This window comes from Pseudophryne corroboree, chromosome 2 (assembly GCF_028390025.1).
Source record: "Pseudophryne corroboree isolate aPseCor3 chromosome 2, aPseCor3.hap2, whole genome shotgun sequence".
NCBI lineage: Eukaryota > Metazoa > Chordata > Amphibia > Anura > Myobatrachidae > Pseudophryne > Pseudophryne corroboree.
The window spans coordinates 81,614,687-81,903,044 of NC_086445.1; the positions used below are offsets into that span (position 1 = coordinate 81,614,687).

Here is a 288,358-nt window from a genome sequence, read left to right on the forward strand (position 1 = left end):
ATGTTTTGCACATACCTTGAATTTGGTGGTGCAGAATTTTTTTAAAAACGACAGGGGCGTGCAAGAGATGCTGTCGGTGGCCAGAAAAATTGCGGGACACTTTCGGCGTACAGGCACCACGTACAGAAGACTGGAGCACCACCAAAAACTACTGAACCTGCCCTGCCATCATCTGAAGCAAGAAGTGGTAACGAGGTGGAATTCAACCCTCTATATGCTTCAGAGGTTGGAGGAGCAGCAAAAGGCCATTCAAGCCTATACAATTGAGCACGATATAGGAGATGGAATGCACCTGTCTCAAGTGCAGTGGAGAATGATTTCAACGTTGTGCAAGGTTCTGATGCCCTTTGAACTTGCCACACGTGAAGTCAGTTCAGACACTGCCAGCCTGAGTCAGGTCATTCCCCTCATCAGGCTTTTGCAGAAGAAGCTGGAGGCATTGAAGAAGGAGCTAAAAGGGAGCGATTCCGCTAGGCATGTGGGACTTGTGGATGCAGCCCTTAATTCGCTTAACAAGGATTCACGGGTGGTCAATCTGTTGAAATCAGAGCACTACATTTTGGCCACCGTGCTCGATCCTAGATTTAAAGCCTACCTTGGATCTCTCTTTCCGGCAGACACAGGTCTGCTGGGGTTGAAAGACCTGCTGGTGACAAAATTGTCAAGTCAAGCGGAACGCGACCTGTCAACATCTCCTCCTTCACATTCTCCCGCAACTGGGGGTGCGAGGAAAAGGCTCAGAATTCCGAGCCCACCCGCTGGCGGTGATGCAGGGCAGTCTGGAGCGACTGCTGATGCTGACATCTGGTCCGGACTGAAGGACCTGACAACGATTACGGACATGTCGTCTACTGTCACTGCATATGATTCTCTCAACATTGATAGAATGGTGGAGGATTATATGAGTGACCGCATCCAAGTAGGCACGTCACACAGTCCGTACTTATACTGGCAGGAAAAAGAGGCAATTTGGAGGCCCTTGCACAAACTGGCTTTATTCTACCTAAGTTGCCCTCCCACAAGTGTGTACTCCGAAAGAGTGTTTAGTGCCGCCGCTCACCTTGTCAGCAATCGGCGTACGAGGTTACATCCAGAAAATGTGGAGAAGATGATGTTCATTAAAATGAATTATAATCAATTCCTCCGCGGAGACATTGACCAGCAGCAATTGCCTCCACAAAGTACACAGGGAGCTGAGATGGTGGATTCCAGTGGGGACGAATTGATAATCTGTGAGGAGGGGGATGTACACGGTGATATATCGGAGGGTGAAGATGAGGTGGACATCTTGCCTCTGTAGAGCCAGTTTGTGCAAGGAGAGATTAATTGCTTCTTTTTTGGGGGGGGTCCAAACCAACCCGTCATATCAGTCACAGTCGTGTGGCAGACCCTGTCACTGAAATGATGGGTTGGTTAAAGTGTGCATGTCCTGTTTTGTTTATACAACATAAGGGTGGGTGGGAGGGCCCAAGGATAATTCCATCTTGCACCTCTTTTTTCTTTTCTTTTTCTTTGCATCATGTGCTGATTGGGGAGGGTTTTTTGGAAGGGACATCCTGCGTGACACTGCAGTGCCACTCCTAGATGGGCCCGGTGTTTGTGTCGGCCACTAGGGTCGCTAATCTTACTCACACAGCTACCTCATTGCGCCTCTTTTTTTCTTTGCGTCATGTGCTGTTTGGGGAGGGTTTTTTGGAAGGGACATCCTGCGTGACACTGCAGTGCCACTTCTAGATGTGCCCGGTGTTTGTGTCGGCCACTAGGGTCGCTAATCTTACTCACACAGCTACCTCATTGCGCCTCTTTTTTTCTTTGCGTCATGTGCTGTTTGGGGAGGGTTTTTTGGAAGGGACATCCTGCGTGACACTGCAGTGCCACTCCTAGATGTGCCCGGTGTTTGTGTCGGCCACTAGGGTCGCTAATCTTACTCACACAGTCAGCTACCTCATTGCGCCTCTTTTTTTCTTTGCGTCGTGTGCTGTTTGGGGAGGGTTTTTTGGAAGGGCCATCCTGCGTGACACTGCAGTGCCACTCCTAGATGGGCCCGGTGTTTGTGTCGGCCACTAGGGTCGCTAATCTTACTCACACAGCTACCTCATTGCGCCTCTTTTTTTCTTTGCGTCATGTGCTGTTTGGGGAGGGTTTTTTGGAAGGGACATCCTGCGTGACACTGCAGTGCCACTCCTAGATGTGCCCGGTGTTTGTGTCGGCCACTAGGGTCGCTAATCTTACTCACACAGCTACCTCATTGCGCCTCTTTTTTTCTTTGCGTCATGTGCTGTTTGGGGAGGGTTTTTTGGAAGGGACATCCTGCGTGACACTGCAGTGCCACTCCTAGATGTGCCCGGTGTTTGTGTCGGCCACTAGGGTCGCTAATCTTACTCACACAGCTACCTCATTGCGCCTCTTTTTTTCTTTGCGTCATGTGCTGTTTGGGGAGGGTTTTTTGGAAGGGACATCCTGCGTGACACTGCAGTGCCACTCCTAGATGTGCCCGGTGTTTGTGTCGGCCACTAGGGTCGCTAATCTTACTCACACAGTCAGCTACCTCATTGCGCCTCTTTTTTTCTTTGCGTCATGTGCTGTTTGGGGAGGGTTTTTTGGAAGGGCCATCCTGCGTGACACTGCAGTGCCACTCCTAGATGGGCCCGGTGTTTGTGTCGGCCACTAGGGTCGCTAATCTTACTCACACAGCTACCTCATTGCGCCTCTTTTTTTCTTTGCGTCATGTGCTGTTTGGGGAGGGTTTTTTGGAAGGGCCATCCTGCGTGACACTGCAGTGCCACTCCTAGATGGGCCCGGTGTTTGTGTCGGCCACTAGGGTCGCTAATCTTACTCACACAGCTACCTCATTGCGCCTCTTTTTTTCTTTGCGTCATGTGCTGTTTGGGGAGGGTTTTTTGGAAGGGACATCCTGCGTGACACTGCAGTGCCACTCCTAGATGGGCCCGGTGTTTGTGTCGGCCACTAGGGTCGCTTATCTTACTCACACAGCGACCTCGGTGCAAATTTTAGGACTAAAAATAATATTGTGAGGTGTGAGGTATTCAGAATAGACTGAAAATGAGTGTAAATTATGGTTTTTGAGGTTAATAATACTTTGGGATCAAAATGACCCCCAAATTCTATGATTTAAGCTGTTTTTTAGTGTTTTTGGAAAAAAACACCCGAATCCAAAACACACCCGAATCCGACAAAAATAATTCGGTGAGGTTTTGCCAAAACGCGTTCGAACCCAAAACACGGCCGCGGAACCGAACCCAAAACCAAAACACAAAACCCGAAAAATTTCAGGCACTCATCTCTACTTTCAGCATCTCCTGTGGTGTGATAAGTCAAAAGCTGGTTTTGCATGGAGACACAAGTGGCTGCTAAATCAGATTGTGTTTTACGAATGCAAACTAGTGGGTTTCGTGTAACAACAATTAAGATTTCTTAGGCTGCATTATGTGTAATGCAGATTCATGTTTAACTTATAAGAACGTTGTCTATATGTGAGAGGATGAATGCAATTGAAATTCAAGTTATATTTACATTTGTGAAAGAGACAGGAACATGATAATCAGATTGTGTTTGGGAAAGCACACTGGTTTGGTTATATATGAAAAGGAGCAGAAATGTGCTTTATCTAATTCTTAACTTTTGAAATGTAACTTGTATTTATTTATTACTTTAATAATCTTCAACTGCATCAACTCCAGCAGTCTTCTGCCACCTGATACTTATTCCAGTGTCATCTGCTGATGTAACTATGTTTATTTACCTGTACTTGTCCTATACTGTCATCAACTGTAAGTTGCTGTTTTCCTGTTTGATTATTTATGTACTCTGTAATTGGGCGCTGCGAAACCCTTGTGGCGCCATATAAATAAAGGATAATAATAATAATTTATATTTTGTGCGATAACCTGATTGGTTGGAGAAGACAGGGAGGGCTTACCCCCCTGTGGTACTGTGCGTAGAATTGAGATAAAAAGAGGAAGCCTGTGAGCCTCCAGTGTATTATACCAACTACTTTCTGGTGTAACATCTTGCTGTATTGCTGAGTCTTTTTGAAGGCTGTATTTGGCAAATAAACATCACCTGCCTAAAGAAGACCACTTCATTTTGTGACCTGCAGGGCTAGGCAAAACCTAGCTCCGGTAACCAGCTGTCCAGGGTGTAACCAGCGTCTTCAAACTCCACCTTTCGGCCTGCTACCATGCTGTGCTTAGGCAAGCAACATTTGGGGATTCAGCAACACCACACAGGAGTTGTAAGGCGGCGTGTCGACACATACAGAGCAGTACCGTGGTTCCAAATGCCACGGCAGGATAGGAGTTTGGTGGTGGCAGCGTAAACCTGCCCACTGCACAGTGGATGGAGTCAGTAACAGGCGGTTACTGACGGTAAGCAGGAATCCCCTATGAGGCCAGGTCCCGTGTGACCTAAACATCCATTTTGTGTACTGGGGACTAGACGCAAAAGCGGTGAGGATTTTCGTAGGGGACCGTCTGGTCACACTTCCTAAATCAGCATAGGAGATAGTTCCATTCTGCAAAGTGATGAATGCATTCAATAAAGTTTTTATGCAATTTCATATTACTGTAGCTGCTTTTTACATACTGTACTTTGAACTGTTAAAACTTTTCAAGAAAGGAACCTGGGAAACCATGTCTTACTTAAATTGGTCCCAAGGAGCAGTTTTGTGCCAGTCTAAACCTTTGTAAATTGCTCAGTACCTTTGCAAACATTTTTTCCTAATGCATCATTCTATAGAACAGATCCACAACCCGGGGGCAGGCTGACCTGGGTACGGAAAGAGGCAGGTGTGATTTTAATGAACTGAGACACAGTGGGGGGGGCTTCACTTTTTAACCGCAGGGGCTGTTGTAGTAAATGTGGGTCATGAAATTATTTCTATATATCTCCAATTATGAGTACAGCACACACAGTGCCTGTTTCCTCAGCTATAGGATTAAACGTTTTGTAGAGAAAACGGGACTGTTGAATCGACTTCATAAAGGACCAAGGCCCAAATGTATTAAACCATAACAAGAGATAAAGTGGAGACGTATAAATAGTGATAAATGACCAGCCAACTGATAAATGACCTGATAATCTAACTCTCTCTGCACATATTACATCTGCCCCACCTGCATTGCAGCATGGTTTTACCCATTAGAGGAAGATTTTGCTTCTGCTATGAACCTTGAATTAGGACCTCTATCTGTATACGTAAATCGAATTTAGCACATGCGTTGTCACCGATGTCTTTCTTTGTGGCGTGTGCAGTATGTTGAAATCCACAAGATGAGTCCGCATTGCCACCTGCCGCTCAGAATCAGCCCCAACCTGCGTCCATGTGGTTCATCAGCAAAGCATCTATAGAAAGTTCTTTTTTAGAAATTGACAACTACATCTAATTGTACTCATATATAGATGCAATGTGGTAAATGTTTATAATTATATATATACACACACACACACACACACACACACACACACACACACACACACACACACACACACACACACACACAGTATATATATATATATATATATATATATATATATAAATAATAATTACTAATAGTTTTTAAATAAAAGTTTGTAACTTCTGAGCCGCTATCTGCAATGCATGAGGAAATCTTTGAGCCAGGCAATATTGTGGTTGTACAACTGTACTCTAATCCCAAATGCATCTGGTTAGTAGAACATCCTCCTTTTATGTCATCTGTTACATAGTCATCTAAAGGAATTCATTCATAAACCCTCATAACTCAGTATGCCGCCTTTGCTCCTTCAGTCTTACGTTCAGTTTTGCCACATCAATGCAGCCTCATGAATAGCCTCCTGTTACCGCTGCTTCTACGTCTAGAATGAAAGTACAGCTTCTTTTCCTACAGTCTATGGAACTTTGGCATCTTGTGTTTTATCCTCTTCTGCATATTTGAAAGTAGTTAAAAACAAACTGTCCCCCTTCAGCGCATTACATTCACATCACATCCAAACTGGAGCAGTAGATTGAACTAGCCTGTAGACTGAACTAGATTTACTTATTTATATAGTGCACACATATTCTGCAGCGCTGTACACAGAATTCACATCAGTCCCGACTCAGTCAGGGCCGGATTAAGGGCCACATGGGCCTAGACCTGAACAAGTTCAAGTGCCTATACTGAGTAGGGGAGGAGCTATGACCAGTATTGTGTGGGTGTATGGGTAAGGCCAGTGCTATGTGGGCGCGTACACCCCCTACTCCAGGGGTGGCCAACCAGTCAGAGACAAAGAGACGAAAAATACAGGTAGTCAAGCCAAAGAGGCGGTATTTCTAACTGGCACAAGGCCTCGCCCCTTTTTTGTGCACCCGCCTTCAGTATGACGTTCATAGGAGCATGACCATGTGTCACACCCCCATGTTTAGTTACACTGGGGGAGAGAAACACTGAAACATTTTACACATTACGACACGCAGAGTCCCCATTTTACACATTACGGCAGGCAGAGTCCCCATTTTACACATTACGGCAGGCAGAGTCCCCATTTTACACATTACGGCAGGCAAGAGTCCCCATTTTACACATTACGGCAGGCAGAGTCCCCATTTTACACATTACGGCAGGCAAGAGTCACAATCTTACACATTACGGCAGGCAGAGTCCCCATTTTACATATTGTGGCAGGCAAGAGTCCCCAGTTTACACGTTACGGCAGGCAAGAGTCCCATTTTTACACATTACGGCAGGCAGAGTCCCCATTTTACATATTGTGGCAGGCAAGAGTCCCCATTTTACACGTTACGGCAGGTAAGAGTCCCCATTTTACACATTACGGCAGGGGAGAGAGCGAGCAGCATCCACTGGCCAGTTGTCCTCTTGTCCATCCTGCTTCCAGCCATACGCTGCGGCTCTTCGCAGCGCAGGGCACTGTGGGTGACCTGGTGGCAGCTGGGAGCGACAGGCAGAGGCAGAGAAGGGGGAGCAGGGAGGCTGCCCTGCTCACGGATGGCGACCATCCTCTGTAAGTGTAGAGACGGAGATATAGCTATCTCCGTCTCTCCATCAGGTGGGGTTTCTGCTGTCGGTGTCAAGGAGCGGGAGGCAGGAGCCGCAGCTCAATAAAGAAAGGGCCGCATGCAGCTCGAGAGCTGCGGTAGACCACCGCTGCCCTACTCTATCAGCCCCAATGACTCCCTAAATACATAAATATAATAAAATGACATCCTCTGGTGAGAAAACTAGAAATATAATTGTAATACGTATGAGTCATTGCCAACTGTGTGGCCAGCTGCTTATCATCATGCTGCCATGATGATGAATGGCTTGTCTTATGTGGAGGCCTGGAGCTGTTAATCTGGCCCTGACATCAATCCCTGCCCCAGTGGAGTTTACAATAGATAATCCCTTTCAGTATACTTTTTTGAATGTGGGAAGAAACCAGAGTATGTGAAAGGAACCCCCACAAAGACTGGGAGAACATACACACTCCACACAGATAGGGCAGTACAGGAATTTAACTCAAGATCTCAGTGACTTATTGCTGCCTGAATATATCCAACTTATTATTTTTAAGTTATATGTCTTTATTATCATTCATTTTTCACTAAAAAACGTAAACATAAAATATAGCAAAATATTATAAAAACAAATAAAAAACATTACAATAGTAGATTCAATATTATAATTGACAAATTATTACTACAATACAATTTTCATAAGAAATTATGTAACATTGTTGGCCTGGATTCCGCTGTATATAATATTTGCTCCTCTTGGGATGCATCCTAGCCATATGATTCTTGGCCAATCACTGACTGGAATTTCTGCAGTCACTATTATTGGCCATTACTTTGAATTCTGAGTCTTGATTGGCTAATGCACAGGTTCTCAAACTTGGTCCTCAGGACCCCACACGGTCCATGTTTTGCAGGTCACCTGTAGATTTTAAAAATGTGACAGTTGGTGATACACAGTGCAGCTGCTGGGTGACATGGAAAATGTGAACCATGTGGGGTCCTGAGGACCGAGTTTGAGTACCACTGGGCTAGTGGTATGAGTTCCATTTCTTAATATGGCAGTAGTTGGAATTATGAATCTTGACTGGACTGTGGTTGGAGTGCCAATTCTTGTTTGGCCATGTTGAACTTCTCTATACCTCAGTTAAAGCCAGCCCCATCAGAGTAGCAATTTGAATTATCGATGGGCATTACAACTGTGAGACAAGTGACTGCGGCAGGCAAATTAGGGAAAGGGGTGGGACTAAGTGGCATGATGTGTATCAGGGCTAACTGCTGTGGATGGTGTGCCAGAAAAAAAAGACATTGCATCAACTCTGCCATCCATGACAAAACCACTGACCTTCAGTGGAATGCCATCAAAAGTTTCTTACCATCGACGGTCATTAGCTATCCCTATATCAGACGCTCATTATCGTCACCACTGGGATTTTAAGTATTTGAGCCCTAGGCAGCAGTAACAACAATGGTCGCGTTTTAATAAATCAATGCAGCGTACACTCATAGTGGCCATTTGGTATATAAGGTTGTAGCTTCTTAGCAAAGTAGGTCGCAGCCTAGAATGCTGGGTCTTGTGATGCACCATCCACCCACCCAATTAGGGCACAGCAATTTAGGTAGTGACAACCGTCTCCCTGCATCTTTCATCTTTCATGTCGCAATGGAAGAATCAAGACTTTTTAAGACTGACACAAAAACAAAAGACAAAAAGTTGGTCTTTCTTATATTGGGTTGGGGAGCGATCAATCAACATTTATAGCCATTCACGACTTTCGACTTAGAAGTTGTATAGGACGGGCCAGGTACAGCAGTAGTGGGTGCTCTGGAACTGACCTGACGTGGACAGGTATGTAGTCAGCTCGTCGGGATTCCAGCTGTTGCAATATCGACGCCGGGATCCCGACTGGGTTACCATACCACCACCAGTATACCAGTGAGGTACTGTAGGTGATTCCCCTACTATAGGTGTCCACGTTTGCAGACCTTACTTTGTGTGTGGTACCAATTTTTTCTAAGATTGTGACAATTTATTAAACAGAAAAGATTGGTACTCCCCATACCCTTTGACACACATAGGAGAAAATTTCTCAAAGCTTGAAGAAAGAAAAACTTTATCTTTCTCCAAGCTTTGATAAATCTCCCCCAATGTTTGACAACATTAATGTAAGACATACATGCTCTTACCTGCAAATATTTCTGTGTGGGTGGCTGACGATACAAGGGTACTAGCCTCGGGCGGCTAGAACTCTTAATCAGTCCATTCTGGTCTCCAGGTTAAAACTTATACCGTATTTGCCGGCGTATAAGACGACTGGGCGTATAAGACGACCCCCAACATTTCCACTCAAAATATAGAGTTTGTTATATACTCGCCGTATAAGACTACACCCTCTTCCGCACACCTTCCACACACCAAATAAAACGTAAAAGAACAAAGAAGTTTAAAACTTGCATCATATTTCTTTCTTTTTGCTGGTGCCATGATAGGGTTGATAGGCGTTTGACGGCTGGACTTTTTCTATGCTGTATTGTACTGTACAATGGTGCAGTACTGTGGTTGGCTGTTGGCTGTATACAAAGCCTGATTGGATTGGTCCCTGCTCCCTGTCTGCCCTCCCTGTCTCCCTGTCACTAGCAGCAGTCTATTAATACCAAGTGACATTACTATATTATGACTGCAAGGGGCGGGCCGGAGCGACGCTGCTTCCCGAGCAGAACGGGCCGGTCACGCCGAAAAGGCTGGCACCCCTGTATCGCCGCAGCCACGCTGATGACCCGCCACAGCCGCAGTGCATCGGGAGGCACTGCGGCGTATACGACGTATAAGACGACCCCCGGCGTATAAGACGACCCCCGGCGTATAAGACGACCCCCCCGCTTGGTGGCATGTTTTGCAGGGCCAAAAAGTCGTCTTATACGCCAGCAAATACGGTATTATAATTAACCACTGTGTGCGAGGTTTAGCCCATACTTGCTGCATATACTTACTGACTTATTATTGACTTAGCAAGAGCTCAGCAAAGATAATTTACTGCATGATTTAAAACCAAGCTCCTTTCTCTGTTTGTTTCAATACAACGCATAAGACCTTGTAAAGAAGCACAGTACTGCATATTAATATTATGTAAAAAGGGAAATCTGTACAGAGAATTCTGGATGATGCCAGCCTTAAATAATCATTACTTTCCAGTATTATCTCTAAGCCAGGACCGCCATGGGAGGTGACTGGTCACTGTGCAGGCAGTCCTGGTGTGGTGAGACTCTGCCGATCCCTAGAACACTGGCTCCTGGTAAGTGCAGTCACCCACTTCCAGTATTGCTGGCAACTAATTTGCTAATTAGTGTGTGGGGGACCCATCTTCTGCAAATGGGGTCAAATCCATGGGCCCCCTTACATGTATAAATTCTGGGCATTTGCCTACTCTACCACTATAATGACCTACCACTAGCTGAGTGAGGTATTCAAACCTAGAAAGCACAGTCCCTGGTTACCTGCTACTGCCATGGAGACCTCAGCAAGATGTTCTGCTGGGTCAACAGAGATCCACCCTAGGTGCACCCCTGCTGTCTTCATTTCCAATCTTCCTCTGATCTGTGCCTCGTCCTCAGAACTGCAACAGGCAAGTACACGAGGGGAAGGGGCACTTGTACTGGGCCCTGAGATTCCGAGGGGCCTGGCTCCTCAGGAATCTCTGGAGTTCAGCTCATGTGCCTCCCAGTCCAGTCAGGTTCCTGGCAGCCCATTGGCCTGTGCAATAAAGTTCTCCTTGTTTTTATTTTTCCCTGGCACATTGCATGTGATGTCATGACATTTTGGCACAGGAACCACTAAGAGGAACAGGCAACAGAAGGGACAGCAACTGTGCCTTCCCCCCAGAACTGTCATCAGAAATTGTGAGCCATGGAACTGACAAAATAGGCAGCCCCCCCTCTCCCCCCAGCAGCCTCTTACCTTCCCCTATATCCCGCCTACAGCCCCTCACTCCAGCCTGTATCCATCCAGCAAGCTCACACCCCCTTATATCTCATTCCCTCCAGCAGCCTCTTACCTCCCTCTATGTCTCTCCAACAGACTCTCACCGCTGCATTGCTTGTATTCCCAGAGCTTGGAAAATCTGGCCGCATCACATAGGAACTTAAGGGGGTTGCGGTTGCAGGCGGGAATGGAGGGATCACAAGCGACACAAGTGTGCGGCACAAACACCCGGCCCATCTAGGAGTGGCACTGCAGTGGCAGACAGGATGGCACCTCGCAGAAAGAGATTTAACAACGGTAAGTTCTTACCATAAATCTCGTTTTCTGCTGCGGGGTACACTGGGCTCCACAAGGAAAGACAATGGGGATGTCCTAAAGCAGTTCCTCATGGGAGGGGACGCACTGTAGTGGGCACAAGAACCCGGCGTCCAAAGAAGCATCCTGGGAAGCGGCAGTATCGAAGGCATAGAACCTTATGAACGTGTTCACTGAGGACCACGTAGCAGCCTTGCACAATTGTTCAAGGGTCGCACCACTGCGGGCCGCCCAAGAAGGTCCAATGGATCGAGTAGAATGGGCCGTAATGTGAGCAGGAGCTGACAGACCAACCTTCACATAAGCATGTGCAATCACCATTCTAATACATCTGGCCAAAGTCTGCTTGTGAGCAAGCCAGCCCCGTTTGTGAAATCCAAACAGAACAAAGAGAGAATCAGATTTCCTAATAGAAGCAGTTCTCTTCACATAGATACTCTCCGTTGGGATCACAATCTCCTGGTTAAGGTGGAACGAAGAAACCACCTTAGGTAGATATCCGGGATGAGTACTAAGAACCACCCGGCCACGGTGAAAAATCAGATATGGGGAACTACAAGACAAGGCACCCAAATCCGACATTCTTCTAGCTGAGGCAATAGCCAGCAGAAACACCACCTTAAGGGAAAGCCACTTAAGATCAGCTGAACCAAGAGGTTCAAACGGAGACTCTTGTAACGCCTCCAAAACCACCGACAAGTCCCAAGGAGCCACAGGCGGGACATAGGGAGGTTGGATACGCAACACACCCTGAGTAAAGTTATGCACATCTGGTAAGGTCGCAATTTTTCTCTGAAACCACACCGACAAGGCAGAAATGTGAACCTTGAGGGAGGCCAGACGCAAAGCCAAAAGCTTGGCTGTACTAAACTTGGAAGCGTCATAATTGTTATATACGCAAGTAAGAATGCCAGACCCTATGGTAAATAGTTTTAATAGTTTTAATTATCGCCTCAGAAAACACTTTAGCCCTCAAGATGGAAGCTTCAAGAGCCACGCCATCAAAGACAGCCGAGCCAGGTCCTGGTAGACACAGGGGCCCTGAACGAGGAGGTCTAGGCGTTGTGGAAGTAGAATTGGATGCTCTGACGAGAGGCCCTGGAGGTCTGAAAACCAGTGCCGTCTGGGCCACGCTGGAGCTATGAGAAGCAGGATTCATCCTTCCTGCTTGAACTTCCGAATTACCCTGGGCAGGAGCGACACCGGAGGGAAATCGTACGGCTGCCGAAACTTCCACGGCATTGCCAGCGCATCCACGAATGCTGCTTGAGGATCCCTTGTCCTTGCTCCGAAGACTGGAACCTTGTGATTGAGTCGAGACGCCATCAGATCCACGTCTGGAAGGCCCCACCTTTCCACTAAGAGTTGAAACACTTCTGGATGGAGGCCCCACTCTCCGGCGTGTACGTCCGGAGGACTGAGAAAGTCTGCTTCCCAATTCAGGACTCCCGGAATGAATATGTCGATATGGCCGGTAGATGGCGTTCTGCCCATTGAAGAATCCGTGAGACTTCCTTCATTGCCAAGTGGCTTCGAGTACCACCTTGATGATTTATGTAAGCCACTGTGGTGGCGTTGTCCGACTGTATTTGAACAGGACGGTTCTGAATTAAATGCTGGGCCAGGTTCAATGAGTTGAAGACCGCCCGCAATTCCAGAATGTTGATCGGGAGGAGAGACTCCTCCTTGGTCCACCGACCCTGAAGGGAGTGTTGCTCCAACACCGTGCCTCAACCCCTTAGACTGGCATCTGTCGTCAATAGGACCCAGTCGGATATCCAGAAGGGACTGCCCCTGCACAATCGTTGGTCCTGGAGCCACCAGTACAGCGACAGACGGACCACCGGAGTCAATGAGATCATGTGAGACCTGATCCGGTGAGGCAGGCCATCCCACTTGGCCAGAATCAGCCTCTGGAGGGGGCGAGAATGGAATTGAGCATACTCCACCATGTCGAATGCTGACACCATGAGGCCCAGCACCTGCATCGCCGAATGTATCGACACTTGCAGACGAGAGAGGAAGCAATGAATCCTGTCCTGAAGCTTCAGGACTTTCTCCTGAGACAAAAACAACCGCTGGTTGTGAGTGTCCAATAGCGCTCCCAGGTGCACCATGCTCTGAGCAGGGACCAGGGAGGATTTCTTCCAGTTGATGAGCCACCCGTGAGCTTGCAGAAACCGGACAGTCAGATCTAGGTGACGTAGGAAAATTTCTGGGTAATTTGCCAGGATCAACAAGTCGTCCAGATACGGTAGGATCCTGACCCCTTGACGGCAGAGTACCACCGTCATCACCGCCATAACTTTAGTGAAGACTCGCGGAGCCGTGGTTAAATTAAAAGGTAACGCCCGAAACTGGTAATGGAGGTTGACAACCGCAAACCTCAGGTATTGCTGATGCGACACTGCTATAGGAATATGCAGGTAAGCATCCTGTATATCCAGGGAGACCATATAATCCCCAGATTCCAAGGCCAGAACAATAGAGCGAAGGGTATCCATACGAAACTTGGAGACTCTCACAAACTTGTTCAAAGCCTTGAGGTTGAGAATGGGCCGGAAGGACCCATTCGGTTTCGGGACTAGAAACAGCGGAGAATAGTACCCCTGGCCTCTCTGAGCGAGAGGCACCTGTACTACCACTCCTGAGTCCAGGAGGGTCTGTACCACCGAATGGAGAGTCTTTGCCTTTGTCTGGTCCGAAGGGACGTCTGTCAGGCAAAATTGATGAGGGGGGGGCGGTTTTTGAAGGCTATAACCTCGAGTGACGACTTCCCGTACCCAGGCATCTGAAGTGGTCTTCAACCAATCCTGGGTATACCCTAGAAGCCGGCCCCTCACCCTGGGGTCCCCCAGGGGGAGGCCCGCCCCGTCATGCGGCAGGCTTATCGGTCTTGGAAGCTGGCTGACGGGCAGCCCAGGCTCTTTTGGGCTTTGGCTTACCAGGTTTGGAAGTGCGGGCCTGTTTGTTGTACACCTGACCTTTTGCTTTACCTGAAGAACGAAAGGGACGAAAGGAAGTACTTTTAGCCTTCGGCACAGAAGGAGTGGTACTTGGCAGACAGGCAGTTTTGGCAGTAGCCAAATCAGCCACTATCTTATTTAAGTCCTCCCCAAACAGAATATCTCCCTTGAAAGGGAGTACCTCCAGGGTTTTTCTAGAATCCAGATCCATGGACCAGGATCTCAGCCACAATATCCAGCGAGCCAGGACTGACGTGGAAGAGGCCTTGGCTGCTAGAATACCGGCATCAGAAGCCGCCTCTTTAATATAGTGAGAAGCTGTGACAATATATGACAAGCACTGTCTAGCATGGTCGGAAGAGATTTCAGCTTCCAACTCTAGGGCCCACGCTTCAATTGCCTCTGCAACCCATGTCGCTGCAATAGTGGGCCTTTGTGCAGCACCCGTGAGGGTGTAAATCGCTTTCAGACAACCCTCCACATGTTTATCCGTAGGCTCTTTCAGAGACGTGACGGTAGTGACAGGTAGAGCTGAGGAAACCACCATCCTAGACACATGTGAGTCCACTGGAGGAGGCGTCTCCCAATTTTTGGACAGCTCTGGCGCGAGGGGATAGCGAGCCAGCATCTTCTTGTGGGGCACTGTCTTGCTGTATAGAACTAGGGTGTGTGAGATTGCTCAATACATTCTGCGCTCACTGTTGCCCAGAACAGGCTTACACTTTAATGCAGCAAAACAAACAACACTTTTATGTCTCAATAGTAAATAATTTATTAGTTCTTATAGTATTTTCGTCAGGTATTAATACATAATCATAAATATAGGTATAATATCAAGAAACTACATCAATATCTTACCGAATATTGTAGCATCACTTGAGCACTCTGGATCGGGGAATCTCAGGACGATCGTCTCAAGGGGAAATTCGGTATTCACACGCAGCACGTCTGCTAGCGTCTCAGGTGGATTCCGAAATTCCCCTAACATTCCCCGTCCTTTATACAAAACTAAAAACACAATCTATCCATATGTGGGTACATTCCGGAGGTTCTGAAACATCTTATCTAACTGAAAATGACAACTTGAGTCCTTGTCTATAACAAACTGAAAATAACAACACGAGTCCTTGTCTATTCTAAGAATCCTTCTTCTAGCATGAGACAAACACCCTTTCATAAGACAAACACCCTTGCTATTCTCTTGTCATTATGTGGCATAGTTACTGCGGCACAAAATGGAAGTCAGTCAGAAACCTCACTCTCACCCTTTCATATCACACTCGTATCACAAACGGCCCTTGACTGATTCCAGTTATAACGCATAACTTGCCATTACAACCTTTTGTCGTTTACAACATATGCGGTAAAATACCACACAGTTCCAAATAGATAAAATTATTATTATTATACACAGTATGAGAACAGGATGTATCAGAAAATTTAGCATATTGGATGCAGACGGAGAATATCCAGTAAAGAAGTCCCACCAATGATGAGAAGTTGCATCCTGGACATCAGAACCAATTTTCTGTAATTGATCAGCAATTATTGTTGTTGTCACTTGATGAGTTACAATAGATTGATTTAGATATTTGATATGATCTTCAATAACTTTGGATTGTTTCATAATTGTATGTAGTTTATCTAACTTCAAATCCCATTGGGGAATACTTAAATTTTGTGGACTCCAATATTTTGTAACATGTTCTTCACGGTCAGCATACAATATAAATGTCTCATTTTCCCAGGTTAAGGAACTAACATTACTAATACATCCGGAAAATGGAACTACCATTCCAGGTATGGCTGGTGTATCAGTTACCAAACATACTTCTTGTGGGGCTACCTCCATCATCATTGTATATGACAAAGGTAAAACTATCCATTTACATAAATTTACTCCATTCTCTAATAAGCAAGGTTCATAAACTGCAGATTGTACTCTACATATCTTGCCTTGTAAAGTGGGTGTACAAATACTCAAATCATGAGTTCTATTATTCTCATCTATATATTCTCCTTTCATAGTGGGGAACCAGTACCATTCTCCACCAGATGGTCCTAACAACAAAGGCATTACAATATATTTACACATTTGAATAACTTTGGTTACATTATACATAGTTAAAATACCTTGGCATATGGTGTCATTACAAATCATTTTAGCAGCTTCCAAGTGTATCCAAGCGTCCCTGGACACACTTGTATTAAAAATTGTTCTCCATACTTGTTCATATGCATAGTTTGCATAACACCTTTTTGTTGTTGCTCATACATAGTCTGTAGTGTACAGACGGTCCAATTTATAAATTTAGTAATGTTGGTATCAAATCCAACAGCAAAATCATTACTAGCATTAATTAGCTGGTTCATTAAAGTATCTATTCCAGCCGATATTTTGGCTGGCTCAAAAATAGTAGGCATCCATTTTGCTTGTAATGTAAGTCCGTCATTTAATTTACTACCGGCGCTATGCATCCTATTGGCTAATGTTTCAATATCTATCCCATTTAATACTCCTGTTAGAGTCCCATATCCTCCCAACAATGTATCATACCAGGCACGTCGTTGCCGGGATATACATTGTCTATTATTGGGAGGGAAAACAACTTGTGTGACTAACACAGTCTTTTGAGCTTGTGTACCTACATTTTCACATGTAGATGGTAATCTTTTAACATGTCCAATATCGATTCGTGATGCATTGATATCAATAAACATTAAATCTTGTGCCCACCACGTTCGATTTTTTATTTCAGTAGCATTATGACATACCAAAATTAAAACGTCTTTTACGGCTAACCGAAATGTGGTTGCTCCTTGTTTAGAACAATTCTTGTATTCTTTATTCTTCTCTTCTTTAGGGAGAAATCGGAACCTATAAGGTTTGGAGCAGCAACTTATATTTACTGCAGCATTAATTGTGATGTTGCCTTCTGACTGATGTAAGGCAAATGTAGGTCGATATCTGTTTCTTTGTGGATCAGGCGGTCCAGCCCACATCGTTCCTGGAATTGTTATATTTACTATATTAGTACAGCGCTGATTGGCCTGACAAGTGAAATTATCTTGGGTTCTTGGTATGGTGGCATTGTTCCATCCCCACCGTACAGTATGCAACTCTCGTTTCTCCATCTTCAATCCAGGTGTCCATGTACTAGAGGGGACGACCAATAATACAATTCCAAGGATTCCAAGACTGAGCCTCACGACAATCTATAGGTACAAAATTAGTGTAAGTTACTCTCGCAAATAACATTTTTCTTGAGGTACATATTCCCATTTCTCTTGTCCTGGTTTCATTATTAAGAGTACTCTGTCTTTTCCCACAGCTATAACCTCAGCCGGTTCAGGCGGCCCTTGAGGCTTCTGTACCCAGATTTTTGCTCCTACATTCACAGTGTTAGATGAACCAAAACCTTTGTCTCCTCGAACAGTAAGTTCGGTTGGAGCTTCTCCCAATTGGATAGGCTCTATCAAAATGGGTATTATTAACAATTGTGCCACTCGGTCCCCTTCACAGATTACGCAGGGGTCTGGGCTCAAATTCATCACAACTATTTTAATTTCTCCTTGATAGTCGGGGTCAATTACTCCTCCTATCACTATTATTCCGTTCTTGGCCATACTAGAACGGGTTGACAACTGTCCATAATGATTAGAAGGCATTTTGCAACCTATCCCAGTAGGTATAACCTTAATCCCATAAGGAACAATAACATCAGGGTTTATAGCATACATGTCCTACCCTGCCGACATGGGTGTAGCTCTGTACGGTTCTATCGCCTTTTCGTGAATTTTCCAATAAATAAGGCTTTCTACTTTATGTGCTGCCTTGATTGATAAATTGGGGGTCAACATCCTCATCAGAGGAGTTGTGGATTCTGTCAATGGTCGGTTATTTATTATCTGTAAAGCTTCTGAGATATTATCTCTCCATTGTCCAAACTTCTCAGACCCGTTAACCTTTTTTAGGGTGGATTTTAGTAACCCATTCATTCTTTCTATTAACCCTGCCGCCTGCGGGTAATAGGGCATGTGGTATAACCACTCAATATTATGTTCCTGAGCATAGTCTTTTACCTGTTGTCCCGTAAAATGACTACCATTATCTGTTTGAATTTGTAAGGGCATACCATAATATTGTACTATAATCTCAAGTGTCCTAATAGTACTCCATTGTGTAGCAGTCTTACAGGGGAAAGCTACCATTAATCCTGAGTATGTATCTACTGCTGTACATGCAAATTTACACCCTCGACTTTCTGGCAGGGGTCCAATAAAGTCCATCTGCCAGATTTGTCCAGGTAACTTACCTCTTCCAATATGGCCCATTACAGTATGGGGCACTTCCCTCTTTTGGGAGTGTTGACACAAGGGACACCGTAAAATCACAGATTTCACAATGTCCAATGTGAGGGGAATACCCCTTTCTTGCGCCCACCTGTAAGTTGCCTTTTCTCCCAGATGTCCACTCTTTTGGTGTGCCCAAAGGGCTGTACCCTGCAACCATGATTCCAATTCCTTCGTCTCTCCTGTCACTGGCTCATGAGATGACTTGGCAATGGCGGCTTGTGCATCTGCTTGTGAATTAAACAAACGTTCAAGTGAGTCTAATGGTACATGTGCATCAACATGGAATACAGTTACTTTTGTTTGTTTAGTGATAACTTCAATGTCCTCCCAGACTTCCTTTCCCCATAACTCTTTCCCATGAATTTTCCAATCATGTTTCTTCCAGCTCATCATCCATGTGGCTAATCCATTGGCTACTGACCATGAATCAGTATAAATATTACATTCACCTCCAATTTCCTGTCTAAGGGCCAAATATACTGCAAATAATTCGGCATATTGGCTACTCTTTCCTTCCCCTTCTATTTCTAAAGTTTTAGACATTCGGGGATTAAAAGCGACTGATCTCCATTTCCTCCTCCCACCAACATAACGTGCAGAACCATCTGTAAACCAGGTATGACACTGAGATTTATCACTCAACTCAGAATAGGGCTTGCCCCATTTTACTGGTGATTCTTCTAATTCTTCACGAGGAGGGGACATACCTGTTTCTCCTTCTGGAATATCTGCAATTTTCTCATGTAGAGAGGCTACTCCACCCTCTCCTTGTTTTGCCCTTTCTGAAATGTACCATTTCCATTTAATGATACTTTGTTCCTGAGCATGCCCTATCCTATTTGATTTTGGATTAGACATGATCTATTGCATTATCGGTATGCGTGGTCTCATCAATACAGAGTGCCCTATTGTTAACTGTTCAGTATCCACTAATGCCCAATAGCAAGCTAGTAACTGTTGCTCCAAAGGAGTGTACTTTTCTCCTGCATCCGGTAATTTTCTGTTCCAAAATCCTAGTGGCACTCTCTTGCCACTTTGCTTTTGCCACAGTGACCAAGTAGCATATTGTTCTTGTGCTGATACATGTAATTCTACCTCTCCATCTTCCATGGGCCACAAATCTACTGCTTGTTGAATTGCTTGCTTGGCATCTTCAAATGCCTGTTGCTGTTCCTCCCCCCAAGTAAATGCATATTTCTTGCGTGTCACCTTTCGCAAGGGGGAAAGTAACTGTCCTAAATGAGGAATATGCTGCCTCCAAAAGCCAAACAGCCCAATATAAGATTGGGTTTCTTGTTTGTTTTTGGGGGTAGGGAAATCTAGGATCTTCTGCCTGGCTTTAGGGAGGATTTCCCTATGTCCTTTATTCCACTGTATCCCCAAAAACTTCACCGCTTGTGCAGGTCCCTGCACCTTGGCGGGATTAATCTCCCACCCTTTATTTTTCATGTGTTTTATTAACAAGTCTAATTGTTCTTTGACCTGTTCTTCAGTATTTCCTTGAATCATTATATCATCGATATAATGTGATATCTGCATATTAGCTGGTAACTTGAATTCATCTAAATGTTCCCCTACTACTCTCTGGCAGATTGTGGGACTGTGTATCCATCCCTGCGGTAATCGGCAAAAAGTGTACTGCCTACCCATCCAAGAGAAGGCAAACTGGTCTTGTGCCCTCTCTTCTATAGGTATTGTAAAGAACGCATTGGCCAGATCTAGTACGACATACCAGGTCCCTGGATGTACCTGTATTTGTTCTATAATAGTTATTGTGTCCGGTACCGCGGCTGTCAATGGGGGTGTATATTTTTTCAGTTCTCTATAATCCACAGTCATGCGCCAGGAGCCATCGCTCTTTTTCACTGGCCATATCGGATTATTCCAAGCAGTAGTGGTATATCGTACCACCCCTGTATCCATTAATTCTTTAATGGTTTCGCTTATTTCTTGATGACCCCCCGGTATCCGATATTGTTTCATTGCAATTAATTTAGTTGCAGGTGGGACATGTACTGGGGGCATTTTTACTTTTCCCACCACAATAGGTCTGGCCTGAATACAATTACTTCTGACTCCAAAACTAAATTTTCCTGTATCTAAATAAAGGGTCAGTCCTTTTAAAACATCAATGCCTATAATATATTCTCTAATGGGTACTATTAGTACTCGGCATTTCTTAATAGGTAAATTTCCTATTTTTAGAGATATTTCCACCTGTACCCCTTCAGTTACTCGACCCCCCAACCCTGCAATTTTAATTCGGGGTCCTTTAAATCTATTGGGATTTCCATATATTAGGGTAGCCTCCGCCCCTGTGTCAATTAACGCGGGGACCTCTTGTACATTGCCCCGTGACCAATGGATTCCTAATTTGACATAAGGTCTCTCATCATGACGAATCCATACAGGGGCTTGGCTGGCTACCTATGCATCACCCTCTGAATCTTCCTGTTCCTCGGGAGGAGCAGTAGGCTTCAAACGTGTTGCTACTTTAGCGGCAATATCCTCCCAGGGATATAATTTTTCAAACATCTCCCAGTCAGGCAATTTTCCTCCCTTAATTGCTTTTTCTTGATCCCTAAATTCTTTTACCTTTTTCTCACTGGTATTCCCTGCAAAAGCAATTTTCTTGCCTGACAAAATTTTTTGCTTATACAATTTCCATAAATAGGGAGTATCTTTCCCATCTATGGTTTCTTTATCTATTCCTGCTTTCAAAAGAGCTTGGAACATTTCCCGTCTGGATACTCTATTATCTGCATTGCCGGTTTGTCTGTATCCCTGTTCTCCACTCCCTCCTCTAGTGTTTGACTCTGCTCTATCCCTATTCCATTCTCCCATGTCTTGTAATTCCCGCATCTTATCGATTACATCTTCCCATCTTTGATCTGTCATAGAAATTAATAATGTCAGAACCACTGGCTTATATGCAGGGGGAGCTGTCTTCACGAGCCTAGCCCGAGCTGCTACTGAAACCCTTCCTTGTAAATATTCAGCGGCTTCTTCTAAAAGCACAGCGGCTTTCATAGCCTCTTCCTTACATCGTTGAACACACTCTCTGAGGGTTGTCCATGGTTTGTCAGAGGTAGGTATCTCATCAGTGTACCGGGAATTTACCCCGTATGCAACCACTGTTAAGAGATTAGTTTGTACTTGAGCATTACCCTCTCTGGCGAACCATAACTGTGCGTCCCTCATAATTGTCCTATCTTTGGATAGAGTTCCAAATTTTGCAACATCTTGTCTATCTACATCAACCCCTCCAGCGCCATCCTCTACCAAACGGACCAGCCAGGTAAGGACGCCTTCCCCGGGGCGTTGTGAAAATTTGGTCAATAGTTCCATAACTTCATTTTGAGTGAAATCTTGCAGTATCATTTTCTCTTTGAGGACAGCCTGCCCTCCACCTTCTGCAACCTTAGTTAATTGCCTGCGCGAGACAGGACAAGCATTTGCCCCAGGAGGGTCAATGACAGGATTGGGAGGATCCCATCCCCCCTTGTCCTCTTCCTCCTCCTCACTACTACTATCCCATACATCACCATCCCACGTATCGGGATCCCATTGAAGGTTAGCAGAGGCAATAATTGCCCGCACCTTTCGTGTGTTCACCCTCCCTTTTCTTTTCTTATATTTGTTCTGAGCTACTTTGACAGCAGCCTTTTCAGCGACACTTTGATATATCTGAATTTTCTCTAATAACATCTGATTACTGCACTGCAATAATCCTATCGTTCCTTGTTGTTCAACGGTAGTCTGTTCTATCTTCAGATATTTTGACTGTAATTGTTCATATCTTTGGTGCATTTTGCGGTAAGCGGATGCCAGGATCCAGCACCGCCTACCTAGTGCTACTACATCACCTGCCTTGGCAGGGACCCCCTCGAGTACCTGTACAACATCAAGGGGTTCTGCATTCTTGAGTTTACCATCCCATGATTCTGCTAATCCTGACGTTGATAACTCTCGTGCTATAATACTATATGAACTCTCAGTCCATCCTGGAACAGTAATCTGTTCTGTTCCCTTCTTTTTCTTGCAAAACATCCTGATTAAACTATGTTATATTGTAGATCGGCAAAAAGTGGGCAATTTGCCAATTGTCAAAATTTTGCACAGGAGTCAGTCTGGCCAGGACCTTCCACCGTACAAAAGAGTTTTGCGCTACACGTTTCCTATGCCGAGATACAATAAAACACAATCCTGCCGACTACGCCAAAAATGTCTTGCTGTATAGAACTAGGGTGTGTGAGATTGCTCAATACATTCTGCGCTCACTGTTGCCCAGAACAGGCTTACACTTTAATGCAGCAAAACAAACAACACTTTTATGTCTCAATAGTAAATAATTTATTAGTTCTTATAGTATTTTCGTCAGGTATTAATACATAATCATAAATATAGGCATAATATCAAGAAACTACATCAATATCTTACCGAATATTGTAGCATCACTTGAGCACTCTGGATCGGGGAATCTCAGGACGATCGTCTCAAGGGGAAATTCGGTATTCACACGCAGCACGTCTGCTAGCGTCTCAGGTGGATTCCGAAATTCCCCTAACATTCCCCGTCCTTTATACAAAACTAAAAACACAATCTATCCATATGTGGGTACATTCCGGAGGTTCTGAAACATCTTATCTAACTGAAAATGACAACTTGAGTCCTTGTCTATAACAAACTGAAAATAACAACACGAGTCCTTGTCTATTCTAAGAATCCTTCTTCTAGCATGAGACAAACACCCTTTCATAAGACAAACACCCTTGCTATTCTCTTGTCATTATATGGCATAGTTACTGCGGCACAAAATGGAAGTCAGTCAGAAACCTCACTCTCACCCTTTCATATCACACTCGTATCACAGGCACAAACTTCTTCCCTGGATTTTCCCAGGATTCCTGACGTATATCCACCAGGTGATCAGAATGAGCTAAAACTTGTTTAACCACCTTCTGACGCTTGAACCTATCTGGTTTCTTAGGAGGGACGGATGGCTCGGGATCATCCGTAATCTGTAGAATCAATTTAATAGCCTCCAAGAGATCAGGAATATCCACTTGTGAGCTACCCTCCCCATCAGCAGTATCTGTGTCAGAATCTGTGGGGTCAGTGTAAGCGCCATCTTCATCAGACGAGGTGTCAGTGACAGCAGTGGATTGTGAGGAGGTAAGAGCTCGCTTAGAGGACCCCTTGGTCTTAGGCGAGCGAGGGTCAGACTTTTTAGTAGTCAAAGACTGGTTCAATTTCTTCAATTGAGCGGACAAGTTATCTGCCCACTGCGGGTTAGCCGCGGGGACCACATACGGTTGAACCGGCATAGGAGGTCCCATAGGGGGCGTTAGTTTTGTAACTAGCGTATTTAGAAGCGTGGAGAAAGTAGCCCACGGCGGGTCATTATGGACCCCCGTTGCCACAGTCCCACTGGGGGGCAAGGAGCCCCCAGAACCAGAGCCCTCAGCTGCTAAATTCTCCTCATAGTGATCTGTGGCGTCAGCAACACCGGTAGTGTGTTCATCCACAGAACCGTTACCCTCAGAAGCAGACATGATATAACTTGCAATATCAGGTAACACAGTACAATTGTCAGCAGAGCCGGCCCTAGGCATAGGCAAACTAGGCAAATGTCTAGGGCATTTGGCATGCCTTGGGGCACAAGCAGCTTCTGCTGATTAAAATGATATGCGGCATGCCTATATTCTGTGTGTGACTGTGACCGTATCTGCATAGAAAATGCTACATTACTGTGTATTCCTGGAAATCACTGTAACGTAGCATTTTGTATGCAGATACAACCACAGTCACACACAGAATATAGGCATGCCACATATCATATTAATCACCTGAAGCTGCTTGTGCATCTAAGCCATATAGCAACGCAAATAACATGCATTTTTGGCAAAAAGGAACCCGACTTTTCGGCAAAAAAGGCGTTGCTAGGGGGCACCAGCCAAAAACTTGCCTAGGGCATCATATTGGTTAGGGCCAGCTCTGATTGTCAGCAGCACAATACCTCTTGCCTAAACCCCTGCGTAGTGCAGTCAGCACAAGCAGGGGTACAGGGGATATATGGTGACTAAAATCACAGAGAAAAATACAATTACAGTATATCTTGTGAATATCCTATATTACAGTATTATAAACCTGACGCACCTAGTCCCCTCAGGTTATAGAATATAGGGATAGCAAGTTGAGTGAGAGACACGAAATGGAAACCACTCAGCTATCTAATGCACACACATATAGCCACATGTAAACAATGCAGAGGTTATTACAAACAATAATTCTGCACTGGACCAGCTTATATAGCTATGTAGTCAATAGATATAACACTGCACAGTAAAGACTGGATGTATATCACAGGGTACTTGTACCAGAGAACCCTGACTAAATGCACTCTTTCTTAACTGACACTGTCTAATTGACATGTAGAATACTTAAGTGTCATGTAAAGTCACAGCGTTGACTATCAGGCGGCTTTACAGAGGAGGATTTGCCCAAGCAGTCCCAGGAACAGTGTAGCTGAGAGAAATGGCGCCCAGACACTGACAGGGAGTGAGAGAGAGACAGATATGCAGCTCCAGGGCGGGAACATTTACTGTAAATGGTGCCCTGGGGCTGGGGGAGGGGCAACAGGTCTAAGCCTTATCCCCTCTGTTGGCAAAACCACCTCGTGCTGCGGACCAATGTAAATAGGTTTATGAGAGAAAACCTGACCTGTACCCTTGCCCTGGTGATCAAGTGGGGTTGCCTGTATGCCACAGTGCCCACCGCCAGCGCGCGCGGCCCGCCTACCACTGGCCGCGCCGGATCGCAATTCAGCGCGGGTCCCGTGAACGGGACCCACTTACCACCTCCTGAAGCGCGGCCACGCAATCTCGGAGAGCCCCAGCCGTGTGTGTCTAACTGGAAATAAACCGGAGCCTCCTGCTGTAGTTACCCGGCAACCAGGGCACGGGAGTGTACAGCGCCGCTGGGGAGAGCTGGAGCTGCAGCAGTGAATGTCTCCTGACATTTACACACCGCTGCTGCCCTTGTAGTCTTCACTTTTTCTTCAAAAAAAGCTCTTCTTAGGGCTGCTTGGAGCAGCCCCTCTGTTATGTGCCTGCTATCTGCAGCACCAACTATAAAACTGAGCTCCTGTGCAGGGAGGCGGGGTTATAGAAGAGGCGGCGCTATGCATCTTGGGAACAGTCAAAGCTTTTGAGCCTGTTGGTGCCTCGGATCAAGATCCTACTCTACACCCCATTGTTTTTCCTTGTGGAGCCCAGTGTACCCCGCAGCAGAAATGGCAGTACCACTGGACTTATATGGCAGTACCACTGGACTGGATTTATATGGCAGTACCACTGGATTTATACGGCAGTACCACTGGACATATATGGCAGTATCACTGGAATTATATGGCAGTACCATTGGACTTATACGGCAGTACCACTGGACTTATACAGCAGTACCACTGGACTGGATTTATATGGCAGTATCACTGAACTTATACGGCAGTACCACTGGACATATATGGCAGTATCACTGGACTTATACGGCAGTATCATTGGACTGGATTAATACGGCAGTACCACTGGATTTATACGGCAGTACCACTGGACATATACGACAGTATCACTGGTCATATACGGCAGTACCACTGGACTGGATTTATATGGCAGTACCACTGGACATATACAGCAGTATCACTGGAATGATATGGCAGTACCACTGGACATATATACGACAGTATCACTGGATTTATACATCAGTACCACTGGACATATACGGCAGTATCACTGGACTTATACGGCAGTATCAATGGATTTATACAGCAGTACCACTGGACATATACGCCAGTATCACTGGACATTTACGGCTCTGCCACTGGACTGGATTTATACGGCAGTATCACTGGACATATACGGCAGTATCACTGGACATATACGGCAGTATCACTGGACTTATACGGCAGTACCAGCAGCACAGGGACACCACCACTGGACTGATGCAGGACAACACAGCACCACTGCAATGGACTGGACTTATACAGCAGCACTGGACATATGGCAGCAGAGGACACCACTACTGTGACTGGACTGATGCAGCATAAGACACTACACTGGACTGAGCAGCACAAGACAGCACTGGAATCGCCACCCCACTTTCCCTCCCGCACAGACACTGAGGACGGAGACACGTCCTCTCGCTACACTCTCTAATTCCGGAGTGAAAATGGTGGCGACGTGCGGCTCCTTATATGGAATCCAAAACCAACGAGAATCCGACAGCGGGATAATGACGTTTTGCCTTGTTCTGGTTTTTGAGTCTGGCGGGAAGTCCCGAGTCGGACTCGGATCCGAGCTCGGGACGTGAAGTTCAGGGAATGAGGTTCTCTGAGAACCGAACCTGCTCATCTCTACAATGGATATTTTAATTCATAGTGACTATTAGAAGCAGTGGCAAACGCAGGATTTCTAGAGGGGGTTTCCAAATGCAACCTCCATATATTCCACTCTGCGGAACATTATAGATGATCTATAGCAGAGCAGTGGTTCTCAACCTCGGTCCTCAAGTACCCCCTACAGTTCATGTTTTCCAGGTCTCCTCACAGGACTACAAGTGAAATAATTAGCTCCACGTGTGGGACTTTTAAAATGTGTCAGTGAATAATAAATACATCTGTTCAACTGCTAGGTGACCTGGAAAACATGAACTGTTGGGGGTACTTGAGGACCGAGGTTGAGAACCACTGATCTATGGTATAGGCTGTAAGAAACATATTTAAATCATATAAATAATACAATTGGTCTGGAAAAGGTTAAACATACTATAATAAAGGCGCAAACATTACGGAACTAGTACCTCACTTTCTAAGCACACATTCTCCCACCTCATGGTAAGGCTCCTGTCTCTTCTTTCTGGTAGCTTCTCTTTGGTCCAGTGCACTGAATGAGGGCTCAGAATCACACACACAGCACACTTTGTAGAAAAAGCTGCTACTGGGTATGTGCAGCAGCTCTGCATGATGCGGCGGCAGCTCTAGTAATCGTATTCTATACCATTGCTATTGTTGTCATAGTTTGCCACTTGCCAAGGGGAAGGGGGTTTCTGGGCAACCAGAAACCCCACTGCGTGTGTCTTTTAAGAAGCTATCCTTACTGTATATTATATTTCATTATTCTCTATGTTTCGTGTAGATGCCGTAATATTTTATTGGTGCCTAATATACGTTTTTAATATTAGCATTCATTTGGTCTTCTTGTCAAAGTTCAAATGCTTAATTGAGTGAAGTGTTTGTATAAATGATATCTCCTTTAATGTCTGATAGTATTAGTATATTGTATATTTTATTTTTTAATCTTACTTTTGTTCACTATGAAAATTTGATACCAGTGTACTTGTTGTGAATTGCTATGATGCATTAGACTGTCTTCTGTAATTGTCCCTATTTACAGCAGAGACAAAACTTCAAACTATTCAGCCGCAATCTAATTCTTCACCGGCAATGATTGTCTAGTAAAAGCGGTATCCGGTCTTTAGGTTGACATCACTTAGGTCGACACTCATAAGGTAGACTACTATTGGTCGACATGCATTGTGTCAACGTGGTCATTTGGTCGACATGGTCACTAGGTCAATGTGTCAAAGGTTGACACGTGAAAATGTTGACATGAGTTTTTCACTTTTTTTTTTTACGTTTTTTGTACTTTTTCATACTTTTACGATCCACGTGGACTATGATTGGGAACGGTAACCTGTGCCGCGCGCAGCGGTAGTGGTGCAAGGCACCTTTCCCGAAGCATGGAGAGCGTAACGAGCCATGCGAGGGGACACGGTGCACTAATTGGGGTTCCCGGTCACTTTACGAAGAAAACGACACCAAAAAAATATAAAAAACCCATGTCTACCTTTTTCCATGTCAACCTTTTCCATGTCAACCTAATGACCATGTCGACCTATTTCAGGAGTCGACCTAGTCCCTGTCGACCAATAGTGGTCGACCTAATGACTGTTGACCTAATTACTGGCGGCCCAATGATCCACACCCAGTGAAAGCACCCAGCTTCCCCTGAACCCTTTAGAACTTGTGTCCAAAATATTATAATAATCAATGATTACACTGTTTTATAGACCAACCTGGAAAAATTATTTAAGGGGTATATATTTACTAAGGTGAGGGTTTTTTTTAAGTAGTGGAGATGTTGCCCATAGCAACCAATCAGATTCTAGCTTTTATCTTCTATAAGCAGCTACTGTAGATCAGTGGTTTCCAAACTTTTTTGAATCACGGCGCCCTAGAATATCAGAATTTTTTCACGGCACCCCTAGGCCAAAAATTTCTTATTGAGAAATTTAGAAAGAAATATTACATTAAGTAGATCGCGTTTATGTGTCATCCTTAGGGTCAGTTGTGTGGTGAGGGACAAGATTTGCTTCTGTTTGGCCACATATTTTATGACTGGCAGCCACCAGCACTGGTTTTGCCTATTATATTGACCATGAATAATTTGAATTGGTCCTGGATCACCAACCCAGGGCACCCCTGCAAGTGTCCCGAGGCACCCCAGGGAGCCACGGCACAAAGTAATAATTATTAAGTAGAATGTGATTGGTTGCTATGGGCAACATCTCCACTTCTAAAAAAAACCTCACACCTTAGTAAATATACCCCTAAGAATCAATTAGCCCTGTACAAATTAAAGTAATAAATCAGTGCAAGCTACTGTTTATAGGTAACCTTAACAACCTATGGGGCAGATGTATTAAGCCTGGAGAAGGGATAAAGAAGTGATAATTGAAAGGTGATAATGTACCAGCCAATCAGCTCCTAACTTCAATTTTTCAAATCCGTAATTATTGGCTGGTGCGTTATCACCTTGCACTTATCACTTCTTTATCACTTCTCCAGGCTTCATACATCTGCCCCTATGTTAGTTGAGCAGAAGGCTGAGCAGTAGTGGAATTACTGAAACCGTATTTTCTGTCCATGAGTTTAGCATTACTCATAACAAATTGCTTGTTATTTCTTTAAGTACTGACTGGATTCTCTGTCTGCTGAAACCACCAACATAAATGGAGAAACGCGGTAAGAAAATGAGTCTGACTGCAAATTTCTGGCTGGCGGCTGCTTTGATATTAATCAGTAATGGATATAATACTTTATACTGTTGAAAACAGAGAATCTGACTTTAGTCTGAACCGGCTGCTGTTCATTAACCTTAGAGCTTATTACGGATGGGACATACACTGTTCCTTTGCATCGTACAATACATCTCGCTAACACTGTAATATGCAACTTCACATGCTATTGGCACGAACCAAATATACATTAATTATATATAAAATATATATAAGAAATACCAGTGGCTTGCTTATGTATATTTCATAAACCAATATATATATATATATATATATATATATATATAATGCGAAATCCCTCACTCACTCACTGACTGACTGACTAATCACTATGGGAGACAAGTACTAAGCAGTGATAAAAGTGAAGTGAGCCAGTGGAGAAGTTGCCCATGGCAACCAATCAGCATTAACGTAACGTTTATAATTTACATACTATAAAAGTATACAGAGCAGCTGATTGGTTGCCGTGGGCAACTTCTCCACTGGCTCACTTCTCCACTTTTATCACTGCTTAGTACATGTACCTCTAATTCTCTTGTTAGGTAGCTGAAATGTAACATAGGTATTCCTCAGGTGGGAAATAGGAAAACTACGTAATTAGAATTTTAATAAACTTCCCTTAAGGGGATGAAAGGGGTTTTGACATAATGAAGTCATTACCGATGCGTGGCTTGTGTTGTGTGAATGATAACCCCCAAACGGACAATCGGATCAAAATTTGGATTGTACCTCCAGTGTGTAGAATTTAATAAACTACAAAAATGGTCCTGTCACTTTTTACTGTATCTGCTACGGGTGCTCATCGGGTAACGCCAAGAACCATGGATTAATATTTACTTACATTAAGACATCTCAAATCACATCTCTTTAGATTTACCAATTTTGTAACACTCATTTATATAATTCCAAAACACATTAATCAATATAGTACATTAATCAATAAGACATTAGTCAGCATAGGAACATGCACAAAAAAAACAGAGAATATTACAAAATATTCATTAGTATCTCCAATGGTATATCCAGTAGTATATACATTCAACCAACTCACTGAAACAAAATACAGAGATACTATATAACAGAGAGTACTCAGGGGGTCATTCCGAGTTGATCGCTCGCTAGCTACATTTTGCAGCCGTGCAAATGCATAGTCGCCGCCCACTGTGGAGTGTATATTTGCTGTGCAAGTGTGCAATCGCATGTGCAGCCGAGCGTTACATAAATAGTTTGTGCAGTTTCTAAGTAGCTATGAACTTACTCAGCCCTTGCGATCACTTCAGTCTGTCTGGTCCCGGAATTGACGTCAGACACCTGCCCTGCAAGTGCTTGGACACGCCTGCATTTTTCCAACCACTCCCAGAAAACGGTCAGTTGACACCCATAAACGCCCTCTTCCTGTCAATCTCCTTGCGATCGGTTGTGTGAATGGATTCTTCGTTAAATCCATCGCACAGCAACGATCCGCTTTGTAGCCATACGTAGCGCCTGCGCATTGTGGTGCATACGCATGCGCAGTAGTGACCTGATTGCTGCGCTGCAAAAAAACGTCAGCATGCGATCAGGTCGGAATGACCCCCTCAGTCTCTAAGAATAATCACTAGAAATCCGCTGGTTGCGTATTATCACTGTCACCGCAATAACTATACCTGTATTAGTATGAAATGGACGTTTTATATAACTAATGCTTTTATTTATTCATTAGACGCGCACTGTAGGCTCTGTGCTGAAACCATCATTTGACCGTCTTTTACTCCACAATCAATAAAAGCCTTGTTTCTCAGTCTCTGGTACATGAATACCAATTGATGGACACATCAGCAGATTTAGAATGAAACTCAGGCTGCTAAATATATAGCTCAAATCATCATTATATTTATTAGCAAACAATGGGGGTCATTCCGAGTTGTTCGCTCGTTGCCGATTTTCGCAACGGAGCGATTAAGGCAAAAATGCGCATGCGCATGGTACGCAGCGCGCATGCGCTAAGTATTTTAGCACAAAACTTAGCAGATTTACTCACGTCCGAACGAAGAATTTTCATCGTTGAAGTGATCGGAGTGTGATTGACAGGAAGTGGGTGTTTCTGGACGGAAACTGACCGTTTTCTGGGAGTGTGCGAAAAAACGCAGGCGTGCCAGGATAAAACGCGGGAGTGTCTAAAGAAACGGGGGAGTGGCTGGCCGAACGCAGGGCGTGTTTGTGACGTCAAACCAGGAACGAAACGGGCTGAGCTGATCGCAGTGTAGGAGTAAGTCTCGAGCTACTCAGAAACTGCTAAGAATTATTTAGCAGCAGTTTTGCTTATCTTTCGTTCGCAATTCTGCTAAGCTAAGATACACTCCCAGAGGGCGGCGGCCTAGCGTGTGCAATGCTGCTAAAAGCAGCTAGCGAGCGAACAACTCGGAATGAGGGCCATTAACACATATACTAACGGAATCATCCAAACTCAAAAGTGTCAAGGCATAAGTATAATCTGATAAAAAGCAGGCCTGTGGTCTCTCCAAATATGCACTCTTCCCAATTCCTCTGCCTTGCGTCAGTTAATAAAAGCTGTTCCCCTACACGTGTCCTGATTGTTGGACTCTTCTCCTGGCTGGGGGCTCACATTATTGTTATTATTATTAATATTATCCTTTATTTATATAGCGCCACAAGGGATCCGCAGCGCCCAGTTACAGAATACGTAAACAAATACGCAAAACAAGAAAACAGTGACTCACAGTTCAGGACAATATAGCACAAGTACAGCGGGGCGGATCTAGACTTTTCTTTTAGGGGGTGCAATTTAATGATTTATTTTGACTCCTCCCCTTTCTGGTCCTAGCTCCTCCCCTTTGGCAACCCCTTCATATTCAAAACAGGGACCGTGTTTCCCTTCTTATCGGTCGCTGGACTAACTGATAGACAGTCAAAAGGTCGACACAAACAAAAGATGGACATGCATTAGGTTGACACTGACAACAGGTCGACATGTTTCAAATTGGTCGACATGGTAATGGCTGACACACATATGGTCGACACATTTTTTTGTTTCTGAATTGTTTTTTTAACTTTTTCCATTCTTCAATATCCATGTCACAAATCATAACCTTTAGTAACCTTGTACGAGCAAAGCGGAGCACTGCGACAAAGTGTGGCGACCGAAGCGAGTCCACGAGAGTCTGATTTCCTGAAAATTGTGCTCCCAGATGGCAAAACTATCTACACTAACACCCCCCCCCCCAAAAAAAAACACAAAAAACACAAAAACCCCCCCAAAAACTCTGTGTCGACCATTTTTGGGTCAACCATTTACATACTGACCTTTTGTCAGTGTCTACCTAATGACTGTCTATACAGACAGTATAGATCTCTTATACCCAGTGGCGGTTCTTGCCACGGGCAAGCGGTACTTTTGCCCGGGGCGCCGCCTTCCGGAGGGCGCCGGCGCCATCCGGAGGGCGCCGGCGCCATCCGGAGGGCGCCGCACCAGGGCAAGATCCGCCACTGTGCCCCCCGCAGTGCCCTGCTGTGCCCCCCCCGCTTTGAAGGGAACCAGACGCTACGGTCTAGTTTCCCTTCATGTAGAAGACCTTTGCTGTGCGATGCGCGATGACGTCATCGCGCACCGCACAGCATAGTGGCACAGACACTAGGGGTCATAATTGACCTCTAGTGTCTATGCTGTTCTATGGGAGAGACGTAATAACGTCTCTCCCATAGATCGAAGAGAGGAGAAGAGCGGCGCCGGCGGCGGATGGGGGTCTGCAGCGGTCTGGATCAGGAACGGGGATGGTAAGTATACTTTTTTTTCTTTTTCTTTCAGCGTCGTGACCACGCCCCCATTCGAAGTCACGCCCCCATATTTTGCCCGGGGCGCCACAAGACTAAGAACCGGCCCTGCTTATACCGTAACCCTTCTTATCACACCAAGGGGTAAATGTATGAAGGTGGGATATGGGGAAGAAGCGTTATCAGCGCACGTTATGTGCGCTATACTGCTTCTCCCCCATGTAAGAAGCCTGTGGTGCGGGCACAACGACAACGGCCCTCTCCATATCGGCGCTGCTATTTATAAGATAGCAGGCCGATACGTGAGGGCAATGTTTGAACGGTCAGCATCGCTGACCGTTCTGACACCTGCAGCTGTCGATTTCGACAGCTGTAGGTGACGATGCCCATAGACTACAGCAGGGATAGAGCTGTCCCTGGCTGTGGCGGGTGCCGGCTTCTGACAGCGCTGGGGATCTTGTATGAGTAGCAAGATCCCACGCAGGCGCACTGGAGCCGACCGGGAGGGAGACACAGTGCGTCAGCACTGAGCTGAAGCGCTGGGTGCTCGGGGGACATCACCAGAGGGGGAGCTTTCGCTCCCCTGCTTCAGCACACAAGATGTTAGTACATCTTGTCGATGTCCCTTCCTGCTTCACCTTGGTAATGAGGCGAAGCAGGTAGTGTTATAGCGTCATGATCCGTGCCGCTTTAATACATTTACCCCTAAAGGCCTTACCGCTATTTATGACCACAGTCCGACATATTAACAAATTAAACTGGTCAAGATCCATATTTAACAACAAGTGAAAACAAACTTTGAAATCAAGATTTTATTGCTAATATAATTTTATAAAGACAAATTAGTTTTTTATTTGTAAAAATAAAAAGATTTCCAAAGCAAGACTAACACTCATTCCACACATCAGTGATAACAGGAGTGATAGCAGCAGTGCCGGCGCAACACGCCCAGCAAGGGTATGCAATGCAGAGAGGCGCCGGACAGAGAAGGTGCTCTCCCCGCACTGCTACCCTGCTGCCGCTGCACCTGTCACTGTATGACAGGCAGCAGCACCGGCAGCGGGAAGCGCGGCTTTCAGCGTCTGGTGGTCCCTCCAGCATGACTCATCAGCGGCTCTCTGTGTGCTTCCCCGCGCTAAGGATCTCCCTCGCGGCTGTGGGCGGCTTTGCTTGGTGCTGAACCCTGATGCCTCCCCCCCCCCTCCCCCCGGCTCCCCCCTCTCTCCCCTCCTGATGCTCATCATTGCTGAGAAGCGTGCGCATGCATCGCGGCATGATGGGAACGCACCACACTGCAACTGGCCAGGCGTTCGCTCCATAGGCTTTAATGAGAGCCCTTATGTTCGCACGCGCACACAGTCACGGACACATTAGCCACGCCACCACTGCGCATCATGGCACCAATGAGCGTGGCTACATCGGCATGTGTAAGGAGCACCACTTCTGTGGCCATTATGCGTGGTGCTACTACTGTGGGTGTTATGTGTTGCACTACTACTGTGGGCATTGTCAGGGGCACTACTACTGTGGGCATTATGTGTGGCACTACTGTGGACGTTATGTGTAAGGGGCACTACTACTGTGGGTATTATGTGTGGCACTACTATTGTGGGCCAGGGCCGTAACTACGTGTGTGCCAAGGGGGCTTGGCACACAGCGCAGTTGCCCTGGGGGCGCACGGCCAGCGGCATGTAATGAGTCAAATTGACTCATTACATGCCGCCTCTGAAGTCTCTGCGCTGTGCGCCGCAGCCGCGCTAGAGGAGAGAGCAGCACCGGGCAGGAGGAGGGAGGGGGAGCAGGGAGCCGCAGCAGCGCTATTTGATTGGTAGTAAGCGCCGCTGCAGCATTCCCCTCTCCTTCCGTATGGGTTGCCTGGCGCTGCTGTGGATGCTGGGATGCATCCCAGCATCCACAGCAGCGCCAGGCAGCCAATACAGAAGGAGAGGGGGATGCTGCAGCGGCGCTTACTACCAATCAAATAGCGCTGCTGCGGCTCCCTGCTCCCCCTGCCTCCTCCTCCTTCTCACCTCGCTCACTGCCTGCACCGAGAGGAAGCTGCACGAGGAGCCTGTCAGCGGGGAGAAGGTAAGTATATCTCTCTCTCTTTCTCTCTCTTTCTCTCTCTCTCTCTCTCTCTCTCTCTCTCTCTGGGGGACACCGTCTGCCGCAATGTGTAAAAAGGGGTCCCATCTGCCGCAATGTGTAAAAAGGGGTCCTGTCTGCCGCAATGTGTAAAAAGGGGTCCCGTCTGCCGCAATGTGTAAAAAGTGGTCCTGTCTGCCGCAATGTGTAAAAAGGGGTCCCATCTGCCGCAATGTGTAAAAAGGTGTCCCGTCTGCCGCAATGTGTAAAAAGGGGTCCCGTCTGCCGCAATGTGTAAAAAGTGGTCCTGTCTGCCGCAATGTGTAAAAAGGGGTCCCATCTGCCGCAATGTGTAAAAAGGTGTCCCGTCTGCCGCAATGTGTAAAAGGGGGTCCCGGCTGCCGCAATGTGTAAAAAGGGGTCCCGGCTGCCGCAATGTGTAAAAAGGGGGACTGGCTGCCGCAATGTGTAAAATGGGGTCCTGGCTGCCGCAATGTGTAAAAAGGGGGACTGGCTGCCGCAATGTGTAAAAAGGGGTCCCAGCTGCCGCAATGTGTAAAAAGGGGGCCTGGCTGCCGCAATGTGTAAAAAGGGGGCCTGGCTGCCGCAATGTGTAAAAAGGGGGACTGGCTGCCGCAATGTGTAAAAAGGGGGACTGGCTGCCGCAATGTGTAAAAAGGGGGACGCTGTCTGCTGTAATGTATAAAAGGGGCTCTACCTGGTGTAGTGGCGCTACTGTGCAGCGTAATTTGAATAATGGAGACTACTGTGCACCGTAGTATGAATTGCTATTATTTTGTGGCCATGCCCCTTCTCCATGAAGCCACGCCCCTATATATTTTTTGCGCGCCTACGCCTCGCACTGCGCCTATCTTGTACGGGGGGGGGGGCGCCAATGTCGGTTCTTGCACACAGCGCTAAAATGCCTAGTTACGGCACTGTTGTGGGCATTATGTGTGACACTACTATTGTGGGCATTATGTGTGGCACTACTGTCGATGTTAAGTGTAAGGGGTACTACTACTGTGGGCATTATGTGTGGCACTATTACTGTGGGTATTATGTGTAAGGGAAACTACTACTGTGGGAATTGTGTATGAGTCACTACTGTGTAGCATAACGTGTATAAGAGGCACTACTATGTAGCATAACGTGTATAAGAGGCACTAATGTGTAGCATAACGTGTATAAGAGGCACTACTGTGTAGCTTAACGTGACTAAGGGGCACTACTGTGTGACATAATGTGAATAAGGTACACTACTTTGTGCTGCAATATGAACTGGGCATTACATGGGGTGTAATGTGAATAAGATTGTGCTATTGTGTGGCGTAATTTGAATTGGGGTTACTATTATGTGGCCACGCCCCTTACATGTGAGACCACACCCCTTTATTACATGTGTTAGGGAGGGCTCAAATTTATAGTTTGCAGGGGGGCTCCGAACACCCTAGCACCAGCCCTGGATAGCAGATTAGTCCAAACACTTCTGTAGGGTTCTACTCTGCAAAACTTCAACTGATTCCACTCAGGAGAGATAGCGAAGTTGTATACAGGATAGAAGTTGTTTAATTACACACAGTAGTAAGTTCAGAAGTCCATACAGCTGTAGAAGTTCCATGCAAAGGACTGTTGATGTGTTCCTCAAGGTACCTTGACATAGGGCCTGATTCAGCATGGATCATAGGTGTGCGAAAAATCTACAATCCATTACATTAACATGTGGGGGCAACACCCAGCACAGGGCAAGTCCACCCCGCATGCCGGATCGTAAACCCACCCACACACGTGCCATACTTACCTACTCTCCCAGAATGGCCGGGAGGCTCCCGAAAATCAGACGGCGCTTTCGGCCACCCGGAAGAGAGGGCAAGTCTCCCGGCCAACAGCACCTGCCTTTACTTCCCTAGCAGCCGCACATGAGCTCCCGCAGATAGGGCGGGTGGATGACGTTAATCGCGGCACTGTGGCCTCGCCCCCTGCCTCACAATGCCTGTAATGTTGGCATTGTGTAGCGAGGGGGGGGTCCACGATGACACAATTTTACGGACACACCCCTGCTCCGCCCCTATCCAGCATCACCCCTCCTCCATCACGCCCCCAGTATGTTGAGCCACGCCCCTGCCATGCTGAGCTGGCTGCCTCCTCCCGGAGGTAGCACACTTCACAGGACATCAGCATGTGAATACCGCAAATATTAAAATAATGTATTTTTCATGAAAACTGCTCCAAATGCTTTTTAATACATTCAGGTGATACTAAAATAATGTGAAAAGGGTGTGAAAACAGAAAACACCCTTTTTCGCATTATTTTTGTAAAAATAATGGCCCTCATTCCGAGTTGTTCGCTCGGTAAATTTCATCGCATCGCAGCGTTTTTCTGCTTAGTACGCATGCGCAATGTTCGCACTGCGACTGCGCCAAGTAATTTTGCTATGAAGATAGTTTTTTTACTCACGGCTTTTTCTTCGCTCCGGCGAACGTAATGTGATTGACAGGAAATGGGTGTTACTGGGCGGAAACACGGCGTTTTATGGGCGTGTGGATGAAAACGCTACCGTTTCCGGAAAAAACGCAGGAGTGGCTGGAGAAACGGGGGAGTGTCTGGGCGAACGCTGGGTGTGTTTGTGACGTCAAACCAGGAACGACAAGCACTGAACTGATCGCAGATGCCGAGTAAGTCTGAAGCTACTCTGAAACTGCTAAGTTTACATCGGTCGCAATTTTAAGAAGCTAAGATTCACTCCCAGTAGGCGGCGGCTTAGCGTGTGTAACTCTGCTAAAATCGCCTTGCGAGCGATCAACTCGGAATGAGGGCCAATGTTAATAAATAGACCCCTAAGTCCCTGTCATCTGTATTGTATATTGCTAGCAGTTAAGTGTTGTTGGACGACTTTTTATCAAGTAATTGGATATTCAGAATATTATTATTTTAAACAGTGCTGTATGGAACCTCTAAATTATCACCTTTATTGTCTCATAGACATGGATGTTGAAGGTCTTAATAAACGTGATGGGCGTAAACAGGTGTATTCTCACAGCGGCTGTGAGAACCTCATCGGTTCAACCTGAATAATTATATTTTTTTAAATGGAACTGTTGCTGCAGATAGCAAGACTCCTCATGACTTAACAGACATAGGGGGTCATTCCGAGTTGTTCGCTCGCAAGCTGCTTTTAGCAGCTTTGCACACGCTAAGCCGCCGCCTACTGGGAGTGAATCTTAGCTTATCAATTGCGAAAAGACTTCTCTGTGCAGTTTCTGAGTAGCTCGAAACTTACTCTGCCAGTGCGATCAGTTCAGTGCTTATCGTTCCGGGTTTGATGTCACAAACACACCCAGCGTTCGCCCAGACACTCCTCCGTTTCTCCAGCCACTCCCGCGTTTTTCCCAGAAACGGTAGCGTTTTTTCGCACACACCCATAAAACGGCCAGTTTCCGCCCAGAAACACCCACTTCCTGTCAATCACATTACGATCACCAGAACGAAGAAAAAACCTTGTAATGCCGTGAGTAAAATACCTAACTGCATAGCAAATTTACTTGGCGCAGTCGCACTGCGGACATTGCGAATGCGCATTAGCGACTAATCGCTCCGTTGCGAGAAAAAAATAACAAGCGAACAACTCGGAATGACCCCCATAGGGGGTAATTCTGAGTTAATCGCAGCAGGAAATTTTTTAGCAGTTGGGCAAAACCATGTGCACTGCAGGGGAGGCAGATATAACATGTGCAGAGAGAGAGATAGATTTGAGTGTGGTGAGTTAAATCTGCAATCTAAATTGCAGTGTCAAAATAAAGCAGCCAGTAACTATTTACCCTGCACAGAAACAAAATAACCCACCCAAATTTAACTCTCTCTGCAAATGTTATATCTGCCCCCCCCCCCCCCCCCCCCCCTGCAGTGCACATGGTCTTGCCCAACTGCTAAAAAATTTCCTGCTGCGTTCAACTTGGAATTACCCCTGTGGGACCTACTGATGCCGGGTCTGATTGGCTCTCTGTACACAGAACTTACATATTGGTAATAACTATCTGTTAGTGTACTGTTTGCTGAAGAAGATTACATTACAGTAGTATTTTACTGTGCTACATTGTCTTTTGTTGGAGTTTTACACCCAAGACTTACCATTTATGTGGGTTTCCAATGCGCTAGCAACGAGGGGAACATTGGTAGTCCAATCCAATAGGGAAGTGTATGGACCTGTGGGTATACAGTACTTACTAAAGGTCAATTTTGTGTTTTAGGTAATTTTCTCTGCAGTTTTGCAAGCAAACCATTTGTTAAAGTCAATATTAATGCATACTGGCCAAAAAACTTACATTAGAACATTGTAACAACTACAGATATGTTAACATAGGCAAGTATAGAAACCAGAGATTTACTAAGCATCGTTTTGAAAACCAACACCAAAACTATGGCAAAACCTGCTCAAATGATAAACCTGCTAGTTTGGGTGAAGACCAAAGCCCTGTCTCCGTCACCCTCACTCACTATCTCCCTCTCACCCTCTGCCTGTCACCTAGTGTCTCCCTGTCACTCTCTCCCTAACACCCTCTATCTCTGGCACCCAATGTCTCCCTGTCATCCTCTCCCTGTCACCCACTATCTCCCTGTCACCCTCACTAAGTCACCAACTCTCTCCCTCTTCCTGACACCTAATGTCTCCCTGTCACCCACTATCTCCCTCTCACCTTCTTCCTGACACCTAATGTCTCCCTGTCACCCACTATCTCCCTCTCACCCTCTGCCTGTCACCTAATGTCTCCCTGTCACTCTCTCCCGAACACCCTCTATCTGCGTCACCCAATGTCTCCCTGTCATAATCTCCGTCACCCACTATCTCCCTCTCACCCTCTTCCTGTCATCCGCTATCTCTCTGTCACCCACTATCTCCATGTCACCCTCTTCCTGTCACCTAATGTCTCCCTGTCACCCACTATCTCCCTCTCACCTGTCACCTAATGTCTCCCTGTCACTCTCTCCCGAACACCCTCTATCTGCGTCACCCAATGTCTCCCTGTCATACTCTCCGTCACCCACTATCTCCCTCTCATCCTCTTCCTGTCATCCGCTATCTCTCTGTCACCCACTATCTCCATGTCACCCTCTTCCTGTCACCTAATGTCTCCCTGTCACCCACTATCTCCCTCTCACCTGTCACCTAATGTCTCCCTGTCACTCTCTCCCGAACACCCTCTATCTGCGTCACCCAATGTCTCCCTGTCATACTCTCCGTCACCCACTATCTCCCTCTCACCCTCTTCCTGTCATCCGCTATCTCTCTGTCACCCACTATCTCCATGTCACCCTCTTCCTGTCACCTGTCTCCCTGTCACCCACTATCTCCCTCTCACCTGTCAACTAATGTCTCCCTGTCACTCTCTCCCGAACACCCTCTATCTGCGTCACCCAATGTCTCCCTGTCATACTCTCCGTCACACACTATCTCCCTCTCACCCTCTTCCTGTCATCCGCTATCTCTCTGTCACCCACTATCTCCATGTCACCCTCTTCCTGTCACCTAATGTCTCCCTGTCACCCACTATCTCCCTCTCACCTGTCACCTAATGTCTCCCTGTCACTCTCTCCCGAACACCCTCTATCTGCGTCACCCAATGTCTCCTTGTCATACTCTCCGTCACCCACTATGTCCCTCTCACCCTCTTCCTGTCACCCGCTATCTCTCGGTCACCCACTATCTCCATGTCACCCTCTTCCTGTCACCTAATGTCTCCCTGTCACCCACTATCTCCGTCACCCTTTTCCTGACATCCTCTATCTCCCTGTCAACCAGTGTCTCCCTGTCATCCTCTCCCCATTACCCAATATCTCCTTGTCACCCAATATCTCCTTCACCCTCATCATGTCTAAAACTATACGCTATACCTCCAAACTGGACCTAGAGTTAAAGTCTTGTTAAAAGTAATCTATAGTGTGGAAGTCAGGGGTCTCTTCCTGTTTTGCATAAACAGGGCTTTTCTTCGCTTAGTGCTGTTATCAGATCAGGTTTCCCTGGAGATGTTCCTGACTTTTCCAGCGGCACTCCTGCCCCGTGGCTGAATTATAAAGTGAGTGTGATAGATTAAAGGGCTGAAAGCAGAGCTTCCCGCTTCTTCTGTGTGTGCAGATTCATCATCTCAGTGTAGCGTAGTCTGAACACCTTGACTTCCCGGTCTTCTGCCCAGTGTCCATTCTGGCTCCGCCCCCTCGATATTCCAGCAGCCCCTGCAGCCACCCTGAGCTCAGCCATTGGTGCATGTACACGGAGGACCTCCCTTCGCCTGCGAGCTTCTCCCACTGGACTGCAGCTGAAGACAGGACCGTCGGTGACTTGGATACGGGATTGTATGGCTACTGAAAGCTATATATCACACAGAACCGATGTGCTATATAGTAAAAGTAACAATTCTGATTTAATTTTCTTCATGAATAGACACCTCATTTCCTCATGATGTTCCCCCATACATTACTGCATTGGCCGGCTGTGCACATTGCTGATCGCGAAGAATTGGCCCCTGACCTGTTCTGAGGCACGTCTTTGACACTGTGCAGAACTGATTTCTACCCATAGTGCAGTGTTGGATCCCGTGTGTTTGGAGCAAGCGTGTCATTTATTCTGCTTGCCAGTGTCCGAGTGTTCCTGTTTCTCAGAATATGTGTAACTTATTCCTGCTTATACAGTACGCGTACGGGATGTAATAAAGGGAAAATGCGGTAAAACCCCCGTTTTCAGGGGTTTTACCGCATTTTCATATGTACTAAGACCCGGCCGCCGGGTTTTCGCCGCCAAGGGTATCGCCACCTTTCTATGGCGATACCCTATAGAAGCCTATGGGCTTCTTTCCGCAATCCACCGCTCACGCCAACCCCCCTCTCACCTGAGTCCTAGCAGCCTGCTCCAGGATCCCCCGCATCCCCCCCCCCCCCCCATCACAGCCTTGTCTCCCTCCGGCTGCAGGGAGGAGGAGAAGGAGCCATCGGACTCCCAGCACGTCATCTACCGGTGCTGGGAGGTGACAGAGGCCGCCACAAACCCACTCCTCGGTACTATCAGTGATCGCAGGGCACCCTGGCAACGCACTGCAATACTAATCGCATATGTTAATACATAAAGTATGTGATTAGCATTGTTGCGATGACCGGCGATGACCCGCGATCCTAATAGTACATCCTGCCCCGTATATGATAATGTATAAATGCTTGTAAACCCTTGCCTAGTGCCCAGCGGTTGGGATATATTTCTTTGCCTGTTCCCAGACTCGATAAACAGATTGTGCATGCAAACTGCAGGCTTTATTTAGAAGCAATTAACCCCAGTGAGTGCTGTAACATACTCCACCACTGAAAATGCAAAACTACAAGGAAAGATTCATGCAAAGAAGGTCAGAACATTCGCACAATACAGTTTAATTTTGCTAAATATCTTTTGTTGGCTTTATAGATATTTTTCTGTGCAGCATTTTATATAAAAGCAGCCTATTATAATGTAGAAAAAGCCTGGTCACAGCTATAATGTAACCTTTCCTCAGCACCATATTGCTGTTTATTTGTTTTGAATTAATTGAAAAATACATAGATTCAATGTGAACTACGTCGTGTAACTTTTTGCTATTCAATTAGATCAGATCTGATCGCTGTTGTGCGAATTTGCAAGGCGGCTGATTATCGAGTGACTGTGCATGCGTACGGATCATAGGTGGTCATTCCGAGTTGTTCACTTGCTAGCTGCTTTTAGCAGTCGTGCAAATGCTAAGCTGCCGCCCTCTGGGAGTGTATCTTAGCTTAGCAGAAGTGCAAACGAAAGGATCACAACGCTGCTACAAAAAAAGATTGTGCAGTTTCTGAGCAGCTCCAGACCTACTCAGCGCTTGCGATCACTACAGACTATTTAGCTCCTGTTTTGACGTCACGAACACGCCCTGCGTTTGGCCAGCCACGCTTGCGTTTCCCCAGGCACGCCTGCGTTTGTATCTGACACGCCTGCGTTTTTCCACACACTCCCAGAAAACGGTCAGTTACCTCCCAGAAACACCCACTTCATGTCAATCACTCTGCGGCCAGCAGTGCGACTGGAAAGCTTCGCTAGACCTTGTGTGAAACTACTTGGGCTGTTGTGAAAGTACGTCGCGCGTGCGCATTGCGGCGCTTACGCATGCGCAGAAGTGCCGCTTTTTTAACTATACGCTGCGCTGTGAACGAAAACAGCTAGTGAACAACTCGGAATGACCACCATAGTGCGCATGCACAAGGCCAAACTGTGAAAAAAATCATACGTCTTTTTTGATCGCTAGGCGTACGCAAGTTGATTGACAGGAAGCGGATGTTTGGAGGGTGGTAACTGCCCGTTTTCTGGCAGGCATTCCCAAGCGTTTTCATGGAGGGTGTGTGATGTCAGCTCCGGCCCCGATCAGCCCGTTTGTATCGTACTGTAGGAGTAAGTCCTGGGCTATTCACAGACTGCACAGACTGGAAAAAAACATTCGATGGTGAGTGAGTTGCAAACGGATTTGCAGCTGTCCGGCGTTTGCAAAACTTTTCGCACGATGTATGCAGACTTGCACGGGGCGGGTATTAACTCTGGCTGGGCGACGACTATCTGAACGCAAACCTCTGCAAATTCGCAGAGGAGCGATCAGGTCTGAATTAGGCCCTTAGATCGCAGCCTCACGTTAGGACAAAGCTAGGGAAGTATCCTTATTTTAGTGTACAAACGTCAGCCCCTCTGGTACACCCCTCCCAACAAATTATTTGTAATAATGTATTTAGAGGGGTTTAAATAGTAAAATATGGCTAATACATGACCTTTTTTTTATTTCATTTTCTCTAAAAAGAAGAAAAATTGGATTAATGATGTAGGGACGATACCCGGTCTATAGATCTACACAAAAAAGGTCAACAGTCATAGGTCGACCACTAATGGTCGACATATATTAGATCGAGAGGATCAAAAGGTCGACATGTAAAAGGTTGCCATGTTCAAAAGATTGTGAACCGACACAAATGTGTCGGTATTTTCTCCTTTTTTATACTGTACCATCCATGTGGACTACGACTGGGAATAGTAACCTTGCCTGATCGCCATACAGTATGAGGGGGCTTTGTTGTGGCAGAATAGTGACAAAACAACCAAAAACACAAACAAAATCAACCTTTTTTGTGTTGTCTATTTCCGTGTCGACCGTTTGACCTTGTCGACCTAATGTATGTCAACCATTAGTGGTCAACCTATTGGCTGTAGATCTTTTGAGTTTAGATCCCACACCCGTAGGGACATAATGAATACCAGGTTGAGTATCCCTTATCCAAAATGCCTGGGACCGGAAGTATTTTGGAAATCAGATTTTTCCGTATTTTGGAATAATTGCATACCATAATGAGATATCTTGGCGATGGGACCTAAGTCTAAGCACAGAATGCATTTATGTTTCATATACACCTTATACACACAGCCTGAAGGTCTTATAATACAATAGTTTTAATAACTTTTTGTATTCAACAAAGTTTGTGTACATTGAGCCATCATCTCACTCTCACTCCAAAAATTCTGTATTTTGGAATATTCCGTATTTCGGAATATTTGGGAATGGGATACTCAACCTGTATACAGAGGTGTTGTACTGATGGGAAATGGGGAGGTGCAAATTTTTTGTTTACCAACATTTTACAAATTTGTAAATAAATACTTACAAATCACAATACATACATTAATGTGCCCGAATATTCTAAACACTTTTACCCGCTGAAATTAAATTGCTGGCTAACATTTGTCTTTTGTTTTGAACATTTGGAAAAATCAGCCCTCTGGCACCAATTAACAGTCTCCAGTACTTTGCTTATGGCCGCTACCAGCCACCTATAGGCAGGGGTGGACTGGGTCACCGAGAGCACAGGACAATTTGCAATTGGCTGTATATGGCCGTGCCCCGCTCTCCTCTCAGTGGATTGTCAGAGATACGAGATGGGCTGATTCATTACTGCCACAATCGGAGCTCAGCTTCAATAGGGCAGCATACGGACCTACTATGCATTGTATAGTCAGTGCTGGGGTGGGCAAAATAGCGTTCCTCTGCTTCCCACCAGCTCACTATGTACAGGCGGTCTGCCGAGCATTGGGACAGTGTGGACTGAAATCATCCTACTGTCCCTACAACACTTTCTGCAACTACTTCGGTTCCCAACGATGTACAGTACAGAGAGGAGTATACCATACCTCCCAACTGTCCCACATTCAGCAAGACAGTCCTGTTTTTCAGTGTCCCGCGGTGTGGGGGGAGTACACACCGCTGCTCTGCTATGCAAGTGCACGACATCTATTCACAGTGCCAGGAGAGCCTTGGGGCAGAGAGGCAGTGATGGGAACGTGGGTGCCATGAAGCTCTGACTCCTTTCCCCAAGGCTCTGCCCCATTTGCGGTCACATGCATTTGTTGCATGCAGAGACCCTCTCCACGGAACCACCAATGTTGGAAGGTATTGTATACTGAGACAGCTGTCTGCACAGTCCAGGGTGACTATATCAGCATCTATGTCCTATTGGCCCTGGGCGGAATAAGAGACCCCTCCAGGATCAGTGCTTACTCTAGCTGTGACTGTGACCCAGTGACTGGTTACATCAGCTAGACCCATAGTGGTGCAGTGAACTGCACATAATCTGTGGTGCCTGTGATGGGAGTAGCTTTGGGCTAGTGGAGCCGGAAAACTTTGTGGCCGAGTTCAGGGATATAGGCATGTAGGTGTTCTGCAGGCTCGCTGTGGACTTCTTTGCCCAATTTGAAGAGGTGTCAGAGACTCTGAACCTGTCTGTTTTCCAGTCCCTGCAGCCACCTGCTGGCTGGAAGAGGAGAAGCGGAGCACCTGACCAGATACAAAGAAGCCTAACCGAGACTGTCCTGTGGTGATGTTGCCCTAGCAACCAATCATTTTCTAGGATGCAATAGAGAAATGATCGGCAGAATCTGATTTGTTGCTATGGGCAACATCAACACTTTTCATTTGTAGAAGCTTTAGTAAATATATCCCTTAGAATCCAGGCATTTGCTGGGCTCTTCCAGACAGCTCAGATGCTGCCTGGGCCATGACCTGTGGACCACGCCCCCTGACTCACGACACTCCCCTATGAGCCGTGTCCTCGCCCCCCACCGAAGTGTGTGCCTGTACGAAAGATGGGGGCGTGCCGCGATCCACACCCCCTGACTTGCGGCATGCCCCAATGAGCCGTTTTCACACACCCTGTGACACCCGGAAGGTGCGTGTGTCTGCACAAAAGCCAGGGCTGAAAATGAGCCCCAGCCCGTCCCTGCGTACTTGCAAATATTAAGTATCCCCTGAATGTATGTAGGGGTGACCCCTTCCAGTTATTCTGCAGGAGACTCTTTTCTAGTACACTTTGGCTAACGCCATAAAATGCTTCAGACACATAAGGTACCTATGCAATAAAGACAGTCCTGACTCCTGGTGTCGCTCACCCTCAGGATTACTGGGGCCAAGTCACATGTTTTAGGAAGATAAAAGATAAATATTAGGGACTTTCCACTCTTTCCAATGTACATTCTCAGGTGGATTCACAAACCTGTAACGCCAGGTGCAGATTATTCTTCTGCGGTAAGGACATGTGGACAAGCAGACACATAAAGAAGTGCGGCCGGTTCATAGGCTTTGTGCATTGCTCCTGAAACATCTGTCTTGTAACGGTGCAGTCACCTGTCAGACTCAGTAGGCATGCCAAGTTGGGTTGGGCATCAAGATGACAGTGGGCTAAGGCATATGGTGTGTACACACGGAGAGATTTTTTCTTACGATTTTGACTAAATAGTCAAAATTGTAAGAAAAGTTAGTGCAGATCGCAAGGTGAAAGTAACCTTGGGATTCCGATTCGATGCCGATGCGCGGTCCTGCACGGTCGGCATCGTAAGAATAGATAGTGTCAAAGTCGAAAAATATTGCAGTACACACATCACGTACAAACAACACACAGATGGCCTCCGTGCGTGTACTTGTTCTGCTGTGCGTGCACATATTCGCAATTTGCGTATGGTCGCTCCCGCGGTCGTGCGCATCAGCGCGTGGTATGGGTATTTACGGTAGAGTTTGTGAACGCATGGAGAGCTATCAAAACACATTACATATTTAATCCAAATAGTGCACATAGTCCCCCTGCACCACACCAGAAAATAACAACAGTTTAAATAGTTTCAGAACAAAGGGATTCACCTTTACAGAATAGGAGGGGACAGAACAAGGTTACAAGGTGGTGTTTGGTATCCAGCTGTAGGGTATTTTAAGGGAAACATTCCGGTGTTGGTTTGAGGAAGATCGCATATTCCTGCGGATAGTTATGTGCAGGAGCAGAATATAGATATAAACTGTATTTACTGTACATTATGTATGCGGCGGGAATCCAGAGGAGACCACCCACAAGAGCAGTGAAAATAGACATCGCCCACCTATTCAAACAGACCTATGACCTCTCCTGTACTGTAAAAGTGCATTCCTGTGTCCAATGGACAAAGGGATTAAAGTATCTATTGTATTGCTTTTGGAAGTGTATAAAGAGAGCCTGCTTCTGGCCTGGTGAGACACAAGGCTCTCAACGTTATCTATCAGATGGCGGAGGACCGGACCGGGTAGCGTAAGCGAATCCACTCACGTATGTAACATTGACTGTAGCCATTTACTCTGTTATATTGTATTGTATTATTTGTATTGTAAGCCCCTTTCAGCAATAATCCACTGTGGTGTCGGAACCCAGCGGTTTAATCACAATTGGTGTCGTGTCTTCATTGCCCTGCTAAGGTTTAAAGTGTTTTATCATTGCACTGCATTGTTGCATAAGGTTTAAAGTGTAATAGCATCACACTGCATTGCTGCATAAGGTTTAAAGTGTAATAGCATTGCATTGCATTACTGTAAAGGTTTAAAGTGTATCTCTGGGTGTGTGCGTGCTGTGTGTACTTTGTACCCCCAGCGCGGCGTTTGTACGCTAAGTCCGTACAGTGATACGGGACTCCATACGCAAACAGTGTATAAAGTACGTAGCGTGTGTACTAAGTTTAGCGGCCGCAGCTGCTCCATGGTAAAGTGTATTCTAAGTGTGTATAAGGTATAGCTTTCTTTCCTGTAAGATAATCGACATTATCAATTGGGGGCTCTCCGGTTTTCCACATACTTACTACCTAACAGGTCACAGCAGACGTAATCTATCAGCAAAGGGTGGAAAGTTATCCTACGTATCCTTTTCTTGATCGATGGATGCACTGAAAACCCTACTTGATTACTGATTAGATGGAGTCTGCTCTGTATGGTTTGTAGAGATGCTGGTAGAACTCATAAGGTAAACAGGAAAAAAGCTATTTAAAATCTGTGAATCTTTTTCGCGCCAAAAAGCGTACACGGCACCCATACTTTGCATACTCTCTCACATTGTTGCAAAACAAGGTTCAAATAAGTCATGTTGTGTTTGATTCAGATTGGATTGCTTATCTGTTAAGTAGGGTTAAAAGTACATTTAAAAGTTGCTGCATAGCATTGATATAGTTTTTATGTTTAACTCAGGCCTAAAATAACTTCAGGGGCTTGTATGATGTGTGATTTCTTTGTGACAAAGGAAGCCGCATGGTCTGTCCTCCATTTTGGACTAACCACATGGATGTGGAAGGGGGAGGAGCAGCGGCCATTTTGGGAAGGTCATTTTTCTAAATGGCTGATTTTCACTGCCCAGAATAATCAGCTCTCCTTGGTCACATCGATCACCATTTATGAGTTATCAATGCATTTATTTAACCCATGCCATAGTCAATTACAAATAGTTTCAGCTGGGCCTAGTGAAAGTTAATAGCAAGATGAATACTTGATGTAAGAATTACACACAGAGATAAACAAAGTTTTTTTTTTCTTTTACCTCTAGGATTTAGTTAGAATCTGCTTGCTATAAGATAGCCATTGAAATGCAAATTGACCTGTGTAACTGCTTTTTCTTAGCAATGAAAACCCACTTTTACAGGCAGGAAAAAGCACATAGCTTTCATATGCAAATTAGAAGCACTGAATGGGTAAAGGAGTCTCAGGAGACCAGTGAATGGTACATATATATAATTATTATAATTATGTGTATATTTATATCAGTGTATGTTCAGCAAGATAGCTATCCAATCTGAATCATATCATTTAAATTATTGATTATTGCTAGAGTCATTATAGATCTGTGTGAAATAGGATACATTTGTTGCTATATAGGTAAATATATAGGTAAATTTGAAATAACAGTATTTTAAGGAAGTAAGCGTAAAGACACAAACGCAGTTCTGCATAAAGGTTTATACAGAAAGAAACTGTGTGGCGTGTTAAGTGAGCGATTATAGTTAATATTGCTCACATTTATAGAAATTGTGTGAGTTGTTTTATTGCGTCTGCACATTGGTACACGTGGTACGGAACGTGAGGACAGCGTACACAAAACGTGCACGTGGCGCAAGGCCGCACACGTGGCATAGAGGTACGCACGGTTGCGTAATTCCGCAAGCTTGCGTAGCGTTGTGTGCGCATAATAAAACCACACGATAGTTCGTTTAGTTTAAAGGTGGGACAGTAGCCACGCTACAATAGCACAAGATTGCCCAGTTTCCAAAGTTTAGTATAAAACTCTTATTTGCTGTATTGCCTCTGGGAGTAAAGCTGCTTGTCTGAATGAATGATAATTTTCTGTACAGAAAAATCAAGTATACCTGAGTGAGCGAACGTAGGAGTGAGTGAAATTTGAACCCCGGAATTCGGGATCCCGTCGTGTGGTACATCAAGTGAGTGGAGACTTGGTGGCGTGAGGCGGCTGACTCACGTTAGTATAAGGTTTAAAACGCAAATCGTGAGGTGATTTGTAAAGGAGCGTGATAGTGCATTGTATTGCGAAGTATTGAAGTTAAAAGGTTTTTGGTATAACGCTCCAGACTGAGGGTCCCAGTTTGTACAACGACCCGTGATCGTACGGCAGATAGGTAACAAGTACCTATTTGCTGTGCGATTGGACCGCGCATTTGTGGATGCGATATATATAGCGCAACTGGATACCCCTTTACGTGCTTTGCGTAAAATCGCGGTACCATTAGCACTGTATAGAGCATACGCAAGTGTGATTTGTGTATAAGTGTATAGGGAGTTTTCGCTGGTCTCTCTCAGGAAAATCTCCACGGTGTATATTCACTGGAAATAGGTAAGTCACTCCTAAACACTTCCAGTGAATAGAAATCAGATAGGGACCTCACTGGGTACGCGGTGGTCATTCTTGGAGTGAGTCGTTTTACCCGGCGGAGAAGGAGTGGGTGAAAGCGCTTTAAGAACTTTCACCGTCTATTCGTATTGTGCATTGGGGATTGCGTAATAGGAAAAAGTCCGCGATGGGATCCAATTGCACAAGCGGTGGACGTTTAACCAGGGTTCAGGTTGAGGTGCCGCCGCCTAAGGGGTCAGCAAGGTTTGTTATGTGTGGTAAATATGGATCACACACTGAAGACTTTTTGTCTGAATGGGTACGTATGACTGACAAAGATAGGGAACCATTCCCTAAGGTGAGCAGCTTTGAACCAGAGGTATTACAGAACTTAAGGTTAAAGATATGTCTGATTAAATCCAGAAAACAAAGGATTAGACATAATGATTGTTTAAAATTATGGCAGCAAGAGGGGGATATGCAAAGGAAATTAGCTTGTGCAGCAGGTTCCAAACCTAGCGGGAAAACAATGGCGACCGCACCACCACTACCGTATATTGCGGGGGAGAAGATGGCTACAGTCAATGGTATATCTGTAAAAAATAGTAGTATGTAAAAACAATGTATTAACCCTAATTATTTTTTTTGCAAGATGTATCCTGTTTTCTTTTCAGGGTTATAGGTCACAAGAGGATGATGGACTTGCTGGCAGATCAGTTCCTGTATTTATTTACAGAGAGAGAGAGACATAAGATGCATTGGAGGGAATGGTAATTGTATCGCTGGCCTGTAACTGTAATTGTATGTAACTGTATGTTTTAACTGCTTACTGTATGAGTTGTAACTATAGGTATACTGTACTTAGTAATATATATATTGAATCTATATCTTTTTTTTTTTAATAACAAATATATCCAGCCAAATCGCAGCTCTCCTCCAAGCAGTCACCTCGCTGCAGGAAACTCAGGTGGGGCCTGTCCAACCAGGTAGAGCAGTAACAATATTCCCCAATGAAAGAACTGGTGAGGTCACAGCTACCGGTAAGTGTGAGACAGTTCATTGCACAGAGACAACAACACCTCACAGTAAACAGATTAGGAACGGAATGGTAGGATTACACCCTGTCTTGGAAATAGTAACCCCCAATGGGGGAACCGATAGTCAGGGAATAATCCTCACCAGGAATAATGCAATGTATTGCCCGTGGCCCAGAGATGAGCTGCGATCAATCATTTCAGAATTCCTCGACCCTCGGAAGCATTTAGCCAGATGTCAGAAATTTTTCAGAGATCTGGGTAATGCGTATGAACCGACAAACAAACATTGGCGGATATTTTTGAAAGCGTGCCTATATCCTAATATTGACACCCAAAAATGTATCACTGATTGTAGATTAGAGTCGGATAGTCTTATGACTGACAAAACACAATCAGGAGAACTTAGAGCAAATTAACATGCAACTAGAGTTGTATTTCCCCACAACTGTTAAGTGGAGAAAAAAAAATTCTCCATAAAACAGAGGGAAAATGAAATGACATCTGAAGAATACTTCCATCAGGACCTGCAAATAATAAATAGATACATGGGGGTATCAGATACAGGAGACGGTGCGAATTACAGGAAGGTAGCTGTTTCTGTATTAATGGACGGACTCAATCAGACAGTAAGGGACAGGGTACAAACATTTTTTTTCCTGATTGGAGAGGGGCCACAGTAGCTTGTCGTAGAGAGTGCGCGATTGAACACCATAAGAATATTGCTAGGCGTAGAGAACTGCAGGAGGAGAGGCTGGGGATTGAAAGTATACAGGCTCTTACACCAGAGTCTCATCAGCCTAAACCCCAAAAACCCTGGTGGTAAGAAAAGACCGAGAAATTGTTACATTTGTAAAAAAAATAAATAAAGGACATTTTGCTAGAGATTGCAAGAGTAGTAGAGCACATAGCCAATATAGACCCTTAGACAGAGAAAACAAGCCACGTTATTAAACACATAGACGGGATCAAGGGACATATAGTAAGGAGTCACGAGCCATATAGAAAACACAGATTCGGTTAATGGGAAGAATGGAATAAATGCAATTTTACCCTTTTGACAGAACTTACTGGGGTTAGGAGGAGGTCCCTAAACTTCTGCTTCTTTCTCTAGCAGAAGTGACCTCTAATTCATTTAACAGAAGTTTTGTTAGAGATGGTATACATATAGAGTGCTCCCGCCCAGGAAGTACGAATTATGTTGGATACCCACGAAGACTAAGGTTGCATTTCGCTGTTCTAGATACATGTCCATCACAGGTAGAGGAAATGATCTCAAAGATACCGGGTTCCCTATGAATTTAGAATGGACAGGACAGTGGATTGATGGCTGGGATAGTCCCAGTAGAGATATAACACACATAGATTTTTTTTTTTGGGGGGTGGGGGGGGGGAGCAGACCGAGTAGAGAATCATTCCCCTTAGTGCCCAATCCAGATGTCAAACTTTGTAAAATCTTCTTTGCCTCTACCAACTTATCTGTTACTAAACTCTATGTGATTTGTCTTCAAAGCTTCCTCTTCATCTCTTACGTCCACCGACAGGGTTACAGTTCAGACGCCACAGGCCTACTCGGTCTTTCCGAGTTCTGCCCAAATCCAGTATATCTCACCAGCACAGGGACACCAGTATTAACGCAGTGTGCTGGTTATGCACAAAGGGTGGAGAATGAGAATACTGGTGAAGGGAGACTGTGCATAGACACCGATATGCATGATGGCGTGACAGCCTGATGGTGAACGCAAATCTGAAAAATTTTCTTTTTATTATTTCCATTCTCTTTTCACTTTCCACAGATGGTTTACTTCACACAACTGATAATACACAACAGTTAAACACATTGAAAAACAAGATTTATGTTCCCTACAGAGAGGCCGCTGACCCGGAGAGAACTCGTGACAAAGAGCAGAGTGTAGAGAACCTCGTATCACTGGAGTGTCTGTTCCGGGAGGGTTGAGAGGCAGGACTGTTGAAGGGCATCCGAGCACAGATCTAGAACGGTTGTAGTATCATTTTTTTTTCCTTCACCTCCCCCTGCATTTTCCTGTATTTTCCCCTTCTTATTTTCCTCCTTTCCCTAAACGAAATGGATCGATCACAAGAGACTGCGTTTCGGGTTCTATTAGTAACTCTGGTTTTGATAAGGACAGTTTGTTTTTGTGAGGGTCCCAGATAGGTCGAGCAGGGATCTGGAATGGGTTCTGATGGCAAGTATGAATTTGTAGTATCTCAGGATCAGCACATCACTTTAGTAAAGGTTGGCATCAGTAAGCGCTCTGGTAGTCAGGGAGCTCGGAGGCACTGTGAGGGGTTGTTGTCTGATGAATATTGTATTTGTAGGAATTATGAGAATATAGTTGAGGATGGGTGCATCCAGAGATGTCAGTCCAACCTTAATATCGACATGGACCGTCATCCGTTAAGTGATTACCACTCACTAGTGGGTAAGGTATTAAACCAGACAGAATGCTGGGTGTGCTCACAGGTACCTCAAGGTCAGAGCAAGTCAGGATTAGTACCGTACCCTTTAGCAATAGATGAGGTACTCGAATTGCGGGGTGGGAGACCGGTGGACAAGAAATTAAATTTTTCTAGGCCCCCTAGTTTGAAGCTCCACCAGTATCATGTAGATAGATCCTTATTATGTTTTAATATTTCCAATTACCGAAAACCGGGAAATTGGGAAGTGACGTGGAATAACCAGACAATGACCTTTTCACACAGAGCTGATAGGATACCCATAGACTCTGAACTTGTACGCCAAATAGCCAACAGTGGGAGGTATTTTCGGTACAGGTATACTCGTGAAAGCAAGACCATGTGGGTTGGAAAAGTATCGCCAGGGAATTGTGCTCATATCATCCATCCTGATACTTGTACTGAGCAAATGGGAGAACTAGGGATTGGGTTTTTCACTTGGAAAGTTTGTAATATGGTGATGTCATATTCTGTCCCCTATGTTCTCCCGGATGATGCCTATTTCATATGTGGGAGGAAGGCGTACAAGTGGCTTGCCCCGAGCTCAGAGGGATTGTGTTATATTGGGAGAGTACTGCCAGAGGTCATGACCATAACCCATGATAAGATGAAAGACGTTCACCGCAGTGCTCAGGCTCCTTATACTCATACTCACTACGAACACATCGTCAAGAGACACCTCATAGATAGGACAGAGCACGCAGCCTCTTATTTGATCCACGAATCCACCGGGATTCAATTCCTTCTCGCATTAGACATCACCCGTACTGCCAGAGGATTTATAAATTATAGGTATATCCATGCGCTAGCGAACTTGATAGATAATATCACTGAGATGTATGACGACAACTTCAGGTATACGGGAAGGGAGTTACAAGCTTAAAAGAAGGAACTGATCCAGCACAGGATGGTCCTTAATTATATCACGGCCGTGACAGGTGAGTACTGTATCACTTTGGCAACTCAATATGGTGTGAAGTGCTACACGTATATTACAAACAGCACTGATGACCCAACCGAGATTATCGATCAAAAGATGGACGATATCTTGCAGTTGAAGTGGGAGTTCCGGAGGAGACACAACCTTACCCTGACGGCTGTGGGTAATGAGCTGACCGGCTGGGTCTCATGGTTGAACCCACGAAATTGGTTCTCAGGATTAGGAGAGTGGGCTCAAAATGTTATTATGAGTGTAGGGAAGTTTCTCCTTTGTATCCTGGGAGTCGTCATAATTATTGGCTTGATATTTAGGTGTGTTCGAATTCTGACGCGGCGCAAGCACGGCACAAAGTTGATGAGTCTCAGGAGCAAGGGTACTGTTATAGCAGCAGATTTAATTCATGACCCTTCCATAGAGACAGTGATATGATAAGGATTGCAAATGAATTTCATGGCCTGTTTCGTTCACCTGTTTTTCTTTTGTCTCCCCCTCTGCCCAGATACACCCATCCGGAAAAGACATCAGCCCTACCCAAGAATGTTTATGTAAATGTTTATATGAATGTATTATAGATATGTTTCTTATCTTCATCTCTACAACCTTCAGTTAACGACACACATAGTCGACAGGTGATATCCACATATACTAGCACTCACATATGTTCCCCCTCCATGTATCATCAACTAAATGTGCACCCCATTTGTTGGAACAAGAAGCCGAAAAGAGCTTGGTAGTGTTTGTTGGCCCATTTACAGACCCTTAATACGGGATGAGAAGGATTTAATGTATACTTCGCAATACCTCGAAGCTTATTTAGAACATATACGGCACGATGATACATGCCCCTCAGACATGGATTCATACATACATGCTTTTTACTATCCCACTAGGTCATACATTTCCTACCTACCACTCTCCCCCGACCATCCAAAACTTCTGTAGATATTGTGTAGATATTTTTCTGTTTAGTGATTAGATAGTGGCAGTTATTGGTGACTGCCAAAGGGTGGACTGTCAAAGTCGAAAAATATTGCAGTACACACATCACGTACAAACAACACACAGATGGCCTCCGCGCGTGTACGTGTTCTGCTGTGCGTGCACATATTCGCAATTTGCGTATGGTCGCTCCCGCGGTCGTGTGCATCAGCGCGTGGTATGGGTATTTACGGTAGAGTTTGTGAATGCATGGAGAGCTATCAAAACACATTACATATTTAATCCAAATAGTGCACAATGTACACATAGTCCCCCTGCACCACACCAGAAAATAACAACAGTTTAAATGGTTTCAGAACAAAGGGATTCACCTTTACAGAATAGGAGGGGACAGAACAAGGTTACAAGGTGGTGTTTGGTATCCAGCTGTAGGGTATTTTAAGGGAAACATTCCGGTGTTGGTTTGAGGAAGATCGCATATTCCTGCGGATAGTTATGTGCAGGAGCAGAATATAGATATAAACTGTATTTACTGTACATTATGTATGCGGCGGGAATCCAGAGGAGATCACCCACAAGAGCAGTGAAAATAGACATCGCCCACCTATTCAAACAGACCTATGACCTCTCCTGTACTGTAAAAGTGCATTCCTGTGTCCAATGGACAAAGGGATTACAGTATCTATTGTATTGCTTTTGGAAGAAGTGTATAAAGAGAGCCTGCTTCTGGCCTGGTGAGACACAAGGCTCACAACGTTATCTATCAGATGGCGGAGGACCGGACCAGGTAGCGCAAGCGAATCCACTCACGTATGTAACATTGACTGTAGCCATTTACTCTGTTATATTGTATTGTATTATTTGTATTGTAACCCCCTTTCAGGAATAATCCACTGTGGTGTCAGAACCCAGCGGTTAAATCACAATTGGTGTCGTGTCTTCATTGCCCTGCTAAGGTTTAAAGTGTTTTATCATTGCACTGCATTGCTGCATAAGGTTTAAATTGTAATAGCATCACACTGCATTGCTGCAAAAGGTTTAAAGTGTAATAGCATTGCATTGCATTACTGTAAAGGTTTAAAGTGTATCTCTGGGTGTGTGCGCGCTGTGTGTACTTTGTACCCCCAGCGCGGCGTTTGTACGCTAAGTCCGTACAGTGATAAAGTACGTAGCGTGCCGCAGCGGCTCCATGGTAAAGTGTATTCTAAGTGTGTATAAGGTATAGTTTTCTTTCCTGTAAGATAATCGACATTATCAATAGACTGTGCAGGCAAGTCAATTTTGACTATCTCTATAGAAGAGACAGTCAAAATTGACACTTAGCCAAAATTGCACATAATCAGTATCGCAAGCACATAATGAGTGTGCTTGCGATACTTACTATCTGCCGACCTAGCCCCTGTCGCATAGTGAGAATCGGGCATGGCTTCCAACAAATTAGCCCTAGCGTGAATGTGTGTGTACATGTGGTAGGGAATATAGATTGTAAGCTCCACTGGGGCAGGGACTGATGTGAATGACCAAATGTTCTCTGTAAAGCGCTGCGGAATATGTGTGCGCTATATAAATAACTGGTAATAATAATAATAGCCGGAATCTCACCATGTCATACCTCCCAACATGACCCTCTCCAGGAGGGACAGAATGCTCTGCTCCTGGACTTCACTCTTAATTTAAGATTGCCAGCACCTGTGGTGAAACACCTTTCTTATCCATTAACAGCAGCACAGGTGATGGCAATTATACATTAAGAGGGAAGTCCAAGAGCAGAGCATTGTGTCCCTCCTGGAGAGGGTCATGTTGCGAGGTATGCCATGAGTATGGGCCATTACTTTAGTGACAGCAACTGAGATAACTTTTATTGAAAAAGCATTAAACGGACCACTGAGCCTAAACGTCATAATGCATTATATTAAACGACTACTAGAAAGTAACATTCACATACAGTACAGTATACAGATTACATACAGGGGCAGAAAAGTTACTGAATCTTACTGAACATTACAGAACTAAATTAAATATATGTTATCCATACAATCAAAAGATGTTGTCAGTGTTGGACTGGGGCATGAAGGGCCCACCGGGGGAATGCAGTTATAGGGGACCATACTTAGGGGTGTGGCCAGCACAGCCTCCACAGAGGCTTGAAATACACAATAGTTCAGTGTAGTGTAATGTAATGCAACATATCTACAATGTATACAAGTGCACAGTCTGGAACCTGATCCCCAGAGGAAGGAAGGAGTGGGCCTTCAGGCAGTGAGGCCTACCGGTGGTTTCCCCTGTACCCCTGTGGGCCAGTCCGACCCTTGATGTTGTCATGGTGTGGGGATATTTACATACCCTCCAACATGACCCGCCCCACTAGGTACAAAATGCTCTGTTTCTGGACTTCCCTCTTAATTTATTATTGCCATCACCTGTGAAGAAACAGCTTTCTTATTATTTAACTAGTTCAACACAGGTGATGGAAGTCATAATTTAAGTGGGAAGTCCAGAAACAGAGCATTTGTACCTAGTGGGGCGGGTCATGTTAGAGGGTCTGTATCAGTGACGTGCGGTGGGGTGAGGCAGAGCCACTCTGTATTTATGGAACCTTCCAACAACAGTCCTCGTACCCAGTACAAAATGTACCGCCCTTGGTCTTCCCACTTAGCTGCCTATGGCACTTACATGGGTTAAGTCGGTTAAAGATTTTTTTTATCTTTAAACCTTAATAAATTCAAGACAGGAACTGCAATAGGAAGACTGGTGATAGAGCACATTGCACTGGGTGGTGTAGGGCAGCTGCACTGGAGGGCAATCAGAGGAGTAACCCATACTCACTGAGCCCCAAATCAATATTGATGGGCAGGCGATGGTGCATCACTACATACTGCACCAGGGGACCCGTTCCCACTCTCCTGAGTATGTCAGTCACGAGGCAGCTTTCATCTGCACCTGAAAACAGTACCTTGGGGTGGTATTTTTGGTGTAGGTGGGGTTTTTACTGGCAGTTACCCTCTTAATACATGGGCAAAGGTGAAAATGCTGTTTTGTCATGTAGAAACTCGGACCGACAATCTGATAAGATTATAATGTGCTTGCATCCAGTGTATTTTAATGTGACTAAAGAGGGATACAGCTGTTCAGAAACTTTCGCCAGTTTAAATATTCCGACCTTTTTAACCAAAGCCTGCCACTGGGCCTACTTCAGACTTGACCGTAGGTGTGCGAGAAAATGCACATCTACAATTAATTACTTTGACATGCGGGTGGACGCCCAGTCCAGGGCAAGTTCATCCCGCATGCCAGATCCAGCCCCCCCCACGTAGGCATGTGAGAGCATCGCACTGCGGCGATGCTTTCGCATGTTTAGAGTAGCTCTCTGCCTGCGCAGTCTACCCCACAAATGGTCCGGACACACCTGCGTTGTCAGGACCGCAAACGAAACATCGACGCCCACAAAGCGCCCCCCTCCAGGTCTTAAACTGAGTACGCGCATATGTGCAGAAATCGCTTCATAGCGATATTTGCACGTCAGGGTCTGAATCAGCCCCTCTGTCCCACCCCGTACACCAGGAGTATTTTGTAGACTGTTTAGGCTCTGAAGCTATAGCGTGTACTGTCTGTCAGTTTGGAGAGACTGCACTAGTATAAATTTATTTTTAAAATGAAGTTATATCATTCCCTACAATACGTTCAGCTGCATTGTAAGCACTACACAGAAATACCATGCAAGGTGTTGTCTAAACAAACACATCTGGCAGCAGAAGCGCATACGGTACGTATCACAAAGCGAAGAGGAATAATCTATGGCTGGGACGCGTCTTCTGAGCCCCTGCTGAGACACGGCTGTGGCTGGGTCGTCAGCGCTTTCGGAGGCCATCTCTTATTGGAAGCACCATCTGTTCAAAGGGCGGAAACACAATATACGTTTACATCCTTGGGATTTGCTGTACCGTCTGGCTAATTACACTTTTATATCTTATAATCTCAGGGTAGCGTCTGAGAACAGAATACAGTTCCTGGCAGGGAATAATGTATACAGGCCACTTATAAGGAGCGGCAGAATCTTGTAACAGATACTGCAATATGAGGCCATTTTACTTTTGTGCATGTACAGTATATACCTAAAGTACCAGGGGCGTTTTAAGAGAGGAGGGGACCTATAATGCCTACTGCACATGCGCAGGTCTCCGGGAACATGGCGCCCGCGTCTTGTTCCCAGGGACATCTCCAGTACGTATGCACAAATCGCTCGGAAATGACAGCAGCGGCCATTTTCCAAGTGATTTGTGGCCACACTACAGGGCCACTGCTGCGGGACCCAGAAGGGGAAGTATACCTTATTAGTACAGTTTGTGCGGTGTGGGCCCCCCAGATATAGGGGTCCGTGTACACCGCACACACTGCACCCATTATAAAAATGCCTATGTAGAGTACTTATGCTACACTGTGGTATGAAAACTCGACACCAGGATGTTGACAGGTTTTGAATTGTGGTACGAAAAGTCGACACCAGAATATTGACAGGTTTTGAATATCGAAATGGACTTTAGGCCGACAACCAGTATGTCAACATTAAAAAATTCTAACATGGTTAAAATGACAACATGTTCATAATGTCGACACAGAAATGTTGACATTTCTGTTTTACGTTTGTTTTAACATGACCCTAAACCTAATCCCTAGCTCTAAACCTCAGCCTTACCTTAACCATAAAAATAAGAAAAAAACTATATTGATATTCTGGTGCCGACACATAAAATATCAATATATTACGAACATGTCGACATGTTTTTGAAAATGTTTTGTTATTGATAGTCAACTCAAAATCCATGTCCACATTCTGATTGGATCTCAGTACAACATGAAATTGGGTCTCTGTTGTTGTCCTTGAGTTTGGTTCAAAAAGTCAATGTTCTGAATACTGACATTCAGAACGTCTACATGTACAGGAAATGGCCATTCACAACGTCAACACTGACATACAGTAATGTCGCCAGTCGGCATGTAGATCATCTGGTTTTCCTAACCCTAATCCTAAAATATCATCTGTCATTGGGGCGACATTCTGTATGTATACTGTTGTGCTCTATTCCAAATGCTTCAATTAATACCCCTTTTCCACTGCTGCATTAACCCAGATTATTGCCAATTTAACCCCACAGTTTAGCCGTTACCATTCATCTGCTTTGTGGATAATACTGTAACAATGTTATCCACAAAGCTCTCTCTATGCAAACTATTTCACCACAATTCCTTCCCATTGCTGGGATAATGGTGGTCATTCCGAGTTGTTCGCTCGCTGCCGTTTTTAGCAGAATAGCGATCAGGCTAAAAATGGGCGATTCTGCGCATGTGTATGGGTTGCAGGGCGCACGCGCTAAGTATTTTCACACAAAACTATGCAATTTTACACAGGTCCCAGCGACGCTTTTCAGTCGCTCTGCTGATCGGTGAGTGATTGACAGGAAGTGGGTGTTTCTGGGCGAAAACTGACCGTTTTCCGGGAGTGTGCTAAAAAACGCAGGCATGTCAAGCTAAAACGCAGGAGTGGCTGGAGAAACGGGGGAGTGGCTGGCCGAACGCTGGGTGTGTTTGTGACGTCAAATCAGGAACTAAACGGACTGAGGTGATCGCAATCTAGGAGTAGGTCTGGAGCTACTCAGAAACTGCAGGGAAATATTTAATAGCAGAACTGCTAATCTTTCGTTCGCAATTCTGCTAAGCTAAGATACACTCCCAGAGGGCGGCGGCCTAGCGTGTGCAATGCTGCTAAAAGCAGCTAGCGAGCGATCAACTCGGAATGAGGGCCAATATTATACTAGTCCAGTTTCTCCCAAACTCGGTCCACAAGTAACTCTAACAGTCCAGGTTTTAAAGATATCCATGGTTTAGCACAGATGGTGTTGAAATTGACTAAGGTACTAATCAAGCCACCTGTGGCCAAGAATGGTTACACTTAAAACCTGAACCGTTAGCATAACTCCCAACTTGTCTGTTTGCTAAAGAGGGACATCTTCGCGTGCCGAAGGCGTGTGGCCGGAATTAGCGGGCATGGCCTCGTGAGTAGGCGCGTGGCCTCGTGGGTAGGGGCGTGGCCTCATGGCATGACAAGCCACACCTCGTTTTCATCAGTATGGGGGCATGGACAGCGCTCAGTGAGCCATGACCCTTGTCCCTCTCTGCCAGGGGAATAGATGCTGTGCGTATGCACAAAGCATCTATTCACCGCTACTTTGCCCAGAGCAGTGAGTGACAGGGGGGGATCTCCCATCTGCCCCCCCACCGCAGGGACATTTCAACCCGCAAAGAGACCGTGAAAAACAGGACTGGCCCGCCAAAATTGGTCTGAATGTTGTAAAATAAAGTGTTATATTGTCAAATAAACAAATAAAATACATACCGTTTATTTTGTGCATTGTGTTGATGTTGTTTGAAACTGATGGATAACCTAAAACAGGAAACACAAAACTCATGAGGTATTTTCTGAACGGCGTGCATTTGTATTTTTCTTGTTATAAAGCAGTGGTTTCCAAACGCGGTCCTCAAGGCACCCCAATAGTTCAGGTTTTAGGGATATTCCTACTTGTGCACACATGGTATAATCAAACTGGCTGAGGTACTAATTAAGTCACCTGTGCCTGAGCATGGATATCCTTAAAACCTGTACTGTTGGGTTGAGGACCGTGTTTGAGAACCTCTGCTGTTATGTATGTTTCTCTCTAATCTCATATAGGGTGGTGAGCAGAAATTCTGGGATCCCTAAAAACTCAGTACACGGGGCTGCTGGTTCTCCCACCCACCGCTTTGTTTACAATACAGTTCATACTTGCCTACCTGACCCTCTCCATGAGGGAGAAAATGCTCTGTTCCTGGACTTTCCTGGTAATGTATGATTGCCATCACCTGTGGTGAGCTAGATAATTAATAAGAAAGGTGTTTCACCACAGGTGATGGCAATCATACATTACCAGGAAAGTCCAGGAACAGAGCATTTTCTCCCTCATGGAGAGGGTCAGGTAGGCAAGTATGATACAGTTCCCATACCTCCCAACATGACCCTCTCCAGGAGGGACAGAATGCTCTACTTCTGGACTTCCTTCTTACTGAATGATTGCCGTCACCTGTAGTGTCTTTCTTACCTTTCTTATCCGTTACCTGTTCAATACAGGTGCTGGCAATCATAAATTAAGAGAAAAGTCCAGAAGCAGAGCATTGTGTCCCTCCTGGAGAGGGTCATGTTGGGAAGTATGAGACAGTGGCGGATCTAGACTTAACTTTTAGGGGGGGCGGTTTAAGAATTATAACTCCTCCCCCTAATCATAGCCCATCCCACTTAGTAATACCCTTCCCGTTCGCTTCTAAAATTTCCTATTGTTGCCATTACTAATAAAATGTTGCCAGTTAGTGGAGAGAACCCTGCGCACTGGTGATACAGACTGGCGAATCACCATTCCTTCCATCAGAGGTGGTAGAGGCTAAGACACTAGGGCAATTTAAATATGCATGGGATAGACATAAGGATATTCTTACAAAGAAATAAGGATCACATAAGGTTAGAGATAAAAATAATGTAAAAAAAAAAAAAGCGGGCAGACTAGATGGGCCAAGTCGTTCTTATCTGCCGACAAATACTGTTTCAACAGCACACAGATTGAGCCGAAATTCACATTATAGCACACTGAATGAGCCGACATTCACATTATAGCACACTGTATGAGCTGAAATTCACATCATAGCACACTGAATGAGCCGTAATTCACATTATAGCACACTGAATGAGCCGTAATTCACATTATAGCACACTGAATGAGCCGTAATTCACATTATAGCACACTGAATGAGCCGAAATTCACATTATAGCACAGTGAATGAGCCGAAATTCACATCATAGCACACTGAATGAGCCGAAATTCACATCGTAGCACACTGAATGAGCTAAAATTCACATTGTAGCACACTGAATGAGCTGAAATTCACATTGTAGCACACTGAATGAGCCGAAATTCACATCGTAGCACACTGAATGAGCCAAAATTCACATTATAGCAAGCAGAATGAGCCAAAATTCACATTATAGCACGCTGAATGAGCCGAAATTCACATTATAGCTCACTGAATGAGCCAAAATTCACATTATAGCAAGCAGAATGAGCCAAAATTCACATTATAGCACGCTGAATGAGCCAAAATTCACAATATAGCAAGCAGAATGAGCCAAAATTCACATTATAGCACGCTGAATGAGCCGAAATTCACATTATAGCAAGCAGAATGAGCCAAAATTCACATTATAGAACGCTGAATGAGCCAAAATTCACAATATAGCAAGCAGAATGAGCCAAAATTCACATTATATAACGCTGAATGAGCCAAAATTCACAATATAGCAAGCAGAATGAGCCAAAATTCACATTATAGAACGCTGAATGAGCCAAAATTCACAATATAGCAAGCAGAATGAGCCAAAATTCACAATATAGCACACTGAATTAGGCAAAATAATGCAGGGACATAATGCAGGGAGAAGAGGGGGGAGAAATGGGACACCTACTCATAGATGGCACACACTGGAGGCCGGGTCCCGCCGCGTTATTGGGAACTGGTGGAGAGCGGTGCAGCGCGGCGGGGGACGAGGAGAGAGAGAGCGTCCTAACGCGCGTACAGGGAGGAGGGGGCGTGGTCAGAACAGAAGCTGCTGTACGCGCGTGAGGACGCTCTCTCTCCTCGTCCCCCGCCGCGCTGCACCGCTCTCCACCAGTTCCCAATACCGCGGCGGGACCCGGCCTCCATCCCGGTGGCGGTATATCTAGGGGGGGCGTTCGCCCTAATCGCCCCCCGCTAAATCCGCCACTGGTATGAGATCCAATTACATACCTCCCAACATGACCATCTCCAGGAGGGACAGAATGCTCTGCTCCTGGACTTCCATCTTAATTGCCATCACCTGTGCTGAAACACCTTTCCTATCCATTAACCTGTTCAACACAGGTGCCGGCAATCATAAATTAAGAGAAAAGTCCAGGTAGAGGGCATTGTGTCCCTCCTGGAGAGGGTCACGTTGGGAGGTATGCAATTATGGTGACATCTATAAAAGCTGAGTTCATTCTTTGGCCTTGTACACCAAGGGGACTTTTTACTATGGTGGGGATTTTCAGAAGTGAAAATGTTGCCCATAGCAATCACATTTACTTATCATTTATCTAGCATCTTCTGCAAGATAATAAACCAGAATCTGATTGGTTGTTATGGGCAATATCTCCAGTTTTGTAAACTTTAGTACATATACCCCAACAGTTCCGTGTGATGAATAGTATACAAAGCAAAACCCATAGGGGCAGATGTATTAACCTGGAGAAGGCATAAGGAAGTGATAAACCAGTGATGAGTGCAAGGTGATAAACGCACCAGCCAATAAGCTCCAATATGTAAATTAACAGTTAGGAGCTGATTGGCTGGTGCCTTTATCACCTTGCACATATCACTGGTTTATCACTTCCTTTTGCCTTCTCCAGGTTAATACATACACCCCTATGTGCCTTGTATCATAGGCGTTTCTATCACTGGTGCAATGTGTGCGGTGCACACGGGCCCCTGGGTCCAGGGGGGGCCCACACCGTACACTTTGCACCCATATTTTAGTACTCACCTCTCCGGAGCCACAGCCGTCGCGCAAAAAAATCCCTTCCATAATGACCGCCGCGCATGCGCAGTTTGAATCTTGTCTCCGGAACATGGCGGGCGCCATGTTTCCGGAGACCTGCGCATGCCGGAGCCTACAGCGCCATGGAGAGGAGGGGGAAAACCCTGAGTCTGCACACTTGCTCCCTTGCCTAGTATACAACATATATACAGTATGAAAATCCTAAGACGTCCCACAAGAATGCTTGCAGCACCACTGCTCTTTTACTCCAAATCTGCAGATTGAAAGGAATATTTTAAAATAAAACTGGAACTTCCGAATAAATTAGAAAGAAAACATTCATGTATATTGTGGCCAGATCAGCTGCATATGTCCCGTCTGCTAACTATAAATTCAGATGACCTCGCCATGTATTCTTTTCCATCCTCAAGCTGCCTGTTACTGCTTCTTCTGACAGGAGGAAGAGCCAGCGACTAGCCAGATCATTGTTCGCTGCCTTCTGTCAGAGGTGTGAGAAGCAGTGGCATCACTACGAGGGTCCGGGTCACTCCCGGGTGTCACCCACCGAGGCGACACTGTGTTACAGTGTACGAGCTGGCACTACAGACAAGACATGTCTCCAAGGACCCCAGAGAGACGAAAACGGGGGCAGGCCTCAAGGCCAAGTCCCCTTCCTACGAAGCCACACTCCTTACCACGAGGTCATGCTAACTTTTTAGTGGTGCGCACCTAAAGTCTTTAAGCCGCACCGTGTGTCACGAAGGCTAGTGACGCTTCTGGTGAGAAGGTGTGGAAAGGGGTACTGCAGGGCCGTTTCTTGGGGCAGGCGAGCAGTGCAACCGCACTGGGCGCCTGCCGCGGCACTAACTGTGGCTCCCTGCTTCCCCCTCCTATTTCTCCCCGAGTAACCCGCTCGGGGGCGGAGTTTCACGGAATGACGCGTTTGCGTCGTTACGTCACGACGCAACCCCGTCACTCTGCGAAACTCCTCCCCCCCCCGAGCGGAGTACAGAGGGGGATCCAAGTTAGGAAGAGGGAAAGGCCGGCGCGAGGAACGACTGGTGAGGCGGGCCGAAGAGCGGTAATCGCCTCTGTAAGTATTCTCTCTCTCTCTCTCTCAATGTGTAAAATGGGGACACCTGCCGTAATGTGTGAAATGGGGACTCTTGCCTGCTGTAGTGCGGGGATTTAATGTATCAAGGGCATTGCGGTGTGTGGCATAATATGGTGCAGGGGACATTACTGTGTGGGGCTTAATATGGTAGAATTTTTTTTTCCTGTGGTGGTCGTGATCTGTTGGAGCAGGGTCAAAAACTGGATTGTTAGGTAGTCTTTTCAGACGAGGCCATGCCCATTTAAATGAGACCACACCCATTTAGATGAGTCCACGCCCCCTTTCCGGGTGCGCGCGCATTTTTTTTTTATCTAGGTGTGTGTGGGTGGGGGGGGGCACATTTTTTTATGTCATGGGGGGGCGCATTTTTAAATCTCGCACTGGGAGCCAAATTGGCTAGAAACAGCCCTGGGGTACTGCGGAATAAGGAGAGTTAATTCCTCTACCTCCTAGATAAATCAATCTATGCCTCCCCCCAGGGCACCTCTCATACATGCACAGGGAGTGCACACTAATGAGAACATTGTATGTGAAAGTATATGTATATAAAATCAGATTACAATAATATCAATAAAATGGCTGCCACAACAATGCTCAGTTGGGAAGAAAACACTTTCACAAGGATAACAGCTGCTATCAAGGCAGGTGACAACTACATTATGGAACTGTACAAGTCCCTCCTACTGTATAGCACAGTAAATGTCATGGCATGTATAAAATTGATCAGTATGAGATCCCGGCGGTCGGAATCCTGGCAGTCAGGAGACTGATGCCGGGATCCCGGCAGCGAGCGTAGCGTGTCCCATCGCAGGCTCGCTGTACTCACCACGCTTCGGGCCCAGTGGTGACCTTTGGTTGCTACAGGGTTCTATTCCCCCTCAGGAGTTGGCATGGACCACCACCCAAATGGGGAGACCTGTCAGAGGTCCGGATTCCGACCGCCGGTATTTCAGCTGGTGTCGGGTTTCCGGCGTCGGTATCTTGACCACCGGAATCCCGACCGGCGGTCAACTGACTGCTTCCCGTGCAAAGGTATCACATATAACATGCCCCCAGCTGCCAAAATCCGTAAACAATTATAGGGTTTTAGACACAGTGTATACAAGATAACAAAGGCCTCAGAATAAGTGTGAACTCCTCAACACGGTGTAACGGTAATATTGTTGTGACTGGTAAATTAAATGCAAATTACTATAGGGAAAGTTCTCAACTGTGACATGACTTGACGCGTTTCGTTGGCCTGGTGTCAGCTTCCTCAGAAGGGTAGTAGCATAAAGCTAGGTGATGGTATCTTGAATAAGGGACCTCAGTGGCTGAGTTAATGAAAGGTATGGACTATTGTTGGAAAAACGTAGCTCTAGGGTGTCATTCTAATTTAAATACAAATTTCTTCTGGATCCAGACATGATTTCAAAGTGTCTCTCAAGTATTTTTATGTTTTTACTGTGAATTGATAAAAAAAAAGAACTAACTTTTTTGAAAAATATGTGCTAATCAAAAAGGATATTGTTTGCAGCTGGCTCGTGGCAATGTAGACTTTGGTGATTTTCCAGCGAGCTCAGGTGAGCAGGGCGAACCCTGCAGGCTATTAAATGGGTTATTAATCCTGATGTAGCGCAACCGCACACAATACATACAATTGATCATCAGAAATACAAGACAAGTTGATGGGAGCAACTGTGAATATTCCCTATCACGTTCTTTGTATAAGCTCAGTCTACCATGCAGAGAATTGTTCTCAGACACAATATACAATGGGTGGAAGGAAGCTATTATATTTATTCATACATCCCAACAAGAGCCCCTCCAGGAGGGACACAATGCTCTGCTTCTGGACTTTTAATGTATGATTGTCAGCACCTGTTTTGAATAGGTGAATGGATTAGAATGGCGTCACTACAGGTAATGGCAATCATAAATTAAGAGGTAAGTCCAGGAGCAGAGCATTCTGTTCCCTCTGGAGGGGGTCGTGTTGGGAGGTATGTTTATTAACAGTAATACAATGAAGGGTGAAAGGATTAAATTCAATGGGTTTTATTAAAAGGATAAATACAAGTCGGGTGGTATTCATCTGACCGGCGGTCACATAACCTCCACCAAAATCCCGACCCCTCACTATCCCGATGGTCGGCATACCGAACAACAGGGACTCTTTCCACTCGTGGGTGTCCACGACACCCATGGAGTGTGAATAGAACCCGTGGCGACCACAGGTCGCCACCGAGCCCGCAAGGGGCTTGCTGCACTTGCCCCTCCCCGCCGGGATCCCGGCGTCGGTATGCTGACTGGCGGCCTCCTAACTGCCGGTCAGCCATACTACACCCGCATAGTCACATGGAGAGAATGTAAACATCTATTTGACATGATTAAAAATGAGTGTCAGAAAATAACCGTAGTACAGTAATTGTGTTCTGTGTTTCTCTTATAGTGGGATAAGCTCTGCGTACAAGGGATTACTCTCTCTGCATTGTCCATTGCATAAGGTTCTGTGACTGGGGAGAGACACTGTTTAAAAGTCCATTTGTAATTCAACATTTTGACTTGACCTGCCAAAATCAGAATAAATATTTAACAACAAACAAATATACAATACAACCAGAAAATACAGGTTAAAGCCCTGTTTAAAAAACACAAGTACCAGCGCTGGCTGTAAGAATTATATAAGGACGGTTTGCTGAATAAAATGTCAATTTATTAAATCATTTAAAAAGACAGGTGTGAAATCCTGTTATTGATCTAAATAACACTTAAAATATAAAGTATAATAGTGCCCACTGGGTATAGTCACTTATACATCCACTTTCCTTTGGGACATATACAGATTTACACGGCTAGGACAGTCTCCAAAGTGGCAATCACTGTAGCAGCAGATAATTACCGGTTTCCACAGATGAGATGTTTAATGGCATCAGCTTTAGGAAGGGTCCATTGCTAGCTGTTTGTGTGGATCCGGTTCTTTATCCTTGGGGAATGAATCCCAGTGATAGGAGCAAAGTCCAAATGAATGCCGAGAATGTCAGAGTCCCAATGTGTCGTGGAGTGGTGCCCAGGTGGGGTATAGGGCTCAACGCGTTTCGCTGGCAACAAGGTGATCCAGCTTCCTGAGGAAGCTGGATCACCTTGTTGCCAGCGAAACGCGTTGAGCCCTATACCCCACCTGGGCACCACTCCACGACACATTGGGACTCTGACATTCTCGGCATTCATTTGGACTTTGCTCCTATCACTGGGATTCATTCCCCAAGGATAAAGAACCGGATCCACACAAACAGCTAGCAATGGACCCTTCCTAAAGCTGATGCCATTAAACATCTCATCTGTGGAAACCGGTAATTATCTGCTGCTACAGTGATTGCCACTTTGGAGACTGTCCTAGCCGTGTAAATCTGTATATGTCCCAAAGGAAAGTGGATGTATAAGTGACTATACCCAGTGGGCACTATTATACTTTATATTTTAAGTGTTATTTAGATCAATAACAGGATTTCACACCTGTCTTTTTAAATGATTTAATAAATTGACATTTTATTCAGCAAACCGTCCTTATATAATTCTTACAGCCAGCGCTGGTACTTGTGTTTTTTATTCTATTATATTCTGGGATCTGACCATCCCCATACCAGCTGCTGCTGACTGCGCACTTACATATTCTTTTACTAAAGCCCTGTTTAGCTGTGCATTCTCAGCAGACCTAACGTGTACGTTTTGCCAAATGTTGACATTGTGAGTGCCGACAGCCGCCATAGTGTTTTCAGGTGATTATAGTCCAAAACCTCACCTCTATTTTAGCAAAACTGCAACTGAAGCTGAATAAGGTCTGTGGCAGAAAAAGTCTATTTGTTGCCCAAAAGTCTCAGCCCCTCGTAATGCAGCAGTCACTGAGATGCCTGTCACAGGGTTGGGTATGCGCGACCGCTGTTCACCATACGGACGCCGGCTTGCTGATTGCTGGCGAGATGTGTGTGTGTGTGTGTGGGGGGGTGGTGCTAGCGGAACGTAGCCCCTTGTGGGCTCGCTGTGGGCTTGGTGGTTAGCTGTGCTCAATAATAGTCCCTGTTAGTTGGCATGCCGACTGTCGGGACTGTAAGGTGGTGGGTTTCTTACGGTATTGTGACTGCCGGTCACGTAACTGCCTCCCCCTGTCACTGCATGCCTCAGACAGTGCTTTCTAAGTCAGCGTCCTTGTGGTGACTGCACCGCCCTCTGACAGCGGAGGAAGGTGGTGCTGTGCGCTCATAGGCGTGCGCAGGGGGAGTGCCTGGCACCCCCTAATGTCCAGCACCCCCCACATGCCTGCACATTAGGGCAGTGCAGCACAGCGATCCCTGCAGAGCCTGCTGCTCAGTCCTGTGCTATTCCTCGCTGCCAGTAGTGCATTTACCGGTATGCTTGCTGACTTCCTGGGATGCGCAGCTGGAGAATCTCACGCAGTCTGGGCAGCGGGCTCCTGTCTTACAGAGGACTGCATCAGCCGCCGCCGCGTCTCTGCTTGTCCCCCTCCTCCTGCATCTCTTACCCGGCTGCGGTGACCCTGCCGGAGCCACTACACATCCCACCGCGCCTGACTGGAGGGACCGCGGAGCCTCCTCCCAACCTCCAGGTAAACTGCTCTCCCACCCCCTCCCTCCCATGCCCCTCTCTCTATCCCCCTCATGCCTCTCACTCTCTCCATGCCCCCTCACCCCTCATACCACCCCTCTCCATGCCTCTCACTCTCTCCATGCCCCCTCACCCTTCATACCACCCCTCTCCATGCCTCTCACTCTCTCCATGCCCCTCTCTCCTCATGCACCCCCCATCCCAATGCCCCTTCGCTCTCCATGCCTCTCTCTCTCTCCATTATATATATATATATATATATATATATATATACAAAGCAAGGCAACTGGCACTCACAAAATCCACTTTTAACAGTCCGACTTTTTCAGCACGTTTTTCTGTGCTGAAAAAGCCCCCTCGGCTTATACTCGAGTCAGTGGAAGGAGGGACACGGAGGGCACAGCGCGTGGCTCTCCTGTGTCCCTCCTGCGTCTCCGTCTCCGGCGGCGTGTGTGTGTGGGGATCCGGTCTGAAGATCGACAGTGTCTAGGTCGACAATGTTTAGGTCAACCACTATAGGTCGACAGTCACTAGGTCGACATGGATGGAAGGTCGACAGGGTTTCTAGGTCGACATGTGCTAGGTCGACAGGTCTAAAGGTCGACATGAGTTTTTCACATTTTATTTTTTCATACTTAACGATCCATGTGGACTACGATTGGAACGGTAAAGTGTGCCGAGCGAAGCGGTAGCGGAGCGAAGGCACCATGCCCGAAGCATGGCGAGCGAAGCGAGCCATGCGAGGGGACGCGGTGCACTAATTTGGGATCCCGGTCACTCTACGAAGAAAACGACACAAAAAATAAAATAAAAATCCTCATGTCGACCTTTAGACCTGTCGACCTAGCACATGTCGACCTAGAAACCCTGTCGACCTTCCATCCATGTCGACCTAGTGACTGTCGACCTATAGTGGTCGACCTAAACATTGTCGACCTAGACACTGTCGATTTGATGAACCACACCCGTGTGTGTGTGTGTGTGTTAAATGAACTGCCCGTTCGTGAGCTCTGATTGGCTCACAAACCGGCACTTCATTTAACATACACACGCCGCCGGAGACGGAGACGCAGGAGGGACACAGGAGAGCCGCGCGCTGTTCCCTCCTTCAGAAGACAACGCGGGAGCGATGGAGGGTAAGTACCCTTCCTGGCACTGTGGGGCATATCTGGCAGCATGAGGGCACATCTGGCACTGTGGGGCATATCTGGCAGCATGAGGGCACATCTGGCACTGTGGGGCATATCTGACATACTGTATCTGGCAGCATGAGGGCACATCTGGCACTGTGGGGCATATCTGACATATCTGGCAGCATGAGGGCACATCTGGCACTGTGGGGCATATCTGGCATCATGAGGGCACATCTGGCACTGTGGGGCATATCTGGCATATCTGGCAGCATGAGGGCACATCTGGCACTGTGGGGCATATCTGGCAGCATGAGGGCACATCTGGCACTGTGGGGCATATCTGGCAGCAAGAGGGCATATCTGGCATTGTGAGGCATATCTGGCACTGTCGGGCATATCTGGCAGCATGAGGGCATATCTGGCACTGTGGGGCATATCTGGCAGCATGAGGGCACATCTGGCATATCTGGCAGCATGAGGGCATATCTGGCACTGTGGGGCATATCTGGCAGCATGAGGGCATATCTGGCACTGTGGGGCATATCTGGCAGCATGAGGGCATATCTGGCACTGTGGGGCATATCTGGCAGTATGAGGGCTGTGTACGGCTAGAGCTGCATTTCCCACCCTAGGCTTATACTCGAGTCAATGAGTTTTCCCAGGTTTTTGTAGTAAAATTAGGTGCCTCGGCTTATATTCGGGTCGACTTATACTCGAGTATATACGGTAGTAACTGTCCCGGTGCCCTCACACACTGTACCCACAGCGACACATATGCAGACAATTGGTGCGGCACTCACGGATATAGATGACAGACTCCAAAAGTCTGTCATCTATATCCGTGAGTGCCGCACCAATTGTCTGCATATATATATATATATATATATATATATATATATTGTGACAAGAACACTGGGATAGTGTTTGAGGGCAGGTATATTTGTCCCAGGTTCTTGTCTTACATGTTTTAGAAAATGTTAACTTCTAGGAAAAATGCTTTTTGTTTTGTCTGAACCTTTTCAGTTTGCTGTAAAAGCTGGGTAAAGGCTCTGAGAGAGAGATAAGGCGAGTTCTAGACATTGGGCCCAGTTCGGGTCTTTGGCCTCACAGAGGGCTAATCAGGGTTTCAGCTGTGTAAGAGTGATATAGTGCTTCTAACCTGATTAGTATGGGCAGACTGCCTGGGAAGGCTGCAGGACCTGTGTGTGAGAGACACGCTTTCTGATGCAAGTAAGCTATACAGTATGTACTGAAGAACTCTGTGTTTTGTTTAGTGACAGTAAGGAACATCTTATGTTTAGTTAGTGCCGGACAGGCAAGGTATTTTTATTTTGGGGTTTGTTTTATTTTCTGTTTCAATAAAACTGGCCGGGGTCAGTTGTACCAGAAACTGGACTTGTGTTGTTCCTCAGCTACTGCGTACTGCCATATTCCCCAGGAAAAGGCACCTTGCACCCCTACAGTGTTACAACTTGGTGGAGAATGCGAGCAGGCCGTTCTGCACATAAGTGAAAGCAGCAGCTTTGTGAGGCCTGCAGAAAACGGTGGTTTATGCAGATACAGCCCAGTGTGAAGTTACTGAGACTCACCCCTGAGGGTTTGATATATGTCCTGGGTGAAAGCAGCTGCAAAGCCGCCTGAAAAATCTGTTGACATGGAGGATCTGCTTAAAGCCTTGCTGCAAGCTACAGCGGCTCAGCAGGAGGCCAACCGACAGCAGCAGGTGGCAATGGAGGAAAATAGGAGACAACAGCAGGTGGCAATGGAGGAAAATTGGAGACTACAGCAGGAGGCCAACAGACAGCAGCAGGGGGCAATGGAGGAAAATAAGAGACAACAGCAGGCAGTTGTTGATGAACTTTACAGGCAACAGCGTCAGGATAGAGAGGCCTTAGCAGAAGTGGTGCAGAGACTTGCAGCTCGGGTTGGAGATGTGGCCGTCAGTGCTCCAACCAGCTCTAGTTCTATACGAGCCAGTCACTTCCTGCAGAAAATGACAGAGGCTGATGATGTGGAGGCCTATCTGACCACGTTTGAAAGGACTGCCGAGCGTGAGAACTGGCCGAAAGCACAGTGGGCCAGTCTGCTGGCACCTTTCCTGTCAGGTGAGCCCCAAAAAGCTTACTTTGATTTAAGCCCTGCTGAGGCTCGGGACTATGATAAACTAAAGACTGAGATCCTGACCCGCCTGGGAGTCACGCTGTCAGTACGAGCACAACGGGTGCACCGTTGGCTGTACGCCATGGAGAAGCCTCCGCGCTCCCAGATGCACGACCTTATTCAGCTAACAAAAAAATGGCTACAGCCAGAGACATTAACTGGTCCCCAGATGGTGGAAAGAGTCGTCATGGACCGCTACTTGAGATCTTTGCCCATGGTCCTGCGCAAGTGGGTGAGCCATGGAAACCCGGGTACTGCTGACCAATTAGTGGACATGGTAGAGAGGTATTTGGCAGCAGAGGAACTACTGATGACCACCCAGCAGCCCATAGATCCTCGACAGCGCCCTTCAGTAAAGACTGGTAAGACTGTTCCGTGGGAAAACGTTGCTGGGCGGTTAAGAGAACGCAAGGCTGGAGAGACTGTAAACACTGGCCCTGGAAACAGGCCAATGGGGCTAGAACGGTCTATGCTGCCCAAATGGGTTGATAATCGTGTGGTTAAATGTTTTAGGTGTGGTATGCCAGGTCATGTTATTGCCAATTGCCCAGTCACGCAAGAACCCATGCAATGTGATGCTGCCTTTGAATGTCGCAGAATGTCTTTCTTTGCTAGGTTAGCCTGTACTGTGGTACCTTCACCTGAGCTGGAAAAACAAATGTGTGATGTGTTCTTAGAAGGTAACCGGGTAGAGGCCTTGCTAGATTCAGGAAGTTTAGTTACCCTCGTGAAAGCTGGGTTAGTGAACCCCTTAAAGGTCCAGCAAATACCTATTGGGGTAACTTGCATACATGGGGATACCCAACATTATGCCACTGCTGAGGTGAATATAGAAACTTGTTGTGGGTCAGCAATGGTTAAAGTGGGACTGGTCCCTACCTTGGTGCATGAGGCCATAATAGGGAGGGATTTTCCTCATTTTTGGAAACTGTGGGAATCACGGTTATCAACAGATGTGAGAAGTAAAAAGCCAGTTGATAATACCGGTGATTTTATGGATGTACGTGGGTCTTCGGAACTTTCTGGCCCTTTGCCTTTTGCTAGTTTGGCTGGGGAAGTGACAGATGGGGAGTCCAGTGAGGACCCTCTTGCCGGGAACAGAGACATAGTAGTTAGAACTGAAAGCGTGCCTGACCTGGAGGTAAAGAAGGATCTGTTTGCGTCTGAACAGTTAAAGGATCCTACCTTAATAAAGGCTAGAGAGAATGTTAAGATTGTTAATGGGGAACCTGTGGTACCAGGTGACAGGGTTACGTATCCCCACATGGCCATCTGTAATGAGCTCTTGTACCACATTGTCAAAAGGGGTGAGGATGTGGTGGAACAGCTGGTAGTTCCCCAGCCTTATCGGAGAACGGTACTAGATTTAGCTCATAGTCACGTTACCGCAGGACATTTAGGGGCAGAAAAAACCACTGAAAGAGTTTTACAAAGGTTCTTTTGGCCAGGGGTTTATAAAGAAGTGTCTGAATATTGTTCTTCCTGTCCTGAATGCCAGTATCATGCCCCTAGACCCCATTTCAGGAGCCCACTAGTTCCCATGCCTATTATAGAGGTCCCGTTTGACAGAATAGCCATGGATCTCGTGGGGCCCTTGTTAAAGTCTGCTCGGGGCCATCAGTATATCCTGGTAATTATGGACTATGCCACTCGATATCCTGAGGCTGTCCCTTTACGCACTATCACAACCAAGGCGATAGCTAGGGAGCTGGTGCAGGTATTTAGTAGAGTGGGAATACCAAAAGAAATTTTGACTGACCAAGGTACTCCATTTATGTCAAGGATCATGAAAGAATTGTGCAAGTTATTTAAGGTCACTCACCTCAGGACGTCCATCTACCATCCCCAAACTGACGGGTTGGTGGAAAGGTTTAATAAAACATTAAAAAGTATGTTAAAAAAGGTTGTTGAGAGAGATGGGAAAAACTGGGATTGTTTGTTGCCCTACTTGTTAATGGCCATCAGAGAAGTTCCTCAGTCCTCTACGGGGTTTTCTCCATTTGATTTGTTGTATGGTAGACACCCCAGAGGGCTGTTGGATGTTGCCAAAGAGACGTGGGAAGGACAGCCCACTCCTTATAGAAGCGTTATTGAGCATGTAACACAAATGCAGGATAGGATTGCAGCCGTGGTACCTGTTGTCAGAGAGCACATGGAACAGGCCCAAAGTGCTCAACAGAGGGTCTATAACCGGAGTGCCAAGATACGGGAATTTGCTCCTGGAGATAGAGTTCTTGTTTTGGTACCCACTGTGGAAAGCAAATTCCTAGCTAAATGGCAGGGTCCATTTGAGATTAGGGAAAAAATGAATGAGGTTAATTACAAAGTATACCAGCCGGGAAAGAGAAAACCCGAACAGATCTACCATGTTAACTTAATCAAACCCTGGAAAGATAGGTTGTCTCTGTCAGCGGAGCCTTGCCCTTCGGTGTCTTCACCCCGGTTGCTTCCCGCAGTGAAGGTGTCAGAGACATTATCAGCTGATCAGAACAATCAGGTTAAAGAATTTCTCATCCAAAATAGGGAGGTATTTTCAGAGCTGCCTGGCCGAACGACCATAATAAAACATGACATTGTCACAGAACCAGGGGTCAGGGTTCACTTAAAGCCATATAGGATTCCTGAAGCTCAGCGAGAAGCTATTTCTAAGGAAGTTAAAACCATGTTAGAACTTGGAGTCATAGAGGAGTCTAACAGTGAGTGGTCCAGTTCCATAGTGCTCATCCCGAAGCCCGACGGTAGCATACGCTTCTGTAATGACTTTCGTAAGTTAAATGAGGTGTCCAAGTTTGACGCATACCCCATGCCCCGTGTGGATGAGCTTGTAGAAAGGCTGGGAACAGCCAGGTTTCTCACCACATTGGACCTGACCAAAGGTTACTGGCAAATACCTTTATCTGATAGCGCCAAAGAAAAAACAGCCTTTTCGGTTCCGGAGGGGCTGTACCAGTATAAGATGTTACCCTTTGGGTTGCATGGGGCTCCAGCAACCTTTCAACGGGCGATGGATAAAATTTTGAGGCCCCATAGAAAATATGCAGCTGCCTATTTGGATGATGTGGTAATTCACAGTACAGACTGGGGGTCACATTTGGTTAAAGTACAAGCAGTACTGGACTCAATCAGAGAGGGAGGGTTAACTGCTAACCCAAAGAAGTGCTGCCTCGCAATGGAGGAGGTCAAATACTTGGGCTTCACCATAGGCAGAGGTCTGATTAGGCCCCAATTGAATAAAGTTGATGCTATTCAAAACTGGCCTCGTCCAGTGAATAAAAAACAGGTAAGGGTTTTTTTGGGAATTACTGGGTACTATAGACGGTTTATTCCTAATTTTGCGACCACAGCGGTGCCGTTGTCAGACCTTACCAAAGGGAAGCAGTCAAATGTGGTGAAATGGAACCCTGATGCAGAAAAGGCGTTCCAAGCGTTAAAAGTGGCTTTGTGTTCACAACCGGTGTTGATAACACCAGATTTTTCAAAAGAATTTGTGGTACAGACAGATGCCTCAGAGGTAGGGATAGGTGCTGTGCTGTCCCAAACCAGAGATGGGGACGAACACCCTATCATTTATTTGAGTAGGAAACTCAATGAGCATGAAAAAAGGTATGCCATTGTGGAAAAGGAGGCTTTGGCCATTAAGTGGGCACTAGATACCTTGAGATATTACCTCTTGGGTAGACAATTCAGACTAGTGACAGACCATGCCCCTTTAAAATGGATGTATGTAAATAGAGGCAAGAATGCTCGTGTAACTAGATGGTTTCTAGCGTTGCAGGACTTTAAGTTTACTGTCGAACATAGACCGGGAACACAATTGGCCAACGCAGATGCATTGTCTCGCATCTTCTGTTTGGGGGCTACAAGTGTTCCGGCCCCTAGGTCGAAACAGGGGAGGGGGATATGTGACAAGAACACTGGGATAGTGTTTGAGGGCAGGTATATTTGTCCCAGGTTCTTGTCTTACATGTTTTAGAAAATGTTAACTTCTAGGAAAAATGCTTTTTGTTTTGTCTGAACCTTTTCAGTTTGCTGTAAAAGCTGGGTAAAGGCTCTGAGAGAGAGATAAGGCGAGTTCTAGACATTGGGCCCAGTTCGGGTCTTTGGCCTCACAGAGGGCTAATCAGGGTTTCAGCTGTGTAAGAGTGATATAGTGCTTCTAACCTGATTAGTATGGGCAGACTGCCTGGGAAGGCTGCAGGACCTGTGTGTGAGAGACACGCTTTCTGATGCAAGTAAGCTATACAGTATGTACTGAAGAACTCTGTGTTTTGTTTAGTGACAGTAAGGAACATCTTATGTTTAGTTAGTGCCGGACAGGCAAGGTATTTTTATTTTGGGGTTTGTTTTATTTTCTGTTTCAATAAAACTGGCCGGGGTCAGTTGTACCAGAAACTGGACTTGTGTTGTTCCTCAGCTACTGCGTACTGCCATATTCCCCAGGAAAAGGCACCTTGCACCCCTACAGTGTTACAATATATATATATATATTGCTCATACGGGTGGTATTCATGTGACCGCCGGTCAGCTGACCGACAGTCACATGACCTCCTCCACCAGCCCGACGGGTCACTGTCCCGATGGTAGGCATGCTGACCAACAGGGACTATTTCCACTCGTGGGTGTCCACGACACCCATAGAGTGGGAACAGAACCCGTGGCGACCGCAGGTCACCACCGAGCCCGCAAGGGGCTTGCTGCACTCGCCCCTCCCCGGTATGCTGCCGGGATCCCGGCGTCGGTAAGCTGACCGGCGGTCAGGAGACCGCCGGTCAGCCGTATTACACCCGCTCATACTGTGTGGCGTAATGTCAACTTTTGCTCATACCATGTGGCATAATGTAAATTTCGGCTCATACTGTGTGAGGTAATGTGACTTTTGGCTCATACTGTGTGGTATAATATGAATTTCAGCTCATACTGTGTGGAGTAATGTGAATTTCAGCTCATACTGTGTGGTATAATGTGAATTTCAGCTCATACTGTGTGGCGTAATGTGAATATCAGCTCATAATGTTTGGAGTAATGTGATTAAGTCATGTGATTTTACTGACAGAATGTAAAATAGTGTTAGACATGTCCCTGGGCGGTGTTAGACACACCCAAAAGGCGGTGCTAAACACGCCCCTCCGGTGGTGCACCTCCTAATATAATTAGCTGCTCACACCTATGTGTGCGCTACTGCTCCTTTCTCTGTATGCGCTACAAGACAGCAGGCTGGGCGGTTGCTTGACCTTAGGGTGTGCCTATGCATGCACACTCGGCACCCCACTGTGTGCACCCCAATGCCAGTGGCGGCAGGCAGCAAGTTGGGCGGGAGATGGCAGCAGGGTGGGTGAGAAGCGAGTGCAGTGACGCTGCAAGCCGAGTACAGCTTTCATGGAAACTGGCAATGTGAAAATATATATTTCCACATGGATTTACTGTGTAGCTCTTGCTAAGAGACAGGCTTCCATAAGAACTAGTGATGTGCACCGGAAATTTTTCAGGTTTTTTGTTTTGGTTTTGGATTCGGGTCCGCGGCCGTGTTTTGGATTCGGACGCGTTTTGGCAAAACCTTCCTGAAATTTTTTTGTCGGATTCGGGTGTGTTTTGGATTCGGGTGTTTTTTTTACAAAAAACCCTCAAAAACAGCTTAAATCATAGAATTTGGGGGTCATTTTGATCCCATAGTATTATTAACCTCAATAACCATAATTTCCACTCATTTTTCAGTCTATTCTGAACACCTCACAATATTATTTTTAGTCCTAAAATTTGCACCTAGGTCGCTGGATGGCTAAGCTAAGCAACACAAGTGGGCGACACAAACACCTGGCCCATCTAGGAGTGGCACTGCAGTGTCAGACAGGATGGCACTTCAAAAAAATAGTCCCCAAACAGCACATGATGCAAAGAAAAAAAGAGGTGCACCAAGGTCGCTGGATGGCTAAGCTAAGCGACACAAGTGGCCGACACAAACACCTGGCCCATCTAGGAGTGGCACTACAGTGTCATGCAGGATGGCACTTCAAAAAAATAGTCCCCAAACAGCACATGATGCAAAGAAAAAAAGAGGCGCGCCAAGGTCGCTGTGTGACTAAGCTAAGCGACACAAGTGGCCGATACAAACACCTGGCCCATCTAGGAGTGGCACTGCAGTGTCAGGCAGGATGGCACTTCAAAAAAATAGTCCCCAAACAGCACATGATGCAAAGAAAAAAAGAGGTGCACCAAGGTTGCTGGATAGCTAAGCTAAGCGACACAAGTGGCCAACAAAAACACCTGGCCCATCTAGGAGTGGCACTACAGTGTCAGGCAGGATGGCACTTCAAAAAAATAGTCCCCAAACAGCACATGATGCAAAGAAAAAAAGAGGCGCACCAAGGTCGCTGTGTGACTAAGCTAAGCGACACAAGTGGCCGATACAAACACTTGGCCCATCTAGGAGTGGCACTGCAGTGTCAGGCAGGATGGCACTTCAAAAAAATAGTCCCCAAACAGCACATGATGCAAAGAAAAAAAGAGGTGCACCAAGGTTGCTGGATGGCTAAGCTAAGCGACACAAGTGGCCAACACAAACACCTGGCCCATCTAGGAGTGGCACTGCAGTGTCAGGCAGGATGGCACTTCAAAAAAATAGTCCCCAAACAGCACATGATGCAAAGAAAAAAAGAGGCGCACCAAGGTCGCTGTGTGACTAAGCTAAGCGACACAAGTGGCCGACACAAACACCTGGCCCATCTAGGAGTGGCACTGCAGTGTAAGGCAGGATGGCACTTAAAAAAAATTGTCCCCAAACAGCACATGATGCAAAGAAAAAAAGAGGCGCACCAAGGTCGCTGTGTGACTAATCTAAGCGACACAAGTGGCCGACACAAACACCTGGCCCATCTAGGAGTGGCACTGCAGTGTCAGACAGGATGGCACTTCAAAAAAATTGTCCCCAAACAGCACATGATGCAAAGAAAAAAAGAGGCGCACCAAGGTCGCTGTGTGACTAAGCTAAGCGACACAAGTGGCCGACACAAACACCTGGCCCATCTAGGAGTGGCACTGCAGTGTCAGGCAGGATGGCACTTCAAAAAAATAGTCCCCAAACAGCACATGATGCAAAGAAAAAAAGAGGCGCACCAAGGTCGCTGTGTGACTAAACTAAGCGACACAAGTGGCCGACACAAACACCTGGCCCATCTAGGAGTGGCACTGCAGTGACAGACAGAATGGCACTTCAAAAAAATTGTCCCCAAACAGCACATGATGCAAAGAAAAAAAGAGGCGCACCAAGGTCGCTGTGTGACTAAGCTAAGTGACACAAGTGGCCGACACAAACACCTGGCCCATCTAGGAGTGGCACTGCAGTGTAAGGCAGGATGGCACTTCAAAAAAATTGTCCCCAAACAGCACATGATGCAAAGAAAAAAAGAGGCGCACCAGGGTCGCTGTGTGACTAAGCTAAGCGACACAAGTGGCCGACACAAACACCTGGCCCATCTAGGAGTGGCACTGCAGTGTCAGGCAGGATGGCACTTCCAAAAAATTGTCCCCAAACAGCACATGATGCAAAGAAAAATGAAAGAAAAAAGAGGTGCAAGATGGAATTGTCCTTGGGCCCTCCCACCCACCCTTATGTTGTATAAACACGACATGCACACTTTAACGAACCCATCATTTCAGCGACAGGGTCTGCCACACGACTGTGACTGAAATGACTGGTTGGTTTGGGCCCCCACCAAAAAAGAAGCAATCAATCTCTCCTTGCACAAACTGGCTCTACAAAGGCAACATGTCCACCTCATCATCATCCTCCGATTCCTCACTCCTTTCACTGTGTACATCCCCCTCCTCACAGATTATTAATTCGTCCCCACTGGAATCCACCATCTCAGGTCCCTGTGTACTTTCTGGAGGCAATAGCTGGTGAATGTGTCCACGGAGGAATTGATTATAATTCATTTTGATGAACATCATCTTCTCCACATTTTCTGGAAGTAACCTCGTACGCCGATTGCTGACAAGGTGAGCGGCTGCACTAAACACTCTTTCGGAGTACACACTGGAGGGTGGGCAACTTAGGTAAAATACAGCCAGTTTGTGCAAGGGCCTCCAAATTGCCTCTTTTTCCTGCCAGTATACGTACGGACTGTCTGACGTGCCTACTTGGATGCGGTCACTCATATAATCCTCCACCATTCTTTCAATGGTGACAGAATCATTTGTAGTGACAGTAGACGACATGTCAGTAATCGTTGCCAGGTCCTTCAGTCCGGACCAGATGTCAGCACTCGCTCCAGACTGCCCTGCATCACTGCCAGTGGGTGGGCTCGGAATTTTTAGCCTTTTCCTAGCACCCCCAGTTGCGGGAGAATGTGAAGGAGGAGCTGTTGACGGGTCACGTTCCGCTTGACTTGACAATTTTCTCACCAGCAGGTCTTTGAACCTCTGCAGACTTGTGTCTGCCGGAAAGAGAGATACAACGTAGGTTTTAAATCTAGGATCGAGCACGGTGGCCAAAATGTAGTGCTCTGATTTCAACAGATTGACCACCCGTGAATCCTGGTTAAGCGAATTAAGGGCTCCATCCACAAGTCCCACATGCCTAGCGGAATCGCTCTGTTTTAGCTCCTCCTTCAATGTCTCCAGCTTCTTCTGCAAAAGCCTGATGAGGGGAATGACCTGACTCAGGCTGGCAGTGTCTGAACTGACTTCATGTGTGGCAAGTTCAAAGGGTTGCAGAACCTTGCACAACGTTGAAATCATTCTCCACTGCGCTTGAGTCAGGTGCATTCCCCCTCCTTTGCCTATATCGTGGGCAGATGTATAGGCTTGAATGGCCTTTTGCTGCTCCTCCATCCTCTGAAGCATATAGAGGGTTGAATTCCACCTCGTTACCACCTCTTGCTTCAGATGATGGCAGGGCAGGTTCAGGACTGTTTGGTGGTGCTCCAGTCTTCGGCACACGGTGGCTGAATGCCGAAAGTGGCCCGCAATTCTTCGGGCCACCGACAGCATCTCTTGCACGCCCCTGTCGTTTTTTAAATAATTCTGCACCACCAAATTCAATGTATGTGCAAAACATGGGACGTGCTGGAATATGCCCAGATGTAATGCACGCACAGTATTGCTGGCGTTGTCCGATGTCACAAATCCCCAGGAGAGTCCAATTGGGGTAAGCCATTCTGCGATGATGTTCCTCAGTTTCCGTAAGAGGTTGTCAGCTGTGTGCCTCTTATGGAAAGCGGTGATACAAAGCGTAGCCTGCCTAGGAACGAGTTGGCGTTTGCGAGATGCTGCTACTGGTGCCGCCGCTGCTGTTCTTGCTGCGGGAAGCAATACATCTACCCAGTGGGCTGTCACAGTCATATAGTCCTGAGTCTGCCCTGCTCCACTTGTCCACATGTCCGTGGTTAAGTGGACATTGGGTACAACTGCATTTTTTAGGACACTGGTGACTCTTTTTCTGAGGTCTGTGTACATTTTCGGTATCGCCTGCCTAGAGAAATGGAACCTAGATGGTATTTGGTAGCAGGGACACAGTACCTCAATCAAGTCTCTAGTTGCCTCTGAATTAACGATGGATACCGGAACCACGTTTCTCACCACCCAGGCTGACAAGACCTGAGTTATCCGCTTTGCAGCAGGATGACTGCTGTGATATTTCATCTTCCTCGCAAAGGACTGTTGGACAGTCAATTGCTTACTGGAAGTAGTACAAGTGGTCTTCCGACTTCCCCTCTGGGATGCCGATCGACTCCCAGCAGCAACAACAGCAGCGCCAGCAGCAGTAGGCGTTACACTCAAGGATGCATCGGAGGAATCCCAGGCAGGAGAGGACTCGTCAGACTTGCCAGTGACATGGCCTGCAGGACTATTTGCTTTCCTGTGTAAGGTGGAAATTGACACTGAGAGAGTTGGTGGTGTGGTTTGCAGGAGCTTGGTTACAAGAGGAAGGGATTTAGTGGTCAGTGGACTGCTTCCGCTGTCATCCAAAGTTTTTGAACTTGTCACTGACTTCTGATGAATGCGGACCATGTGACGTATAAGGGAGGATGTTCCTAGGTGGTTAATGTCCTTACCCCTACTTATTACAGCTTGACAAAGGCAACACACGGCTTGACACCTGTTGTCCGCATTTGTGTTGAAATAATTCCACACCGAAGAGCTGATTTTTTTTGTATTTTGACCAGGCATGTCAATGGCCATATTCGTCCCACGGACAACAGGTGTCTCCCCGGGTGCCTGACTTAAACAAACCACCTCACCATCAGAATCCTCCTTGTCAATTTCCTCCCCAGCGCCAGCAACACCCATATCCTCATCCTGGTGTACTTCAATAGTGACATCTTCAATTTGACTATCAGGAACTGGACTGCGGGTGCTCCTTCCAGCACTTGCAGGGGGCGTGCAAATGGTGGAAGGCGCAAGCTCTTCCCGCCCAGTGTTGGGAAGGTCAGGCATCGCAACCGACACAATTGGACTCTCCTTGGGGATTTGTGATTTAGAAGAACGCTCAGTTCTTTGCTGTGCTCTTGCCATCTTAAGCCTTTTCATTTTTCTAGCGAGAGGATGAGTGCTTCCATCCTCATGTGAATCTGAACCACTAGCCATGAACATAGGCCAGGGCCTCAGCCGTTCCCATGCCACTCCGTGTCGTAAATGGCATATTGGCAAGTTTACGCTTCTCATCAGACGCTTTCAATTTTGATTTTTGGGTCATTTTACTGAACTTTTGTTTTTTGGATTTTACATGCTCTCTACTATGACATTGGGCATCGGCCTTGGCAGACGACGTTGATGGCATTTCATCGTCTCGGCCATTACTAGTGGCAGCAGCTTCAGCACGAGGTGGAAGTGGATCTTGATCTTTCCCTATTTTAACCTCCACATTTTTGTTCTCCATTTTTTAATGTGTGGAATTATATGCCAGTGTCAATAGCAATGGCCTACTACTATATATACTGCGCACAACTGAAATGCACCACAGGTATGGATGGATAGTATACCTGACGACACAGAGGTAGATAGAGCAGTGGCCTTCCGTACCGTACTGTTATATATACTGGTGGTCACTGTCAGCAAAACTCTGCACTGTACTCCTCCTATATAATATACTGGTGGTCCCCAGTGCCCACAATAAAGCAGTGTGAGCACAGATATATGCAGCACACTGAGCACAGATATGGAGTGTTTTTCCGGCAGACAACGTATACTGGTGGTCACTGTCAGCAAAACTCTGCACTGTACTCCTCCTATATAATATACTGGTGGTCCCCAGTGCCCACAATAAAGCAGTGTGAGCACAGATATATGCAGCACACTGAGCACAGATATGGAGTGTTTTTCAGGCAGACAACGTATACTGGTGGTCACTGTCAGCAAAACTCTGCACTGTACTCCTCCTATATAATACAGCTGCTCCCCAGTCCCCACAATTAAGCAGTGTGAGCACAGATATATGCAGTAAAATGAGCACAGATATGGAGTGTTTTTCAGGCAGACAACGTATACTGGTGGTCACTGTCAGCAAAACTCTGCACTGTACTCCTACTATATAATACAGCTGCTCCCCAGTCCCCACAATTAAGCAGTGTGAGCACAGATATATGCAGCACACTGAGCACAGATATGGAGTGTTTTTTAGGCAGACAACGTATACTGGTGGTCACTGGTCAGCAAAACTCTGCACTGTACTCCTCCTATATAATATACTGGTGGTCCCCAGTGCCCACAATAAAGCAGTGTGAGCACAGATATATGCAGCACACTGAGCACAGATATGGAGTGTTTTTCAGGCAGACAACGTATACTGGTGGTCACTGGTCAGCAAAACTCTGCACTGTACTCCTCCTATATAAAATACTGGTGGTCCCCAGTGCCCACAATAAAGCAGTGTGAGCACAGATATATGCAGCACACTGAGCACAGATATGGAGTGTTTTTCAGGCAGACAACGTATACTGGTGGTCACTGTCAGCAAAACTCTGCACTGTACTCCTCCTATATAATACAGCTGCTCCCCAGTCCCCACAATTAAGCAGTGTGAGCACAGATATATGCAGCACACTGAGCACAGATATGGAGTGTTTTTCAGGCAGACAACGTATACTGGTGGTCACTGTCAGGAAAACTCTGCACTGTACTCCTCCTATATAATACAGCTGCTCCCCAGTCCCCACAATTAAGGAATAAGCACAAATATTTTTGCATCAAGATTAATAAACGGAGAGGACGCCAGCCACGTCCTCTCCCTAACATTTCCAATGCATGAGTGAAAATGGCGGCGACGCACGGCTGCTTATATAGAATCCGAATCTCGCGAGAATCCGACAGCGGGATGATGACGTTCGGGCGCGCTCTGGTTAACCGAGCCATACGGGAGAATCCGAGTATGCCTCGGACCCGTGTAAAATGGGTGAAGTTCGGGGGGGTTCGGTTTCCGAGGAACCGAACCCGCTCATCACTAATAAGAACCCATCCTGGCAAAGAGCTGGAAACAGTATGATAGTGAAATGCCATCACACTGCTTACTGATTCCGGTCCTTGGTGCACACTGCACCTTCCCCCCTGTTGGCTGGGCATTCATCACTCAGAGACGGATCCAGGGGATCCCATTCCGTAAAAATGTGAGAAACAGTAGCCCACTTATCGGAGGCATAGAAACCTAGGGGGGCTGCATTTGTCGATGTAAATGGAGAGACCGCTGTAGTTATTGGAGATATCTGCTGTGATTCAGCCATAGTACATCTAGGGGATCCTTCATATTTGTGGGAATAAACAAAAAGAAGGCGATAGAGTACATACAAGGACCTAATTCAGATCTGGTTGTTCTTGCTGCAGCTTTTGCTGTCTTTTGCAGTACGCAATTGCAGCTATATGCTAATATGGGCAGAAGCTAGCCTGAGCATAGGGACGGCCATAGCGGTCTCATCATCTCCATCCAACGGCGTATGAAAACATTGACAGATTTGTGTACAGTGTGGACCATATTCAGGTTTGTTAGTAAACCAAAAAATTTAACAATTAGGCAAATCCATGTTGCACTCACTGGCTTATCTATAATGGGTGCAGTGTGTGCGGTGCACACGGGCCCCTGTGTCCAGAGGGGGCCCACACTGCACCCATTTCTGCACCCACCTTTCCGGCGTCCATCAGTGACCATGCGTGGGCCCCCTCCTATCCCGTAGCCGTCACCACCGCTGCTAGCGCAATGAGCGCTAGAGACTCTGGCACAGTGCCAGAGTCTACAGCGCATGCGCAGGACTCTGAAAAAATGGCGTGGCGGTGACGGCTACAGGAGAGGAGGGGGTACACACACTGAGTCTGCAAATGGGTCCCCTCCTCTCTAGAAACGCCTCTGGTTGCACTGCAGGTGGGGCAGATGTACCATGTGCAGAGAGAGTTACAGTAGCTTTGGGTATGGGGTGTTCAAACTGAAATCTAAATTGTAGTTTACAAATAAAGCAGCCAGTATTTAACTCTCTCTGCACATCTGCACATGTTACATCTGCCCCTCCCCCGCAGTACACACGGTTTTGCCCAATTGCTAACTTTTTTAGTTTGCTAACTAAGAATGCCAAATTGATTTCTCACAAATATTTAAAATGCCCGCTCTAATATATATTGTAGACGCCAGGCGCATCTTATTACCATATACGATAAAAGTGCGCTGTACATCACAAAACACTGTATCCTATAAGAGAAAACAATACACCCACACATTATCTGAGTTCCAAAGCTCTTGAAGTATATATTTGCTATTAAAAGGATATGGATTCAATATATATTACAAAGTACAGTATACCTATAGTTACATGAATACAACTCACACAGTAAGCAGTTAAAACATAGTTACATACAATTACATACAGTTACAGGCCAGCGATACAATACCATTCCCCTCAATGCTTATGTCTCTCTCTTTCTGTAAAATCATGCCGGGACTCCATCTTACTCTGAGACCAAAACAGGAACTGAGCTGGCAATAACTCCATCATCGTCTCAGACCTTACAGCAACTCTGAGACCAAACCAGGAACTACCTTCCTGTGTGATCAGTGTGTTATCTAGTTTCTGGGGGAGGGGTTCATGATGAGTCCCTATTCTCTTTGTATATGCTGATCAGGTTCAGCCTTGAAGACGTCCAAAGGGCTGGCCTGAGTTTCCTGTCCACTACCTGTTTGGTCTATGTATTGTTCTAATAAAAGTGATTTTAGCTTTTATACATGTAATCATAACTATCCGCTGCAATGTCCCACAACTTCACAACAAGTATCAAATGAATCTACACATCAATCTGGTTGCTTCAATAGTAAACATGACCGGTCTATTTGGTTTCGTTCAAATAATACACATTCATGACATGAATTCATTAGATAATTTTAAATCATCATGATGTCTGGCGCTTGATATTATTATAATTATGTACTGTATGAGATAAGTGTCGAATCCATCGCTGTGGCATGTCAGTGTAAATGCGTGTGTTACCATATATTGCTGTGCTCGCTGCGCGTATTTGCAAGTATAGTGACTTAAATGTGTGTAGTTTGTATGTTCTCTTTATGTAATATTTGTTTGACTTCGACAGTCCAACCTTTGGCAGTAAACAATAACTGCCATCAATTATTAACATAATAAAAAAATATTTCATACCATAATTGGTGACCTAGACACAAGTTTGTATGCATTTTGCAAATCAGACGCTTAACTATATTTGGGGAAGACAGGGAGGAGGACAAGACATCCTCTATATGCACTCGGCGGTCAAGGGACCACTGGTTGGGTGTGGGACAACATTCAACCTATAGAGTATGCTGGGACAGTGCTTTCGCCTATAATGTCTGATTTGCAACGAACATTTCACACATACATGTACCTACGTCTTTGTACACTGATGTTTGGATTCAATTGAGGTTCTGCTGCGTAGGTGAAGAAGACACAAACAAATCGTGACAGTGACATATAAAATTTTCATGATCTACATATTCCTATCATTTTCTGTGTTTCCATTTCTGGAACGTATGCTAGGTCTGTTTACTCATTGAACAAGGGTTATAAGTAGTGTCCGTCCTAAATAACATAAACCTTCAGAGTTCGGGGAGAGCCACTCATAAACCTTTCTTCCACATATATTAGTGAGCTCTTTATCTGCAATGTGTGAATAGCCATTGTCTGACTGTTCCTGATTACCTCTGAACTCCATAACTACTAGAACTTTGATTTTTCTCTGACTTTAACAAACTGATCAGCTAATCCTGGGATCCTATAAGGAAATCACTCCTTCCTCCAGAACCAGTTCTAAGTCCCACACTCGACTCCTCATAAAAAAAACCTCGCAAAAATAGAATATCCTGAAAGAAAATGTTTGTCAGCGGGAAAGAGAGAAAAGAGAAATAGAACAAAACAACTCTTGTTCATAACAAATCAATTACAATGACTGGTCTTTCTGCAATCCTTTAGTACGCTCAGGTAGTGTTCAACAGTGCCGCCTCTCAGTCTTCACGGAACAGAGTCTCTGGTGATACGAGGTTCTCTTTGCCTTGCTCTTTTGACACACAGTTCACTTGGAACACACAGTTCACTTTGCTCTCCACCTTGCTCTTTGAACACACAAACTCGATGAATGTGAGCAATAAACTACTTTGTCACGAGTTCTCTCCGGGTCAGCGACCTTCTTGCAGTGGGACGAGTCTACCCAAGTCTCTCTTTCGGCGACCTTTAATGCTGTCAACAAATCTTGGTATGGTCCTTCCCACCTGTCTATTAGGCAACCTGAGCGTAAGAACAATCACACAGTCTCTTGGGTCACAATCAAGACAATTAGCATTTGGCATACCAGCAATCAACAGTTTCAAGTTCTTTTGTCAAGTTCTCAAATGCTGGCTCATCTCAATAAAGTACTATACTGTCACCTCATTGGTGTATTTCTGATCATTGTGCGGATCAATCATGACATGAGGTTGTCTTCCAAAAACAACCAAAAAACACAAAAACCAAAACCAAATTTCGAAGAGGGTGATTCGTTAAGTGAAGATCTGGGAGTGGTTCCGAAGCTACATAATACTAGTGGCAGTATCTATGATCACAATAGTACAATTTCAAGCTTTGCTCCTACTCCTAGGGGTACCATTATCTACACACAAATTTCTGCGCAATTTTCCTATGCGGTAAACACAGCAGCATCCGTGGCGGCAGGAAATGCCTCTACCCAGTTTGAGAAAACATCAGTGCACACCAATACATAACAATAATTCCTAAAGGGTGTTAAGTGTACGAAGTCGATTTGTATTTCCTGCAAAGATCCGTTTGCAGGAGGGATATGGGATAGCTCTGTTGGTATTGCTTTACCAATATTCTTCCTCAAGCAAGTAAGACAGGTCATTGCTCTCTTACCTGCATGAGAATAGAATCCTGGCGCACACCAGTAGGCTCTCATCAGCCTGCACCTACCCTCTTTGCCTAGATGAGTCAGACCGTGTGCCACCTCAGCTAGACTTGGAAGGTATGCTCTGGGGGCTACCGGCTTACCGTGTCCACCTGCCCACAGTCCTGAGGACTCCTGGCCATACCCCTTTGTCCTCCAGACTGCCTCTTCCTGCAGGGAACACAAATTTTTGTATCTTAATTTAACTATCGTGTGTTTGCAATGTAGAGTACCATGAGCATAACTCAAAAAAAAGAAAAAAGAAATATCTCTAGAGGAGAGAAAGAAGAAGAAAATGAAAAAGAAAATGTCAGATTTGCCATTCACCAACAGGCATATCAGTGTCTATACAAAATTTCCCTTCACCAGTATTCCCATTCTCTACCCTTTGTGCATGACAAGGCACACTGCAGTAATACTGGTGTCATCGTGCTGTTGGGATATACTGGGTTTGGGCAGAACTCTGAATGACCTAGGCATGTGGAGTTTGAACTGTACTTGGGTCCATGTATTGTACCACCCTGTGTGAACGCAAAAGATGAAGAGGAAAACTGTAGAGAAACAGAATAGAGGTTGGTGACAGATGAGTTTGTAGAGGTGAAGAAGATTTTATAAAAATTTGACAACTGGATTGGGCACTACGGGGAAGTGATTCTCTACTTGGTCTATACCCCTAAAAAAAAAATGTGTGTGTCTTATCTCTACTGGGACTATCCCAGCCATCAATCCAGTGTCCTGTCCATCCTAAGTTCATAGGAACCCGGTATCTGTGAGATAATTTCCTCTACCTGTGATGGACATGCATCTAGAACAGTGAAATGTAACATTAGTCTTCAAGTTTTGTCAAAGGGTAATGTTGCATTTATTTTGTTCTTCCCATTAACCGAATCTGTGTTTTCTATATGGCTTATGATTCCTTATTATATGTCCCTTGGTCCCGTCTATGTGTTTAATAATGTGGCTTGTGTTTTCTGTGTAGGGGATCTATATTGACTATGTGTCCTACTACTCCTACAATCTCTGGCAAAATGCCCTTCCTTCCTACAAGTGTAACATATTATTGACCATTAGGGATCTGGGGTTTGGACTGATGGGTCTTTCCTGTATGTGCCAGTATACTTACCGTCCTCAACCTCTCCACCTGTTGTTCTCTGCGCCTAACACTATTCTTGTGATGTTTAATAGCACACTATCTAAGATTAGCTACTGTGACCTTTCCAATTTTGCAAAGAAGTCTGCACCCTGACACTCAATGCCTTATTGAGCCCGTCCATTTGCACAGAGACAGCCACCTCCCATTTGCCGAATTAGTGTTTACCAGTGGTCTTATCCAGATGGAGAGTTTTCTATTTCTGCAAAAGACAAAAACAAAAAAAAGTTTAACAAGCTTCTAGGTCATGCGAAGTATTTCATTCAATCCTTCTCATCCCGTATTAAGGGTCTGTACATGGTCCAACAAACATTTCCAAGCTCATCTTTACTACGGGCATTACTAGGAATGAATACTTCTTATATGGTAACTGAAAGAAATACCCTGGGGTTACCTTGTCTCTGCCCGCTTTCCTACTGGCAAATACTAAATTTGCAGACAGGTTTTTGTTTTTTCCATTTCTGACGTTACTTTCTTGATTTTTTTTGTTTTCTTTTTGGGTTTTACTATATATGTACATGGATGATACCATACTTACCTGTTCCACTGGTCTCAGCCACTTCCCCCACAGGCTACTGCTCTTCTTTTACCGGTTGGATACTCCTCTGGGTGCATGAGAAATGGCTGAAAACGATCATGTCACCTTCTCTTCCTAAATAAAACTTCAACATTCATTAGTACATATATAGGTTACAGTCATAGTTTTCATATTTTTATTATTTTCTATAGTTTGTATGCTGGCTGTAACTGCTTCCACATCTACATAAGGCGGTGTACTTGCATTCTCTTTTTTTTTCTACTTATTGTTGCTACAAGTTCAAACAGTTCTTATATTTCCATTCTTGTCTTATATGACTTTGGTTAAACATACCACCTGCAATACCTTAGGATCAAACTCACCAACCCCTCTTGCTGTCACAGGTTTAAACACTTTGTATGTCTGACCCTTTGTTTTCGGGATTTTATCAGACATATTCTTATCCTTAAGTTCTGCAATACCTCTGGTTCAAAGCTGCCCACTTTAAGGAATGGTACCCTATCTTTGTCAGTCATACATACCCATTCATTGCAAAAAGCCTCCGTGTGTGACCCATATTTTTCACACATAATAAACTTCGCTGACCCCCTGGGCCGCGGCACCTCAACCTGAACCCTAGTTTCTAAACGCCCACTGCTTGTGCAATTGGATCCCATCGCGGACTTTTTGCCAATAAACGCAATCCCCAATGCACACCGCAGATAGACGGTGAAAGACACCTAGCGCTTTCACTCGCTCACGCCCACGTTGGCCAGTACTACCATACACTGTCGATAGCGAAGGCAATGTACCCAACCTAGGGCCCTATCTGACCTATATTTACTGGAAGTTTTTTAGGAATAACTTTCCCTTTCCAGTAAATATACACCGCTGGAGATTTTCCTGAGAGAGACCAGCGAAAACTCCCTATAACCTTATACACAAATCACACTTGCGTATGCTCTATACAGCGCTAATGGTACCACGATTTTACGCAAAAGCTCGTAAAGGGGTATCCAGATTCGCTATATATATCGCACCCACAAATGCGCGGTCCAATCACACAGCATATAGGTACTTGTTACCTATCTGCCGTAAAACCACGGGTCGTTGTACAAACTGGGACCCTCAGTCCGGAGCGTAATACAAAAACCTTTTTACTTCAATACTTCGCAATACAATGCACTATCACGCTCCTCTACAAATCACCTCACGATTTGCGTATTTCAATCTATATTAACGTGAGTCAGCCACTTCACGCCACCAAGCCTCCTCTCACTTGATGTACCACGGGACCCGACTTCCGGGGTTCAGTTCCACTCACTCCTACGTTCGGTCGCTCAAGTACACTTTGTCTTTTCTGTACAGAAAATTTGGATTCATTCAGGTTGGCAGCTTTACCCCAGAGGCAATACAGTTTTTAAACTAAATTTAGAGTAACCTGCTTTTGAAATCTGATAGTTATGTGCTATTGTATTAAATGTCTACTATCCCACCTTTGAGCTAAACGACACTATTGTATAATTTGTACTCAGCGCCCGCATTCTTACGCACTCTGCGCAAACACGTGACCGTGCGTGTCTCTTACGCTGCGTGCGCAGTCCTTTACTTTGCCCGAGACACGTGTACAAAACCCTGCGTCCGCAATAAAACAAATCACACAGCTTCTATAAATGTGAGCAATACTAACTACTATTGCCCACTAAACACAACTTGTTCTGTATAAACTTTTATGCAGACCTGCGTTTGTGTCTTTATACTTACTTCCTTAAACACTGTTATTTTAGTTTTAACTATATAGCAACAAATGTATCCTATTTCACACAGATCTATAATGATTCTAGCAATAATCAATAATTTAAATGATATGATTCAGATTGGATAGCTATCCTGCAGAACATACACTGATATAAATATACACATAATTATAATAATTATATATATATGTACCATTCACTGGTCTCCTATGAGACTCATTTACCCATTCAGTGCTTCTAATTTGCATATCAACAGAGGTTCATATGCCTGTTCAAGAGGGTAGTGGAAAAGGTTAATTAACATTTCAATGGCTATCCTAAACTGGCTAGCAGATTTTAACTAAATCCTAGAGGTAAAAGGAAAAAAAAAACTTTTTTTTTTAATTATATCTGTATGTAATTCTTACATCAAGTATTCATCTCTTAACTCTCACTAGGCCCAGCTGAAACTATTTGTAATTGACTATGGCATGGGTTAAATAAATGCATTGGTAACTCATAAATGGTGTTTGATGTGACCAATGAAAGCTGATTATTCTGAGCAGTGAAAATCAGCCATTTAGAAAAATTACCTTCCCAAAATGGCCGCTGCTCCTCTCCCTTCCACATCCATGAGGATTACACAAAATGGTGGACAGGCCATGTGGTTAGTCCAAAATGGAGGACAGACCATGCGGCTTCCTTTGTCACAAAGAAATCACACATCATACAAGCACCAGAAGTTATTTTAGGCCTGAGTTAAAAATAAAAACTATATCAAGGCTATGCAGCAACTTTTAAATATACTTTTAAACCTACTTAAACAGATAAACAATCCAATCTGAATCAAACACAATATGACTTATTTGAACCTTGTTTTGCAACAATAAAAATAAATTTTTGCATCTTAAATATTATGAGAAACGCATTGTCCCTTGAATTTCATATCAGCGTCTTACTAATAACACAACAATACACATGGATATGATGATTTTCTCAGCTTTTATGATGCGTCCATCACAAGCTGATCGACCACAGCGTCGCGTTTATAATGTACAGTGCATCATTAAGAACGTGATATCGCGGACCAGCCTCCATCTAAGAATGCCAAATTGATTTCTCACAAATATTTAAAATGCCCGCTCTAATATATATTGTAGACGCCAGGCGCATCTTATTACCATATACGATAAAAGTGCGCTGTACATCGCAAAACACTGTATCCCATAAGAGAAAACAATACACCCACACATTATCTGAGTTCCAAAGCTCTTGAAGTATATATTTGCTATTAAAAGGATATGGATTCAATATATATTACAAAGTACAGTATACCTATAGTTACATGAATACAACTCACACAGTAAGCAGTTAAAACATAGTTACATACAATTACATACAGTTACATGCAGTTACAGGCCAGCGATACAATACCATTCCCCTCAATGCTTATGTCTCTCTCTTTCTGTAAAATCATGCCGGGACTCCATCTTACGCTGAGACCAAAACAGGAACTGAGCTGGCAATAACTCCATCATCGTCTCAGACCTTACAGCAACTCTGAGACCAAACCAGGAACTACCTTCCTGTGTGATCAGTGTGTTATCTAGTTTCTGGGGGAGGGGTTCATGATGAGTCACTATTCTCTTTGTATATGCTGATCAGGTTCAGCCTTGAAGATGTCCAAAGGGCTGGCCTGAGTTTCCTGTCCACTACCTGTTTGGTCTATGTATTGTTCTAATAAAAGTGATTTTAGCTTTTATACATGTAATCATAACTATCCGCTGCAATGTCCCACAACTTCACAACAAGTATCAAATGAATCTACACATCAATCTGGTTGCTTCAATAGTAAACATGACCGGTCTATTTGGTTTTGTTCAAATAATACACATTCATGACATTAATTCATTAGATAATTTTAAATCATCATGATGTCTGGCGCTTGATATTATTATAATTATGTACTGTATGAGATAAGTGTCGAATCCATCTCTGTGGCATGTCCGTGTAAATGCGTGTGTTACCATATATTGCTGTGCTCGCTGCGCGTATTTGCAAGTATAGTGACTTAAATGTGTGTAGTTTGTATGTTCTCTTTATGTAATATTTTTTTTGACTTCGACACTAACAAACCTGAATATCCCCCAAAACCCATGATGCTTCTCCCAGGTCTCAAGTAGCCGAGATGGTTATAGTAGAGAAGTGAGGGGTAAAACTATGCAAACTGACCAACTTGCATCATTCACAGCCCTAAAAAACAATTTTCCTGCTGATGGTGCTTCCTAGAGTCACATATAGAAGTCTAAATTTATAGGAGAAAAGAAGACTCTATGTTGGGGAGGGGAAATTTTAATGATAAATATGCCCCTAACACATTTTTACTTTGTGTAACCGCACGACCTGTCACTCCACTCCATGTGTGATAGGGTGCAGTAAATGGATGGACTTGAAGCGTATGTTTGTCTCAACTTACTGAGTGTGGGTATTTTATTGCACTACACACCTGAGTCATATAGATTATATTTAGCCTTTGGTTATTTTAGAATTGGTAGACTGTGGCATGTGATTTTCTTTTTTATTTTGGTAACATTTCCTCATGTAGAAACTACTGTACTAGACAAGTGATCAGGCATTGCGAATGACATGCCAACCACATCCTCTATATATGAACCACAGACTTTGTTTTAGTGCTGATAAGACGGCCAGGAAGATAAAAGCCTAATAAAGACTGCATTGCATCACGCAAGTGGAATGTTTGTTGGCAAGTTTTACAGATGCAAAGTAAACAGTGACCCGTAGACTGGTATTCTCAGTAGTAGCAGGAAATACTATGAGATAGCTGGAAATATACTGCACACACCAGGAAGTTATAATCAGAAAATATGGCATACGAGAGCATACTCTAGTTCAAGGTAACCTGGTCAATTGTATAAATACGGTTATTACAGGATATTGAAACAACAAATAAATCAAAGAGTTTAACACAGCTTAAGCTGCATACACACGGTGCGATATGAACTACTGATATGGACTATATAGTTCATATCGGTGGAAAACATGGGGGGGTCATTCCGAGTTGATCGCTTGCTAGCAGTTTTTAGCAGCCATGCAAACGCATAGTCGCCGCCCACGGGGGAGTGTATTTTCGCTTTGCAGGAGTGTGAACGCCTGTGCAGCAGATCGCCTGCAAACACATTTTGTGCAAAACAAGACCAGCCCTGTAGTTACTTATCCTGTGCGATGATTGCTGCGACGAGTGACACGGTAATGACGTCAGATACCCGCCCAGCAAACGCCCGGCCACGCCTGCGTTTTTCCAAACACTCCCAGAAAACGGTCAGTTGCCACCCAGAAACGCCCTCTTCCTGTCAATCTCCTTGCGTCCGGCTGTGCGATTGAAATCGTCGCTAGAACCAGTGCAAAACCACAAAGGACTTCATACCCGTACGACTCGCGTGCATACACATGCGCAGATTAGCCATTTTTTTTCACTGATCGCTGCGCAGCGAACAACGGCAGCTAGCGATCAACTCGGAATGACCCCCATAATCCATATCGCACCGTGGGGGTAATTCTGAGTTGCAGGGGAGGCAGATATAACATGTGCAGAGAGAGTTAGATTTGGGTGTGGTGTGTTCAATCTGCAATCTAAATTGCAGTGTAAAAATAAAGCAGCCAGTATTTACCCTGCCCAGAAACAAAATAACCCACCCAAATCTAACTCTCTCTGCACATGTTATTTCTCTTACGTCCTAGAGGATGCTGGGGACTCCGTAAGGATTATGGGTGTGCACTGGCTCCTCCCTCTATGCCCCTCCTCCAGACCTCAGTTTAATACTGTGCCCAGAGGAGACTGGGTGCATTACAGGGAGCTCTCCTGAGTTTCCTGAAAAGAAAGTATTTTGTTAGTTTTTATTTTATTTTCAGGGAGTCTGCTGGCAACAGACTCCCTGCATCGAGGGACTGAGGAGAGAGAAACAGACCTACTTTAACTAGTGATGAGCGGGTTCGGATCCTCGGAATCCAACCCGCCCGAACTTCACCTTTTTTTTACACGGGTCCGAGCGACTCGGATCCTCCCGCCTTGCTCGATTAACCCGAGCGCGCCCGAACGTCATCATCCCGCTGTCGGATTCTCGCGAGACTCGGATTCTATATAAGGAGCTGCGCGTCGCCGCCATTTTCACACGTGCATTGAGATTGATAGGGAGAGGACGTGGCTAGCGTCCTCTCCGAGTTCGTTGTATTATATTAGAACTTAGTTAGTTATAATTGTGGGGAGGATTGGGGACGCGGAGCAGCTGTTAGGGAGTACAGTGCAGGGTTTTGAGTTTAATCCGTTGTTTCTCTGCCTGAAAAAAAACGCTCCACCATATCTGTGCTCACTCAGTGTGCTGCACTGCTGCATGATATATCTGTGCTGAGTGCACTGCTCACACTGCCTAATTGTGGGGACTGGGGAGCAGTTATAGCAGGAGTACAGTGCACAGTTTTGCTGACAGTGACCACCAGTCCAGTATACGTTTGTCTGCCTGAAAAACACTGTGGTGTTTTTTTTTTCTTTCTTCATGCTAGTTTGTTTAGCAGTCTGCTGACACTGCAGTGTCCACCAGGTCCGTTATACAGTATATTATATATATAATTAAGCACTAAGCAGCAGTACGGTAGGCCACGGCTGTACCTACCTCTGTGTCGACTCGTCACTCGTCGTCCATAAGTATAAGTAATACTATCCATCCATCTACATTGTATACCTGTGGTGTTTTTTTTTTCTTTCTTCATACTAGTTTAGCAGTCTGCTGCTGACACTGTCCACCAGGTCCGTTATACAGTATATTATATTTATATATAAGCACTAAGCAGCAGTACGGTAGGCCACGGCTGTACCTACCTCTGTGTCGTCACTCGTCGTCCATAAGTATAAGTAATACTATACTATCCATCCATCTACATTGTATACCTGTGGTGTTTTTTTTTTCTTTCTTCATACTAGTTTAGCAGTCTGCTGCTGACACTGTCCACCAGGTCCGTTATACAGTATATTATATTTATATATAAGCACTAAGCAGCAGTACGGTAGGCCACGGCTGTACCTACCTCTGTGTCGTCACTCGTCGTCCATAAGTATAAGTAATACTATACTATCCATCCATCTACATTGTATACCTGTGGTGTTTTTTCTTTCTTCATACTAGTTTAGCAGTCTGCTGCTGACACTGTCCACCAGGTCCGTTATACAGTATATTATATTTATATATATGCACTAAGCAGCAGTATGGTAGGCCACGGCTGTACCTACCTCTGTGTCGTCACTCGTCGTCCATAAGTATAAGTAATACTATACTATCCATCCATCTACATTGTATACCTGTGGTGTTTTTATTTTTCTTTCTTCATACTAGTTTAGCAGTCTGCTGCTGACACTGTCCACCAGGTCCGTTATACAGTATATTATATTTATATATAAGCACTAAGCAGCAGTATGGTAGGCCACGGCTGTACCTACCTCTGTGCCGTCACTCGTCGTCCATAAGTATAAGTAATACTATACTATCCATCCATCTACATTGTATACCTGTGGTGATTTTCTTTCTTTCTTCATACTAGTTTAGCAGTCTGCTGCTGACACTGTCCACCAGGTCCGTTATACAGTATATTATATTTATATATAAGCACTAAGCAGCAGTACGGTAGGCCACGGCTGTACCTACCTCTGTGTCGTCACTCGTCGTCCATAAGTATAAGTAATACTATACTATCCATCCATCTACATTGTATACCTGTGGTGTTTTTTTTTTCTTTCTTCATACTAGTTTAGCAGTCTGCTGCTGACACTGTCCACCAGGTCCGTTATACAGTATATTATATATATAATTAAGCACTAAGCAGCAGTACGGTAGGCCACGGCTGTACCTACCTCTGTGTCGACTCGTCACTCGTCGTCCATAAGTATAAGTAATACTATCCATCCATCTACATTGTATACCTGTGTTTTTTTTTTCTTTCTTCATACTAGTTTAGCAGTCTGCTGCTGACACTGTCCACCAGGTCCGTTATACAGTATATTATATTTATATATAAGCACTAAGCAGCAGTACGGTAGGCCACGGCTGTACCTACCTCTGTGTCGTCACTCGTCGTCCATAAGTATAAGTAATACTATACTATCCATCCATCTACATTGTATACCTGTGGTGTTTTTTTTTTACTTTCTTCATACTAGTTTAGCAGTCTGCTGCTGACACTGTCCACCAGGTCCGTTATACAGTATATTATATTTATATATAAGCACTAAGCAGCAGTACGGTAGGCCACGGCTGTACCTACCTCTGTGTCGTCACTCGTCGTCCATAAGTATAAGTAATACTATACTATCCATCCATCTACATTGTATACCTGTGGTGTTTTTTTTTCTTTCTTCATACTAGTTTAGCAGTCTGCTGCTGACACTGTCCACCAGGTCCGTTATACAGTATATTATATTTATATATAAGCACTAAGCAGCAGTACGGTAGGCCACGGCTGTACCTACCTCTGTGTCGTCACTCGTCGTCCATAAGTATAAGTAATACTATACTATCCATCCATCTACATTGTATACCTGTGGTGTTTTTTTTTCTTTCTTCATACTAGTTTAGCAGTCTGCTGCTGACACTGTCCACCAGGTCCGTTATACAGTATATTATATTTATATATAAGCACTAAGCAGCAGTACGGTAGGCCACGGCTGTACCTACCTCTGTGTCGTCACTCGTCGTCCATAAGTATAAGTAATACTATACTATCCATCCATCTACATTGTATACCTGTGGTGTTTTTTTTTTTCTTTCTTCATACTATTTTAGCAGTCTGCTGCTGACACTGTCCACCAGGTCCGTTATACAGTATATTATATTATATTTATATATAAGCACTAAGCAGCAGTACGGTAGGCCACGGCTGTACCTACCTCTGTGTCGTCACTCGTCGTCCATAAGTATAAGTAATACTATACTATCCATCCATCTACATTGTATACCTGTGGTGTTTTTTTTTTCTTTCTTCATACTAGTTTAGCAGTCTGTTGCTGACACTGTCCACCAGGTCCGTTATACAGTATATTATATCTCCTATGTAATAGCCCAGATCTGTGACTTTGTGCTTCATTTGCTAATGCTGGGCGGAGTCACAACACTGGGCGGAGTTAGTCAAATGAGTCACAGATCTGGGCAAATCTATAGACTAGGAGTAGAAGCAGATGGTATGGGCATGGCACAGGCAGGGGTGCATACCTCCCAGCTTTCTTCAGACAGAAGGAGGGACACACAGGCGGCGAAAAGGGGCGTGGTCAATGGAAAGGGGCGTGGCTTAACGGGAGCACCCACGATCACGAGACACGCCCCCGTTTTCATCAGTGAGGGGGCATGCCCAGCGCTCTGTGCGCTGCTGGCATGCCCCCAGGGGTGGATTATGAGTCCGGGGGGCCCAGGGCACTTGAGATAGGGGGGCGTATCTCATTGCTGTGTCTGCTGTGTGTTTGGGGGCGTGGCCTAATCGCGCCCACGTGGCCACGCCCCTTATGCAAATTCCGGGATTTTTTTAAATTTTTTATGGGATTTTGGCCCCTTAGCTAGGGGTAAATCCAGAGGGGGTGGTCGCTCCCCCCTACACACCCACACAGGCAGAAGAAAGCAGGGAGGCTGCTGCCTCCCTGCAACACCACAGACCTACCAACACGCAGCAGCCTCCCTGCAACACCACAGACCTGCCAACACGCAGCAGCATGTGCTGACTGTAGCACAATGCTGCTACTGTTGCTGGCAGGACGGGGGAGCTTCAGAGCTGGGACAGAGGTACTCCACCCGGGGGGCCCCCTAAAACTGTGGGGCCCACAGTACGTACCCCCTGGCCCCCCCCTTAATCCGGCTCTGCTGCCGTACTTCCCCTTAATCCGTACCCCCTGATGCCCCCTCTCCCTCTATCTCCACTAAATAGTCTATTCACCGCTGCTCTGCTTAGCAGAACAGCGAGTACAGGAGCTTCCCAACTGCCCCCCCACCACCACCGCAGGACACTGCGGCCCGCTGGTGGGACAGCAGGACAGACCCCCAAAAATGGGACTGTCCCACGAAAATCGGGACAGTTGGGAGGAATGGGGGTATGGGGGTGTTTGAGGGGGTATGCCGTACAGACAGACAGGCACCGGCTCACTGTGTGCTTGACCCCCCACATCAGCATACTCAGCAGGGGTTCTCTGGCACGGAGGAGCGTCACTTTCTGGCACACTCCACGCTTCTTAGCTGCAGTTTTGTGGGGCACCTGACGCTGTGCAGGTTCCGTACTGCCTCTGTTATCTCCAGCCCCGGCAACCCCATTGCTAGCTGCAGCGCTGCCACCCGCAGTGAGGTGCACCCAGCTCCTTCACACACTTTAGCCGGCGGGTAGCGCTGCAGAAGTCCGCGCTGCTTGCAGGCTCCGACCCCCTCCTCCCTCCAGCCGCAGTGTCTCCTGGGGGCTAACCAGTCACTCCCAGTCTCCCCTTACCACAGTGCCCGGCAGCCGCGCAAGGTCCGCGGTGTGTGACTGAGGAGGGGGGGAGGGATGCGGACGGGCAGAGGAAGCAGGACTCCAGCCTGAGAGAGTCAGCCATGCCAAGTCTCCACCAGCAGCAGATCCCAACAGGCTGGAGTGGAACAGCAGCAGCCAGCAGCAGTGACTCCGGTAAGACACATCTCTATGTCACCACTGTTCTGTCCCTAATACCAATCTCTCCCGTGCCCTGTGTTCTGTCATGTCCCTGTCACCCCTGGCCTTGCCCTGTCATCCTTATCCTGGCCCTGTCACCCTAATCCTGGCCCTGTCACCCTTATCCTGGCCCTGTTACCCCTATCCTGGCCCTGTCACCCCTGGCCTTGCCCTGTCACCCTTATCCTGGCCCTGTCACCCCTATCCTGGCCCTGTTACCCATATCCTGGCCCTGTCACCCCTGTGCTTGCCCTGTCAACCCTATTCTGGCCCTGTCACCTCTGTCCTGGTCCTGCCGCCCCTACTCTGGCCCTGTCACCCCTATCCTGTCCCTGTCATTTCTGTCCTGGCCCCGTCGCCCCTGTCCTGGCCCACCTCTCCACCCACAGCATCTACAGACACCCTCCCCCATCCGCAGTCCCCCCCGCACCCGCTACATTCTGTACATCGTGCCCTGCAGGTGCTGTTCACGCCATCGCAAGGGGCTGCGCCTCCTTCACCATCGCACGCCCTTTCATTGTGCAATATTTAACCACTAACAAAGGAATGCAGGTAATACTCCATATAATACAAATATTGAACCCCAGATAGGCATGTAAGGGTTAAGGGGGCGTAGCCCCTTGCGACGGTGTGAAGAGCGCCCGTAGGGCGCGATGAAGCACCTAGTTTATATATAAGCACTAAGCAGCAGTACGGTAGGCCACGGCTGTACCTACCTCTGTGTCGTCACTCGTCGTCCATAAGTATAAGTAATACTATACTATCCATCCATCTACATTGTATACCTGTGGTGTTTTTTTTTCTTTCTTCATACTAGTTTAGCAGTCTGCTGCTGACACTGTCCACCAGGTCCGTTATACAGTATATTATATTTATATATAAGCACTAAGCAGCAGTACGGTAGGCCACGGCGGTACCTACCTCTGTGTCGTCACTCGTCGTCCATAAGTATAAGTAATACTATACTATCCATCCATCTACATTGTATACCTGTGGTGTTTTTTTTTTCTTTCTTCATACTAGTTTAGCAGTCTGCTGCTGACACTGTCCACCAGGTCCGTTATACAGTATATTATATTTATATATAAGCACTAAGCAGCAGTACGGTAGGCCACGGCTGTACCTACCTCTGTGTCGTCACTCGTCGTCCATAAGTATAAGTAATACTATACTATCCATCCATCTACATTGTATACCTGTGGTGTTTTTTTTTTCTTTCTTCATACTAGTTTAGCAGTCTGCTGCTGACACTGTCCACCAGGTCCGTTATACAGTATATTATATTTATATATAAGCACTAAGCAGCAGTACGGTAGGCCACGGCTGTACCTACCTCTGTGTCGTCACTCGTCGTCCATAAGTATAAGTAATACTATACTATCCATCCATCTACATTGTATACCTGTGGTGTTTTTTTTTTCTTTCTTCATACTAGTTTAGCAGTCTGCTGCTGACACTGTCCACCAGGTCCGTTATACAGTATATTATATTTATATATAAGCACTAAGCAGCAGTACGGTAGGCCACGGCTGTACCTACCTCTGTGTCGTCACTCGTCGTCCATAAGTATAAGTAATACTATACTATCCATCCATCTACATTGTATACCTGTGTTTTTTTTTTCTTTCTTCATACTAGTTTAGCAGTCTGCTGCTGACACTGTCCACCAGGTCCGTTATACAGTATATTATATTTATATATAAGCACTAAGCAGCAGTACGGTAGGCCACGGCTGTACCTACCTCTGTGTCATCACTCGTCGTCCATAAGTATAAGTAATACTATACTATCCATCCATCTACATTTATACCTGTGGTGTTTTTTTTTCTTTCTTCATACTAGTTTAGCAGTCTGCTGCTGACACTGTCCACCAGGTCCGTTATACAGTATATTATATTTATATATAAGCACTAAGCAGCAGTACGGTAGGCCACGGTTGTACCTACCTCTGTGTCGTCACTCGTCGTCCATAAGTATAAGTAATACTATACTATCCATCTACATTGTATACCTGTGGTGGCTTTTAGTTGTGCGCAAAATATGGAGAACAAAAATGTGGAGGTTAAAAAAATGGGGAAAGATCAAGATCCACTTCCACCTCGTGCTGAAGTTGCTGCCACTAGTCATGGCCGAGACGATGAAATGCCATCAACGTCGTCTGCCAAGGCCGATGCCCAATGTCATAGTACAGAGCATGTAAAATCCAAAACACAAAAGATCAGTAAAAAAATTACCCAAAAATCAAAATTAAAAGCGTCTGAGGAGAAGCGTAAACTTGCCAATATGCCATTTACGACACGGAGTGGCAAGGAACGGCTGAGGCCCTGGCCTATGTTCATGGCTAGTGGTTCAGCTTCACATGAGGATGGAAGCACTCATCCTCTCGCTAGAAAAAAGAAAAGACTTGCGGCAAAAGCACAGCAAAGAACTGTGCGTTCTTCGAAATCTCAAATCCCAAAGGAGAGTCCAATTGTGTCGGTTGCGATGCCTGACCTTCCCAACACTGGACGGGAAGAGCTTGCGCCTTCCACCATTTGCACGCCCCCTGCAAGTGTTGAAAGGAGCACCCGCAGTCCAGTTCCTGATAGTGAAATTGAAGATGTCAGTGTTGAAGTACACCAGGATGAGGATATGGGTGTTGCTGGCGCTGGGGAGGAAATTGACAAGGAGGATTCTGATGGTGAGGTGGTTTGTTTAAGTCAGGCACCCGGGGAGACACCTGTTGTCCGTGGGAGAAATATGGCCATTGACATGCCTGGTGAAAATACCAAAAAAATCAGCTCTTCAGTGTGGAAGTATTTCAACAGAAATGCGGACAACAGGTGTCAAGCCGTGTGTTGCCTTTGTCAAGCTGTAATAAGTAGGGGTAAGGACGTTAACCACCTCGGAACATCCTCCCTTATACGTCACCTGCAGCGCATTCATAATAAGTCAGTGACAAGTTCAAAAACTTTGGGCGACAGCGGAAGCAGTCCACTGACCAGTAAATCCCTTCCTCTTGTAACCAAGCTCGCGCAAACCACACCACCAACTCCCTCAGTGTCAATTTCCTCCTTACCCAGGAAAGCCAATAGTCCTGCAGGCCATGTCACTGGCAAGTCTGACGAGTCCTCTCCTGCCTGGGATTCCTCCGATGCATCCTTGAGTGTAACGCCTACTGCTGCTGGCGCTGCTGTTGTTGCTGCTGGGAGTCGATCGTCATCCCAGAGGGGAAGTCGGAAGACCACTTGTACTACTTCCAGTAAGCAATTGACTGTCCAACAGTCCTTTGCGAGGAAGATTAAATATCACAGCAGTCATCCTGTTGCAAAGCGGATAACTGAGGCCTTGACAACTATGTTGGTGTTAGACGTGCGTCCGGTATCCGCCGTTAGTTCACAGGGAACTAGACAATTTCTTGAGGTAGTGTGCCCCCGTTACCAAATACCATCTAGGTTCCACTTCTCTAGGCAGGCGATACCGAGAATGTACACGGACGTCAGAAAAAGACTCACCAGTGTCCTAAAAAATGCAGTTGTACCCAATGTCCACTTAACCACGGACATGTGGACAAGTGGAGCAGGGCAGACTCAGGACTACATGACTGTGACAGCCCACTGGGTAGATGTATTGCCTCCCGCTGCAAGAACAGCAGCGGCGGCACCAGTAGCAGCATCTCGCAAACGCCAACTCGTTCCTAGGCAGGCTACGCTTTGTATCACCGCTTTCCAGAATAGGCACACAGCTGAAAACCTCTTACGGCAACTGAGGAAGATCATCGCAGAATGGCTTACCCCAATTGGACTCTCCTGGGGATTTGTGACATCGGACAATGCCAGCAATATTGTGAGTGCATTACATCTGGGCAAATTCCAGCACGTCCCATGTTTTGCACATACCTTGAATTTGGTGGTGCAGAATTATTTAAAAAACGACAGGGGCGTGCAAGAGATGCTGTCGGTGGCCAGAAGAATTGTGGGCCACTTTCGGCGTACAGGCACCGCATACAGAAGACTGGAGCACCACCAAAAACACCTGAACCTGCCCTGCCATCATCTGAAGCAAGAGGTGGTAACGAGGTGGAATTCAACCCTCTATATGCTTCAGAGGATGGAGGAGCAGCAAAAGGCCATTCAAGCCTATACATCTGGCCATGATATAGGCAAAGGAGGTGGAATGCACCTGTCTCAAGCGCAGTGGAGAATGATTTCAACGTTGTGCAAGGTTCTGCAACCTTTTGAACTTGCCACACGTGAAGTCAGTTCAGACACTGCCAGCCTGAGTCAGGTCATTCCCCTCATCAGGCTTTTGCAGAAGAAGCTGGAGGCATTGAAGGAGGAGCTAAAACAGAGCGATTCCGCTAGGCTTGTGGGACTTGTGGATGGAGCCCTTCATTCGCTTAACCAGGATTCACGTGTGGTCAATCTGTTGAAATCAGAGCACTACATTTTGGCCACCGTGCTCGATCCTAGATTTAAAACCTACCTTGGATCTCTCATTACGGCAGACACAAGTCTGCAGAGGTTCAAAGACCTGCTGTTGACAAAATTGTCAAGTCAAGCGGAACGCGACCCGTCAACATCTCCTCCTTCACATTCTCCCGCAACTGGGGGTGCGAGGAAAAGGCTACGAATTCCGAGCCCACCCGCTGGCGGTGATGCAGGGCAGTCTGGAGCGACTGCTGATGCTGACATCTGGTCCGGACTGAAGGACCTGCCAACGATTACTGACAAGTCGTCTACTGTCACTGCATATGATTCTCTCACCATTGAAAGAATGGTGGAGGATTATATGAGTGACCGCATCCAAGTAGGCACGTCAGACAGTCCGTACGTATACTGGCAGGAAAAAGAGGCAATTTGGAGGCCCTTGCACAAACTGGCTTTATTCTACCTAAGTTGCCCTCCCTCCAGTGTGTACTCCGAAAGAGTGTTTAGTGCCGCTGCTCACCTTGTCAGCAATCGGCGTACGAGGTTACTTCCAGAAAATGTGGAGAAGATGATGTTCATTAAAATGAATTATAATCAATTCCTCCATGGAGACATTCACCAGCAGCAATTGCCTCCAGAAAGTACACGAGGACCTGAGATGGTGGATTCCAGTGGGGACGAATTAATAATCTGTGAGGAGGGGGATGTACACAGTGAAAGGGGTTATGAATCGGACGATGATGATGAGGTGGACATCTTGCCTCCGTAGAGCCAGTTTGTGCAAGGAGAGATTGATTGCTTCTTTTTTGGTGGGGGTCCAAACCAACCAGTCATTTCAGTCACAGTCGTGTGGCAGACCCTGTCGCTGAAATGATGGGTTCGTTAAAGTGTGCATGTCCTGTTTTTACAACATAAGGGTGGGTGGGAGGGCCCAAGGACAATTCCATCTTGCACCTCTTTTTTCTTTCATTTTTCTTTGCGTCATGTGCTGTTTGTGGAGTATTTTTTTGAAGGGCCATCCTGCGTGACACTGCAGTGCCACTCCTAGATGGGCCAGGTGTTTGTGTCGGCCACTAGGGTTGCTTAGCTTAGACACACAGCTACCTCATTGCGCCTCTTTTTTTCTTTGCGTCATGTGCTGTTTGGGGAGTATTTTTTTGAAGGGCCATCCTGCGTGACACTGCAGTGCCACTCCTAGATGGGCCAGGTGTTTGTGTCGGCCACTAGGGTCGCTTAGCTTAGCCATCCAGCGACCTCGGTGCAAATTTTAGGACTAAAAATAATATTGTGAGGTGTGAGGTGTTCAGAATAGACTGAAAATTAGTGGAAATTATGGTTATTGAGGTTAATAATACTATGGGATCAAAATGACCCCCAAATTCTATGATTTAAGCTGTTTTTTAGGGTCTTTTGAAAAAAACACCCGAATCCAAAACACACCCGAATCCGACAAAAAAAATTCGGTGAGGTTTTGCCAAAACGCGGTCGAACCCAAAACACGGCCACGGAACCGAACCCAAAACCAAAACACAAAACCCGAAAAATTTCAGGTGCACATCACTAACTTTAACGTTAGGCTCTGTTTCTTAGGCTACTGGACACCATTAGCTCCAGAGGGAATGGAACGCAGGTCTCACCCTTGCCGTTTGTCCCGGAGCCGCGCCGCCGTCCTCCTCGCAGAGCCGGAAGATAGAAGCCGAGAGTATGTGAAGAAAGAAGACTTCAGAGGCGGCAGAAGACTTCAGATCTTCATTGAGGTAACGCGCAGCGGTAACGCTGCGTGCCATTGCTCCCACACAACACACACAAGGCAGGCACTGTAAGGGTGCAGGGCGCAGGGGGGGTGCCCTGGGCAGCAATAAGAACCTCCATATCTGGCTTAAAACGATATATACAGGCTGGGCACTGTATAGAAGGGATCCCCCGCCAGTTTTTTGAAATTTTCAGTGGGACCGAAGCCCGCTGCTGAGGGGGCGGAGCTTGTTCCTCAGCACTCACCAGCGCCATTTTCTCCACAGCACACCGCTGAGAGGAAGCTCCCCGGACTCTCCCCTGCTTACACGGTGAAAGAGGGCTTTAAAGAAGGGGGGGGGGGGGCACATAATTTGCGGCAGATAAGGATAAACAGCGCTATCTGGGTAAACATATTGTGTTTTTTTTCCTGGGTCATTAGCGCTGGGTGTGTGCTGGCATACTCTTTCTCTGTCTCTCCAAAGGGCCTTAAGGGGGAACTGTCTTCAGATAAGAGGATTCCCTGAGTGTGTGGTGTGTCGGTACGTGTGTGTCGGCATGTCTGAGGTAGAAGGCTCTCCTAGGGAGGAGGTGGAGCAAATGACTGTGGTGTCTCCATCGGCAACACCGACACCTGACTGGTTGGATATGTGGAATGTTTTAAGTGCTAATGTGAATTTATTGCACAAAAGGTTGGACAAAGCTGAGTCCAGGGAATGTACAGGGTGTCAAGCCCTGCCTGCCCCTATGTCACAGGGACCTTCGGGGTCTCAAAAGCGCCCACTATCCCAAATAGTAGACACTGATACCGACACGGATTCTGACTCCAGTGTCGACTACGTTGATGCAAAGTTACAGCCAAAATTGGCTAAAAGTATTCAATATATGATTATTGCAATAAAAGATGTTTTGCATATCACAGAGGAACCCCCTGTCCCTGACACGAAGGTACACATGTATAAGGAAAAGAAACCTGAGGTAACTTTTCCCCCGTCTCATGAGCTGAACGAGTTATTTGAAAAGGCTTGGAAATCTCCAGACAAAAAACTGCAGATTCCCAAAAGGATTCTTATGGCGCATCCATTCCCGGCTAAGGACAGGATACGGTGGGAATCCTCCCCAAGGGTGGACAAAGCGTTGACACGCTTATCCATAAAGGTAGCGCTGCCATCCCAAGATACGGCTACCCTCAGGGATCCTGCTGATCGCAAGCAGGAGGCTACCTTGAAGTCCATTTACACACATTCTGGTACCTTACTCAGACCGGCAATAGCGTCGACTTGGGTTTGTAGCGCGGTAATAGCGTGGGCAGATTCCTTATCGGCGGACATTGATACCCTGGATAAGGATACCATTTTATTGACCCTGGGTCATATTAAAGATGCTGTCTTATGTATGAGAGATGCTCAAAGAGACATTGGCCTACTGGGTTCTAGAGTCAACACTATGGCGGTTTCTGCTAGATGAGTCCTATGGACCCGGCAATGGACAGGTGATGCCGACTCAAAGAGGCATATGGAGGTTTTACCTTACAAGGGTGAGGAATTGTTTGGGGAAGGTCTCTCGGACCTGGTTTCCACAGCTACGGCAGGTAAATCAAATGTTTTGCCTTATATTCCCTCACAGCCTATGAAGGCGCCACATTATCAGATGCAGTCCTTTCGGTCAAATAGAAACAAGAGAGCACGAGGATCGTCTTTTCTTGCCAGAGGTAAGGGCAGAGGGAAAAAGCTGCCTACCACAGCTAGTTCCCAGGAGCAGAAATCCTCCCCGGCCTCTACAAAATCCACTGCATGACGCTGGGGCTACGCTGAGGGAGTCCGCCCCAGTAAGGGCACGTCTTCGACTTTTCAGCCACATCTGGGTTCACTCACAGGTGGATCCCTGGGCAATAGAAATTGTTTCCCAGGGGTACAAGCTGGAATTCGAAGAGGTGCCTCCTCGCCAGTTTTTCAAATCGGCCCTGCCAGCTTCTCCCCCAGAAAGGGAGATAGTTCTAAATGCGATTCACAAATTGTGTCTTCAACAGGTGGTGGTCAAAGTTCCCCTGCTTCAACAAGGGAAGGGGTATTACTCAACCCTGTTTGTAGTCCCGAAACCGGATGTTTCGGTCAGACCCATTTTAAATTTAAAATCCTTGAACCTATACTTGAAAAGGTTCAAGTTCAAGATGGAATCGCTAAGAGCAATCATCGCCAGCCTAGAAGGGGGGGATTTTATGGTATCCCTGGACATAAAGGATGCATACCTTCATGTTCCCATTTATCCACCTCATCAGGCGTACCTGAGATTTGCGGTACAGGAGTGTCATTACCAATTTCAGACGTTGCCGTTTGGGCTTTCCACGGCCCCGAGGATTTTCACCAAGGTAATGGCGGAGATGATGGTGCTCCTGCGCAAGCAAGGTGTCACAATTATCCCGTACTTGGACGATCTCCTCATAAAAGCGAGATCACGAGAGCAGTTGTTGAACAGCGTGTCACTTTCACTGAAGGTATTGCAGCAACACGGCTGGATTCTCAATATCCCAAAGTCACAGTTGGTTCCTACGACTCGTTTGACCTTCTTAGGCATGATTCTGGATACGGACCAGAAAAGGGTTTATCTTCCGATAGAAAAGGCCCAGGAACTCATGACTCTGGTCAGGGACTTATTGAAGCCAAAACAGGTGTCAGTGCATCACTGCACTCGAGTCCTGGGACAGATGGTGGCGTCTTACGAGGCCATTCCTTTCGGCAGTTTCCATGCGAGGACTTTCCAATGGGACCTACTGGACAAGTGGTCCGGGTCACATCTACAGATTCATCAGATGATCACCCTGTCCCCCAGGGCCAGGGTATCTCTCCTGTGGTGGCTGCAGAGTGCTCACCTGCTAGAGGGTCGCAGGTTCGGAATTCAGGATTGGATTCTGGTCACCACGGACGCGAGCCTCCGAGGTTGGGGAGCAGTCACTCAGGGAAGAAACTTCTAAGGTCTTTGGTCAAGCCAGGACACTTGTCTTCACATCAACGTCCTGGAGCTGAGGGCCATATACAATGCCCTTCGTGAAGCGGAGACTTTGCTTCACGATCTACCGGTTCTGATTCAGTCAGACAACATCACCGCAGTGGCTCATGTAAACCGTCAAGGCGGCACAAGGAGCAGAATGGCAATGACGGAAGCCACCAGTATTCTTCGCTGGGCAGAAAATCATGTAAGCGCATTGTCAGCAGTGTTCATTCCGGGGGTGGACAACTGGGAAGCAGACTTCTACAGCAGACACGATCTACATCCAGGAGAGTGGGGACTTCATCAGGAAGTCTTCACACAGATTGCAAGTCAGTGGGGACTGCCCCAAATAGACATGATGGCGTCCCGCCTCAACAAGAAACTACAGAGGTATTGCGACAGGTCAAGAGACCCTCAAGCGGTGGCAGTGGACGCCCTGGTGACACCGTGGGTGTTCCAGTCGGTCTATGTGTTTCCTCCTCTTCCTCTCATCCCCAAGGTGTTGAGAATCATAAGAAAAAGAGGGGTACAGACAATTCTCATTGTTCCAGATTGGCCGCGAAGGGCATGGTATCCGGATCTGCAGGAAATGCTCACAGAAGATCCGTGGCCTCTTCCCCTAAGACAGGACCTGTTTCAACAGGGGCCCTGCTTGTTCCAAGACTTACCGCGGCTGCGTTTGACTGCATGGCGGTTGAACGCCAAATCCTAGCGGAAAAGGGCATTCCGGATGAGGTCATTCCTACTCTGATAAAGGCTAGGAAGGACGTGACAGCTAAACATTATCACCGTATATGGCGGAAGTATGTTTCTTGGTGTGAGGCCAGGAATGCTCCTACGGAAGAATTCCATCTGGGCCGTTTCCTTCACTTCCTACAAACTGGAGTGAATTTGGGCCTAAAATTAGGCTCCATTAAGTTTCAGATTTCGGCCCTATCCATTTTCTTTCAGAAAGAATTAGCTTCTCTCCCAGAAGTACAGACTTTTGTGAAGGGAGTGCTGCATATTCAGCCTCCTTTTGTACCTCCTGTGGCGCCTTGGGACCTTAACGTGGTGTTGAGTTTCCTTAAGACCCACTGGTTTGAACCGCTTAAAACGGTGGAATTAAAATATCTCAGTTGGAAAGTGGTTATGTTGTTAGCCTTGGCTTCGGCTAGGCGAGTGTCGGAGTTAGCGGCTTTGTCTCACAAAAGCCCCTATCTGGTTTTCCATGTGGATAGAGCAGAATTGCGGACTCGTCCTCAATTCTTGCCCAAGGTGGTTTCATCTTTTCATATGAACCAACCTATTGTGGTGCCTGTGGCTACGCGAGACTTGGAGGATTCCGAGTCCCTTGATGTAGTCAGGGCTTTGAAAATTTATGTGGCCAGAAAAACAGAGGCACTGTTTGTCCTGTATGCAGCCAACAAGGTTGGCGCTTCTGCTTCTAAGCAGACTATTGCTCGCTGGATCTGTAACACAATTCAGCAGGCTCATTCTACGGCTGGATTGCCGTTGCCAAAATCGGTTAAGGCCCATTCCACTAGGAAGGTGGGCTCTTCTTGGGCGGCTGCCCGGGGGGTCTCGGCATTACAGCTGTGCCGAGCTGCTACAGGGTCGGGTTCAAACACCTTTGCAAGGTTTTACAAGTTTGATACCCTGGCTGAGGAGGACCTCATGTTTGGTCAATCGGTGCTACAGAGTCATCCGCACTCTCCCGCCCATTTGGGAGCTTTGGTATAATCCCCATGCCATTACTGAGTCCCCAGCATCCTCTAGGACGTAAGAGAAAATAAGATTTTAAACCTACCGGTAAATCTTTTTCTCCTAGTCCGTAGAGGATGCTGGGCGCCCGTCCCAGTGCGGACTACTTCTGCAAGACTTGTATATAGTTATTGCTTACATAAGGGTTATGTTACAGTTTTGTTCAGTCTCTGACTGATGCTGTGTTGTTTCATGCTGTTAACTGGTTCGTATATCCCAAGTTATACGGTATAAATGGTGTGGGCTGGTATGAATCTTGCCCTTGGATTAACAAAAATCCTTTCCTCGTACTGTCCGTCTCCTCTGGGCACAGCTTCTCTAACTGAGGTCTGGAGGAGGGGCATAGAGGGAGGAGCCAGTGCACACCTATAGTCCTTACGGAGTCCCCAGCATCCTCTACGGACTAGGAGAAAAAGATTTACCGGTAGGTTTAAAATCTTATTATCTGCCTCCCCTGCAGTGCACATGGTTTTTCCCAACTGCTAACAAAGGGGGTAATTCCAAGTTGATTGCAGCAGGAATTCTGTTAGCAATTGGGCAAAACCATGTGTGCTGCAGGGGAGGCAGATTTAACATGTGCAGAGAGAGTTAGATTTGGGTGTGGTGTGTTCAATCTGCAATCTAATTTGCAGTGTAAAAATAAAGCAGCCAGTATTTACCCTGCACAGAAATAACCCACCCAAATATAACTCTCTCTGCAAATGTTATATCTGCCACACCTGCAGTGCACATGGTTTTGCCCAACTGCAAAAAAATTTCCTGCTGCGATCAACTTGGAATTACCCCCATAGTTCCTGCTGCGATCAACTCAGAATTACCCCCCATGTGGGGTACAGCTTACGAAAATATAGACTGTGCAGGCAGGTAAATTTTAAGAAAGTGTACAATCTAGTTCCTAGCAAAGTCAAAATTGTACATAGCCAAAATTGCCCCATGTCTATTGTATAGTCAATATTGGTGGTTCTGGGCTTTGGGGAGTTCAAGGGAAACGCAAAGTCAAAATCGCAACGTGTGTAGGCCCCTTTAAGGTTGCTGAATATAAGTTATTACAGTGTTTGAGAGTTGTTGAAAAGCAAATGAGTCCTGTTGGAGAAAGTGCGCTCTATAAATGCAATTATTATTATTATTATTATTATATTATTTAAATTGATTGTGATTTTGCAAATTCCCTCAACACCCAAATATTATCAGTAAGGGGGAGTCATATGTTTGCAGTTAGAAGGGACGGGAGGGTATGATAAGAGGGGAAAAAGATTTTATTTTTCCATTGGGGAGTCACGTTTTATGAATTATATGCACTGGGGGGCAGTGCTTAATGTGTTGCACAGGCTGATTATACGTTGTGTGAATCTGTTTGTACAGATACAATCAGGTATATTTAGCATATACTGTAGCGCAGCACCGGAGCATTTTTGTGTTTCTCCGTCCAATTCTGGACAGTTCTTGGTTGGATCTGTTCTCGTGTGAAATGGACATTTTGGGTCAGGAACTGTGTGGCCACAGTTCGGGGGGTCGTGGTTAGGACTTCTTTGCACTCCCGGGCTCCTACAGAGGCCTGAGTATTTTGTACCTCCTCCCCCCCCCCCCCCCCCCCCTGATTTAAGGTGGAAAAAGTTAAGTGTGGGGGAGTGGGCAACTCCTTTAAGAAGGTATTCTATCACTTTTAATGATTTGTCCACTGGGGGCACCGCCTGCAGTTTCTGCAGAGGTTTCATTGTAGTATGTACATGCAGCTGGTGCAGTTCCTACTCACTGAATATATTTATATATGAGGAGCTGCCATGATGCCGCCTCCTCAAAACATAGAAGGAAAATGCTTCACTGACATCAATCGTACCAGAGCCACCCACAGGAAAATACATTGTGTCACATTGTGTGCTGTTTGCTGTAGCCTGAGGCAAACTAGAAAATCTGTTTTACTATATGGGAAACGCAAGTAAGACACATAAGTCATTTCTTGAGAGCCTAGGCAGGGAATGGTACAGTGTAGAAATTCAGGGGTGTGGTTCATCAAATCGACAGTGTCTAGGTCGACAATGTTTAGGTCGACCACTATAGGTCGACAGTCACTAGGTCGACATGGATGGAAGGTCGACAGGGTTTCTAGGTCGACATGTGCTAGGTCGACAGGTCTAAAGGTCGACATGAGGATTTTTTTTTTTGTGTGTAATTTTCTTCGTAGAGTGACCGGGATCCCAAATTAGTGCACTCGCTTCGCTCGCCATGCTTCGGGCATGGTGCCTTCGCTCCGCTACCGCTTCGCTCGGCACACTTTACCGTTCCAATCGTAGTCCACGTGGATCGTTAAGTATGAAAAAATAAAAAAAATAAAAAAAATGTGAAAAACTCATGTCGACCTTTAGACCTGTCGACCTAGCACATGTCGACCTAGAAACCCTGTCGACCTTCCATCCATGTCGACCTAGTGACTGTCGACCTATAGTGGTCGACCTAAACATTGTCGACCTAGACACTGTCGATCTTCAGACCGGATCCCGAAATTCAGCAGTGTAGGAAAGGAATTGGAAGTTGCAATCTTAAGTGGGCCACAAAGAAAAAGATTAGGGATGAGATAGAAAGAAAAACTAGGACAGAGGTTCCCAAACTGTGTGCCGTGGCTCCCTGCGGTGCCTCGGGACACTTGCAGGGGTGCCCTGGATTGGTAGTCCAGGACCAATTCAAATTATTCATGGTCAATATAATAGGCAAAACCAGTGCTGGTGGCTGCCAGTCATAAAATATGTGGCCAAACAGAAGCAAATCTTGTCCCTCACCACACAACTGACCGTAAGGATGACATATAAACACGATCTACTTAATGTAATATTTCTTTCTAAATTTCTCAATTAGAAATGTTTGGCCTAGGGGTGCCGTGAAAAAATTCTGATATTCTAGGGTGCCGTGATTCAAAAAAGTTTGGAAACCACTGAACTAGGACTTACCCTCCAACATTTTACACATAAAAACCGGTACAAAAGGGGCGTGACCACAGGTAAAGGGGACGTGGCCATGCCCCCTTTCCTTTACTTTTAATGGAAGTTTGGAGAGTCAAAAATCGGTACAGACCATAAAAATAAGATACTGTGCCTGCCAAAAAGATACAGTTGGAAGGTATGCTAGGAGTGAGAGAGAGAGAGATGACGTAGAAAGGTTCAGGAAACAGAGAGGGGTGATTATTGAGGGAGAGAGAGGGGGCAGAGAAAGATTTAAGGAGGAGGGAGGAAAGGAAAGGAAAGTGGGAGAAAGATAGGAGAAAAAGGAGGAGTAAGCAGGGCTGTCTTAACAGCATTGTAGGCCCCTGGGCACAGCAATGCACTGGGCCCCCTACCCTCCTCCAGCGGTAGGGGTGGGGGGTGCTATCAGTGGCAGCTTGTTCTATCTTCCGATCAGCATGTATGACCTGGAGCAGTAATTTCTGCGAATTACTCCTTTACTGCACAGATGGGGCTAAACTGTAGAAGGGGGCATTGGGCTGGATGAAGAAGCCCTGGTACATAACTTCCAGGGTGGTAGGGGATGTTTAATACATAGAGGAGGGGTGGATAGAGGAGTGAGCTTAATATTTATCATTTTCCGGTGGGAGGGCAGCTTGCTTGACTGCAGATATCCCAAGTTCCTGAAAATATATTTCTTAGCTATGAATGGGATAAATAACAAGAGTCCCACCTTTCAGGAGGATTTGGGGACATGAAACCATTCATGACCTGCAACTCGAAATATTGCGTATATGCTATCAGATGCTCATGTGATAAGATCTACATAGGTAAAACCACCAGAACACTTAAGGTACGATGGTTTGAGCATATACGCATATAAAAAAGGGGAATAAAAATCACCCCTTTTCTTTACAATTTAAGAATGTCCACAATAGTTCAGTCAAGCATATTAAAAACTTTTGGGGCATAGATCAAGTTAAGGATAATTGGAGGAATCATAACAAGGATTCGACATTAGCCAAGAAAGAGATGAAATGGATTTATGATCTGAACACACTAGCACAGCGGTGGCCAACCCGCGGCTCATCCGCCGTATGCGGCTCGGCCGGCTTCTGGCCACCGCTGCCCCCAGCCCCAGACACACCTCTCCGGCAGCGGTGTCTCGCTTCAATTCGGCGCTGGCCCGTGAGCCAATCAGAGCTCGCGGACCAGCAGCTAAGGCTCCTGATTGGCTGCTGGACCGCGAGCTTTGATTGGCTCACGGACCGGCACCTAATTCAAGAGAGACACCGCTGCCGGAGAGAGCAGCAGCAGCGCGGTGAGCGGAGGGGAGCGGAACTGATGGGATCGGGGGGGGGTATGGTGAGCACTGTGGGGACATGTGTATCTGTACTGGGGGCATAGCAGGCAATGGGGGTGCATATCTGGCACTGGGGGCATATCTAGCACTGGGGGCATATTTGGCACTGGGGGCATATTTGGCACTGGGGGTATAGCAGGCACTGGGAGCATAGCAGGCACTGGGGGCATAGCAGGCACTGTGGGGACATGGGTATCTGCAGTGGGGGCATATCTGGAACTGGGAGCATAGCAGGCACTGGGGGCATAGCAGGCACTGTGGGGACATGTGTATCTGCACTGGGGGCATATCTGGCACTGGGGCATAGCAGGCACTGGGGGCATAGCAGGCACTGTGGGGACATGTGTATCTGGCACTGGGGGCATAGCAGGCACTGGGAGCATAGCAGTCATCGGGGGCATAGCAGGTACTGTGGGGACATGTGTATCTGGCACTGGGGGCATAGCAGGCACAGTGGGGACATGGGTATCTGCAGTGGGGGCATATCTGGAACTGGGGCATAGCAGGCACTGGGGGCATAGCAGGCACTGTGGGGACATGTGTATCTGGCACTGGGGGCATAGCAGGCACTGGGAGCATAGCAGGCACCGGGGGCATAGCAGGCACTGTGGGGACATGTGTATCTGGCACTGGGGGCATAGCAGGCACTGTGGGGGACATGTGTATCTGGCACTGGGGGCATAGCAGGCACTGTGGGGACATGTGTATCTGCACTGGGGGCATAGCAGGCACTGTGGGGACATGTGTATCTGGCACTGGGGGCATAGCAGGCACTGTGGGGACATGTGTATCTGGCACTGGGGGCATAGCAGGCACTGTGGGGACATGTGTATCTGCACTGGGGGCATATCTGGCACTGGGGGCATAGCAGGCACTGTGGGGACATGTGTATCTGGCACTGGGGCTTAGCAGGCACTGTGGGGACATGTGTATCTGGCACTGGGGACATATCTGGCACTGGGAGCATAGCAGGCACTGGGGGCATATCTGGCACTGTGGGGACATGTGTATCTGGCACTGGGGGCATATCTGGCACTGGGAGCATAGCAGGCACTGGGGGCATAACTGGCACTGTGGGGACATATGTATCAGGCACTGGGGGCATATATGTATCTGGCACTTTGGAGTCCCCCAATTTTTGGCGTTTTTATATGTACGTGGCACTGTACTGGGGCATTATATGTATCTGGCACTGTACAACATGACGAAAAACAGGGTTATGATATGAGGTCATACTTCTACAAACGTCATACCGAAAGGTGTGCACACAAAAATGGGGTGTGGCTTTGTGGCAACTAGGCCACACCCTCATATTTGCGCGATAGTGGCTCTTGCTCTTGACTACAGATCTTTTCTGGCTCTTTGCCTCTGACTGGTTGGCCACCCCTGCACTAGCACCTAGGGGACTGAACCACAAATTTGAATTAAAATGGTTTCTGTAATTCGTATTGTTTATGTTCAGTTGCGTTTTTCTCTGTAACCAAATGCCTTTTATTGAGTTTTTGAGGTCTACCTGGGTTTCTTTATTTTTTAAATTGTTCATAGTCCATAAGCTGTTTCTTTTTAAACCAGTCTAATGTCTTCCAAAGGGACTGAGATGATTTTTTAGGTCTAAATTTATTGTACATGTCCCTGTTGGTTGGGTGACACAAATTATGTTATGTTTCACCACTAGCTAAGTTTTAATCCATTAAGATTTTTTAATTAACTTTTCTTGTGTACATGACTGTATATGCCACATATGCCATAAGGTCATGCACGAGGAGTAATAGACATTGTAATAGTTTGTTATAGTTTTACATGGACGTGTGGGGCCGGTTGGCGAAAGTCACCCACTGGTTGGCGGAACTATTGGTATGTGGAGCGGTGGACGCGTGCGCTGTTTAGCGAGGCGATTCGGGATTGCTGCCTCTGTGGGATTGTTATCTATACACTTCCATTTGGGTGGCTGTCCCTGAGTGGACGATCATCACTAAATTTGTAATTTGTGACAGTATAATTCATATCCGCCCATGGTTGGCTGGTTGGTCTGGTTGGCGGAAGTCATACACTGGTTAGCGGAACTGCTTATATGTGGAACGCTGGCACGATGGACGCGTGCGCTATGGGATGAGGCTGTTTGGGACCGCTACTTTCACGAGAGTATGATTAATAACACACCTCTATTTGGGTGGCCATTCCTGATTGGTCGGTCATCATGTTATTCACGTTATTTGTATTTACATTACATTATAATCCATATCCGGCCATGGTTGGCTGGTTGGCGGAAGCAGACCAATACCGGACGTACTGGCTGCGAGTTCATCGCGTCCGGAAGTGGCGCTTGGTTAGTAGGAGATAACGGTAACTTCAGTCAGTAGTGCTCTTCAACCTTGAAAAAGACTAAACCTAAAGTCGAAACATGTTGGTCCAGGAGCACTACTGATTTATCCTTTTAATACTCGGGATTAGGACGTTTGGGCATTCTCTGAGAGGCATATAAACGGCCGTGAATTACTATTCAGGTATACCCAGTTTTTTCCATCTGATGTTACTATCCCATGTTTGTTTTCATTTTTTTCTGTATTAAACTTTTTAAGTATTCTAAAGTCCTTTTCTGGTCCTTTTCATTTTTTGTGTGCACCTATCCTGGAGAGTGAGTGTTAAGTTACTACCTCCGTAAAAAGCACACAGTTGGAGGACGCAGTAAAGAAACCGTTATGAGAGTAAAGCTGTTACGTGCTATGGTGGTCATTCCGAGTTGTTCGCTCGGTAATTTTCTTCGCATCGCAGCGATTTTCCGCTAATTGCGCATGCGCAATGTTCGCACTGCGACTGCGCCAAGTAAATTTGCTATGCAGTTAGGAATTTTACTCACGGCATTACGAGGTTTTAACTTCGTTCTGGTGATCGTAATGTGATTGACAGGAAGTGTGTGTTTCTGGGCGGAAACTGGCCGTTTTATGGGTGTGTGTGAAAAAACGCTGCCGTTTCTGGGAAAAACTCAGGAGTGTCTGAAGAAACGGGGGAGTGTCTGGGCGAACGCTGGGAGTGTTTGTGACGTCAAACCAGGAACGAAACTGACTGAACTGATCGCAGTTGCCGAGTAAGTGTGGAGCTACTCAGAAACTGCTAAGAAGTGTCTATTCGCAATTCTGCTAATCTTTCGTTCGCAATTTTACTATGCTAAGATTCACTCCCAGTAGGCGGCGGCTTAGCGTGTGCAAAGCTGCTAAAAGCAGCTTGCGAGCGAACAACTCGGAATGAGGGCCTATGGGGGTAATTCCAAGTTGATCGCAGCAGGAACTTTTTTAGCAGTTGGGCAAAACCATGTGCACTGCAGGGGAGGCAGATATAACATGTGCAGAGAGAGATAGATTTGGGTGTGGTGAGTTCAATCTGCAATCTAAATTGCAGTGTAAAAATAAAGCAGCCAGTATTTACCCTGCACAGAAACAAAATAACCCACCCAAATCTAACTCTCTCTGCACATGTTACATCTGCCCCCCCTGCAGTGCACATGGTTTTGCCCAACTGCTAAAAATTTTCCTGCTGCGATCAACTTGGAATTACCCCCTATGTGAGTACGGTACGTCCCAAAAGAGGGATCACTGGGGGTAATTCCAAGTTGATTGCAGCAGTAATTTTGTTAGCAGTTGGGCAAAACCATGTGCACTGCAGGGGTTGCAGAAAGAGTTAGATTTGGGTGGGTTATTTTGTTTCTGTGCAGGGTAAATACTGGCTGCTTTATTTTTACACTGCAAATTAGATTGCAGATTGAACACACCACACCCAAATCTAACTCTCTCTGCACATGTTAAATCTGCCTCCCCTGCAGTGCACATGGTTTTGCCCAACTGCTAACAAAATTCCTGCTGCGATCAACTTGGAATTACCCCCACTGTGTGAAGGTGTGTGTATGTCCCGCTTACCTACACATCTGGCGACTGGTGGTTAAAGATACCTTTATGGGAATCATTCACTGCTTTATAGTGTGAGTTTGGTACGCAGATCTTCTGTCACACTGACCTTTTCCAGCTCACATTGGTGAAATTGCTCAATTACAAACGTACTACACTATGCATTTTGTATTTGTTTTTTTTTAGATATATTCCTTACTGAAGTAACCATATGGTGATATGAACAGAAGTTAACAAGTTCTCTATAAGCTGTTCACCGATTGCAAAGGATACGTCCTGGAAAAGGTCATATTTGGACACTCATTTATGTTGGAACGGGACTCAGCAACAATCTTGTTCAAATCTTCCCCAAATAGGATGTCTCCCATAAAAGGGATCACCTCCAAGGTCTTTTTAGAGACCAGGACTACCGATCAGGACCGCAACCACAGAATCCGGCAAGCCAGGATGGATGTAGTAGATGCTTTGGCCGCCAGAACACTGGCATCAGAGGCCTCCTGAATGTAATGAGAGGCTGTGGTAATATATGAAAAACACTGTCTGGCATTATCAGAAAAATCCAGAGGTAGCTCTGCCTCAACAGCTTGGACCCAGGCTTCAATACATTTTGCAGCCCAAGAAACAGCTATAGTGGGTCTATGTACAGCACCGGCCAGAGTGTAAATAGACTTCAAGCAACCCTCTACGCGCTCATCCGTCAGTTCTTTCAGAGAGGTAACGGTAGTGACAGGCAGAGCAGAAGACACCACAAGACTAGCAACATGTGAGTCCTTCGGTGGTGGTGTTTCCCAATTCTTACTTAACTCTGCAGAGAGGGGATAATGAGTTAGCATCTTTTTGGACAGGGAGAATTTCTTCCCTGGAGATTCCCAGGATTCCTGACGTATGTCAACCAAATGGTCAGAATGTGGCAAAACTAATTTAGTAACCTTCTGACATTTAAACTTATCAGGTTTCTTAGACGTATCTGGAATATCAGTTTCATCCTCAATTTAAAGAATCAGTTTGATAGCCTCCAATAGGTCAGGAACATCCACCTGTGTTGTAGATTCCCCATCAGAAGCATCTGCATCAGTGTCTGATGGGTCAGTATATATACGCCATCTTCATCGGATGAAGTATCCAAAACATGAGTGGATTGTGGAGGAAGAAATGACCCGCTTAGATGACCCCTTGGTCCTAGAAGGGTGAGGGTTAGGCTTTTGTTTAACCAAAGACTGATTTAATTGCTGTAACTGAATAGACAGAGTATCCGCCCATGGCAGATTAACTACAGGGACAATATGTGGTTGTAATGGCACAGGAGGTCGGGGGCGTAAGTCTCGTTACTAGCGTAGTCAGTAAATTAGAAAAAGCAGCCCAAGGTGGGTCTTGGTGTGCCACCAGTGTTGCAGACTGACTAAGGGGTACAGAACCCCCGTTACCTGGACCCTCAGCTGGAATATTTTCCTCAGATAAATCTGCGGCGTCAGCACTGCATGATGCAGGATCCGCCACGGATTTCCCGCCCTGTGCAGCAGAAATGATATGGAAATGTAGCCTTAGGGTGTAACAGTACAATATAGCCAGACACAGTACCTGACAAAAAACCCCTGTGGAGTGTGCCTGCCCATACAGAAGACAAACAGAGGATTTAAGTGGTATATGGTGATTGAAATACACAGAGAAAAATACAAAAAACAGTATATCCTGTGAAACACTATATATATATATATATATATATATATATATAGGACCCTGATGCACTTAGCCCCCTCAGGGTACAGAATATAGGGATAGCAAGATGTGATACACGGAATGGAAACCACAGAGCAGCTATTGGCACACACAGTCACGTGTACAATGGAGAAATTATTACACACAACAATAAAACTGCACTGGACTAGTAGTAATACTACATAAAACTATGTATGTATACAGATATAACAATGCACAGTAAACACTTGATGTATATCACAGGATTCATGTACTAAATATCCCTGTAGTTATGCACTTGTTCTTAACTTACACTGTCTAAACTAATGATGTGCACCGGAAATTTTTCGGGTTTTGTGTTTTGGTTTTGGATTTGGTTCCGCGGCCGTGTTTTTGATTCGGACGCGCTTTGGCAAAACCTCCCTGAAAATTTTTTGTCGGATTCGGGTGTGTTTTGGATTCGGGTGTTTTTTTTTACAAAAACCCTCAAAAACAGCTTAAATCATAGAATGTGGGGGTCATTTTGATCCCATAGTATTATTAACCTCAATAACCATAATTTCCACTCATTTCCAGTCTATTCTGAACACCTCACACCTCACAATATTATTTTTAGTCCTAAAATTTGCACCAAGGTCGCTGGATGGCTAAGCTAAGCGACCCAAGTGGCCGACACAAACACCTGGCCCATCTAGGAGTGGCACTGCAGTGTCAGGCAGGATGGCACTTCAAAAAAATAGTCCCCAAACAGCACATGATGCAAAGAAAAAAAGAGGCGCACCAAGGTCGCTGGATGGCTAAGCTAAGTGACCCAAGTGGCCGACACAAACACCTGGCCCATCTAGGAGTGGCACTGAAGTGTCAGACAGGATGGTAGATTTAAAAAATAGGCCCCAAACAGCACATGATGCAAAGAAAAAAAGAGGTGCACCCAGGGCCGGTGCTAGGGTGTTCGGCGCCCCCCTGCAAACTAGAAATTTGCGCCCTCCCATATTTAATAAAGGAATAGGGCACACCAAATTTGTGTGGTCTCACAAGGAAGGGGTATGGTCACACAACAGTACCCCCAATACAAAGTACCCACACAGTAGCACAATCTTATTCACATTACACTGCACACAGTACCCCTGATACACATTACACCATATAGTAGTGTCCATCATTCACAATGCCCAAAATAGTACCCCTTATACACAATGCGCACATTAGTGCCCCTTACACATGATGCCCACAGTAGTAGCGCCGCTTATACACATAATGCCCACAGTTGTAGTGCTCTTTACACACATAATGACCACAGTAGTAGTGCCCCTTACACATAATGCCCACAGTAGTTGTGCCTCTTACACAGATAAAGCCCACAGTTGTAATGCCGCTTATACATATTATGCCAGGTAGTCTTTTACATTACGCCACGGGGGGAGAGAAAGACTGACTGTGTGTGTGCTTTTTTAAACTTATATTTGCTCCTAAAGCAGCTGCCTTCCATCAGCCTCCTCCCACCCAAATGCTGCAGACATAGAAGGGGAAGCCCAGAGGCCGAGTCTAACGAGGGATGGAAAGCTGCAGTGCTACCCAGCTACCTATGTGACAAGTAGCCGGGCACTGCAGCTGCCAAGCTGCTGATGCCCGCACAATACTACTGCGGCGGCGGCAAGGCGGGTGCTGTTGGTGGTCCCACGCCCACTGTGCAGATGCACTGTGTGCTGGGCACTGCTAGCACACCACTAATTACGGCCCTGCATATGTATATATGTATATATATATATACAGTATATATATACAGCAAATTGAATCGCCACTCACCCTTGCTGTCTAGGTAATTGCTCCGATGCCATCTGGAAAAAATCTGTAGAAGGTATGTCAGACAGGCAGCGGCACTCGGAGACAATGTAGAAGAAAAACATACCATATATATATATATATATATATATATATATATATATGTGTATGTGTATACATATATATATATATATATATATATTACCCTACATATAATTTGTGTGGTTCTATTTATGCCTATTGAATTGCGTTTAAATTGATCAGTTTATTTAAATTTTCTTATAGCTATGTTTCACTGGTGGTCTAGGGTTAAAACGCTCAGCAGGTACTCACTACAGTCCCTTTTCCCCACTCCCTAAACTGTTGTGGGATTGAGGGGTGCTCCGCGTCTACACATACCGCGTGCAGTGAAAAGGCATGGCTGGTCCCTGCTGTGGCCGCAGCTCCAGGCGTGGATCTAGTTGCTGTCTCTCCCTCCGGGGCTTGCGTGTGTGGAACGCTGGCTTGACTTGGGACACTGCTGGGGTCGGGCAGCTGCGATTAAGCCATGCTTCACGATGTCGGTGCCGCTGCTTGCCTGACAGGCGCAGCGGCAGCCAGCACGAGCTGCGGAGATCAGCAGAGTAGCAGAGCGGGGAGAGCGCATCTCAGGCTCGGCGCCTCCCTGCTTTGCAGGAGCTGCTGAGCGCGTAGCACCGGCACTGGGTGCACCAAGGTCGCTGGATGGCTAAGCTAAGCGACCCAAGTGGCCGACACAAACACCAGGCCCATCTAGGAGTGGCACTACAGTGTCAGACAGGATGGCAGATTTAAAAAATAGTCCCCAAACAGCACATGATGCAAAGAAAAAAAGAGGTGCACCAAGGTCGCTGGATGGCTAAGCTAAGCGACCCAAGTGGCCGACACAAACACCTGGCCCATCTAGGCGTGGCACTGCAGTGTCAGACAGGGTGGCAGATTTAAAAAAATAGGCCCCAAACAGCACATGATGCAAAGAAAAAAAGAGGTGCACCAAGGTTGCTGGATGGCTAAGCTAAGCGACACAAGTGGCCGACACAAACACCTGACCCATCTAGGAGTGGCACTGCAGTTTTCTAGTGAGAGGATGAGTGCTTCCATCCTCATGTGAATCTGAACCACTAGCCATGAACATAGGCCAGAGCCCCAGCCATTCCTTGCCACTCCGTGTCGTAAATGGCATATTGGCAAGATTACGCTTCTCATCAGACGCTTTTAATTTTGATTTTTGGGTCATTTTACTGAACTTTTGTAGTATACTTGACGACACAGAGGTAGAGCAATGGACTACTGGGTATCCGGACTCCAGGTCGACAACAAAAAGGTCGACACACCTTAGGTTGACGCCAATTGGTCGACACACCTTAGGTCGACATGGACAAAAGGTCGACATGGACAAAAGGTCGACAGGAACAAGGTCGACATGGAAAAGGTCGACGTGAGTTTTTCACATTTTTTCTCTTTTTTGGAACCTTTTCATACTTAACGTTCCATGTGGACTACGATTGGAACGGTAATCTGTGCCGAGCGAGGCGGAGCGGAGCGAAGGCACCATGCCCGAAGCATGGCGAGCGAAGCGAGCCATGCAAGGGGACGCGGTGCACTAATTGGGGTTCCCGGTCACTCTACAAAGAAAACGACACCAAAAAACCCTTAAAAATTCATGTCGACCTTTTTCCATGTCGACCTTGTTCCTGTCGACCTTTTGTCCATGTCGACCTTTTGTCCATGTCGACCTAAGGTGTGTCGACCAATTGGCGTCGACCTAAGGGGTGTCGACCTTTTTGTTGTCGACCTTGAGTCCCAGACCCGGACTACTGTACCGTACTGCTATATACAGTATATACTGGTGGTCAGCAAAATTCTGCACTGTCCTCCTACTATATACTGCGCACAACTAAAATGCAGCACAGGTATGGATGCATAGTATACTTGACGACACAGTGGTAGAGCAGTGGAATACTGTACCGTATTGCTATATATATACTGGTGGTCAGCAAAATTCTGCACTGTCCTCCTACTATATACTGCGCACAACTAAAATGCAGCACACGTATGGATGCATAGTATACTTGACGACACAGAGGTAGAGCAGTGGACTACTGTACCGTACTGCTATATATATACTGGTGGTCAGCAAAATTCTGCACTGTCCTCCTACTATATACTGCGCACAACTAAAATGCAGCACAGGTACGGATGGATAGTATACTTGATGACACAGAGGTAGAGCAGTGGACTACTGTACCGTACTGCTATATATATACTGGTGGTCAGCAAAATTCTGCACTGTCCTCCTACTATATACTGAGCACTACTAAAATGCAGCACAGGTATGGATGTATAGTATACTTGACGACACAGAGGTAGAGCAGTGGACTACTGTACCGTACTGCTATATATATACTGGTGGTCAGCAAAATTCTGCACTGTCCTCCTACTATATACTGCGCACAACTAAAATGCAGCACAGGTATGGATGCATAGTATACTTGACGACACAGAGGTAGAGCAGTGTACTACTGTACCGTACTGCTATATATATACTGGTGGTCACAGCAAAATTCTGCACTGTCCTCCTACTATATACTGCGCACAACTAAAATGCAGCACAGGTATGGATGCATAGTATAGTTGACGACACAGAGGTAGAGCAGTGGACTACTGTACCGTACTGCTATATATATACTGGTGGTCACAGCAAAATTCTGCACTGTCCTCCTACTATATACTGCGCACAACTAAAATGCAGCACAGGTATGGATGCATAGTATACTTGACGACACAGAGGTAGAGCAGTGGACTACTGTACCGTACTGCTATATATATACTGGTGGTCACAGCAAAATTCTGCACTGTCCTCCTACTATATACTGCGCACAACTAAAATGCAGCACAGGTATGGATGCATAGTATACTTGACGACACAGTGGTAGAGCAGTGGACTACTGTACCGTATTGCTATATATATACTGGTGGTCAGCAAAATTCTGCACTGTCCTCCTACTATATACTGCGCACAACTAAAATGCAGCACACGTATGGATGCATAGTATACTTGACGACACAGAGGTAGAGCAGTGGACTACTGTACCGTACTGCTATATATATACTGGTGGTCAGCAAAATTCTGCACTGTCCTCCTACTATATACTGCGCACAACTAAAATGCAGCACAGGTATGGATGCATAGTATACTTGACGACACAGAGGTAGAGCAGTGGACTACTGTACCGTACTGCTATATATATACTGGTGGTCACAGCAAAATTCTGCACTATCCTCCTACTATATACTACAATGCAGCACAGATATGGAGCGTTTTTCAGGCAGAGAACGTAGATATTTTCAGCACACTGAGCACAGATATTTGCAGCACACTGAACACAGAAACTGAGAGAACGCAGCCACGTCCTCTCGCTATCATCTCCAAAGCACGAGTGAAAATGGCGGCGACGCGCGGCTCCTTATATAGAATACGAATCTTGCGAGAATCTGACAGCGGGATGATGACGTTTGGGCGCGCTCGGGTTAACCGAGCAAGGCGGGAAGATCCGAGCTGCCTCGGAACCGTGTAAAATGGGTGAAGTTCGGGGGGGTTCGGATCCCGAGGAATCGAACCCGCTCATCACTAGTCTAAACGACATGTAGAATACTTAAGTATCCTGTAAATTAGCGGTGGCCAACCTGTAGCTCTTGAGCCTCATGCGGCTCTTTCTTTATTCAAATGTGTCTCCCGACACTCGAAGTCACATGACCACAACAGATCCAGAAACTGCTGCACTTCAGCCAGACAGTCAGTCAGCAGCAGCACTACGGGGACTGAGAACTGAGAGAGCCAGATACTAGAGGTGAGACACCCACTGGCAAACAGAGGACACATAAGGGGCTGCTGCAGTGGCACGAGGTGTGTTTTCGGGGGGGCTGTAGTGACACATGAGGGTCCTGGCTGGAGTGACACAGGAGAGTGCTGGCAGGAGTGACTCATAGGGGAGATGGCTGGAGTGACATACTGTAGGAGTGTGCTGGCAGGAGTGACTCGTGGGGGAGCTGGCTGAAGTGACACAGCAGGGTACGGGCCGGAGTGACACGTAGAAGCTGAAGTGTATTATGTGAATCTGGCTTTTTCAATATACACTGCTCAAATAAATAAAGGGAACACTAAAACAACACATCCTAGATCTGAATGAATGAAATATTCTCATTAAATACTTTGTTCTTTACATAGTTGAATGTGCTGACAACAAAATCACACAAAAATTATCAATGGAAATCAAATTTATTAACCCATGGAAGTCTGGATTTGGAGTCACACTCAAAATGAAAGTGGAAAAACACACTACAGGCTGATCCAACTTTGATGTAATGTCCTTAAAACAAGTCAAAATGAGGCTCAGTAGTGTCTGTGGCCTCCTTGTGCCTGTATGACCTCCCTACAACGCCTGGGCATGCTCCTGATGAGGTGGCGGATGGTCTCCTGAGGGATCTCCTCCCAGACCTGGACTAAAGCATCCGCCAACTCCTGGACAGTCTGTGGTGCAACGTGGCATTGGTGGATGGAGCGAGACATGATGTCCCAGATGTGCTCAGATGTGTGATCCGGGTCTGGGGAACGGGCGGGCCAGTCCATAGCATCAATGCCTTCGTCTTGCAGGAACTGCTGACACATTCCAGCCACATGAGGTCTAGCATTGTCTTGCATTAGGAGGAATCCAGGGCCAACCGCACCAGCATATGGTCTCACAAGAGGTCTGAGGATCTCATCTCGGTACCTAATGGCAGTCAGGCTACCTCTGGCGAGCACATGGAGGGCTGTGTGGCCCCCCAAAGAAATGCCACCCCACACCATTACTGACCCACTGCCAAACCGGTCATGCTGGAGGATGTTGCAGGCAGCGGAACGTTCTCCTTGGCGTCTCCAGACTCTGTCACGTCTGTCACATGTGCTCAGTAAGAACCTGCTTTCATCTGTGAAGAGCACAGGGCGCCAGTGGTGAATTTGCCAATCTTGGTGTTCTTTGGCAAATGCCAAACGTCCTGCACGGTGTTGGGCTGTAAGCACAACCCCCACCTGTGGACGTCGGGCCCTCATACCACCCTCATGGAGTCTGTTTCTGATCGTTTGAGTAGACACATGCACATTTGTGGCTTGCTGGAGGTCATTTTGTAGGGCTCTGGCAGTGCTCCTCCTGTTCCTCCTTGCACAAAGGCGGAGGTAGCGTTCCTGCTGCTGGGTTGTTGCCCTCCTACGGCCTCCTCCACGTCTCCTGATGTACTGGCCTGTCTCCTGGTAGCGCCTCCATGCTCTGGACACTACGCTGACAGACACAGCAAACCACCTTGCCACAGCTCGCATTGATGTGCCATCCTGGATGAGCTGCACTACCTGAGCCACTTGTGTGGGTTGTAGGGAGGTCATACAGGCACGTGGAGGCCACACACACTACTGAGCCTCATTTTGACTTGTTTTAAGGACATTACATCAAAGTTGGATCAGCCTGTAGTGTATTTTTCCACTTTAATTTTGAGAGTGACTCCAAATCCAGACCTCCATGGGTTAATAAATTTGATTTCCATTGATAATTTTTGTGTGATTTTGTTGTCAGCACATTCAACTATGTAAAGAACAAAGGGGGTCATTCCGAGTTGTTCGCTCGGTAAAAATCTTCGCATCGCAGCGATTTTCCGCTTAATGCGCATGCGCAATGTCCGCACTGCGACTGCGCCAAGTAAATTTGCTATGCAGTTAGGAATTTTACTCACGGCTTTTTCATCGTTCTGGCGATCGTAATGTGATTGACAGGAAATGGGTGTTACTGGGCGGAAACAGGCCGTTTTATGGGCGTGTGGGAAAAAACGCTACCGTTTCCGGAAAAAACGCAGGAGTGGCTGGAGAAACGGGGGAGTGTCTGGGCGAACGCTGGGTGTGTTTGTGACGTCAAACCAGGAACGACAAGCACTGAACTGATCGCAGATGCCGAGTAAGTCTGAAGCTACTCAGAAACTGCTACGAGGTGTGTAATCGCAATATTGCGAATACATCGTTCGCAATTTTAAGATGCTAAGATTCACTCCCAGTAGGCGGCGGCTTAGCATGAGCAAATCTGCTAAAATCCGCTTGCGAGCGAACAACTCGGAATGAGGGCCTAAGTATTTAATAAGAATATTTCATTAATTCAGATCTAGGATGTGTTTTTTAGTGTTCCCTTTATTTTTTTGAGCAGTGTATTTTATGTGGATCTTTCTTTCTCAATTATTTTATGTGGAAGTAGCTTTTTAAATGTATTTTATGTTGGATCTGGCTTTAAAAATGTATTTTATGTGGATCTGGTTTTTTAAATGTATTTTATACCAGAGGTGTGGCCTAGCAGGCACAAGGCCACACCCCATTTTTGCATGTGCGCCTGCGGCTCGATGTCGGCTCTTTGACGTGCCTAACAAAATATTTGCCTCTTTGTTTCTGACTGGTTGGCCACCCCTGCAGTAAATGCACATTGCTGATGAGACAGGCGCCTTTACAGAGGAGAAAGTGCCCAACAGTCCCAGAATCAGCGCAGCTCTGTGTAATGGCGCAAAAACGCTGACAGGGAGTGAGGGAGAGAGAGAGATGCAGCTCGAGGGCGGCAACATCTGCTGTAGATGGTGCCTGTGGCTGGGGAAGGGGCTACAGGTCAGCGCCTTATCCCCTCTGCTGGGCTTCACCACCGGTTACTTTGGAGCCAGTAATAAACGGATTTTAGTAACCTGAGCGAGTGTCCACGAGTCCTTAGATCAACACAGAGGACTCGTGGACACTCGCTCAGGTTAGAGGAAAGGAGATTCCGCACAATACGGCGTAAAGGCTTTTTCACGGTAAGGACAATACGTGTTTGGAATTCCCTGCCCGAGGGAGTTGTAATGGCGGAATCTGTCAACACCTTTAAGAATGGGTTAGATAAATTCCTATTGGATAAGGATATCCAGGGGTATGGTGCATAGTCATGCAAATCCTCATGACCTCTAAGAACAAAATGCAACCAATTTGGTAGACAACTATATACATTGTGATTTACATGTGATTGTACATACCTGTTTGTCACTTTGCTCTATAATGCACAGTTAACATACAGCAGAACAACACCAGTAAATAGGCACCTGAACTTTTAACTTGAACAGGTAAAACCTTACACTCTCAGCCTAGAAAACACTGGTTTCAGCTCAAACTAACTATGTTCCACAAATTGATTTTCTGCATTGCTCTTCATGGAGTATTCATAAAGGCCATTGCATCATTCAGTCTCCCAGCAACTCACCCCTCTGTACATATTGCCCCCTCAATTCTACACTCCCCTCTTATTAGCACTCATGAGCTTTTTACTTCCCTATACTCATTGACAATAACATCTACAACCTCTTACCATAAAAAACTTTCACAAACCTCTGACACCCACATTTATCTCTCTCTTCTGCTTCTGATAGCTGGTGACATTTCACCAAATCCAGGACCCAGCCACTTGCATCACTCGCATTCACCTGATTCACAGCAACATAGAAATCCAGCTAACCTTATAAACATCACATGTCTTCCATCACCCTCCAGATCACTAAAATGTGCCTTATGGAATGCACGCTCTGTTTGTAACAAATTAACATCTATCCATGACCTCTTCATATCTAACAACATCAATCTGCTGGCTATAACACAAACCTGGCTCACACAATCTGACACAGCCTCCCCTGCAGGACTGGCACATGGTGGTCTCCACTTTACACACACCTCCAGACCCGATAACCATAAAGGAGGAGGAGTTGGACTTTTACTTTCCCAATCTTTTGCATATACTGTTCTACCACAGGTTCCATCACTCACATTTACATCATTTGAAGTACATTCCATTAGGGTTTACTCTCCTTTCTCTCTGCGTGTTGCAGCTATCTACCGCCCACCTGGGCATCCAAAACTATTTTTGGAAGATTTTTCTGCCTGGCTCCCTCACTTTCTATCCTCTGACATCTCCACCATTATCATGGGTGATTTCAATATTGCTATTGATTGTCCAAAATCTGCTGCGCATGCCTCCAAACTACTCTCTCTAACCTCCTCTCTTGGCCTCTCCCAAAGGACTGACTCCTCTACTCATCAGGCGGGTCACTGCCTTGATCTAGTATTCACCAGACTATGCTCCATCTCTGAACTCACTAACACTCCTTTCCCCCTATCAGATCACAACCTTATCACCTGCATGCTTTCCTCTGTTAATTCAAACCCTGTGTTGCGGAAATTCTCCAATCTTCCTCAAACTCGCAGAAATATTAACACAATTAATCTTCAAGAACTTTCCACTTCACTCCAACAACTGCTTTCACCTATTTCTGCATTCACCTCTCCTGAGATGGCTGTATCACACCTTAATAAGACTCTAGAACTAGCCCTTGATGAAGTGGCTCCAGCTACCCATCACACTCCACGTAGGCCTAGATGTCAACCATGGCACTCCAAATCAACAAGACAACTACAAATACTCACACGAAAACTTGAACGTCAGTGGCGTAAATCTCGTATTTCAAGTGACTTCCTCACATATAAGACAGTCTACCATTCTTATAAAAATGCCCTGGACACTGCCAAACAAACATATTTCCAAACTCTTATCTCTGCTCAAGCCTCTAACCCCAAACGACTCTTTAATACATTTAAATCACTTCTGAATCCTCCCGCACCTACCCCACCAGCCACTATCAAGGCACAGGATCTTGCTTCCTACTTCAAGGAGAAGATTGATAAGATCCGAGATGAAATGGTATGCTCTTCGGCAGCCAGTGACCTGCTCCGTTCTGTACCTGAACCCTCTGGCACTCTTTCTTCATTTGATCCCACAAATGAAGATGAAGTATCATCACTCTTCTCATCCTGCTTCTCTACTACCTCTCCTCTTGATCCTTTACCCTCACAAATAAGTAAAGCTCTGTCTCTGGTGCTCATCCCTACCTTAACTAACATCTGTAATCTCTCTCTCTCTACTGGTATTTTTCCTTCACTCTTCAAGCATGCAGTGATTACTCCCATTTAAAAAAAACAAAATTCTGACCCTAATGCTCTCTCAAACTACCGCCCTATCTCTCAGCTCCCTTGTCTCTCTAAGCTACTTGAGAGACTTGCCTACACTCGACTCACACACTTTCTTAACTCATACACTTTGTTGGACCCACTTCAGTCAGGCTTCCGTTCCCAACATTCCACAGAGACGGCACTGACTAAAGTGGTTAATGATTTGGTCACTACGAAGTCTAAAGGCCACTACTCACTACTTATTCTTCTAGATCTATCTGCTGCATTTGACACTGTTGACCACTCTCTTTTCATACAGACACTACAATCCCTAGGTCTTAAAGACACAGCCCTTTCTTGGTTCCTATCGTACCTATCTAATCGCTCCTTCAGTGTTCGCTTCTCTGAATCTACCTCCTCTTCGCTACCTCTTTCAGTTGGAGTACCGCAAGGCTCAGTCTTGGGTCCTCTGCTTTTCTCTATCTATACCTCATCTCTTGGTAAACTAATCAGCTCTTTTGGTTTTCAGTATCATCTGTACGCAGATGATACTCAAATCTACCTATCCTCCCCTGACTGTACTGGACCGTGTCACTGAATGCCTTTCTGCCATCTCATCCTGGATGACATCTCGCCACCTCAAACTTAATATTTCAAAGACAGAGTTAATTATATTTCCACCGGCCAATAGTACCGTATATACTCGAGTATAAGTCGACCCGAATATAAGCCGAGGCACCTAATTTTACCACAAAAAACTGGGAAAAATTACTGACTCTAGTATAAGCCTAGGGTGGGAAATGCACGGTGCCAGGGGTTTTCATGCTCAGGGTGTCATGCTCGTTGCCAGGGATTTTATGCGGTAGGTGTTATGCTTGTTGCCAGGGGGTAATGTTTGTTTCTAGGGTTGTGCCCCCAGTGCCACATATACCCCCAGTGACAGATAAAAACATGCCCCCGTTGCTTTGCCCCCAGTAGTTATGCCCCTTCTTTGCCCCCAGTATTTGTGCCCCCCTCTTTCATTGCCCACAGTAGTTATGACCCCTCTTTCTTTGCCCCAGTAGTTGTGGTGCCCCCTTTCTTTGCCCCCAGTAGTTGTTGTGCCCCCTTTCTTTGCCCCCAGTAGTTGTTGTGCCCCCTTTCTTTGCCCCCAGTAGTTGTTGTGCCCCCTTTGTTTGCCCCCTGTTACTGTGCCCCCTTTGCAGCTTACAAACATAAACACACACTAAAACAATACTTACCACTGCCCCGCTCCTGCTTCCCGACCGCTTCTTCTGCTGCTGCGCTGCTCCGCTCCGTCTGGCCGCCGCTCCATCTGTTCATCCGCTCCGTCTGGCCGCCGCTCCATCTGGATCCCCGCTCCGTCTGGCCGCCGCTCCATCTGGATCCCCGCTCCGTCTGGCCGCCGCTCCATCTGGTCGCCGCTCCGTCTGGCCGCCCGCGCCGGCGCCCGCTTCCCGGCACCCGATCATCTCTATGGGAGAGACGTCATGACGTCTCTCCCATAGCAACGCCGCACAGACACTAGAGGTCAATAATGACCTCTAGTGTCTGTCCCTGGAGCCGGCTGCAGCGGACGCCCACACAGCCCACGGCGTCTGCTGCAGCCGTTGACTCGAGTATAAGCCGAGGGGGGCTTTTTCAGCATAGAAAACTGTGCTGAAAAAGTCGGCTTATACTCGAGTATATACGGTAGGTACCAACCTGATATCTCTATCACTGTTGAAAACTCGACTATCTACCCTACCCCACAAGCTCGCTGCCTAGGTGTCATCCTTGACTCTGATCTGTCCTTTGTTCCCCACATTCAATCTGTCTCAAGATCATGTTACATGCATCTAAAAAACATATCCAAAATATGACCATACCTTACACAAGACACTGCTAAAACTCTAATCCACGCTCTCATTATCTCCCGCATTGATTATTGCAATAGTCTCCTAACTGGTCTTCCCAAAACAAGACTCTCACCACTACAATCCATTCTGAATGCAGCGGCGAGGCTTATCTTCCTCGCTAGACGTTCATCGTCTGCAGATCCACTCTGTCAGACCCTCCATTGGTTACCTGTACTCTACCGCATTCAATATAAAATACTTTTACTCACACACAAGGCCATTAACCAAACTACACCAATGTACATCACTTCGCTTATCACAAAATATCTCCCAACCCGACCTCTGCGCTCTTCACAAGACCTGCGTCTCTCATCCACACTCATTACTCGCTCCCACTCACGACTGCAGGACTTTCATCGGGCTGCACCCACCCTGTGGAATGCCCTACCACGCACAATAAGACTCTCCTCTAGTCTCCAAACCTTCAAGCGTTCCCTCAAAACTCACCTCTTTAGGCAAGCGTATCAAATTCCTGAACCGCCCACATAACTTTCATAAACCTTCCTATCAAATTACATCCACTCTGTACAGTCCACACATATCCTCACATGTCTTCTCATTCTATGCAATAGATAGCACCTTTCCTTGTGTACATATGCCTATTTCCCTATAGATTGTAAGCTTGCGAGCAGGGCCTTCCTACCTCTATGACTGTTATCACCCAGTTTGTTATTGTTATTTCAAATTGTAAAGCGCAACGGAATTTGCTGCGCTATATAAGAAACTGTTAATAAATAAATAAATAAATAAATTATAGTTACTATAAATAGGGATAAAATGCAATGGCTGACAGCAGCATCAGTCAGAAATTTTAGTCAAATCATCATGCATAGGACACCACAAATAGGTTGAACTCGATGGACAATTGTCTTTTTTCAACCTCAGATACTATGTTACTATGTTACCTGTGCCCTTGCCCTGGTGGATATAGTGGGGTCCCTGCACGGCCACAGTGTCCACGCCAGTGGCGCAGTCCGTCTCCTGGGACTGCATCCGGATCGCGATTTCGGCAGGTCCCCCTGTAAGTGCGGCCACGCGATCCAGGACAGCAGCAGCGGTGATGTGTGCCTGATGAGAACCGGAGCGCCTCTGATGCAAGTACCTGGCAACCAGGGCGCCGGAGTATACAGCGCCGCTGGGGGAGGTGAGGGAGCCGCAGCACGGTATGTCAGCGACATATAGCATCTAGTGTCTGTGCTGCGGCCCTTGAAGCCTTCTTTCTTTTCAGAAAAGCTCTTTTCAGGGCTGCCAAACGCAGCCCTCCCTGTTAGCTGCCTGCACTGCAGGCACCAACTTACAAACTGAGCTCCAGTGCCTGAAGGCGGGGATATAGAGGAGGCGGTGCAACATACAGTACTTGCCTACTTTTGAAAAAGCATTTCAGGGAGATTGTGAATGTAACACCTATAAGTGCGGACGAGCCCTGCTACATCCGAGAGGCGTGTCATGAAAATGACTTACATCCCAATGTAAATAAGCCCCAAAGTTAGTAAGATCTACTTGTTTAAGAAAACACCAATATTTTTCAGGATTTGTTTGTGTATTTTGTTTTAGAAGAGGTTCCATATACTGTAAATGGCTATGAGAAACCTTATTTGACGTGTATGTAGCCATAGGGATCATTGTGCCTTATAGCCAATACAGGGCAATGGCACTGATGATCCCATTTGAATGTATGTAGCTCTGATTTATTTTCTTACCCTAAGAATGTAATAGCTGCATAATGGGAGTAAGGTGCAATCAGGGAGATTGCTGGACTGTTCAGGGAGTGAGGGAGTTTGCTACTATTTCAGGGAGTCTCCTGCAGAATGCGGGAGGGTAGGCAACTATGTGGTGCAATGCATCCTTGGAACAGTTAAAGCTTTAGCCTGTTGGTGCCTCGGATCAAGATCCAACTCTTCGCCCCGATGTTATTCCATGTGGAATCCCAGCGTATCCCACTGCAGAAAAAGACATTACATCTAAACATACTGTATATATACAAATGTGAATAATATAGTGTATAAAGTGATATTAAAATCAGGGCTGCTACCTGTTTGCTAATGTCAATTGTTGATATGAATGGGGAGGAGCAATATCTGTATTAAGGTTTGATATGTCCATGTAAGTACTCAATTTATGACGCCTTCTAGGGAACCAAATTACAGTAAGTACATGTGAAATTAAAGATGTATACTAATGGATACTCAAAAATATAATATTTTGCACGCACTCATAAGTATAGCATTTATCGGGCAAACAATCCACGGTAAGTATACTCATGGATAAGTAAATCCAAAGAGGCTGCAAGTATATCCTCAGGGAATCTTGTATTCACAAATGTGTCAAATTTATATTTGTGAACATCATGTGTTCACTTATTGTGCTGCAATTGGTTGCTAATACCCCTTTCACATCGCACAAATAACCCGGTATCGACACGGCATATTGCCGTGTCGACACGGGTCAGTGTGCGATGTGAAAGCTCCTTTGGTGAATTAGCGGGTCGCCTGACCCGGTAATTCAACCCAGTAAAAAAGAAGGGTTATTACCGGGTTGAATACCGGGTCAGGAGCAGTGTGAATGGGAGCCGTTCCGATGCGACACGGCTCCCATTCACAGCATAGGGAGAGGAGGCGCAGGAGATGAGCTCATCTCCCGGCGCCGCCTCCACCCCCAACCCTGCTGCTGCTGTGCCCCCCCCCGCTGCTATGGCAACCGACCCGGTATATTGGCCCTCATTCCGAGTTGTTCGCTCGCAAGTTGCTTTTAGCAGCTTTGCACACGCTAAGCCGCCGCCTACTGGGAGTGAATCTTAGCTTCTTAAAATTGCGAACGAAAGATTCGCAATTTTGCGATAAGACATCTCTGTGCAGTTTCTGAGTAACTCGAGACTTACTCGGCATCTGCGATCAGTTCAGTGCTTGTCGTTCCTGGTTTGACGTCACAAACACACCCAGCGTTCGCCCAGACACTCCTCCGTTTCTCCAGCCACTCCCGCGTTTTTCCCAGAAACGGTAGCGTTTTTTCACACACACCCATAAAACGGCCTGTTTCCGCCCAGAAACACCCACTTCCTGTCAATCACATTACGATCACCAGAACGAAGAAAAAACCGTGAGTAAAATTCCTAACTGCATAGCAAATTTACTTGGCGCAGTCGCAGTGCGGACATTGCGCATGCGCACTAAGTGGAAAATCGCTGCGATGCGAAGAAATATCCCGAGCGAACAACTCGGAATGACCCCCATTGCCGGGTCGGAAAGCCAGCAAAGGAGCGCAAATGCCGGATCCCACCCGGTAAGGACACGTTTCTCTTACCGGGTGGGATCCGGCATTTGCGATCTGAAAGCAGCATAAATTTGTTAATAATCAGTTAACGGTAAGTATATAGGTAATTACACTCGTATGCACTCAAAGATATAGCGTCTGTCAAACAATTGGTTTGCGGTAAGTATAAACTGATAAATCCAAAGAGGCTGCAAGTATGTCTTTGAGAAATCAAGCTCATATCTTTGAACACACGGGGGTAAATTTACTAAAATGGGAGTTCTATTTCAGATGGGATTTTGCCCATAGCAACCAATCAGATTCTACTTCTCATTTATCTAGCACCTTCTACAAGATAATACCTGGAATCTGATTGGTTGCTATGGGCAACATCCCATCTTAAATAGAACTCCCATCTTAGTAAATTTACCCCATGGGGTCAGTGCCAGATTAAGGTCCACATGGGCCTGGAGGTGAATTTTATGAAGGGCCTATTGTGTGCCTCAGCAGGAGGTGTGACAAGCCCTGCAGTGCTGTGACTAGTGATGTGGGGGTGTGTCCAGTGTGGTGTGGGTGTAGTCTGAATAGTGGGTGTGGCTAACTTTATGGAGGTCATAGCTAGTGCCTACCATCAACTACTTAATAGTGGCGCTATAACAAGAAATGACCACCATACACACTGCCCAAAAAATATTCAAGTAAAAAATAAAAACATTTATGGAATACATAAAGATTCTAAAAATGTACAGACATTTATATACAAACTGTCTGTCTGGCTCTGCATAGCAATTATTTGTTTAAGAGTGATTATAAAAACTTAATAATTTAATATAATTTAATATCACTTTAAACATATCAGTGTTTAACGACATCAAAAGGTATCATCAGGTGTGATACATTATCCCGCCATTCGGGATGCCGGCGGTCACATGACCAACCCTGGCATCCCGAAATCAAGAATCCCGACAGTTTTGGGGGGTAAGTAAGCTATCCCCCACCCCCCCACCCTACCCTAACCCTCCTTTGGTGGCAGCTAGTTCTAAATTGCAAGGGTTGGAGGCTACGGCTAACCGCCCCTCTAGTGTCTAACCCTAAACCCCTAATGCCTAACCACAAGCTTACACCCCTGGGCCTTAACCCTAATACCCACCCAGATACTTACCTATGGGATCCCGTGGTCAGTGTTTCGGCGGCGGTTTCGGGTCGCATGACCGCTGGTATCCTGACCGCTGGGATGCCAAACACATCCCGTATAATCTTGTTACTCAAAAAATCCACTGCATTGATACTAAATATCAGTAAAGTGACCAGTGCTAATGTGTCACTTCCTAGATACATTGTTTTGACATTGTACAGTACCGTGTAAAGCTCCGTGGAGCAAATTCGATAGGGTTTTTTGAGCTGTATAGGGGTTCTGCATAACGCTATTTCTGTGTCTTAAAGAAGAGGTTTGCAAACGCTGACCTCAAGGCACCCTAACAGTCCATGTTTTAAGTATATCCATGCTTGGCCACAGGCCACTTAATCAGTACAGTACCTCAGTCAACATGATTTAACCATTTGTGCTGAGTCATGGATATCTTTAAAACTTGGACAATTAGGGTGCCTTTAAGACCACATTTGGGAACCTCTGTCTTAAAGTCTCTATATGGGGTGCACCTTTACCTCCCTAATCATAGGTTCTGAATACAGTCTTTCTGCAGCATGTACTGTAGTGCAGATTTGTACTGCTTCATTTGCAAACCGTATGGTACCTTAGGATGTGATGCGCTGTTCCGCTTGTGGTTGAAGATCCCCCTCTGGGCAGCTGTAGCCTTTCTTCTTCAGCTCTGCGAGTCCCGTTGCTGTTCCTGGGTCTTTCTTCCTGGTATGACTATGGGAGCAGCTGCAGGCTCAGTGGCTCTTTGCTGCTAACTTGCTGGTGGTGTGTCTGGACAGGGGGGAGGGGGAAGGGCGAGAGGGGGTGCAGGTAACTGGCCTACATGTTTCACCCAGTACTGATCTTCCTCAGGGTCATGACTATGGGGTCGATCCTATTATCTGCGAAGGGCGTGTTTTAACACTGGCAACGGCACCCGATCTCGCAACCTTCATGAGATGACCTCAGGTTGAATTCGCGCCAAAATGCTCTGAGCTCTGTGGGGCAGTGAGCACTTTTGTGTGAGCTCCTAAAGTGCGGCTTCTGCCGCGATTATTCGCTCCCACAAAATCATTGCGACTAATAGGATTGACCACAATGTATCTACAAAGTGAACCATATTAGCACTGGTCACATATTTTTTGTATTAATGCGGTGGATTTTGAGTATCAAGATAAGTCCTTTGATGTCTCTTGTTAAACAAAGTGATATTTTTAAAGGTGATATTAAACTATTATTTTTTATAAGATATATAATTTCTCTTTAATAGTTGCTTGCACAGCCAGTTTGTATGCAAACGTAAAGAGCAACGGAATTTGCTGAAATATATAAGAAACTGTTAATAAATAAATAAACGTCTGTTAATAAGAAGAATCTTTGTGCATTCAATGAATGTATTTATTTTTTTAAATAAATATTTTTGGCCAGTATGTATTCCATATAGAAAGTAATTTATTTGTCAGGGATGCGGTTATGTGACCGGCAGTCACAATACTGATGCTGGGATCCCGAACCCTGAATATCCCGCCAGTCGGCATGCCGTCCAACAGGGACTATTCCCACTCATGGGTGTCTATGACATCCATAGAATGGGAATAGAACCTATGGCGAGCGTAGCAAGCCACCAAGCCCACAAGGGGCTTTGTTGCGCTCACCGCCCTTGCTGGCTAGCTATCTAACAGCAGGGATCCCAGCATTGATATTGTGACCGGTGGTCTCCGGACCGCTGGTCACACATACCCAACCCATATGATACTGTGCTCTAAAGCACCAGGGACACAAAAACCTATATTATTTACTATGTATCAATATCCTGGGGAACACTTGACCAATTATCCCTAAAGACAGCTATATATGCACATATCACATATATCACCTGCAGGAGAAGCACCAATATACATTTATACTTCATTTACCTTACTTTTACTTGTGCTGAATGTGACTGGAGGCAGAGGAGTTGCTCCAGGGCCGCAGGTTCCTTCTTCATATGGCTTCTCTGAATGCTGCTGAGCTCTCTCTTCTTGCATGTTGAATGGGGGGGGAAGCAGGTCTATACTTTGTGCCTGGAGCAGCTTGGGGCCGGGCGCCTGCTGCAGGGCCTGCTGGCTGCATGGTGAGAATGGAAAGAGTGCCCTTCCGGCACAGAAGACTGAAGCCGGCTGCTTTTTTTTGACTGTGCTCCCCGGCTCCACCGCGGCGCCGCATAAGCAGAGACGTCATGACATGATGACGTCTCTCCACACGCAGGGCACAGAAAGGAAGAACTAGAAGGGAGATCCGGGGACAGCAGGAGTCGGGCGCCGCTAGCGTATACACACTGCAGCTGGTACCCTGCGACTTGCCTTTAGCGGCGGCGGCTAGCAGAGAGGGGTAAGCCGGGGCGCACTGCATACATGTATGTGATTTGTTGTGGCAGGCGCCTGGCACTTCAGACTGGCATGCAGGACTGTGGGCCTATTTTCAATGGGGGGCCTGGAGCTGCAGCTCCATCCGCCCCATTGTTAATCCGGCCCTGCATGGGGTCTATTCATAAAGCAGTGAAAAGTGTGGAGAAGTGAACCAGTGCAGAAGATGCCCATGGCAACCAATCAACATTGAAGTAACATTTGTAATTTGCATACTATAAAATGATACAGAGCAGCTGATTGGTTGCCATGGGCAACTACTCCACAGGCTCACTTCTCCACACTTTTCACTGCTTCATGAATAGACCCCCATGTATTTATCAAGAATGTTACAATTTGTTATTGTATTTGCTGGATTAGGCAAGCCTGTGATTTCACAGTATATTGATATTATTATAGGGTAGGCATTATTTGTTTATTCAATCTAATGCCACTTATAACTTGTCAGTTGTATACAGCCATCTACTAATACATATGTAATAAATTGTAAATTATGCAGGTGGCTATTATGTATTGTATTTACCACACTTTAATAAACTGAATATTTTATATAATGTGTCTCTATCGTAGCGGCCCTGATTTTAATATAACTTTATACACTATGGCCCTCATTCCGAGTTGTTCGCTCGCTAGCTGCTTTTAGCAGCATTGCACACGCTAGGCCGCCGCCCTTTGGGAGTGTATCTTAGCTTAGAAGAATAGCGAACGAGAGATTAGCAGAATTGCTACTAAATAATTCTTTGCAGTTTCTGCGATCACCTCGGTCCGTTTAGTTCCTGGTTTGACGTCACAAACACGCCCTGCATTCGGCCAGCCACTCCCCCGTTTCCCCAGCCACTCCTGCGTTTTTACCTGGCACGCCTGCGTTTTTTAGCACACTCCCTGAAAACGGCCAGTTTCCGCCCAGAAACACCCACTTCCTGTCAATCACACTACGGGGGGTAATTCCGAGTTGTTCGCTTGTTGCCGATTTTCGCTATGCTGCGATTTGTTGCAAAATGCGCATGCGCAAGGCACACAGGGCGCATGCGTTTAGTTATTTAACTAAAAACTTCGTAGATTTGCTGTGGATTCTGCGGCGCTTTTCAGTCGCACTGCTGATCGGTGAATGATTGACAGGAAATGGGCGTTTCTGGGTGGTAACTGAGCGTTTTCCGGGAGTGTGCTAAAAAACGCAGGCGTGTCAGGGAAAAACGCGGGAGTGTCTGGAGAAACGGGGGAGTGGCTGGCCGAACGCAGGGCGTGTTTGTGACGTCAAACCAGGAACTAAACGGACGGAGCTGATCGCAATCTGTGAGTAGGGCCCTCATTCTGAGTTGTTCGCTTGCTTGCTGATTTTAGCAGCATTGCACACGCTAGGCCGCCGCCCTCTGGGAGTGTATCTTCGCTTAACAGAATTGCGAGTGAAAGATTAGCAGAACTACTACTAAATAATTCTTTGCAGTTTCTGAGTAGCTCCGGACCTACTCACAGATTGCGATCAGCTCAGTCCGTTTAGTTCCTGGTTTGATGTCACAAACACGCCCTGCATTCGGCCAGCCACTCCCCCGTTTCTCCAGACACTCCCGCGTTTTTCCCTGACACGCCTGCGTTTTTTAGCACACTCCCGGAAAACGCTCAGTTACCACCCAGAAACGCCCATTTCCTGTCAATCATTCACCGATCAGCAGTGCGACTGAAAAGCGCCGCAGAATCCACAGCAAATCTACAAAGTTTTTAGTTAAATAACTAAGCGCATGCGCCCTGTGTGCCTTGCGCATGCGCATTTTGCAACAAATCGCAGCATAGCGAAAATCGGCAACGAGCGAACAACTCGGAATGACCCCCTAGGTCCGGAACTACTCAGAAACTGCAAAGAATTATTTAGTAGCAGTTCTGCTAATCTTTAGTTCGCAATTCTGCTAAGCTAAAATACACTCCAAGAGGGCGGCGGCCTAGCGTGTGCAATGCTGCTAAAAGCAGCTAGCGAGCGAACAACTCGGAATGAGGGCCTACCATCACTCGAGCGCTGAAAAAACGTCGCTCGAGCTTGTGTAAATCTAAAGTTTTGTGTTAAATTACTTAACGCATGCGCGCTGCGTACCATGTGCATGCACATTTTCCACCTAATCGCTCCGTTGCGAAAAACGGCAACGAGCGAACAACTCGGAATGACCACTTATATTCATATTTGTATATAGATGTAATGTTTTTATTTTGTGATTGGACGACTCTTAATTGATATAATAAGTTATATTTTAAAATTAATTTCTTGATGTGTGCCAACAAAGAGACATTCTTTCATTTTTTGTTTGTTATGATTATAATCAGTCTGATAATAACACATCCACTTGAGCTGTGTTCTTGCGATCAACCGCTCCTCTACAGATAAAATGTCATTATAACACTATTATGTAGCACCTTACATACAGATGTGTCCTCATACGCTCCGTGAGACACCTGGCGTGACTGCAACGCTTTGAGACAAGCAGCGCACAATATCATTCTTAGTCGAATCGCAGACGCAGTGAACAGCTGCTCACAATAGGGGTCATTCCGAGTTGATCGCTAGCTGCCGTTGTTTGCAGCGCAGCGATCAGGCTAAAAATCAGCATTTCTGCGCATGCGTATGCACCGCATTGCGCACGCGCGACGTACGGGTTCAAAGGCCTTTGTGGTTTTGCACAGGTTCTAGCGACGTTTTCATTCGCACTGGCGGCTGCAAGAAGATTGACAGGAAAGGGGCGTTTCTGGGTGGTAACTGACCATTTTGAGGGAGTGCTTAGAAAAACGCAGGCGTACCAGGGAAAACGCAGGCGTGGCTGGGTGAACGCTGGGTGGGTGTGTTACGTCAAAAGCCAACCTCCAATGTTAGAATCAACGCACACGAAAAGTTCAGGGCTGGTCTTGTTTTGCACAAAATGATTTTGCAGGCGCTCTGCTGCACAGGCGTTCGCACTTCTGCAAAGCGAAAATACACTCCTCAGTGGGCGGCAACAATGCGTTTGCACGGCTGCTAAAAACTGCTAGCGACCGATCAACTCGGAATGACCACCAATGTACTAGAGATATTACGCTGCCTCTTTAGCTGCGCAGGATTTGGTATAACACACGTACAGAATCGCAGAACTTGGCTTTGGGAAAAGCCGCAGCCTCTCGCATTGGAGCCCTTTTCCCACAGCTACAGACTCAATCGCACACATATGTACATATGACACAAACCGCACAGCACAGTGGGGGTCATTCCGACCCGATCGCTCGCTGCAGTTTGTCGCAGCGCAGCGATCGGGTTGGAACTGCCCATGCGCCGGCGCCGTAGTGCGCCAGCGCATGGCAGTTTTCGTTACCAAGCGATCGCCCCTGAGACAAGGGCGGACGCTAGGCGGGTGGGGGCTGAACGGCGGCGTTAAGCCGCCATTTAGGGGGAGCGGCCCGGCCAACGCAGGCGTGGCCGGACCGTTGGGGGGGGCGGCCCGCGGCGGCTGCGTGACGTGTCACGCAGCCGCTGCGGCCAGCGTGAGCGACGAGCAACTCCCGGCCAGCCGCAGGAGCTGCGCTGGCCGGGAGTTACTCCTCAAATACAAAGGCATCGCCTCTGTGCGATGCTTTTGTATTTGTGCGGGGGGGGGGGGGGGGCGGCACTGGCATGCGGGGTGGACTAGCCCTGTGCTGGGCGTCCCCCCGCATGTCTGAGTTAACGACCGTAGCTGTGCTAAATTTAGCACAGCTACAATGAACTCGGAATGACCCCCAGTGTACACTAGCAACATAAGTTTGTTGTTTCTGGTTGTTTTAACTATGCAAATAAGATGCACATTGTGAGAGAAAAAGTCACATGGGACTTGGCGAGCGAGAGGGACTGTTTGGCGAGACTTGAAGCACAGTATAGTAGGACACATCTGTACGGTGTTTTTGGCTTTATATTTTAGCTTGTTTTGTATTTCGTTCTTTTCACAAAGAATCCTGCCTGACAAATTTGAATGGCCTGTGTGACGTGTGTATAAAGGCAGACAGATCACGTGACAAAGGCTGCAGGCCACGCCCTTGGCAAGTGCAAAAATGAATTATTGATTCAGTGCTATTTATAAAAGAGACTTATTTCTATGGGGTCATAAGAATTTATCTATGGGCCTAAAAGGCAGGTAACATGCTAGATGCCCTGCGTCTGCAGATATGGGAACAGCATTATTAAGGCTATTTTCCTAAGTTATAACTAGTTCTGGAAACAGTTATAATTCAGTGAAATCATTTCAGAAATTAATAAAATGAAGTGTCTGAAGATTTATCTAGAGTCTGAAGCTACTACTGTATAAATCTTGAATCAACCCGTAACTTGAGGGGGGGGGGGGCACCTATAGGCATATCTATAATGGTGGAGGGTATGCAGAGCACACAGAATGATAGCGCCACATATGGAAAGCAAAGTCTCTGGCGCTCTGGAAGTAGATGCGCCATCCACCTGAATATCACTGGGAAGAAGGTACAGAGAGGACAGGGGTGTAGCGAGGGTGGCTCTGGTGGAGCGCAAGCTCCGGGCGCCGGAAGAGTGAGAGGGCGCACTGCGATACTGACACATGCCGGAGTTCTGCCGCCCTCTTTATATGTCTCACTGTCTGCTTGTAGTTGTGCAGCAGGGTTACTCTTGTCCTGCTACTCCACTGTCTGTGCTTGCTGCTGCAGCACCTCTTTCTGCCCCGGCTGCTGCAGCACTCCTCTCTGGCCTGGCTTTGTAGCACCCATCTCTGTCCCGGTTGCTACAGCACCTCTCTCTGGCCCAGCTGCTGCTGCAGCACCTCTCTCTGCATAAGAATCTGCAGAGTAACATGTATACATACTCTACTGTGGCATAACATATATAATACCCCTTTCACACCGCACAAATAACCTGGTATCGACCCAGCATATTACCGGGTCGACAAGAGTCGGTGTGCTGTGTGAAAGGGCCATGGTCGAATTCCCAGGTCGCCTGACCCGGTAATTCAACCCAGGAATAAAGCAGAGTTATTCCCGGGTTGATTACTGGGTCAGTTGCAGCGTGAACAGGATCCCGGGTTGATGCAAGGACCCGTTTCCAATTCCCGGATGGGATCTGGCATTGGCGGTGTCAAAGGGGTATAAATGACTCTAATGTGGTGTAACATGTATAAGGGGCTCTGCTGAGTGATGTAACCTGTATAAGGGGCTTTACTATGGGGGGTAATGTGTATAAGAGGCTCTACTGTGGCATAACATGTATAAGCGGTTCTACTGTGATTTGTAATGTGTATAAGGGGCTCTACTGAGTGTCGTAACGTGTATAAGGGGCTCTACTGTGTTGCGTAAAGTGTGTAAGGGGTACTATTGTGTGCTGTAATGTGAATAACGGACAATACTGTGCAGTGTAATCTGAATTAGTACCATTCTTTGGCCACACCCTTCCCCATGAAGCCTCACCCCTATATTTTTGTTGCACACCTTTGGCACGCACTGTCCCTATTTAAACATGGGGAGCACCCAAAGGAAATTTACGCTCTGAGATCCACAAGTTCTAGAACCAGCCCTGTCACCGATTTAGGATTTGGAAATATTTTTTTCTTTTCAAATGTAACATGAAACCAATTCAGTACAGGGAAGTGGGTGCTGAAACATACCCTTACTCCGGGCACCATGGCACCTAGCTACACCCCAGAGAGAGAGCAAATCACTCTGTAGGTGCGTGGACGGGTTCTCCCCGACTGTGTATTGGGCGTTTCTGGTTGGCAATTGGGCAGCTACCTTGCAAATACACAGAAAAGATCAGTCTTGGGGGATGTGCCGACATGGGTGATTTTTCCATTAGTGTGATGCAATGCATAAAAAGAAGGGATGCCTGTTTCTGATGGTTATTTGCAGCCGGCATGGGGCTGGTGTACAGTAGGTGCCCATGATAATGATAACAGTTGCAGGGAAGGGATGCAGTTAAGTTCCCAAAGGACGGTATCGTGGCGGTCAATATACCGTTGCCGGGATCCCAAAGGACACCACAAGCCCAGCATCTAGATATCGACGCTGCTCGGGATACCAGTGTCAAAATACCGACAGCCGGAATCCCAAATGTCCTTCCAGCTGGACGTGCCGCAGGGGGGTGGGAAGTTAGGTTTAGGCATAAGAAGGGAGGTTAGGGTTAGGTACCAAGCGGGGAGGGTTAGGTTTCAGCTGCAGGGAAGGGAGGGTTAGGGTTTGGCACCACATGAGAGAGTTAGGGTTAGGCACCACCGTGCAGGGTTAAGTATAGGCACCCACAAGGGAGGGTTAGGGTAGGGGGCAGGGGAGGGTTAGGGTACTTTACAGGGGGCTGTCAAGATTCAGATGGTTGGGATGGCGCTGTCGGTATTCTGATCGATGGCATCTTGTCCATTGGGAAATCATACTGGACCGGCGGGGAAGCCATATGAATACTCACCTTAGCATCAGGTAGTAAATCGGGCTGTTGCAGTTGTGACCACTCTGCATCCAACTCAGAAACGGAACCAACGCGTTTTACAATCCTTTTCAACCTTGCACCATAACTAAGTGGAACTTGATGAAACATACAATTTCCCTGTATATGAACCTCCAAAACATAAAGCGTATAGAACAACAAATACCTATTTAGCTCCTTAGGCTGTATGTCCCTTACATTTGATTAATATATCACTTTTAGGCTATGATAGTTGATGCTCTCCACTTTAATAACTTTGTAACTTTTTTTGTAACTGTGGCTGAAGACATTGAACCCGCGATGCTATCTTACTCCTTCCACTGTAGACAGTCTGTTAGAATTGGCAAGTTTGGTTTCAGCACTTTGATAACTACAGATGTGTCCCACTACAGTTTGCTGTGTATAGCAGCGTTCTGTAGCGGGACCGCGATGTGTACACAGTGCGGCATACTGCCCTGTATGCTTAGCTAGCCGGCTCCCATAGACTTCAATGGGCGGCATGTGCACTCCAGCTCCCATTGAAGTGAATGCATAGCGAGAGTGTACGCATAGAATAGGCCCCGCCATGTAAAATGACACATCTGTAAATAGGAAATGCTGCTGTTTGCTCAGCGATACACTGGAATATATGGTAACTTTAAGTAACTGTCGTCCATAGGGCTCGATTCAGTAGGGTTTGCAAATTCTGCTAAGCTGACCACAAACCCCCCCTGCCATTGACCAAGCAGATATTGTGATCGCACCACAATTTCTGCTTGATCCCTAAAATTAAGGAAACTTCCTGCCGGCACAGCTTGGCTGCGGCCACAGGAGGCCCGCCGCCAATTTTGATTGTGGCAGCTGCATGTGACGTTACGTAGCCACCCCCATCATGACCCCTGTTCACACCGGTATGCCCCTGTTTCTTAGCCACGCCCCCCCGCAACCCTCCGCCTCCGGCTTGCAAATGGAGTGTTGCCGCCCCCCGCCCCGCGAACACCTCTGCCTGACTGACAGGCAGAGGTGTTCGCACTTTCTACGGGCACCTGCAGTAAATGCGGCTGCATGCGTACGATGGGCCCTGCACATGCGCCCGCATCCTTTTAGTAATTTTTGCGGTTGGATCGTGTATTGCAATCCAACCTGAATTGGGCCCATAGTTCCCAAAATCTCATGGTCTCACCTCTCATTCCCCGATGTCTGGAGTAATGGTCGGGTTTCGTCAGGAAGCTGTTTCTAGGTAAAGCGGTCTGGTGGAAAGGCCGCACATTGTTCTCAATTTGAAATATCTTGTCCAGCTGCATCGCTGCGAAAGAGAACAATGTTTTACCAGTAGGCTCTTATTATTCTCATATCCAAGTAGTGTAACAGTATGTGTCAACGTTCAGGATATCAACAATCAGAATATTGAGATGTTCTGAATGGACGGCTTGTCATCCATGAGATTTGCTGAGGTATGCCTAACCCTAACCACAACCTAACGCTAACCACAGCCTAACCCAAACCCTAGCCCTAATTACATCATAACCCTAATCACACCCTAACCCTACCCACAGCCTAACCCTAATGCTAACCACACCCTAACCACAGCCTAACCCTAATGCTAACCACACCCTAACCATGGCCTAACCTAACCCTAGACCAAACCCTAATCACAGCCTAACCCTAACAAAGCCAAACTCTAAACACAGCCTAACCACAGCCTGGCCCAAACCCTAAACCTAACCACTGCCTAACCCTAATCACACCCTAACCCTACCCACAGCATAACCCTAATGCTAACCACACCCTAACCACAGCCTAACCCTAACCACAACCTAACCCTAAGGCTAACCACAGCCTAACCCTAACCCTAAGGCTAACCACAGCCTATCCCAAACACTAAACCTAACCAAAGCCTAACCCAAATCACAGCCTAACTCTACCCACAATCTAACCCTAATGCTAACCACACCCTAAACACAGCCTAACCCTAAGGATAACCACACCCTAACCACAGCCTAACCCTAATGCTAACCACACCGTAACCACAGCCTAACCCTAACCCTAGACCAAACCCTAATCACAGCCTAACCCTAACAACAGCCTAACTCTAAACACAGCCTAACCACAGCCTGGACCAAACCCTAAACCTAACGCTAATCACACCCTAACCCTACCTACAGCCTAACCCTAATGCTAACCACAACCTAACCACAGCCTAACCCTAGCCCAAAACTTAATCACAGCCTAACCCTAACAACAGCCTAACCCTAACCACAGCCTAACCCTATCCACAACCTAACCCTAAGGCAAACCACACTCTAACCACAGCCTGGCCCTAACCCTAAGGCTAACCACAGCCTAGCCCAAACCCTAAACCTAACCACAGCCTAACCCTAATCACGGCCTAACCCTACCCACAATCTAACCCTAATGCTAACCACACCCTAACCACAGCCTAATCCTAACCCTAGCCCAAACCCTAATCATAGCCTAACCCTAACCACAGCCTAACTGTAACCACAACCAAACCCTAAAGCTAACCACACCCTAATCACAGCCTAACCCTAAGGCTAATCACAGCCTAGCCCAAACCCTAAACCTAACCACAGCCTAACCCTGATCACAGCCTAACCCTACCCACAATCTAACCATATTGCTAACCACACCCTAAACACAGCCTAACCCTAACCACAGCCTAATCCTAACCCCAGCCCAAACCCTAATCACAGCTTAACCCTAACAGCCTAACCCTCATAGCAGCCTAACCCTAACCTTAATCACAGCCTAACCCTAACCCCAGCCTAACCCTAACTCTAATCACAGCCTACCCTTAACCCTAATCACAGCATAACCCTAACAACTCCCTAACTCTAACCCTTACCCTAAACACAGCCTAACCCTAACGCCAACCACACCCTAACCACAGCCTAACCCTAATCATAGCCTAACCCTAACAAAAGCCTAACCCTAATCAAAGCCTACCCCTAACTCTAATCACAGCCTAACCCTAACCCTAATCACAGCCTTACCCTAACCACAGCCTAACCCTAACTCTAATCACAGCCTAACCTTAACCCTAATCACAGCCTAACCCTAACAACTCCCTAACTCTAACCCTTACCCTAAACACAGCCTAGCGCTAACTACACCCTAACCACAGCCTAACCCTAACAAAAGCCTAACCATAATCACAGCCTAACCCTAACTCTAATCACAGCCTAACCCTAACTCTAATCACAGCCTAATCCTAACAATAACCTAACCCTAATCACAGCCTAACCCTAACTCTAATCACAGCCTAACCCTAACTCTAATCACAGCCTAATCCTAACAAAAACCTAACCCTAATCACAGCCTAACCCTAACTCTAATCACAGACTAACCCTAACCCTAATCACAGCCTAACCCTAATCACAGCCTAACCCTAATCAAAGCCTAACCCTAACCCTAATCACAGCCTAACCCTAATCACAGCCTAACCCTAATCACAGCCTAACCCTTAAATTTTACATTTACAATGTCAACAATATTATCATGGCAACATTCTCTCATTGCCTATATAATGAATTGTGAATGTCGACATTGCATAATGTCAACTTTATGCCCTTGTAGACATTTAGCCCTTGTTGACATTCTTGTGTCGACATTGTGAATATCAACGTTATTAATAATAAGAATTTACTTACCGATAATTCTATTTCTCATAGTCCGTAGTGGATGCTGGGGACTCCGAAAGGACCATGGGGAATAGCGGCTCCGCAGGAGACTGGGCACAAAAGTAAAAAGCTTTAGAACTACCTGGTGTGCACTGGCTCCTCCCCCTATGACCCTCCTCCAAGCCTCAGTTAGGATACTGTGCCCGGACGAGCGTACACAATAAGGAAGGATTTTGAATCCCGGGTAAGACTCATACCAGCCACACCAATCACACCGTACAACTTGTGATCTGAACCCAGGTAACAGCATGATAACAGAGGAGCCTCTGAAAAGATGGCTCACAACAATAATAACCCGATTTTTTGTAACAATAACTATGTACAAGTATTGCAGACAATCCGCACTTGGGATGGGCGCCCAGCATCCACTACGGACTATGAGAAATAGAATTATCGGTAAGTAAATTCTTATTTTCTCTGACGTCCTAGTGGATGCTGGGGACTCCGAAAGGACCATGGGGATTATACCAAAGCTCCCAAACGGGCGGGAGAGTGCGGATGACTCTGCAGCACCGAATGAGAGAACTCCAGGTCCTCCTCAGCCAGGGTATCAAATTTGTAGAATTTAGCAAACGTGTTTGCCCCTGACCAAGTAGCTGCTCGGCAAAGTTGTAAAGCCGAGACCCCTCGGGCAGCCGCCCAAGATGAGCCCACTTTCCGTGTGGAATGGGCTTTTACAGATTTTGGCTGTGGCAGGCCTGCCACAGAATGTGCAAGCTGAATTGTACTACAAATCCAACGAGCAATAGTCTGCTTAGAAGCAGGAGCACCCAGCTTGTTGGGTGCATACAGGATAAACAGCGAGTCAGATTTTCTGACTCCAGCCGTCCTGGAAACATATATTTTCAGGGCCCTGACTACGTCCAGCAACTTGGAATCCTCCAAGTCCCTAGTAGCCGCAGGCACCACAATAGGCTGGTTTAAGTGAAATGCTGAAACCACCTTAGGGAGAAATTGAGGACGAGTCCTCAATTCTGCCCTGTCCGTATGAAAAATTAGGTAAGGGCTTTTATAGGATAAAGCCGCCAATTCTGAGACACGCCTGGCTGAGGCCAGGGCTAACAGCATTACCACTTTCCATGTGAGATATTTTAAGTCCACAGTGGTGAGTGGTTCAAACCAATGTGATTTTAGGAACCCCAAAACTACATTGAGATCCCAAGGTGCCACTGGAGGCACAAAAGGAGGCTGTATATGCAGTACCCCCTTGACAAACGTCTGAACTTCAGGAACTGAAGCTAGTTCTTTTTGGAAGAATATTGACAGGGCCGAAATTTGAACCTTAATGGACCCTAATTTTAGGCCCATAGACAGTCCTGTTTGCAGGAAATGCAGGAAACGACCCAGTTGAAATTCCTCTGTAGGGGCCTTCCTGGCCTCACACCACGCAACATATTTACGCCAAATACGGTGATAATGTTGCACAGTTACATCCTTCCTGGCTTTGATCAGGGTAGGGATGACTTCATCCGGAATGCCTTTTTCCTTCAGGATCCGGCGTTCAACCGCCATGCCGTCAAACGCAGCCGCGGTAAGTCTTGGAACAGACATGGTCCCTGCTGGAGCAGGTCCTTTCTTAGAGGTAGAGGCCACGGGTCTTCCGTGAGCATCTCTTGAAGTTCCGGGTACCAAGTCCTTCTTGGCCAATCTGGAGCCACGAGTATAGTCCTTACTCCTCTCCTTCTTATGATTCTCAGTACCTTGGGTATGAGAGGCAGAGGAGGGAACACATACACTGACTGGTACACCCACGGTGTTACCAGAGCGTCCACAACTATTGCCTGAGGGTCCCTTGACCTGGCGCAATATCTGTCCAGTTTTTTGTTGAGGCGGGACGCCATCATGTCCACCTTTGGTTTTTCCCAACGGTTCACAATCATGTGGAAGACTTCTGGGTGAAGTCCCCACTCCCCCGGGTGGAGATCGTGTCTGCTGAGGAAGTCTGCTTCCCAGTTGTCCACTCCCGGAATGAACACTGCTGACAGTGCTATCACATGATTTTCCGCCCAGCGAAGAATCCTTGCAACTTCCGTCATTGCCCTCCTGCTTCTTGTGCCGCCCTGTCTGTTTACGTGGGCGACTGCCGTGATGTTGTCCGACTGGATCAGCACCGGCTGACCCTGAAGCAGAGGCCTTGCCTGACTTAGGGCATTGTAAATGGCCCTTAGTTCCAGGATATTTATGTGAAGTGACGTTTCCATGCTTGACCACAAGCCCTGGAAATTTCTTCCCTGTGTGACTGCTCCCCAGCCTCTCAGGCTGGCATCCGTGGTCACCAGGACCCAGTCCTGAATGCCGAATCTGCGGCCCTCTAGAAGATGAGCACTCTGCAACCACCACAGGAGAGACACCCTTGTCCTTGGAGACAGGGTTATCCGCTGATGCATTTGAAGATGCGATCCGGACCATTTGTCCAGCAGATCCCACTGAAAAGTTCTTGCGTGGAATCTGCCGAATGGAATCGCTTCGTAAGAAGCCACCATTTTTCCCAGGACCCTTGTGCATTGATGCACTGACACTTGGCCTGGTTTTAGGAGGTTCCTGACTAGGTCGGATAACTCCCTGGCTTTCTCCTCCGGGAGAAACACCTTTTTCTGTACTGTGTCCAGAATCATCCCTAGGAACAGCAGACGTGTCGTCGGAATCAGCTGCGATTTTGGAATATTTAGAATCCATTCGTGCTGTCGTAGTACTACTTGAGATAGTGCTACTCCGACCTCTAACTGTTCTCTGGACCTTGCCCTTATCAGGAGATCGTCCAAGTAAGGGATAATTAAGACGCCTTTTCTTCGAAGAAGAATCATCATTTCGGCCATTACCTTGGTAAAGACCCGGAGTGCCGTGGACAATCCAAACGGCAGCGTCTGAAACTGATAGTGACAGTTCTGTACCACAAACCTGAGGTACCCTTGGTGAGAAGGGCAAATTGGGACATGGAGGTAAGCATCCTTGATGTCCAGAGACACCATATAGTCCCCTTCTTCCAGGTTCGCTATCACTGCTCTGAGTGATTCCATCTTGAATTTGAACCTTTGTATGTAAGTGTTCAAGGATTTCAGATTTAAAATAGGTCTCACCGAGCCGTCCGGCTTCGGTACCACAAACAGCGTGGAATAATACCCCTTTCCCTGTTGTAGGAGGGGTACCTTGATTATCACCTGCTGGGAATACAGCTTGTGAATGGCTTCCAATACCGCCTCCCTGTCGGGGGGAGACGTTGGTAAAGCAGACTTCAGGAACCGGCGAGGGGGAGACGTCTCGAATTCCAATTTGTACCCCTGAGATACTACCTGCAGGATCCAGGGGTCCACTTGCGAGTGAGCCCACTGCGCGCTGAAATTCTTGAGACGGGCCCCCACCGTGCCTGAGTCCGCTTGTAAGGCCCCAGCATCATGCTGAGGACTTGGCAGAAGCGGGGGAGGGCTTCTGTTCCTGGGAAGAGGCTGTCTGCTGCAGTATTTTTCCCCTTCCTCTGCCCCGGGGCAGATACGAGTGGCCTTTTGCCCGCTTGCCCTTATGGGGACGAAAGGACTGAGCCTGAAAAGACGGTGTCTTTTTCTGCTGAGAGGTGACCTGGGGTAAAAAGGTGGATTTCCCAGCCGTTGCCGTGGCCACCAGGTCCGATAGAACGACCCCAAATAACTCCTCCCCTTTATACGGCAATACTTCCATATGCCGTTTGGAATCCGCATCACCTGACCACTGTCGCGTCCATAACCCTCTTCTGGCAGAAATGGACAGCGCACTTACTCTTGATGCCAGAGTGCAAATATCCCTCTGTGCATCTCTCATATATAGAAATGCATCCTTTAAATGCTCTATAGTCAATAATATATTGTCCCTGTCCAGGGTATCAATATTTTCAGTCAGGGAATCCGACCAAGCCACCCCAGCATTGCACATCCAGGCTGAGGCGATTGCTGGTCGCAGTATAATACCAGTATGTGTGTATATACTTTTTAGGATATTTTCCAGCTTCCTATCAGCTGGTTCCTTGAGGGCGGCCGTATCAGGAGACGGTAACGCCACTTGTTTTGATAAGCGTGTGAGCGCCTTATCTACCCTAGGGGGTGTTTCCCAACGCGCCCTAACCTCTGGCGGGAAAGGGTATAATGCCAATAATTTTTTAGAAATTAGCAGTTTTTTATCGGGGGAAACCCACGCTTCATCACACACCTCATTTAATTCATCTGATTCAGGAAAAACTACGGGTAGTTTTTTCACACCCCACATAATACCCTTTTTTGTGGTACTTGTAGTATCAGAAATGTTCAAAACCTCCTTCATTGCCGTGATCATGTAACATGTGGCCCTACTGGAAAATACGTTTGTTTCCTCACCGTCGACACTGGAGTCAGTGTCCGTGTCTGGGTCTGTGTCGACCACCTGAGGTAACGGGCGCTTTAGAGCCCCTGACGGTGTTTGAGACGCCTGTACAGGTATTAACTGATTTGCCGGCTGTCTCATGTCGTCAACAGTCTTTTGTAAAGTGCTGACACTATCACGTAATTCCTTCCATAAGACCATCCAGTCAGGTGTCGACTCCCTAGGGGGTGACATCACTAATACAGGCAATTGCTCCGCCTCCATACCATTTTCCTCATACATGTCGACACAACGTACCGACACACAGCACACACACAGGGAATGCTTTGATAGAGGACAGGACCCCACTAGCCCTTTGGGGAGACAGAGGGAGAGTTTGCCAGCACACACCAGAGCGCTATATATATACAGGGATAACCTTATATAAGTGTTTTTCCCTTATATAGCTGCTGTATAGATTTATCTGCCAAATTAGTGCCCCCCCCTGTTTTACCCTGTTTCTGTAGTGCAGGACTGCAGGGGAGAGTCAGGGAGCTTCCCTCCAACGGAGCTGTGAGGAAAAATGGCGCCAGTGTGCTGAGGAGATAGGCTCCGCCCCCTTCTCGGCGGCCGTTCTCCCGCTTTTTTATGGAAAAACAGGCATGAGTTAAATGCATCCATATAGCCCAGGAGCTATATGTGATGCATTTTTTGCCCCCTAAGGTGTTTATATTGCGTCTCAGGGCGCCCCCACCCAGCGCCCTGCACCCTCAGTGACCGGAGTGTGAAGTGTGCTGAGAGCAATGGCGCACAGCTGCGGTGCTGTGCGCTACCTTATTGAAGACAGGACGTCTTCTGCCGCCGATTTTTCCGGACCTCTTCTGCTCTTCTGGCTCTGTAAGGGGGACGGCGGCGCGGCTCTGGGACCCATCCATGGCTGGGCCTGTGATCGTCCCTCTGGAGCTAATGTCCAGTAGCCTAAGAAGCCCAATCCACTCTGCACGCAGGTGAGTTCGCTTCTTCTCCCCTTAGTCCCTCGATGCAGTGAGCCTGTTGCCAGCAGGTCTCACTGAAAATAAAAAACCTAAAACTAAACTTTTTTCTAAGCAGCTCAGGAGAGCCACCTAGACTGCACCCTTCTCGTTCGGGCACAAAAATCTAACTGAGGCTTGGAGGATGGTCATAGGGGGAGGAGCCAGTGCACACCAGGTAGTTCTAAAGCTTTACTTTTGTGCCCAGTCTCCTGCGGAGCCGCTATTCCCCATGGTCCTTTCGGAGTCCCCAGCATCCACTAGGACGTCAGAGAAATATACTTGTAGCATGATTTGGACAAAACATATCTATAGTTCAGCTTCTGAGCAGCCAGCGTTACTGCTGGTAATTGTACTGACAGTCAGTGTTCCGTTACAGTCATTTCAGCTGTATATTTGTACTGTACAGTATGTAGGGAAGATATCTGAAGATGGGATGCTCTACACATTCCATTACATTGGAAAGCACCAAACGTGCCAGGTAATCTTTAGGTGTGTTTTTATTTAGGTGTGTAGTAATGCATTTTGTGTTTGCTCGACATGATTCTACTGTAATTCCAATAAATAGAAGAATGTGTGCGTGAAATCGCACAAACATACAGAGTTCAGTAAAGGAAATAAATAACCCACAAACAGGGGCGGATTGGAAACAAAAAGCGGCCCTGGATACAATTTGTACTACCGGGAATCTTCCCTGTAAGTCCTATGGCCAATCCGCCTCTGCCCACAAAGCTCCTGCATGGACGTGCAACGATTACTATGGGCAATAACAGGTAAAGGTTCATTGCTGTATTTTGTTTTCCTTTTGGGGTATTTATATTCCCTGTAATTATTATTATTATTATTACTACCAGTTATTTATATAGCGCACACATATTCCGCAGCGCTTTACAGAGAACATTTGGTCATTCACATCAGTCCCTGCCCCAGTGGAGCTTACAATCTATGTGGTCATTCCGAGTTGATCGCTAGCTGCATTTGTTCGCTGTGCAGCGATGAGGCAAAAAAGGCACTTCTGCGCATGCGTATGCGCAAGGTCTAGCGAAGCTTTTCAGTCGCACTGCTGGCAGCAGAGTGATTGACATGAAGTGGGCGTTTCTGAGTGTCAACTCACTGTTTTCCGGGAGTGTTAGAAAAAACGCAGGCGTGCCAGGAAAAACGCAGGCGTGGCTGGGCGAACGCAGGGCGTGTTTGTGACGTCAAAACAGGAACTGAACAATCGGAAGTGATCGCAAGCGCTGAGTAGGTATTGAGCTACTCTAAAACTACACAAAAATTTTTTGCCGCCGCTCTGCGATCCTTTCGATCGCACTTCTGCTAAGCTAAAATACACTCCCAGTGGGAGGCGGCATAGGGTTTGCACGGCTGCTAAAAACTGCTAGCGAGCGATCAACTCGGAATGACCACCTATATTCCCTCCTACATGTACACACACACACACACACACACACACACACACACACACACACACACACACACACACACACACACACACACACACATTCATATTAGGGTTAATTTTTGTTGGGCTCCAATTGACCTACCAGTGTAAGCACCACGATGTGTGTGCGCTCCTCCTCGGTGCTCGCATGCCATCAGAGAATGTCCTCAAGCTGCGCTCAAGATGGAAGTGGCCAGAGAAAGCGGCTACGAGAATTGGGGGATAACTTTGTTAAGGGCACCTCACAGAACTAAAGCTTAGGTAAGTAGCTCTGTGATTTAGGGCCTAATTCAGACCTGATCGCTGTTGTGCAAAATCGCACAGCGGCCGATTATCGAACGATTGCGCATTCGTATGGACAGCAATGTGTGCATGCGAGTCTAAACTGCGACAGAATGGTGTAAAAAATTCAATCGCTAGTCGTTCGCAAGGTGATTGACAGGAATAGGACGTTTGTGGGTGGTAACTGCCCATTTTCTGGGAGTGTCAGGAAATACACAGGTGTTCCCAAGTGTTTTCTGGGAGGGTGTCTGACGTCAGCTCCGGCCCCGATCAGCCTGTTTGTATCACACTGTAGGAGTAGGTCCTGGGCTACGCACACTGCACAGACTGGAAAAATCATCAGATGGTGAGTGAGTTGCGAAGTATTTGCAGATGTCCGCTGTCTGGCAAAGTTTTCGCAGGGTGTACACATGCATTCACACACTTGCACGGGGCGGGTTTTCATTCTCTATGGGCGGTGGCTATCTGATCATAGACTGGTGCAAAAACGCAGCAGAACAATAAGGGGGGTCATTCCGAGTTGTTCGCTCGCAAGCTGCTTTTAGAAGCATTGCACACGCTAAGCCGCCGCCTACTGGGAGTGAATCTTAGCTTATCAAAATTGCGAACGAAAGATTCGCAATATTGCGAAAATACTTCTCTGTGCAGTTTCTGAGTAGCTCGAGACTTACTCTGCCAGTGCGATCAGTTCAGTGCTTGTCGTTCCTGGTTTGACGTCACAAACACACCCTGCGTTCGCCCAGACACTCCTCCGTTTCTCCAGCCACTCCCGCGTTTTTCCCAGAAACGGTAGCGTTTTTTCACACACACCCATAAAACGGCCAGTTTCCGCCCAGAAACACCCACTTCCTGTCAATCACATTACGAACACCAGAACGAAGAAAAAACCTCGTAATGCCGTGAGTAAAATTCCTAACTACATAGCAAATTTACTTGGCGCAGTCGCACTGCGGACATTGCGCATGCGCAGTAGCGACTAATCGCTCCGTTGCGAAAAAAAAATAACGAGCGAACAACTCGGAATGACCCCCAAGGTCTTAGCCTCTATGTGACCACTATTTCACTTCAAGTATTACTTATGGCAGTGGTTCCCAAACGTTTTTGAGTCATGGCGCACTAGAGCAGTGATGGCTAACCTTGACACTCCAGCTGTTGTTGAACTACACATCCCAGCATGCCCAGCATCAGTTTTAGCATGGCCAAATAGTAAAGCTAGTAGTGATGAGCGGGTTCGGTTTCTCGGAAACCGAACCCCCCCGAACTTCACCCATTTTACACGGGTCCGAGGCATACTCGGATTATCCCGTATGGCTCGGTTAACCCGAGCGCGCCCGAACGTCATCATCCCGCTGTCGGATTCTCGCGAGATTCAGATTCTATATAAGCAGCCGCGCGTCGCCGCCATTTTCACTCGTGCATTGCAAATGTTAGGGAGAGGACGTGGCTGGCGTCCTCTCCGTTTATTCATTGTTGAGTTGATGCAAATATTTGTGCTTATTGCTTAATTGTGGGGACTGGGGAGCAGCTTTATATTAATATAGGAGTACAGTGCAGAGTTTTACCACCAGTTTTATCCGTTCTCTGCCTGAAGAAAACGCTCCATATCTGTGCTCAGTGTGCTGCATATATCTGTGCTCACACTGCTTAATTGTGGGGACTGGGGAGCAGCAGTATTATATAGGAGGAGTACAGTGCAGAGTTTTGCTGACAGTGACCACCAGTTTTATCCGTTCTCTGCCTGAAAAACGCTCCATATCTGTGCTCAGTGTGCTGCTTTATTGTGGGGACTTTATATAGGAGGAGTACAGTGCAGAGTTTTGCTGACCAGTGACCACCAGTATATAATATATAGCATTACGGTACAGTAGGCCACTGCTGTACCTACCTCTGTGTCGTCAAGTATACTATCCATCTAGATTCTATACCTGTGGTGCATTTTAGTTTTGCAGTTTGCTGACACAGTGACCACCAGTATATAATATATAGCAGTACGATACGGAAGGCCACTGCTGTACCTACCTCTGTGTCGTCAAGTATACTATCCATCTAGATTCTATACCTGTGGTGCATTTTAGTTTTGCAGTTTGCTGACACAGTGACCACCAGTATACTATATATAGCAGTACGGTACGGAAGGCCACTGCTGTACCTACCTCTGTGTCATCAAGTATACTATCCATCTACATTCTATACCTGTGGTGCATTTTAGTTTTGCAGTTTGCTGACACAGTGACCACCAGTATATATAGCAGTACGGTACGGAAGGCCACTGCTGTACCTACCTCTGTGTCGTCAAGTATACTATCCCTCTACATTCTATACCTGTGGTGCATTTTAGTTTTGCAGTTTGCTGACACAGTGACCACCAGTATATATAGCAGTACGGTACGGAAGGCCACTGCTGTACCTACCTCTGTGTCGTCAAGTATACTATCCATCTACATTCTATACCTGTGGTGCATTTCAGTTGTGCAGTTTGCTGACACAGTGACCACCAGTATATATAGCAGTACGGTACGGAAGGCCACTGCTGTACCTACCTCTGTGTCGTCAAGTATACTATCCATCCATACCTGTGGTGCATTTCAGTTTTGCACAGTTTGCTGACCACCAGTATATAATATATAGCATTACGGTACAGTAGGCCACTGCTCTACCTACCTCTGTGTCGTCAAGTATACTAGCTTAGTCACACAGCGACCTTGGTGCGCCTCTTTTTTTCTTTGCATCATGTGCTGTTTGGGGACAATTTTTTTGAAGTGCCATCCTGCCTGACACTGCAGTGCCACTCCTAGATGGGCCAGGTGTTTGTGTCGGCCACTTGTGTCGCTTAGCTTAGTCACACAGCGACCTTGGTGCGTCTCTTTTTTTCTTTGCCTCATGTGCTGTTTGGGGACTATTTTTTTGAAGTGCCATCCTGCCTGACACTGCAGTGCCACTCCTAGATGGGCCAGGTGTTTGTGTCGGCCACTTGTGTCGCTTAGCTTAGTCACACAGCGACCTTGGTTCGCCTCTTTTTTTCTTTGCATCATGTGCTGTTTGGGGACTATTTTTTTGAAGTGCCATCCTGCCTGACACTGCAGTGCCACTCCTAGATGGGCCAGGTGTTTGTGTCGGCCACTTGTGTCGCTTAGCCTAGCCATCCAGCGACCTCGGTGCAAATTTTAGGACTAAAAATAATATTGTGAGGTGTTCAGAATAGACTGGAAATGAGTGGAAATTATGGTTATTGAGGTTAATAATACTATGGGATCAAAATGACCCCCAAATTCTATGATTTAAGCTGTTTTTTAGGGTTTTTTGAAAAAAACACCCGAATCCAAAACACACCCGAATCCGACAAAAAATTTTCGGTGAGGTTTTGCCAAAACGCGTCCGAATCCAAAACACGGCCGCAGAACCGAATCCAAAACACAAAACCCGAAAAATGTCCGGTGCACATCACTAAAAACTAGCAGGGCATGCTGGGATGTGTAGTTCAACAACAGCTGGAGTGTCAAGGTTAGCCATCACTGACCTAGAGCATTAGAATTTCTTTCACGGCACCCCTAGGCCAAAGGTTTATTATTAAGAAACTTAGAAAGAAATATTAAATGAAGTAAATTGTGTTGATATGCAAGGCAGCCTTCAGGGGGGACTGTGGGGACAGGTGTTCCGGCCCTTACAGAGAGGGGGGACCACCTCTGGCTCCTACCGCCAATACCTGTAGAGCTGCACCAGTCTGTGAACCAACAGCAGGCTGGTGTCCGGGAGAAATTCGCTGCGCATCAGCTCTCCGTAAATCGTTCCTGTAGGTCCGCAACACTCTACCTATCTGTAAGGTCACAATGTAGGACATCACATAGGGGTGGAGCAGTGCGGCTTAATCTTTTTTTGGGGAGAGATGGGCCCTGTCCATATAGTCAGTACCGGGCCCCACAATTTCTGATGGCAGCCCTGTTAATATGTCATCGTTAGGGTCAGTTGTGTGGTGAGGGACAGGATTTGCTTCTGTTATGACTGTCAGCCACCAGCACTGGTTTTGCCTATTACATTGACCATAAATAATTTGAATTGGTCCTGGTCCACCAACCCAGATCACCCCTGTAAGAGCCACAAGGTACCCCAGGGTGCCACGGCACACAGTTTGAGAATTACTGCCTTAGGGTGTTTAAGTATGGCACTGTCATTACTTAGTGACGTCTGCACAAAACTGGATAAATGAATTATAAAGGGACCACACTGACCTATTCTTAAATCTCACCAAATAACTCCCGCTGGCGGGCCATTGCGTCACGCCACACTGTTTTGTACGGAATATACATCACGAATGCGACAAAAGTACGATACACGAGTACCCTGAGCACTGGCAGTGCCATAGCATGCTGTCTGTGACACTGATATTAACCTAGGAGAATGGCAAAAGGCCCGAGACCAATATGAGTGCACCATGCATCACACCATGCCTCACTGCGTGTAATCTGGACCTTATGTAGAGATGGACGCAGATTGCTGCATACTCAGCCAGATCTGCATCCATCTCCTCACACGCTGGGGGCCACCCAGCATGTATAGCGCCGCCTCACGATGTGTCCGCAATTAAATTGCGGATGCATCTAATTAAGGTTGATCCCTGGCAGCGCAGTCATTTTTTTAATCTAAGCGTCACGCAGCCACCCAAAAACACTCACCTGTTTGGGCTGCCACGCCCCCCCCCTGCCGCTGTCAATCACATTGTGTTGAAATACTGTATATAAGGCCGCACAGGCGCAATGCGGGCAAACTGTGCTCTGAATTAGCTCCCTAATATTACCTCAGGTGTGACAAAAACACTAACCCTACTGTAAGCACACAGTACACTACAAGCGACATTGGATGCAGCTACTGTGCAACACAGACGCTAAATTAAAATATAGGAGGTTATTCAGGTCGCAACACAAAGCGATGCGACCACAATTTCCCCGTTCCCAGCGCTTACACACACGTGCAGGTCCCATCCTGCATGTACTGTACGTGGGCCTGCCAATGCTATCGCATCGGCTGTGAACGCCTCTATTTGATTGACAAGTAGAGGCATACGCGGGGGGCGGGGGCAGGAATGAACTGTTGCGAGGGCAGCGCAGGGAAAATGGGGGCGGGGCGGCAGCATTTTTGGGGCGGCTGCGTGTAAAGTGATGATGTGATCATCGCATTGGCTGTGAACGCCTCTACTTGATTGACAGGTAGAGGCATTCACGTTGGGGGGGCAGGGATGAACCGTTGCGGGTGCAGTGCAGGGAAAATGGGGGTGTGGCAGCAGCATTTTTGGTGCGGCTGCTTGACATCACACGTAGCCGCCCCGATGGAAGAAATGGCGACGGGTCACCTGCCTTCGCAATTGGGCTGCGGTGGCAGGAGGACATCCACAGTTGCTGCGATTGCAATTAAATTGCGGTTACAGCCACTGGGCAGGACATGCATGCCCAAACAGTCAATGGATGCCAGGGCTTGCTAGGCCTTGTCATTCTGCAACAGTAAATGCAGTATTACCATCATTGCATTCAACAAGTGGAGCCCTCGCTGTGTGCCTCCATGTTATAGCATGACCAGGGCTATAAGTAGGGGTGGGCAAGCAGTGCCACTGCCAAAGGTGCAGGGACTAGGGGGGTGGCATCATTGCTACCCCATCGCACCAGTTTTCGGCTTGCGCGTGGCCTGGAATGGCAGCCTGCAGCCTAGAGAGCAGCACAGAGCATCCTTAGAATGCTCCAGGCACCACTGCATAGTGACCTGTATCGTTCTTAGCGTACCAACCCTCAGCTTCTTCCTTTTTCTGACAGGCCCATCGTTGTCACGTTATGACATCACAAGTATGGGGGGGCACAGTGTCAGATCCAGACGACTCTCAGCTGCCTCTGCCTCCTTACTCACTGAGCATCACTGAGAGCGTGGCCCCAGGAAGGAGAGGTAGACCACCCTAAGGTGTGTGTGTTATGGGGAGGTGATCGCCCTGTTTGCCCACCCTCCTCATCCTCAACCCCTGGATCTGTCACTTAGGGCACAGGGTTGAATTTCTCTCTTCTGTGGCCCTGAGTACAGTGGGTGCTGGCTATTTCCTGTAATCAGGAGGTGGCACACTTCTTTTTTAAAACACAGAAAAGACATTCATAATGTCGACATCACAATATCGACAGTTATAGCGACATTTTTAAAATGTTGACATTAAACATGTTGGCATGTACAGCATGTTGACATATGAAATGTTGATATCTTTACAATGTCAACGTTATACATTGACCATCAGTAATGGGTTAGGCTGAAGGAGGGGATGGCTAGGTTTAAGCACTAGGGGGAGGGCTAGGGTTAGGCACCAGGAGGGGAGATTAGGGTTAGGCACAAGGGAGAAGGTTATAGGTAGGGGTTATGACTAGTAATACTTACTTCTGGAAGTGCTACTGAATTTGCCAAAACATGACCAGGAGGACATTGCTGGAGCCCCGGTACCCAACGGACCAAGTAAGCCACCATAGACCACCAGGGATGTTTTGTCAACATTCTAATAAGGTCAGCAGTGTCAACATGATGAATGTCGACAATATACACCACACCCCTTCAGAGGGACTGACAAACTTAGTATACTGTATATAGCTAACGCCAATTGCACCTTCTCCAATCTAAACTTCTTCAGGGGCTGCACTTGCACGTTACATATAACCGATAATTGTATGTCACGATCCGGGTATCTGGACGCCATTACTTACCCTTCAGATGCCTCCTAAGGCTGGCTCAGCGTTCCAGGACCGGATCCCGCTGTTCCTGAGTTTCCACATGCAGAATGTCAGAGTGGTGATTTCATCAGCCGCGGCCTCCGCTGTGCCCGCGTGGTTAAATGTGCGCTTGTCAGTCTGGCGTCTCCTGTCTCCTGTGGCCGGCGTCGCCATTACTGTTTCAATTCTCACATGGATTACAAACCAAACTTCCCTCCAAGTGTCTGCATGGGCGCAGCCATCTTGGATTTTGTCATCTGATCATTTCCACCAATCTGCTGTCTGTATTGTTGATTTGCATAATTGCCTAGCCAACCCCTTCCTTGCTGCAGGTATAAGTAAGCTGTGCCTGAGCAAGGAAGTAGAGATGAGCGCCTGAAATTTTTCGGGTTTTGTGTTTTGGTTTTGGGTTCGGTTCCGCTGCCGTGTTTTGGGTTCGAACGCGTTTTGGCAAAACCTCACCGAATTTTTTTTGTCGGATTCGGGTGTGTTTTGGATTCGGGTGTTTTTTTCAAAAAACACTAAAAAACAGCTTAAATCATAGAATTTGGGGGTCATTTTGATCCCAAAGTATTATTAACCTCAAAAACCATAATTTACACTCATTTTCAGTCTATTCTGAATACCTCACACCTCACAATATTATTTTTAGTCCTAAAATTTGCACCGAGGTCGCTGTGTGAGTAAGATAAGCGACCCTAGTGGCCGACACAAACACCGGGCCCATCTAGGAGTGGCACTGCAGTGTCACGCAGGATGTCCCTTCCAAAAAACCCTCCCCAAACAGCACATGACGCAAAGAAAAAAAGAGGCGCAATGAGGTAGCTGTGTGAGTAAGATTAGCGACCCTAGTGGCCGACACAAACACCGGGCCCATCTAGGAGTGGCACTGCAGTGTCACGCAGGATGTCCCTTCCAAAAAACCCTCCCCAAACAGCACATGACGCAAAGAAAAAAAGAGGCGCAATGAGGTAGCTGTGTGAGTAAGATTAGCGACCCTAGTGGCCGACACAAACACCGGGCCCATCTAGGAGTGGCACTGCAGTGTCACGCAGGATGTCCCTTCCAAAAAACCCTCCCCAAACAGCACATGACGCAAAGAAAAAAAGAGGCGCAATGAGGTAGCTGTGTGAGTAAGATTAGCGACCCTAGTGGCCGACACAAACACCGGGCCCATCTAGGAGTGGCACTGCAGTGTCACGCAGGATGTCCCTTCCAAAAAACCCTCCCCAAACAGCACATGACGCAAAGAAAAAAAGAGGCGCAATGAGGTAGCTGACTGTGTGAGTAAGATTAGCGACCCTAGTGGCCGACACAAACACCGGGCCCATCTAGGAGTGGCACTGCAGTGTCACGCAGGATGTCCCTTCCAAAAAACCCTCCCCAATCAGCACATGATGCAAAGAAAAAGAAAAGAAAAAAGAGGTGCAAGATGGAATTGTCCTTGGGCCCTCCCACCCACCCTTATGTTGTATAAACAAAACAGGACATGCACACTTTAACCAACCCATCATTTCAGTGACAGGGTCTGCCACACGACTGTGACTGATATGACGGGTTGGTTTGGACCCCCCCCAAAAAAGAAGCAATTAATCTCTCCTTGCACAAACTGGCTCTACAGAGGCAAGATGTCCACCTCATCTTCACCCTCCGATATATCACCGTGTACATCCCCCTCCTCACAGATTATCAATTCGTCCCCACTGGAATCCACCATCTCAGCTCCCTGTGTACTTTGTGGAGGCAATTGCTGCTGGTCAATGTCTCCGCGGAGGAATTGATTATAATTCATTTTAATGAACATCATCTTCTCCACATTTTCTGGATGTAACCTCGTACGCCGATTGCTGACAAGGTGAGCGGCGGCACTAAACACTCTTTCGGAGTACACACTTGTGGGAGGGCAACTTAGGTAGAATAAAGCCAGTTTGTGCAAGGGCCTCCAAATTGCCTCTTTTTCCTGCCAGTATAAGTACGGACTGTGTGACGTGCCTACTTGGATGCGGTCACTCATATAATCCTCCACCATTCTATCAATGTTGAGAGAATCATATGCAGTGACAGTAGACGACATGTCCGTAATCGTTGTCAGGTCCTTCAGTCCGGACCAGATGTCAGCATCAGCAGTCGCTCCAGACTGCCCTGCATCACCGCCAGCGGGTGGGCTCGGAATTCTGAGCCTTTTCCTCGCACCCCCAGTTGCGGGAGAATGTGAAGGAGGAGATGTTGACAGGTCGCGTTCCGCTTGACTTGACAATTTTGTCACCAGCAGGTCTTTCAACCCCAGCAGACCTGTGTCTGCCGGAAAGAGAGATCCAAGGTAGGCTTTAAATCTAGGATCGAGCACGGTGGCCAAAATGTAGTGCTCTGATTTCAACAGATTGACCACCCGTGAATCCTTGTTAAGCGAATTAAGGGCTGCATCCACAAGTCCCACATGCCTAGCGGAATCGCTCCCTTTTAGCTCCTTCTTCAATGCCTCCAGCTTCTTCTGCAAAAGCCTGATGAGGGGAATGATCTGACTCAGGCTGGCAGTGTCTGAACTGACTTCACGTGTGGCAAGTTCAAAGGGCATCAGAACCTTGCACAACGTTGAAATCATTCTCCACTGCACTTGAGACAGGTGCATTCCACCTACTATATCGTGCTCAATTGTATAGGCTTGAATGGCCTTTTGCTGCTCCTCCAACCTCTGAAGCATATAGAGGGTTGAATTCCACCTCGTTACCACTTCTTGCTTCAGATGATGGCAGGGCAGGTTCAGTAGTTTTTGGTGGTGCTCCAGTCTTCTGTACGTGGTGCCTGTACGCCGAAAGTGTCCCGCAATTTTTCTGGCCACCGACAGCATCTCTTGCACGCCCCTGTCGTTTTTTAAAAAATTCTGCACCACCAAATTCAAGGTATGTGCAAAACATGGGACGTGCTGGAATTTGCCCATATTTAATGCACACACAATATTGCTGGCGTTGTCCGATGCCACAAATCCACAGGAGAGTCCAATTGGGGTAAGCCATTCCGCGATGATCTTCCTCAGTTGCCGTAAGAGGTTTTCAGCTGTGTGCGTATTCTGGAAAGCGGTGATACAAAGCGTAGCCTGCCTAGGAAAGAGTTGGCGTTTGCGAGATGCTGCTACTGGTGCCGCCGCTGCTGTTCTTGCGGCGGGAGTCCATACATCTACCCAGTGGGCTGTCACAGTCATATAGTCCTGACCCTGCCCTGCTCCACTTGTCCACATGTCCGTGGTTAAGTGGACATTGGGTACAACTGCATTTTTTAGGACACTGGTGAGTCTTTTTCTGACGTCCGTGTACATTCTCGGTATCGCCTGCCTAGAGAAGTGGAACCTAGATGGTATTTGGTAACGGGGGCACACTGCCTCAATAAATTGTCTAGTTCCCTGTGAACTAACGGCGGATACCGGACGCACGTCTAACACCAACATAGTTGTCAAGGACTCAGTTATCCGCTTTGCAGTAGGATGACTGCTGTGATATTTCATCTCCCTCGCAAAGGACTGTTGAACAGTCAATTGCTTACTGGAAGTAGTACAAGTGGGCTTACGACTTCCCCTCTGGGATGACCATCGACTCCCAGCGGCAACAACAGCAGCGCCAGCAGCAGTAGGCGTTACACGCAAGGATGCATCGGAGGAATCCCAGGCAGGAGAGGACTCGTCAGAATTGCCAGTGACATGGCCTGCAGGACTATTGGCATTCCTGGGGAAGGAGGAAATTGACACTGAGGGAGTTGGTGGGGTGGTTTGCGTGAGCTTGGTTACAAGAGGAAGGGATTTACTGGTCAGTGGACTGCTTCCGCTGTCACCCAAAGTTTTTGAACTTGTCACTGACTTATTATGAATGCGCTGCAGGTGACGTATAAGGGAGGATGTTCCGAGGTGGTTAACGTCCTTACCCCTACTTAGTACAGCTTGACAAAGGGAACACACGGCTTGACACCTGTTGTCCGCATTTCTGGTGAAATACCTCCACACCGAAGAGCTGATTTTTTTGGTATTTTCACCTGGCATGTCAACGGCCATATTCCTCCCACGGACAACAGGTGTCTCCCCGGGTGCCTGACTTAAACAAACCACCTCACCATCAGAATCCTCCTGGTCAATTTCCTCCCCAGCGCCAGCAACACCCATATCCTCCTCATCCTGGTGTACTTCAACACTGACATCTTCAATCTGACTATCAGGAACTGGACTGCGGGTGCTCCTTCCAGCACTTGCAGGGGGCGTGCAAATGGTGGAAGGTGCATGCTCTTCACGTCCAGTGTTGGGAAGGTCAGGCATCGCAACCGACACAATTGGACTCTCCTTGTGGATTTGGGATTTCAAAGAACGCACAGTTCTTTGCGGTGCTTTTGCCAGCTTGAGTCTTTTCAGTTTTCTAGCGAGAGGCTGAGTGCTTCCATCCTCATGTGAAGCTGAACCACTAGCCATGAACATAGGCCAGGGCCTCAGCCGTTCCTTGCCACTCCGTGTGGTAAATGGCATATTGGCAAGTTTACGCTTCTCCTCCGACAATTTTATTTTAGGTTTTGGAGTCCTTTTTTTACTGATATTTGGTGTTTTGGTTTTGACATGCTCTGTACTATGCCATTGGGCATCGGCCTTGGCAGACGACGTTGCTGGCATTTCATCGTCTCGGCCATGACTAGTGGCAGCAGCTTCAGCACGAGGTGGAAGTGGATCTTGATCTTTCCCTAATTTTGGAACCTCAACATTTTTGTTCTCCATATTTTAATAGGCACAACTAAAAGGCACCTCAGGTAAACAATGGAGATGGATGGATTGGATACTAGTATACAATTATGGACGGGCTGCCGAGTGCCGACACAGAGGTAGCCACAGCCGTGAACTACCGCACTGTACTGTGTCTGCTGCTAATATATAGACTGGTTGATAAAGAGATAGTATACTCGTAACTAGTATGTATGTATAAAGAAAGAAAAAAAAAACCACGGTTAGGTGGTATATACAATTATGGACGGGCTGCCGAGTGCCGACACAGAGGTAGCCACAGCCGTGAACTACCGCACTGTACTGTGTCTGCTGCTAATATATAGACTGGTTGATAAAGAGATAGTATACTCGTAACTAGTATGTATGTATAAAGAAAGAAAAAAAAACCACGGTTAGGTGGTATATACAATTATGGACGGGCTGCCGAGTGCCGACACAGAGGTAGCCACAGCCGTGAACTACCGCACTGTACTGTGTCTGCTGCTAATATATAGACTGGTTGATAAAGAGATAGTATACTCGTAACTAGTATGTATGTATAAAGAAAGAAAAAAAAACCACGGTTAGGTGGTATATACAATTATGGACGGGCTGCCGAGTGCCGACACAGAGGTAGCCACAGCCGTGAACTACCGCACTGTACTGTGTCTGCTGCTAATATATAGACTGGTTGATAAAGAGATAGTATACTCGTAACTAGTATGTATGTATAAAGAAAGAAAAAAAAACCACGGTTAGGTGGTATATACAATTATGGACGGGCTGCCGAGTGCCGACACAGAGGTAGCCACAGCCGTGAACTACCGCACTGTACTGTGTCTGCTGCTAATATATAGACTGGTTGATAAAGAGATAGTATACTCGTAACTAGTATGTATGTATAAAGAAAGAAAAAAAAACCACGGTTAGGTGGTATATACAATTATGGACGGGCTGCCGAGTGCCGACACAGAGGTAGCCACAGCCGTGAACTACCGCACTGTACTGTGTCTGCTGCTAATATATAGACTGGTTGATAAAGAGATAGTATACTCGTAACTAGTATGTATGTATAAAGAAAGAAAAAAAAAACACGGTTAGGTGGTATATACAATTATGGACGGGCTGCCGAGTGCCGATACAGAGGTAGCCACAGCCGTGAACTACCGCACTGTACTGTGTCTGCTGCTAATATAGACTGGTTGATAAAGAGATAGTATACTCGTAACTAGTATGTATGTATAAAGAAAGAAAAAAAAAATACGGTTAGGTGGTATATACTATTATGGACAGGCTGCCGAGTGCCGACACAGAGGTAGCCACAGCCGTGAACTACCGCACTGTACTGTGTCTGCTGCTAATATATAGACTGGTTGATAAAGAGATAGTATACTCGTAACTAGTATGTATGTATAAAGAAAGAAAAAAAAACCACGGTTAGGTGGTATATACAATTATGGACGGGCTGCCGAGTGCCGACACAGAGGTAGCCACAGCCGTGAACTACCGCACTGTACTGTGTCTGCTGCTAATATATAGACTGGTTGATAAAGAGATAGTATACTCGTAACTAGTATGTATGTATAAAGAAAGAAAAAAAAACCACGGTTAGGTGGTATATACAATTATGGACGGGCTGCCGAGTGCCGACACAGAGGTAGCCACAGCCGTGAACTACCGCACTGTACTGTGTCTGCTGCTAATATATAGACTGGTTGATAAAGAGATAGTATACTCGTAACTAGTATGTATGTATAAAGAAAGAAAAAAAAACCACGGTTAGGTGGTATATACAATTATGGACGGGCTGCCGAGTGCCGACACAGAGGTAGCCACAGCCGTGAACTACCGCACTGTACTGTGTCTGCTGCTAACATAGACTGGTTGAAGAGATAGTATACTACTAATATTATATATACTGGTGGTCAGGTCACTGGTCACTAGTCACACTGGCAGTGGCACTCCTGCAGCAAAAGTGTGCACTGTTTAATTTTAATATAATATTATGTACTCCTGGCTCCTGCTATAACCTATAACTGGCACTGCAGTAGTGCTCCCCAGTCTCCCCCACAATTATAAGCTGTGTGAGCTGAGCAGTCAGACAGATATATAATATATATAGATGATGCAGCACACTGGCCTGAGCCTGAGCAGTGCACACAGATATGGTATGTGACTGACTGAGTCACTGTGTGTATCGCTTTTTTCAGGCAGAGAACGGATATATTAAATAAACTGCACTGTGTGTCTGGTGGTCACTCACTATATAATATATTATGTACTCCTGGCTCCTGCTATAACCTATAACTGGCACTGCAGTAGTGCTCCCCAGTCTCCCCCACAATTATAAGCTGTGTGAGCTGAGCAGTCAGACAGATATATATAATATTATATATAGATAATAGATGATGCAGCACACTGGCCTGAGCCTGAGCAGTGCACACAGATATGGTATGTGACTGAGTCACTGTGTGCTGTGTATCGCTTTTTTCAGGCAGAGAACGGATTATAAATAAAACTGGTGGTCACTGGTCACTATCAGCAAAACTCTGCACTGTACTGAGTACTCCTAATGCTCCCCAAAATTAGTAAATCAAGTGTCTCTCTAATCTATTCTAAACGGAGAGGACGCCAGCCACGTCCTCTCCCTATCAATCTCAATGCACGTGTGAAAATGGCGGCGACGCGCGGCTCCTTATATAGAATCCGAGTCTCGCGATAGAATCCGAGCCTCGCGAGAATCCGACAGCGTCATGATGACGTTCGGGCGCGCTCGGGTTAACCGAGCAAGGCGGGAAGATCCGAGTCGCTCGGACCCGTGAAAAAAAACATGAAGTTCTGGCGGGTTCGGATTCAGAGAAACCGAACCCGCTCATCTCTACAAGGAAGGCGTCAGTGCTTTGGTTGTCTAACCTAGTTCCAGTTTGTCTCTCTCCTGTGGTTGTCTTCCAGGTTCCAGCTCCTGTCTCCAGACTTCTGCTATAGAGACCCGCACCAGCATTCCATCTGCGGTGTAGCCTGACTCTCCGATCCATTCTGGACTCACCTATTTCCAGTTTCATCAATCACCTGCTTCCAGCCCAGCTTCCAGCAGTGTACAGCTTCTCTTAAAGGGCCGGTGTCCTTTCTGCAGTTTACCACTCTCCACCGGTATTATTATTTCACCGCTCTCAAACTCCAAACTTCATTATTATTTCATCGCTCTCAAGTTCGTTTATTATTTAACTGGTTCCAGCCAGTATCCACTCCGTACCAACAACAGTCTGGTTCCAGCCAGTATCCACAGCAGCCGTTTTATCTTCAGCAACCCAGCCTTTCCTGGAACACCAGCTGGTACGATCCTGGGTTCTCTCCATTGCTACAATCAGGCCTGGTAAGGACTTTCCAACTAGAAGATTATTAGAACTGTCTCACTCTACCAGTGCCTGTGGCCCTTGCCACCCTGTAGTACCCAGGAATTGTATTTATCCTCTGTTGACTTTTATGTTTCCTTTACTGCTGCTGTGTTACGGAGTTTGTCATAATAAACATCATTGACTTTTATCCTGGTTGTCGTGGTCACGCCTTCGGGCAGTTATTCTACATGTTACTTACATGTCTAGGGGTCTGATACAACCTCCCAGGTTCCGTTACATCTCAGCCCCTACAACTGAGGCTGCCTCCCGTCAGCTCAGGCCCTCAGTTGTGACATTGTAGGCTGCAGACAGACTTACATTGAACTGGAAGAGACCAGTGGCGTACGGTGAGGTCAGTGGCTGGTGAGGAACTACAGCCATAATGTCCGCCGAATCCTGCCGATGACCCCTACCGCCGCCGAGTCAGTGCCTGCTACTGCATCTGAGTCGATGCCCGCTGCCACCACCAATGGCTTACAAACTCGCCCACCATCAACTGACCCAGCCCTCCGCCACTAATTTGCATCTCAGTCTGAAGCTGCCAATGCCCGCTGCCTGCCTGCTCATCATACTTGTGATATATTGTACATTTTTATAGAAAAAAAAAAATTGTGTTTGGGAAGGGAGTGGGAGGAGGACATGAATGCAATTTTGTTGTCCAGGGCTTCCATTAACTTAATGGAGAAGGGTCTGAATGGTAGAGATGAGCGCCTGAAATTTTTCGGGTTTTGTGTTTTGGTTTTGGGTTCGGTTCCGCGGCCGTGTTTTGGGTTCGAACGCGTTTTGGCAAAACCTCACCGAATTATTTTTGTCGGATTCGGGTGTGTTTTGGATTCGGGTGTTTTTTTCCAAAAACACTAAAAAACAGCTTAAATCATAGAATTTGGGGGTCATTTTGATCCCAAAGTATTATTAACCTCAAAAACCATAATTTACACTAATTTTCAGTCTATTCTGAATACCTCACACCTCACAATATTATTTTTAGTCCTAAAATTTGCACCGAGGTCGCTGTGTGAGTAAGATAAGCGACCCTAGTGGCCGACACAAACACCGGGCCCATCTAAGAGTGGCACTGCAGTGTCACGCAGGATGTCCCTTCCAAAAAACCCTCCCCAAACAGCACATGACGCAAAGAAAAAAAGAGGCGCAATGAGGTAGCTGTGTGAGTAAGATTAGCGACCCTAGTGGCCGACACAAACACCGGGCCCATCTAGGAGTGGCACTGCAGTGTCACGCAGGATGGCCCTTAGAAAAAACCCTCCCCAAACAGCACATGACGCAAAGAAAAAAAGAGGCGCAATGAGGTAGCTGACTGTGTGAGTAAGATTAGCGACCCTAGTGGCCGACACAAACACCGGGCCCATCTAGGAGTGGCACTGCAGTGTCACGCAGGATGTCCCTTCCAAAAAACCTGAACCACTAGCCATGAACATAGGCCAGGGCCTCAGCCGTTCCTTGCCACTCCGTGTGGTAAATGGCATATTGGCAAGTTTACGCTTCTCCTCCGACAATTTTATTTTAGGTTTTGGAGTCCTTTTTTTTCTGATATTTGGTGTTTTGGATTTGACATGCTCTGTACTATGACATTGGGCATCGGCCTTGGCAGACGACGTTGCTGGCATTTCATCGTCTCGGCCATGACTAGTGGCAGCAGCTTCAGCACGAGGTGGAAGTGGATCTTGATCTTTCCCTAATTTTGGAACCTCAACTTTTTTGTTCTCCATATTTTATAGGCAGAACTAAAAGGCACCTCAGGTAAACAATGGAGATGGATGGATAGGATACTAGTATACAATTATGGACGGACTGCCACGGTTAGGTGGTATAAAAAAACCACGGTTAGGTGGTATATATTGTAATACAATTATGGATGGACGGACTGCCTGCCGAGTGCCGACACAGAGGTAGCCACAGCCGTGAACTACCGCACTGTACACTGGTTGATAAAGAGATAGTAGTATACTCGTAACAACTAGTATGACTGACTATGACGGTATAAAGAATGAAAAAAAAACCACGGTTAGGTGGTATATATTGTAATACAATTATGGATGGACGGACTGCCTGCCGAGTTCCGACACAGAGGTAGCCACAGCCGTGAACTACCGCACTGTACACTGGTTGATAAAGAGATAGTAGTATACTCGTAACAACTAGTATGACTGACTATGACGGTATAAAGAATGAAAAAAAAACCACGGTTAGGTGGTATATATTATAATACAATTATGGATGGACGGACTGCCTGCCGAGTGCCGACACAGAGGTAGCCACAGCCGTGAACTACCGCACTGTACACTGGTTGATAAAGAGATAGTAGTATACTCGTAACAACTAGTATGACTGACTATGACGGTATAAAGAATGAAAAAAAAACCACGGTTAGGTGGTATATATTATAATACAATTATGGATGGACGGACTGCCTGCCGACTGCCGACACAGAGGTAGCCACAGCCGTGAACTACCGCACTGTACACTGGTTGATAAAGAGATAGTAGTATACTCGTAACAACTAGTATGACACTATGACGGTATAAAGAATGAAAAAAAAACCACGGTTAGGTGGTATATATTATAATACAATTATGGATGGACGGACTGCCTGCCGACTGCCGACACAGAGGTAGCCACAGCCGTGAACTACCGCACTGTACACTGGTTGATAAAGAGATAGTAGTATACTCGTAACAACTAGTATGACTATGACGACGGTATAAAGAAAGAAAAAAAAATACCACGGTTAGGTGGTATATAATTATACAATTATGGATGGACGGACTGCCTGCCGAGTGCCGACTGCCGACACAGAGGTAGCCACAGCCGTGAACTACCGCACTGTACTGTGTCTGCTGCTAATATAGACTGGTTGATAAAGAGATAGTATACAACAATATACTACTATACTGGTGGTCAGGCACTGGTCACCACTAGTCACACTGGCAGTGGCACTCCTGCAGCAAAAGTGTGCACTGTTTAATTTTAAATTAATATAATATTATGTACTCCTGGCTCCTGCTATAACAACCTGCAGTGCTCCCCAGTCTCCCCCACAATTATTATAAGCTTTTATACATTGATGTGCAGCACACTGGGCTGAGCTGAGTGCACACAGACTGAGTCACACTGTGTGACTGCTGTGTATCGTTTTTTTCAGGCAGAGAACGGATATAGCAGAGAACGGATATATTAAATAAAAGTTAACTTAACAACAACTGCACTGGTCACTGTGGTAAACTCTGTCTGCACAATCTCTCTCTCTCTTCTAATCTATTCTAATGGAGAGGACGCCAGCCACGTCCTCTCCCTATCAATCTCAATGCACGTGTGAAAATGGCGGCGACGCGCGGCTCCTTATATAGAATCCGAGTCTCGCGAGAATCCGACAGCGTCATGATGACGTTCGGGCGCGCTCGGGTTAACCGAGCAAGGCGGGAAGATCCGAGTCGCTCGGACCCGTGAAAAAAAACATGAAGTTCTGGCGGGTTCGGATTCAGAGAAACCGAACCCGCTCATCTCTGAATGGGTTAAAAAAATAAAAATAAAAATGTGTGAGGTCCCTCCTCCTAAGTATAACCAGCCTTGGGCTCTTTGAGCCGGTCCTAGTTGTTTAAATACTGGGGGGGAAATTGGACAGGAGTTTCCCGTATTTAGACAACCAGCACCGGGCTCTTAGTCCGGTCCTGGTTCCAAAAATACAGGGGACAAAAGATGTAGGGGTCTCCCATATTTTTAAAACCAGCACCGGGCTCCACTAGCCAGGGACATAATGCCACAGCCGGAGGACACATTTATGTAGGTCCCTGCGACCGTGGCATTACCCCCCCAACTAGTCACCCCTGGCCGGGGTTCCCTGGAGGAGTGGGGACTCCTTAAATCAAGGGGTCCCCCCCCCTCCAAGCACCCAAGGGCAAGGGGTGAAGCCCAAGGCTGTCTCCAGCACCCCTGGGTGGTGGGTGCCGTGCTGATAGCCATAAGTGTGTAAAAAAATATTGGTTTTTGTTGTGGAACTACAAGGCTCAGCAAGCCTCCCCCGCTTGCTGGTACTTGGAGAACCTCAAGTACCCAGAAGGGTGGAGATAACGGGCCCACTGGTACCTGTAGTTCTACAACAACAAAAAAACAAATAAAAACACAACACACACACCTTGAAAGTAAAAATTTCTTAAAACACACTTACACACTCACACATACTTACCTACATCCCACGCCGGTCACGTCCACTTGTCCATGTAGAATCCAATAGGGGTACCTGTAAAAATTTAAATTATACTTACAAACGAAGTAATCCACAGGAGTGGGGGGGTGGGGAGGGGGGGTGGTGGTAAGGAGAGAGAGAGAGAGAGAGAGAGAGGGAGAGAGAAAATTATTATTATGCACTCACTGACGCTGGATGGGAGCGGGGGGACGGAGGAGCACAGACGGGTGAGAGTGCTGCTGCTGGCTGGGAGGACGGAGCCGGTGCCGGAGGAGGAACGGGGGGGTGGGGATTCCTACCCAGCCACCGCACTCAGGCACACAGGCGCCGCAGGAGGAACGAGGGGAGGGGATTCCTGCCTGGATACAGCACTCAGGTACACAGGCGCCGCCACTTCCACCTCCAGCGCCGCCTGTAGATGATTGGACAGCGGATCCAGCATCTGGGGGACTGACAGGGGAGTGCATTTGTAGCAAGGGCCAGTGTACTCGTGCGGTCACTGGCCCTGCTACTAGCCTGCACCTCCCTCCTTACCTGGGATGGCTCGGCGCCATCCCATGGGGCCGGAGGTCGCACTGGCTCCGGGCAGCACTGGGGACCGGGCCTGGTCCGGTCGTCCCCTGCCCGGCCGGTTGCAGAGTTCGGCAGCGGGCGTGGGGGCGGCGGTGAATATCCACCGCCGCTCCACGCGGGTGATGGCGGCGGGCCTGCAGCCTCCGGGACTCAGGCCCCGCCAATCACAGCGACGCTTTTTGAATTTGGCGCCAGCCGCGAGCCAATCACGGCTCGTGAACTGGCAGCCAATCAGGAGTGGCGGCGGCGAGCCAATCCTGGCTCGCCGCGTCATAGCCCCGCCCCCCGGCACTGGTTTGTTTTAGCCAGCGCCGGGCGCGGGAAGTCAGTTCGGCGACGGAGAAGGAGCGGAGAAGAGCTCCTGAAGAGTGAAGAAAGAAGACGGCGCCGGAAGTCCCGGAGGGCGGCGGTAGTTGCAAAAGAGCTGAGACACGCCGCCGCCCGCCGGGTGAAGTACAAGGAGCCGACCCCCGTCGGTGAAGACCTCGGAAGCCCTGGGACAGCGGTGTGCAACGCGAAAGAGCTTGCACAGGCCACCGCTGCCCAGGTGAAGTCTCCAGGAAGCCCGGAGGTGGTGGGAGCCATCCCACCTCCGGCGAAGACAACGCGGTGGGCGTGGCCGGACCAGGCTTGGTCCAGCCGTGGCCCTTTGGACGGGTAAGTACAGGCGGTGTCGCCCCCCTTCCCCTAGACCACCAGGGATTTGGGCACCAGGCCCGGGGGACCGAAGGGGGCATTAGGCCCACTAGCCGGAAGCACCGTAGGCGGGCACTAGGCCCGTGGGGCAAAGACAGGCACCAGGCCTGAGCAGCAAAGGGCGTTAGGCCCCCATTATCCCCCCACAGTTAGGCAGACATTGGCAGGGGGCATCCAGGGCAAGGAGGCCCAACGCAATGGTGTGTACATAAGTCGGCGATAAGCCGCAGGTCGCTGAAGTCGGCACTAGGCCGCAGGTTGCTGAAGTCGGCACTAGGCCGCAGGTTGCTGAAGTCGGCGCTAGACCGCAGGTTGCTGAAGTCGGCGTTACGCCGCAGGTTGCTGAAGTCGGCGATAGGCCGCAGGTTGCTGAAGTCGGCGATAGGCCGCAGGTTGCTGAAGTCGGCGATAGGCCGCAGGTTGCTGAAGTCGGCGTTACGCCGCAGGTTCGCATAAGTCGGCGTTACGCCGCATGTGTGATGAGTTCTCAGTTTTCCCCACAGCCAGGCCCCCATGAAAGGTAGGCTGTCGGAAGTACGCGTTGGTGAGTACCACAAGGTTGAAACAGTATTACGGTGTTGTGCTATAACCCCTGTATAAGTGTCTCTCCGTCATAAAGCGTAAGCAGCACCACGTCCCGTGGGCTGTGTTGTGTGTTCTCTTACAGGAGCAAAGAAGAAGAAGGGCCAGTCGTCTGGCGGAAGCCGAGTATATAGCTGGTGAGCATAAAGGTGTTTCGTGTGTGTTCGTTGGTGTATGTTGCCCCTCCCCCACCTCCCATTTGGGCGTTTTCGTTCAGGGTCGCCCCTGGTGCTTCGCACCACTACGGGGGCACCCAGTCTGAGGCCACAAGTGCCAATGATGACCCTCCACTGAGCCCAGTGTAGGCCACCCCTGCGTAGTGTCCCCCCCCCCCATTTGTTTCAGGTCACCACAGGAAGTTCTTCTGTGTCTGGACGTGTGCCAGTATCGTCTGAGCTACCTCGACGGACTGAAGGTGGAGGACGGGAGGCGTGAGGTACGTAGGCCTGGTAAGTGAGCGCGCCGAACTTTGTTCCCCAGGGCCCCACCCCCGTGCCTCTTACATTTGGCGTAGCCGGCAGGATCTGCGGACGACAGCCACGATGTGGAGCACGCCACCAGAACGGATCCACCCCCTGGCATGTGGGGATAGAAGTAACTGGCCCGTCCTCACGTCCGCTGACCTACTACGGGCAGTGCAGCAAGCCATAAAGCGTAACCGAGAGGAGCGCCGCCAGAAGAAGCGTCATCAAGCCACCACCGACCCCTACCAGATGGGCCAGCAGACGGAGGAGTACCCCCGGCCACCTGCTGCTAGAGTGGATGTCGAGACGCAGCCGTTGGTCGCAGGGATCCATAGCGGCGGGCATTACTCCACAACCGAGCCCCCAAGATCAACGATCCCCATGGAACATAGGGATTGGCCCCGAGATTGCAGCGACCAAGCCGTCCAATCGGAGGGGCCACACTGGACCCAGCGGAGCTTGGACGAGCCCTGGTGCGCGCTGTTGAGAAGTGGACCATGAATCGCCGGATTGCCCACACGCCTCAGCCCGGGCGATTAGGAATTGGCGCCAAGGGCAAGCCGAGAGGAAGGGAGCGTCGGACAGGCGCCAGGAGGAGCGTCGGATGCGGGAGGTCAACTGGTCTGCCTGTGACGACTACGGCGGCGACCACAAGGGCTGCACCTGGGACGATGACCGGAGCGAAGGGGAGGTAGAGAGATGTACGGGCTGCGGCGATCCCGACCACGAACTGCCCGAGTGCCCCTGGCCTAGGGACGACCTATCCGCCAGCTGGACCGACCTGGAAGACCCCGACGACGATGGGTCGGAGACTGTGTCATTTGATGAGGAATCCAGTGTCTCCGACCAGATTACGGATATCCTTGAAGAATCCAACAACGACGAGTGGGAGACCATGTCATCCGATGAGGAACCCGGTGTTGCTGACCAACCTGCAGACGACCCGGATGACGACGACGGGTGGGAGGATATGTCATCAGATGGGGAATCCAGTGTCCTAGAGCGCCGGAACCAGCTCCAGGAGGCCACCGCCATCGCCATGGAGGGTCTACCCCCCACGGTGGTCCCCAAGGGGATAGCACCCCCAGGCCAAAGGGGGAAGGTGAGTTTTCCCTCCACAGATGCAGGCGCAGATACGGCGGATGGGACACCTGAACGGGGGCCAACCGCCAGAACTAGCGATGAAGGTCCTGACGCCAGGACAAGGGCGATCTTCAGCTTTGTGGGGACCACAAAGGAAAAAGCGTGGAGGAATGTAGCAAGGGCCAGTGTACTCGTGCGGTCACTGGCCCTGCTACTAGCCTGCACCTCCCTCCTTACCTGGGATGGCTCGGCGCCATCCCATGGGGCCGGAGGTCGCACTGGCTCCGGGCAGCACTGGGGGCCGGGCCTGGTCCGGTCGTCCCCTGCCCGGCCGGTTGCAGAGTTCGGCAGCGGGTGTGGGGGGCGGCGGTGAATATCCACCGCAGCTCCACGCGGGTGATGGCGGCGGGCCTGCAGCCTCCGGGACTCCCGCCCCCCGCCAATCACAGCGACGCTTTTTGAATTTGGCGCCAGCCGCGAGCCAATCACGGCTCGTGAACTGGCAGCCAATCGGGAGTGGCAGCGGCGAGCCAATCCTGGCTCGCCGCGTAATAGCCCCGCCCCCCGGCACTGGTTTGTTTTAGCCAGCGCCGGGCGCGGGAAGTCAGTTCGGCGACGGAGAAGGAGCGGAGAAGAGCTCCTGAAGAGTGAAGAAAGAAGACGGCGCCGGAAGTCACGGAGGGCGGCGGTAGTTGCAAAAGAGCTGAGACACGCCGCCGCCCGCCGGGTGAAGTACAAGGAGCCGACCCCCGTCGGTGAAGACCTCGGAAGCCCTGGGACAGCGGTGTGCAACGCGAAAGAGCTTGCACAGGCCACCGCTGCCCAGATGAAGTCTCCAGGAAGCCCGGAGGTGGTGGGAGCCATCCCACCTCCGGCGAAGACAACGCGGTGGGCGTGGCCGGACCAGGCTTGGTCCAGCCGTGGCCCTTTGGACGGGTAAGTACAGGCGGTGTCGCCCCCCCCCTTCCCCTAGACCACCAGGGATTCGGGCACCAGGCCCGGGGGGCATGCAGGCACTAGGCCTGAGGCGCATTAGGCGGGCGCTAGGCCAGGGGGACCGAAGGGGGCATTAGGCCCACTAGCCGGAAGCACCGTAGGCGGGCACTAGGCCCGTGGGGCAAAGACAGGCACCAGGCCTGAGCAGCAAAGGGCGTTAGGCCCCCATTATCCCCCCACAGTTAGGCAGACATTGGCAGGGGGCATCCAGGGCAAGGAGGCCCAACGCAATGGTGTGTACATAAGTCGGCGATAAGCCGCAGGTCGCTGAAGTTGGCGATAGGCCGCAGGTTGCTGAAGTCGGCGTTACGCCGCAGGTTGCTGAAGTCGGCGATAGGCCGCAGGTTCGCATAAGTCGGCGCTACGCCGCATGTGTGATGAGTTCTCAGTTTTCCCCACAGCCAGGCCCCCATGATAGGTAGGCTGTCGGAAGTACGCGTTGGTGAGTACCACAAGGTTGAAACAGTATTACGGTGTTGTGCTATAACCCCTGTATAAGTGTCTCTCCGTCATAAAGCGTAAGCAGCGCCACGTCCCGTGGGCTGTGTTGTGTGTTCTCTTACAGGAGCAAAGAAGAAGAAGGGCCAGTCGTCTGGCGGAAGCCGAGTATATAGCTGGTGAGCATAAAGGTGTTTCGTGTGTGTTCGTGGTGTATGTTGCCCCTCCCCCACCTCCCCTTTGGGCGTTTTCATTCAGGGTCGCCCTGACCTTCCACTGAGCCCAGTGTAGGCCACCCCTGCGTAGTGTGTCCACCCCCCCCCATTTGTTTCAGGTCACCCCAGGAAGTTCTTCTGTGTCTGGACGTGTGCCAGTATCGTCTGAGCTACCTCGACGGACTGAAGGTGGAGGACGGGAGGCGTGAGGTACGTAGGCCAGGTAAGTGAGCGTGCCGAACTTTGTTCCCCAGGGCCCCACCCCCGTGCCTCTTACACATTCATCGGGGCTGAATGCATGGCCCTGTCATTGAGGCACCAGTATATGTGCCATTTCCCATGCATTTTCAATGGGCTTTCACAGCCCATTGCTTCGCCCTGCCCCCTGTCCGCCCCTGGAAGAGAGGCCTTACGTAGCAAATAGGGAGGCCAATACCAGGCCTTTTTGTCAATCTCGGGATACCCAGGATTGTGTTGAAGACCTGCCCGACCCAGCCTGGCACACGCAAATACCATCATAGGTTGGAGCCGGGCTCATGGGCTGTGAGGTGCTGTCTGATCAACGCGGCCGGCTGGCATCAGACTCACCATCGTGGGTGGCGAGGTGCGGTCTGAGCGGCTGGCAGCAGACTGTGAAGCATGACCTCTGACATCATGTCACGCTGCGTAGTACGCACTGCCGGAGGCAGGGGGAGCCGGGCAGCATCTGAGCCTCCTGAGGACACTCAACACTGCCTGGCATTAAAAAAACAATAGGGCAGGTAAATCCCGCCATCCCCAGGATTGAATCCTGGCTGTTTTTTGGCCTGAATCCCAGGATCCTGATGATCCCGGAATTGACCTCCCTAGTGGCAAATGCTCTTTGATACCAATGATTACCTTATGGCACGACATTTTCCGCGCTACCCTGAGCTACAACCATTTCAAACAGCAATTTTTTTTTCCTTTGTCATTTTTAATTTGCCATCCTCAGCTGCCAGTAATAAATTGCTCATAAAGACGTTGGCAGGCCGGGACCTGCTTGAATAAATCAGCGAGTGCGCCATCTTTTCCACTACAGATCTTGTGCCTAAGTTTCTCCGCGCCGAATGCTTCCGCTGCTCACTCATCATGCGAGTTGGGGGCTTGATTTAATAATGATATACAATGGCAAGACTTAATCACTAATGGATATTTATCAGGTCCCAGCCAGTGAACATTCAAACTCCAATGTATTTTTCTGACGTCCGCAGATGTAACCGCGCTGAAGGGAAAATTGTTACAGCGGCTGTATGCATTATACAGTATAAATCAATATCTGCGCCGGTATCACAGACATTCTTCTTCCCTATTATGTTGCTGGTAATGAATACGTTCATTGAAGCACATACCACGCGGGAGTTATTAATGGAGCCTCTAACTGCTAGATTGGATTTAGACTGGGATTTACGGCTATTTTTGACATTTCACATCTTTCACTTTTCTACAGGATTGAAAGAGAGAGAACAAGAAATCATTTAAAAAAAATAATGAATGTGTAGTGTCAGGTGTTCTGTAACATCCTAGCTGCTACACTGCACACCTCTCAACAGCGACAAAACCAACAAGGCGTGCTGGGTATGATATGGCGCTAGATATTATGTCAACGTTGACCATGCAGATATTCATCATGTAGACAATGATTAAGGGGTCTATTCATGAAGCAGTGAAAAGATTGGAGAAAAGGACCATTAGAGAAGTTATCCAGGGCAACCAATCAGCTTTGGAGGAAGCCTTTATCAAGCACATTTTATAAAATGTAAGGGAGATGCTGATTGGTTGCCATGGGCAACTTCTCCACTGGTCTGTTTCTCCACTCTTTTCACTGCTTCATGAATAGACCCCTAAATGTGGACATGTATGAATGGAAAAAGGTGAGACCAGGGGCTGATTGGGCTGGTGGGGGTGTGGGGGGGGGGGGGGCAGGATGCCATCTGCCTCCCTACCAGGAGGAATTTAAGTGTTCCAGGGCCACCTGACTACAGAGGCAGGCAGAGGATGTTCTTGCTCCTCCTGGCCACTGCTCAGCTAGATATAGAGTAGCACTGGTGCAAGATTATTGGTAAACTCGCACCTAATTGAATGTATATACATACCTCCCAACTGTCCCCCGATTTTCCTGGGACAGTCCCGTTTTTGGGACTGCCCCGCTGTCTCACCCGTGGGCCGCAGTGTCCCGCGGTGGTGGTGGTGAGGGCAATTGGAAGTCTTCTGTCAGTCACTGCTCTGCCTAGCACAACGTCTATTCACGGAGACAAAGGGAGTGGGGGCATGCTAGCAGCTCACAGAGTGCTAGCCATGCCCCCACAGTGACGGAAAACAGGGGGTTTGGCTCGTGGTCGCGGCAGTGCTGCTTAGCCACGCCCCTTTGCTGAGGTCACACCCCCTTTTTGGGCGGGCACAGCTTTGCTACGCTACAGGAGTCCGGCATGCTACTTATTCAAAGTTGGGAGGTATGTATATAAGTACTGCACGTTATTTGGTTAGCTATTTAAACCACACCCACATTACACAAGCTACACCCCCAACATTTTTGTCATACCCATTTTTGCATTGCATTCCCTGTGAAAAGCTGGGCCACTTGCTTGAGTCTGCCCCCCATGCTGAAAGTTGCCAGCCACCATACAATCTGATGATAAAGAGGATATTTAATAATGTGGTGTAACCGGTACTGGTGCGAGCCAAGCAATAGTTACTGGTGAACATGTGGTACCCACGTTTGGGATACCCCTTTTTTACCCCCATCATGGCCCTAACTGCAGTCAGCGCTACCACAGGACCCCTTTTTCTTTTGCTGAAACTGATAGGGTTAAACTCCCTACCTGGTGCCGGCCAACAGTTAGGGCACTGGGACCCAGGACAGCCCGCCGGATACGGGAAAGCGGGAACCTCTGGAGCCTTAGGGATTAGAGGGCAATAAGGCGCGCAAGAGAGGAGGAGGAGTCTGATAAGAAGAGTGGGTCTAAAAGGTCCGTGGTACGCGCTGAGAAGAGCAGAAAGGGAGGAGAGCTGCTAGCCGCCGCCGGACAGTGAGCAGTAGAGCGGGCGTGAGAGGAGCCGCTGTGTGTGCCCGGAGGTCTGTTGGGTGGGGAGCGCCTGACAGGCAGAGAGAGAGAGAGAGAGAGAGACGCACCAGATCAAAGCCGCCCGTCACCACCGCAGCCCAGCACAGAAGGAGCTTCCCAGTGGCCTCCCAGCAGGAGAGAGAGAGCAGCCACACTGCAGAGCCACTGCAGTGAGCGGTGAAGAGAAGCACGATCAGTGCCGCCAGGACCAGTGAGGAGAATCCGGCTCCCTGCAGTCCCATCAAACAGCTAACCGATCCACCTCAACTCCTGCTATACGTACTCCTGCAGGTACACTCATAATTCTCAACCTGCTGGCTGATAGTATTGTGCCCCATCAGACAGGAGGCTGGCACTAACTCCCGGAGGACAAGGGGGACGCCCCTGACCCCAAGTGTCTCAGTAAGCATTTCCAACTTAAAGCACCGTACCACTGTTCCAGGTGGTGACGTTATATATAGATGAGCTGTGTTCAGTTGTGATTCCTTCACTAGAGGTCAATACGAGACTGTATGCTAAGAATTACCTTACCTTTCCGTGGATACAAATACCCTTTTAGCACCACTTACCATTGTTGCTGTGTTATGATACAAATAATCCATCCTGCACACCTTCCTACAAATACTTACCTTACGTCCACTGACGTCTTCCCAGGAGTTCATTATTAAAGTGCAAGTTAACATTAAAAAGGAGACACTGACCTCAAACGTCAACTAAGGCGCAGGAACTGAACGTTTTTATATGATGTGTGGACAGTGTAGGTAGTATATTAATTTGACTCAGCACATTTCTTACCCTAAAATATTCTAAGTGGTTCGTTACATTTTAATGATTGCGGTTGCACGCAATATATTTGATTGTTTCACCAAGCCATTGTCGTACCTTTGAAATACATAAGCTGTAGTTGCTGTTATAGACACTAGAGGAATTGAGGTATTGTAATGATGTCTAACCTATGCAATTGTCCTTAACAAGAATTGAGTTACAGCGGTGACTGATAGCCTTCCGTTCAATAAATGATTGTTACCGTCTCCCTGTGTGGTGGTCCTTGAGCATACTGTGTTTGGGTTGTCCTTTCCGGGGTCCTCCTTGTCCTTCTGCCACAGCTTTACAGGTGACGTGAAGAATAGTCGCTGGTCTCGACATCGTTGAAGAGTGGATCCAGCTGACAACGAACACGACTGACCTTCAGGTATGAACACACTCCACTCATACAGAGACATTACAAATCTATAATAGGTGCACACTATGCTTACTGACTGTATTGATCTGCTCTCCGGGAGAAGCCCAGAGAAGAGATGCAGGTGGCAGGTGGCTGGTGATGGGGGCTGGGTTGGACTATACGCATCAATGACAGGACAAAATAATTATCTGAGAATAACATATTGGCCCCTTCACACAGACCCACAATCCCCCTCTTCACACTCCCTATCCTGCCTACTTCACTAGGAAGTGGGAGGGACGCAGGAGGCCCACCTGATCATGCAGGAGCCCTCAGTTCACTATTTATTATTTATTTACAGTTTCTTATATAGCGCAGCAAATTCCGTTATCAATGTTATTTCTAATAAATGAACAGAAAGCCTGGATTTACTAAGCATCAGGTCCAGAACCCACTGCAAAGCCGCCCAAACAATTGCATTGCCTGTGCCAGGAGACTTTGTGCTTCATTGTATAGGAAGGAATGGGGATGAGCTGATTGGTTAGTTTATGCAGTTCCCACGCTCTGACAATTCAGTGTGTCTCTTTGGAGAGTATCCCCACGTGCCTTCTCATTCACAACGGGGCTCCGGGAGGAGCAGCAGCGCCAGATCTCTGTTCTGACAAGAATCGGGATGCGGCATGGACTGTAGAGGAAGTGACCCCTTCATACAGTAAGTAATACATTGTTGAATGAGGGATGTGTGGGGGTGGGTATCCGGACTCTGGGTCAACACCGCTTAGCTCGACACCCATTAGGTCGAACCCATTGGTCGACAGTGAATAGGTCGACACGACCATTAGGTTGACATGAACAAGGTCGACATGCAAAAAAAGTTGACATGAGTTTTTCCACATCTTTTTTCTTTCTTTTAACTTTTTCATACTTTACGATCCACGTGGACTACGATTGGGAACAAAGCATGGTGAGCAGCAGACACAACGCACTAATTGGGGTTCCCGGTCACTTTACAAAGAAAACAACACAAAAAACCCATGAAAAACTCATGTCGACCTAATGGCCATGTCAACTTATTTCTAGTGTCGACCTAGTCACTGTCGACCAATAGATGTCAACCTGATGGGTGTCGACCTAGACACTGTCGACTCTGAGTCCTATACCAGTGGGGGTGATGTATTAAGACCCCATGGGGGCCTGGGCAAGAATAAATCAGTTTTCATACTAATTCCCCTACTCAAGAAAACCAATATATACATATACATGTTTCACCGACCTCACATATTCCATACACACTTCTTCTGCCCCACACATCTGTTAGTGATCCTCTGCCCAACTACGTACCAAAGATTCTTCAGATACATTGTACCTCAGCCTGCACCATTTCTCACCTGTTGCACTTTATACGTCCATGATGAAAGGGAAAGCTTGTGGTGGGAAGACAGAAGACAGGAGGGGAGACTTGGAATAAAGTGAGACGTAGATAAAGCATCAACCAATCAGCTTCTAACTGGCATTTTTCAAACACAGTCTGTAACATGGCAGTTAGCAGCTGATTGGCTGGTACTTTATCTCAGTCCACTTTAACTCTCTCCATGGCTTAGTACATAGACCCCAAAGTCATTCAGGCCAGGTGGCTGCACCGCACACTGTGACTGAGCAGATAGGGCCGGAACACACTTATAGTGATGTCAGCAGCGCTGCCTATGACGCCCTGCAGAAGGATTCCCGGACAGTACTAGCTTAGCCGCAAAGCCGGCCACCTCCCCCTTCAGCCAAGCTATATGTTTTACAGAAATAACTGGAAACTTGGAGTAGGCAACCACTGGGCAAGGGTGCAATTGGTGCAGGGTGGACTTGGCTCAGGGGCGTAGGTGCACCACACATCCTGCACCCATTATAGATACGTCATGCTTCTGGCCTTCCTTATTATAGTATAGTAAATGACCGTTTATACCAACATAGGGGGTAATTCAGACCTGATCGTAGCAGCAAATTTGTTAGCAGCTGAGCAAAACCATTGGGGTCATCCCAACCCGTTCGCACGCAGCGGTTCTTTGCTGCGGTGCACACGGGTCTGGCATGCGCATGCGCAACATGCGCATTGTGCATGCGCGTCGTTGCCCGGCGACACACTGACAGAAGAAAGCGGTCACAGCGGCGACCACAAGAAGATGGACAGCAAGAGGGCGTTCCGGGACGTCAACTTACCGTTTGCTGCCGTTTTCGGGGAGTGGTAAGTAAAATGCAGGCGTGTCCAGGTGAACGGAGGGCGGAGGTGTGACGTCAAAGCCGGCCCCATCATCGCTGGATCCGTCGCACAGGGTAAGTATGTCCAAGGCTGGTCTTGTTTTGAGTGAAACTTTTTTAGCTTAGCAGGGCTGCGTTCGTTTATGCTAAAATACACTCCCCCATAGGCGGAGATTAGTTGATCGCACCAGCAACAAAAAGTTGCTTGGTGCGATCAACTCAGAATGAGGGCCCATGGGGGTCATTCCGAGTTGATCGTAGCTGCGCTAAATTTAGCACAGCTACGATCGTAAACTCAGACATGCAGGGGGACGCCCAGCACAGGGCTAGTCCACTCCGCATGTTAGTGCCGCCCCCCCCCCCATGCATAAATACAAAAGCATTGCACAGAGGTAATGCCTTTGTATCTGTGGAGTAACTCCCGGCCAGCGCAGCTTCTGCGGATGGCCGGGAGTTGTGTCTCGCTGCCGCTGGCCGCAGCGGCTGCGCGATACGTCACGCAGCCACCGCGCCACGCCCCCCCAACAGTCCGGCCACGCCTGCGGTGGCCAGACCGCGCCTACTAAACGGCGGCTTAATGCCGCCGTACAGCCCCCTCCCGCCCAGCGACCGCCTCTGTCTCAGAGGTGATCGCTGGGCACCGACGACTGCCATGCGCCGGCACATGCGATGTTTCCGACCCGAACGCTGCGACATACTGCAGCAAGCGATCGGGTCGGAATGTGCACTGCAGGGGGGCAGATATAACAGATAGAGTAAATTTGGGTGGGGTGTGTTCAAACTGAAATCTAAATTGCAGTCTAAAAATAAAGCAGCCAGTATTTACCCTGCACAGAAATAATATAACCCACCCAAATCTAACTCTTTCTGCACATGTAATATCCCCCCCCCCCCTGCAGTGAACATGGGAGGTCATTCCGAGTTGTTCGCTCGCAAGGCGATTTTAGCAGAGTTGCTCACGCTAAGCCGCCGCCTACTGGGAGTGAATCTTAGCATCTTAAAATTGCGAACGAAGTAATCGCAATATTGCGATTACACACCTCGTAGCAGTTTCTGAGTAGCTTCAGACTTACTCGGCATCTGCGATCAGTTCAGTGCTTGTCGTTCCTGGTTTGACGTCACAAACACACCCAGCGTTCGCCCAGACACTCCTTCGTTTTTCCGGCCACTCCTGCGTTTTTTCCGGAAACGGTAGCGTTTTTTCCCACACGCCCATAAAACGGCCTGTTTCCGCCCAGTAACACCCATTTCCTGTCAATCACATTACAATCGCCAGAACGATGAAAAAGCCGTGAGTAAAATTACTAAGTGCATAGCAAATTTACTTGGCGCAGTCGCAGTGCGGACATTGCGCATGCGCATTAAGCGGAAAATCGCTGCGATGCGAAGATTTTTACCGAGCGAACAACTCGGAATGAGGGCCATGGTTTTGCCCGTCTGCTAACAAATTTGCTGCTACGATCAGGTCTGAATTAGGCCCCAAGTGTATTAAGGGTTTAGTTCCACATAGAATTCTACTCTCACCTGATGGAACTTGGATTTCATCTTTCTGAAAAAATCTCTCTTCCTCCGTTATCTGCTGGATTCTCTTAGGGGTTCCAACATAAAAGAAATGTTTCCCTGTTGGACAAAGGAAAGAAAATACAGCTTATGAGACCATAATAAAACTTTAAATCAAAAAGAAAGACAGAAGGTATTTTATATGCCTGTTGGAATTTGAACTATTAGGCTGTGTCCAATTACGTTTTGGAGCAAGGGCTTAAAATGACCCTGTTTTATGGTCTGATTTGTGTGGTACTATTACAATGAAGGGGTGGAGTTTTGTGGCTGGGATGCTGGTTTATAATAGTGATTTCCAGGTTGGGATGGCCTCTTGCCTCGTTGGAAGTTCCCAAGTCCTACGCGCTGATTGTAATTTTTTTTATTTTGTGGAAAAGAATTGTAGTAGTGGCTGTCTTGCTGTAGGTCTTGAGGTGCTTTCCCCACCATTGTCAGGGGAGTTTGGATACCTTGAGATATTGGTGATGTGCTGGTAGTTGACCACCATCTGGGCATCAAATTGTTGGCGATGGGCTGGCAGTTGGCCTCCATCTAAGCATTGAGTTGTTGTTGGACCCCATCTAGGCATTGAGATATTGGTGATGGGCAGGCACTTGGTCCCATATAGGCCTTGAGTTGTTGGTGATAGGTTGTCAGTTTGCCCACCTTAAACACCTTTTATTGGATTGTTTGGACAAGGTGGCAATACTGTGTGTAGGACCGTTCTCTCTTCACCACAATACTTTTTCCCACCTTTCAATAAATAATTAAATAAAGCTGACCCTTTTCCCCACCAATATGTCTCAATGTCTTTATTGAAGATATGTTTTTTCCTCTTTTCACCTGTAGAAATGTAGGCTGACATCAGCCAGTAGGACGTTATTGCATTCCATAGGTCTTGGCAGCAATTTTTCTGGCACAGGGCACCAAAATGTCTAGTTACGGCTCTAGGTATCCTAGGTATCACATACAGACTTATGATAATGCATTCAATAATTGCTTTTAGTCCTGTTCAAGAATTTCCCACCTGGTCCTTCCTTGTAATTACATAGCCACTGATATTCCCAGAAATCTGGCACACAGAGGTAGATTGTCGAGTTATGGAACTCAGCTGAAGCGTGTGTAATGTGGTCTTGTTTACGTAGGAAAAATGTGTAATGAGAGAACCATCATAAATAAGAATATAAATTGAACATCTTAAACCCAAAGCAGACTTTTTCATGGAATTTATGTATTTTTTCAAGTATATAAGTACAATAAAGATTATTTTTGCGTTTCTATAAGTTTATCAATAGTTCCTTTAAAATAAATACCAGAATTCTTTCAAATGTAGAGATACAAAGGGCAATATGTGATAGCCTGCAAGGTGCAGGCTGTGCCCAAACACAGTAATTGAAAAAATGGTCACCCATCAAATTGTCGAGGTGTATCCCAGGGAAGGGGTATAATTTGGAATCTTTGCTTTAGGAGTAATGCTTGGGAGACTTCTGATTCTGTGGTAGATCTCCCGGATCCCAGAAGTGCAGTCAAGTCTCCCGCATTTCTCCCACAACTGGAAATTCATGGCCACACCTCCACAATGTGCCACATATGACAGCATTATGTCACAGGAGCAGGAACTCAAAAATGGGATTATCACGCTCACACCCATCCTCCCCCTGCCTACTACTCCGGTATCCCAGTTAGCAATTATGATATATAGTATGATGGCCGTGAATCCTCAACACTCACTGAGTGGTCTGTCTCCCAATGAAGAAGTCCATTCCGGCTCTACACACTCGTTAGCGGCCTCCTCATCTGATGTCACATTCCAGAGAGCAACATCACCTCCGCGAATGCTGCTCCTAGGCTGTCGCTTCATGTAAAGTCTTACAAGGTCTAGAAGAAATATCGTGTTTGGAGCTATTAATAGATTGAAGAATAAATGGTTTCTATTGTCATCTTTTTAACAGTAAATAAAAAATAGGATTTTAATTACCTACTGGTAAATCCTTTTCTTGTAGTCCGTAGGGGATACTGGGATTCCCTTTAGTACCATGGGGTATAGACGGGTCCAATAGGAGCCTTGGGCACTTTAAGAATTTGATAGTGTGTGCTGGCTCCTCCCTCTATGCCCCTCCTACCAGTCTAGGAAACTGTGCCCGAGGAGACGGATATATTTTGAGAGAAGGATAGATAAGGAAAAGTGGTGAGATTACGAAGCAGCAGACACAGAGCAAGAGGAAAGCCATGCTAACCAAACTTGAAAACAGGAACAGCAACAGCTGAACCAAACAACATTACTGAATCAAGTAACAGTGCAGGAAGAACAAAGCACCAGACGGGCGCCCAGTATCCCCTATGGACTAAGAGAAAAGGATTTACCGGTAGGTAATTAAAATCCTATTTTATCTTACGTTCTAGGGGATACTGGGATTCCCTTTAGTACCATGGGGAAATACCAAAGCTCCCAAACCGGATGGGAGAGTGCTGAGGTTCCTGCAGAACTGATTGACCAAGCTGAAGGTCCTCAGAGGCCAAAGTATCGAACTTGTAAAACTTAGCAAACGTGTTCGAACCAGACCAAGTAGCTGCTCGGCAGAGCTGTAAAGCCGAGACACCCCGGGCAGCCGGCCCAAGAAGAACCCACCGACCTAGTAGAGTGGGCCTGTACAGATTTTGGAATCGGCAAGCCTGCCGTGAAATAAACATGCTGGATAGTGAGCCTGATCCAGCGTGCAATGGACTGCTTTAAAGCAGGACACCCAATTTTATTGGGATCATAGAGAACAAACAGCGAGTCGGATTTCCTGTGATGAGCAATACTCTTTACATACACCTTCAAAGCCCTCACAACATCCAAAGACTTTGAAGTAGCAGAGGTGTCCGTAACAGCCGGAACCACAATAGGTTGGTTGATGTGAAACGTGGACACCACCTTAGGAAGAAATTGCTGACGAGTTCTGGGTTCAGCTCTGTCCTCATGGAAAATTAAGTAGGGACTCTTGTGAGACAACGCCCCTAGCTCCGACACACGTCTTGCTAAAGCCAAGTCCAATAGTGTGACGGTCTTCCACATAAGGTACTTTACGTCAACCTCCTGTAATGGTTCAAACCAGTCCGATTGGAGGAACTGCAGCACCAAATTGAGATCCCAAGGTGTCATGGGAGGCACAAAGGGAGGTTGGATGCACAAAACACCTTTCAAGAACATCTGGACCTCATGGAGAGAAGCCAATAGTTTCTGAAAGAAAATAGACAAGGCCGAAATCTGGACTTTTATGGAGTCTAGACATAGGCACACATCCACTCCCAACTACAGAAAAAGCAGGAGACGTCCCAGATGAAATTCCACCACAGATTATTGTCTGCTCTTACACCAAGAGACATACTCTTCCATATACGGTGGTAGTGTTTAGACGTTACCCACTTCCTGGCTTGGATCATAGTCAGGATAACCTTGTCAGGAATCCCTCTCCTGGCTAGAATCAGCCGTTCAACTTCCATGCCGTTAAACGTAGCCGCGGTAAGTCTTGCTAGACGAACGGGCAGTGTTGCAGAAGATCCTTGTGAAGAGGTAGAGGCCACGGATCTTCGATCAGCATCTCGAGAAGATCCGCATAATAGGCCCTTCACAGCCAGTCCGGAGCAATGAGGATTGCTTGAACCTTTTCTCTTTTTATTCTCTTTAGAATTCTTGGGATCAGAGAAAGTGAAGGAAACCGTACACCAGCTGGTAGACCCATGGAGTTGTCAGAGCGTCTACTGCCACTGCTTGTGGGTCTCTTGACCTGGAACAGTACCGCTTGAGCTTCTTGTTGAGTCGAGAGGCCATCATGTCGATCTGTGGATATCCCCGCCAACGTGTCAACCACTGGAACACCTCCGGGTGAAGGCCCCACTCCCCCGGGTGCAGGTCATGCCTGCTGAGGAAGTCTGCTTCCCAGTTGTCTACTCTTGGAATGAAGACCGCCGACCACGCCTCTGGGTATTTTTCCACCCAGAGGAGAATTCTTGACACCTCTGACATTGCTGCTCTGCTTATCGTTCTGCCCTGTCGGTTTATGTATGTTACCACTGTCACATTGTCCGACTGGAGTTGAATGGCCTGATTCTGAAGTAAAGATGAGGCCTGCAGAAGGGCGTTGTAGATAGCCCTGAGTTCCAGTATGTTTTTTGGAAGGACTTCCTGACTTGACCATCTTCCTTGAAACTGCACCCCCTGGGTGACTACTCCCCAACCTCTGAGGCTTGCATCTGTGGTTAGCAGAATCCAATTCTGAATCCCGAACCTCCGACTCTCGACGAGGTGAGAAGTCTGTAGCCACCACAGAAGAGAGATCCTGGCTTTTGGCGACAGACGGATCCTCTGGTGCATGTGAAGATGTGATCTGGACTATTTGTCCAATAGATCTAGCTGGAAGGGCCTCGCATGAAACCTTCCGTACTGAAGCACGTCGTAAGAGGCCACCATTTTCCCCCAGAAGGTGAAAGCACAGATGCACCGAGATCCAGGTTGGCTTCAGGACAGCCTGAACCATTGACTGGATTACCATAGCTTTTTCCAAGGGAAGGAACACTCTCTGAGTGTTCAGTGTCCAGTATAATTCCCAGGAAAGTAAGCCTCTGCGTCAGTTCTAGGTGAGATTTTGGTAAGTTCAGAATCTACCTGTGATCCAGGAGTAGTCTGGTTGAGATTCCAATGCTGTCCAACAACCGCTCCCTGGACGGTGCCTTTATCAGAAGATCGTCCAGGTACAGAATTATGTTCACTCCCTGTTTGCGGAGTAGAAACATAATCTCTGCCATCACTTTGGTGAACACTCTCGGTGCCGTAGAGAGACCAAATGGCAGGGCCTGGAACTGATAGTGACAGTCCTGCAGTGCAAACCGTAGAAAAGCCTGATGATGCGGCCAGATAGGAATGTGAAGGTACGCATCCTTAGACATATCCAGATACACTAGTAATTCCCCCTCCTCCAGGCCTGAGATCACCGCTCTCAGAGACTCCATCTTGAATTTGAACACTCGTAAGTACGGATTCAACGACTTGAGGTTCAAAATTGGTCTTTACCGAACCGTCCGGTTTCGGTACCACAAACAAGTTGGAATTGTACCCCTTGTTTTTCAGATGAGGTGGAACGGGGACAATGACCTGTGTCCGTACCAGTTTTTGAATGGCGTCCTGTAAAGTTATACTTGCCTCTTGTGAAACTGGTAAGCCTGATTTGAAGAATCTGTGAGGTGAGAGCTGCTGAAACTCCAGTTTGTAGCCCTGGAAATAATATCTATAACCCAGGGATCCTGGCACGAACCTGTCCAGATGTGACTGAAAAATTTTAGTCGGGGCTCCCACCCACCAGTCTTCCAGGCATCGCAGTCCACCGTCATGCTGAAGGCTTTGAGGAAGCAGAGCTTGAGCTCTGTTCCTGAGAGCCAGCAGTTGCTGGTTTGCGTGGTTTACCTCTAGCGCCTCTGGTGGCTGTAGAACCTCTGGCTTTGCCCTTAAACTTGGCAGTCCAAAAGGACTGTAGATTAGGTCCTGAGTAGGCCTTCCTGGCTTGGGGAGCTGCAGAAGGAAGATATGTGGACTTACCCGCAGTAGCTTTAGAGATCCATTTGTCTAGTTCATCTCCAAATAAGGCCTTTCCTGTGAAGGGTAGGCCTTCCACGCCTTTCCTGGAGTCCGCGTCAGCAGTCCACTGGCGTAGCCATAAACCTCTGCGGGCTGACACTGCCATAGCAGTGGTGCACGCATTAAGAGTCCTGTATATGTTGCAGGAGTAAAATAGTCTCCCCCTGAGGCAAGGTATCTAACCCCTCAAGTAGGTTACCCAACCATTTGGCGATGGCCTTAGTAATCCACCCACATGCTATATTGGGTCTCTGTGCCACCCCAGTAGCTGTATAGAAGGATTTGAGTGTAGTCTCAATTCTACAATCAGCAGTGTCTTTTAGGGAGTCTGCACCCAGGACAGGCAATACAATTTTCTGTGACAGCTTGGATACTGATGCATCTACTATTGGTGGATTTTCCCATTTTTTCCTATCCTCGGGAGGAAAAGGAAAAGATGTCGGCAACTTTTTAGGGATTTCAAATTTCCTATCAGGATGAACTCATGGTTCTTCAAACAGGGTATTTAATTCCTTTGACACAGGAAAAGTGGCTGAGGATTTCTTTTTTATATTAAATAAGATTCATCAGTCTCCTCTGTCACCTGATCAGCCGATATGCAGAACTTCTCTGATAGCCTCTATGAGAGCCTCTATTCCCTGTGACAGAGTAGCCTCCCCCACCTCTGAGTCCACCTCCCCCTCCTCCATGTCTGACCCCTCATCATCAGAGTCAGACTGCAGGATATGGGCCAAAGTACATTTTTGCGAACAAATGGCAGAGGACTGAGATGCTGGTTTGGGTACTGAGTCTCTTTTCATAAACTCAGTCATAGATTGTCTTAAGAATTGGGTCTCTTTCTTATTGCGGGACAATTTAGTAGAAATATTGGAAATCATTCCCTTAATGGAATCCAGCCAAGCTGACTCTGCCTCGCTAGCCTGGGAAGGCACACTGCACTGAGTACGCAGTAGTGAACCCCCTGGAGAAGAGGAACACTGTGTCTTACATGAAACACACTCTTTGTCTGACATACTGTGACAGTGACAGCACACACACACACGAACAGGTTAAATGCACAATTAACCCACAAAGAGCCCTTCCAGGGAAACACAGAGATAGTATGGAGCCAGCACACGGTGCCCTTACTGCTAATGCCATGCTTAGCCGGGTCACAGACTAAGTCCCTAGATTAGAGACTCGGTACACTAATAATCGCTCCCCCCCTGCTATAACCCCCTGGTACCACTGAGGTAATCTGGAGTCTATCCGGAGGAGCTGCGTGTCCCTGTCAGTCAGCGTCTGTGTCCACTGCAGAGGGAAAATGGCTCCGGTGAGCTGCTGGATCCCCTCATAGTGAAGCCCCGCCCCTTCAATGGTGCGTGGTCTTCCCACTCTTTGTTTATACTGGCTGAGGTAATTTTGTGCATAAAACGGAGTCAGTCCCCTTTTAAGTCTGTAAGGCCAGTCTGGGTACTGTGTACACATATAGTGTACTGAGACTCAGTTCGCCCCCTCAGAAGCTGTGCGTCTGCACTGTGTACTGAGTCTGTAGACCCAGCTGCCCCATGTAGAATCCGTGCGTCTCCGTACCCTCATGCCGCCATAATGGCCGGCGACCTGCTACGCCGGCTTAGTACTCACCACTCTACTTTCTTCTGGCTCTGTTAAAGGTGGTGGCATGCTGCAGGAATGTACGCTCGCCGTGGTAGGGCTTGCGAATAGTTCCCTCAGGATCTAGAGTCCTGTCGGCGGGGAACGGGACCATTAACCCTGAGAGAGGTTGGACCACCCCCCTCTCTAAGTCCCACGAAGCAGGCAGGTTGATGCCATCCAGTCAGGGCCGGTGCTAGGGTGTTCGGCGCCCTCCTGCAAAATATAAATTTGCTCCCTCCCTTACTTTACATGCAGGGCTGGGGGGGTTACCATGGCCTCTTGGGCCCCTGAGCTGTAGGAGATCCGTGCAAGCCTATGGATGTGAACTCTCTGCCCACACACACTCTGTGCAGCGTTAGTTATGGCCCTGCACACAGACAGTGCCGTAACTAGACATGTTAGCGCTGTGTGCAAGAGAGGGCACCCCCCCCCCATATGTGCAGTAGGGGCAGTGCGTGCCGCAGGCGCGTGCAAAAAATATAGGGGCGTGGCTTCATGGGGAAGGGGTGTGGCCTCAAAATAATACCAATTCATATTACATATTATAGTAGTCTCCATTATTCAAACTACGCCGCACAGTAGCACCACTACACCAGGTAGAGCCCCTTTTACACATTACGGCGGACAGCATCCCCTTTTTACACATTACGGCAAACAGATTCCCCTTTTTACACATTAAGGCAGACAGTGGGGGTCATTCCGAGTTGTTCGCTCGGTAAAAATCTTCGCATCGCAGCGATTTTCCGCTTAATGCGCATGCGCAATGTCCGCACTGCGACTGCGCCAAGTAAATTTGCTATGCAGTTAGGATTTTTACTCACGGCTTTTTCATTGTTCTGGCGATCGTAATGTGATTGACAGGAAATGGGTGTTACTGGGCGGAAACAGGCCGTTTTATGGGCGTGTGGGAAAAAACGCTACCGTTTCCGGAAAAAACGCAGGAGTGGCCGGAGAAACAGGGGAGTGTCTGGGCGAACGCTGGGTGTGTTTGTGACGTCAAACCAGGAACGACAAGCACTGAAATGATCGCAGATGCCGAGTAAGTCTGAAGCTACTCAGAAACTGCTACGAGGTGTGTAATCGCAATATTGCGAATACATCGTTCGCAATTTTAAGATGCTAAGATTCACTCCCAGTAGGCGGCGGCTTAGCATGAGCAAATCTGCTAAAATCCGCTTGCGAGTGAACAACTCGGAATGACCCCCAGTGTCCCCCTTTTTACACATTACAGCAGACAGAGTCCCCTTTTTACACATTATGGCAGACAGCGTCCCCCTTTTTACACATTACAGCAGTGTCCCCTTTTTACACATTACAGCAGACAGCGTCCCCTTTTTACACATTACAGCAGAGTCCCCTTTTTACATATTATGACAGACAGCGTCCCCTTTTTACACATTACGGCAGACAGCGTCCCCTTTTTACACATTACGGCAGACAGCGTCCCCCTTTTTACACATTACGGCAGACAGTCCCCCTTTATACACATTACGACAGACAGCGTCCCACTTTTTACACATTACGGCAGACAGCGTCCCCTTTTTTACACATTACGGCAGACAGCGTCCCCTTTTTTACACATTACGACAGACAGCGTCCCCCTTTTTTACACATTACGGCAGACAGCGTCCCCCTACACATTGTGGCAGACAGCGTCCCTTTTTTACATATTACGACAGACAGTGTCCCTTTTTTTACACATTACGACAGCCATATACACCACAGTCCTCCACCAAGCACACAAATAGTACACCACAACCACCTCTCACACACTCATGTACACCAGCCCTGCACTCAGCACACATACCACAGCCCTGCAACCAGCCACCTCCCTTACACACTTAGCCAGCCCAGTCACCTCTATGGTCTGTTAGCAGCAGCGGAGATGGATCTCTGGATCCAGTTCTGACGGTGTTGGAGCCGGAGGTGCATGTGTTCTGAAAGGGGGGCAGGGCTACCACCAGCCGATGTGTGAGGAGCAGAGAGATACAGCATGGTTTCCGGAGGCTGGGACACACTATTCCCCTTCCTCTCCCTGCGGCTACTCTTCTGCGCCAGGCTCCGCCCCGTCCCATCTGGACTCGCACATGCGCAGTCCGGATTCACAGTGGGGCATTAGGGAATGCGGGGGATCGCTTCACCTTTGCGGGCAGCGGTAGGCAACTATGACGTGCTGCCAGAGGTTCAGCTGCAGCTGTCCCTCTCCTTCACTTTGGCTGCCCGCGATCGCTCCCTCCCTGCTACCTGGCGGAAGTGCGCCAGGAGCAGGGAGGGAGCGATCGCGGGCAGCCAATGTGAAGGAGAGGGACAGTTGCAGCGGCGCCTCCACCAATTAGAGTGCGCTGCTGCGGATCCCTCCTCCCCCTCCCTCCTCCTCTTCTCCTGTGGCTGCCCCCGGCGCTGCTCCTCGCCAGCAGCAGCGCTCACACACAGGCACAGGCGGCTTGTAATGAGTCAAACTGACTCATTACAATGCCCCTGATTTTAGGCAAAGGATGCGGGCAGTTGCGCTCTCAGGCAGTCTGCTAGCCTGGTCCTGTGTAGCCCCGCCCCCTTGGTCCATGTGTCTCCGCCCGTTGGTCCATGTGGCTCCGCCCCTTTTTGGCCGAACGATCACTGACACTCCTCTCACTGTCACAGGGGAGAAGGATTCATGCTGCCGGCGCTGCTGCGGCTGCCTGTCAGTGTGACAGGCGCAGCAGCAGCAGCAGCAGGGGGGACAGGATGGCGCTTCAGCAGGGATGCAGAGCAGTGAAGGCGCCTCTCCTGTCCGGCGCCTACCTGCACTGCATCCCTTTGCTGAGCGGGTAGTGCCGGGCCTGCATCCAGTCCTGCCTGAAAATAACAAACATATAAAATAGATGCAGAAAACTCTTCAGGAGCTTCCAGAGACGTGACCGGCTCCTCCGGGCACATTTTCTAAACTGAGTCTGGTAGGAGGGGCATAGAGGGAGGAGCCAGCACACACTATTAATTTCTTAAAGTGCCCAAGGCTCCTAGTGGACCCGTCTATACACATGGTACTAAAGGGAATCCCAGCATCCTCTATGACGTAAGAGAAAGCCTGATAATTATACTTTTTACATAGTTGATGAATTGCATAGTACCATGTAGACATGCATCCTCTTCTGCATTGGCAGCAAATGTGCCTAATGTACTAAAAGTCATCATCATTATCATCATTAGTGTTATTGCACCTGCCCTGTAGCTGGTGCAAGAGACACGCCCCTAACAGATGAGCAGTACTGTGCAAAAGTTTTAGGCAGGTGTGGAAAAATTGCTGCTAAGAATGCTTTGAAAAATAAAAGTGTTAATAGTTTATTTTTAGCAATTAACAAAATGCAAAGTGAATGTACAGAAGAGAATTCTAAATCAAATCAATATATAGTCTGACCACCCTTTGCCTTCAAAACGCCATCAATTCTTCTAGGTACACTTGCACACAATTTTTGAAGGAAGTCAGCAGGGAATTAGTTCCAAACATCTTGGAGAACTAACCACAGATCTTCTGAGATCTTCTGTGGATCAAGGCTTGCTCATGTGGACGGTGTGGCTTGTAATCAGGGGAGGGGACGCGACGTGGCAAAAGAGGCAGTGGATGGGGGCGCGGCTACATGTTAGCATCCTCATAACCACTACCCTTGCTGTACAGTGCTGAGATTACCCTCGGCATTGTATAGCAGGGGGCGTGGCCCCAATGATGCAATTGAGGAAACCATGCTCTTGGGCTGACTCCTATGTCTTGCTCCGCCCCTATGATGTGTCACATCCCACTTCCCAGCTACTCCCTGCTGTGCCGACCTCTCTGCCCTCTCCCGGAGGGGGCAGCAAGAAAGTCAGCAACTATACTAAGCGAACTGCATAACTTCTAGGGAAACCAAACGCCCAGAATGGTAAGTTGCAGGCGTGTGGGGGCTGCAGGAGGAACGGAAGGTGAGGCTGGAGCTGAGAGGGGATGGTGCAGGCAATTGTGTATGTGGGGAGGAAGGGGGGACTATGGACAGTGTGTGTATGTGTGTGGCTATGGACAGTGTGTGTATGTGTGTGTGGCTATGAGCAGTGGCGTAAGTTCGTCACAGTCGCCCGGAGGCAAGATAAATATTGGTGCCCCCCTATTTCCTATATTAAGATAAATATACGTATGTATGTGTGCGTGTATGTGTGTGTGTGTGTGTGTGTGTGTGTGTGTGTATGGAGTGTTCTGAAAAAAAAAATATACTGTATTTATACATTTAATTGTCTTTTATTTTAAATCACACATTTCTTAGCAGTCATACCCAGGATTAGAACCCATGACCTGTTACACTAACAGCAGACACTTTACTGATGGAGTTATTTGCTCCTGTACAAGAAGCATGAGAATTATAACTATATGAAGTTACGTGTAATTGTCAGAGAAGTAACTTCATATAGTTAGAATTCTCATATTTCCTATACAGGAGCAAACAGCTTCATCAGTAAGGTGCTGCGTCCAGTGTAATAGGTTGTGGTTTCTAATCCTGGGTATGACAATTGTAAAATGTGTATATTCAGTATAATAAAGTGGGTGTGATTTGTAAGGTGCAGGGACCAGTGAGGAAGTCGGCCACTGAAAAGATAGCGGCAGCTTTCAATTAACTTAATTCAATGGTGTCACAGAATGGGGGGAGAAGAGCCCCCCTTCAGGGCAGGAGCCCGGCGGCAGCAGATGACTCCGTTGCCTCCCAGAGTTCTGCCTCTGGCTATGAGGCAGTGTGTGTGTGTGGTTGGAGGGCCCTGCCTATTTTGTTAGTCCCGGGCCCTACAATTTCTGATGGCAGCCCTGCAGGTCAACACTCCTAAAGGTTGAGTTTAATCGATTTTTATCAATTTCAAATTGATGTAGATCTAAATCGATGTTGGGCTTCTAGGGCTAAAACACATTTGCCAACATTTAAAAATGAATATAAAAAATAATCTGTTAGTAAATGTGTGCTTCAGCCCCTCTAGCCCAACATCAATTAAGATCGATTTCAGCAATTTGATAATGCACCATGAGGACTTAGATACATAAAAAGCCTGGATTTGTGTAAGGCCTCACAGGCCATCTTTTTCTCAGACCAATTGGTTCCTCCAACTAGTCTGACCAACTACAGCACTGTGAGGACTGATCTTTAACCATATATCACAGCCTTCTTGCTCTATTTCATTGGCATTACAGTGTATGTTGTGAATTTTATATTCTTTATTGCTTTATATACCATAACATATAGAAATACAGTATTGTACAGTTTGACAAGTCATTTTACAGTGGTCTCAGTGCGGCATTAAAATGATTATGTAACCTTTCCGGTAAAATAAAGTATCAACATCCTAATCAGGAAGCTTTCCTTGAATATCTTATATAAAGGGCATCGTATTACAATGTGGGATTTCATGGTCACTTAGTTGTTTGTCGTTGTAATCCGGTGTAAGCAATGGATACGAGTAAATGGATTCAGCGAATGCTTCTAACCTTTCATTTATTGTTATATAAACTAAATTCATACCTGGAAAAAATATATCAGATGTTGTGATTGCAGCTGCAACTCCGGGAGTGCTGGAAGATCAGACGACCGTTGTTGCCATAGATACCACCAACATCACAGGGTGGGGCAGCTATGTTGGCACAGTGTCATATGGTATTCCCTCATGACTGGTAGATTTTCAACAAAGGATTCACTTTATCCTGGTGTCTGTTTCAATATAATCCATGGTGGTTTATGCCATGACTTCTCTTTATACCAGATGAGTACAGATCAGATCACAAAACGTTGCAGGAAAGCAAAATATATTATTTATCCATTATCATTACCGGTACGGGTAAGGAAAACGCTCTGATAGATATCCAGTTTCTACTAATATCATTGTTTTACGGAGATCAAAACTTGACGTGGAAATGGGGGATGAAATTAGAGACTCAGCAAATCAGCTTGTCAAGTTTGCAAAAATCAGCTGACTAGGTGTAACAGGGTGGCGGTGCGGTGTGGTGCCTGCTGCCGTGCAGGTGTAGTTTCGCTACTCACCAGGCGCCGCACTCTCTCACCTTCAGGTACCGGAACCTTCAATGGACCTGGAAATCTTCAGACTGGACCCGGACACGATGACCTAGGAGGAAGGAGATTGCTGAGTGCCGTCCTCCTGACTGTGGACCGAAACGCCCTCTGGAACCGAAGAAAATAGCGCTTTCGGGCTAGGTGAGGGTCATCCTGGGCGCACAGCCTCAGAGCCCGAATTTCATCTATTGGCACTCTCGTAACAGGTGGAAATTCAACCTTGCACCGGCGTGTAAGGCTCACCGTTCGCCCTGAAGGAAGGGAGAAAGATAGGGACAAACACAGAAGGAACACACGGACAGATGTTACTCACCGTCCTACGTCTTGTACTCCGATCTTCTCCACTTACAGGTCCCTGTAAGGAGGCAAAGAGAGAAACAGCCGTGCAGGGCCTAACTCTAACCTAGTGTAACACCCCTATAGTAACTACAACGGCAGAGCCCTCAAACTAGCTCTGTGGGTGTGGTGCAACAAAACTAGTCACAAACTTAACAAACTTACACTTTGCCCTGCACAGTAACAACACACATAACATCATCAGAGTACAAAATCAAACGGTGCTGTTCCTTTAAATCCCTACCTGCACTCTCGGGGGTGGACGCCGTACAGCCTACCCACCTCCTATACCCTCTCTTATGTGGGGCTCAGGCCAAGCGAGCCTGCCTACCTATACACCTTGGGGTGGCCTGGGCCTAGTGCCCAGTGCCACCTTTCCCACCTTGGGGGAACCACTTATTTACTGGGCCTAACGCCCCCTTACTGCACACAGGCCAGAGGCCTGACTTTATACCATGGGCCTAGCGCCCGCCTAACTTGTCGCCCGTTGGGTGACCTGGGCCTAATGCCCAGGGTCACCTTATGTCCCTAAACCGCCAAAATACACTAGGGCCTAATGCCCTCTAATGCCCCACAGGTCTATTGCCTGATATGCCCCTCGGGCCTAATGCCCGCCTACTGCGCTGTTAAGGTGGCTTGGGCCTAACGCCCAAACCACCAAATCAAATGGTGACCCAAACTCCTATCTGCGCCACAGGCCTAGTGCCTGAATTGTGCCTCGGGCCGAATGCCCGCCTATTTGCCCACAGGCCGGGAGGGCCCGACTGTGCCCACGGGCCTAATGCCCGATCACCCGGTGGTCCAGGGAGGAATGGGAGGGGGGCACCTTACAAGGGCCTACCTTGATGGAGAAGGCTGCAGTGGGAAACTGCACAGCTTAATTGGTTCCCACCACTGCAGCGCTTCTCGGCCTGGATGGGCTCTTCTGCCACTGGCCCGTCCTGGCCTGCGCCGCCGCCTGTTCTCTGCGTCCAGCCGCCGCTGGACATCTTCTTTCCGGAGCCTGGAGTCTTCTGGCCTCTTCCGCGGCCACCGGAGCTCTTCACCGCTCTTCGGTGCGGCCTCCCGTTTTCTCCTGGCGGCGTCCTCTTCAGCGCTCTTCCGCGCGCTTCTCTTCTTCGGCTCCCGCCCGGCGTCTGACGTCAGACGCCGGGGGCGGGGCCTAGGACGTGGTGAGCGCCGATTGGCTCGCCGCACCATCCTCTGATTGGACGGCGCCCCGCGAGCCGCGATTGGCTCACGGGCGGCGCCGAGTTTGAAAGGCCGCGGGCAGAGCTTTTCATTGGCGGCCAGATTGGCGCCAAGTTCAAAGCGCCGCTGCCGCGCCGCTACCCTCCTCCGTATCTTGACCAGTGCTGGGGACAGACACACCGCCCCAGCACCGGCCACCGCCGCACCTTGCAGGGGACGCAGATCCCCTGCACTACGCCGCTGCAACGATGTGCCCTGTGATACAGGGCACATCTCCACATAGGCACTCACTGGGGAAACTGACCAATCACAGTGCAAGGAATTCACCCCAATCCTCCTCTTTCATCCTGCCTGGGGTTGGTGCATGGGCAGAGCCGGTGACAGGGGGGTTCAAAGGGGACAACTCTACCGGGCCCCAAGGATCAGAGGGGCCCCAAGTATATGCTGATAAGTACCCGGCAGGGATGTGAGTCGTCTTGGGCAGCGAGTTGTAGGCGGTGTGGACGCAGACTCAGAGTGACAGGAGCCTCTCACACACAGTGACTTTGCGGAGCAAGTGTGCGTTTACTCTTCCAGGTTCTGCTCTGTTGCAGGAAGTTTTGGGACATGTCAGCAGCTCTGCTGGCCAGGATTCCCGTGTCCTGCACTGGCCTCTTCTGGTAGGGTCTGCTGTGCAGTGTTCGGGTCTGAGGAGTGCAGCACAGGTGAGTCTCTTCCCAGGGTAAGAGTGGATTGGTGAGGGAATACAGGGCTTTGGGATGGGGTAGGGGAGCTGGGAATGTAGCATGGATTCATTGGGGAGAGACAGATTGTGGGGTGTGTGGGAGAAAAGAGAGAGGGAGACACAGACTGTGGTGTGTAGGGGGGAGGAAGGAGAGATGGAGACACAGACTGTGGTGTGCATGTGGGGGAGGAAGGAAAGATACACATATTTATATATTTGTATAAATAAATATATAAATATACAGTATACTTTAACAGTTTCTTATATAGCGCAAATTCCGTTGCGCTTTAATAAATATTTACATATATATATATATATCTAATATGAGGGGCCCCAGTGATATCAATGTACGGGGCCCCAAGATTTCTGTTGTCAGCCCTGCGCATGGGCAAAGCACAGCTTCCAGTAACAGCACACCAGCATTGCCTGATTTCCCTGTTTTATTTATTTGGTATTAAGATCCAAACCCAAATCAGCAGATTTGTAGTTTGAAAGACAAAAATGGCAATTCAGTTGAGAAAACGGGTTTTATGGTAAGAACTTAACCTTGTTAAAACTCTTTCTGCGAGGTACACTGGGCTCCACAAGTCTGGACAATGGGGTGTAGAGTAGGATCTTGATCCGAGGCACCAACAGAATGCACAGCACCGCCTCCTCTATAACCCCGCCTCCAGCACAGGAGCTCAGTTTAGTTAACCAGCCCAATGCAGTAGCAGAAAAAGAGACGACAACGGTTAGTAGCCACATACACCACAATCTCATGACAAGAGAAGTGTCAGCGGCTAATGCCATATCAACCCAAAGAAGCTAAGTGCGTCAGGGTGGGCGCCTTGTGGAGCCCAGTGTACCTCACAGAAAGAGTTTTAACAAGGGTAAGTTCTTACCATAAAACTCGTTTTCTGCTGCGTGGTACACTGGGCTCCACAAGTCTGGACAATGGGGATGTCCTAAAGCAGTTCCTTATAGGAGGGGACGCACTGTAGCGGGCACAAGAACCCGGCGTCCAAAGGAAGCATTCTGGGAAGCGGCAGTATCGAAGGCATAGAACCTTATGAACGTGTTCCCAGAGGACCACGTAGCCGCCTTGCACAATTGGTCAAGGGTCGCACCACGTTGGGCCGCCCAAGAAGGTCCAACAGACCGAGTAGAATGGGCCGTAATGTGAACAGGAGCTGACAGACCAGCCTTCACATAAGCATGCGCAATCACCATTCTAATCCACCTGGCCAGGGTCTGCTTGTGAGCAGGCCAGCCACGTTTGTGAAATCCAAACAAAACAAAGAGAGAATCAGGCTTTCGAAAGAAGCAGTTCTCTTCACATAGATACGGAGAGCCAGTACCACATCCAAAGACCGCTCTTTGGGAGACAAATCAGGAGAGACAAAAGCTGGAACCACAATCTCCTGATTAAGGTGGAACGAAGAAACCACCTTAGGTAAATATCCGGGACGAGTCCTAAGAACCACCCGGTCACGGTGAAAAATCAGATATGGGGAACTACAAGACAAGGCACCCAAATCCGACACTCTTCTAGCAGAGTCAATAGCCAGCAAGAACACCACCTTAAGGGAAAGCCACTTAAGGTCAGCTTGAACCAAGAGGTTCAAATGGAGGCTCCTGCAACGCCTCCAAAACCACCGACAAGTCCCAAGGAGCCACAGGCGGGACATAGGGAGGTTGGATACGCAACACACCCTGAGTGAAAGTATGAACATCAGGTAAAGTCGCAATTTTTCTCTGAAACCACACCGACAATGCAGAAATATGAACCTTGAGGGAGGCCAGACGCAGGCCTAAATCTAGGCCCTGCTGTAGAAAAGACAAAAGTTTGGCTGTACTAAACTTGGAAGCGTCATAATGGTTAGATGCGCACCAAACAAAGTAGGAATGCCAGACCCGATGGTAAATCCGAGCAGAGACCGGTTTCCAGGCCCGCAACATAGTTTTAATGACCTCTTCAGAAAAACCCTTAGCTCTTATGACGGAAGCTTCAAGAGCCACACCGTCAAAGACAGCCGGGCTAGGTCCTGGTAGACACAGGGGCCCTGAACGTGGAGGTCTGGGCGTTGTGGAAGTAGAAGTGGACGCTCTGACGATAGGCCTTGCAGGTCTGAGAACCAGTGCCGTCTGGGCCACGCCGGAGCTATGAGAAGCAGATTTCCTTTTTCTTGCTTGAACTTCCGAATTACCCTGGGCAGGAGTGACACCGGAGGGAACACGTACGGCAGCCGAAACCTCCACGGCACTGCCAGCGCATCCACGAATGCTGCTTGAGGATCCCTTGTCCTTGCTCCGAAGACCGGAACCTTGTGATTGTGTCGAGACGCCATCAGATCCACATCTGGAAGACCCCACCTTTCCACGAGGAGTTGAAACACTTCTGGATGGAGGCCCCACTCGCCGGCATGCACGTCCTGACGACTGAGAAAGTCCGCTTCCCAATTCAGGACTCCTGGAATGAATATTGCCGGTAGATGGCGTTCTGCCCAACGTAGAATCCGTGAGGCTTCCTTCATTGCCAAACGGCTTCGAGTGCCGCCTTGATGATTTATGTAAGCCACTGTGGTGGCGTTGTCCAACTGTACTTGAACAGGACGGTTCTGAATCAAATGCTGGGCTAGGTTCAACGCATTGAAGTCCGCCCGCAATTTCAGAATGTTGATCGAGAGGAGAGATTCCTCCTTGGTCCACCGACCCTGAAGGGAGTGTTGCTCCAGCACTGCGCCCCAACCTCTTAGACTGGCATCTGTCGTCAACAGGACCCAGTTGGATATCCAGAAGGGACGGCCTCTGCACAATTGTCGGTCCAGGAGCCACCAGAACAGTGACAGACGGACCTCCGGAGTCAAAGAGATCATGTGAGACCTGATCCAGTGAGGCAGGTCGTCCCACTTGGCTAGAATCAGCTTCTGGATGGGGCGAGAATGGAATTGAGCATACTCCACCATGTCGAATGCTGACACCATGAGGCCCAGCACCTGCATTGCCGAATGTATCCACACTTGCGGACGAGAAAGGAAGCAACGAATCCTGTCCTGAAGTTTCAGGACTTTCTCCTGAGACAAGAACAACCTCTAGTTGTGAGTGTCCAACAGCGCTCCCAGATGCACCATGCTCTGAGCAGGGACCAGGGAGGATTTCTTCCAGTTGATGAGCCACCCGTGGGCTTGTAGAAACCGGACCGTCATATCCAGATGACGCAGGAGAAGATCTAGGCAATTTGCCAGGATTAACAAGTCGTCCAGATACGGCAGTATCCTGACCCCTTGACGGCGGAGTACCACCGTCATCACCGCCATAACTTTGGTGAAGACTCGCGGAGCCGTTGTTAAACCAAAAGGTAACGCCCGAAACTGGTAATGGAGGTTGCCAATAGCAAACCTCAGGTATTGTCGATGTGACACTGCTATAGGAATATGCAGGTAAGCATCCTGTATGTCCAGGGAGACCATGTAGTCCCCAGGTTCCAAGGCCAGAACTATAGAGCGAAGGGTTTCCATACGGAACTTGGAAACCTTCACAAACTTGTTCAGTGCCTTAAGATTGAGAATGGTCCGGGAGGACCCATTCGTTTCGGGACTAGAAACAGTGGAGAATAGTACCCCCGGCCCCTCTGAGCAAGAGGCACCTGTACTACGACTCTTGTATCCAGGAGGGTCTGTACCACCGAATGCAGAGTGTTTGCCTTTGGTCCGACGGGACGTCTGTCTGGCAAAATCGATGAGGGGGTCGGTTTTTGAAGGCTATGGCGTAACCTCGAGTGACGACTTCCCGTACCCAGGCATCTGAAGTGATCTTCAACCATTCCTGGGTATACCCTAGAAGCCGGTCCCCCACCCTGGGATCCCCCAGGGGGAGGCCCACCCCGTCATGCGGCAGGCTTATCGGTCTTGGCTGCTGTCTGACGGGCAGCCCAGGCTTTTTTGGGCTTCGGCTTACCAGGTTTGGAAGTGCGGGCCTGCTTATGGTACGCCTGACCTTTTGCTTTACCTGAAGGATGAAAGGGGCGAAAGGACGTGCCTTTGGCCTTCGACACAGAAGGAGCTGTATTAGGCAGACAGGCAGTTTTGGCAGTAGCCAAGTCAGCCACAATCTTATTTAAGTCCTCCCCAAACAGAATATCCCCCTTGAAAGGGAGCACCTCCAGGGTTTTTCTAGAGTCCAGATCCACAGGCCAGGATCTCAGCCACAATATCCTGCGAGCCAGGACTGACGTAGTAGAGGCCTTGGCTGCTAGGATACCGGCATCAGAAGCCGCCTCTTTAATATAGCGAGAAGCTGTGACAGTATATGACAAGCATTGTCTAGCATGGTCAGAGGAGATTTCAGCCTCTAACTCCAAGGCCCATGCTTCAATAGCCTCTGCCGCCCATGTAGCTGCAATAGTGGGCCTTTGTGCAGCACCCGTGAGGGTGTAAATCGCTTTTAGACAACCCTCGACCCGTTTATCCGTAGGCTCTTTTAGAGACGTGACGGTAGTGACAGGTAGAGCTGAGGAAACCACCATCCTAGCCATATGTGCGTCTACTGGAGGAGGCGTTTCCCAATTCTTAGACAGCTCTGGCGCGAGGGGATAGCGAGCCAGCATCTTATTTTTAGGCACAAAGTTCGTACCCGGGCTTTGCCAGGGTTCCTGACGTATATCCACTAGTTGGTCAGAGTGAGGTAAAACTTGTTTAATCACCTTCTGACGCTTGAACCTATCTGGTTTCTTAGGAGGAACGGACGGCTCGGGATCATCCGTAATCTGCAGAATTAACTTAATATCCTCCAAAAGATCAGGAACATCCACATGTGAACGACCCTCCCCATCAGCCGTATCTGAGTCAGAACCTGTGGGGTCAGTGTATGTGCTGTCTTCATCAGACAAGGTGTCAGTAACAGCAGTGGATTGTGAGGAGACGAGCGCTCGCTTAGAGGACCTCTTGGACTTAGGCGAGCGTTGGTCAGACTTTTTAGTAGTCAGGGACTGGTTCAACTTCTTTAATTGAGCAGATAAATGGTCCGCCCACGGTGGGTTAGCTGCAGGGACCACATACGGTTGTTCCGGCATTGGGGGTCCCATAGGGGGTGTTGGTTTATGAACTAGCGTATGCAGAAGCGTGGAAAAAGCGGCCCACGGAGGGTCAGTATGTGCCTCCGTTGCCACAGTCCCACTGGGGGGCAAGGAGCCCCCAGAACCAGAGCCCACAGCTGCTATATTCTCCCCATATGTGCCTGTGGCTTCAGCAACAGCGGCAGTGTGTTCCACCCCAGAACCGTTACCCTCAGAAGCAGACATGATATAACTTGCAGTATGAAGTAACACAGTACAATTATTAGCAGCACTATATCCCTAAACCCAAACCCCTACGCAGTGTAGTCAGCACTAGCAGAGATAAAGGAGAGATATGGTGACCAAATCACAGAGAAAAATACGTAATATAGTATATCTTTGTGAAAATCCTATATTAAATAACACCTGACGAACCAAGCCCCCTCAGGTTATAGAATATAGGGATAGCAAGTTGACTGAAAGACACGAGATGGACACCACTCAGCTATCAATGCACACACAAATAGTCACAGTTTGTACAATGCAAAGGTTATTACTGACAATAATACTGCACTGGACTAGCTTACACAGCTATATAATAGTCAATAGATATAACACTACACAGTAAGAAACTGGATGTATATGTGGAGATGTGCCCCGTGTCCCAGGGCACATCGGACCGTCAGGGTGCAGGGGATCTGCATCCCCTGCAGTTCCTGGCTGTGGGCAGCGCTGGGGCAGCTTGTCTGTCCCCAGCGCCTGTCAGTGTGTGGCGGCGGCGGGTGTCCGGTGCAGGGATTACCCTTTTCCCTGCACCGGACCGGAGGCTGCAGAGGAGTTTAAATGTTGGCGCCCTCCGGTAGCCAATCGCGGCTCCCGGAGCGGCGGCCAATCAGAAAGGGGCGCGGCGAGCCAATCGGCGCTCGCCGCGTCCTAGGCCCCGCCCCTGGCATCTGACGTCAGACGCCGGGCGGGAGCTGAAGACCCGAAGCGCGCGGAAGAGCGCAGGAGAAGCGGCCGGGATCCGGAGAGGGAAGACCGCGCGCGGGAGCGGAGAAGAAGAAGAGCGGGTCGAGAGGAGAAGACGGCGGCCGTTGGAGGAAGAGATCCGGTGGCCGCTGAAGAGGCCAGAAGACGTCGGCCTGCAGGAGGAAGATGTCCAGCGGCGGCTGGACGCGGAAGAGCGGAGGCGGCGCCGCTGGCCAGGACGGGTCAGCGGCAGAAGAGGGCGCCGGAGACCCCCGGTGCAGGTGAGGCCTCAGTGAGGCAACTTACACCCCCCTCCCTTTTCCTCCCTAGACCACTGGGTGTTCGGGCATTAGGCCCGTGGGCACAGTCAGGCCCTTCCGGCCTGTGGGCATTTAGTCGGGCCCTCCCGGCCCGTGGGTATATTTGATCGGCTCCTCTGGGTCCGAGGCTGCGCGTAGTCGGGGTTCCCCCTCGGCCGGTGGCCCGGTCCGGAGAAAAGGGGCAACCTAGCCAGTCGGTGGTTTGGGCGTTAGGCCCAAGCCACCTAAGTGGCGCAGTAGGCGGGCACTAGGCCCGGGGGCAATCCAGGCAATAGGCCTGTGGGGACATTAGAGGGCATTAGGCCCTAGTGTACTTTGGCCAAGTAGGGTAATATAAGGTGACCCTGGGCACCAGGCCCAGGTCACCCACGAGTGACGAGTTAGGCGGGCACTAGGCCCGTGGGTGAAGTCAGGCCACCGGCCTGTGCGCAGTCAGGGGGCGCTAGGCCCAGTGAGTAAGTGCCCCCCCAAGGTGAATAAAGGTGGCACTGGGCACTAGGTCCAGTCCACCCCAGGGTGTTTAGGTAGGCAGGCTCGCTTGGCCTGAGCCCCACATAAGGGAAGGTACAGGAGGTGGGTAGGCTGTGCGGCGTCCACCCCCCCCCCCCCCCCCAGAGTGCAGGTAGGGATCTAAAGGAACCGCACCGTTTGATGTTGTACTCTGATATGTGTGTTGTTACCGTGCAGGGCAAAGTGTCTTTGTTTTAGAGTTTGTGCATAGTTTGTGTTGCACCACCCACACTTGAGCCAGTTTGAGGGCTTTGTTATGTAGCTAGTGTAGCGGATGCACACTAGGTTAGAGTTAGGCCCTGCACGGCTGTTTCTCTCTTTGCCTCCTTACAGGGACCTGTAAGTGGAGAAGATCGGAGTACAAGACGTGGGACGGTGAGTAACATCGTTCTGTGTGTTCCTTCTGTGTTCGTCCCTATCTGTCTCCCTTCCTTCAGGGCGAGCGGTGAGCCTTGCACGCGGTTGCAAGGTAGAGTTTCCACCTGGTGCGAGAGTGCCAATAGGTGAAATTCGGGCTCTGAGGCGTACGCCTGGGATGACCCTCACCTAGCCCGAAAGCACATTTTCCTCGGTTCCGGAGGGCGTTTCGGTCCACAGTCAGGAGGACGGCACTCAGCAGTCTCCTTCCTCCTAGGTCATCGTGTCTGGATCCGACTGAAGATTGCCAGGTCCGTTGAAGGTTCCGGTACCTGAAGGTGAGAGAGAGCGGCGCCTGGTGAGTACCGAAACTACACCTGCACGACAGCAGGCACCACCACACGCACCGCCGCACCCTCTTACATTTTGGCGTAGTCGGCAGGATAAAGGATACAGGATCACGGACACGATGTGGAACGCCACCAAGAAGACCTCCCTGCGGACGGCTCCGGAACAGACTCACCCCCGGACGCGTGCGGACCAGAGCGATTGGGTGACGGTGTCTGGGGCAGACCTCCTGAAGATGGTGCAGCGGTCGGTCCAGTGTGAAAAGGAAGAGCGCCGGGAGAAGGGGTGCAAGAAGGCCGCGGTGACGCCCTGCAAGAAATGTCTGCAAACGGGGCACTTTGCCGACGAGTGTACTTGGCGAGAGACGTCCCCAAAGAAGGTGGTCCAGGAAGCGGACCGAAGACGTCAGAAGGGCCAAGCGAAGAAGGAGTCCTGGTGTTTGCTCTGCGGAAACTACGGGCATGAGCATAACCGTTGTCCCTGGGATGAAGAGTGGAGCCAAAACGAGGTTGATTTCCAGTGTGAAAGCTGTGGAGATCCCCGACATAGACTCCCGGAGTGTCCATGAACTGAAGACAGGACGGACTACAAGGCCACAGTGAAGCAGATGACGGAGTCTCGTCAGCAACTTTGGAACCGGGTGGCTGCAGAGCCCGTGTGTGCGCTCTGCGAGGCGAGAGGACATGAGCTTCCCGATTGTCCGTGGAGTGAAGACCGGATGATTGCGGATGGTCGTGCCCAGAGATGGGAGGAGGAAACCAGAGAAATGGAACGGAAGGGCCTGCTTGAAGTTAGTTCGCAGGTGCCCATTTCCTTTGAGCCGGAACTAACGGGCAAAGATCCCTCAGTGAAGGAGGTGGCCAAGGAACCCGTCTTGGAGAAGGTGGCAGCAACCCTCCCTTGTTGGAAGTGTCGGCGACCAGGACATGCGGCCAGTGAGTGCCCCTGGGAAGATGCCGCGGACCTACTCTGTCCCAGGAAAGCGACCCCAGTAACGAAGGATCCTTTCCCGCATCAGGCGGAGGTGGACGACTGGGAGGTGAAGAGGCCACGCTGTGAAGAAAGGCGTGAAGACCCAGTGACGAGGATGTCCGGGATCTCCCCGCGTTGGAACCGTCCACGACCAGGACGTGCGGAACAGGTGTGTCCTGGGTACCTAGAGATGCCAGCGGAAGCGAAGGAGTACGCTGAGGAATTAGAGATGCCAGCGGAAGAGAAGTACGCTGAGGGATTAGAGATACCAGCGGAAGAGAAGTACGCTGAGGAATTAGAGGCGCCAACGGAAGGGACTAAGTACGCTGAGGAGGAAAATAATCCCCTAGTCCAGGTATCGGAGGAGGACTCGGACTACGGTGAAATGTCCGCCGATGAATCCCTCCCAGAACAGATGGAGGACGACTCTGGCAACGGGAGTGCCGACGAGGGTGACTGGCAGGATCGGGTGGAGTCGTGCTCCCAGTTGATTGCCTTCCGTGAAGGGGAGGAGATAGTCCTGGAGCAAGGATACCTGGCGGAAGTGCCGAAATGGATGGACGTACGGGGAGAGGATCGTGATGCCGTGGGAGGACCCGTTCCAGAGGAAGACATGGGACCTTTGGAGATGCCCCACGAGGAGATGCGACATATGGTGGCTGTTGCCCGGGAGGAAACGGATGCCCCGGAGAATTCCGCTGTTGGGTGGTGGTCGGTACCACACCCTGAAGACAGGGACGATGCCACAGACGACATGGGAGGTCAAGAGTGGGTGACTGTTGTCCCCGTGGAGGAAGATTCCCCTTGGTAATCAACGTCGAGCGACCGTGAGGAGATGCCACTCCCCCAGAGGATCCGCCGAGGTAAGAAGGTCAGGAGGTAAGAAGAGGAACCCGGAGCTGGAGGTGGAAGGATGTGGGGTCACAGCCTGTCCAGGCTTGGCCCTCGAACACAACCTCGCCGGAGGGACCTCGGAATTCCCTGACCCGCGGACGATGGACGTCGTGGAGACCTTTGTAGGGACTACAAAGAAAAAAGGGTGGGGAAACGTGGAGATGTGCCCCGCGTCCCAGGGCACATCGGACCGGCAGGGTGCAGGGGATCTGCATCCCCTGCACTTCCTGGCTGTGGGCAGCGCTGGGGCAGCTTGTCTGTCCCCAGCGCCTGTCAGTGTGTGGCAGCGGCGGGTGTCCGGTGCAGGGATTACTCTTTTCCCTGCACCGGACCGGAGGCTGCGGAGGAGTTTAAATGTTGGCGCCCTCCGGGAGCCAATCGCGGCTCCCGGAGCGGCGGCCAATCAGAGAGGGGCGCGGTGAGCCAATCGGCGCTCACCGCGTCATAGGCCCCGCCCCCGGCGTCTGACGTCAGGCACCGGGCGGGAGCTGAAGACCCGAAGCGCGCGGAAGAGCGCAGGAGAAGCAGCCGGGATCCGGAGAGGGAAGACCGCGCGCGGGAGCGGAGAAGAAGAAGAGCGGGTCGAGAGGAGAAGACGGCAGCCGTTGGAGGAAGAGATCCGGTGGCCGCTGAAGAGGCCAGAAGACGTCGGTCTGCAGGAGGAAGATGTTTAGCAGCGGCTGGACGCGGAAGAGCGGAGGCGGCGCCGCTGGCCAGGACGGGTCAGCGGCAGAAGAGGGCGCCGGAGACCCCCGGTGCAGGTGAGGCCTCAGTGAGGCAACTTACACCCCCCTCCCTTTTCCTCCCTAGACCACTGGGTGTTCGGGCATTAGGCCCGTGGGCACAGTCAGGCCCTTCCGGCCTGTGGGCATTCAGTCGGGCCCTCCCGGCCCGTGGGTATATTTGATCGGCTCCTCTGGGTCCGAGGCTGCGCGTAGTCGGGGTTCCCCCCCGGCCCGTGGCCCGGTCCGGAGAAAAGGGGCAACCTACCCAGTCGGTGGTTTGGGCGTTAGGCCCAAGCCACCTAAGCGGCGCAGTAGGCGGGCACTAGGCCTGGGGGCAATCCAGGCAATAGGCCTGTGGGGACATTAGAGGGCATTAGGCCCTAGTGTACTTTGGCCAAGTAGGGTAATATAAGGTGACCCTGGGCACCAGGCCCAGGTCACCCACGAGTGACGAGTTAGGCGGGCATTAGGCCCGTGGGTGAAGTCAGGCCTCCGGCCTGTGCGCTGTCAGGGGGCGCTAGGCCCAGTGAGTAAGTGCCCCCCCCCAAGGTGAATAAAGGTGGCACTGGGCACTAGGTCCAGTCCACCCCAGGGTGTTTAGGTAGGCAGGCTCGCTTGGCCTGAGCCCCACATAAGGGAAAGTACAGGAGGTGGGTAGGCTGTGCGGCGTCCACCCCCCCCCCCCCCCCAGAGTGCAGGTAGGGATCTAAAAGAACCGCACCATTTGATGTTGTACTCTGATATGTGTGTTGTTACCATGCAGGGCAAAGTGTCTGTTTGTTTTAGAGTTTGTGCATAGTTTGTGTTGCACCACCCACACTTGAGCCAGTTTGAGGGCTTTGTTATGTAGCTAGTGTAGCGGATGCACACTAGGTTAGAGTTAGGCCCTGCACGGCTGTTTCTCTCTTTGCCTCCTTACAGGGACCTGTAAGTGGAGAAGATCGGAGTACAAGACGTAGGACGGTGAGTAACATCGGTCTGTGTGTTCCTTCTGTGTTCGTCCCTATCTGTCTCCCTTCCTTCAGGGCGAGCGGTGAGCCTTGCACGCGGTTGCAAGGTAGAGTTTCCACCTGGTGCGAGAGTGCCAATAGGTGAAATTCGGGCTCTGAGGCGGACGCCTGGGATGACCCTCACCTAGCCCGAAAGCACATTTTCCTCGGTTCCGGAGGGCGTTTCGGTCCACAGTCAGGAGGACGGCACTCAGCAATCTCCTTCCTCCTAGGTCATCGTGTCTGGATCCGACTGAAGATTGCCAGGTCCGTTGAAGGTTCCGGTACCTGAAGGTGAGAGAGAGCGGCGCCTGGTGAGTACCGAAACTACACCTGCACGACAGCAGGCACCACCACACGCACCGCTGCACCTCTTACATTTATCACAGGGTAATTGTACTATAAACCCCTGACTAAGGGGGTAATTCCAAGTTGATCGCAGCAGGATTTTTGATAGCAATTGGGCAAAACCATGTGCACTGCATGGGAGGCAGATATAACATGTGCAGAAAGAGTTAGATTTGGGTGGGTTATTTTATTTCTGTGCAGGGTAAATACTGGCTGCTTTATTTTTACACTGCAAATTAGATTGCAGATTGAACACACCCCACCCAAATCTATCTCTCTCTGCACATGTTATATCTGCCTCCCCTGCAGTGCACATGGGCCCTCATTCCGAGTTGGTCGCTAAGTTTTTCGTTCGCACAACATATTCGCAAAGTTGCGTTAGTGTAGTAAATTTGCGAACATCCGCCCCCAACGTATTTTTGCACATTCGTACGCAGTATTACACAAAGTGGGCGTACGCCAAATGACATCGCAGCAATGCGAAACCATCGCAGCATTGCGAAACTATCGCATTAACACATACTTCATCGTAAAATTACTAAGTTTTAGTATATTTACCCATCCATGTTAAAAGTGCACACTTTTGTGGACAAACGCACCACAATGCTTTTTTTTCCCCTATTCAGTGGAATTACACCTTTATGTTAAAAGTCCACAAGCCCTCCTCAATTACGAACCCAATTAGTGTAATTAATGTCAATGGTCCTGACCAATTAAGTCTCCAAAGTAAACCAGAAGAACACTTTGTAGCTCTAATTGGCCAGAAACATTGTTGTTTAAATTTGTAAAATATAGATATTGTAATTTTTATTGTTATAATGCAAATGTTTGAAGTATTGTGTATATGTGCAGTGTGTGAATAAATGCCTTTTCATGTATTTAAAAACCATAACCTCCTAACGAGTTTTGTGTGTGTAGAATTTTGTGTTTTATATTTTTATTTTTAAGCTTAAGTAAGATGTGTGAACTGTTTAAGGTCACCAATTTCTGCAAGGCAATGTGCTGTTCCTTTATAGCATAAATAAGCACAACACCCACTTAACTTCAACAATTTTTTTATTTTTTTTATTTGTTTTTTTGTTTTTTTTAAGAAACTTTTAACAAAATTAAAATAAAAATATCACAGATTTTTTTCTATTGCCTCGATATCTGCTAACACTTCCCTTAAATGGGCTTTCAGCCGCCCTAAAAGTTCAGGCAAAGTGCTGGGATCTCCAACTGCAGAATCTGAAAAGAAGAGTCAAAGAAAACATTAATAACTTACTCACATTACCTATTATACAAGCAGGGCACAAAGCACACTTTAATGCAGGCCTGGCCAAACTGATGCCCTCCAGCTGTTGTGAAACTACATAGACCAGCATGCCTTGACACAGTTTTGGGGACAGAGAATGCAAAACGGTGTCAGGGCATGCTGGAATGTGTAGTTTCTCAGCAGCTGTATGTCCGCAGTTTGGAGAGGCCTGCTTTAATTCCTAAGTGACGACATCATGGCTGTTTTCAAGATAAATCAGTAGCAGAACAACACACAAGCCTGCTCAGCAATCTTTTTTTGTTTATTACAAGAAAGTGGACCACACCATGGGGTACATTTATTACTACTGGAGTTCTATTTAAGAAGGGACGTTGCCCATAGCAACCAATAAAAATAAAAATATTATCTTGTAAAAGTGGACTTACAAATTTAAACTATAATCTTATTGGTTGCTATGGGCAACGTCCCATGTTAAAGAGAACTCCACTTAAGTAGAAATGTTACCATCAAAACTGAGCACAGATAAACCATGTTGTCCTGGCAACCCTGTTGAACTAATGAGTGTCGACCTAGAGTGGACACACAAAACATTGCACACATAACACTACATATAATGACACTCTTTAAAAATTCAATGCAACATGTACACCATGAATAATAACTCTTTTTTTTTCCCTTGGTAGCGTATTCCCAACAGTACAACAGGGCATGTTTTGAGATTGTAAGTCTAAGTAGGTAATCATTATTGTAAAAATGTAAAAACACTTACTTTCCTCCACAACATTGTCACTTAGCCCATCTGGGGCTTCTTCTGCCCATTCGCTGGGTGGTGATGCCAGCTGGATGGGGGAAGGCGGCTGGATGGGGGAAGGAGGAGGGATTGGGGAAGGAGGAGGGATTGGGGAAGGAGGAGGGATGGGGGAAGGAGGCTGGATGGGGGAAGGAGGAGGGATTGGGGATGTTATTTCAGAGGGTGGGTCTGATTGAGAGGGCGAGGGGGGCGGAGAGAATGTTAGGCCAATAGAGGGTGAGGGGGGCTGAGAAGGTGATTTGGAATTTGAAGGAGAAGGGGTATGGGAAGGAGGAGAAGGGGTCACAGAAAGAGAAGGAGAGGTGGGGTGAGAAGGGGAGTGGAAAGTGGAGTGGGCCTGGGAAGCTGAGGGTGACTGGGAAGCTGAGGGGGATTGGGAAGCTGAGGGGGACTGGGAAGCTGAGGGGGACTGGGAAGCAGAGGGGGATTGGGAAGCTGAGGGGGACAGGGAAGCTGAGGGGGACTGGGAAGCAGAGGGGGATTGGGAAGCTGAGGGGGACTGGGAAACTGAGGGGGATTGGGAAGGGGAGGGGGAGTGAGAAGGGGAGGGGGACTGGGAAGTGGAGGGGGAGTGAGAAGGGGAAGGGGGCTGAGATGGTGCCTCATGTGTTGCTTGCCGTTGTGGTCGTCCTATAATGATATTTGTGTTAAAATTTAATTTGCATGTTAAATTACATACTAAACAATTGTAAATTTCACTGTTCTGTTCCATGTAAAAGACACAGTGGTTTTTTTTAACCAAAAAACAAAACAAAAAATCCTCTTCATGTTGCCCACAGCAAACTAAATGAGTCCAAAAAATTATTTGGACGCTCATTCCTTAATCTATTCCATTGAGTCATATTGATTGGTCTAGGCAACATCACCAGATCACTATTCAAGCCACCTTATTATATAGACAGCACTGATCAAGTTTTTTGGTACAGTTTCCTGCCTGGTTTTTTTTTCAGGAAAACATGCACTTGTTTGGTGACATTTTGCTACAGTCAGTACTGTTTGCCCTAACCACACACACTGTCCTATTGTAAAAAAATGTTCACTCAGTGTTGCAATTAGCCTACCACTTAGTGTAAATTTGCACAATTTATGCTATTAATCTTATGTAATGTAACTTACTGCGTGCATGCATTGCGCGGATTTGCTGCCGGATCTCTGCCAACAGCTCTGGAGTCCTCCTGCGGAGATCACTCCATCTCCTCTCCAACTGTATTATTGTCCGCCTGCTGCGGACGCGAGAACGCAGCAGGCGGCGGACCTCCGCGTAGGCCTCGCGCTTAACCCGATTTGGGATGAAGCGCCCAACGCGGCCTATGCGGCGGTAAATGACCGCAACCAGGACGCGGAGCTCCCGCCTGGTGAAAGGTGCCGCACGCATCATGGCAATGGCGTTTTCCTTATTTGGGCATATATTTCTAGTGTCTGCTAGCATGTGATTGGTCCAAAATCTATGCTGTAATTTCTAATAACTTTATTGATCTTTGCAATGCTGGGAAGAGCAGAGTGTTAATTAGCACGAGCGGAAATACGCATTCGCAGAAGGAATTTTTAAAAAATTAAAACATAAAACAAAACAAACAGACACAGACACACACACAGTTTTGGGTAAATTCAGATACATAATCTGTGTACTCACCACAGTTTGTGTGATCATTCAGCTGGACAGTCACAAAGTGGACAACATTAAGTTTCATTTGTTTGTGTGTTTGTTGAAATAAACAGGATTTTAGGATAGAAAACAAATAAGGACACTATTTAGCAACATCACAGTATTGTTTTTGCAAATAACACATTGTAAGCTTAACGTGTTAACGGATTTAGTGGCAAATAAATATTACATATTCCAAAGCCAAAAAAAAATTACCCAATGGCCTTACAATAGCAAACAAAATGACAAAATTAATCAAAATACAAAAGCATACTGTGGTTTTATTTTGATTAAAAAAGAGAAACTTAAAACACTATACCTGAAATATTCCGCAACAATGCTTGCCCTGACTTGGCTCCCCCTCCGTGTAACACTCCCCCCACCGAAGTGTCGGACAACCCCTGGCTCCTCATCAGGCAATTCCTCTGTCTGAGGAAGCTCTACGCTACTCCTTACCGCGATGTTGTGTAGTATAGCGCACAGGACCACTAGTTTACTTGCCATCTCCGGCGAATACATGATGTCGCCACCAGTGCGGTGGAGCACACGAAACCGCCCTTTAAGGACCCCAATTGTGCGCTCCACCAGCTGCCTAGTGGCAGTAAGCGCGGAGTTAAATGCCGTCTGTGGTCCTGGCCTGGGATTACGGTAAGGAGTCATGAGCCAGGGGGTGCAAGGATATCCACGGTCTCCTGTTTGATGATAAACCAAAATTAGAAATAGTCTATTTTTTTAAAAATTAAAATATTTTACACAAAATTGTGCAACAACTCACCCAATAACCACATGTCTGCTCGTTGACTTGATCTTAATCTGTGCCATATCCCTGATTGTCTAATGACATACGCATCATGGGAACTTCCAGTAAACTTTGCATTCAGGGAAAGGATCTGGAGGGATGGCCCACAAACAACCATTACATTCAGAGAATGAAACAGTTTCCTGTTTCTATAAATTTCTTCATTATGTTTTGGTGGCTGAATAGCTACATGTGTGCCATCCACAACCCCAATAACATGTGGGAAGCGACTACCACCTTCCTCAAATTGCCGCTTCACCACATCTAGGGCACCAACATCCAAAGGCATAGCAATAAATTGCTTCACACGCTTTAGGAAAGCCTGGCAGACACGCCGCAGGACCTTACTGAACTGGCCCTGCGACATGCCAACCAGGTCTCCTACCACATGCTGATAAGAGCCTGTAGCCAAAAAATGTAACACAGCAAGGAATTGTGTCAATGGTGGTATTGCTGTAGGATACCGAATTTCAGACTCCAGATCACTCTCTATTATGGAGAGAGTGTCTAGGATTAGATGTGGTGGCAGCCTGTATCTACGTACAACCACATCATCTGGCATCCCAAAAAGTAGGACACGGGGTCGGAAAATTGGTGGCCTAGCACGCCTCCGTTGCCTTGGTTGATGAGGAGCCGGTTGTGGTTGTGGGGCTGTCGGTTGGGGTGGGAGTGCTGGCGTGGGTTGGGGAGGTAGGGCTTCGGCAGCAATAAATATTGACATCACACACTTTAAAAAATAAAACAAAAAAAGGTTGAATAAGACAAAAACAAAGTCCAACAAATATACAACCAAAATTTTTCAAAAAAAAGGGGGTGTCAACTTACTGCAGGAGCGTAAGACATTTTTTCTGAGTTCAATTCAGGAACAAAAGGAATATTATCACAAAAAAGATAAACAAAATTATTTTTTTGATGAAAGCTACATATGTTAAATTGTAAATGTTAAAAATAGTATAAAAAAAAATACACAGCATCAAACACATCACAAACACCTACTAAAAAATAATGACTAATTGGTTTAAAACATTACAATAAAACAAACAAAAAGTTAGCCCTTTAGTAGCTAGTCCAGCCAAGAACAACACTACTTTGCTGATCAATCCTGGAAAAAAACATAGCATTTATTAACAAGATGGAAAACAAACATTATCAAAACACTTTGAACAAACACAAACAGGCACCAACACAGGCCAAGGGAACTTACCTGATCCAAAATAAAGAAAGGACCAATTTGTGTTATATAGCACACAAATTTGAAATAATAGACTAGGGTTACGTCACCCAAAACAATTCTCCTACAAGAGACCAAAAATGACAGTCAAAAACAACATACAGACCATTAACACAAACAGGCACCAACACAGGCCAAGGGAACTTACCTGATCCAAAATAAAGAAAGGACCAATTTGTGTTATATAGCACACAAATTTGAAATAATATACTACGGTTACGTCACCCAAAACAATTCTCCTACAAGAGACCAAAAATGACAGTCAAAAACAACATACAGACCATTAACACAAACAGGCACCAACACAGGCCAAGGGAACTTACCTGATCCAAAATAAAGAAAGGACCAATTTGTGTTATATAGCACACAAATTTGAAATAATATACTACGGTTACGTCACCCAAAACAATTCTCCTACAAGAGACCAAAAATGACAGTAAAAGCAATGAAGCACAGGTTTATTTGCACAAATGGACTAGCAAAATATATATGTGTAAAAAAGACTAACAAACAATCAACATTAAAAAAAAACTTTTTTAAAAAAAAAAAAACAACAAGACGAATTCCAGAATACTCACAAACGTAAATTCGCAGACAAAATGCTACACTGTCTATATTCTAAACGCAAACGAAAGGACAAATGTATGCTTGACAATTACTCACTTGGAAAAATCCTATAGCACCTTCACGCACAAGCCAACAAACTCAACAGTGAAACTCCAAACTACCTACACTCACAGCGTGCAAAGTAGGCCCTTAAATAAGCAGTGCAATCAGTAACCAGATTAACATTGTACACCTGTGTGAATTAACGCGACGCACGTAGGTATAAATAAGCACACACCTCGGCGTACACACGTCATCACAAACATGGCTTCTCGTGAGCAAATCGCAGCAGAGATGGACCGCATTGCAGAGCAGGAGATGGCATTGCGGAAAAGACGCCTAGATTGCCAAAGGCGCATGTTGGAATACGCCTCTGCGGATGTAGAAGAGGCAGGACCTAGTACTCTAATCTCTGCTTCTGAACCCCAACAATTGACTGGGGATACCCTGCCACACACACATAGTGACCAAACTGAGGGAGAATTGGCTTTAGCCACACAAACACAACAGACAGAAGCTGCTAGTGAGGAGGAAGATGGTGATGACCAACAAGAAGAAACCTCACAGGCTACCTCCAGACGGAAGAAAAGACAGCCTGCATTCACTAAGAGGGAGTTGCGTGTTTTGGTCACGCAGGCCATGTCCAAAATACATAGAGGCCCAAAAAACATGGGGGCTGCTTCAAAAGATCGCATCTGGAGAGACATCACAAAATCTGTGAATGAAGTTGGCTCTGTCGTCAGAACATCACAGGAAGTGAGACGACGGTAAGTGCATCTTGACAGTCATTTTTCTGTGATAAGTTGACTAAAAAATGTAGTTACATGTGATGTTATGTCTAGCAAACACAAGCAGAACACGTTTCCTATATATTAGCTTAGACAAATAATAAGACTCTACTTTGTCCCTCTTTCACAATACATATGTAGGTGGGCCGTCTTCAAATCCCGCCTGAAGGCAAAGAGGGCTGCGGAGTGGAATGCCTCAAGGGCTACAGGTGGAGGAGCACCTGTCGCTGTGGAGTATACTGACTTGGAGGAGATGGCGATGCCCTGTGTCAGTTATGAGGAGGGCCAAGGGGTGTCTCATCTCATATGGACACGGACCTGCCTGAGATCCTGACGGGACATGACTTGGAAGGTAAGTTTACACATTTAGTTGTCTGTAATTTTGACTGTATTTATAATAATAAACTAATTTTGTATCCAACTTTTTCCCCACACATTCTTCTATTTGCTTGCCACAAAACACAGCACAGGGGGGTGATCCGTTTGAGTCACAGGACGGTTATGTGGTTGAGGCTGAGGTGGAGGGACCTAGTGAGTCTGGCAGTGTGGGCCAACAAATCCCACCTCTGCAGGTTCCTACTGGCCCCCCCACCCAACCCTCTGCTATCCCGGAGATCCTGCTTGAAATCGCTAGGTATGGTGAGAGCCTAAATCGGTTTCAAGACGGGGTCATCCGGGAGGTAAGCCAGATAGCTGTCCGGCTCACTGAGCACCGAACCTGTGTTGAGCAAGGTGTTGCTCAACTCTGCCAACGTCTGGCAGAGATCAGGCAGGGCCAAGAACAACTTGCCTCCTCATTCCAAAGCCTTGCAAATAACATCTTGCAAGGGCTCCAGGCCATCGCTGTCTCCCTTGCCCACAGTGGCAGAGAGCCACCCACATCGGCTCCCTCCCCTGCCCCTGCCCAGGAAGAACAGCCCACTGGGCAGGCCCAACGAAGGTCGCTCCGCAGACCTTCCAAAGAAGAACAGCCTCAGGCGGGGAGAAAAAGAAGAAAATGATGTCTCTCCAGATGGGCAGCACCCATGTTTTTGATGTTGCCTCTATGTATTTTTGGAGTTGGCTTGTGTGGCCAGAATGGATAACTCCCTCTTAGTGAAATGTATTCTTTCTGTTTGGATGTATTGTAGCCTGTGAGTTTATGTGTATAAACACCAGAGCCATCTTCCTCTTACTAGTGTGCTATGTATTGTTGTGTTTGTGTGGTGGATCCTAATTCTTTCTCATTTGGTTTAAAATTTGTGTGTGGCAGGGTGTGTCATGTTTTATTTATGCTTAAAAAATATACTTTTGTCAGAAGCAGAATTTTGCAGAGTACTGAGTTCTGCTATCTAATGATTGTCAGTGCCATCTGCTTGCTGCTTGGTCCATCTCTGCCTGTGCGACTCACGTGGAGCCATGTTGTTTAAATGTTGTGAAATATTATTATAGTAATAAAAAACATATTTTAAAAATTTGTGCAGTTTCTTCAAGGTAATGCAGTTCCAGAAAGATTAGGTCAGCATATAGACACTTGTAGACCAATCTGCAAATTCTCCTTAAAAATTGCAAAAAAAAAAAAAAAAAGGTATGCTTTGCACCACACTTTAATGTCCATATTAAGTAAACAGACACGACGCTTTTTATAAATATCTATGGTCAACAGGACATCATTTCAAACATTGTCAGATATTATAATCAAATATTATTGTGACTTTTAAGACTAAATTAAAGTGTATGCTGCATTATGTGGGTGTTGGATTATTTGTAAAAAATGTTGCAGATTTCAAACACTTTCAAAAATATTTTCACTTGTTTGTATTTGGGAGTCTTACACACATTAAAACAAGTTTAAAAAATGCTTACACAACAACTTCAACAAAAATCACACCCTTCTTTGGCAGTGTGTGAGATTTATATGTGAGTAGAATAAACATGTAATGTGTGTTCAGACAATTGCTGGTTGGTAACTTTCATCTGCTCATTAATTAACAAGTAATTGGACATCAGATGAATGTGCTATCCAATTAACTGCTAATTACTGCATACACACTTGTACCAGTACTTCGCAAATGTAGAGTAACTGCAGACCTACTCGGCTGCTGCGTGAATGTTGCTACGGTTTCCTATGTTAGTTTTAACAGCGACAATGTTTATTTGCGAAAAACACGCCCATTGCGAGTTGCATACTCCCACACTGTACGCCCACTTTCACGCCCATGTCGGAGCATTGCGAAGTCTCGCCTCTGCCACGCCCACGCCACTCCTCGTTTTCGTTTGCCAGTCACGGCTTTTTTTTTCTGAGTAATTTTGCACAGTTGTCGTACGTATGTACTCGCGCATGCGTAATCACGCATTTGCGCATGCGCAGATACTTACATTTCGTACATTTGCGTTGCGAAGACTCTTAGCGACCAACTCGGAATGAGGGCCTTGGTTTTGCCCAATTGCTATCAAAAATCCTGCTGCGATCAACTTGGAATTACCCCCAATATGCACTCTTTCTTAACTTTCACTGACTAAAAAGGCAGGTAGAATACTTAAGTGTCATGTAAAGTCACAGCGCTGACAACCAGGCGGCTTTACATAGGAGAATTTGCTCAAGCAGTCCCAGGAACAGTAAGTTGAGGAGTAATGGCGCCGCAGACACTGACAGGGAGTGAGGAAAGACAGAGATGCAGCTCCAGGGCGGGAACACTTGCTGGAAATGGCGTCCTGGGGCTGGAGGAGGGGCTTCAGGTCTAAGCCTTATCCCCCTTGCTGGCAAAACCACCGGGTACTGTGGGCGATATTAAAATCGGTTTTAAGAGAAAACCTGACCTGCGCCCATGCCCTGGTGATCTAGTGGGATCGCCTGTACTGCCACAGTGTCCACCGCCAGCGCGCGCGGCCTGCCTCCCACTGACCGCGCCGGATCGCAATAAAGACCAGGTCCCGTGAGCGGGACCCACTTACCACCTCCCGAAGTGCGGCCACGTGTTCCTGGAGAGCCCCAGCCGTGTGTGCCTAACGTGAAGTAAACCGGAGCCTCCGCTGTAGGTACCCGGCAACCAGGGCTCGGGAGTGTACAGCGCCGCTGGGGAGAGCTGGAGCTGCAGCAGAGAATGTCAGAAGACATTTACCCCTGCTGCTGCCGCCCTTGAAGTCTTCACTTTTTACCTCATAAAAAGCTTTTCTTAGGGCTGCTTGGAGCAACCCCTCTGTTATGTGCCTGCTTACTGCAGCACCAACTTACAAAACTGAGCTCCTGTGCTGGGAGGCGGGGTTATAGAGGAGGCGGCGCTGTGCATTCTGGGAACAGTCAAAGCTTTGAGCCTGTTGGTGCCTGGGATCAAGATCCTACTCTACACCCCATTGTCCAGACTTGTGGAGCCCAGTGTACCCCGCAACAGAAATATTAAATTTGAGGTTGAATTTTGGTGAATTGAAGTGAATCTGATATAAAGGCATAGGGGTAAATGTACTAAGCATTGGAGAGTGATAAAGAGGATAGTAATACAGTACCAGCCAATCAGATGCTAACTGCCATGTTACAGACTGTGGGGGAGATGTACTAAAAAGTGATAAAAGTGGAGAAATGAGCCAGTGGAGAAGTTGCCTATGGCAACCAATCAGTATTGGCGTAACATTTATAATTTGCATACTATAAAGTATACAGAGCAGCTTATTGGTTGCCATGGGCAACTACTCCACTTTTATCACTTTTTAGTACATTTAGTTTGAAATATTAAAGTTAGGAGCTGGTTGGTTGGTTGGTTGTTACTTTATCTCTCTTCACTTTATCTCCAAGGCTTACTACATCTGCCCCTAATACTTAAAAGACAAAAAATGAACCAAAAGGCCAACTCTATCATTTATCACTTTGGGCAGGATGTACTAACAGGAAAATGCGGTAAAAACCCATATGTACTAAAGCTGAGTTTCCAAACCAGAAGGTAACGCCAGCTATAGCTGTCATCTTTTTGACTATGTCAATGTTTTGTACCTGTCAACCTTAAGCGCTGTCTACCTTTTACCTGTCGACCTTTTTTGACCATGTCAACCTTTTGTACCTGCCAACTTAATGCATGTCGACCATATGGGGTTGACAAATTGACTGTCGACTTATACATTGGATCCCGGCTGAAACTAGAGTTTTGCATATTATCACTGCTGCGAATCCAGCAACAGATGCCAGAGTGGACACAGCATCCGGCCCTGTGTCGGCAATCTGTCCTTGCTGAGTCTCGCTGTAATCTAACCCCTTGAAGCCTTTCAATAGTGGTTAGAGTATGAGGTAAGTGCGGGACCAGTATACACATACAAAGGACAACAGCAAGCCTGTTACAGATTTTAGCTGACATTTACTTTTCTCTCCATACATACAGTAGATCAATGATGCAAAGTGATTCTACAAGATACTGTATAGTGTGAGCTTGCAAATGGATATGATGAGTTTCTTACATCTCCACATCTGAAGATCTGAATCACGTCTATATTAACTCTTTGCAAACTGTATTCTGCCTAAAGGGTCAGGAAAACTTTGTGATTCACAAAAAATAAATAGCGTTTACGTTTCAGCAGCACCAATAAATGTGCAAATGATTCAATATAAACAAATGTTGTTATTACACTACACATAAAACTTCCTTTTAATGGTTATGGGGGGGTCATTCCGAGTTGATAGTAGCTGTGCTAAATTTAGCACATGCCCCCCTTCCCCCCCCCCCCCCCGCAAAAGTGCAAAAGTATCACACAGCGGCGATGCAGTTGGACGGGAGAACCTTTTCACTGCCCGGTACGCAGCGGCTGCGTGTGACGTCACGCAGCTGCCGCAGCCCGTTCCCTCCAACGGTCCGGCCACGCCTGCGTTGGCCGGACTGCGCTCCCTAAACGGCAGCTTAACGCCGCCATCCAGCCCCCTCTCAGCTGTCTGGCATGCACCGGCGCACTGCAGCACCGGCGCATGCACAGTTCTGACCCGATCGCACCGCGGCGAACAAATGCAGCATGCGATCGGGTCAGAATGAACCCCATTGTCCTCTGAGAAATGTAATAACACTCAGGATTCATTTAAATCATAAAGGAGCCTAGCAGCTGTCCCCGCAAGCCCTTACGTAGATGATTCCGCCACTAATTAGCAACAGCGGAATTTTACATTGTCATAGCTGATCCAGCAGTGTTGGTGCACATGTGATAACTGAGTTCACACATGCGCACGGAAAGGCCTAGCACGGGCGGTGGGATCTGAACGTATACCTTTCTACAACACGCCCGTAGGAGGAAGATGGGCTCTCGGAACCAGTGCTATCTGACGATGGCAGAGATTCCTGCAATCTTATAAACCTTTCCGTTTTTGGAGTTTGATGAATGAGGGTGCCCAGACTAGTGTTTGGGGACTGTGGACCGGATCAAGGGCCCAATTATGGGGGTCATTCCGAGTTGATCGTAGCTGTGCTAAATTTGGCACAGCTACGATCATTTTCCCAGACATGCAGGGGGACGCCCAGCACAGGGCTAGTCCACCCCGCATGTCAGTCCGCCCCTTCCCCGCACAAGTACAAAAGCATCGCACAGCAGCAAATGCTTTTGTACTTGAAGAGTGACTCCCGGCCAGCGCAGCTCCTGCGGCTGGCCGGGAGTTACTCGTTGCTGTAGCTGCGTGTGACGTCACGCAGCCACTGTGGCCCGCCCCCCGCACGATCCGGCCATGCTTGCGTTGGCCGGACCGCGCCCCAAAAATGGCGGCTAAAGGCCGCCGTGCCGCCCCCTCCCACCTCTGCCTGTCAATCAGGCAGAGGCGATCGCTAGGTAACGACAGCCTTCGGCCGTCTGGCATGCACTGGCGCGCAGTTCCTACCCGATCGCTGTGCTGCGAACAACTGCAGCGTGCAATCAGGTCGGAATGACCCCCTCAGACCTGATCGTAGCAGCAAATTTGTTAGCAGTTGGGCAAAATCATGTGCACTGCAGGGGGGGGGGCAGATATAACATGTGCAGAGAGAGTTAGATTTGGGTGGGGTGTGTTCAAACTGAAATCTAAATTGCGGTGTAAAAATATCTGCCTCCCTGCAGTGCACATGGGGGGTCATTCCGAGTTGTTCGCTCGTTATTTTTTTCTCGCAACGGAGCGATTAGTCGCTAATGCGCATGCGCAATGTCCGCAGTGCGACTGCGCCAAGTAAATTTGCTATGCAGTTAGGTATTTTACTCACGGCATTACGAGGTTTTTTCTTCGTTCTGGTGATCGTAATGTGATTGACAGGAAGTGGGTGTTTCTGGGCGGAAACTGGCCGTTTTATGGGTGTGTGCGAAAAAACGCTACCGTTTCTGGGAATAACGCGGGAGTGGCTGGAGAAACGGAGGAGTGTCTGGGCGAACGCTGGGTGTGTTTGTGACGTCAAACCAGGAACGAAACTGACTGAACTGATTGCAGATGCCGAGTAAGTCTGGAGCTACTCAGAAACTGCTAAGAAGTGTCTATTCGCAATTCTGCTAATCTTTCGTTCGCAATTTTGATAAGCTAAGATTCACTCCCAGTAGGCGGTGGCTTAGCGTGTGCAAAGCTGCTAAAAGCAGCTTGCGAGTGAACAACTCGGAATGACCCCCATGGTTTTGCCCAGCTGCTAACAAATTTGCTACTACGATCAGGTCTGAATAACCCCCCCAAGAGCGAAACAGAAGTAGGAGATATCAGTGATTTCCGTTCCGTCGCAGCTCCCGCAGCTAATCTTCGCACCCCTGGAGGCACTCACTTAGTCAATATTCCTTGCGTCTGAGGCTACGGTGGAGTACGCAGTTGCTGGAAATGTTGTGATGACTTCGGTAGGCATCTCTGTTCATTTGTGGGCGGCTGCTACACTTGGGACGCCTTGCAGTTCCATCACTGAAAAGGATCGCTGTTACGTCGGCATTGTGACCGCTTCTGAATCAGGCCCATTGTCAGAATGTCGACGTTAGGGTTAGACTGCAGTATGGGAAGGTTAGGATTAGGTATTAAGGGGATGTGAAGGTTAGGCTGCAGGGGAGGTAGGTTAGGGTTAGGCTGCAGGGGAGGGTGGTTAGGGTTAGGCTGCAGGGGAGGGAGGTTAGGGTTAAGCTGCGGAGGGAGGGAGGTTGGAGTTAGGCTGCAGAGGGAGGGAGATTGGAGCTAAGCTGCAGGGGAGGGTGGTTAGGGTTAGGCTGCAGGGGAGGGAGGTTAGGGTTAAGCTGCGGAGGGAGTGAGATTGGGGTTAGGCTGCAGAGGGAGGTTAGAGCTAGGCTGCGGGGGAAGGTGGTTTGAGTTAGGCTGCGGAGGGAGGTTAGGGTTAGGCTGTAGGTGAGGGAGGTTAGGGTTAAGCTGCTGAGGGAGGGAGATTGGGGTTAGGCTGCGGGGAGGGTGGTTTGAGTTAGGCTGCGGAGGGAGGTTAGGGTTAGGCTGTAGGTGAGGGAGGTTAGGGTTAAGCTGCTGAGGGAGGGAGATTGGGGTTAGGCTGCGGGGAGGGTGGTTTGAGTTAGGCTGCGAAGGAAGGAGGTTAGGGTTAGGCTGCGGTGGGAGATTAGGGTTAGGCTGCAGGGGAGGGAGGTTAGGGTTAGGCTGTGGGGGATGGAGGGTAGGGGTAGGCTGCGGAGAGAGGGTGGTTAGGGTTAGACTGTGGGGGAAGGGAGATTAGAGTTAGCCTGCAGGAGAGGGAGGTTAGGTTTAGGCTGCGGGGGGAGGGAGGTTAGTGTTAGGCTGCGATTTCCCCCGGCAGGCAATGCTGCGATAAATCACATCTGTAATGGGTTTTTTTTTTGCATTCGAATGCATGCTTCCCAAAGCACACCAGATTTATATGTCAAATCTCTTTTAAATTAACATAGAGGGCTGGGCTATCTGGCGGGTATATAAAGTGGCAGCCCCAAGTGTGGGGCCATAATAACGCATCGGTGGGCAATAGGCCAGCATAATAAAACATTTTTGGTCAGTGGTGTAGCCTGCATACCTTGTTTTTTTCACAGAGCAGAGCAGCGTGCTTCCTCACTCTGCTTCCTGTATCCTCAACACAATGGGTGGAGGGCAGTGTCCTGGAAGTGAGCTCAAACCAATACAGATCGCACATCGCAATGCGATAAATCGCATGTGCTTAAAAACCACATGCGATCGCACATGCGATGCGATAAATATTGAGTGCAGCACTTAATATCTTGAGATGCGAGATTCGACCAGATTGACCGCAGCATCGTATCAGGGGACACATGTGATTGACATGCAATCCATGCAATATATCGCACCGATGCGGTTGCAAACGCATGATAGAACCTGATATCGCCCTAGTGTGTGGACACCATTAGGCTGTGGGGGGCGTGAGATTAGAGTTAGGGGAGGGAAGTTAGGGTTAAGGGGGACACACACCAAGAGATGTGTGCTGAGCGAACTATCTCAGACCGCTCAGCACAGCCCCCCCCCCGCTCAGCAGAGGGGGGGAGACGGGGGACCGCTCACTTCACAAAGTGCTGAAGTTAGTGACCTGCTAGATTGAGCCTGCAGGCCAATCTAGCACCGGCGACAGCGACGTGCGAGGCTGCGCATCGCTATCGCTGTGGGGGGTACACACAAGAGAGCTGTGCTTAACTTCTAAGCAATCTAGTCAGATAGCTTAGATTTTAAGCACGGATCTCTCCGTGACTACTTGATCTTTCCCTTTAGGCTGCTGAGGGAGGGATATTAGTAAGGCTGCCGGAGAGGGAGGTTAGGGTTAGACTGTAGCGGGGGAGGTTAGGGATGGGCTGCGGGGGAGGGAGGTTAGGGTTAGACTGTAGCAGGGGAGGTTAGGGATGGGCTGCGGGGGAGGGAGGTTAGGGTTAGACTGTAGCGGGGGAGGTTAGGGATGGGCTGCGGGGGAGGGAGGTTAGGGTTAGACTGTAGCGGGGGAGGTTAGGGATGGGCTGCGGGGGAGGGAGGTTAGGGTTAGACTGTAGCGGGGGAGGTTAGGGATGGGCTGCGGGGGAGGGAGGTTAGGGTTAGACTGTAGGGGGGGAGGTTAGGGATGGGCTGCGGGGGAGGGAGGTTAGGGTTAGACTGTAGCGGGGGAGGTTAGGGATGGGCTGTGGGGGAGGGAGGTTAGGGTTAGACTGTAGGGGGGGAGGTTAGGGATGGGCTGCGGGGGAGGGAGGTTAGGGTTAGACTGTAGCGGGGGAGGTTAGGGATGGGCTGCGGGGGGAGGGAGGTTAGGATTAGACTGAAGGGGCGTGGTCTGGGATCTGAAGGAAGCAGACGTGCTCTCTGTGAGCTCCTTAGACCCATAACCAAATATACCTTTTCCCCTTACATTTACACCTCCTAGGCTGCCCTACTCCTTCTACTGCCCTCCTTGTGCCCCCCGCCTGGGACCCCTGAAGTGCCGCGGAATCGGGGAGCAGTTTTAACTGCTCCCGCGGATTGCGGCCTGCGGGGCTGGAAGAAGCCGGGACCTCAATTTGGGCATTGATCCAGAGACGGCTCCGGGACCCGCTGTTCGGCCCGTGGACAAAACAAGAAGCTACTTACTCTCCCCTGCCGTCGGCCGCTTGCCGCGGCTAGCAGAGTCTCCTTGCTCTCAGCTCCCGCTGCTGTGTATCCGCCCGGCGGGGACCCGTCAGCCCGTCAGACGGGACGAAGATAAAAGACGCTCGGCGGCCATCTTGGAAGCAGGGAAAAGCACTGAGCTTTCTCTGCAGTGGCAGCACCTGTTTATAAGGGTAAGAGAAGGGACCCACAAGGCTAGGCCATATAGGCCTGGGTACATTAGACATACAATCACAGTGCTCCCCTCACCCATCCATCCACCCATCCGCCCATCCATCCATCCACCCATTTAATAACTCAGTACATTTACCAGCTGACTTTCTGCTCAGTGGCCTGGGGTCCTGTAAATACACCCTCATCGGGCAATATCAGAGGTGCCACCACTGCAAGTGAGAGAATGGGCCCTTAGCCTCACGCAACCCTTCCTAATGCTACCCTAAGACCACGAGGGGGGTTCTTGCACGGTGACGGCCCTCATGCTTCATAGTGCCGAGGTTATGTGAAAGTGTAATTCTAAACTGCTCTAAAGACCGATCTCATGGTGAAAGGGATAAAGAAAAAAAAGAAGGCCAAGACTAAGCCAGACGCGATCCCACCCCCCGCGAACCGACGCTCAGCAGATCTACGCCAATTCCTAACTTCTCCAACTCCGACCCCCTCTGCTCCTTCTAACGTCTCGTCCTTCTCGAGTTTACACGACCCAGTGGACGACATGGCCTCCCCTGAGACTCCGGAGCCCCCACAGGCCCTCTCTCTATCTGCGGAGATAAGTGAAATATTGTCCCATGTACGATCACTTCCTACGAAACAGGACTTTTCAGCCCTGGAGACTCATCTACTATCCACCATCACTCAGGAAGTGACAGCGCTCCGACAAGATATGTCTCAAATCGCGACTCGAGTTGATGTCCTGGAACGCCATGAATCGTCTACTGTGGACTCTTTGACTAAATTTCGAGAAGTGCTATCTCACCAACGGGATGATATCTCCTTCTTAAAGTCACGCATTGAGGACATGGATAATCGTGGCCGGCGAAATAATATTAGAGTCAGGGGCCTACCTGAGAGCGTCCAGCAAACAGATCTGGTAAATGCCTTATCTAAGATATTTGGGGAACTTATCGACCTGGACCCGAACAAAGACATTGTATTCGACAGAGCTCACAGAGCCCTTCGTCCTCGAGGCTTTCCCTCCGACAGACCACGGGACGTGATTTGTAGGCTACACTATTACGCCCAAAAAGAGGAAATAATGAAGTCGGCACGTCAACTGAGCAACATTGACTTTCAAGGCGACAGGATTCAGATATTTCCTGACCTTGCTTGGTCAACCTTACAACAACGTCGCGCCTTGAAACCTCTTACAGACTCTCTTAGGAAGCTCGAGCTGAAATACAGATGGGGCTTTCCATTCTCCCTTCAGGTCTCTCATGGCGGCAAAATTGCGAGTCTTCCAAGACCGTCGGAGTTACAGGCTTTCTTCACGATCCTGGGTATCCCTCCGGTTCCGGTTCCTGACTGGGACGCATTTCACCATCTGCCGGACTTGCCTGTTGTGCTCCCTCCAGATGACGCGTGGCAGCAGGTTCGTACCCCGCGGATGCGGGGATCCACTCCTGGCCCACGACCTTCGAAGCCTCCTTGAATGAGAAGCCTTGTCCCGAGTGGATGTAAACCTGCTTGCTGAATACGTTACACATTAAGTTTTTCTCTTTCTTTATAGTGCCATGTGTTGCTCACCAATGTGATCGGTTTTCGTTTTGGTTTTTATTTATTTATATATATATTTTTATTTTATTTAATTTTTTGTTGTTCTTGTTTATGTAGATGGATAATAGTGTACAGACGCTGAAGTCCACTGATACCCGGTTCGATAACTTGAGGATTATCTGTACACTCTTATGCCATTATATATACTTATATATTTGTATGCTCTGTTTTTCATGTTTCACATGTGCTTAATGCACACCTCGGTAATACCGTATATTTAACGAGTTTCTATTTTGGGAATGGTCGCTGTCCTGAACCCCCCGTAGGACCCCAATATGCTGCATCCCCTGTTTCTTTGGACCGGGAGTCGGCAGGATTCCGCTCCTGTCCTTTTTGCAGCAGTTTTTGTAGTAACACCACTTCTGTTTAATGTTAAAGTACTTTTTGGCGGAGATTCCCCCGCCGCAGCCTTTTTTTTCTATTTCTTTGCTTTTCCTTTTTTCCTATCTCCCCCCCCCCCCCCCCCTGTTATTTTTCCCTCACCTTTCCCAGGGTCTGCCGAAGAGAAAATTATCGTGAAACGATTGGATCTGACTGATAATGGGGGTGAGTGATTTACATGTAACTACCCTTAACGTCAAAGGGCTGAATGTCCCTGAAAAAAGGTCTAAACTTCTTAAATGGCTTAGAGACGAGAAAATAGACGTTGCTTTTATTCAGGAAACACACTTCAAGATGGGACACGTGCCGTCCCTAAAATGTCACTATTGCCCGCATGTTTTCCTGTCCAATAATTCGGCTGGTAAAACATTAGGTGTAGCCATCCTACTAGCCCGCCACCTGCCTGTCCTCAATGTAGCCTCCCACAGAATAGCTGAGGGTAGGGGGTTGCTGGTGAAATGCGACATACATGGCCAACGTTTCTCCTTTTTAAATATATATGCTCCTAACGCTAAACAACCTTCCTTTCTATCCTCAGTTCTAGAGGACGCGGAACCTCTTTTGGAGGGGGTGATAGTGATGGGAGGTGACCTAAATTGGACCCTGGATCCTCGCCAGGACAATTCTAAAAAGATCTCCTGCAAGCCAGAGAGGGAGCATAGGGGAATGAGACGTGCTCTGCTCGACCACCAGCTGATCGACACATGGAGATTGACACACCCCACTGATATAGATTACACTTATTTCTCACACCCACACCAGACATATTCCAGGATTGATTATTTATTTTTGAGTCATCGACACTTACACCTTCTGTCTGATGCCTCTATAGGACAGATTGTATGGTCCGATCATGCCCCAGTCAACCTTACTATACGATTACCTCCCATCGCACATCGCCAATGGTCCTGGCGTTTTAACGACACTTTCCTGCAAGATGCCGACTGTAAGTCCCGAATTGGCAACGCTCTGGACTCTTATATTTGTACCAACGACTTAGATGACATCTCCAAAGTCTCAGTATGGGAAGCCCACAAATGTGTCATTAGGGGGGTTTGTGTACAAATAGGATCCTTCCGCAAAAGGCAGAGGGAGAAACTCCGAGAGGAGTTACTGTCTAAAATACAATCTCTCGAGCTTCTACATAAAAAATCCCAAACCCCACAACACTACGCCGATCTCGAAACTGCTAGGGCGGCTCTGAATAAGTTACTCTCAGATAGAGTCAAGTTTTCTTATCGGAAGTGCCGTAGCAGATACTACCAATGGGGCAATAAGCCTGGAAAATTACTGGCCAAAGCACTCAGAGAACAACGTGCTCTTACTTTTATTCATACAATTAAAGACAATCATGGCCAACCCCAACACCAGACATCTCACATAGCCAGGGCCTTCAGGACATATTACTCCACTCTGTATAACCTTGCCGGCCCAACCGGCAGAATCGACAGGTCGTCCCATCAAAAAGCCATAACTGACTATTTACAGACCTTACATTTCCCCACACTGACCGCAACAGAAGTAGAAGATCTAGATGCCCCTTTTTCTCCTGAGGAGGTTCAGAGAGTTATTGAATCCTCTCCTAATGGCAAGAGTCCCGGCCCCGACGGATTTACTATTGCCTATTACAAAGCTTTTAAGGAGAAACTAATCCCTATACTCACAAGAGCCTTTAACACCATATCAGATCAGTCACCCTTCTCCCCACAATCTCTCGAAGCTCATATTGCAGTTCTACCCAAAGAGGGTAAGGACCCCAGTCTTTGCTCCAGCTACCGCCCAATCTCCCTATTAAATATTGATATAAAGCTTTTCGCTAAATTGATTGCAAACCGCCTTAAACTACTGCTGCCTGGCTTGATACATGGAGATCAAGCTGGGTTTGTTTTAGGCCGAGAAACCAGGGACAATACCTCCAAAGTGCTCAGCATGATTCACTATGCCGGCCAGCTCTCATCCCCATCTATACTACTGTCGACTGATGCAGAAAAAGCTTTTGACAGAGTGGACTGGGATTTCTTGACCGGAATATTGAGGCATCTGGGATTTGGTAACATCTGTCTACATAGAATCCTATCCCTCTATACCTCCCCATCCGCCAAAATTAGGATTAATGGCTCCCTCTCTGACTCTTTTCCAATTTTCAACGGTACGCGACAGGGATGCCCGCTATCCCCATTACTCTTTGTCCTTTGCATGGAAACACTAGCCCGCAGTATTAGGGCTAATCCAAATATCTCGGGCTTGTTGGTAAAGGGGACCGAACACAAACTGGCATTATATGCCGATGATCTACTCGCAATAATCACGAACCCGGTCACCTCTTTGCCAAACTTAATGGTGGAGTTTGAGAAGTTTGGAGCCCTCTCTAACTTCAAAATAAATTATTCCAAATCTATTGCCATGAACTTAACTACACCTCCTGCTATAGTAGAAAACCTGAAACAAGCCTTCCCCTTCACCTGGCATGATCATAAATTAAAATACTTAGGGGTGTTACTGACTAATGACTTATCCAAAGTGTTCTCCCTAAATTTTAAACCCTTATTATCTAGGCTTCGTCTAGACTTCCTGTTATGGAAAAAGCTGAGACTGTCCTGGTTCGGAAGGATCAACGTAGTCAAAATGAATGCCCTCCCCAGGATTTTATTCTTTCTCCAGACCCTTCCGATACACATCCCCCTGCTATGGCTTCGGGATGTCCAGAGGCTTATCCGTACATTCGTTTGGGGCGGCAATACACCTAGATTTAAACATGACATTTTGTTCAGGAGAAAACATCAAGGGGGGCAACAACTCCCACATATCCCTAATTATTACCACGCTGTACACCTGAATAGGATATTGGAATGGACACGTGCCAAGGATCGCAAACAAAGGGTCCTCCTAGAGGAAGGCTGTCTCCCACATTATATTGAAATTGCACCTTGGCTTCCTATCCTCCCGAAGGTGTCGCACCCGACGGTCTCTCCCACGCTCAGATTATGGGCCAAACTGAGATCCCAGAGTCATATATCCTCCAAATGGTCCCCCTTAACCTCTTTTCTCTATAACTCCGAATTTGCCCCTGGCCTTCAAGGGACTGCTTTCGCCCTATGGGCAGAAGCTGGGATCTTTAGAGTCGGTCAGCTGGTGAGCTCGGGTAGGGTGCGCTCTTTTTCAGATGTTCAATCCTCTTGGAACCTACACAGTGCTGAGTTTTGGAGGTTCCTGCAGGTCCACCATTTCATATCATCTACCAAGAACTTCTCTGACGTAACTAGGGACCTCACTGGGTTTGAGAAACTATGTGTCTCCCCCAGTTCACCTACGCATACAATTTCACAAATCTATACGTTGATTATGGAAAATTTCTTCCCACAACCTCCTACCTTTTTGGCTTCCTGGGAGAGGGAATTGTCGGGGCTACCTACTCAAATTAACTGGGAATCTGTGTTTAAGAACGCTCAGGCGAGTTCTCTATGCATCTCGACACTAGAGACCCTTTATAAACTTATATATAGGTGGTATAGGACCCCTCGTGTTCTCAATAAAATGTTTCCCTCTCTTTCGAATATGTGCTGGAGATGCAAAAAGGCCCCAGGGAGTTTTATACATATTTGGTGGGATTGCCCTCTTATAACCCCATACTGGGCAGAAGTATTTAAATGCACCGAACAGATAGTAGGCGTCGAAATCCCGAGAGACCCAGATTTCTGGCTCCTTAATCACACCCCCGCAGGGTCACACTCCTACAAACATTCCCTGTTAAGACACCTTTGCAACGCTGCTAAAGCGGTGATCCCAATTCTTTGGAGATCCACCTCTCCACCCTCAATTAAAATGTGGTTCACAAAGATTGATCACTTCCTGGACATGGAAGACCTGGTTTCCTTCTCATCTGGGAGGACAGTTAACTTCATAGCTATTTGGTTTCCCTGGTACGACTTTAAGGACACATCGCAGTATCGGTTCTATATCGCGACATAATCCCCCTCATGTTAGTAAACGGGTCTATAGTCATACCTGTATCATTATTTATACCCATACCCATATCCCGACAATGTTGTTTCTGTACTGTGGCACAGACTCAAGATTGATGGGGAACGCCCATACGCTCCCCAAATAATCTGCCCGCACTATGCAGACTGTCACATCTGACCCTGTCCACCCTACCCTTCCTTTACTTATCCTCTTTTCCTCTTCTCCTCTCTTTCCTTTTTCTCTTTTTCATTCATTGATGCTGTTTTGATATTATGCTCTTCTTTTATAGCTCTAATGTTGTCAGAAATGCAGACAGATATTTTTCGGCTAAGGGCGCTTTAAGTGTGGTGTACTGATGAATATAAGCTACGCGATATTTTTGTATGCCCTCCTTTTGTTCTTGAAAATGTTTCTGTAATGTCTTTGAATATTGCTATGACTAATAAAAACAGTTTACACAAAAAAAAGGATTAGACTGAAGGGGGGGAGGTTAGGGATGGGCTGCGGGGGAGGGAGGTTAGGGTTAGACTGTAGCGGGGGAGGTTAGGGATGGGCTGCGGGGGAGGGAGGTTAGGGTTAGACTGTAGGGAAGGGAGGTTAGGGATGGGCTGTGGGGGAGGGAGGTTAGGGTTAGACTGTAGGGGGGGAGGTTAGGGATGGGCTGCGGGGAAGGGAGGTTAGGGTTAGACTGTAGGGGAGGAGGTTAGGGATGGTCTGCGGGGGAGGGAGGTTAGGATTAGACTGTAGCGGGGGAGGTTAGGGATGGGCTGCGGGGGAGGGAGGTTAGGGTTAGACTGTAGGAAAGGGAGGTTAGGGATGGGCTGCGGGGGAGGGAGGTTAGGGTTAGACTGTAGGGGGGAGGTTAGGGATGGGCTGTGGGGAGGGAGGTTAGGGTTAGACTGTAGGGGGGGAGGTTAGGGATGGGCTGCGGGGGAGGGAGGTTAGGGTTAGACTGTAGCGGGGGAGGTTAGGGATGGGCTGTGGGGGAAGGAGGTTAGGGTTAGACTGTAGGGGGGAGGTTAGGGATGGGCTGTGGGGGAGGGAGGTTAGGGTTAGACTGTAGGGGGGAGGTTATGGATGGGCTGCGGGGGAGGGAGGTTAGGCTTAGACTGTAGCGGGGGAGGTTAGGGATGGGCTGCGGGGGAGGGAGGTTAGGGTTAGACTGTAGCGGGGGAGGTTAGGGATGGGCTGCGGGGGAGGTAGGTTAGGGTTAGACTGTAGGGGGGGAGGTTAGGGATGGGCTGCGGGGGAGGGAGGTTAGGGTTAGACTGTAGGGGGGGAGGTTAGGGATGGGCTGCGGGGGAGGGAGGTTAGGGTAAGACTGTAGCGGGGGAGGTTAGGGATGGGCTGCGGGGGAGGGAGGTTAGGATTAGACTGTAGGGGGGGAGGTTAGGGATGGGCTGCGGGGGAGGGAGGTTAGGGTTAGACTGTAGCGGGGGAGGTTAGGGATGGGCTGCAGGGGAGGGAGGTTAGGGTTAGACTGTAGGGAAGGGAGGTTAGGGATGGGCTGCGGGGAAGGGAGGTTAGGGTTAGACTGTGGGGGGGAGGTTAGGGATGGGCTGCGGGGGAGGGAGGTTAGGGTTAGACTGTAGCGGGGGAGGTTAGGGATGGGCTGCAGGGGAGGTTAGGGTTAGACTGTACGGAAAGGGAGGTTAGGGATGGGCTGCGGGGAAGGGAGGTTAGGGTTAGACTGTAGGGGAGGAGGTTAGGGATGGTCTGCGGGGGAGGGAGGTTAGGATTAGACTGTAGCGGGGGAGGTTAGGGATGGGCTGCGGGGGAGGGAGGTTAGGGTTAGACTGTAGGAAAGGGAGGTTAGGGATGGGCTGCGGGGGAGGGAGGTTAGGGTTAGACTGTAGGGGGGAGGTTAGGGATGGGCTGTGGGGAGGGAGGTTAGGGTTAGACTGTAGGGGGGGAGGTTAGGGATGGGCTGCGGGGGAGGGAGGTTAGGGTTAGACTGTAGCGGGGGAGGTTAGGGATGGGCTGTGGGGGAGGGAGGTTAGGGTTAGACTGTAGGGGGGAGGTTAGGGATGGGCTGTGGGGGAGGGAGGTTAGGGTTAGACTGTAGGGGGGAGGTTAGGGATGGGCTGCGGGGGAGGGAGGTTAGGCTTAGACTGTAGCGGGGGAGGTTAGGGATGGGCTGCGGGGGAGGGAGGTTAGGGTTAGACTGTAGCGGGGGAGGTTAGGGATGGGCTGTGGGGGAGGGAGGTTAGGGTTAGACTGTAGGGGGGGAGGTTAGGGATGGGCTGCGGGGGAGGGAGGTTAGGATTAGACTGTAGGGGGGGAGGTTAGGGATGGGCTGCGGGGGAGGGAGGTTAGGGTTAGACTGTAGCGGGGGAGGTTAGGGATGGGCTGCAGGGGAGGGAGGTTAGGGTTAGACTGTAGGGAAGGGAGGTTAGGGATGGGCTGTGGGGGAGGGAGGTTAGGGTTAGACTGTGGGGGGGAGGTTAGGGATGGGCTGCGGGGGAGGGAGGTTAGGGTTAGACTGTAGCGGGGGAGGTTAGGGATGGGCTGCAGGGGAGGTTAGGGTTAGACTGTAGGGAAGGGAGGTTAGGGATGGGCTGCGGGGAAGGGAGGTTAGGGTTAGACTGTAGGGGAGGAGGTTAGGGATGGTCTGCGGGGGAGGGAGGTTAGGATTAGACTGTAGCGGGGGAGGTTAGGGATGGGCTGCGGGGGAGGGAGGTTAGGGTTAGACTGTAGGAAAGGGAGGTTAGGGATGGGCTGCGGGGGAGGGAGGTTAGGGTTAGACTGTAGGGGGGAGGTTAGGGATGGGCTGTGGGGAGGGAGGTTAGGGTTAGACTGTAGGGGGGGAGGTTAGGGATGGGCTGCGGGGGAGGGAGGTTAGGGTTAGACTGTAGCGGGGGAGGTTAGGGATGGGCTGTGGGGGAGGGAGGTTAGGGTTAGACTGTAGGGGGGAGGTTAGGGATGGGCTGTGGGGGAGGGAGGTTAGGGTTAGACTGTAGGGGGGAGGTTAGGGATGGGCTGCGGGGGAGGGAGGTTAGGCTTAGACTGTAGCGGGGGAGGTTAGGGATGGGCTGCGGGGGAGGGAGGTTAGGGTTAGACTGTAGCGGGGGAGGTTAGGGATGGGCTGCGGGGGAGGTAGGTTAGGGTTAGACTGTAGCGGGGGAGGTTAGGGATGGGCTGCGGGGGAGGGAGGTTAGAGTTAGACTGTAGGGGGGGAGGTTAGGGATGGGCTGCGGGGGAGGGAGGTTAGGGTTAGACTGTAGGGGGGGAGGTTAGGGATGGGCTGCGGGGGAGGGAGGTTAGGGTAAGACTGTAGCGGGGGAGGTTAGGGATGGGCTGCGGGGGAGGGAGGTTAGGATTAGACTGTAGGGGGGAGGTTAGGGATGGGCTGCGGGGGAGGGAGGTTAGGGTTAGACTGTAGCGGGGGAGGTTAGGGATGGGCTGCAGGGGAGGGAGGTTAGGGTTAGACTGTAGGGAAGGGAGGTTAGGGATGGGCTGTGGGGGAGGGAGGTTAGGGTTAGACTGTGGGGGGGAGGTTAGGGATGGGCTGCGGGGGAGGGAGGTTAGGGTTAGACTGTAGCGGGGGAGGTTAGGGATGGGCTGCAGGGGAGGTTAGGGTTAGACTGTAGGGAAGGGAGGTTAGGGATGGGCTGTGGGGGAGGGAGGTTAGGGTTAGACTGTAGGGGGGGAGGTTAGGGATGGGCTGCGGGGGAGGGAAGTTAGGGTTAGACTGTAGGGGAGGAGGTTAGGGATGGTCTGCGGGGAGGGAGGTTAGGATTAGACTGTAGCGGGGGAGGTTAGGGATGGGTTGCGGGGGAAGGAGGTTAGGGTTAGACTGTAGGGAAGGGAGGTTAGGGATGGGCTGCGGGGGAGGGAGGTTAGGGTTAGACTGTAGGGGGGAGGTTAGGGATGGGCTGCGGGGGAGGGAGGTTAGGGTTAGACTGTAGCGGGGGAGGTTAGGGATGAGCTGTGGGGGAGCGAGTTAGGGTTAGACTGTAGCGGGGGAGGTTAGGGATGGGCTGTGGGGGAGGGAGGTTAGGGTTAGACTGTAGCGGGGGAGGTTAGGGATGGGCTGCAGGGGAGGTTAGGGTTAGACTGTAGGGAAGGGAGGTTAGGGATGGGCTGCGGGGGAGGGAGGTTAGGATTAGACTGTAGCGGGGGAGGTTAGGGATGGGCTGCGGGGGAGGGAGGTTAGGGTTAGACTATAAGGGGGGAGGTTAGGGATGGGCTGCGGGGGAGGGAGGTTAGGGTTAGACTGTAGCGGGGGAGGTTAGGGATGGGCTGTGGGGGAGGGAGTTAGGGTTAGACTGTAGCGGGGGAGGTTAGGGATGGGCTGTGGGGGAGGGTGGTTAGGGTTAGACTGTAGCGGGGGAGGTTAGGGATGGGCTGCAGGGGAGGTTAGGGTTAGACTGTAGGGAAGGGAGGTTAGGGATGGGCTGTGGGGGAGGGAGGTTAGGGTTAGACTGTAGGGGGGGAGGTTAGGGATGGGCTGCGGGGGAGGGAGGTTAGGGTTAGACTGTAGCGGGGGAGGTTAGGGATGGGCTGTGGGGGAGGGAGGTTAGGGTTAGACTGTAGGGGGGGAGGTTAGGGATAGGCTGTGGGGGAGGGAGGTTAGGGTTAGACTGTAGGGAAGGGAGGTTAGGGATGGGCTGTGGGGGAGGGAGGTTAGTGTTAGACTGTAGGGGGGAGGTTAGGGATGGGCTGCGGGGGAGGGAGGTTAGGGTTAGACTGTAGGGAAGGGAGGTTAGGGATGGGCTATGGGGGAGGGAGGTTAGGGTTAGACTGTAGGGGGGGAGGTTAGGGATGGGCTGCAGGGGAGGGAGGTTAGGGTTAGACTGTAGCGGGGGAGGTTAGGGATGGGCAGTGGGGGAGGGAGGTTAGGGTTAGACTGTAGGGGGGAGGTTAGGGATGGGCTGTGGGGGAGGGAGGTTAGGGTTAGACTGTAGGGGGGAGGTTAGGGATGGGCTGCGGGGGAGGGAGGTTAGGGTTAGACTGTAGCGGGGGAGGTTAGGGATGGGCTGCGGGGGAGGGAGGTTAGGGTTAGACTGTAGCGGGGGAGGTTAGGGATGGGCTGCGGGGGAGGGAGGTTAGGGTTAGACTTTAGCGGGGGAGGTTAGGGATGGGCTGTGGGTGAGGGAGGTTAGGGTTAGACTGTAGCGTGGGAGGTTAGGGATGGGCTGCGGGGGAGGGAGGTTAGGGTTAGACTGTAGGGGGGGAGGTTAGGGATGGGCTGCGGGGGAGGGAGGTTAGGGTTAGACTGTAGGGGGGGAGGCTAGGGATGGGCTGCCAGAGAGGGAGGTTAGGGTTAGACTGTAGTGGGGGAGGTTAGGGATGGGCTGTGGGGGAGGGAGGTTAGGGTTAGACTGTAGGGGGGGAGGTTAGGGATGGGCTGCCAGAGAGGGAGGTTAGGGTTAGACTCTAGCGGGGAGGCGAGGGATGGGCTGCGGGGGAGGGAGGTTAGAGTTAGGCTGCGGGGGAAGGGAGTTTGAGGTTAGGCGCATGGAAGATAGATTAGGGTTACGCTGCAGGGGAGGGAGGTTAGCCACTGCAGCTCTCATGAGCAGGTAAGTGATCACTGGGCCACCAGGGATGATATGTTGACCTTTCATCAGAGTCAGTATGATGAATATCGGCATTATACCCAGTTGCAGAGGGGTAGAAGGAATACACCCTTGCACAGCGCTCTCTTGTGATTGTCCTTTCTGTCTGCATAAAGAGCCTGAGGCTGGCACAGGTGGAAATGCCGGTGGATCTTGCGGATTCCAGCCCGCTGTGCAGGCACCAAAGATCGGCACATGGACTGAGTCTGCTAGTGCGTACAAACTGACGGAGCATCTGTAACCTCTGGGTCTCTGGAACTGTTCCACCTCCTGGGTGTGTCTTGGGAATGCCGTGGACATGTAGGGATCATAAATGGCACACCTCTTTCAGATGGCTCTTTAACACCCAGCATGTGGCTGATGTAAGTGCCAGTACTAATGATGGCGGTTGTGGCTGCAGATGTAAGCGCAGTGGGCGGGTTCAGCTTCCACATTTATTACTATACACGGGCAGATTCTTAAGTTAGCATACATAGGTTGCTGTGGCTGAATGCAAAAGTGGCCGTGGATGCGTCAGACTCAGAATCAGTCAGAATCAGGCACAAAGTTTGCACAAGTAGGTATGCACAACTAAGGCATAGGGGCCCATTTATTTACATTATTAATAAAATAATGTGGAAAGGGCTGTTTTCTGACCCTTTTCACATTATTTTAGTATCACCTGAATGCAGTAAAGGGCATTTGGAGCAGTTTTCATGAAAAACTACTCCAAACCCTTTAATTGTCATATTTTTAGTAAGTCACATTGCATTCCCCAGACTTATAATGGGAAATGCGATTTTATTTACTATTTTTTTTTAAAAATAACGCAGTGTACCCTGTGAGCGAGATCACAGGGCAGCACTGCGATGTGCACCCCCTGGCAGAGAAAGCTGTGCGGGACCCGGCAGTGTGATCAGCTATATGTGTCTGATGGACACACAAGCTGATAACTGGTTAAAAAAATAAAAGAAAACTTTTTTTTTTTTTTTTAAACCACATACTCACCTGTCCAGGAGCTGGTGTCCGCTACTCCGGTGAGCGCTGCCAGACGCCAGGTCCCCCATATGCTGCGCTTTGACCCCAGTGCCGTAAAGTGACGCTGCAAAGCAACAGCGCACTTTACAGTACCGGGGGTCGCAGCAGAAGAAGGACGCAGTGCCCAGCAGCCTCCTGAGGCAGCGGACATCGGCTCCTGTACTGGTAAATATAAAATCCAGGGTGGGGGGGCTGTTTTGCACGCTGAGGTAGTCACGACGGGGGGTGGGGACCCGGCGGTGGCGGAAGCGCCGGGTGGCGGTGCATCCACAGCTGGACATCTGGGTATTTTTTACGAAAAATACCCTGATAATGCTGCAGAGAGGCATCGCAGGGACAGAGCTTGACCGCTAGCTCTGTCCCTGCATGCGATAATTGATACATCTATGCGATGTACTCAGTTATCGCAGTGCGAGTTGGGTCGAGTTTATCACCTGTCATTCGCATCATCAGATGTGGATGGTGATAAATAGACCACATATTGAGGTGTATTGTGTCGTGGGGGAGGGGGCATGCACATATAGATATTGGGGGGAGCACAACACAGAACGTACACAGAAAGACGGAGGACAGGACAAAGGAAACAAAATTGTATACTGTAATGGCAAGGATAATCTAAACAGAATAAATATCATGATGTCAGTATGTAACATTTATCTTAACAATACATACAGTATACTGCATATATAATACTGTATATCATTTACCTCAAAGATATAATACATAAGGGAATCAGGTTCTGTAGTTAGGATAATAGACAATTATTACTTGACAATTATATATTAGACTAAAGACACCCTTTACCTTCTCTATTACATATTTTGAGGCTTAACAGTGGTGGGCTGGGCAGGGTGCCATATGCCCCCCTCCGGGCCGGTAAAATATGTTTGGACCTGCAGGGTGTGCTCCTAGCTGCTTAGATGAGACACACAGCAGAACAGGATGATCTAGGAGGAAGCAGCACAGCACAGCAGTGTAGCCACAAGGGGCGTTTTTTTTGGGGGGGGAGGGGGGGGGGGGGGGAGAGAGCTATCGGGTCACAGCTATTAAGTCCCTTGCCAGTGCAGTTATAACTAAATCCAAGTTGGCTAAAGGACCTCTGATGTCACCAGTGGGACGAGCAAGGTCAGTACATGGGACCCGAAATGTACCCTTGCGGGCTTGCTTCGCTCGCAACGCTTCGGGTTTAGGCCCAGATTTATCAAGGCTTGGAGAGTGATAAATTGCACGGTGATAAAGTACCAATCAATCAGCTCCTAACTGTCATTTTTCAAACACAGCCTGTAACATGGCAGCTCAGAGCTGATTGGTTGGTACTTTATCACTCTTTATCCGTCTCCACTTTATGTCTTTTTAAGGCTTAATACATTTATCACTCTCCAATGTTTGATAAATCTAGACCTTAGTGCCTCACTCTACTCCGCTCGCCACCAGCCTTACTCCTCCCCCTGATGTCAGAGGTCCTTTAGCCCACTTGGATCTGGCATCTACCTTGCCAGTGCTGCTGGAATAAGGAAGGCCTGTGATGAGGCAGCAGCTGTGGCTGGTAAGTTATGGGCTGCAGTGTGCTGTTGCCCCTCACTGCTCATGCCCAGCGCTACAATGCTCACACTGCTGTACTGTGCTCCAAGATTATTATAATGGAGGATCCTCTTAGCAATACTGTACAGTAGCTGGCCCCTCCTCTGAGACCAGCTACCAATGAACTGAGCTCTCACTGGCTGGCCCCTCCTCTCCTGTCTACCATTATCCTCCCTCCTATATCCCACTCCTCCTTTCCTCCCAGTATTCACCCTGCTTCTGGCTTCCTTCTCTCAGTCCTCCTCTGTGCTCTCGTGGCTGCTGTTCTTAGCTCCTGGTAAGTGGCATGTGTGGGGTGGGGAGGAAGATACATTTCTCTAACGTCATAGTGGATGCTGGGGACTCCGTAAGGACCATGGGGAATAGACGGGCTCCACAGGAGACATGGGCACTTTAAGAAAGAATTTAGATTCTGGTGTGCTCTGGTTCCTCCCTCTTTGTCCCTCCTCCAGACCTCAGTTTGAATCTGTGCCCGGACGAGCTGGGTGCTGTTCAGTGAGCTCTCCTGAGCTTGCTGTAAGAAAGGCAGGGGCAGAGGAAAGAAGCTGCACAACACAGCTAGTTCTCAGGAACAGAAGTCCTCCCCGGCCTCTACAAAATCCACCGCATGTTGCTGGGGCTCCACAGGCGGAGCTAGGCCCGGTGGGGGCACGTCTTCGTAAGTTCAGCCACAAGTGGGTTCACTCCCTGTTGGATCCCTGGGCAACAGATATTGTGTCTCAGGGATACAAGCTGGACTTTGAGGAGATGCCCCCTCACCGACGGCCCTGTCGGCTTCCCCCCACGAGAGGGAAATAGTGTTAACTGCAATTCACAAATTGTATCTTCAACAGGTGGTGGTCAAGGTTCCCCTCCTTCAACAAGGAGGGGGTTATTATTCGACCATGTTGTAGTCCCGAAACCAGACGGTTCGATCAGACCCATATTAAATTTAAAATCCCTGAACATATACCTGAAAAAGTTCAAGTTCAAGATGGAATCACTAAGAGCGGTCATCGCAAGCCTGAAAGGGGGAGATTTTATGGTGTCTCTGGACATAAAGGATGCATACCTTCATGTCCCCATTTATCCACCTCATCAGGCGTACCTCAGATTTGCGGTACAGGATTGTCATTACCAATTTCAGACGTTGCCGTTTGGTCTCTCCACGGCCCCAAGAATCTTCACCAAGGTAATGGCGGAAATGATGGTGCTCCTGCGGAAGCAAGGTGTCACAATTATCCCATACTTGGACGATCTCCTCATAAAAGCAAGATCAAGAGAGCAGTTGCTGAACAGCGTATCACTTTCTCTGGAAGTGTAACGGCAACACGGCTGGATTCTATATATTCCAAAGTCGCAGTTGGTTCCTACGGCTCATCTGCCTTTCCTAGGCATGATTCTGGACACAGACCAGAAAAGGGTTTATCTCCCGATAGAGAGAGCTCAGGAGCTCATGACACTGGTCAGGAATCTATTAAAACCAAAACAGGTGTCAGTGCATCACTGCACTCAAGTCCTGGGAAGGATGGTGGCATCATACGAGGCCATTCCCTTCGGCAGGTTCCATGCGAGGACCTTCCAATGGGACTTAGTGGACAAGTGGTCCGGATCACATCTTCAGATGCATCGGTTAATCACTCTGTCCCCCAGGGCCAGGGTGTCACTCCTGTGGTGGCTGCAGAGTTCTCACCTTCTAGAGGGACGCAGATTCGGAATTCAGGACTGGGTTCTGGTGACCACGGACGCTAGTCTCCGAGTGTGGGGAGCAGTCACACAGGGAAGAAATTTCCAAGGTCTGTGGTCAAGTCAAGAGACTTGCCTTCACATCAACATCCTGGAACTAAGGGCCGTATACAACGTCCTACGTCAAGCGGAGCACTTGCTTCGCGACCAACTGGTTCTGATTCAGTCAGACAACATCACCGCAGTGGCTCAGGTGAACCGCCAAGGCGGCACAAGGAGCAGAGTGGCGATGGCAGAAGCCACCAGAATTCTTCGCTGGGCGGAGAATCACGTAAGCGCACTGTCAGCAGTGTTCATCCCAGGAGTGGACAACTGGGAAGCAGACTTCCTCAGCAGACACGACCTCCACCCGGGAGAGTGGGGACTTCATCAGGAAGTCTTCACACAGATCACATATCGGTGGGAACTGCCACAGGTGGACATGATGGCATCCCGCCTCAACAAAAAACTACATATTGCGCCAGGTCAAGAGACCCTCAGGCAATAGCGGTAGACGCCCTGGTGACACCGTGGGTGTTCCAGTCGGTCTATGTATTTCCTCCTCTTCCTCTCATTCCCAAGGTGCTGAGGATAATAAGGAAAGGAGGAGTGAGAACAATCCTCATTGTTCCAGATTGGCCACGAAGGACCTGGTATCCAGATCTGCAAGAAATGCTCACAGAGGACCCGTGGCCTCTTCCTCTAAGACAGGACCTGTTGCAACAGGGGCCCTGTCTGTTCCAAGTCTTACCGCGGCTGCGTTTGACGGCATGGCGGTTGAACGCCGGATCCTAGCAGAAAAGGGCATTCCGGACGAGGTCATTCCTACGCTGATAAAGGCTAGGAAGGACGTGACAGCTAAACATTATCACCGTATATGGCGAAAATATGTTTCTTGGTGTGAGGCCAGGAATGCTCCTACAGAGGAATTCCAGCTGGGCGGCTTCCTTCACTTTCTAGTCAGGAGTGAATTTGGGCCTAAAATTGGGCTCCATTAAGGACCAGATTTCGGCCCTGTCCATTTTCTTTCAAAAAGAGTTGGCTTCTCTACCACAAGTTCAGACGTTGTAAAGGGAGTGCTGCATATTCAGCCTCCTTTTGTGCCTCCAGTGGCACCTTGGGATCTTAACGTGGTGTTAAGTTTACTGAAATAACACTGGTTTGAACTAGAGATGAGCGCCTGAAATTTTTCGGGTTTTGTGTTTTGGTTTTGGGTTCGGTTCCGCGGCCGTGTTTTGGGTTCGAACGCGTTTTGGCAAAACCTCACCGAATTTTTTTTGTCGGATTCGGGTGTGTTTTGGATTCGGGTGTTTTTTTCAAAAAACACTAAAAAACAGCTTAAATCATAGAATTTGGGGGTCATTTTGATCCCAAAGTATTATTAACCTCAAAAACCATAATTTACACTCATTTTCAGTCTATTCTGAATACCTCACACCTCACAATATTATTTTTAGTCCTAAAATTTGCACCGAGGTCGCTGTGTGAGTAAGACAAGCGACCCTAGTGGCCGACACAAACACCGGGCCCATCTAGGAGTGGCACTGCAGTGTCACGCAGGATGTCCCTTCCAAAAAACCCTCCCCAAACAGCACATGACGCAAAGAAAAAAAGAGGCGCAATGAGGTAGCTGTGTGAGTAAGATTAGCGACCCTAGTGGCCGACACAAACACCGGGCCCATCTAGGAGTGGCACTGCAGTGTCACGCAGGATGGCCCTTCCAAAAAACCCTCCCCAAACAGCACATGACGCAAAGAAAAAAAGAGGCGCAATGAGGTAGCTGTGTGAGTAAGATTAGCGACCCTAGTGGCCGACACAAACACCGGGCCCATCTAGGAGTGGCACTGCAGTGTCACGCAGGATGTCCCTTCCAAAAAACCCTCCCCAAACAGCACATGACGCAAAGAAAAAAAGAGGCGCAATGAGGTAGCTGTGTGAGTAAGATTAGCGACCCTAGTGGCCGACACAAACACCGGGCCCATCTAGGAGTGGCACTGCAGTGTCACGCAGGATGTCCCTTCCAAAAAACCCTCCCCAAACAGCACATGACGCAAAGAAAAAAAGAGGCGCAATGAGGTAGCTGACTGTGTGAGTAAGATTAGCGACCCTAGTGGCCGACACAAACACCGGGCCCATCTAGGAGTGGCACTGCAGTGTCACGCAGGATGTCCCTTCCAAAAAACCCTCCCCAATCAGCACATGATGCAAAGAAAAAGAAAAGAAAAAAGAGGTGCAAGATGGAATTGTCCTTGGGCCCTCCCACCCACCCTTATGTTGTATAAACAAAACAGGACATGCACACTTTAACCAACCCATCATTTCAGTGACAGGGTCTGCCACACGACTGTGACTGATATGACGGGTTGGTTTGGACCCCCCCCAAAAAAGAAGCAATTAATCTCTCCTTGCACAAACTGGCTCTACAGAGTCAAGATGTCCACCTCATCTTCACCCTCCGATATATCACCGTGTACATCCCCCTCCTCACAGATTATCAATTCGTCCCCACTGGAATCCACCATCTCAGCTCCCTGTGTACTTTGTGGAGGCAATTGCTGCTGGTCAATGTCTCCGCGGAGGAATTGATTATAATTCATTTTAATGAACATCATCTTCTCCACATTTTCTGGATGTAACCTCATACGCCGATTGCTGACAAGGTGAGCGGCGGCACTAAACACTCTTTCGGAGTACACACTTGTGGGAGGGCAACTTCGGTAGAATAAAGCCAGTTTGTGCAAGGGCCTCCAAATTGCCTCTTTTTCCTGCCAGTATAAGTACGGACTGTGTGACGTGCCTACTTGGATGCGGTCACTCATATAATCCTCCACCATTCTATCAATGTTGAGAGAATCATATGCAGTGACAGTAGACGACATGTCCGTAATCGTTGTCAGGTCCTTCAGTCCGGACCAGATGTCAGCATCAGCAGTCGCTCCAGACTGCCCTGCATCACCGCCAGCGGGTGGGCTCGGAATTCTGAGCCTTTTCCTCGCACCCCCAGTTGCGGGAGAATGTGAAGGAGGAGATGTTGACAGGTCGCGTTCCGCTTGACTTGACAATTTTGTCACCAGCAGGTCTTTCAACCCCAGCAGACTTGTGTCTGCCGGAAAGAGAGATCCAAGGTAGGCTTTAAATCTAGGATCGAGCACGGTGGCCAAAATGTAGTGCTCTGATTTCAACAGATTGACCACCCGTGAATCCTTGTTAAGCGAATTAAGGGCTGCATCCACAAGTCCCACATGCCTAGCGGAATCGCTCCCTTTTAGCTCCTTCTTCAATGCCTCCAGCTTCTTCTGCAAAAGCCTGATGAGGGGAATGACCTGACTCAGGCTGGCAGTGTCTGAACTGACTTCACGTGTGGCAAGTTCAAAGGGCATCAGAACCTTGCACAACGTTGAAATCATTCTCCACTGCACTTGAGACAGGTGCATTCCACCTCCTATATCGTGCTCAATTGTATAGGCTTGAATGGCCTTTTGCTGCTCCTCCAACCTCTGAAGCATATAGAGGGTTGAATTCCACCTCGTTACCACTTCTTGCTTCAGATGATGGCAGGGCAGGTTCAGTAGTTTTTGGTGGTGCTCCAGTCTTCTGTACGTGGTGCCTGTACGCCGAAAGTGTCCCGCAATTCTTCTGGCCACCGACAGCATCTCTTGCACGCCCCTGTCGTTTTTTAAAAAATTCTGCACCACCAAATTCAAGGTATGTGCAAAACATGGGACGTGCTGGAATTTGCCCATATTTAATGCACACACAATATTGCTGGCGTTGTCCGATGCCACAAATCCACAGGAGAGTCCAATTGGGGTAAGCCATTCCGCGATGATCTTCCTCAGTTGCCGTAAGAGGTTTTCAGCTGTGTGCGTATTCTGGAAAGCGGTGATACAAAGCGTAGCCTGCCTAGGAAAGAGTTGGCGTTTGCGAGATGCTGCTACTGGTGCCGCCGCTGCTGTTCTTGCGGCGGGAGTCCATACATCTACCCAGTGGGCTGTCACAGTCATATAGTCCTGACCCTGCCCTGCTCCACTTGTCCACATGTCCGTGGTTAAGTGGACATTGGGTACAACTGCATTTTTTAGGACACTGGTGAGTCTTTTTCTGACGTCCGTGTACATTCTCGGTATCGCCTGCCTAGAGAAGTGGAACCTAGATGGTATTTGGTAACGGGGGCACACTGCCTCAATAAATTGTCTAGTTCCCTGTGAACTAACGGCGGATACCGGACGCACGTCTAACACCAACATAGTTGTCAAGGCCTCGGTTATCCGCTTTGCAGTAGGATGACTGCTGTGATATTTCATCTTCCTCGCAAAGGACTGTTGAACAGTCAATTGCTTACTGGAAGTAGTACAAGTGGGCTTACGACTTCCCCTCTGGGATGACCATCGACTCCCAGCGGCAACAACAGCAGCGCCAGCAGCAGTAGGCGTTACACGCAAGGATGCATCGGAGGAATCCCAGGCAGGAGAGGACTCGTCAGAATTGCCAGTGACATGGCCTGCAGGACTATTGGCATTCCTGGGGAAGGAGGAAATTGACACTGAGGGAGTTGGTGGGGTGGTTTGCGTGAGCTTGGTTACAAGAGGAAGGGATTTACTGGTCAGTGGACTGCTTCCGCTGTCACCCAAAGTTTTTGAACTTGTCACTGACTTATTATGAATGCGCTGCAGGTGACGTATAAGGGAGGATGTTCCGAGGTGGTTAACGTCCTTACCCCTACTTATTACAGCTTGACAAAGGGAACACACGGCTTGACACCTGTTGTCCGCATTTCTGGTGAAATACCTCCACACCGAAGAGCTGATTTTTTTGGTATTTTCACCTGGCATGTCAACGGCCATATTCCTCCCACGGACAACAGGTGTCTCCCCGGGTGCCTGACTTAAACAAACCACCTCACCATCAGAATCCTCCTGGTCAATTTCCTCCCCAGCGCCAGCAACACCCATATCCTCCTCATCCTGGTGTACTTCAACACTGACATCTTCAATCTGACTATCAGGAACTGGACTGCGGGTGCTCCTTCCAGCACTTGCAGGGGGCGTGCAAATGGTGGAAGGCGCATGCTCTTCACGTCCAGTGTTGGGAAGGTCAGGCATCGCAACCGACACAATTGGACTCTCCTTGTGGATTTGGGATTTCGAAGAATGCACAGTTCTTTGCTGTGCTGCTTTTGCCAGCTTGAGTCTTTTCATTTTTCTAGCGAGAGGCTGAGTGCTTCCATCCTCATGTGAAGCTGAACCACTAGCCATGAACATAGGCCAGGGCCTCAGCCGTTCCTTGCCACTCCGTGTGGTAAATGGCATATTGGCAAGTTTACGCTTCTCCTCCGACAATTTTATTTTAGGTTTTGGAGTCCTTTTTTTTCTGATATTTGGTGTTTTGGATTTGACATGCTCTGTACTATGACATTGGGCATCGGCCTTGGCAGACGACGTTGCTGGCATTTCATCGTCTCGGCCATGACTAGTGGCAGCAGCTTCAGCACGAGGTGGAAGTGGATCTTGATCTTTCCCTAATTTTGGAACCTCAACATTTTTGTTCTCCATATTTTAATAGGCACAACTAAAAGGCACCTCAGGTAAACAATGGAGATGGATACTAGTATACAATTATGGACTGCCTGCCGACTGCAGACACAGAGGTAGCCACAGCCGTGAACTACCGTACTGTACTGTGTCTGCAGCTAATATAGACTGGTTGATAAAGAGAAGATGTCTATGTAACTATGTATGTATAAAGAAGACTGAAAAAAATCCACGGTTAGGTGGTATACAATTATGGACGGACTGCCTGCCGAGTGCAGACACAGAGGTAGCCACAGCCGTGAACTACCGTACTGTACTGTGTCTGCAGCTAATATAGACTGGTTGATAAAGAGAAGATGTCTATGTAACTATGTATGTATAAAGAAGAATGAAAAAAAACCACGGTTAGGTGGTATACAATTATGGACGGACTGCCTGCCGAGTGCAGACACAGAGGTAGCCACAGCCGTGAACTACCGTACTGTACTGTGTCTGCAGCTAATATAGACTGGTTGATAAAGAGAAGATGTCTATGTAACTATGTATGTATAAAGAAGAATGAAAAAAATCCACGGTTAGGTGGTATTACAATTATGGACGGACTGCCTGCCGAGTGCAGAGACACAGAGGTAGCCACAGCCGTGAACTACCGTACTGTGTCTGCTGCGACTGGATGATAAATGATATAAAAAAATATATATATATCACTACTGCAGCCGGACAGGTATATATTATATATTATATAATGACGGACCTGCTGGACACTGTCTGTCAGCAGAATTAGTTTTATTTTTATAGAATAAAAAAAAAAAAAACACACAAGTGAAGTCACACGACGAGTGTTTAACTTTTTCAGGCAATCACAATATAATTATACTACTAACTATACTGGTGGTCAGTGTGGTCAGGTCACTGGTCAGTCACACTGGCAGTGGCACTCCTGCAGCAAAAGTGTGCACTGTTTAATTTTAATATAATATGTACTCCTGGCTCCTGCTATAACCTATAACTGGCACTGCAGTAGTGCTCCCCAGTCTCCCCCACAATTATAAGCTGTGTGAGCTGAGCAGTCAGACAGATATATAATATATATAGATGATGCAGCACACTGGCCTGAGCCTGAGCAGTGCACACAGATATGGTATGTGACTGACTGAGTCACTGTGTGTATCGCTTTTTTCAGGCAGAGAACGGATATATTAAATAAACTGCACTGTGTGTCTGGTGGTCACTCACTATATAATATATTATGTACTCCTGGCTCCTGCTATAACCTATAACTGGCACTGCAGTAGTGCTCCCCAGTCTCCCCCACAATTATAAGCTGTGTGAGCTGAGCAGTCAGACAGATATATATAATATTATATATAGATAATAGATGATGCAGCACACTGGCCTGAGCCTGAGCAGTGCACACAGATATGGTATGTGACTGACTGAGTCACTGTGTGTATCGCTTTTTTCAGGCAGAGAACGGATATATTAAATAAACTGCACTGTGTGTCTGGTGGTCACTCACTATATAATATATTATGTACTCCTGGCTCCTGCTATAACCTATAACTGGCACTGCAGTAGTGCTCCCCAGTCTCCCCCACAATTATAAGCTGTGTGAGCTGAGCAGTCAGACAGATATATATATAATATTATATATAGATAATAGATGATGCAGCACACTGGCCTGAGCCTGAGCAGTGCACACAGATATGGTATGTGACTGACTGAGTCACTGTGTGTATCGCTTTTTTCAGGCAGAGAACGGATATATTAAATAAACTGCACTGTGTGTCTGGTGGTCACTCACTATATAATATATTATGTACTCCTGGCTCCTGCTATAACCTATAACTGGCACTGCAGTAGTGCTCCCCAGTCTCCCCCACAATTATAAGCTGTGTGAGCTGAGCAGTCAGACAGATATATATAATATTATATATAGATAATAGATGATGCAGCACACTGGCCTGAGCCTGAGCAGTGCACACAGATATGGTATGTGACTGAGTCACTGTGTGCTGTGTATCGCTTTTTTCAGGCAGAGAACGGATTATAAAGTAAACTGCACTGTCCTCACTAGTAAACTCTCTCCACTCAGTCTCTACACTTCTACAGTAACAGTACTCCTCCTAGTCAGCTCCAGTAAATCTCTCTCAGTCTCTTATAATCTAAATGGAGAGGACGCCAGCCACGTCCTCTCCCTATCAATCTCAATGCACGTGTGAAAATGGCGGCGACGCGCGGCTCCTTATATAGAATCCGAGTCTCGCGATAGAATCCGAGCCTCGCGAGAATCCGACAGCGTCATGATGACGTTCGGGCGCGCTCGGGTTAACCGAGCAAGGCGGGAAGATCCGAGTCGCTCGGACCCGTGAAAAAAAACATGAAGTTCTGGCGGGTTCGGATTCAGAGAAACCGAACCCGCTCATCTCTAGTTTGAACCACTTAAAACGGTGGAGTTAAAATATCTCACGTGGAAGGTGGTCATGCTATTAGCCTTGGCTTCGGCTAGGCGTGTGTCAGATTTAGCAGCTTTGTCACATAAAAGCCCCTATCTAGTTTTCCATATAGATAGAGCAGAACTGCAGACCAGTCCACAATTTCTGCCAAAAGTGGTGTCATCTTTTCATATGAACCAACCTATTGTGGTGCCTGTGGCTACTCGTGACTTGGAGGATTCCGAGTTACTGGATGTGGTCAGGGCTTTGAAGGTTATGTAGCCATTACGGCTAGAGTCAGGAAAACGGAGTCGCTGTTTATCCTGTATGCATCCAACAAGCTGGGTGCTCCTGCTTCTAAGTAAACTATTGCTCGCTGGATCTGTAACACGATTCAGCAGGCTCATTCTGCGGCTGGATTGCCGCTGCCTAAATCAGTTAAAGCCCATTCCACTAGGAAGGTGGGCTCTTCTTGGGCGGCTGCCCGAGGGGTCTCGGCATTACAACTATGCCGAGTTGTTACTTGGTCAGGTTCAAACACTTTTGCGAAGTTCTACAAGTTTGATACCCTGGCTGATGAGGACCTATTGTTTGCTCAATCGGTGCTGCAGAGTCATCCGCACTCTCCCGCCCGTTTGGGAGCTTTGGTATAATCCCCATGGTCCTTACGGAGTCCCCAGCATCCACTAGGACGTTAGAGAAAATAAGATTTTACTTACCGGTAAATCTATTTCTCGTAGTCCGTAGTGGATGCTGGGCGCCCGTCCCAAGTGCGGACTTCTTCTGCAATACTTGTATATAGTTATTGCTGCAATAAGGGCTATGTTATTGTTGCATCAGGGTTGAACTGATGCTCTGTTGTTGTTCATACTGTTGACTGGGTAAGTTTATCACAAGTTATACGGTGTGATTGGTGTGGCTGGTATGAGTCTTGCCCTGGATTTCCAAAATCCTTTCCTTGTACTGTCAGCTCTTCCGGGCACAGTTTCTCTAACTGAGGTCTGGAGGAGGGACATAGAGGGAGGAGCCAGAGCACACCAGAATCTAAATTCTTTCTTAAAGTGCCCATGTCTCCTGCGGAGCCCGTCTATTCCCCATGGTCCTTACGGAGTCCCCAGCATCCACTACGGACTACGAGAAATAGATTTACCGGTAAGTAAAATCTTATTTTTACATGAAAAAAAGAAAATAAAAATCATTTTTTTTTGTACTTTAAATCAGTTAGAGGTTATCCTATTATTCACGATCCGTTTTCACCAGTGAAAACAGCCAGATATCGCGTTTAATGACTGATGGTCATTATTGCAGTATCCCACAGGTTCTCAAACTCGGTCCTCAGGACCCCACACGGTGCATGTTTTGCAGGTCTCCTCACAGAATCACAAGTGAAATAATTAGCTCCACCTGCGGACCTTTTAAAATGTGTCAGTGAGTAATTAATTCACCTGTGCACCTGCTGGGTTATCTGCAAAACATGCACTGTGTGGGGTCCTGAGGACCGAGTTTGAGAACCTATGCAGTATCCTATTACAGGCCGTATTTATCGGGTGAGAAATGGACCAGCGATCGCGCGGTAACACATGGGATTGGAGATAAAAGTGTTATTGCGGATTATGATTCGGGTGCCTGAGGCACCTGAAGCATAATCCGCAATAAGTGCCGGCAACGTGGGGAAGGAGCACTGTGCATCGGTGCTAATTGGATAGCCCCCGGCTACCCACCGCGGTTAATTGGTATTGGATACCCCTCTTAGTGTGCACTCTGTATTTATATGTGTGTGTGTGTGTGTGTGTGTGTGTGTGTGTCTGTCTGTACACACACCCAGCACTAGTATATCAGTATATTGATCCCCCTCCCCCCCAACACTCTATTTGAACCCCTGCTACCATACTTACCTAGTGCAGTGGGCAGGGTGGAATATGTAAATACCCAGCGGTTGGAATGCTGACGGGCACATGACTGACCGCAGCATCCCGACAGTGATGATCCCGGCTCCGGAGCGGGTACGTTTTTCTACATACGATCCTCTACAGCAGGCATTCCCAACCGCGGTCCTCAAGGCACACCAACAGTGCAGGTTTTAGTGATATCCAGGCTTCAGCACAGATGGTTAAATCACAATAACTGAGCGACTAATTAAGTCACCTGTGTTCAAGCCTGGATATCATGAAAACCAGGACTGTTAGTGTGCCTTGAGGACCGAGGTTGGGAAACACTGCTCTACAGTGACGCTGACAGGGAGAGCTGTCCCTCCAACTCCAGCTATCCTGTGCGGTACCGGGGGTTGTAGAAGGGGATGGGGGAGGCTGTGTATATACTGTGTAGTCTATTAAGGTACACAGTAAGCGCCGGGTAGTTATATTATATCTACCTTGGGAAGCGCTGTGTGTGGGTTGGCTCTAATCTCTGTGTTTCTCTGTGGCATACTTGGGAGGAAACTGTGTCTGACATTTTCCTGTGTGTGTGTGTGTGTGTGTGTGTGGGTGTTTGTTTCTCACATAGCCATGTCTAGGGACTCTGTGTCTTATGATGCAGAGGACATTTCCTCTCAGGAGGAATCCATTCCATGTACACAGGAATGTAATGCATTGTCTCAGATCCCGATTGCTGAGCCTGAGTGGTTAACCTCTATTAAGGGAATGATCTCTCAGATCTCTACTAGGGTAGCTCACACTGAGACTGAAACTCAGGTTTTAAAGAAGTCTATGGTAGTTTGGTCAGGTTCTGTTCCTATTCCTTCAAAATCCCCTAGCATGTTCCCACAGAAACGTGCACTTGCCCAGATTATGCAAGATGACATGGATACCGACTCTGACACAGCAGATGATGATGGGGACGTGCTGAGGGGGGCAGCATCCCTTGCAAAAGGGGGTGCAGCTCATGATTGAGGCCATTAGATATGTGTTAAATATTACTGACACAACACCTGAGCAGGTTGAGGAGGCTTACATCACAGACAATAAGAAAGCCTCGCTAACCTTCCCTGCGTCTAAAGAATTAAAAAATGTTTCCTCTGAGCTGGGGAGACATATGCCCTGTGTAGGAACCGGAAATGGGTTTCCTGTAAGTATGCCGATTTTAGGTGTTTGGATTGTTTATTATAATTGTAAAGTATAGACTCAGCAGAGTGTGACCAATTTGGGATATCGGCAGCCCACCTGGTAAGAAGCTTTTAAGCGTGTATTGAGGCGTTAACAGTAGCTAAGATTAGGTGGGAGTAGAGATGTCGAATCTTATAAGTAATAGGTGATCTTAACTGCAACAGCTGGAGAATGACATGTGTCTCCTTAGGCAAGGGGTAAGTAATCGTGAGTGACTGGACATAGTGTCTGACTTGTAGATATAAGTAAAAGAGATTATTTGGGATGGAATGACGCCTTTGCAGGACGTCGAAGGGGAGGACGTAACCCCCCGGGTCGAAGACCCTGTTCACAAGTGCTAGGCCCTTTTGTCTCCAAATCTGGAAGGAGGGGTTGTGGAGTGAAGGTGAAAAGTCTGGATTGCCCCAGAGGGGTAGGTAGGGTGAGAATCTAAAATCTCTTCGCAACTTTTTTATGAAGGAACATCCAGTGAGTGTACGTATCATGAAAAATGGGATGTGAGTAAATCTGGGGTGGAATGGAACTAGGCCTGAGGTGTAGCAAGGCAGATGGGGAATATGGATGAAATATAGCTTGATCCAATTTGGTATCAGTGTACGAGGAGTTTTCCAGCAACCAGTCCCTGGCATACCTAAAAAATACAGCTATGGTATAGGATTTAAAATCTGGGAGACCAAGGCCTCCATGAGATTTAGGAAGCATCAATTTGGAGAGAGCAATTCTAGATCGTTTGCCATTCCACAGGAAGTTAGACATAGCTGAATTAACCGTGAGAGTGTCTCTATGGAGCAGTGCTAGGGGGAGCATCTGGATTGCATAGAATAGTTTTGGGAAGATTATCGATTTAACCGCAACCGCCCTACCAAGGAGTGAGAGGGGGAGAGAATTCCAAGTTGACATTAACGTTGTAATCTTATTCACTAGGGGAGAGAAATTAGCTTTGTACAGGTCAGCTACTTTATTCGTGATAAATATACCCAAGTCTTTCAAGGGAGCTGTAGTCATTTTAAAATTAGTAAATATAGGGGAAGAGGGAAGATGTAGGGAGTATTCACCAATTGGAAGAATCTCTGATTTTTCAACATTAACCTTATAGCCAGAGTTCGCGCCAAAGTTATCAATGATAGACATAATTGCAGGGATTGACGTCAGGGGTTCAGAGACAAAAAGTAACATGTCGTCTGCAAATAGTGAGACTTTAAGCTCGTAGTTGGAGATGGTAATGCCTTTGAAAGCAGGTGATTCACGCAGCAGTATGGCTAAGGGCTCTATGGCAATTGCAAATAAAAGAGGGGACAGGGGGCATCCCTGTCTCGTTCCTTTATGCAGCTGGAAACGGTCTGAGAATTGGCCATTGCACATAATCTGAGAGAGAGGGTTAGTATAGAGCATTTTTTTTTATATAGGTAAGGAACGTAGAGGGAAAGCCAAACCTGTCCATAGTATTGAATAAGTGGGGCCACTGGACAAGGTCCAAGGCCTTTTCAGCATCTAATGACATTATCACACCAGGGGGAGCGGTACCAACGGTGTGTTGGAGATGATGGACCGCCGAGATGACCTTCCTGACATTCAGGACCGAGTGCCTACCAGCTATAAATCCTGTCTGGTCAGGGTGGATAATCTCTGGTAAGACAGTTTTGAGTCTATCAGCCAGGACTTTTGCCAAGATTTTGTAGTCTGAATCAAGCAGGGAAATGGGCCTGTATGAGCCCGGGAGAGTTAGATCCCGATTTGGTTTGGGTAAGAGTTTGATATATGCTGCATTGAAGTATAGAGGTGCGGTACCCGTGGTAAGCATATGATTGAAGGCTAGCACAAGTGGGCTAAGAATGTCAGGAAGCATCATCTTATAGAAGTCACCTCCAAACCCATCAGGGCCTGGAGCCTTATTAGTCTGCAAAGATTTAATTATCTTGGATACTTTCCCCGGTGTGACAGGAGCCAACAGATTATCTCTCATCTCTCCAGTCAGTTGAGGAAAGGTGATACTGTGCCAGGGGGGGGAGGGAAGAGGGGGTGTGGGGGTGTGGAAGGATCATCAGTTGCTGGGGGAGGTTGAGAGTATAACCGAGAATAAAATTCTTTCATATAAATTGCTACCTGCTTATTAGTGGAAGTGAAAGATCCATCTGGATATCGAAGGGGGTGAACCATCGTAGCTGATCTAGTTCCATTTAAAATGTTGGTGAGCAATTTGCCTGACTTATTTCCGAATCTGTGATATTTATAATTGATTCCATATAAGTGTCTGTTTCCTTGCTTATTAAGATATTCATTAAAGTGAGTCCTTGCTGTGGAATATTTCTGTTTGTTTGCTAAATTGGGCACTTGGCTATAGATGGTGTAGGCAGTAGTGAGATTTTGTTGTAAGCGGAGATAGGTGGCTGCATAGGCTTTATTAAGTTTAGCAACATAGGAAATTACATCACCTCTAAGGACCGCCTTGGCGGTTTGCCAAAATAGGGGAGGATCAGAAGTAGCCAGAGACTGGTTGCTAGAACAATAATTCTGCCAACTAACAGACAGTAGGGATTTAAAACTCGGGGACACCAAAAGATGGGAGGGGAAGCGCCAGGAGATCTGGGAAGATTGCTCAACTGAAAGGTGTAATACAAATCTCTGTAAAGCATGGTCAGAAACAGAGATGGGTTCAATCTCCACGGAGGATATTCTTGTGAACAGGGTCTGAGATAGTAATATATAGTCTATTCTTGACAGGGTCTGGTGGGCAGCTGAGAGACACGTAAATTCCTTGACAGTGGGATTGAGCGCTCTCCAAACATCAACTAGATTCAATTGGGTGGCTAAATGGGGTACACCATATTTTGGCAATGTTAATGGGCGTTTAGGCGAGGAGGATCTGTCTAAAAGAGTATCAGAAATTAAATTAAAATCTCCACAAACTATTAACGGGTCATGGCTGTAGGCTGTAAGATCAGTAATGAGTTTTAAAAAAAAGTGTTTACTGTAAGCTGTAGAGGCATAAACATTACACAGGGTAAAAGATTTATAAAACAGAGTAACTTGCGCAATAACAACGCGTCCCTCAGGGTCAGAAGTAACTTTAGCTATGTCTAGGGGAATTGACCGTTTCACCAGGATTACAACACCTCTAGCTTTAGAGGTATAGGGTGAACAGGCTATCAATCTCCACCCCAGCATTTGGAGTTTAACCATTTCAGAGTGAACAAGGTGAGCTTCCTGCAAAAAAAATTATTCAAGCTTCAGTTTATTACAGTACACCAATATTTTCCTTCGCTTAGCTGGTGAATTAAAGCCTCCCACATTAAGGGAGCCTACCTTAATTGATGCCATAATTGAAGAAGTGATGAGAGACCGACAGGTTCCATGTAGCAATGTGATAGCTCGCTATTGGGAATGGGGGGGGAGAGAGGGGGGGGGGGGGATGGGAGGAAAGAACACCAGGGAATAGGGAAGGACACAAGACACAAAAGACTAGATCAAGCAGAACATAACTTGACATGTGCAGCATGTCCAAAGTGAGTAGTATATAGTAACATAACTACCAGAAAACTACCAAAATTTGTAACCTAATTAGGTATAAGAAATGTTCTAACATAACCCGGAGCATAGCTCCCATCCCCTCCGGCTGAGGGGGCAGATTTTTCTCCCTCGAGTGCAAAATCTGTAAAGAAAACACTGGGAGGCCACTGCAGGAGGGGTGTATATCCCTCAACCAAGGGCCGTCTTCTGAATTGGCAATAGGTGATCAAGTGGACCTTAAATCTCAGGAAAACGCGGCGTAGTAGACATTAGATAAAAAGTCATAATGCTTTTCATTGTCAAAGATACGCAGTTTGGCTGGGTAAATCAATGCAAATTTCTGTTTATCTGCTATCAAGCGAGAGCAGATGGGGGAGAAGGCTCTTCGTGCCTTAGTTAATTCCACAGAAAAATCTTGAAAGAGGCATATGCTGAGGCCTTCCCACTTAATAACTGGCTGTTTCCTGGAGGCCCTCCAGATTTCCAGTTTATGGACGTAGCTGAGGCATTTGAAAATAGTGACTCTAGGTCGGGAATCATTAGGGCGAGGTGGGGGGCCAATTCTGTGAACCCTGTCAAAGTCAGAAAAATATCTCTATACACACTGCCATATTTGCACCTCATACACAGCCGCACTGCGCATGCGTACGCTCTCCCGTGCGTGCGCATACTCACAGTCGCGGGCACCCGCAGGCGCACGGTATGCGTATTTACGGTAGAGTTTATGTGATCGTAGTGTGCGACTCAATCGTTACATATTTCCACTATATAATGTATTATGTAGATCATGGTCCCTTTGATAGATTCTGAAAGTTTGGTTAATGTAGAATGTTCATGAACAGAGAAATCCCTCTTTGTTTGATATGAAGGGACAGACAGGAGTAATACAGTGGTGTTTAGTACCCATCGGAAGAGTATTTAATTAGCAATATTCCGGTGTTGGTTTGAAGCGGATTAATCGCTCGTGCGAATAGTTATGGACATAAGAAGTTTATGAACATTTACTGTATTTGCACTTACTTATCCATGCGGCGGGAAACCCAGTTTCCCTCCCACCTGAGCTGTTGGAAATAGTCACGGCCCACCTGTATGAATCAACCTATGACCTTTTGTTATAATGCGAGGAGGAATTCCTGTGTCCAATGAACAATGAGGATGTAGGGACCATTGAATTGTATTGTGTGTGGGGCATAAATAGACAAGCCGATCACATCCAGCTCTCACTCTTCAACGGTTATCATTGCTGAAAATCGGGAGCTGGATGTCCAGAGGCGCATGCGATCGTTTCCTTTGTGCGTAAGTTTTCTCCGCAACCATATTGTTCTTACTGTTATTGTGGGCCATTTCTCTCTCTCTCTTCTCCTCTTTCTCTCTTATTTTCCCTTAAAACGTAATTGTACTGTATTATATTTCCTGTGTAGTTATCTGGTTAGGTAGTCTATGTTATATTGTAGTGTATGACTTGTATTGTGTTAATTCTTTTGCAAGTATATCATTCATAATATATATTTATTAGGCGTTGGACCCTAAGCCCAGGTATCTGTGTATTTCTTATAGTGTTTAGTATTCTCAGAGCGTCGGTGACGCTCGAACAGCATTCGAGTTAATAAGGTTACACTAGGTTGCATCTACACCCTATTTCTACACTAAGGTTTTACTGCATAATATACTGTTTATGGTTTAGATATAAAGGTTCAACATTGTGAGCGTCAGCGCCGCTGGTGATCTCCTCGTGGTCCCGAGCGTCCGCTACGCTATAGCGAATCATTACGTTAGACGGCAGCCAATAGCGTGCCTGCCTGTGATCTCTTGGCCGTGAGCGAACGTGACGCTTGAGCGTCTCGACTACGGCTAAGCGATTGCTACGCAACGAGCGTACCCTTACGGTACTCCATACGTGAATAGCGTACAGTGTTCTTAGACCTCACAAAGGGTTTTATATAAGATAAATATCTAGCTTTATCAATTGGCGGCTCGCCCGTCCTTCACATATCTGCACTAGGTAATTTCAGCAGACATTATCCAGCAGCAAAGGGCGGGAGGTCATATTCCTCGTAGTGCTGTTTGGATAAGCGTCTGCTTCGCTTAGTAAAGGGTGCTGAAGGAATCCGGGACCGGAGGTAAGAACAAAACGATAGTGTCTTTTTAAAACTGTTTATTTCTGTCTTGCGTACACACGCACGCATATCTGCATTTCTTTTCATTTCGTGTATTTTCATATATCACTCTCCTCTTTGCCATTGTATAATTGATAAACGTACTAAGAGAGATTTGCCGCTATTTCATAGTTAAAGTGTAAAAGTAATACAGTTAAGGTATAGAAATACACACAGCTCTACCTAAAGGTAAAAGGAGAGATTGGTGTGGTGTGCGGTAGATGATCAAGGATCATCTACATTGATAAAACGTGTTAGTTGTGTTACGGTGGACAAAGACTGGTGTACACGTGTCTCTAACAAAGGGAGACTCGCGTACGCAAAGGCCGACGCACGCAGCGTAAATTACGCAACGGAGCGTCTGGGTACGCCCACGTAACTCAAGTCACACGATAGTGTTGATTTTTAAGTAACGCAACAGGCGATAAATAGCGCAAATCTATTTTAAATTCGGAATTTAAATTAACAGATCCTTCTCCTAATTTGTAACACATCTGGTCTAAAGAGAAATTTCTGCGCAGAAATAGAAATAGAAACAAAAGTATATATGTGGTGAGTGAGTGTGTTTTTACAATTTTGAGGATTGAACCAAAAGAAATCATCGAGTTCTCGTGAGGTACATACGTGTAAGTGACATGCACGGTGGCTAGGGAGGCATCCTTGGTTAAACATAAAAATTGAGCATTAGAGTATAGCAGACCAGGAGGTCATACTGTAACAGACCAGGAGGTCATAGCAGACCAGCAGGTTCAGGTACAGCAGACAAGGAAGTCCGCTATACAGTCCACAGGCACAACACCAAAAAAGGGTTGGTGCAACACCCATATAGGCCATACAAGCTCTTGCTGAAGGAATTCGCAGCCGCAATTTTCGATTCCGCTGGTCGCTCCGTACATAAGATTAGTTGCTTATGTGCTGAACGATTGTACCGCACGTAATTGTGTACATTAGTAAACCTGACCGGTACTATTTGTGTACGAAGGTCATAAACGCTATTTGTACATTCTGACGTGATTTGTGTAATTTTTTATTTTTACAAAGGGAAGTTCGCTGGTCACTCAGGAATTATCCAACAACCTCACCTTTACTGGAAAGAGTAAGTGTTCTGCGGATATCCCTCGCATGTTCCAGTAAACAAAGGTTAATAGGTGCCCTGGGTCGAGTACGCCAGCACCATATCGGTGTGATCAGGTCGTATTGGTCAGCGTGGGCAGAGTGAGTAAGGTGCTCGGTAAACCTTACCGTCAACCTATCGTGAATATCTTGGTTTTTTGTAAGGGTCCGTAACACCTGCAAATTATGGGGGCCAGTTGTTCAGGAAGGGGGCGATCAACCTCGGTTCGGGTTGATTCCATAAACCGACCAGTCGGGTCGGCAAGGTACGTAATGTGTGAAAAGTACGGAAGTCACACAGAAGCTTTATGTGATGAATGGGAGAGAATGACAGTACATGACGGGGAGAAATTCCCAAGAGTAGGTAGCTTCAGCACAGAAGTGTTAACGAATTTAAGGAGAAGGATATGTCTCATTAAATCAGCAAAGAGACGAATCAAGCATTATGATTATTTGCAGTTGTGGCAACAGGAGGGTGACATACAGAGAGGATTGGCTCAGGCGGCGGGATCTGACTCGATCAGGAAACTGATAGCCACGGCCCCACCGCCACCATACATATCAGGAGAGAAATTGGTTGCGGAGAATGACGCACTAAGGTGTAACAAACAAACAATTAGCAACTGTGTAAATGTTAAAGATAATGTTAACCAATTAACCAATGCAAGTATTAACCCGTGCAAGTTGTACCCTGTTTTGAACTTTCCTCAGGAGTGTGATCAAGAGGACGAATCGGCAACAATTTCAGCGCTCTCTCTAGCAGCCACCATAGCAGAGACCACAGTAGGAACAGCTCCACCCCCGAGATTAGTAACAAAGGCCCCTAGCGGAGGGATAGGTGAGGTCGTATCAACGGGTAAGTACGGCACCATACACTATGCTGAAACTATTTCACCACAGCCTGTAGAATCTACACAGAATGAGGTTGTTAGAGTTAATCCTGTTAAGGTAATAGTAGTTCCAAATGGGAAAACAGACACTTCAGGAGTCACTCCTGTTAGGAACATTGCCATGTATAGCCCATTTTCCCGAATGGAATTAAGGACCATAGTGTCTGAATTCCCTGACCCTAGAAAAGACTTAGTTGCCAGCCAAAAATACATCAGAGACCTAGGTAACACGGTAGAGCCCAACAACAAAGACTGGCAGATATTGCTGAGAGCATGTTTACCCTCCAATGTTGACGCAACTCAATTTTTAGCTGACTGTGGATTAGATCAGGATGTACCTCTTACAGAAGTGTACAACAAAGACAATGTAAAAAGAATAAGCTTACAGTTAAAAGAGTATTTCCCAGCGGTAGTTAAATGGAACAAGATATTCTCCATTAAACAAAAGGAGTCAGAAACAGCTACAGAGTATTTTCACAGAGCATTATTAGAGATGGCAAAATACACAGGCATAGAGGACATTAAAACAAACATAAACCATCGAGAAGTAGCAGTATCGGTACTGATGGATGGTTTAAAAGAGTCATTAAAGACTAGGGTACAGACCACACAACCATGTTGGCGAGGTCTGTCTGTGGCTACTTTGAGAGAGGCTGCTATTGATCACGATAGGAACATCACCAGACACAGGGAACAACAAGGTGATAAGTTAATGGCAGTAAGTATACAGGCCTTGACCACAAAACAGCCTGTGTTAATATCACCAAACCCTGTGGGTAAGTCAAATGTGGTAACATGTTATTTTTGTCACAAACAGGGACACTTTGCACGAGACTGTAGATCGAGAAATATACAAAAATCTTATCAACCCCCTAGACAACGACACGATACACGACATTGGGATCAGGGTCCGCAGAAACGGAGTTATGAGCCACATGCAGGGGAAACAAAAAGATATCCCCCGAACAGAGACTGGCAAGCCTCTGGTAGCTCCCAATTAACTCCATCACAAGTAGTTGCTGCCAGCGGGATTCAGGGAGGTCACCATACCCAATAGGGGTGTGGCCATACCTGTAATCTGCAGCCAGTAAAATTGATTGCAAGTCTTGGGAGTGAACCAGAAATTGCAATCAATGTAGCTGGTAAATCATTAAACTTTCTTGTAGATACAGGGGTGGCCAAATCAGTGATAAATTCGACAGTGGGCATGAGAACCACTGGAAAGACAATTCCAGCCATAGGGGTAACGGGAGTAGTCCAGCACTACCCTGTTAGCAAACCAGCCGAGATTACAGTAGGGCCGTTACATACCAAGCATTCCTTTTTGCTGGCTGCATCGGCACCGACTAATCTCCTGGGAAGAGACTTACTGTGTAAAATGGGGTGCGTCATTTATTGTACTCCTGAAGGTGTATTCTTGGACATACCTGAGAATCACGCTCAGGAAGTGCGAGACATGTTAGACTCCCCATCAAAATTAATGTCACATACCATTATGACAAATAGGACTCCCTCCCAAGTAGAAGAAATGACATCTCAGATACCAGAGTCACTTTGGACTAAAGATGGACAGGACACTGGATTAATGGCAAACGTAGCTCCGGTAGTTGTACAAGTAAAAGATGGTAGGATAGCTCCAAAAATCCCACAGTACCCTCTGAAGCCAGAGGTGGAATTAGGAGTTTACCCAGTAATAGAGCGCTTGCTACAACAGGGCATTCTGGTAAGAACGTCCAGCACTGCCAATAGTCCCATCTTCCCTGTTAAAAAGAGTGGGGGGAGGGGTTACCGGCTAGTGCAGGATCTAAGGGGGATTAACAAAATAGTTGAGAGTCAGTTCCCCGTAGTGCCAAATCCAGCTGTCATCCTAATGCAAATCCCTCCCACTGCGAAATTTTTCACTGTTATTGACCTCTGCTCCGCTTTCTTTTCGGTACCTCTGCACCCTGACAGTCAATATTTGTTTGCATTCACATACAGGAGTCCAATACACATGGACTCGATTACCACAAGGATTCATAGATAGTCCAAGTATATTTTCCCAGGCTTTGCATGATTGTTTACAGTCTTTCCAACCAGAGAGTGGATCAGTATTAATACAGTACGTGGATGATCTACTACTGTGTTCTGATTCATTGGAAGCATCCCTGAAGGATACGAAACAGCTCCTGTTTCATCTTTCAGACACAGGACACAAGGTTTCCAAAGACAAGTTGCAATTATGCCAAACTAAGGTAAAATATTTGGGACACTGTCTAACACAAGGACTGAGACACCTGACCGCTGATAGAATTCAAGCAATTAGAGACATGACTCTGCCACAAACCCAGCAACAGATCAGAACGTTTTTAGGAATGTGTGGGTATTGCCGTAACTGGATCCCAGGGTTTTCCATTCTAGCGTTACCCTTGCAGGAGATGGTCTCCTCAAACAAACCTGATCGGATTTCGCATACAGACGAGTCTGAGACAGCATTTGAGAGACTTAAACAGTGCCTAACGCAGGCACCAGCATTAGGTATGCCAGACTATGGGAAACCCTTTGAACTATACGGAACAGAAAGTGCTGGTTGCGCGGCAGGCGTACTAACCCAAAAGCACGGTGATGCCAGCAGGCCAGTAGCCTATTACAGCGCTCAGCTAGACACGGTAGCGCAATCCCTCCCCACATGCTTGCGAAGCGTTGCTGCGATAGCATTGCTAGTAACGAAAAGCGAAGATGTAGTGCTAGGTCACAACCTCACAATTCATACACCACATGCAGTGTCAGCCTTGCTGAATTCTGCCCAAACCAGGCACGTCTCATCAGCGCGGTTTACAAGATGGGAATTGGCACTAATGGCCCCCGTAAACATCACCATAAGGAGATGCAGTGCATTAAATCCTGCAACATATCTCCCAGGTGTGCCTGGACAGGCACAAAGGGTGGAGGATGAGAGTGGTGGGGAAGGAGGATTTAATACAAAGGAAGACACACATGATTGTATGGAATATTTGACCCAAAATTTTACCGCAAGGCCTGACATCAGTGACAACCCACTGGAAGATGTAGAACTTACGTTCTACACGGACGGTAGTTGTCATAGACAGTCAGACTCGGGAGACTTGTGTACTGGATACGCAGTCGTAGATGACCAAGGCACCATAGAAGCGGAACCGCTAGGCCCACCTCACTCAGCCCAGGTTGCTGAACTGGTCGCCCTAACCAGAGCATGTGAATTGGCTAAGGGCAAATCAGCCAATATCTACACCGACTCTAGATACGCATTCGGGGTAGTCCATGATTTCGGAGCCCTATGGCGCCTCAGAAATTTCATGACGGCAGCTGGTACACCGGTAGCGCATGCAGCTCACATAAAAAGGCTTCTAACAGCGATACAGGAACCCGACAGAGTGGCTGTTATCAAATGTAAAGCACACACATATAGCCAAGACCCAGTATCACTTGGTAACAGCCGAGCAGACGAAGCTGCTAAGTTAGCAGCTGCTACCCCCAGACAGACAGACACCACACAACTGATGGTATTTAATACCATCAACACACAGAAGTTGTGTGAGATGCAAAATTTGTGTTCCACACAGGAAAAGGCAGTCTGGAAGGCAAAAGGATATGGCCAGGAGTCCTCAGGACTCTGGACGGATGGACACGGTAAACCAGTGGCCCCCAGAGCATACCTTCCATGTTTAGCTGAGGCAGCTCACGGGCTGACTCATCTGGGCAAGGAAGGGATGTGCAAGTTGGTAAGAGCATATTGGTGTGCCCCAGGATTTTCATCTCATGCGAGTAAAAGAGCAATGTCATGCCTTACCTGTTTGAGAAAGAACATCGGAAAGGCAATACCTACAGAACCATCTCATATCCCACCTGCCGGCGGCCCTTTCCAGGTAATACAGATTGACTTTATTCAATTACCCCCTTGTCGAAATTTGAAATATGTACTTGTTTGTATAGATGTTTTCTCAAATTGGGTCGAAGCATTTCCGGCGGCCACAAATACCGCTATGTTTACTGCTAAGAAAATTGTGCAGGAATTTGTATGTAGATATGGTATCCCTAGAATTATCGAAAGTGATAGGGGTACCCATTTTACAGGTGATGTCTTTCAAGGAATGTGTAAATTGATGGGAATTGATAGCAAGCTGCACACTCCATACCGTCCACAGGCGAGTGCGAAAGTGGAAAGAGTGAACAGCACTATTAAAAATAAACTGAGTAAAGTGATGGCAGAGACAGGATTGACATGGCCAGAAGCTTTACCCATTGTACTGTACAGCATCAGAACCACTCCCAGGTCCCCTCTTAATCTGTCTCCCTTTGAAATCTTGTTTGGTCGACAACCGCATGTTATGATTAACCCTCAGGATGATTTGAAATGTAACAATGAAGTGACTGTAAAATACTTGATTAACATGAGTAAACAGTTAAGGAATCAAAATGATAATCTGAAGTTAGTGATTCCTGATTTACCAGATAGTAATTGTCATGACATTGAACCTGGGGATTATGTAATGATACGGAATTTTCTACGCTCAGGTTGCCTTATTGACAGATGGGAAGGACCATACCAAGTCTTATTGACTAGCACTACAGCATTGAAGGTTGCTGAGAGAGAGACTTGGGTTCATTCGTCCCACTGTAAGAAGGTTGCTGATCCAGAGAGGTCCCGTGATAAGGAACAGACGGTAGAGGTTGTATCACTGGAGTGTCTGTTCCAGGAGGATTGAGGCGGCACCTGAGCATTGAAAATCACAAGACCAAAAGCATTTGTCGATCCCCTGTTCCCTTTTATTGTTTTTCTCCAACTTCCCATCCCCTCTCCCTCAAATTATTTTTTCCCTCTTCTCATTCTTCTCCGTTTCCTCCTACAAGATGGACTTGCCCCAAGAGACTGTGATCCGGATTTTCCTGTTGACCATGATGTTGACCAGAGCAGTCTGTTCCGACGAGAGTACCATGGAGGTCGAGAGAGGTTCTGGAATGGGTTCTGATGATAAAGATGGAGGCGTAGTTTTCCAAGAACAACTTAACCAACAAGTAAAGGCGAGTATCAGAAAACGATCCGATAGCATTGACCATAGAAGGAATTGTGAAGGATTGTTAGCTGAAGAAAACTGTATCTGTCGGCTCTGTAACAATGTCATTGAGGATGGGTGCATAAAGAAATGCCAATCCAGTTTTAATATCCATATGGACCGGCATCCATTGAGTGACTATCACTCCTTAGTGGGTAGTGTGTTAAATAAAACAGATTGTTGGGTATGCTCTCAAGTACCTCAAGGTCATAGCAAATCAGGGCTAGTACCATTTCCTTTAACGTTAGGGGAGGTACTTGAGTTAAGTGGTGGGAGACCGGTGGACAGGAGGTTTAATATCTCCAGCCCTCCTAGTTTGAAGCTCCACCAATACCATGTGGATAGGTCCCTATTATGTTTTAACATCTCCAATCCCCGAAAGCCGGGAAATTGGGAAGTGTCATGGAGTAATCAAACCATGACCTTTTCGCATAGAGCAGATAGAATGCCTACAGATACAGAGCTTATACGCCACATAGCCAGTAGAGGAAAATCTTTCCGATATAGGTATACCTTAGGAAATAGGATTACGAGAGTTGGAGAGGTATCACCAGGATACTGTGCACATATCGTACAACCTGATACGTGTACTAAGCAGATGGAAGAATTAGGGTTAGGAGATTTCACATGGAAGGTGTGTAATATGGTTATGTCCTACTCCGTCCCATATGTTCTCCCCGATGATGCATATTTCATATGCGGGAGAAAGGCGTATAAGTGGCTTGCCCCAAACTCTGAAGGATTGTGTTATATTGGAAAAGTACTGCCTGAAGTAATGACTGTATCACATGACAAAATGAAAGACATACACCGTGTTGCCCAAACTCCTTATACTCACACCCATTACGAGCACGTAGTTAAACGGCACCTGATAGAAAGAACAGAGCATCCGGCCTCTGACATGATCCATGAATCCACCGGGATTCAGTTTCTAATCGCGTTAGACATCACTCGCACCGCCAGAGGAGTGTTGAATTATAAATACATATCTGCGCTTGCAAATTTGTTAGATAATATCACTGAAATGTATGATGACACGTTTAGGTATACTGGAAGAGAACTTCAAGCTTATAAAACAGAACTGGTACAGCATAGAATGGTTCCTAATTACCTCACAGCAGTGACAGGCGGATATTGTGTCACACTGGCAACACAATACGGCGTGAAATGTTGCACATATATTACGAATAGCACCGAGGATCCGGTCGAGGTCATAGACCAAAAGATGGACGATATTCTCCAACTGAAGTGGGAATTTCGCAGGAGACACAATCTCACTCTTGCTGCTGTAGGTAATGAGCTGACTGGTTGGGTGTCATGGTTGAACCCGCGAAATTGGTTCTCTGGTTTAGGAGACTGGGCTCAAGGAGTCATAATGGATGTTGGGAAGTTTCTCCTATGTATCTTAGGTGTTATCATAACGATTGGCTTGATATTTAGATGCGGTCGGGCTTTAACGAAGTGTAAACGAAGTACCAGGGTGATGAGTTTAAGGAGTGAGGAAACTGTAATTCCCATGGATTTGATTTATGACCCAAATGTAGAAACAATGATGTGATGAAAATGCGATTTCTACGGTCCGTTTCTTTCACCTGTTTTTCCGTTTTCTCCAAGGTAAAAAGACCCACTTGGACGAGGAATTTGATGAGCCGATATACAGACAACAGATAGATTAAAGAAGAAGTTTTGACAACCTGATACACAGATTTTTGATGAACTTTGCCATAGATCCCCAGTTTCCCTAGAAATTTTAAAATTACGCTAGCCCAACACTTTTGTAAATCTATGGACATTGACAAAGCTTTTGCTCGCACCTTATGGGCAAAAGCACAAAGAAGACTGCATTCAACAGACACCAGACAAGACCTCAATCGACGAATGTACATTTACCTGACATAGAATACCACCGCATTTACCGTAATTATGTCTTTTCTTCATTTCTACAACCCTCAGGTAATGACACACATAGTCGATAGGGAATACAGGCACAGATATCAGCAATCACATATCTCCCCCATTCATGTATCATCAACTAAAATGTGCTCCCCCATTTTGTTACAACCAAAGCCGAAAAGAGCTCGGTAAAGTTTGACAGCCGATCCACAGACCCGTACCACGGGATAAGAAGGAATTCAAATGTATACTTTGCAATGCCTCGAAGCTTGATGTACAACACGTACGGCACGATGATACATGACCCCCCCAAACATGGATTCATACACACATGCTTCTACTATCTCACTAGGTCATACCCTCTTCACACCTTCTCCACTCTCCTCCCTTACCCAACCATGGAAATGTATTAACCCCTGACATATATTTTTCTCTTTTTGAAATGTTTTAGAAGGTGGCAGTTATTGTTGACTGCCAAAGGGTGGACTGTCAAAGTCAGAAAAATATCTCTATACACACTGCCATATTTGCACCTCATACACGTCCGCACTGCGCATGCGTACGCTCTCCCTTGCGTGCGCATACTCACAGTCGCGGGCACCCGCAGGCGCACGGTATGCGTATTTACGGTAGAGTTTATGTGATCGTAGTGTGCGACTCAATCGTTACATATTTCCACTATATAATGTATTATGTAGATCATGGTCCCTTTGATAGATTCTGAAAGTTTGGTTAATGTAGAATGTTCATGAACAGAGAAATCCCTCTTTGTTTGATACGAAGGGACAGACAGGAGTAATACAGTGGTGTTTAGTACCCATCGGAAGAGTATTTAATTAGCAATATTCCGGTGTTGGTTTGAAGCGGATTAATCGCTCGTGCGAATAGTTATGGACATAAGAAGTTTATGAACATTTACTGTATTTGCACTTACTTATCCATGCGGCGGGAAACCCAGTTTCCCTCCCACCTGAGCTGTTGGAAATAGTCACGGCCCACCTGTATGAATCAACCTATGACCTTTTGTTATAATGCGAGGAGGAATTCCTGTGTCCAATGAACAATGAGGATGTAGGGACCATTGAATTGTATTGTGTGTGGGGCATAAATAGACAAGCCGATCACATCCAGCTCTCACTCTTCAACGGTTATCATTGCTGAAAATCGGGAGCTGGATGTCCAGAGGCGCATGCGATCGTTTCCTTTGTGCGTAAGTTTTCTCCGCAACCATATTGTTCTTACTGTTATTGTGGGCCATTTCTCTCTCTCTCTTCTCCTCTTTCTCTCTTATTTTCCCTTAAAACGTAATTGTACTGTATTATATTTCCTGTGTAGTTATCTGGTTAGGTAGTCTATGTTATATTGTAGTGTATGACTTGTATTGTGTTAATTCTTTTGCAAGTATATCATTCATAATATATATTTATTAGGCGTTGGACCCTAAGCCCAGGTATCTGTGTATTTCTTATAGTGTTTAGTATTCTCAGAGCGTCGGTGACGCTCGAACAGCATTCGAGTTAATAAGGTTACACTAGGTTGCATCTACACCCTATTTCTACACTAAGGTTTTACTGCATAATATACTGTTTATGGTTTAGATATAAAGGTTCAACATTGTGAGCGTCAGCGCCGCTGGTGATCTCCTCGTGGTCCCGAGCGTCCGCTACGCTATAGCGAATCATTACGTTAGACGGCAGCCAATAGCGTGCCTGCCTGTGATCTCTTGGCCGTGAGCGAACGTGACGCTTGAGCGTCTCGACTACGGCTAAGCGATTGCTACGCAACGAGCGTACCCTTACGGTACTCCATACGTGAATAGCGTACAGTGTTCTTAGACCTCACAAAGGGTTTTATATAAGATAAATATCTAGCTTTATCAACCCGTTCTACAACCATATCCTTGCATAAGTCCTGGATCCCCAGAATGTGGGGGAGGGTTTGTTTGACAAATTGCTCTAAAGATGGGCCCTTAAATAATTAAGGGAGACCGACCACTCTAATATTATTGCGCCTAGAGCGATTTTCAATTTCCTCTAAGCGATTAATAATAGCATAATTCTCCTTCTCCAGCCTCTTAACATCCCCCTGGAAGTCAGCCAGGTTATGAGCTATAGAGCCTATTCTGTTCTCTGCTGTGGAGACTCTCATATTAAGTTGCTGTATTTGAGTGGAAATGTCACTTACTGCTTTTGAAAGTAGCGGTCCCACTGTGGAAGAAATTGCATCCACTAGGTCTCCATATGATAGCGGGAAGTCTCGATGTGGGTGCTGTGAAGCGGTATCAGCGTCCTGAGAATCAGTGGCCTGTTTCTTTGAGACAGGAGAGGTTGCCAGTGTGTCCGTGTCCGGCGCCATGACAGGGTCAGGGCTCCTTTTCACTTGGCGCCGTGTTTGCCGCTGCGTTCGCGGCGGCTGAGAGGAGGTGATGTATTTATTCATATTCCTGAGTGCAGGTGTCCAGGGGACAGATTAGGGAGAATGGAGGCTAAATAAAGCCTTGTAAAAGCAGCAAATCAGCCGGAGATGAAGAGGAGCTGTGAGACGCGCTGCTCACTCCATGCACCCGGAACCGGAAGTGAGGGGTACACATGTTTAAGGAAAAGAAACAGATTATTAATTTTCCCACATCTCATGAATTAAATGAATTCTTTGGAAAAGCTTGGGAGACTCCGGATAAGAGACAGCAGATCCCCAAAAGAATTTATATGGCATACCCTTTCCCTCAGCAGGACAGGGAGATTTGGGAATCACCCCCCACTGTGGACAAGGCCCTGACGCGCTTGTCCAAGAAAGTGGCGCTACTGTCTCCTGACACAGCGGCCCTTAAGGACCCTGCAGATCGCAGGCAAGAAACTACCTTAAAGTGTATTTATTCTCATACGGGTGCGGTGCTAAGACCGACAATTGCGTCGGCATGGGTGTGTAGCGCAATTGCAGCTTGGACAGATGAGATGACAGATCAATTTTATAATATGGATAAGGATACTATATTCCTAACTCTAGCCCATATTAAAGACGCAGTCTTATTTATGAGGGATGCTCAAAGGGACATTGGATTGCTAGCTTCTAGGGCCAATGCCATGTCTGTCTCAGCGAGAAGATCCTTATGGACTCGCCAATGGACGGGTGATGCGGATTCCAAAAAACATATGGAAGTATTACCCTATAAGGGTGATGTATTGTTTGGGGATGGGCTGACGGACCTGGTTTCCACAGCTACAGCATGTAAATCAAAATTTTTACCATATATTCCCCAACAGCAAAAGAAAGTAACACCCTATCAGATGCAGTCCTTTCGGTCGCACAAGTCCAAAAGAGGTCGGGGATCCTCTTTCCTCGCCAGAGGTAAGGGCAGAGGCAAGAGAGCACCTGCTTCGGCAGGTGCCCAGGAACAAAAGTCCTCCCCGGCTGCTCCAAAATCCACAGCATGACGCTGGGGCTCCCCTAAGGGAGTCCGCACCGGTGGGGGCACGTCTTCGACTTTTCAGTCAGGCCTGGGTCAGTTCGGACCTGAATCCCTGGGTGTTGGAAATAGTTTCCCAGGGTTACAAATTGGAATTCGAGGAGGTGCCCCCGCGCCGATTTTTCAAATCGGCCCTACCAGCTTCCACATCGGAAAGGGATATAGTGTTAGCTGCAATTCAAACGCTGTGTACACAGCAAGTGATAATCAAGGTTCCCCTGCACCAGCAGGGAAGAGGTTACTACTCAACCCTATTTGTGGTCCCGAAACCGGACGGTTCGGTCAGACCTATTTTAAATCTGAAATCCCTAAACCTGTACATAAAAAGATTCAAATTCAAAATGGAATCTCTCAGGGCGATTATAGCCAACATGGAGGAGGGGGAGTTTATGGTGTCTCTGGACATAAAGGATGCGTACCTTCATGTCCCCATATATGCCCCCCATCAGGAATACCTGAGATTCACTGTACAGGATTGTCATTACCAATTTCAGACGTTGCCGTTTGCACTCTCCACGGCCCCGAGGATTTTCACCAAGATAATGGCGGAAATGATGGCGGAAATGACGCGCATACTTGGACGATCTCCTGATAAAAGCGAGATCAAGGGAGAAATTGCTGAGCAGTGTGGCGCTTTCTCTGAGAGTGCTCCAGCAACACGGTTGGATTCTAAATCTACCGAAGTCACAGTTGATTCCGACAACTCGACTACCGTTCCTAGGTATGATACTGGATACGGAACAAATGAAGGTCTTCCTCCCAATAGAGAAAGCCCAAGACATCCAGAACATGGTCAGAGACCTGCTAAAACCGAAAAGGGTGTCAGTTCACCAATGCACTCGAGTTCTGGGGAAAATGGTGGCGGCCTACAAGGCCATTCCCATCGGAAGGTTCCATGCAAGGACTTTTCAATGGGACCTTCTGGACAAGTGGTCCGGGTCCCATCTGCACTTACATCGGAAAATAACTCTGTCCCCAGGGACCAGAGTGTCCCTCCTGTGGTGGTTGCAAAGTGCTCACCTCCTGGAGGGTCGCAGGTTCGGAATTCAGGATTGGATCCTGGTTACCACGGACGTGAGCCTCCGAGGTTGGGGAGCGGTCACACAGGGAAAAAAATTTCAGGGTCTTTGGTCAGACCAGGAGTCTTGTCTACACATCAATGTGTTGGAACTCAGGGCCATTTACAATGGCCTTCGACAAGCGGAGAGTTTTCTTCGAAACCTATCGGTTCTGATTCAATCAGACAATGTCACAGCAGTGGCTCATGTGAACCGCCAAGGCAGGACAAGAAGCAAAGTCGCGATGGCGGAAGCCACAAGGATCCTTCGCTGGGCGGAAAATCATGTAAGCGCTCTGTCGGCTGTCTTCATTCCGGGAGTGGACAACTGGGAAGCAGACTTCCTCAGCAGACACGATTGTTATGCACACCAGTGCCTGCAGGAATGTACTGGTGTTTGAACTGTTATACACACCAGTGCCTGCAGGAATGTACTGGTGTCTGAACAGAGAGGGATGCAAAACAAATGAACTCACAGACAGACTGGGAAATATGACATAACGTACACAGAAGGTGATAGGGTAACAAAACCAACACAGAGTGAACAGAGAAGCCCAGAGGCTAAGAAACTGGGTGTCTCCCTAGTATTAGAAATGCTCAGATGGAAAAAGCAAGATGTTGTGTTTTAATACGTAGAGAACCCGAAATGCTGTTGCTAAGGGCAACAGCAAAACCCTAAAGGGTTACCAACGGGTGTGGCAGTAAACTCCTTGGTCAGAGATGGAATAATAGACACAAGGAGAGTCTCCACAATCCTAATTCTCACTTGCAGGGCCCAGGTTCAGCTTACTGCCACTAAACTGACACATGGACGCCCTGCACAGTGAGAGAGGATTATGCAGGCAGGTCTGAAAGTACAGCCACAAACCTGCTGGGTTCACAGAATAGCAAAAGAACCTCAGCAGGCTAAAAGACTGACTCCAGTCTTACTGCTAGGTCTGGATTGGCAGAGTGTAGTACCAAATGCCCAGGCCTATTTGCAGTAAGCAACAACAAAATACAAAGCTACACAGTACTGGCTAACTTTCAGGTACTGACTAACCAACAAAGATTCAGCAGCATCTGCTTAACCTGAGAAGAGGCCTTATAAAGCAGGTGCTGTCCACGCCCCCCTCAGACCTCACAGACTGTGAGCACAAAAACCAACACCGGATCCCATGCCTGTAACCACTGCACAGCAAAAGACCCGAACCGGAGTATCAGCTGCTCTCAGGTTACTCCGCTAGCACTTGTCTCCCGGTTGCCATGACGACGTGGCAGCACAGGGCAGGAGACCCTAACAGTACCCCCCCTCTGACGAGGGGTCAAAGAACCCCTACCACCGGGTTTATCGGGGAACTGCGAGAAGAAAGAGCGTATCAGTCTGGGGGCATGAAGATCACAACTGCGCACCCACGACCGCTCCTCCGGGCCATACCCCTTCCAGTGCACCAAAAATGACAGCCGACCCCGAACCATCTTGGAGTCAAGAATCCTTTCAACAACAAACTCCCTCTGGCCACGTATCAGAAGAGGGGAAGGTCTTCCTCTGGAAGAAGGAGTACTAATTGCCCGTTTTAAAAGGGAACAATGAAATGTTTTATTGATACCCAAAGAACGGGGCAGATCTAACTGAAATGCCACCGGATTGATAACCCTGGTGATCTTATAAGGGTCGATGAACCGGGGGCCTAACTTATGAGATGGCTGTTTCAACTTCAAATTCTTGGTAGACAACCAGACGAAGTCTCCTAATTTGAAGCTGCAGGGTCTTTTCCGCTTATCAAAAACCCTTTTGGTCACTAATGACACAGACACAAGGGCTTTCTTCACTTTCCTCCAAATACCTCTAAGGACCGAAACGACAGAGGAACCACCAGGCGTGGAGTCCAGGGGGTCAAAAGAATTGGCCTTAGGATGATGCCCATACACACAAAGGAAGGGAGAGATCCCTGTAGCAGAGTGAGCCGCGTTGTTATAGGCAAACTCCGCCATTGACAGATGAGCAACCCAGTCAGTCTGACACTTGGAGACATAACACCTGAGGAACTGCTCCAAGGTCTGGTTCACCCTTTCAGTCTTCCCATTAGACTGCGGATGGTAGCCTGACGACAAGCTGACAGAAATCTGGAGATCGGAACAAAATGCCCTCCAGAATTTGGCCACAAACTGGGATCCGCGGTCAGAGACCACATCAAGTGGCAACCCGTGGAGGCGCACAACATGCAGCATAAATAATTCAGACAGGCGTCTGGCCGATGGCAGCCCAACCAGTGGAACGAAGTGCGCCATCTTCGAAAACCTGTCAACGACAACCCAGATGGCTGTCATCCCCGAGGATTTGGGCAAGTCCACAACAAAATCCATTGAAATGTGGGTCCATGGCTTAGATGGAATAGAGAGTGGATGTAATGGGCCAACAGGAACCCCTCTAGGAGTCTTATTTCGGGCACAGATGTCACATGCCCGAACCCACTGATCCACATCCTTAGCCACCGAGGGCCACCACACCGCCCTAGATAGCAACTCCCGAGTTCTGGCAATACCCGGGTGACCTGCCGACTTCTTGGCATGGAATTCCAGGAACACTCGCTGTCTTAACCTAGGAGGCACAAACAAAAGACCTACCGGAAGGTCTGGAGGAGCCTGCTCCTGTGCTCTAAGGACTAATGACAAGAGGTCCTGGGTAATGCCCACTTTAATACATGATGGGGACACAATGGGCAACGGCTCCTCGGTGGTCTCCTGGATTGGAGCAAAACTCTGCGAGAGCGCATCAGCCTTGATGTTTTTTGACCCAGGGCGATATGTTATCAAAAAATTAAAGCGAGCAAAAAACAAAGCCCATCGTGCCTGCCTGGCATTGAGACGCTTCGCTGACTCTAAATATGCCAAATTCTTATGGTCGGTGAGAATTGAGACCACAAACTTAGCCCCCTCAAGCCAGTGTCTCCACTCCTCGAGTGCATCCTTAATAGCCAAAAATTCCCGGTTACCCACGTCATAATTCATCTCGGCAGGCGAAAATTTACGGGAAAAGTAAGCACAGGGATGAAGGCGATTATCAGACACTCCCATCTGAGAGAGCACTGCCCCAATACCCATCTCAGAGGCATCCACCTCCACCACAAAAGGACGCTCTGGATCTGGGTGTCGCAGCACCTTGGCCGAGACAAATGCCCTTTTGAGACGGGCAAAAGCCGCTTTGGCCTCACGAGACCAGTGAGCAACATCCGCCCCTTTCTTAGTGAGTGCCACCAAGGGCGCCACTATAGACGAAAATCCAGCGATAAATCGTCTATAAAAATTTGCAAAGCCCAGGAAACGCTGAAGCGCCTTCAAACTAGTGGGCTGCACCCAATCCAGGACTGCCTGTACCTTGGAACCCTCCATTTGGAAACCTTCTGGGGAGATAATATATCCTAGAAATGCGATTTGCTGAACTTCAAATTCGCACTTCTCCAGCTTCGCCCCAAGCCGGTGGTCTCTGAGTTTCTGGAGGACTAAGCGTACATGCTTCCGATGTTCCTCCAGGGAATGGGAGAAGATTAGGATGTCATCTAAGTATACAACTAAGAATCTATCCAAATATTCCCTGAGCACATCGTTCATGAAATCCTGGAAGACTGCCGGGGCATTACAGAGCCCAAAAGGCATCACCAAATATTCATAATGCCCTGAGTGGGTATTAAAGGCAGTCTTCCATTCATCCCCCTCTCTTATTCGGATTAGATTGTACGCACCGTGTAGGTCAATCTTAGAAAAAATGGTGGCAGTACGAAGCTGGTCAAACAAGACCGAAATGAGAGGCAGTGGGTATGAGTTTTTAATCGTGATACGGTTCAATTCCCTGAAGTCGATGCAGGGTCGCAATGAACCGTCCTTTTTACCCACGAAGAAGAACCCCGACCCAACTGGAGACTGTGAAGGTCTGATAAATCCTTTAGCCAAGTTCTCCTGAATGTACTCTGCCATAGCCTGAGTCTCAGGACGTGACAGGGAGTACAACCTGCTCTTGGGAAGCTTAGCATTCGGCAACAAATCAATGGCACAGTCATAGGGGCGATGGGGAGGTAGTACCTCTGCAACTTTTTTGGAGAACACGTCCGCAAAATCTGCATAACACCCTGGCAATCCTGGCAAACTTAGCTGCGAGAGCCTGACTGGAAGGCTCAAGCAACTCCTGAAACAATCAGTACCCCAACTAAGAATCTCCCCAGAGACCCAGTCAAATTGAGGTTTGTGGGCCCTTAACCAGGGTAACCCCAACACCAATGGGGCAAAAGTACAGACAGTCACATAAAAGGACAATTTTTCAGAGTGTGTGGCTCCAATAAACAAAGAAATCTGGCTAGTGCAAGAGGTAATTTTACCCTGGGATAATGGTTCCCCGTTTAACCCACAAATCTCAATTTCCGACGCCAAGGGTACTAAGGAAACAGAGTGTTTCAGGGCGAATTGGCGGTCCATAAAAACCCCGTCGGCCCCACTGTCCACAAAGGCCTCAGTCTTGACAGTTTGACCGAGGATCTTCAAGGTCACCGGAATGATAAAAGTCTTCTTGGGAAATTCTGACTTCTGGCCTGACAGGATATTTCCCATCACCCTCAGGCCCTGAAGTTTTCCGGCTTTTCTGGGCATGATACTACCACATGACCCTTATTCCCACAGTACAAACACAACCCCTGCTGTCTCCTCCGCGTCTTCTCACGCGAGGAGAGGCGGGTAGCCCCAATCTGCATAGGCTCCTCGGAAAATTCCTCAGAGTCTGAGGTTCCCTTGGGACAGAAGGAAACCTCGGTCTCCCTTTCAAGCCTACGCTCTCTCAGCCGTCTATCCACCCGGATGGATAACTGCATGAGCTGATCCAAGCTATCAGGCAAGGGATATTGTACCAGTTGGTCTTTTATCTGGTTAGAAAGACCTCTTCGGTACTGGTGTCTCAGGGCTGGGTCATTCCACTGGGTATCATGGGCCAACCTCCGAAACTCCGTACAGTAAACCTCAACTGGCCTTCGCCCTTGCTTAAGGATCGAAATCTGAGCCTCGGCTGAGGCCGTCTTGTCAGGGTCATCATACAACATGCCCAGTGCCGTAAAAAAAGCATCAACACTTTTAAGCGACGGACAGTCAGGCTGCAACCCATATGGCAAAGTGGGATTGTATCTGCACACACACAATTGTATTATATCAGATTTGGAACTATATACAGCTCCAAAATAACCCCTATTGCATTCAAGTATTCACAATTATTTGTGGGGGTGCTATCGACTACAGCTAAGGTTAGTCAGCAAAAAGAAAAAGAAAAAAGGACTGTATTTGTCGATGCACAGGAAGAAGGGTGACCTGATTATCACAATCTTCTGGAGAATTATTAAAATTTAACTTTTATTAGTGTCAAATTAAAATAGTGTGATGATAACTGACACACAAACTACGAGTATAGACGAAACATAAAGGTTAAAATCAAGACGTATACAACATATACCACAAGTGCAATGAAATAATAAGTGTGATTAAAGATTAAAATATGTGTCCGCGTGTCTGTTCTTATATCCAATTATATAATATTGCTCACAATATTTACTCAGTCTGATAATAGTTGTCAGCAATTGGTCTTCATATGT

At 47.6% G+C, this 288,358-nt stretch overlaps 4 protein-coding genes across 7 annotated transcripts; all 4 read right to left on the reverse strand.

The window, feature by feature from the left end:
* Positions 1-16,991: 16,991 nt before the first annotated feature.
* LOC134999973 (uncharacterized) lies at positions 16,992-23,056 on the reverse strand. The gene is made up of 2 exons (XM_063951463.1): positions 18,699-23,056; positions 16,992-17,470 (listed from the first exon to the last, which is right to left on the reverse strand). The coding sequence occupies exon 1, from the start codon at positions 22,658-22,660 to the stop codon at positions 21,038-21,040; it is 1,623 nt and encodes a 540-aa protein (XP_063807533.1). The 5' UTR covers positions 22,661-23,056; the 3' UTR covers positions 16,992-17,470; positions 18,699-21,037.
* On the reverse strand, positions 16,992-23,180 carry LOC134999989 (uncharacterized). 2 transcript variants are annotated; one of them, XM_063951465.1, is made up of 2 exons: positions 23,051-23,180; positions 16,992-18,834 (listed from the first exon to the last, which is right to left on the reverse strand). In XM_063951465.1, exons 1-2 carry the CDS (start codon positions 23,178-23,180, stop codon positions 17,999-18,001), a joined length of 966 nt encoding a protein of 321 aa, XP_063807535.1. In that variant the 3' UTR covers positions 16,992-17,998. The 2 variants fall into 2 exon arrangements, with proteins under 2 accessions (XP_063807535.1, XP_063807534.1); XM_063951464.1 differs by having other exon boundaries at positions 16,992-18,837.
* A 36,627-nt stretch (positions 23,181-59,807) lies between these two features.
* Positions 59,808-205,754, reverse strand: LOC135050525 (uncharacterized). 3 transcript variants are annotated; one of them, XM_063956997.1, is made up of 7 exons: positions 205,675-205,754; positions 194,650-194,796; positions 192,904-192,999; positions 188,998-189,135; positions 151,214-151,336; positions 62,584-62,631; positions 59,808-60,079 (listed from the first exon to the last, which is right to left on the reverse strand). In XM_063956997.1, the coding sequence occupies exons 2-7, from the start codon at positions 194,777-194,779 to the stop codon at positions 59,985-59,987; spliced, it is 630 nt and encodes a 209-aa protein (XP_063813067.1). In that variant the 5' UTR covers positions 194,780-194,796; positions 205,675-205,754; the 3' UTR covers positions 59,808-59,984. The 3 variants fall into 3 exon arrangements, with proteins under 3 accessions (XP_063813067.1, XP_063813066.1, XP_063813068.1); XM_063956996.1 differs by having other exon boundaries at positions 188,998-189,156; XM_063956998.1 differs by lacking the exon at positions 188,998-189,135.
* Positions 205,755-222,519: 16,765 nt separating this feature from the next.
* On the reverse strand, positions 222,520-225,067 carry LOC135050526 (putative nuclease HARBI1). The gene is made up of 4 exons (XM_063956999.1): positions 224,425-225,067; positions 223,969-224,341; positions 223,638-223,659; positions 222,520-222,634 (listed from the first exon to the last, which is right to left on the reverse strand). The coding sequence occupies exons 1-3, from the start codon at positions 225,008-225,010 to the stop codon at positions 223,656-223,658; spliced, it is 963 nt and encodes a 320-aa protein (XP_063813069.1). The 5' UTR covers positions 225,011-225,067; the 3' UTR covers positions 222,520-222,634; positions 223,638-223,655.
* Positions 225,068-288,358: the final 63,291 nt, after the last annotated feature.

Excerpts from the sequence above, each read along its gene's own strand:
- LOC134999973 (XM_063951463.1), bottom strand. The coding sequence starts at position 22,660 with ATGTTTTGCAAGAAAAAGAAGGGAACAGAACAGATTACTGTTCCAGGA.
- LOC134999989 (XM_063951464.1), bottom strand. The coding sequence starts at position 23,180 with ATGTTAGGGGAATTTCGGAATCCACCTGAGACGCTAGCAGACGTGCTG. Across the intron at positions 18,838-23,050 it reads AAGTGATGCTACAATATTCG|CAGATGCACAAGCCGCCATT; the intron begins GTAAGATATTGA and ends TTAATTCACAAG.
- LOC135050526 (XM_063956999.1), bottom strand. The coding sequence starts at position 225,010 with ATGCCAGATGATGTGGTTGTACGTAGATACAGGCTGCCACCACATCTA. Across the intron at positions 224,342-224,424 it reads AGCAGACATGTGGTTATTGG|GAGACCGTGGATATCCTTGC; the intron begins GTGAGTTGTTGC and ends ATCATCAAACAG.
- LOC135050525 (XM_063956996.1), bottom strand. The coding sequence starts at position 194,779 with ATGAAGCGACAGCCTAGGAGCAGCATTCGCGGAGGTGATGTTGCTCTC. Across the intron at positions 193,000-194,649 it reads ATTGGGAGACAGACCACTCA|GGAAACATTTCTTTTATGTT; the intron begins GTGAGTGTTGAG and ends TTTGTCCAACAG. Across the intron at positions 60,080-62,583 it reads CACAATGCACAAAATAAACG|ATGGTGCTTCCAATAAGAGA; the intron begins GTATGTATTTTA and ends CCCTTTGAACAG.